At 51.7% G+C, this 232,816-nt stretch overlaps 2 protein-coding genes across 4 annotated transcripts; one reads left to right on the top strand and one right to left on the bottom strand.

The window, feature by feature from the left end:
• Nucleotides 1–11,314: 11,314 nt before the first annotated feature.
• On the bottom strand, nt 11,315–211,050 carry CACNA2D4 (calcium voltage-gated channel auxiliary subunit alpha2delta 4). The gene is made up of 40 exons (XM_054168159.1): nt 210,808–211,050; nt 203,310–203,391; nt 187,939–188,055; nt 186,384–186,443; nt 182,160–182,322; nt 178,743–178,874; nt 176,386–176,446; nt 175,642–175,792; nt 169,721–169,795; nt 167,887–167,976; nt 157,290–157,403; nt 153,933–154,011; nt 150,387–150,520; nt 145,170–145,247; nt 143,726–143,806; nt 136,392–136,466; nt 133,694–133,780; nt 128,457–128,528; nt 119,860–119,921; nt 116,183–116,250; nt 116,003–116,048; nt 114,046–114,143; nt 111,452–111,545; nt 109,984–110,079; nt 107,354–107,481; nt 104,115–104,195; nt 47,319–47,380; nt 46,133–46,147; nt 43,840–43,884; nt 42,898–42,960; nt 42,633–42,666; nt 32,193–32,265; nt 30,772–30,847; nt 27,939–27,991; nt 26,367–26,422; nt 25,049–25,069; nt 18,306–18,423; nt 13,006–13,118; nt 12,199–12,281; nt 11,315–11,547 (listed from the first exon to the last, which is right to left on the bottom strand). Exons 1-40 carry the CDS (start codon nt 210,912–210,914, stop codon nt 11,461–11,463), a joined length of 3,330 nt encoding a protein of 1,109 aa, XP_054024134.1. The 5' UTR covers nt 210,915–211,050; the 3' UTR covers nt 11,315–11,460.
• Nucleotides 53,250–77,971, top strand: LRTM2 (leucine rich repeats and transmembrane domains 2). Of its 3 annotated transcripts, XM_054168157.1 has the most exons (5): nt 53,250–53,737; nt 65,662–65,794; nt 68,223–68,388; nt 72,640–73,230; nt 76,771–77,971. In XM_054168157.1, the coding sequence occupies exons 3-5, from the start codon at nt 68,322–68,324 to the stop codon at nt 77,223–77,225; spliced, it is 1,113 nt and encodes a 370-aa protein (XP_054024132.1). In that variant the 5' UTR covers nt 53,250–53,737; nt 65,662–65,794; nt 68,223–68,321; the 3' UTR covers nt 77,226–77,971. The 3 variants fall into 3 exon arrangements, with proteins under 3 accessions (XP_054024132.1, XP_054024133.1, XP_054024131.1); XM_054168158.1 differs by lacking the exon at nt 65,662–65,794; XM_054168156.1 differs by lacking the exon at nt 53,250–53,737 and having other exon boundaries at nt 65,216–65,794.
• Nucleotides 211,051–232,816: the final 21,766 nt, after the last annotated feature.

Genomic DNA, 232,816 nt, shown 5'->3' with positions numbered 1-232,816 from the left:
ACTTGAAGGAGAATCTTTGGAGTCGTAAGATGAAATGGAAGGCTTTGTTTGTTATGGCACAGGTATGGCTCGGAGCGTTCAGCTGGAAATTCAGAGCAATTACCTCTCACAGATGAGTTAAACAGCTCATGCAATGCTGCATTTCACGTGGAAGGAAGGGGAAAGGTAGCTTTTTTTGGTGGTTGTTGTGGTCATTGGGGTTTTCTTTGTTGAGACTTCTGCAAGTTTGAATTTTCATCCTTCAAGAGAAAAAAGGGGACTGCAAAGATCCATACCCTGGTTATCACAGAGTGCTCTTTAGGGGGAGTTACTTTGCCTAACAGGCTCAAGTAGAAGCAGAAGGCCTTTATAAAGTAAGCAGAGTACTGAGGCTTGGCCCCTCTGAGGGAGTCCTTGTAAAGCCTCAGGGAGCAAGGGCAGCTGCAGCCTGTGGGCTCAGAGGGGCCTGTTCTCAGTAGCGTTTCTGCACTGCGTGCCTGCTTGTCACAGGTCTAAATGTCTGGTACTGAAACGAAGCAAAGAGCAGTATTAACGTGGATGTAAGGGCTAATAGCGCTGGCATCCCCACCAGAGACAGGCAGGAGGTGCACTGGTGTCTGAGAAAAGCCTGGCACATATCAGAATCCAAGCTGTCTGTGAGGCCCCTCGGGGATACCTCCGTAAGAGCCGCAGCCGAGGCGGCAGGCTCCACCCTGACTCGTCCCGCGTTCACTCCTCGCAGGGTGATTGCAACCTGGTCCTACACAGCACAGAACTAGTACAGAAACACAGTACTCCACCTGCTCCTCTTAACCCAGTCAGTCTCTGCGTTCCAGAACTTTGTGTGTTCCAATAAAAACAACCTAGCTGTGCACATTTCTGTAGCTCTTGCTGAGAACTCTTCCCAGGTTGGCACCTGAATGCCTTACTCTCAGCAGTCAGAGGCTTGCTTGCTCTGTGTGCAGGTTATTGCCATAGAATAGTTAGGACCTACAGCTTCTTTCCTTCCCCATTAAATAGTGGCCTTGTTCAGTATATTTCTTTTTAAGAATTGCTTACTGTTGGAAGCAATGAAGCACATTCTGGGGTTTTGATGGCTGGGGACTCTGGTGATGGTTCCATGTGAGATGGGATCTTATTACTTGCTGTATTCTTAACTTCTGCTAATAAAAGAACCAAATGGACTGTTGTCTAGTTTGAGTCTATCCATGCTGTGGGTGAAGCTTGAAAGAATCCCTGGTGCTTTCTGCCTTCTTCCTGCTTCCAGGCAACATTCTGTAGCTAAAAGGCTTCTGCTGATGCAGAAAACAAGCTGATTCCTAAAGGCTTGCTTATGCACAGACCTTCAGCTGTCTAGTTGGAGGCCTGTCACTCAGGGGTCAGTACTGGGACCAGTACTATTCAATACATTCATCAACGCCCTGGATGAGGGCACAGAGAGCACTGTCAGCAAGTTTCTTGATGACACCAAAATGGGAGGAGTGGCTGCCACAGGAGGGCTGTGCTGCCATTCAGCCAGACCTGGACAGGCTGAGAGCTGGGCAGGGAGAAACGGAGTGAAATTCACAAGGGCAAAGGTAGAGTCTTGCACCTGGGAAAGAACAACCTCATGGAGCAGGATAGGTCAGGGACTGACCTGCAGGAGAGCAGTGAAGGGGAAAGGGGCCTGGGGGTCCTGCTGGATGGGAGGTTGACCATGAGCCAGCAATGTGCTGTGGTGGCCAAGAAGGCCAATGGCATCCTGGGGTGGATTAGAAGGGCTGTGGTTAGTAGGTTGAGAGAGGTTCTCCTGTCCCTCTACTCTGCCCTGGGGAGGCTGCACCTGGAATATCATTATGTACAATTCTGAGCCCCTCAGTTCAAGAAGGACCTTGGGGAACTGCTTGAAAGAGTCCAGCACAGAGCCACAAAGATGATGAAGGCAGTGGAACATCTTCCTCAGGAGGAGAGCCTGAGGGAGCTGAGGGCTCTGCAGCTTGGAGAGGAGGAGCCTGAGGGTGACCTCATTCATGATGATAAAGCTGTGCAGGGTGAGTGCCCAGAGGCTGGAGCCAGGCTCTGCTGGGGGATGCCCAAGGACAGCACAAGAGGCAGTGGTGGAAGCTGAGGCAAAGGAAGTTCCATGGAAACAGAAGGAAAAGTTTTTTCCCTGTGAGGATGACAGGAGCCTGGCACAGGCTGCCCAGGGGGGTTGTGGAGTCTCCCTCTCTGGAGATATTCCAAACCCCACCTGGATGTGTTCCTGTGTGATCTGCTCTAGGTGCTCCTGCTCTGGCAGGGGGGTTGGACTGGATGAGCTTTTGAGGCCCCTTCCATCCCTGAACATTCTGAGACTCTGTGGAAGGATGCTTGCTATGTGCCTCCTGGAGCAAAAGGCCGTGGCTGGGGGTAGTTTGTGCAGCTGAAGCATTGTTCTGCTGTATGGCATCATCCTCTTGGTGCCTGTCATTCCCCTCAGGTACCTACCTGATCCTGCCGTCACATTTCAATGCTGTCTGCTGCATTTAAACATCACAGCAGACAAAGGTGTCCGTGGACTCTGCTGCCTCTTAATTACAGTGCTAATTTTGAAGGAGATTTGTTTGTCCAATGTCTAGACTTGTAATTTGATGCCCACTGGGGTTGCCAGGAGGGGCTGGCAGTGGCGTGGGGGAGGGAGGCGTTAGGCGTGCCTCCTGCCGCCGCTTCGTTAAGCTGCTTGTCTTCAGAGTTCCCCTGGCACACAATAGTTCCAAGCATGCAGGCAACTGACAGCCTGGGACAGCAAACATGCCCTGCTCCACGTCTGTTTGCTTTTGACCTCTGCCATAGTTTAAACTGAGGACAAAGCTAAGCTTCATCTTTTGCACTGCAAAGGTGAGCTGAAGCCACGCTGTAGAGAGGGAGCAACAGAGCTGCAGGTTGGGCTTGTGGCTGGCTGGCCTGGCTGAGCTCTCCATCCCCTAAGCCTCCAGCAGGAACAGTGTGGCCAGCAGGAGCAGGGAAGTCGTTCTGCTCTGTACTCAGCACTGGTTAGGCCACACCTTCAGTCCTGTGTCCAGTTCTGGGCCCCTCAGTTCAGGAAAGATGTTGAGGTGCTGGAAGGTGTCCAGAGAAGGGCAACAAAGCTGGGGAGGGGTCTGGAGCACAGCCCTGTGAGGAGAGGCTGAGGGAGCTGGGGTTGCTTAGCCTGGAGAAGAGGAGGCTCAGGGGAGACCTCCTTGCTCTCTACAACTCCCTGAAGGGAGGTTGTAGCCAGGTGGGGGTTGGTCTCTTCTCCCAGGCAAGCAGCACCAGAACAAGAGGACACAGTCTCAAGCTGTGCCAGGGGAGGTGTTTTCTAGGAAGAGACTGGATGAGGCACTTGGTGCCATGGTTTAGCTGATTAGATGGGCTGGGTGATAGGTTGGACTTGATCTCAAAGGTCTTTTCCAACCTGGCTAACTCTGTATCTGAGTTCTGTGCTTTCAGAAGGCTGGAGAAGAGGAGGCTCAGGGGAGACCTCATTGCTCTCTACAACTGCCTGAAGGGAGATTGTAGCCAGGTGGGGGTCAGGCTCTGCTCCCAGGCACCTTGTGCCAAGAGCACAAGGAGGAGAGGGCATGGCCTGAAGCTGTGCCAGGGGAGGTTTAGGTTGGATGTTAGGAAGCACCTCCTGATGGGAAGGGGAATTAGAGACTGGAATGGACTGCCCAGGGAGGTGGTGGAGTCGCTGTCCCTGGAGGTGTTTAATAAAAGCTTGGATGTGGCCCTGATGGCAGGGTTTAGCTGATGTGGAGGTCATAGGCTGGACTTGATCTCAGAGGTCTTTTCCAGGCTCAGTGATTCTGTGACTCATCACTGCTCCTCAGCTGCCAGCAAACATCTGTGAGCTGCCTGGGCAAAGTATGCCAACGTATGGCTCAGACTGAGCCTGGGCACTCGGAGCTGTGGTCTTCAGCTGTTACTTGAGTCAAGCTACCTGCTTTTCAGTGACTTGAAGAAGAGCCAGCACCACTGAGTGACTGTCTGAGGTCTCAGGATGGATTATTTCTTTATCTGTTTTAAAATGCAAAGCAAATCTTAAGGAGTGTAGAGAACTTTGGCATCAGATGACACCCAAAAGCTGCAATGAGTGAGTGTGAGTTGGGTTTATTCTGTTAAAGCTAAGCAGAGTGACACTTAAATGTTGTCTGGGCAGGTGAAATTTGTGCATCCTACCTCTTCTGCTTGTAGTCAGAGCTGTGCTTTGCCCTGCCCCAGGAACCACTTCCTTCACTCATTGCAAAGGGTAAACTTCAGAAGCCTGAGCAGGGATGGGAGCCCTGCAGCCAAGGTCTGTGTCTAAGGACACTGCCTGCTGCTTTGAGGAGCTGAAAATAAAGGTCTGATTGGGACAGAGGAGCTGAGGCTTTGGGTCAGCTGAAGCTGCTGGAGGCTTCCCTGCAAAGCTCAGTTCTTTTTTCCCTTTCTATTTCCATTTTACCCTAATGGCTGAAATTCTAACAGGCTGGCTTCCAGGAGTGCTGGGCACTGGTATGCTTTGAATAAGGCTTCCTGAAAAGGGGGGGGTTTAATTCCTGGGTCTGTACTGGACTCAGTGAAGAAGGGACACTGACCTGGTGCTTATGGTAGCCTGGAGTGTCTCTCACTTGGTCATCCTCAGCTGTTTTAACAATGAGCAGCACAGGCAAAGTGCATGATGAAAGCCTCTGCCTGGCATCACCTGGGCAGCACTGCAATGTACCTGGTGCCTTGCTCAGCCTCTTGTGCTCCCTGGGGAGGGCTGGCAGGAGGGGAGCTTAGCACTGCTGTGTGTGTGCAAGGGGGATGCTTTGCTGGCCTGAATTTACTCCTTGCATTTCCCAGAGCTTCACCTTTGCCATTCTCTCCTGTAGTGGTATCCAGGTGTGAACAACAGAGCTGTTGCTGCTTCCGAGCTGGGAGGTGTTTGTGGGGAGCTCACTTATTAACAGCTTCAGCTCTGTAGTGGCACAGAGATGGGTGCAGAGGCTCTTCATAGCTGGCATGAAAACTGAGCCAGCCCTCACTGTAAATGAGATGGGAAAATCCTGGCCTGGATGTGTTCCCAGAGCAGCAGTGTGTTTCTCTAGCAGAGGCAAGTGGCCCCCAAGCCAGCTCTGGGAGCTATCTTTTGTTTTCATCTCTGCCCAGGATCAACTTCTGCACCTGGTCTGAGGTTTGCCGCAGTGCTGGCTGGAGCTCAGCACCCTGAAGCTGGAGGGATAGTTGCAGCTGATGCCAGGCTGCAGGGCACAGGCTGTGTCAGAGGCAGGCTGGGGCAGCTCCACCATAGCAGGAGCAGCTGGGGCTGTGGGGAACAGCTGCTACAGGGAAAGGGGAAGGCATCCCTCCCGGGAGTGGGCAGCCGCTGCCACCACCTCCTGCCTGCTCCTGGCCGTGACAGCCAGCCTGGGATTGTGCCCTGGCTCCAGCCCAGCTTCCCTGTCCAACTGCCCGCAGGGGAAGCCAAGCTTGGTTCGCTGCCTTTGCTCAGGGAGCCTCCTGCCAGCTTTCAAAGCGACCCTGCGGCCCTCGGAGGGAAGGGGGGGCCGTGACAGCAGGCGGCCGTCCCTGCGGCCGGGGGGCTGGCTGCCCGCTGTTGAGGAAGGGCACTGCTGGTTCCGGGCCAGGCGCAGGAGCAGCCCGTGGCGTCGGCTGGGGTGGCACTGACAGCAGCGGCAGAGCCAAGTGTCTGGGCGTGGCCGCTGCTGTGCCAGCTCCCTGTCCCCTTCCCTGGCAGCCTCTGCTGTGATGGTCACCTCTGGCAAGGCTGGCAGCCTCCTGCCCCCATTCCTGCAGCCTGTCCTTGAGAAGGGCTCAGGAAGCTCCTGTGGACATCCCTGTGAGCATCCCTGTGTACATCCCTTGTGAGCATCCATATGGGCATCCTTGTGAGCAGCCCTCTGCATCCCTGCGCCATCCCTGTGTGCATCCCTGCGTGCATCCCTATGTGCACCCCTGTGAGCATCCCTGTGTGCATCCCTATGTGCATCCCTGTGCCATCCCTGTGTGCATCCCTTGTGAGCATCCATATGGGCATCCTTGTGAGCAGCCCTCTGCATCCCTGCGCCATCCCTGTGTGCATTCCTATGTGCACCCCTGTGAGCATCCCTGTGCCGTCCCTGTGTGCATCCCTGTGCCATCCCTGTGTGCATCCCTATGTGCACCCCTGTGTGCATCCCTGTGCCGTCTCTGTGTGCACCCCTGTGAGCATCCCTGTGTGCATCCCTATGTGCACCCCTGTGAGCATCCCTGTGTGCATCCCTATGTGCACCCCTGTGAGCATCCCTGTGCCATCTCTGTGCCATCCCTGTGTGCATCCCCTTTGTGACATGAGTGTGCTCCTCGTGGTGCAGGCAGTGCAGGCTGGCAGTGGCTGCCTGTCCCCACAGGAGCAAAGCAGGGCTGTAAGGACAGGGCTCAGTGCACAGCCCTCTTGCTGCTGGTGGGGTCCTGCCTGGGGAAAGGTTGGTCCTGGGGCTCGTAAGATTTGAATCAGGAGGAGCTGATGAAGCTTTCTGAGGTGTTTGCTGAAGCAAGTTGCTTGGTGGCATTCAAGTGGCACTGCTAGAGCTGGCACCACGTGCTGGTGACCAGCTGCATGTCTGTAGCTGCTGTCATGGGTGGCAGTGACTGTGGTGGTTGCTGGCTGTGTGACAAAGGGGTGAAGAATCACAGAGTTATTGAGGCTGGAATAGAGCTCTGAGCTCATCAAGCCCAGCCTATGGCACATCAACCAGACCATGGCACTGAGTGCCACATCAAATAGTTTCTTAAACACCTCCAGGGACAGCGACTCCACCACCTCCCTGGGCAGTCCATTCCAGTCTCTAATTCCCCTTCCCATCAGGAGGTGCTTCCTAACATCCAACCTAAACCTCCCCTGGCACAGCTTCAGGCCATGCCCTCTCCTCTTGGCACAAGCTGCCTGGGAGCAGAGCCTGACCCCCACCTGACAACAACTTCAAGTACAGCAGAGGCATCATGAGGAAACCTGCAGCTGGGCAGGGCAGAGGCCTGGGGGAGCTCCCCAGTGCCCAGGGGGAATAGGAGCAGCAACTCTCTCCAGCAAGGGTCCAGGTGGTGATGGAGGTGTTCAGTGCCTGTGGGTTTGACGTTCTTGCCCTCCCTGCTTTTGCAACATGGCTTAGTGCAAAAGTGTCTGCTGCCTTTGGCTGCCCTCCCCTGCCAGCAGAAGCCTGTGAGAGCCCAGAGTTCCATTGGGGTTTAGTGGCAGAAAACGTGTCTTGGGAAACACCCTGAGGCACTCCAGTCTGGGAGGTGTGCATAAAACCAGGCCAGGCTGATCCTGGTCCTCCAGCGTGCAGGGAGGGTCACACTCCCTCCCTGACCCCTGTGGAGCAGGAGGCTCCCTGCTGCCAACCCCAGCCCAGGCTGTGAGGCCCTTGCCAAGTGCCTGCTGACTCAGAGCAGCCTGCTGAGAAGCTGCTGTGCCTGCTCCCTGCTGCAAACAGCTGCTGGAAATCCAGGGCTGGTTTTCCTGCTGTTCTGTAGGATGAAGTCACCTCCCTCTGGCCATGCTTGTCTGCTCTGTCCCAAGCCATGAGTCAGGGAAGGGCACATGTGTGTGAGGCTGCCCAAGGGGTGTGACCCTGCCTGAGGCTCAGATGCCCTCAGTGCCCACCACAGTGTACAGTGAGGTATTTCTGATGCCTGGAAGGGTACAGATCAATAGAACAGATTCAAGCAGACCCAGGGAGGTTCTCCTCTCCCTCTACTCTGCCCTGCTGAGACCTCACCTGGAATACTGCATCCAGTTCTGGGCTCCCCAGTTCAAGAGGGACAGGGAGCTGCTGGAGAGAGTCCAAGGGAGGGCTGCAAGGACGCTGAAGGGACTGCAGCACTGCCTGGGGAGGAGAGGCTGAGAGCCCTGGGGCTGTTCAGTCTGGAGAGGAGAAGACTGAGAGGGGATCTGATCAATGTCTATCAATAGCTGAGGGCTGGGGATCAGGAAGGAAGGGACAGGGACAGGCTCTGCTCACTTGTGCCCTGGGATAGGACAAGGGGCACTGGATGGAAACTCCAGCACAGGAGGTTCCACCTCAACATGAGGAAGAACTTCTTCACTGTGAGGGTCTCAGAGCCCTGGAGCAGGCTGCCCAGAGATGTTCTGGAGTCTCCTCCTCTGGAGCCTTTCCATCCCTGTCTGGATGTGTTCCTGTGTGACCTGTGCTGGATTCTCTGGTCCTGCTCTGGCAGGGGGTTGGACTGGAAGACCTCCAGAGGTCCCTTTCAATCCCTAACATCCTGTGAGCCTGTAATGAAGTGACTTCAGATCCACCCCCAGGTCCTCCTCTACCTGCCTGTGAGGAAATCAACTGCAGATTTGCAGCTTGTGGTTTGTGCAGGGTCAGGTGTGGCCAGGTGGGACTCACAGTCAGCCCTCACTGCAGTGCACCACTTGTGCCTTCCCTCCCACGGAGCCTTCACAGATTAACCTCTGAGACCTAAAGTTTGTGTGCTTATGGGGTGGGCAGGGCCTTGCTGGAGGAGCAGCTGTGGTCTGTAGTCTGTATGAGGATGGCAGCAGTGTGCTGCTCAGCTGGAAGCTCCTGTCACAGCTGCTCCACTGCTGGTCACATCTCTCACCTCACATCTCTGCTTTTGCTGCCCTATTTCCATCCACTGTGCCCAGCACACGGCTGAAGAAATTGGGAGCTTGAGCAGCTGCTCTTCCTGAGAGGTTTTGTCTCACTGCAGGGACACAAACTACTCTCTCTGCTGGGTGAGGAGGGCATGTGGCAGGGTTTGCTCAACTCCAGCTTGGAGCCCAGAAATGGGTAGGTGTGCCTGGAGTCTGCCTTACTGACAAAACCCAAGCAAGCTGCTTGCCTTCCGAGGCTAAAACCATACCTGGGGGCAGCTCATCCCACTGCGCACCAGCAGCACCGCAGGAAGGAAAGGGCTGGGCTTGCATTCTAAACACTGGGTAAGGAGGAGGAGGAGAACTGGGTGCTGCAGTGTGTGTGTGCTGCCTTCCCAGGGGAGCAGCCAGAGTGGCCAAGCACACCCACTGGGGTTTCCAGTCCTGCAGCAAGCCTGGGAGTGGGGTTATAAATTGCACTCTCTCCCTGGACAGTGAAGAGTCCCACAGAGGGGTGACTAGCACTGCCCAAATGGTGCTGCTGGAGCTTCTCTGAAACCTTGGGGTCCTCTTCATCCTTCCATACAGGACCTGGCTGAGGAGGGATGCTTAGGGCATCCCTGTCAAGCTCTGGGTGCAAGGGCAGGGGCAGAGTGGGAGCAAAGGGTGCAGCCCAGTGGAGGAGCACAATGAGAGACCTCCTGCCATGGCCATGCAGCCAGAGGCTGGAGAGCTGTGCTGCAGGAGTGGGGCACCCCCAGAGTGGCCCTGCCTCGGGTGACTGGGGGCCATGGCCTTGCCCTTGCCCGCTTGCAGGGGGCCACTGTCCTCTGGAGATCCATCAGAGCACCTCTTGACTGCTAGCTGCCTTCTGGCTTCACAGCCCTAATCCCCAGCTGAAACCCTGCAGCATGGGTAGGAGGGCAGCAGCTGCAGAGCTGTTGGCCTGGATGACCTTTTGGAGGTCCCTTCCAACCCCTAACATCCTGTGGTCCTGTGAACTCTGGCGGTGGTGGCTGCAGCAAGAGGTGGCTTGTGGGACTTGCTGAGGCTTGCCACAGCCAGCATGTGTGCAGGGTGCCAGTGTGGGCAGTGCTGCTGTCAGGCAGTGAGTGAGGAGCCCTGCAGTGGGTGTCAGGTTGGTGAGACATCCCAGGCAGCTTTCAAGGGTCCCAGGGGGATGCAGGGGACTCCCAGCATGGCCTACCTGGCCTAGGAGGAGGAGGTCAGGGCAAGGTTCTGCCTTGCTGGCCTGCTAGCCACCTCCTGTGGTGCCACCACGGTGTGCCCACAGATGCTGGGCTGGCTACAGACAGGGATGGTGCAGAGCTCAAGATGAGCTCTTTGCATCTGCCAATAGCTGTTGGCTGTGGCACCTCTAGCCCTGGCACATACCCTGCTGGTGCAGAGAGCTCTGGGCTGCAGCTGGCTGGGTGCTGCATGGCCAGAGGGCCTCTTTCCTGTAGCTTGGCTAAAAACAGTGCTGCAGTGCCCAGGAGCTGGTGTTCCAGCTGGCATTCCCACGAGTTCCTGGCACATCCCTGCTGGCCAGGCCAGTCCAGCTGTGCTTGCAGTCCCTCTGCCCACATCCTATCCCCAGGGAGGGAGGTTTCTGGGATGTAGTTAGGGCTATGAGCACCAAACATGACATGCTGAGACTGAAGTATCTATTTAAAATATGTCATATATTTGCTTTTAATGGGAGGGGGTGGAGCAGTTCATACAAAAAACAGAGAGAGAGAGAGAGAGAAGTGCTCTCCACCCAGTGTCCATAAAGCCCTGTGAGACACAGCCTGTGCCTACCAGCTGGGAATGCCAGGCTCAGAGCAGGGGGCTCCTTGCTCTAGAACGACCAAGGGCAGCTTCCATGAGCAGGGTAGTGCCCTGAGGGAAGAAGTGCCCAGTCCTCAGCTGCTCCTGCAGGGCAGTGCCCTGAGGGGAAAGGTGCCCACTTCTCACCTGCTTCTGCAGTGAACCTAGCAGGGAGCAGGAGCAGGCAGCAGGCAGCAGCAGGCACCTCCTCTTTCAGTGGGTCACACCTAACCCAAAGGGGTTCCTGCACACCTAGGCAGGAGTCTGGCTGCTGTGCCAGCAGTGCCAGGAGGGTCTCATTGGCAGAGGTGTCATATCTGCAGCTAACTACTCAAGCTGTGCCAGTTTTGTGTTACATGAGAGCAGTTCATGTCAGCTGTTGTGTCCTGCCCCTGGGGTCCCAGTCAAGGACCACCACCAAGACCAGGAGATGTTTCTTCCATACTGGAATCCACTGAGGGCTCTGCTCTGACAGGGCTGTGCCTGGGCTGCTCCAGACTCAGGTCAGCTTCCACTGAGGGACTAGCAGGCAGCATCCCCTGTCCTGTACTCCTAAAGCAAGATTTGCCCCATGAAGCCCTCTGCCTCTTGGGCCAGCCACCCCAACGTGGCTCCATGGCAGGCAGAGTGATGGTGAAATACCAGCTGTGCCCATGACCTCGTGTGGGAACTCATCAGCCGAGAGCTGGTGGCTGGGAGCAGCAGCTCAGGAGGTGATTTGCTGGGAGCTGACACTGCCAGCCCTTGCCCAGGCCTTTTGCTCCAACCTTTCAAGGAGGGAACAGCTTCTGCTGTTGGCATCACCCTGGCTGAAGGCTACAATGTCCTGTGTGCCCACCTGCTGCCCTCCTGCCAGTGCCTGTGTGCCCACCTGCTCCCCTCCTGCCAGTGCCTGTGTGCCCACCTGCTCCCCTCCTGCCAGTGCATGCACCTCCTCTCCTCCTGCCATGGTGTGTGTGCCCATCCCCTCCCCTACTGCCGCTGTGCCCCCCGGCAGCCGCTCCCTGCTGGGTGTCTGCTGCCCAGGCCGTGTTGCAGGCAGCAGCAGTCGTTGCAGGCAGCAGCAGTCGTTGCAGGCAGCGTCAGTGTAGGAGCAGGGCCAGCGGCAGGAGGAGCAGCGTCGGCGAGACAGAGACCTCAGTGGCACCACCGCAGTCCTGGGCGTTTTCCTGGGAGAGAAATCATCCTCTTGCTTACCTCCAGCGTGGCAAAGGGAAGGGATTTGATGGTTTGATGCCCACAAGCCGTAGTGGGCACCCGCACGTTAGGAGGCCACTTGCCTCCTTGGCTTTTGCCAGGCTCTGCCCCGTACCCTGAAACCCATCCCTCAGCCTTGGAGGCTGCAGCAGGATCGGCTTCTGCCTGTACATGCCTCCTGCGGCTCCTTCCAGCCCCCCTGCCCGGGAGCAGGTCCTAGTGCCTGCTTTTGGCCCGGCAGGGCAGGGGCTGCCTCCCACGCTTGGCCCCAGCTCCTGCCAGCTCACCCTCGGCAAAGCCGCACCGAGGGCTGCTTACAGGAACTGAGTCTCTAGCGGCAGGCAAACTCCCCAGGGCAATCCAGCAGCCCTGTCCTGCCCGAGCTGGAGCCCTTCCCAGGGGGCACCGCCACGGCTGTCCTGCTGCTGGGGAGCCCCTGGGGGGGGCACCGCCACGGCTGTCCTGCTGCTGGGGAGCCCCTGGGGGGCTGTGCCGGGGTGCAGCCGGCAGGACGAGGCGTGCGCTGCGCACAGGCAGCGGTGCAAGAGCCGCCGTGTGCCCGGGGCAGGCGTGCCCGGGGGAGCCCCTGCTGTGCCCCCGCTCCCCGCAGCGCCCCGCCGTACCTCGGGGTGGAAGGCGTGGCAGGAGTCCGGCCGCCGCCGCAGCTTCTGGGACCGCATCCGCTCGCACTTCACCGAGGCGTTATGTGCCAGGATGTTAAGGACAGGCGGCAGCGGGCAGAGAACAGGGGAGCAGGCTGCCCAGAGAGGTTGGGGAGTCTCCTCTGGAGACTTTCCAAACCCACCTGGATGCACTCCTGGGCAGGGTACCCTGGGTGATCCTGCTTTGGCAGGGGGGGTTGGACTCAATGATCTCTGTCGCTCCCTTCCAGCCTCTAACGTTCTGTGATTCTGTGAAACGCCACACAGCCTCCCCGGGCCCTGAGGCAAGTGATGTGGGTGACACTGCACAGCCTGGGGGACAAGGCAAGGGCGAGTCTGCTGGCAAGGGTTAAAGGCAGCAAGGGTTGACAGGCAGCTGAACAATGTCACCAGCCTTACGAGGAGGGAGGGGTGAGGACACAGCGGGTATGAGCTACAGAAGCACCAGAGAACACTGTTAGAGAGCTGCACCTACTCCAGCAGTGACCCTTTGGTCTGGCCTGTCCCACCCTCACCTCTATACAGCACATCAGCCTGGCCAGTGGAGGCTGGCTGCTTCTTGGGGAGGGCTGAAAGGCAAACCCACAACCTGCCTTCCCCTGCACTACAGCCCTGCCTGCTCCACCTCTCTCTCCCCACCTGTCCCACGAGTGAGGTCATGCACTCAAGCTCCATGGAAGTTACCTCTGGAGAACGTTTTCTACCCTAGCAGCCATGGTGGTAAAGGGTCTGTGGAACCACATGTCCCTGTTGCCTGTGGAAGGATATATTTGACCTCTTTCACATCCAGCAGGACAGGTGGGAAGATGCTGCAGTCGCAGGTAGCATCTGTGACGAGGAGCAGCAGGTTGCTGCTGGTGATCTGCTGTGCCACAAACATCCTGCAAGAGAAAACAGCAGGTGGGGGAAAGCCCTTCCCTCCCTCTGCAGAGCCAGGTCAGCAGCCCCACCTGGCCCACAGCAAAGACATCCAAACAAGCCAGGGCTCAACAGAAAGAGGACAGCAGCAGAAAGCAGGGGAGAGACACGGTGAGCATCTCTACACAGCAGGGAGGTGGCAGTAGCACATCCTTTTGGCCTCAGCAAGCCACCAGCTGGCTCAGATGTGCACCACCATGCTAGGCACAAGAGTCATAACTGAACCACAAACCCAACCCACCAAACAATAACCCAAACCCATCACAAGCCCTCCCCAGATGAGGCAGCATGTCACAGCAGATGACACCTGAGAAGGCCTGGCTCCATCAGGTGTGCAGTGCCCATTCCATGTATAACTATGGATGTATGCACCGTGGGGTCCTGCAAGGAGCAGAGCTCTGCTCAGTGCCATCTTACTGCAGTATGAAACAGAAGAAACCAACCAGAGCCTGGGCTGCAGCACGAGAAGTGTGGCCAGCAGGGCCAGGGAGGTGACTGTCTCCCTCTACTCCACTCTGGTGAGAGCACACCTGGAGCACTGTGTCCAGTTCTGGACTCTCTATTACAGGAAGGATCTGGAGGTGCTGAAAGGTGTTCAGAGAAGGGCCACGAGGATGAGCAGAGGGCTGGAGCTGCTCTCACATGGAGACAGACTGAGGGAGTTGGGGTTGTTCAGTCTGGAGAAGAGAAGGCTCCAAGGAGACCTAATTGTGGCCTTCCAGTATCTGAAGGGGGCTACAGGAAAGCTGGGGAGGGACTTTTGAGGGTGTCAGGGAGTGACAGGACTGGGGGGATGGAGCAAAACTAGAAATGGGGAGATTCAGATTGGATGTTGGAAGAGGTTGTTCCCCATGAGGGTGGTGAGAGACTGGCACAGGTTGCCCAGGGAGGTGGTGGAAGCCTCGTCCCTGGAGGTTTGTAAGGCCAGGCTGGATGTGGCTGTGAGCAACCTGCTGTGGTGTGAGGTGTCCCTGGCCATGGCAGGGGGATTGGAACTGGCTGATCCTTGAGGTGCCTTCCAGCCCTGACAACGCTGTAATTCTATGATTCTGTGCTGCATATGTTCATCTGCAAGCCAAGTCTGTGCCCCTGTCCTCACTGCACTGGGAACCACCTTGATCTTGTAAAATATGCTCAGGAAAGCCTGGGTGCCTGAGTGGGACACTGCCTAATGCTCCACAGAGCCTGTGCTGGGTCTCCTGTCTCCCTGGGGCACTGCACAGAGAGAGATGCACCCAGGATCCAGAGGCTGCAGCTGCTCCTGTGGCTATGGAGGAGCCAGCAGGACACACTGGCTACTGCTGACAGAGTAGAGCAACAAAAAAGTTTGGGGTTTTTTAAAGTTAAAAAAGTAAAAAAAAAGGTTAAAAAAAGGAGTAAAAAAAGTGAAAAAAGTGTTAAAGTTTTAAAGTAAAAAAGTAAAGAAAGTTAAAAAGTAAAAAAGTTTAAAAGAAAAAAAGTTAAAAAGCAAAAAAGCAAAAAAGTAAAAAAAGTAAAAAAGTTAAAAAGTAAAAAATGTTAAAAAGTAAAAAAAGTAAAAAAGTTAAAAAGTAAAAAAAAGTAAAAAGGTTAAAAAGTAAAAAAAGTTAAAGTAAAAAAAAGTTAAAAAGTTAAAAAGTAAAAAATGTTAAAAAGTAAAAAAGTTAAAAAGTAAAAAAAGTTAAAAAGTTAAAAAGTAAAAAAAGTTAAAGTAAAAAAAAGTTAAAAAGTTAAAAAGTAAAAAATGTTAAAAAGTAAAAAAAGTAAAAAAGTTAAAAAGTAAAAAAAAGTAAAAAGGTTAAAAAGTAAAAAAGTTAAAGTAAAAAAAAGTTAAAAAATTAAAAAGTAAAAAATGTGAAAAAGTAAAAAAGTTAAAGTTAAAAAAAGTTAAAAAGTAAAAAAAAGTAAAAAAGTTAAAAAGTTAAAAAAGTAAAAAGTTAAAGTAAAAAAAGGTTAAAAAGTTAAAAAGTAAAAAATGTTAAAAAGTAAAAAAGTTTCAAAGTTAAAAATGTTAAAAAGTAAAAAAAGTAAAAAAGTTAAAGTAAAAAAAGTTAAAAAGTAAAAAAGTTAAAAAGTAAAAAAAGTAAAAAGTGAAAAAGTTAAAAAGTAAAAAAAGTTAAAAAGTTAAAAATATAAAAAAGTAAAAATATAAAAAAGTAAAAAAGAAAAAAAGTAAAAAAGTAAAAAAGGTAAAAAATGTTAAAAAGTGAAAAAGTAAAAAAAGAAAAAAGTTAAAAATTAAAAACGTTAAAAATGTTAAAAAGTAAAAAAAGTTAAAAAGTAAAAATTAAAAAGTTAAAAAAGTTGAGGAGTAAAAAAGTTTGAAAAGTAAAAAAGTGAACCAGTAAAGAAAAAAGAAAAAATGTAAAAAGTGAAAATAGTAAAAAAATGATATTAAAAAGTAAAAGAAGTAAAAAAGTTAAAAAGGGAGTAAAAAAGTAAAAGAAAAAAGTAAAAAAAGAAAGAAAGGTTAAAAGAGTAAAAATGTTTTTGTAATAAGCAACCAAAAGTAGGAAGTAAAACAGCGAGGGGCAATGGATGGCAGCTCCATGATCTCCAGAGGTTCCTTCCCAGCCCTATCAGGGGTGACCTTATTGCTCTCTACAACTACCTGAAGGGGGGTTGTAGTGAGGCAGAGGTTGGTCTCTTCTCCCAGGCAACCAGCACCAGAACAAGAGGACACAGTCTCAGGCTGTGCCAGGGGAGGTTTAGGCTGGAGGTTAGGAGGAAGTTTTACACAGAGAGAGTGATTGCCCACTGGAATGGGCTGCCTGGGGAGGTGATGGGGTTGCCATCGCTGGGGGTGTTCAGGGTGAGGCTTGACAGGATGCTTGGTGCCATGGGTTAGTTGATTAGGTGGTGTTGGATGATAGGTTGGACACGATGATCTTGAAGGTCTCTTCCAACCTGGTCTATTCTATTCTATTCTATTCTATTCTATTCTATTCTATTCTATTCTATTCTATTCTATTCTATTCTATTCTATTCTATTCTATTCTATTCTATCAGGCTGTGGTCCTGTGGCAGTGCTGGCAAGCAAGCAGGGCTGAGCCCCAGGCTGCACCGGTGCTGGTGATCTGTGCAGCACAGCTGAGCACAGCAGCAGGGCCACAGCAGCAGGGCCACAGCAGCAGGGCCACTGCAGCAGGGCCACAGCAGCAGGGCCACTGCAGCAGGGCCACAGCAGCAGGGCCACTGCAGCAGGGCCACAGCAGCAGGGCCACAGCAGCAGGGCCACTGCTGGCTCAGCCCAGAGCTACACAAGGCTCTCCAAACCTGCAGTCCCTCCTAAAACAAGGTTTGGGCAAGGCCTGGAGAAGAGAAGGCTCTGAGGAGACCTAATTGTGGCCTTCCAGTATCTGCAGGGGGCTACAAGAAAGCTGGGGAGGGACTTTTGAGGGTGTCAGGGAGTGATAGGACTGGGGGGGATGGAGCAAAACTAGAAGCAGGGAGATTCAACAAGGCCTTGTTGTCTCCAAACCTACAATCCCTTCTAAAACCAGGCTTGGGCAAGGCCTGGTGTCCTAAGCTCATGCTGACTAGCAGAGGCTGTGTTCCTAGCCTTGAAGGCTTTTCTGCAGCTGAAGTCAGACTAGGTAGGGCTGAGGTGTGTTTTGGTTTCCTTTTTAAGAAGGATTTTCCAGTCAGATCTCTTTTGATGCCTCAAGGAGGAAAAGGTGATGCAGGGGAAACTCTTCCTTCTGTCACCTTGCCACTGCCATCTTCACACAATGACCTTCCTGCTTGGACTGCTCCCTCTCAAAATGAAAACAGGGGGGTGGGGGGGAACCCAAAGTGGACCTCATTTCTTCCAGCTTAACGTTTCTTTTTAACCCTCTCTGTTTTGTTGTTTGTTTGTTTTTCCAGTAGAAAAAAAAACCAGCAAAGTGGGAAAATAAAAAGAAGAAAAAGGAAAGGTGAAAGCACTGCAAAAAAGGACAACTTTCTAAGGAGAAAATTTTGCCAGAAATGTGAAAAAAAACCCCACAAAACCGAACCAGAGAAAGTTCCTTTCTGAAACATGTGGAGTGGAAATATGTACTGAAAGTCTTTGTCCTGCAGCCACCTCTGCCTCTGAACAGAGGGCATCATTCATTTCCCCTTTTCCCAAGCAGCAGTAACTTTGTCACTTCATCTCCTCCTTGCCCAGCATGGCAGTTCAGCTCTGCTCTGTGGCCAGAGCTGCAGGTGCAGTGGTGGCCACACCAGAGGCACAGCAGCAGCCAGATCTGATCACAGGAGGTTAGGGATTGGAAGGGACCTCTGGAGGTCTTCCAGTCCAATCCCCTGCCAGAGCAGGACCAGAGAATCCAGCACAGGTCACACAGGAACACATCCAGACAGGGCTGGGAAGGCTCCAGAGAAGGAGACTCCACAACCTCTCTGGGCAGCCTGCTCCAGGGCTCTGGCACCCTCACAGTCAAGAAGTTCTTCCTCATGCTGAGGTGGAATCTCCTGTGCTGGAGTTTCCATCCATTGCCCCTTGTCCTATCCCAGGGCACAGTGAGCAGAGGCTGTCCCTGTCCCTGTCCCTGTCCCTTCCTTCCTGACCCCCAGCCCTCAGCTATTGATAGACATTGATCAGATCCCCTCTCAGTCTTCTCCTCTCCAGACTAAACAGCCCCAGGGCTCTCAGCCTCTCCTCCCCAGGCAGTGCTGCAGTCCCTTCAGCATCCTGGTAGCCCTCCCTTGGACTCTCTCCAGCAGATCCCTGTCCCTCCTGAACTGGGGAGCCCAGAGCTGGATGCAATACTCCAGGTGAGGTCTCAGCAGGGCAGAGCAGAGGGGAGGAGAACCTCCCTGGATCTGCTGGACACACTCCTCTGGATGCACCCCCAGGATCCCCTTGGCCTTCTTGGCCACCAAGGCACATTGCTGCCCCATGCAGAACTTGCTGTCCACCAGGACTCCCAGTTCCCAGCCCACGGGGCTGCTCTCCAGCAGATCACCTCTCAGCCTGCACTGGAGGTGATCTGATAGAGAGCAGCCCCATGGAGAAGGACCTGGGAGTTACTGACTTACTGCTTTGTGGATTCTGAGAGTGTTCCAACACCTCACTGTCTGACACCCAAGCCTATGGCCTTTTGTGGTCACCGGTGGGCACTGCCAGAGGCTGGTGCTGCTGGCACAGCCTGGGGAGCCCCCAGGGGAAGGGAAGCTGCAGTGCTTACTTCTGGCAGTCTCCACAGTCGATCAGGCCGTTGGTCTCCTTGATGGCCGGCTCGTAGATGAACACAGGGTACTCGGTGTCGCAGGGCTGCAGGGTGTCGTGCTTCTTGTGCTTGTGAGCTGTGGTGGGGAGGAGACAAGGGGAGACGTGAAGGCCAGAGGGTCATACAGGAGCACTCTGCACTCCAGGCTGGTGATGTAGGTAGGAGGAGCAGCCCTATGTGTGTCCCGTCCCCACACCTGCGGCCGAGAGCAGGCAGAAGGGAAGGAGATGCTGCAGGCAGTATCCAGGCAGTGAGCCCTGCTCCCACTAGGTGGTGTGGGAAAACCAGGCTATGCCATCAGTGTGCCCAATATTCCCACTTGCCTTGCCCATGCAAGCCTGGGCCCTGCCCTGCCCAAGCCTCAGCTGTGGGGACCACAGCACGCCAGTGACCCCCTGGACATTTGGGCACGGGTGCTCCCACGTTCAAAGCGAGGGTGACATCTACTGAAGCAGCAGCCTTCATGAAGTCCCTCCTGCCTAATCCAGCCCTGGTCCATGCACTCTTTTTAACACTCAAAGCTGCAGCTGGGCTGGCCAGCAGTGGATCTGCCCCTGCAGGTCCATGATGGGGTCTCCATCAACTGAGGGCTCCTTCCTGAGCCCTCTGACAGTTCAGTGTGAGCCCACAGCAGGCAATTTGAGTGGTGGAATACAGGTCACATGAAAAAGAAAACCCTGCCAGCAAAGAGATGTGGCCTGAGAGCACAGGGAAGCAGAATAAACCTCTTGAGGACCAGCAGAGACCCAGCTAAGCGCAGTGCTGGCTTCTGGAGGGAGCCATCCACTGCAGAGGCAGAGAGAAGCTGCTCCACCACTCACTCATCAGTCACATTCTGTGGGACTCCCAAAGTAATTTGGGGATGAGGAAGAGCTGATGCACCTCGCTGAGCTTCCCTAGAGAAGCAAAGGAATCCTTTCCAGGAGCTCAGCAAATTCTGCCTTGCCTGAAACTACCTCCTTGGGCCCTCTGGCCATTATCTCCTGCAGCTGGAGGTAGCCAAGGCAGCCCTTGGCTCTGTAGGGCGCAGGGGAATGTCCCCGATGGCAATGTGGAGCCCTGCTGCTCAGGCAGAGATGATTGCAGCTCATCCAACCAGGTTTGCTCCAGCAGCTTTAGTTCCGAGCACAGAAATCTCACCCTGCAGCCCTCCATTCACACAGCAGGGCTGCAGCAGGGGGGGAGCAGCGAAGAGTCCTTCTGCTGTGGAGGACAAGCAGCCTGTCCCTTGCAGCAGCAGCAGCAGCGCTGAAGATCGATAGGAGAATGCAGCACCGTGGGGTTTAATCAGCAACCGTGTAGTGAGGCGGCCCCGAGAGGGCATCCGAGATTCTGACGGATAATTTGCATCACAACAAAACCCTGGCCGAGAGCTGGGCTGTCCTCTCCCCGGGCGCTGCAGGAGCACGCAGGCAAGCGGCAGCCCGCAGAGCTCTCTAAACAATAAGCTTTAGTGAGAGGGAACAGCCGGACGACATTCTCGGGCTCTCCTCTGCACCGTGTCAATCCAGCCACAAAAGACACTCAGGAAGAACCAGGACCCGCAGCCCAGACTCCCCTCTGCTGCCTCCCCCAGGTCCATATAGAATCATAGAATTGTCAGGTTGGAAGGGACCCCAAGGGTCATCCAGTTCCAACGCCCCTGCCATGGCCAGGGACACCTCACACTACAGCAGGTTGCTCACAGCCACATCCAGCCTGGCCTTAAGAACCTCCAGGGATGAGGCTTTCACCACCTCCCTGGGCAACCTGTGCCAGTCTCTCACCACCCTCATGGGGAACAACTTCTTCCTAACATCCAGTCTCAATCTCCCCACTTCTAGTTTTGGTCCATTCCCCCCAGTCCTATCCCTCCCTGACACCCTCAAAAGTCCCTCCACAGCTTTCTTGTAGCCCCCTTCAGATCCTGGAAGGCCACAAGAAGGTCTCTTGGAGCCTTCTCCTCTCCAGACTGCACAACCCCAACTCTCTCAGGCTGTCTCCAGAGCAGAGCAGCTCCAGCCCTCTGCTCATCCTTGTGGCCCTTCTCTGGACACCTTCCAGCACCTCCAGATCCTTCCTGCAATAGAGGCTCCAGAACTGGCCCCAGAGCTCCAGGTGTCTCAGCAGAGTGGAGCAGAGGGGGAGAATCCCCTCCCTGGCCCTGCTGGCCACACTTCTCTTGCTGCAGCCCAGGCTCTGCTTGGCTCTCTGGGCTGCAAGTGCTGACTGCTGGCTCCTGTTGAGCTTCTCATCCACCAGCACTCCCACATGCTGAGTACTCAAACACCTCTCTGCACCACACAGTCCCCAGTAGATGTGTCCTGTGCTTTTCTTCTCAGCTCTCAAAAAGGTCACTTGCAAGGCAGTCTCCAGCTGAAATCTGCCCAGACTGTGGGACCTACCTTCCTGTGTCATGGTTACACTGATCCAGAAGCAGGGCTTGGTTTCAGCATGATGCCTTGTTCTGTGTTCAGCCTGAATCAATTAATCATTGCAGGGTCCAGCAGCAACCCTAGATGTGCTCTCTCACCATTTGCTGTCCCTCTGTGCAAACCCACACTGCAGAAGCAGGGAAAAGCCTCTTCCCTTTTTGCTAAGGGAGACCTCTAATTAGCACCTGTCACAAGGACAGAGAGTCCTGGGGATGTTGGGGATGAGCAGCAGAAGACCTTGTCACAGGGGCATTGAAAAGGCTGAAACACACAGAGAATCCCTGCACAGGGAGAAGCTGCAAAGGCTCTCCAGCTCAGATCAGCTCCAGGGCTGGGAGCTGTGTTCTGGCCAGTGGTGGCCTAAAGGAGGGTGAAAAGCAGAGCAGGAGCCCTCTCCTTTGCCATGATTTGCTGTACTAGTGGCTGGGGAAATAGCTCCAAACTCTGAAATGGCTGTCCAGGCTGGGACTGACCTTAAAGTCACGCTTATGGCAAGACCACACCTTGGTCCCTCAGCCATGAACCATCCCATTGTGTAAACCCTGGATGCACAGCATTGAGTGAGCCAGGATGCCACTGCAGCACAGCTGTTGGTGAAGGACTGGACTGGTTCTTGCTCAGAAGAACAGCTGTGATGACCACTGAGGTGCCCTGATAAAGCTGGGGCACAACTGCTTGCAATAATTTAGTGGCAAAGAGTCTTGACTTCATCCAGGTTCTCATTTTTCTCCTGTCCCTGCTAAAGAAAGATATCCTTCACTAGCTTCAGCTGCCTGCTATACTATCATCAAAACAGGTGGACTTAAAGCAATATAAAATCCAGTGGTGTGAAGGACCAGCTGCAGGAAGGAGTTAAATGAGACCATTGTCCTGGAAAATAATGGGGTGGAAGGAGATTTGAGGCTTCTTAGCCTCAGCCAGTGCTCAATGAGGTCTGTCATGCTGGACTTGGCAGGCTTGGAGAACTTGGCCTCAAAGAGAGTCAACTGAAGAGCCTGCATGATCCACACAGGGGAAACCTGGCCAGCACTGCTTGCTGTCCTGACCTGCACACGTAGATTCATAGAATCACAGAATGGGCTGGGTTGGAAGGGACCTCCAAAGCTCATCCAGGCCAACCCCCTGTGCACTCAGCAGGGACATCCCCAACTAGATCAGGTTGCCCAGAGCCCTGTCCAGCCTCACCCTGAATATCTCCAGGGATGGAGCCCCAACCACCTCCCTGGGCAACCTGTTCCAGTGTTCCACTACCCTCATGGTGCAGAACTTGTTCCTAACATCCAATCTAAATCTGCTCTGCTCTAGTTTGAAGCCATTGCCCCTGGTCCTGTCCCTGCAGGCCTTTGGGAACAGTCTCTCTCCATCCTTCTTGTAGCCCTCTTCAGGTACTGGCAGGCTGCTATTAGGTCTCCTTGGAGCCTTCTCTTCTGCAGGCTGAACACCCCCAGCTCCCTCAGCCTTTCCTCAAAGCAGAGCTGCTCCAACAAGAGCTGGACAAGAGCTGTACCTAAGCCCTGGACACAGGTCCTGAAAGACCTGTAAATAAGTGACCCTGGGTTGAACTATGCCATGGTGGCACTCACAGGAGCAGGCACTCACTGCATCTGGAAGCAAGCATTGGGAAGTTCACTCTGTTTAGTCCTTTCAGGTGGCTCTTTTGCCCCTGGCAGCGTGAGCTAAGTCACTCACAGCAGCTGCATTTGTGTTTGGGTGAGCAGTTCATCTTGCCCCAGGCTAACTTCACCACCTGCACCAAGAGCCCCTTCTCAGTCCTGTCCCAGGGCACAGTCCCCTACACACCCCATTTGCAATTAGATTCTTGGCCCAGGCTAAATGAAAAGAAGCTGCTTTAAAAAATCTCCTAACTTCTGCACAGAGACAAGACCTGTGACAGAGATTATGCTTAAGCCTACTGCCACTTAATTTGCTTGGAAGCAACACAGCTGAAGCAGTATTGGGAAGTTCAGAGAGGCCCACAGCAAATACAGCAGCAGCAGAGCGCTTAGGCTGAGCCTCCGCACGCAATCGCTGGGCATCAAAGTGCTATCAGCACTCTGAGAGGCTGCTGGTCAGGGATTAGTAAACAGTCAGAGAGAGGCTGATAACAAATGGCAAACTTTACAGCCAAGAGTGAGTTAATTCCAGGCTGTCATTGCTACCATCTGCACTTCAAGAAAGACTTTGTCAGGCGTTTGGCAACAAATCCTTCTGAGCAGCCCAGGCAGCTGCTGTGGCTTGCTGTGAACTCCACAGCCCAGACTCTGAACTCTTTCCCACCAGCATAAATCACACAGAACCACAGAACTATTGAGGCTGGAAGAGACCTCTGAGATCATCAAGTCCAGCCTATGGCCCAACACCACAACATCAGCTAAACCGTGCCACCAAGTGCCGCATCCCATCTTTTCTTACAGAGCTCCCAGGTCAGGGGCTTTACTCTGGGGCACGAGGCAAAACCTGCCACACAGTTACAAATGCAGATCACATCATCTCATCAATTCTCCTGCAAAAAACCCTCTCTGTACATTGACACAGACTCACAGAATTGTCAGGGTCAGAAGGGACCTCAAGGATCAGCCAGTTCCAAGCCCCCTGCCATGGCCAGGGACCCCTCACACTACAGCAGGTTGCTCAGAACCACATCCAGCCTGGCCTTGAAACACTCCAGGGATGAGGCTTCCACCACCTCCCTTGGTAACCTGTGACAGTCTCTCACCACCCTTGAGGGGAAAAACTTCTTCCAACATCCAATCTGCTGTCAAAGAAGAACCTTGTGAGCTACAGAACTCTAGGCACAGTCCTGCCTAGGCTGCACGCCTTGGCTTCATGGAAAGCTTTCCAAGCTGTCCAGAGAAGCAGAAGCCCTTACAAACACAAAGAGGAATGAGATGGCTGAAAGCAGTGAAAAGTCTGGGGAAGCAAACTCGCCTTCTCACCACCTCTGAGAAGCAGATTTGCAGTGTGAGTGCCATCTGAATGCATCATGTCCATGCACCACCGGCAGTTCTCCCCTTCCGGGAAAGCAAGAGAACTTAGGAAGCACAAACAAGCTCAGCACTGTAGACCCAGAGGTGTGCAACCAGGTGAGGGCAAACATTAGATCCCTGACCCTTAATTCCTCTGCTAGCCTGCCTGAGTAAAAGTGTGCTGAGTTCCCCTCTCACAAAATGTCTCCTTCTCTGCAAACTGTTGTTGTTTTTTCCTACACCAGCCTTGGCCGGCGCTCAAAAACCTGCTAACGTCTCCAGCACAAAATCAACAGTCCCTTCTTAACAACATTTCTTCCAGCCCCAGTAGTATTCCTCCACCCTGCTCCCCTCCCCCCACCAATATGGACAGTCAGGTTTTCTCATCCTTAGGCACTCTCCCTTTCCCCTCCTCTTCCCCGACTGTTTCCCTATCTCTGTCTCGCACATGCGTCTGGCTGGGCAGGGAGCACCCTGGCAGATACAAGCTAGATGTGGAAGCACAGAGATACAAACACAGCCCTAGTCTGGATTCTGTCTGGGAGAGATTTATGAGCTAGAGCTTACACTTAATCAGCTGAACTGCTCAAAAGGAGCTCTGCATTACCCTGGAGCCGGGCTGGCATTCATCAGAAGGAGCTAAACAAGGGGGGGTGCAAAAGAAGACTTAAGTTTCCTCTTACTAACTGAATGTTTTATGCACACATAGAATCACAGAACTGTCAGGGTTGCAAGGGAGCATCCAGTTCCAACCCCCCTGCCATGGGCAGGGACACCTCACCCTACAGCAGGTTGCTCACAGCCACATCCACCCTGGCCTCAAAAACCTCCAGGCATGAGGCTTCCACCTCCTCCCTGGGCAACCTGTGCCAGTGTCTCACCACCCTCATGGGGAAGAACTTCCTCACATCCACTCTCAATCTACCCACTCCTAGTCTAGAAGAACTGCATCATTTTCCCTGCAAGAAGGCACGGATTGATCTTTGGTTTTGGCATAACAACTGAAAGAACAGGGCAGCCAGGAACCAAAGTGAAAGACATGCCATGGTGCCATGGTGCCAGGGTGGTGTAGCCACTGAGGAGGCTACTGTGTCCCTTCCTTTACTGACTTCTCAGTGGCAGACCTTCTGGCACCATCTCAGCCAGCTGATTGAGCAATGCCTGCTCCTTTGCAGGGCAGGGAAACAGGACCAGGCACTGCCTTGTCCCCATTACACCTTTCTTCAAGTTCTCTGTTCTCCAAAAGGTGGAAAAAAGTCTTTCCTAGTTTGGGATTTCTAGCTAAATTCTCCTCCCCTTGCTCTTAAGTGGTTCTACTTACAGTGATGGAAGACAGCCTTGGCTGGACAAGTTGCATGACACACACAGATGCAGAGTGGAGATGGAGCCATGGGACAGTTTCACATGATGGCAGCACAGTGAAGGGATGAATTTGCACACAGCAGCCATGGAGGTGACACAGGAGAGAGATGGGGAAAGCACAAAAGGAAATGGTGATGAACAGGGCAGCAGTGAGAACCCCCTCCCTTTTCCCTCACATCTCCTCAAACTGAAGCCATTTAGCACCCACAGCAGCTCCCTGGCTGCTTGTTCTGCAGAGAGTCTCCCTCCTGCACTGCCACAGGGACTGCACTTCCTCACCAGCATGTTAAGCAGCAGCCAGGGTCATGTAAGAGGATAGCTGCAACCTCTGGAGATGCTTTTTTGGAGGAGGTGAGTGAGACCTAAACCTTCCCAAGCCCCTGGGCTGGTTCTCTGACTAGAAGGGAATTCTGCTTTCTGAAGGTTGGCTGTTAAACCATGACACCAGCAGACCTCAGCACAGGGATGTGGTTAGCAGGGCTGGCACAGTACCACTGTCTCCACTAACAGCATCATTAGTGCTAAAGGCCTGGTGAGGATGCCATAATGGAACCTGCATGGCTCTGCAGGGCACCCCTCACCCTTTCCTTTTGGTCACCCCAGGGCCATCAATACACCCTGCTGCCTGCAGGAGCAGGGATGGGACCGCAGGGGCTGCCAGGGTGGGCTCAGCAGGCAGCACTGCACCTGCAGGGCAGGTCAGTGGGTTTAAATCCAGTCATCCCCCCCCCACTGCACACAGCTGTTGTACAATACCATATGTTCTGTCTTCCAGTGAGGGTTTAGTGGTCAAAGGAAGACCCCCAATGTTACTGAATCTCATAGGTTTCTGGCTAGCTCGCTGGGAGCCCTGCTGGGCTCCAAAGCCTCTTGCTCCAGCCCAGCTCTGTCCTGGTCTGTAGGTCACCCTCAGCAAAGGCTGGAAGGGAGTCTTCCCAACCAAAAGGCTTTGCAGCTGGTGGTTTCTTTCATCCCACTGCATGTAGGACGGGGCTTCTCAGAAAGAACAGCCTCCTCCTGCCCTGGCAATTGCCCTGAGGAAAGCAAGCAGCATGCTCTGAGCTGCACACACATCACTCCGATGGCAGCCTTAAGTGGGGGTGGAAATGAGGGGAGATGGAGTGGTCCCCATCTGGAAGCATCCCACCACTGTTCCAGTGCCTGTGGAGGGAGAGGTGGTGAGGCAGAGGATGGGATCCTGACATGAGGCCAGGCTTCCCCATGCAGTGGCTGTAACACTTACGCACTCTGGGGCTGCTGGACTCTTGTGTACTCACCATCTGCCAAGTTGTCTGAGTGCCAGAAGCTACTCATGTTAAACTCCAAAAGGAAGCTGTCAAAAGAGCAAGAACAGAGGATGCTTTTTAAGCAGCCTGCAGGTGCTGGGGAGCTGGCCCTGCTGCCCCCTGACTAGCAGTTCTGAAATGTTTACTATGAATTTGCTGGCAGTGGAACTCCAAGAGGTATTTATTTTTAATTGTTGGTTTGGTGGTTTTTTTCCCTTCCCCACATGATAAAGTGCAGCTCTGTATCATGGGATCTATACTATGGAATAGCTGAAGGGGCTTTTTCTGTGCAGGGGCCTGGCCAGTGAAGGAAGGAATGAGCAGAGCAGCCCCTGAGGCTGAGGGCATTCAGTCACCTTAAGACCCACCCGAGAAGCAGACATGGATGGCTGTACTCTGGCTCCTTGGGAACAGCTGCATGTCACATTGAATTGTTCTGCACCGATATGCTCAGGTCCTCAGAGATGGATCTTTTCCACACCATCCCTTTTGCACACCCAGAAAGCTGAGCAGTGACCTTTTCATCCTAATTTGAGCCTGAACTCCGATTTCCCCCCCTCCGTTTGAGGTGAACCTGAATCCAGAGCTTGAGCCAAGCTCTCTGCTCCCGTGGCTATCACTCACACCTGAGCTCCCTGCCTTCCTGTGCTGGGTTGAAACTTCCCCCCAACATCAAATTTGCCAGCCAAGCCCAGCCCAGCCCAGCTGGAAGCAAATGAAAGCTGTATTGACAAGCAAAACTACAACCTACAAGGAAAGGCAAGGAACATGCACAAAATGCACAGGCTTTGCAATACTTAAAGGTGTTTGCAATTTATAACCAGCACAAGAACCCCCCTGGCCAAAGACCAGGGGAGCTGCTAATAGCTTCCCACTGCCTGCCTCCCTCCTAACCCCCTGCACACAAAGGAGCAAGTGAAAGAGCAGAGGGTTGATAGAACTTAGCCCAAACAATGCTGCCAAGGTCAGCAGAAGCCAGCAGAAGCACCAAGTTAGTGTCTCCCAGAGCAAAGAAGCCAAAAGAGAGAGAGATTCTTTGCCAAACTAATTCTTACAGAAGAGAAGAGAATATGGCAGGCAGCTTTCCAATGGGATTCTTTAGAACTTACCATGCCTTCCCTTTTTACACCCAGTGGTGATTTATTTACATTCCACCACTTTCTGTTCAAGAGCTGTGGAAAATTTTAAAGGTACAGCCTAAAACTACCACGCTCCCCTCCTTCAGCCCTCACCCAGGGAGGTGTGCAGTTGCTCCTTCACAGAGGAGACAGCAAGAGGACTCGGCATCAAGGATCTGCACGGGGCCCGGGAGACTCAAGTCCTACTTCTGACTGCCACTTTGTACTGAGTGACTTCAGGTAAATCCCAGACCCACTCTGGGCCTCTGCCTCTCAAAATGGGAATAGTAATAGCTTTCTGTGTCCCAGGAGCAAGGTGCTGAGCTGAATGCCAGGAGGAGGCTGAGAGCGATGCCCTACACAGGGAGTGCTCCACCTGCGGCTTTCTCAGCCCTCGCCCCCACCGGCCTGAGCCTCCCCAGCACCCCTGCCCCGTGGTACTCACATGAGAAAATCACTGATCAGCCATTTCACTGCTGCTAGAAAGGCATAAATCGGCTGGAGAACAAAACAAGAAAGGAGAAACACCATAAGCACCTGGGCAGAGAGTCTATCATGCCATGCAGGACCCTGCACTTCGGAGCGGTTCCCTCCGCTGCCCAGAGCAGCTGCGGACCAGCTGGAAACGCAGGGCCCGGGCACCACTGCAAAGCATTCCAAATACATCAGAAGCCAGCAGGGCTGCCTTGCCACTAATAATATCCTCTCACCCCCTCCCTGTCAGGGTCAAGGAGTTTATCACAAATGCATGAAGGACTTTGAAGATGTAATTGCTTGCTGATTTCTCTCCAGTATGGATGACCTTGAGAGCTCGGAGCAGGAGAGGCACCCAGCTAAATGGGACACCGCCCGCCCAGGATGCTTTCATGTTCTGGCAGCAAGGGGTGTTTCTGGGACAAGTGACAGCATTGCCCAGGATTTAGCATTATCTGCCATTGATTGATTGTGCTTAACTGTGTGCTTTCATCCAGCTTCCCCTCAGGATGGCATGACTTCTCTCAGCTCCCCGCTTTTCAGCTGCAAACTGGAAACCCTGCACGGTCCCAGGGACAATCCAGCTGCAGAGGATCCTGCACAGGGCTGCTTTGCTTCCTGGTACCCCGTGACTGATTTTTAGCTCTCCCTCTCATCATCACACCTCAGACCCAAGCCAGATCCAGCAGCCACAGGACACAAGATAATGTTCCATTACTGCCAGCTGACTTATCTTCAGCTGGAATAAGCCAGCAAATAATAGTGAAATGTATATAGGTGGCTGGGAATTGGAGTGGGGTTTTATGCATGTACATGAAACCCAGACTTGTCTGGATTGCTTCCTATTCAAAGGTTCTGCTAGGAGGAGAAAAGGAGAGAGGGAGGCTGGGTGCTTAGCTTTTCATTTTCTTCCCAATTCACCTCATTTTTGGCAGCTCCTATTTTGTGCCATTTCCCTCAGCAGCCAGAATTGGAGGCTATGATCAAGCAAATATTTGCACTGTGATCACAGTTTTTTAACCCATCCCTCTAAGTATAGCAGATGGACATGTTGGTAAAAAGGAATATTTTACTGAAAACCCTTTCACTGGGGGGGTGGGGGGGAGACAATGATATGCTGTAAAAGAAGTCCTCCCAGCACACCATGGTGGGGTTTTGTGTTTGGGTTTGGGTTGGCTTTGATGTTTTGTCAGGGTTGGAAGGGACCTCAAGGATCAGCCAGTTCCAACCCCCCTGCCATGGCCAGGGACACCTCACACCACAGCAGGTTGCTCACAGCCACATCCAGCCTGGCCTCAAAAACCTCCAGGGATGAGGCTTCCACCACCTCCCTGGGCAACCTGTGCCAGGCTCTCACCACCCTCCTGGGGAACAACTTCTTCCTAACATCCAATTTCAATCTACACATTTCTAGTTTTGCTCCATCCCCCCCCAGTCCTATCACTCCCTGACACCCTCAAAAAGTATGAACCCTCTGGTCATGCCAGCAATAAACACATCCCTCTTCAGGGTTGCTTCAGCTAGTCTGAAGTGGCCTGAGTGTTGACTTTAGCTCTGCCTCTTTGAGGCCAGGTTAGGAAGGCAGAGTGGGATTAGCTAACCAGCTTGTATCAGCCTGGAGAGAGGTTGCATTTGGGTGCTGGCAAAACTCTCCAATCTGACAGTTTGTTAGCATTTCTCAGCAGCTTTAAGCTCGCTCTCAGTTGCTCCAAGCCCACTCACACTTCCCCGAGAGGCTGAGAGCTTTCTCCCAGATGCTCTGTTCCCTGACAGTGCAACTGAGTAAACCCATGACCTTTAAAATCATTTCTGTTCATTTCAGCTTCTAGCTGCTTCCTTGGCTCTTAGCAGAAGACTGCCATAGTCTAGACCCTGTCCTCTCCTTGCTCCTTCTAATTTCCAGTGTGATCTTATGCACCAATGGAGACCCAGAGTGGAAACCACAGCCAGTGTCTATCACTGCCTCAGAAATCTACCTGACATGGAATCATAGAATTGTGAGGGCTGGAAGGGACCTCAAGGATCAGCCAGTTCCAACTCCCCTGCCATGGGCAGGGACACCTCTCACTACAGCAGGTTGCTCACAGCCATATCCAGCTTGGCTGCAAACACCTCCAGGCATGAGGCTTCCACCACCTCCCTGGGCAGCCTGTGCCAGCAGCTCTCTCCTGGTTAGTGAATTTATGTTTGGGCTTGGATGTTCCCATCACTGAGAGAAGACATCTGCTAAACTCTTGTGAGGCATGTGCTACAGCAGGGTGCTGGAGATGTCACACAGAATCACACAGAATCAATAAGGTTCGAAAAGGCCTCAGAGATCACCAAGTCCAACCTATCCCCCAACACCTCCTGACAACTAAACCATGGCTCCAGGTGCCACATCCAATCCTTTTTGAACACCTCCAGTGATGGGGACGCCACCACCTCCCTGGGCAGCACATCCCAATGGCCAGTCTCTCTTGCTGGGAAGAACTTTCTGCTCACCTCAAGCCTAAACTTCCCCTGGCACAGCTTGAGACTGTGTCCTCTTGTTCTGGTGCTGGTTGCTTAAGAGAAGAGACCAGCCTCCACCTGGCTACAACCTCCCTTCAGGGAGTTGTAGAGAGCAATGAGGTCTCCCCTGAGCCTCCTCTTCTCCAGGAGCAACCCCAGCTCTCTCAGCCTCTCCTCACAGGGCTGTGCTCCAGACCCCTCCCCAGCCTTGTTGCCCTTCTCTAGACACATTCAAGAGCCTCAATGTCCTTAAACTGAGGGCCCCAGAACTGCAGGGGGCTCGAGGGGGGCTGCACGGCTCGGATACGTACACTGAGCAGGGGCCGGGCGCCGCTGTGGTGGTGGTAGGGGACTTTGCACATTGCCTGGTAATCATACATGGTCACCCTGCAACCAAAACAAAACAAGCAAGCAGTCAGGAGCAAGCAGAGCAGATGCCTAAGGGGGCACACACACATCAGCCTTTCCTTAACATGTCCTCTACAGAAGGGTGAAAGTGGTGGCCTTGGTTCTCTGGTCAGTGCTGCTTTGCAAAGCGGGAAATGCAGGCTCTGGGTTAATGCAACGGGGTCAGCGTGGGAGGAAATACTTCCCTGGGGTCAGGAGGTGAAGCAGGAGAATTATAATTGTGACCAGCTCAGGTCCTGTTTTCAAGCCACTGGAACTCCTAACTCGCTTTTGACACGGGCTGAGTAGTGGAGTTAGGCAAACAGAGGGAACTTAGGAGACAGAGAATGTGCTCAGCCAGATGCACTGCCATGTGTGGGAGTGGGGGGCAATCAGACAGCCACTCATGGAAAGGCTGTTCAAGGGGTAAGAGGAAGAGCTGAAGCAGTTTATGGCCAAAATGCCAAGAAGTGATTTCCATAGCATCTTGCCCTGGAAAAGAGGAGAGGAGCTGCTGCGTTCTGGCCACACAGAGGTCACAGGGTCACAGGATCAGAGGATGTTAGGGATTGGAAGGGACCTCTGGAGAGCTTCCAGTCCAACCCCCCAGCCAGAGCAGGACCAGAGAATCCAGCACAGGTCACACAGGAACACATCCAGACAGAGATGGAAAGGCTCCAGAGAAGGAGACTCCACAACCTCTCTGGGCAGCCTGCTCCAGGGCTCTGGGACCCTCTGGGAAGTTCTTCCTCGTTGAAGAGGAACCTCCTGTGCTGCAGTTTCCATCCATTGCCCCTTGTCCTATCCCAGGGCACAGTGAGCAGAGGCTGTCCCTGTCCCTTCCTTCCTGACCCCCAGCCCTAAGACATTGATAGATACTGATCAGATCCCCTCTCAGCCTTCTCCTCTCCAGACTAAACAGCCCCAGGGCTCTCAGCCTCTCCTCCCCAGGCAGTGCTGCAGTCCCTTCAGCATCCTTGTAGCCCTCCCTTGGACTCTCTCCAGCAGCTCCCTGTCCCTCTTGAAGTGGGGAGCCCAGAGCTGGATGCAATACTCCAGGTGAGGTCTCAGCAGGGCAGAGTAGAGGGCAGGAGATCTGGAATTAGGTGCTTTGCAGTGGGTGGGAGAGCAGGAGATGAGGGAAAATGGTGTGTGGTGAGGATGGCAGAGCAAGGCAGCAGAAGAGTCAGGTAGCTGAAGCAACTCTTGCATCAACAGCAGGGAGTCTCATGCATCACATGTGGCCTTTCTCCTGCTCAAGTGCTGCTGCTCATGGGGACCAATATGCTCTGCCCCACATACCACCTGAAGAAAGCAAAGTGCAGCCTGGAGATCTCCCACTTACCTCCTGAACATGCCCATGTTTAGCAGCTGGGTCATCACTGAGCCATCCACTGCACCAAAAAACTTTCCAGTCTGCAAGAACAAGAAAGGTGTGTGGGGGGAACAAAGAATAAGCCATCATAGAATCATAGACTCAGCCAGGTTGGAAAAGACCTCAGAGATCATCAAGTCCAACCTATGACCTAATACCTAACACCTCCTGACAACTAAACCATGGCTCCAAGTGCCACATCCAATCCTTTATTCAACACCTCCAGGGATGGTGACTCCACCACCTCCCTGGGCAGCACATCCCAATGGCAAATTCCTCTCTCAGTGAGGAACTTTCTCCTCACCTCCAGCCTAAACCTTCCCTGGCACAGCTTGAGACTGTGTCCTCTTGTTCTGGGGCTGGGTGCCTGGGAGAAGAGATCAACCCCCACCTGGCTACAACCTCCCTTCAGGGAGTTGTAGAGAGCAAGAAGGTCTCCCCTGAGCCTCCTCTTCTCCAGGCTAAGCAACCCCAGCTCCCTCAGCCTCTCCTCACAGGGCTGTGCTCCAGACCCCTCCCCAGCCTCACTGCCCTTCTCTGGGCATACTGCAGTGTCTCGATGTCCTTCTTAAACTGAGGGGCCCAGAACTGGACACAGGACTCAAGGTGTGGCCTAACCAGTGCTGAGCACAGGGCAGAATGACCTCCCTGCTCCTGCTGGCCACACTGTTCCTGATGCAGGCCAGGATGCCATTGGCCTTCTTGGCCACCTGGGCACACTGCTGGCTCATGTTCAGCTGCTGTCACCCAGTACCCCCAGGTCCCTTTCTGCCTGGCTGCTCTCCAGCCACTCTCACCCCAGCCTGTAGCTCTGCCTGGGGTTGTTGTGACCAAAGTGCATCCCCTGGCACTTGGACTGGTGGAATGCCATCCCGTTGGACCCTGCCCGTCTGTGCAGCCATCTAGGGCACGCCAGTGACAATGCTGAACCAGAGGTGGTTTTGGGTCTCCCTAGCACATCTGGAGCAGCCTCTCCATAGGTGTCTAGTGGGTGCACTGCTGAAAGACAGCTCAGTGGTGGTGTCTGCTTCCACATGGGAGCTGGATAAAGTGACATGTGCCAGTAACGTAAGCAAATGCTGAGAAGGATGGGATCAACGGGCTGGTCACCTACCACAAGCTGAGCTGGAGCCACAGGAGTTGACTCTACTGGGAAGTCATAGGCTGTTGGCTTGCACCTGTTTTAAGTATGCCAGGGGAGCAGATCCCATGGACTTACAGAACTACAGGGGGTGGCAGGATGTGACCCCCATAGAGGCAGCATTCAGGAACACCTCCCTGTGGTGCAGCACTACCCACAGCACCGATAAGATGGCCAAATGCTGCATGGCTCCAGGAGACACTGCCTGCCTGGGGGCCTGCTTTACAAGAAGGCAGCACTGAGCTGTGTCCTTTGGCTGGCTGGAAAGCTTGAGGGAGGACTTCCCCCACTGCCAGCTGGGCATCCTGCACCGCTCTCCCTGTGCTTCGGAATGATGTAGCCCACACAAGTCCCTGCAGCTTCTGACAGAGGCAGGCGAAGCCAAGCTGCAGACATCTAGGCAGGGTGACTCACTGGGACCCTGGGCTGTCCTGTGGAGCTTTGTCATGCCACATTCTCTCTGCATCTGAACTCCTGAGTGTCTTCTCCTTGAGCCGCTCTGCTGGCCCACGGCTGCGGTGCCTTTGGAGAGCTTCTCTCCTGCTGGCCCACGGCTGCAGTGCCTTTGGAGAGCTGCTCTCCTGCTGCCCTGGGAGGGCTGAGCCAGTGTGGTAGTTTTAAGCTATGCCTTTACAAGTTTTTCCACAGATCTTGAACAGAAAGTAGTAAAAATGTAAATAAATCAGTATTGGGTGTAAAAAGGAAAAGAAAGAGCACTCTAACCAATGCCATTGGAGAGACATCTGCCTTAAGCTTTAGTTCCCAAGACAACTCCTCTCTCTCCTCGCTTCCTGGGGCTGGGAGATACTAACTCTGAGCTTCTGCTGGCTTCTGCTTGACCTTGGCTGCATTGTTTTGGCTAAGCCTAACAGCCCTCTGCTCCTCTCTCTTGTCCCTTTTGTACAGGGGGGTAAGGGGGAGGCAAGAGGCAGAAGCTAGTAGCTTCCCCTGGTCCTTGCCCAGGGAGGTCCTTGTGCTGTTTATCAGTTGTAAATATTGTCACTGCTGGATCTTTTGTGCATGCTCATTGCATTCCACTGCAGATTGCAGGGTTGCTTGTAAATACAGCTTCATTTGCTTCCAGCTGGGCTGGTCTGGCAAAGTTAATGTTGGGGAGGGGGGGATGTTCAACCCACCACACTCAGCAGGCACCACACAGTGCACCACACAGCGCTGGTTAGGTAGCAAATGGCATTTTTACAGCTCACTTCTGTACAAGCCCTGAGCAGGCAATAACCCAAACAACACAACACAGCACAAACCAATCCATCCCTTTAGCTCCCACACTGTGTAAGCTGTGGCACAGGCTGCACCCTAGCATGTATGAGCAGGTGACAGATGACTTCATTTATTTGAGTGGGGCATTTCCACTACAAGGAAATCAAACCAAACCCAAACCCTCAGGCAGATTTACCTAAGATCCTATGGTGAGCATCTCACAGTTGTGTTGCATCGCTCTGATCCTCTCCCCAACAGGCTTTACAAGGCATTTCACTGTATCTAAATGGATGTATAACACCAACACCCCATTTGGGCTGCAATCATTTCAGACAGACTCAGATGGGTCTGAGCAAGCACTAACTTTCTTTCACCTCCCTCACTCTTTCAATCTGATTAGGGACGTGAGGAGGCCAGCTGCTTCCAGTTAATACCACCTGCAGGAGGCCAGGCAGTGAGACTTGGCCAGCAGGAGCAGGGAGGTCATTCTGCCCCTGTACACTGCACTGGTTAGGCCACACCTTGAGTCCTGTGTCCAGTTCTGGGCCCTCAGTTTAGGAAGGAGGTTGACTTGCTGGAAGGTGTCCAGAGAAGGGCAACAAAGTTGGTGAGGGGCTTGGAACACAGCCCTGTGAGGAGAGGCTGAGGGAGCTGGGGTTGCTTAGCCTGGAGAAGAGGAGACTCAGGGGTGACCTTATTGCTCTCTACAACTGCCTGAAGAGAGGATGTAGACAGGCAGAGGCTGGTCTCTTCTCCCAGGCAACCAGCACCAGAACAAGAGGACACAGTCTCAGGCTGTGCCAGGGGAGGTTTAGGCTGGAGGTTAGGAGGAAGTTTTACACAGAGAGAGTGATTGCCCATTGGAATGTGCTGCCTGAGGAGGTGGTGGGGTCACCATCACTGGAGGTGGTCAGGAGGAGGCTTGACAGGGTGCTTGGTTGCATGGTTTAGTTGGTTGGGTGGTGTTGGATGATAGGTTGGACTCAATGATCTTGAAGGTCTCTTCCAACCTGGTTAATTCTATTCTATTCTATTCTATTCTATTCTATTCTATTCTATTCTATTCTATTCTATTCTATTCTATTCTATTCTATTCTATTCTACTTGATGCAGTGCAAGCTGCAGCTGGTGTGGCAAGTGCTGCTGCAGGACTGCAAATGGGGCTTGCCCTGTGCAGAGGTGCTGGTGTCTGACCATATCTCTGCAGGTAGGATGCAGTTCTATAGGTGCAGCTATGAGGAGCTGTTAGTGTACCTGAGAGTGGGCCTGGGAAATGTGTTCAGGAAAGCATCAGCAAACCAGCCTTCAATACTGATCTGGATAGACTCATAGAATGGTCCAGGCCAGAAGGCACCTCCAAAGCTCATCCAGTCCAACCTCCCTGCAGCCAGCAGGGGCATCCTCAACTTGATCAGGTTGCCCAGGGCCCTGTCAAGTCTTGCCTTGAATATCTCCAGGGATAGGGCCACAACCACCTCCCTGGGCAACCTGTTCCACTTCCCTCATAGTGAAGAGCTTCTTCCTGACATCCAATCTCAATCTGCTCTTCTCTAGTTTGAAGCCATTGCCCCTGGTCCTGTCCCTGCAGGCCCTTGCAAACAGTCTCTCTCCATCCTTCTTGTAGCCTCCTTCAGGTACTGTCAGGTTGCTATTAGGTCTCCCCACAGCCATCTCTTCTCCAATTTGAGCATCCCCAGCTCCCTCAGCCTCTTCTTGTAGCAGAGCTGCTCCAATCCCCTGATCATTTTTGTGGCCTCCTCTGGACCCTCTCCATCAGGTCCCTGTCTTTCCTGTGTTGAGAGCTCCAGACCTGTACACAGTACTCCAGGTGAGGCCTCACCAGAGCAGAGCAAAGTGGTAGAATCACCTCTCTGGATCTGCTGACAGCGCTGCCCTGGATGTAGCTCAGGATGTGATTTGCTATCAAAGGTCAGTGCTGTTCTATATACCCTGAACAAGCAGTAACACAGGAAAGCATCACTCAGCAGAAAAGAGAGTGGTTCTGTACTGAAACAATGCTTTGCAAAGCAGCTCTCATCCAAACATGCTTCCTCCAGTGCCTGGCTGCTGCTCTGCCAGGTACCCCTCTGCTGTGTTTCTCCCAACTCCTAGCCCTGGCAATGTGAGAGGTTCACAGCACCAAGCATCACTTCTGGCATCCTGCATGCCACATGCTGCAGCATATCCCCCTGCAGCTGAGGGTGTACAGGGTACACATGCAGGCTGTGCAGAGGGCAGAGCACACACATGGCTCAGAAGGTACACCCCTGCCCACAGACATATGCAGCCCTGCTTTGCTGGCTCCTTGTGCAGTCTGTGCTTTTGGTGCTGCAGAATGACTTTCACTCAGCTGGGCCAGGCTTTGGGTGAGTGCACAGCCTGCCTGCTGCACGGCTCCGACAGAGCCAGCCCTGGCTTCTCCCTGTGCCCTGCCCTGCCCTGCCCCAGGGGCATCTTGGCCTTTTAGCTGCCAGCCTGCACTCTGTCCCTGGAGCCCCACCTGGGCACAGCTTGCAGACTGCCCTGAAAGATCCCTCAGGGAGAAGGCAGCAGTCCTAGAAAAAGAGGTTTAGTGACTGGGAGGACATCTGGATGCAGCAGGCAGAAGGAGCTCAGGACCTGTGATGTGCTGGCAAGGAAAGGCAGCTAAAAGTTCAGGAGCTGTCCTGGGGCTAGAGCTGCAAACATCAGCAGAAACGTGCTGAGGAGCAGCCCTGGTGGAGCACAGCCTCAACCTGACACTTCTCCTTCCTCCCCTGCCCTAGTCCACAGGGTCCCCTCCCTCCCTCCCTTCTCCTGGCTCTGGCTATTAACTCTGCTCCCTCCATGATGAGTCTGGCTGGAGAGATTAGCTCGAATTAAGAGATTATCCATTCTTCCAGGAGTAATCCTGGAGGGAGCTCCCAGCTTTTCACTCATTAAAATCCTGAGTGCCTCTTTCTTCTGTGGTGGCTTCTTGCTGCTGGTAAGCTTCCTCTGCATTCAAACAGAGATTATTAGAGCCCATCCTCCATCCTGATCCCCCAGGCCAAGGGCAGAGGAGAGCAGAACCTGAGACAGGCAGTCTTGTTCCTGTGTAAAGCCACTCTGATTGCCAGCGCGGTCACCCAGGGAAGGGGGAGTGAGCAGCAAGCAGCCCTGGGCAGGCAGCAGCCTGAGCACACTGTAAAGCACCACAGCTCTAAGGGAGTGAGCAGCAAGACAGAGCAAAACATCTCAGAGTCCCTGGAGAGGGTCTCTGACACCAGCTGCTAGCCCAGGGACCGTAAGGACTCAGACACTTTGGCACTTCTCCACTACTCTAGCTTGCACTTTACCCCAGGGAGCAGGTGGGTTGGGTGTCATAGAATCACAGAATTGTCAGGTTGGAAGGGACCTCAAGGATCAGCCAGTTCCAACCCCCCTGCCATGGGCAGGGACACCTCACACTACAGCAGGTTGCTCACAGCCACATCCAGCCTGGCCTTAAATACCTCCAGGGATGAGGCTTCCACCACCTCCCCGGGCAACCTGTGCCAGGCTCTCACCACCCTCATGGGGAACAACTTCTTCCTAACATCCAATCTCAATCTCCCCATTTCTAGTTTTGCTCCATTCCCCCCCCAGCCCTATCACTCCCTGACACCCTCAAAAGTCCCTCCCCAGCTTTCTTGTAGCCCCTTTCAGATCCTGAAAGATCACAAGAAGGTCTCCTTGGAGCCTTCTCTTCTCCACTCTGAACAGCCCCAACTCTCAGTCTGTCCTCATAGAAGAGGAGCTCCAGCCCTCTGCTCATCCTCATGGCCCTTCTCTGAAAGCTCCTCAGCTGCCTTCCCTGGGGAAGTGGGGCTGCATGTGGGGCCCTGCTTGTGTTGGAGCCATCACAGCCTGCATGGCTTCATGGTGCAGATGGCTTGGGAGTGCACCCTCGCTCCTTTGGCTTCCAGTAAGCTCTCTCCTGCCCTGACTGGTGGAGCAGAACAGGCAGCATGTGTGCAGCCCCTTCTCCCTGCTGAGGGGCTGGAACACTGACCCAGGCAGCTGAGCCACTCTTGCTGGTCCTGCTGTCTAGTACAAGGCAGAGAGGGCTGGGAACTTATCTGACTTCTGCAGAAAGAGGAGATAGCCACAAAAATCCAGGAGGCAGGGAGGTTGTTTTAGTATTATGTTAAGGGATGCACTTAAGGAAGAAAGTGTGATGGGGCAGGGAAGGCCACAGAGCAGCAAGTGACTTTAGGGTGTCAGGTAATGATAGGACTAGGGGGAATGGAAACAAAATACAAATGGGTAGATTCAGATTGGATGTTAGGAAGAAGTTGTTTCCCATGAGGGTGGTGAGAGACTGGCACAGGTTGCCCAGGGAGGTGGTAGAGTCACCATCCTTGGAGGTGTTCAAGAAACACGTGGGGACATGGTTTAGTGCCCTAGGGGGTGGTGGGTTGATGGTTGGACTGGATGGTCTTGGAGGTCTTTTCCAACCAAAGCAATTCTGTGCCTCTGTGATTCTGTGGTGGAAGCCTTAGCCCTGGAGGTGTTTGCAGCCAGGCTGGATGTGGCTGTGAGCAACCTGCTGTAGTGTGAGGTGTCCCTGCCCATGGCAGGGGGGTTGGAACTGGCTGATCCTTGAGGTCCCTTCCAGCCCTCACAATTCTATGAATCCATGTCAGGCAGATTTCTGAGGCAGTGATAGACACTGGCTGTGGTTTCCACTCTGGGTCTCCATTGGTGCATAAGATCACACTGGAAATTAGAAGGAGCAAGGAGAGGACAGGGTCTAGACTATGGCAGGCTTCTGCTAAGAGCCAAGGAAGCAGCTAGAAGCTGAAATGAACAGAAATGATTTTAAAGGTCATGGGTTTACTCAGTTGCACTGTCAGGGAACAGAGCATCTGGGAGGTGTTTGCAGCCAGGCTGGAGGTGGCTGTGAGCAACCTGCTGCAGTGTGAGGCGTCCCTGCCCATGGCAGGGGGGGTGGAACTGGCTGAGCCTTGAGGTACCTTCCAACCCTGACAATGCTGTGATTCTATGATCCAAGGCAGCAACATCCAGATGGTAAGACTATGAGACCCAGGGTATTGCTTTAATGCTGCTGCTATCCTGAACGCCCTCTGGGGCTTAACATTCCATGCTGCCACTAGGAAATAAAAGCAGGAACAAGATAAAGAGATCAGAAAAAAAGTAGTGGTGAACTCTGTGGGGTCAGGGGAGGTAACAGCTGGAGAGATGACAGCTCTGGTGCCTGCCAAGATACTTGTTCTTGGAGGCATGTGGATAATGTATCTCATTTACCCAAACCCACTAACAATGCCAAGTTTCTACTGGTCACATCTTTCACAGGAGAGCTTTTTTTTTAGGGGGGCGGGGGAGGGGAAACCATAGTCCAGAAGATTTTCCAGAAGTCAGTTAGAGGGCAGAGGGGCTCTGCAGAGCGACCTTGACCGCCTGGACAGATGGGCAGAGGCCAACAGGATGGCATTCAACAAGTCCAAGTGCCAGGGGCTGCACTTTGGTCACAACAACCCCATGCAGAGCTACAGGCTGGGGTCAGAGTGGCTGAGAGCTGCCAAACAGAGGGGGACCTGGGGGTGCTGGTTGACAGCTGCCTGAACATGAGCCAGCAGTGTGCCCAGGTGGCCAAGAAGGCCAACGGCATCCTGGCCTGCATCAGGAACAGTGTGGCCAGCAGGAGCAGGGAGGTCATTGTGCCCCTGGACTCTGCATTGGTTAGGCCACACCTTGAGTCCTGTGTCCAGTTCTGGGGCCCTCATTTTAAGAAGGACATTGAGACACTTCAGTATGCCCAGAGAAGTGCAGTGAGGCTGGGGAGGGGTCTGCAGCACAGCCCTGTGAGGAGAGGCTGAGGGAGCTGGGGTTGCTTAGCCTGGAGAAGAGGAGGCTCAGGGGTGACCTCATTGCCCTCTACAACTACCTGAAAGGAGGTTGTAGACAGGAAGGGGTTGGTCTCTTCTCCCAGGCAACCAGCACCAGAACAAGAGGACACAGTCTCAAGCTGTGCCAGGGGAAATTTAGGCTGGAGGTGAGGAGAAAGTTCTTCACTGAGAGAGTCATTCGCCATGGAATGTGCTGCCCAGGGAGGTGGTGGAGTCACCGTCCCTGGAGGTGTTCAAGAGGGGATTGGATGTGGCACTTGGTGCCATGGTCTAGTCCTGAGGTCTGTGGTGACAGGTTGGACTCGATGATCTTTGAGGTCTCTTCCAACCTTGGTGATTCTGTGATACTGTGAAGGTGCAGGAAAAATAAAAGAGACAGAAGTGAGGAGGGTGGTGCAGAGGACAAGCGGTGGAGGTGGTAGCTTAAAGGATTACTTTGATCTATGGTCATGTGCCATAGGACTCAGTGAAGCACCTCTGGAAATGTCATGGGGGTCAGAAGAGAAATTAGCCATTCCTGAGACTCCCAGCTGCTCCTCAGCAGGAGGCAGCCTCCCGAGAAGGGAGCCAACACTGCCAGTACTGTCCTCCCTTGGCTTGGAAGCTTTCTTTGGTTTTCTCTCCTGTTTGTTGTTGGGTTGCTGGTTGGTTGCTTTGGGGTTTTTTGGTGTGGTGGGGTTTTGTTGTTTGCTTGTTTTCTGTTTGGTTTTGTTAGGTTTTGTTGGTTTGGCTTTTTGTTTGTTTTGTTTGTGTTGTTGTTTGTTTGTTTGTGTTGTCTCTGGCACACCACATTTCCATTTCTTCTATAGGCCCACATTTGCTGTTACAGGAGGTTAGGGGTTGGAAGGGACCCAAAGAGATCTTCCAGTCCAACCCCCTGCCAGAGCAGGACTACAGAATCCAGCACAGGTCACACAGGAACACATCCAGACAGGGATGGAAAGGCTCCAGAGAAGGAGACTCCACAACCTCTCTGGGCAGCCTGCTCCAGGGCTCTGGCACCCTCACAGTCAAGAAGTTCCTCCTCATATTGAGGTGGAACCTCCTGTGCTGGAGTTTCCATCCATTACCCCTTGTCCTGTCCCAGGGCACAAGTGAGCAGAGGCTGTCCCTGTCCCTTCCCTCCTGACCCCCAGCCCTCAGCTATTGATAGACATTGATCAGATTCCCTCTCAGTCTTCTCCTCTCCAGACTAAGCAGCCCCAGGGCTCTCAGCCTCTCCTCCCCAGGCAGTGCTGCAGTCCCTTCAGCATCCTTGTAGCCCTCCCTTGGACTCTCTCCAGCAGATCCCTGTCCCTCTTGAACTGGGGAGCCCAGAGCTGGATGCAATATTCCAGGTGAGGTCTCAGCAGGGCAGAGTAGAGGGGAGAAGAAGCTCCTTGGATCTGCTGGACACACTCCTCTTCATGCACCCCAGGATCCCATTGGCCTTCTTGTCCCCCAGGGCACATTGCTGTCCCATACAGAACTTGTTGCCCCCCAGCACTCCCAGGTCCCTCTCCACTGGGCTGCTCTCCAGCAGACCACCTAACCTGTACCATACCCATGGAGAAGGACCTGGGAGTTATTGACTTTACTGCTTTGTGGTTTCTGAGAGAGTTCCAACACCTCACTGTCTGACACCCAAGCCTATGGCTTTCTGTTATTTCAAAAGAAATAGCCTGTGGTGAGTTGAACAGAGAGCTCTAAGCACAGCTGAGCCCTGCATTGGCAGGTAGTGTAGACTTCACCCAGCCTGCACAGGAGGTTACACCACAACCTGTGTCCCCTCAGCTCTTTAGGAATGGTAATGGAGGTGCTGGCAGCAGGAGGAAAAGAAGCAACTTTTGTTGCTTATATTTTTGTTCTGATTCTGACTTTTTTCCCTTACTCCTTTTACCTCTGTGAGTCCAATAAGTTTTCCAATTACTTAGGTGTGCTTCTGTTTCAAAACTGCCTAAATGATTCTGCCTGCCTTTTTGCCTTTTTCACTATGCTCTCTATTTCCTTTCCTGAAGAATGTCTGCTTTGACTTCAGAACCAATCAAAAGCTCCCTTCCCTTCCCTTCCCTTCCCTTCCCTTCCCTTCCCTTCCCTTCCCTTCCCTTCCCTTCCCTTCCCTTCCCTTCCCTTCCCTTCCCTTCCCTTCCCTTCCCTTCCCTTCCCTTCCCTTCCCTTCCCTTCCCTTCCCTTCCCTTCCCTTCCCTTCCCGTCTCAGATCATCTTTCAGTAACATCTGTGCTGAGGGGAAGCAGTCTAATTCCCTCACTTCTGATAAAAAGATATTTTGACTAGTTCCTTCCTTATCACTGCAAACTCCTTCCTCACCCTGTGATGTGCTGTCACTCTGCTGGGAAGCTTCCCCCTCACCACACTACTGAATTTCATTACGCCATGGCTGCCCTTAATACACACTTGAAATTAATTTGTTTTAAGCAGCTCTCCTCCTTCTCTTCTGCTCCCTTACCTCTGCAGGTCTTTTGGAGACAAATATAAAGCCGTTGTTGTCGATGAGGAAGCAATTCAGAATCTGCAGGGATGGAGAAGAGGCAGCATTAGAGACAGCTTTCTGCGTGGCCATCTGCGTGCAGGGTGGAGCGGCGCGGGCTTGTGTCATAACCTCCGTGCCCAGCCCCACAGCTCACCTGCCAGGGGTTCCACACCACTGACACTTCCCTCTCTGCCTCTGTTTTGTTTGTGAGCTGCTTATGACAGAGACTGCAAGGGCTGTGTGCAGGCCTAGCAGGCTGTGTGGCACGCTGGAACAGGCATCCTGCAGGAAGCAGCACTGCCCTTTAATAAAACGAGACCCAGTGCTTTCTGCCTTCAGATTGCAGAGCTTTGCAACCACTCATGAAACAACCTCACCACTAAGCATCAGTGCTGCTCTTCTTTTCTGTTTTGCAGAGCAGGAAATTGGAGGGGCAGAGTTTAGATGGAAAGCTTTAGGTCTCACAGGGGAAAAATAGGATGCAGAGAAAGTCCTCTGTGGAGACAGAATAAAGGTGCCCCCAACTCCCCAGGGCAGAGGAGCTCCTCTCCCAGCCATGCCTGAGACCAAGGTTGAATCAGTGGTGTAAATGCAAAGAGGGGTGTCCAGCATGCATGCCACCCTGTCAGCTGCTCTCTTTGGAGGACCTGGGGTGTTGGTGAAGCAGCTTGAGAGGAGATGGACTCTCCTCAGAGCTACTGGCTGCAATCCCCATGCCCAGGCTCAGCTGAGGGGAAGACCTGAACTGCAGCTGTATCTCATCAGCACAAGGTCCTGCCCCAAGCTGTGCAACCTCTTGTAAAGAGACAACGAGCAATAGCTGTTTTTTTCCTTTGAGGGAGGCAGAGAGTTGCACAGCACAGGCAGGCAATCACTCACACCCACCACACATGCAGAGAGGAGACCTGGGCCACTTACATCATCCTGACAGCTCAGCGGACAGGCACCCTCAAAGGCACTGCACTGGAAGGGAAAAGCAGACAATCAGCCAGGGCACGATCTCACCTTGCAGCCTCTCCCCCGGGAGTGCTCAGCTAAAAGGCTTCATCCCAGCATCCCATAAAGCTCTTCAGTTCAGCGGTGTTTTCATCGAGCTCTACAGCACACACAGCACCACCCTCCTCCGTGGCTCTGCGTGCCCCCCACCTACCTGGGCAACATCAGAGCCCCTTTCCTGAGGGCTCTGATCCTGCACTGCCTCCCTAACAGGCTGCCAGCAGCACCTGTGTGCTTTGAGCAGCGACTTGCTAACCAAGGGGGCAGTACCAAGGTCTCTGGCTGCAAATCACAGGCTCACAGGATGTCAGGGGTTGGAAGGGAACCAAAGAGATCATCGAGTCCAACCCCCCTGCTAGAGCAGGGCCATACAATCTAGCTCAGATCACAGAGGAACACATCCAGACAGGCCTTGAAAGTCTCCAGAGAAGGAGACTCCACAACCTCTCTGGGCAGCCTGTTCCAGTGCTCTGTGACCCTTACAGTACAGAAGTTCCCCCTTGTGTTGAGATGGATCCTCCTGTGCTGCAGCTTACATCCATTGCTCCTTGTCCTATCCCAGGGAGCAAGCGAGCAGAGCCTGTCCCCTCCCTCCTGACATGCACTGGTGAGAAACCAGCATGCATCCCGGCAGCTCCTAGTACCTGGACTAAACACATGGCATGGCATTTTAGCAGGACTCTTCTCAGGCACAGATACTTCTGTTGCTGCTGCTGTTGGACTCTTTATTCTGCAGACAGCTGATGAGAAAATGCGATGTGAACGGTGCTCGTGTAGCCCAAGGCACCATCCATTTGTTTCATTTAGGATTTCGGTGTACCGGGCTTGACATGTGTTTCACAACACTGAACTGGGTGGGGACACAAGGAATGAGGTGGAGAGTGAAAAAAGCCCTTCAGGTGCTCCTGGGTTTCGCAATCCAGGCGGGTCTGCCGCGGCTCTGTGTGTGTCTGTCTCTTTGTGTTACTGTTCAAGGCTGTTTTCGCTAGCAGCAGAGGGAAGGAAGCTGACACTGCGTTGCCATTTCTGTACCCGGGGTCCCCTTCCTGACAGAGGTTTTCTCAGGTCAGGGAAGGACTCTGACGTGTTGCATAGCCTGGTTGCTCTCAGCCAGCTGCCCTTTATCTCCACAAAACCCCTTACACATGAACACATCTCCCCACCCCCCTTTCTGGAGGAGCTTATACATCACCCCAGCCCCTCCTTTCTGGCCGACTCTCAGTGATGAGCATTTGCAATTCCTAGCACAAGACAATGGTCACTTTCAGTTAGAATACATTTCTCCTCTGGAGCTTTGCAGAACAAACCCAACAGTTTCAGTTTTCAGTCCCTCTGCTCAGCTTCAGAGGAGGCTCAGAGATGCTTGAGGTTGTTCCAAGCCCCGTGGCTTTGTAATGTCACATGCTCTTGCTCTTACTCCAAAGGGCTTTCTGAGGCTGCGGGGATGATGGTTTGGAAACATCCCTTTACCCACAGCTGCAAGCATTGTCTACCTCCACCTCATCACAAAACAGCATCAGGTTGTTTTGTCTCCCTGGAAGCAGGAAGAGAGATCCCTGGTGCTTTCCTTCCTTTGATCAGTGGAGAAATATGGCCATAATGAGGCACCATTACGGCCTTGAGGGATAACAGAGCCCAGAGCTTAGAAATCATCACAGAAAGGCAGGTGAACCAGAATGGTTTCCCCCAGGAAGGGCCTGTGTCTCACAGCATCTTTCTCAGCAATGGGAGGACCAAGTCTTGCTGCCACTGCTTATCCAGCCCTGGACAAGCTCCAGCAGTGCTCGGTGCTGAGCTGGCTGTATGGCAGCAGAGCTGTGGTGAGGAGCCTGGTCTGAGAGCATTAGCAACTTGCTGGGAGCTCCCGAGGAGGGGCAGAGCTGAACCTGAGTTCCCTGGCTGCTCTGAGACCGCATCTACTCCATTAGGGGCGCAGCCCGCTCCTCAGAGACCAGCGTAGCTCACAGAATCCTCCTGCTGTGGGTCAGGTCTCCGAAAGGCTAAGAGCCAGAGCACTTTAAGCTTTGCCAAAGACACTTAATTACTGCAAAGACAAACACAGCCTATGACAGGCTTGGACCATCTCCAGTGACTACGGACAAAGGACAGTGCCTATAATATGCTGGCACAGGAATGATACAATGGTGAGGTGAGCCACAGCGATGCACACCAGGATGCCAGGATGCCTCCCCAGCCCCAGCTTTGGTCTACTTACATCACTGTCATTGGGCTGGGAGGTGGGAGGCACGGTGTGGACATCCAGAGCGGCACAGCATGCAGTGAAGCGGCAGAGAGAGAGGAAACAAAATCTGTTAGCCAGTCCCCTGTCAAACGGCAGCCTGGGGACCCAGACGCCAGCCCTGTTCACAGCAGCACCTCCCTGGGCTGCAGTGTGTGGGTGCTTGGCACACAGGCCTCCTTCCAGCCTCCTTAATAAACCTCTCTGCTCGCTCAGCGCCCGTGCGGGCTTGTTTGTGCGAGAGCTGCCTGGGTAATGGTCCTCAGGAGGCTCTGAGCAATGAAGCTCTCTGCTGATGTTTCAGGACGTGCTCACGTGCTTTGCAGGAGTCTTTCCAGCCGGGGTTAGAGTCCTGTGATCTCACAGCTGCCTGTCACCGCGGCCAGCTCAGAGCTCCCCCGTTCCCCACGTGTGCGCTGCCAGCGCGCAGCCTCCTGCCCTTCTGCCTCCTCTGTCATCCCCATCTGGTGACACTTCCTTCTCCTGACAGCAGAGAGCTGCTTCTGCCGTGTGCTGCTTCAGTCCCATCAGTCTCACCCCGCCAGTGTACCTCCCAGAAAGCAAAGCCTAGGGGGAAAGCCCCTGGCTGGTGTGGGAAACGTGTGTCACTTTTCCTGTCTCTCAGGCTGGGGCAGCTGTTTTAATTATTCCCCTTCTTCCAGTCCAGCAAGAGTGTCCAAAAACTAGGACAAGACTGAAAGCTTATCCCTGGAGCCAATAATTGTTATTTTGGCAAGCTGGTAGCATTTTGTTACCATTATCAAGCTGATAAGAGAAGGCAGCGGATTTGTATCTATTTATTTATGTATTATCTTCCCCTGTGCCTAAAGTTGCAGATATCCAGGAGGTTTCCGACAGGCTGAATGAGCACAAACATATTTCCACAATTAAATGTGTCATCTGCAGCAGAGCTGATGCCAGGCCAGGATGATGACACTGTCAACGCTGCCTCTGTGGAACAGACTCGCGACTCAGAGGGCATTAGAGCCGCTGAAGGATTACAGGAATGTGTGACTTCAGACTAATCTACTTGGGAAATCTCTCCATATGAATCTCATAAAAGCCCTCATCCAAATGCCCTGGTGGTGAGCGGCAGCACCGCATCGGCCTGGCCGATGGAGAGCGCCGCGTGGTCTCTTTGCACCGGGGCTGATGCTCCTACCTGTTGCATGGCCATCCAAAACTTGCGTTGGAGCAACTCCAGCTTAATTTGCACACCCACCGCTACGGGAAACAGAAAGGAGGGAGGGCAAGAAGAGGAACGTGCAAGAGAGAGAAAGACAAACACGAGTTAGGAGAGGAGGGGTACAAATATCTGCCAGCAGCGGTGGGATGGAAGCGGCGAGGGCCGCCTGGTTCCGAGCGGGAATGATAAGCATCAGGGATGGGCGCTGCGGCAGACTGCCAAGTGAGAGTCAGAGGTTGAGCAAGGAAGAGGGAAAGGGTACGCTGACTGGGCTGTGTTGTGGTTTAAGCTTTCCTGGAGTCCAGGAGCCCACATGGAACAGATTTAGATTGCCTCCCCTCCCCCAGATTAGGCAGGAGAAAAGAGAGGCAAAATCACGACAGAAACAGTCTTGAATCGATTTGGAAGTCAAAAAGTAAGTTTCACAAAACATAAAAGGCATTTGAGTGAAAGAAAGGTTACAGAGGTGTAAGGGAAAAGGCTGAATAAAAATATATACAAAGCCAGTCACAGCTGGCACAGCATTCTCTGGCTGCAATGTGGATTCTCTTCAGATGCAGTCCTTAGGAGTTTGGATGCAGCATGGAACAGGACCCACCCCGTGGTCACAGCAACAGCAGGAGCAGCAAAGGGTCTGTCAGGCAGGTGAGGGGCAGGAGCAAGAGAGGAGAGACAGGAAATGGCTCCCCTTAAATAGGCTTGGGGGGATGTGGGAGTGGAATAGACTTTGACCCAGGGACCCCTTCCCCTGGGAGGGATGACCAAGTCTGAATGAGGGGATTGAGACAGTCATCAGCAAATTTGCAGCTGACACCAAGCTGGGAGCAGATGGTGGTCAGTTAGAGGCCAGAAGGGCTCTGCAGAGGGACTTCGACTGACTGGACAGATGGGCAGGATCCAGTGGGATGGCATTTAACAAGTCTAAGTGCTGGGTGCTGCACTTTGGCCACAGCAACCCCATGCAGAGCTACAGGCTGGGGTCAGAGTGGCTGAGAGCTGCCAAACAGAGAGGGACCTGGGGGTGCTGATTGACAGCTGCCTAAACATGAGCCAGCAGTGTGCCCAGGTGGCCAAGAGGGCCAATGGCATCCTTGCCTGCATCAGGAAGAGTGTGGCCAGCAGGAGCAGGGAAGTCATTGTGCCCTGTACTCTGCACTGGTTAGGCCACACCTTGAGTCCTGTGTCCAGTTCTGGGCCCCTCAGTTTAGGAAGGACATCGAGACACTTGAAGGTGTCCCCAACAAGGCTGGGGAGAGGCCTTGAGCACAGCCCTGTGAGGAGAGGCTGAGGGAGCTGGGGTTGTTTAGCCTGGAGAAGAGGAGGCTCAGGGGAGACCTTATTGCCCTCTACAACTACCTGAAAGGTGGTTGTAGCCAGGAAGGGGTTGGTCTCTTCTCCCAGGCAACCAGCACCAGAACAAGAGGACACAGTCTCAAGCTGTGCCAGGGGAGGTTTAGACTCAAGGTGAGGAGAAAGTTCTTCACCGAGAGAGTCGTTCGTCATTGGGATGTGCTGCCCAGGGAGGTGGTGGAGTCACCGTCCCTGGAGGTGTTCAAGAGGGGATTGGATGTGGCACTTGGTGCCATGGTCGAGTCATGAGGTCTGTGGTGACAGGTTGGACTCGATGATCCTCAGGGTCTCTTCCAACCTTAGCGATACTGCGAATACTGTGACTACTCTCTCTCTGCCCACCTGGGTCAGGTTTCTTTGTCCACCTGGGGGGCTAGGTTCTTTTCCGCCCACTCCCTCCTGGGCTGGGTGTAAACCTGACAGATACTGAGGTACTGACCCCTCCCTCCCACTAAACACTATGGAACTACAAACAGATAAACAAGCAAACAAAACAATCCCCCAGACAAACAAAACCCCACAAAGCACTGGGAGCCGGTGAGCTTCCACCCTCGTCCTGCGCAGATTCGCCTGGCCGGCGCGGATGCTTCACCCCAGCCTCTGCTCCTGCACCACACAGCATTAATCAGGAATAAAGTAGGGCAGAGTGAGGAAGGGATTAATTCAAAACCCCACCTGTCTCAAGGGAAGGCTGCAGCGGTTTAGATGGCTCCTAAACCACGATGCAAACACAACAATATGAATGCCACTTGTCAGGGAAGTGTCAGCTAGCAGCAGTGCTTCATTATCCGGCCCCAGCCTGCCGCACGCTCTGCTAAGCCAAATGTGTCTCTGCTTCTTAATGAAGCGCGCCCTCATTTCTCGTCTTAATTTCTCTTCTATTCCCAGCACCAGGCTCCTGAAGCGAGGCATAGCTCCACAGGAGGAGAACTGGTGTGGGGTTAGGCCACACCTTCAGCATTTGTCCAGTTCTGGGCCCCTCAATTCAAGAAAGATGTTGAGCTGCTCCAGTGTGTCCAGAGAAGGGCAACAAGGCTGGGGAGGGGTCTGGAGCACAGCCCTGTGAGGAGAGGCTGAGGGAGCTGGGGTTGCTTAGCCTGGAGAAGAGGAGGCTCAGGGGAGACCTTCTTGCTCTCTACAACTACCTGAAGGGAGCTTGCAGCCAGGTGGGGGTTGGTCACTTCTCCCAGGCAAGCAGCACCCAAACAAGAGGACACAGTCTCAAGCTGTGCAGGGGGAAGTTTAGGCTGAGTCTTAGAAAGAAGTTCCTCACAGACAGAGAGATTGGCCATTGGAATGGGCTGCCCAGGGCGGTGGGGAGGTCAGTGTCTCTGAAGGTGTTTAGGTGCCTGGCTGAGGCACTCAGTGCCATGGTCTGGTTGATTCATTAGGGTTGGGTGATTGTTTGGACCTGATGATCCTGGAGGTCTCTTCCAGCCTGGCTGATTCTGTGATTCTGGGGTTCTGTCTCCCCTGGCTGTCCCGGGCTGGGCTGCCTGCAGGCACACCCAGTAACCAGCACAGCGGTGCGCAGCCTGGCACGGTGACAGGGAACCACAGGGCTGTGTGTCAACTGGTTGAATCTGAGAGCTCTGCAGGAATTACAGCCTCAAGCAGGACCTTGAAATAGAACATAAAGTGCAAGTGAGGGAGAAAGAGAAGAGAGGGAGAGTTTGAGCCTTTTTTTTTCCTTCTCACAACCGCCAATATTGGGCAGACGAAGTGTTGCTGGTTTTTACAGATTTCCTCTGAATTAGCAGAAGCTTCAAAGAGGGGAACAGATCCTTTAAATCTGAATCACACTGTGTGGGTGCTTTTAAGTTAACAGTGTGATCCGATGCTCTAATTCAGAGGGGTATGAATTAAACCCGGAGTATGCAACGGTAGATTCTCTTGAAGCACGCACAGAGACCCTGGCACCTGGCATCAGCTCTGCTCTTTATACCACTGTCCTTGTCACAGTCCCACCGCTGGCACATCTGACAGAGTCCCATTCGCAGGCACGTTTCTCATCCAGCTCTCCCTGCTGCAGACTGAATCCGACCGCCCCTGTGCCGGGGGAAAACGACGCTTTTCTGGAGCTGCCTTGCCCTAAGCCTCACAGAGCACAAGCCACACAAGACAAAGAATGTAAACAAAGGAGGCAGGCCGAGGCTGAGCCTACCCCAGGTGAAGATTCACCGGTTTCAGCAGGCTATAGCAGGCATGGTTTGGCTTGCTGCCCCTGCTGACAAATCAGCAGTCCGTGACAGAAGGCAAACGGTGCTGTCGCTGCCGAGTCCGACGAGGCCCACGCATCCGATTCGCTAGGTAGCTTTAAATAAATGCATCCTTATGCTTTAGAAGCATCTTGAGAAGGAGTTCTGCCCCTCAGTGCAGCAGATCACATCAGCAGGGCTGAGCATTGCCCAGGATGTACACTTTTCATCAGAGGAGCTGATACCTACATAAGCAACCTCGTAGTGCAGAGGCTTGGTAGCTCTCGGTTTTGCCATTGGGAACATCTAGCCTCAAATTGTTCTTCAGAGGCAGCCTAGCCCCCATTTGTGAATCCTTGCCTCTGCCCAGGAGCCATGAGTAGCATATACTGAACTTGAAACACCTGCAGCCTGAGGAAGGAGAGCACTGGTGGCCAGTGGCAGGGACAGAAAGCAGTCTGCTGGCTTACTTCTTTCTCTTCCCACATTGCTCGCAGTCACGTCTGACTCATCTGTGCCACTCAGCCAGTTCATTCTTCCCAGTGGTCCAGCACACACTTTTACCTATTCCCCATGGAGCTGTGGTAAGTACCACTCTCCTCCTCACGTCATGGCGTGGTCTGAAGAGGTCATTGAAAGTAAAGCTGGGGGCTATTCTGCCGTGCAGCCAGGTTTTTCTGTCTGGGTGGTCCCAGTCACAGGGAATTGTACTAGAGGGAATGCTTCATGTTTCTGCCTGGCAGCACCACCCCTTATCAGCTGGAGTGGCAGCTCTTGGCAAGAACTGTGAGAAACTGCCATGCACTCAGGTGACCTGAAGAAGATGTGGGAGCTAAGGAGAAACAGGTCACAATCACCTTGTCACTGCCAGTAACAAACAGCCACCCAGGTGCCTTCAGGCTGTTGGTGAGGCTAGGGGGAAGGGAGGAAAGCAGTGATTCCGTCTGAGGTAAGGATGATGATGCTACAGCTCAGGTGAGAGGGTTTCTCCCCTCCCTGGAGTAAACCCTTCTGTGCCTGTTCCAAAGTGTAACTGATGGTTCATGAGCCTTTTCAATCTGCTGGCAGAGCATGCTGCAGGAGCAGGAAGATCCAAGGTCTGTGAAATGATGAGTGGCCCTGGTGTGCAGCACAGCAGCATCCCTAGAGCCTTTGGAGAGACCATGGCTAATAGTTTTATTCCTACTAACGTGCCAACAACCTGTGCAATTATAGCATCCCTGCAAGTACATCAGAACTGAGGACAAGCGATGCTGCACACCTTGCACAGTCAGCCATTGCTTCACCATGTCGGTGAGCTCCCCAGATCTGTGCATGACTTCTCACCAGCAGGCACCCTGCCTGCCTGCCTGCCTGCCTGCAAACCCAGCATGGCTGCAGCTGGCTTTCTCCAGAACTGCCTGCTGCTAGTCACCGTGGAGGTAAGAGCTTTGACCTTCACCTGTTCATCTGAATCTGTGAATCCCTCAGTTGAGCAAGTCTGCCTCATTAGCTCATCCTTTGCTTGTCTCTCTCTCTGTCTGCCTTTCCTGGCTTCTCTCTTTGATTATCCATATGCTCTTCTCATAAGGAGCTTTTCCCAAGATTTAATTCCTGGGCCTGCCTGCAGGACAAAAAGGCATAACAAAGAGCTGCAAGACTACATCCTGCAGAGCGCTTATCAAGATCTACCCCGCCATTCACAACCTGGTTTCATGGCAGCAAGTCCAATAATTAAGTCCAACCTGTGGTTCAAATGGAAGAAGGTGCCAGAGCAGCGAAGCAGCCCTGCCCATACTGTCCCTTTGCATTCCCCACTCCCTGCTTCGGAACTACTCCCATTTCCCCTCTCGAGCCAGCTGCCCCACTCAAAGTTTTCCTTGCAGCCTCCTAAAAATTTTACTCAAAAATTAAGTAAAGATTAAAACAAACAAAGCAGCCAAACCCAAGGGCAGCCTGCTCATGATACCTGCTCATGGACCCGACAGAAGTGGCAGCTCAAGTAGCTCGGCAAAAGAGTAATTCTTGCAAGCATGAGCTGCCGAGGTCCTCAGCAAGCTGGAGGAAGGCAATCGAGGGGTCTGATTTTGGGGATGCAGGCTGCAGGAGCCCGCGGGCGAGCACAGAGGGAAGCCTGACAGCAGGGAGAGGGCTGGATTTAGGTGCTTATGCAGGGCTTGTCCCTTCTCCTCGTGGCTTTCTCTCCGGGTTTATTGTCATCAGCCATACCAGGCAGGAGAGAGACGGAGGGAGGGGAGGAGGCGCTCGGTACGGTGCCTCCTCTCATAACCTGTGCCTGACCAATCTGCCTCCCAGGGGGCTGCCAGTGCTCCCCCCGCCCCGCCACCTCCTCAGCCCTCCTGGAGACCTCCGCGGCCGGCAGCCGGAGCGGGATGGCAGCGAGGGCGGGAGGGAGAGGGACTGACAGCAGCTGCCCTTTCTCCAGGATGGGTTGAGAGAAAGTAAACCCTGCGGAGCTCCTTCCTCTGGGTGCTCGGGAGCAGCTCCTGCCTGGCTGGCTGGGGAGGTGACTCCTCGGCAGTGCTGTGCCGCTGCCATCACAGATGTACCCCCAGCTGGCACCTCGCCACGCGCAGTCGCTGCCTCTCCGTCTCTCTAGCTCCTTCCCTCCCCTCCTGTTTATTATTTGCGGAGGATTACAGCCCCTTTCCCACGCTGCCGTCTCGCCGTGCGGCTCCGCTGCCCTCCACGCTGGGCGAGCGGCTGGCTAGGAGCGGCTCCTGCCAGCTAGGGACCACCCAGCGCCCAAGCCGGCGACCCAGGGACTTTCTTTCTGCTTTGGGATTGTACCGGGTTCTCTGGAAGAGCTGCCGTTCTCACAGGAGGGTCCATCCTAGCCCCAGACAGGTGAGTAAAGACGTCTCTCTTTTATATGCGCCCCCCCACCAACAACCTCGGCTGTGAGGCATGAGTTGGACCTGCCCCCAGGAAGCAGCTTGCCCGGGCAGCGCCGCAGCAGCACCGCTTGCGCGGGGCCGGCGGGCAGCGACCTCCCCGGTAATGCAGAGCGACAGCCCTGCCACGGAGGCTGCTGGTGCTGGTTCCAGCACAGTTCTAGTGTAGGCAGCTGGGAGCAACTTCTGCTAGCTGTACATGCCACCAGTGTCTGCCGTGGCAGCACGGGCAGCTCAGGAGCAGCCCTGAGGCTGAACGCTCGGTGCTGTGGTCACCACGGACCGGGCAGCTCCGGGGAGCCCTGGCTTTTGTCGCCTCCCTGGGGGGCCTGCGAGAGGCGCCAGCATGTGAAGTGCCACTCAGCCGAACCGCGGTGGCTTTGCTGGGTATCATTTTGGTCTCGACTGCCTAAGTAAGAACAACCTAAAATGGAGAAGCGGGGACCAGAGCTGAACAGGTCCAGCAGTCAGCAGCCGGCTGCAGGCTGGGGAGGCGTGTGTCTGAAGGTCTCTGTGTGCGTGTGTATGCACAGTTGCACACACCAAGCTCGCAGCCGCGGCCCCGGGACACGGAGTGAAGGACGCCATATCACAAGCAGATCCAAAAATAAGCCCCAAGTCGCTTACAGCATCCCTGCAGGCAGAGACTCTGCTCCCTGAACTTTTGGATGGAAGGCACAGCTCTGAGGGTGGGAGTGAAACGCAGCACAGAGAAACTTCACATCCTTTTCCAGCCCTGCCTGGAAGGAAGTGGGGAGAAGAAGGTCTCAAATGAGCTGAAGTGCAGGCTCCCCCCTGGATAGGGAGATCCATAGGTAAGCAACCTAATATGTGCATGTGTGTGTGCACATACACCTGCATGCACATACACACCCCCACCCCACATTGGGCATGCTGTGCCCCCTTCTCCCTCTGCCACTTCAGTTTATTCCTGCCACTGCCTCTCATGCTAATTAAGAGAGACATGTAAAATCAGAGCTCTCCTGATGTGGGAAGGGAAGAGGTTTCCAGCTGTTGCTCCAACCATGTCATGACTGAGCCAGGCCCCAGGTCCACCATGTGGGCTCTCAGGTAGCCTGGATGTGCCATGGCCAGCACATCCCTGATGGGAACAGCAGTGAGCAGGGTAGAGCCCTGCTCTGCTGCTGGTGCCTGATCTGCCGCCCAAGGATGGAGGGCAAAGGAAGATCTCGTCTGGAGAAGGGCTGAGGCAGCTGCTATTCCAGGCTTTAGAGGAGACCCTTAAAGGCAAGCAGGGCCTTGTTACAAGGCTGGGGACATTCCTCACAGCGATGAGGAGAGCATTCTGCTTCTCCAGACATGCAGACCATTTCTCTTCTGAGATTTGTCACTTGGGTCTGTTGGGGGGCAGGGGGTGGATCCTCCTCTGACTGCTGTGGGCAAACAACATTTGCAAGGGAATTATTCCACATGAGCGAAGGGCTTGCGGGAGTTGTCTCCCTGTCAGACATCAGTGCAGTCTCTCTTTGGGCATCTTGCCTGCTTGGAGGAGTTATGGCAAATCCTGAGCAAAAGGAGAGAGGGGGGAAGCCCTCTTATGTAATTTTTATACCACATCATAGCTTTAGCTTTGCCTCCAGCAAAATGAATGCCACACAACAGCAAGGTGCGCTCCCAGCCTGGAGATCTCCATGAGCTACTCCAGCTCCCTGCCCTTTCTCCAGCTTTCCTAAGCCTGAAGCAGAAAGGATTTTCTAGGCTCTTCAGCATCACAGAAGCCTGGGGAAGGCAGATGTGTCTCAGTGGAGCAGGGAGAACCAGTAGCAGGGCAGGGCCATGAGAATACCTGGACAGGAGCATCCAGGGAGCAGCGGAGGCTGGAATGGAATGGAGACGAGCTCCAGCCTGTGGGAGGGCATTTCTGGGCAGTTCTTTGGTGACTCTTCAGCACTTGCCTGTTGCTTATCCAAAAGAGAGACCAAGCAGTTTCCTTCACTTGCCATGTTTGGTTACAAGCAGCTGCTTACACTGCTTGACATCTGTCCCAGCCCTGGGTGGCTCAAGCAATAATTCAAATTACCATACAGGGAGGCTCCTCTCAGCTGGGTAATGCTCCAGAGGGCTGCACAATGACACACACTCCAGTTCTCAGGCAGGAGGGGTTGGAGTTGGAGTCCTTGGCTGTTTCTGTCCCTGCTGCATGGAAACACCTTCTAACACAGATCTTCCTCCTGCTGTTGCTTTACCAAAATGCTGCCTCACAAAAAGGCTTTGGCTGGCTGAGGTTATGCTAAGAGCAAGAGCAATGCTGCTTTTTCCCCCCCCCCTTTCCATTAAACCAATTCAGTTCCAGGGTGAAGAGATGGAAGAACAGTTGCTCCAGTTGTAAGGACTAGGATTATGTGAACGTGTCCAGAGAAGGGCCAAGAGGATGAGCAGAGGGCTGGAGCTGCTCTCACATGGAGATAGACTGAGAGAGTTGGGGCTGTGCAGTCTGGAGAAGGGAAGGCTCCAAGGAGACCTAATTGTGGCCTTCCAGGATCTGAAGGGGGCTACAAGAAAGCTGGGGAGGGAGGTTTTAGGGTGTCTGGGAGTGATAGGACTGGGAGGAATGGAACAAAACTAGAAATGGGTAGATTGAGATTGGATGTTAGGAAGAAGTTGTTGCCCATGAGGGTGGTGAGAGACTGGCACAGGTTGCCCAGGGAGGTGGTGGAAGCCTCATCCCTGGAGGTGTTTGCAGCCAGGCTGGATGTGGCTGTGAGCAGCCTGCTGTACTGTGAGGTGTCCCTGGCCGTGGCAGTGGGGGTGGAACTGGCTGATCCTTGAGGGCCCTTCCAACCCTTCCAACAATCCTGTGATTCTGTCAAATATGGTTTTATTCACATCAAGCAGCTGAAAGTTAGGCAATGTTGGGATCAAAGTGAGGAAATGCTGGGCTCTGGGGCAGCATGACATCTGCATTGGGCTGCAGTCCTGGCTGGCAGGATCACATGCTGTGCCCTGCCAGGCTGCCTCACTGGGGGCACCAGCTAGATGGTGCTTGGGGAGTGAAGCAGGGGGCAGCCAGTGGGGTTGGGTTCTTTTTTTGGGTACTGCCAAGTGTGTGCCTGCCTTATTTGTTTACTGCCTGCTCTCCAAGCCCTGCAGGCAACACGTCATTATTCATTGTCTTGTGGTGTTCTGAAGATGTTTGCTCCTGCTACAGCTGCCTCCTAGCCTATGATAGGGAATTTATGCTCCTGGTGAGGCAAGAAAGAGAGGTTATTTCCCTTGCTTTTGAGGGCAAAAGAGGCTTTCCCTTTCAGCCACATGGGGAAGGAGCAGCAGATACGAGACCAGAGCTTGAAACCTTTGGGCTCTCAGTGCCATCAAGTCCTTGAGACCATGGCAGTTTGCTGGCTATGCTCATCTTCTCTGCAAAATGGCCCCTGGGGTCTCATGCTGAGCCCCCTCAAAATTACAGAGGTACAGCCTGTGGCCACTTGCCAAAGCCAGGGTTCAGTCTTTAATGCTGACCATGTAAAAATAGCCTTATTTATTACAACATCCTCATGGTTAGCTTGAGTATCATGTGTCCTTTGCAGCCAGTGTGGGACAGGGTCCTATCAAAAGAAACAACAGGGCTTGCTTGAGTAAGTATTGTGTGGCAATATGGATATAAAGGGGCTGCAGGTATTAGCTCACATTTCAGTGCTTGGCTTTGCAAGGCAAAAGGCAGCTTTTATAATGTGGCAATTAAAAGCACCCAAAATAAAAGGCCCCTTTCTGAACCCCTTTGTGTTATGAATGGTAAACCAAGAAGCTGTCCATTGCTTGTAAACTGCCATGCCTCACACCCATCACAGAAAGGACTGAGACCTAAATTTACACTAGGGCCATATAAGTCTGGACTTCATAACTGCCTGCAAGCAAAGGCTGTCACTCTGAAGACAAGGCCTTGCTGCCATGCTCCTCCTCCCTCCAAGGAGGCTGGGAAGCTTCCTGCCCCATGGACTGTGCCCTCACATGAGGAAGAAAAAAAGTGGGACCATATCTTGAGTCTGGAAAAGAGTTGTTAGTGGTGATTTGATTCAGCACTCATCACTTGGGCTCTCCTTCCACTCCTGGTGAGGCTCTCTGCCGCCGGTGCTCCCCCAAACAGGTGTGCTGCTGCTGCTGCTGCCATCCTGCTGTGGGGGCAGGGGGGATGGAAGTGGGCCCTGCTCTCCACACTGTTTGCATTTAGTGATCTTGATGGAATGTGAATGTTGCCATACCTGTGTCTCATCTGTGGCTGCAAACCCTCCAGAAAACTAAAGTCACATCCAATGTGAAGATCTTGCCTGGCCTCAGCAAGCTCTGCAGCACGAGGCTGTGATGTGAGTGTTAACTCAGATGCAGCCAATGATTCCTGGCTGGAGCTCTGGATTGTAAGAGTTGTCACTACATCTTGTTGAGCTGTGGGCAATGTTCCCAGCTTCTGAAGAGTATAAATGTGTCCCAGAGATCCTAAGGCACCCCTGAAGATGCAAGCATCAGCCTGGGTTCCATGTGGTTTGTGTTGATGTTCTGGGGATGCCCCTCTTGGATGCTCTGGGAAGGTGCTGGGGGGCAATGGGAAAGGGGAAGAAACAGCTCTAGACTCTCTCACAGGCAGCACTGCCAAGTTTGTGCCACAGTGGCAACCAAGTAAAAGAGATCTAGGCAGCTCACACAGGCAGCAGAAGGTCTCCTCCAGAGTTCAGTATAAATCCCTGATGCGTGAACAATGAGAAGCAGCCCTCCCTTGGGACGTGTGCCAGGAGCTGTGTGCATGCTGGGGCACTGATCCCCTTATGATAACAGCTGGGAGGGTTTTTGCTGCTGGCACCTTGTGCTCTGCCCCACTGCTGCATATGCATGGCAGATCCTTGCCCCTGTGAACGTGCTCAGGGCACAGGCTGCTGAAGTGAGACAGTAGTGAAGTTCTTCCCTTGTCCCACTGTTTTCAACATCCTCTCTCTCCTCCTGTTCCAGCTGCTGACCCTTGCAGCAAGTGGTCTGATTCAGAGAGCTTGGCAGCCAGGGAAGGGAAGACAGGCTGCTGGGTGAAGGAGACAGGGAGCAGCATAGGTAGCAACAGTTCTTCATCACATTGGCTTCTCTGCCAGAAGGAAAAGGAATAGTCAAGCACCAGGAGGGCTTTGGATTCTGTTGCACTTCAGAAGAGACTAAGAGAAAAGGCAAAGTCAGTTCTTGGGCTAACACAGACATGCACGATGGCAAGCAAGCAGGTGTGGGGCATTTTGTGGGCATGGGGTCACCCAGGCTTGCAGAAGCTTACCTAATTCTAGGAGTGAGGAAGCACAAGGAGAAAGATTTATGGCTGTAGTGCCTTGGCCCTCATAAGATATTCTAAGGATTTCTTGGTGTTGGTGCCCTTGATTTGGCACTCTGACCACACTGACAGATTCCTGGCCTAGCACTCTGGGGGCAGAACTGTGAACTGAGAGCTTACATTGATAAACAACCTTTACATTTTGCTGCTAAATTGATGCACCTCCATCTTCTCTGTGTGTGTCAATGTACCTCTCATCTCAGAGAGGCTGGCACCCTCCCTTTTAAGGATCTGCTGCATCCATGGTCCCTTCTAAGTGACCCAGGGAAGGTACTGGATCATCTCAAAGTTTCCAAGTCCTCAGAGAATCTTTCACAAACGTGGGCCCATACATAGCCTCCTTCTTGAACACCACTCAAATAAGAACAACAGATTCCTTTGGGACCTGGAGCTCCATCCAACTAAGAAGTGCAGGGAATACCTGTGTGTGGAGTGGGGAATGAGTACCACAGAGCCAGGATTCTCCCACCAAGCTGCCTTCTTTGCTTGGAGCCTCTCTTGGCGGTGTGCCACTCATCCACACCCCCAGGATAGGCTCAGCAGGAAGGGAGGAGAGGCATTCACTGAACTGAAGGACGCTTGGGGGTGTAAAGGAGGAACTGAGACCAGAGAGGTGCCTCCCTCAGACCTGTCAGGTCAGGAGCAGGCTCAGTGCTTTTGTCAAGGGGCTGAATGCAAGGATTAAGGACCCCAGCTACTGGCAATGGGATTAACCCCTGCAGGAAATTAAAGTTGTAGAGAAGGCTCTTCACAGCTGAGAGAAGGAGAAAAACTGGGATATGAATTCGGATTGGCAGGGCTGCTGACAAGCCACCACCCACAGCCAACTGTTCCCAGCTGGATCTGAAAATGTTATCTCAGCCTTCATGTAGAATCCCCCTCCACATCTCATTCAGTTACCAGTTTCTTGCCAGCAGCGTGAGAAGAGCAAAACCACCACTCTGTGGCAAGCAGAAAAGAGGAGGGAACCGGGCAGGCAGCTCACGTGTTCCTCCTCGGAGCCCCTCTCCCACTGCCTCAGCCGCTCTCCCCCTCAGCTGCCTCGGTTTCGCACGAGGAAGCCCGCACGTGGTCTGCCACGTTCAGTAACACTTGGAGAAGATGCTGACACACACATGGTTGGATTTCTTCCTAGCAGCTACCCCCTCAGATCTCCTCCTGCTGCTGCTCTGGGCCTCCTCCTCCATATGCCACACTCTGGCTGTGCTGGGACTTTCCTGTCACTCCCATCTTGGGTATCCCAGCCTCCCCACCTGCTTCCACAGCTTCCCAAGGAATCCCACCTCTCCACAGCTGGCTAGGTCTTTCCCAGTGCTGCCTCCCTCGGCTTCCCTCTGGATGCTTTGTGCTGTCTCAGAGGGTGTGATGAGGCCTGGTGTCCTTGGTCTTCCTAATCCCTCCAACATCTCTGAGTCTTGTTCTTGTGCATTGGTCAGGGACGCTTGGGATGCAAACAATGTTTCCTGGTTAAGGTATGGGATGAGGAATCAAGACAGCTGGCTTCTCTCCTGCTTTTGCCATGGGCCTGCCAGGGAACGTTGGGAAAGCCTGGCCAAAACACCTTTATTCTGTGTGACTTTGCTAAGACAACCACCTCTGCAGGGCAGAAGAGCATCGACAAGCCTATGTGATCCACTGCACTTGACAGCTTTGAAACTCTTGAGTGGGGAACTGAAGTGGGCTCCTAATGAGGTATCAAGAGCTGTGCAGCTGAAATTCAGCCAGCCATTGTTACCTCTGTCATCATTTACCCCACCATAAAATGGGGATAAAGTTGATGTTTCCTGAAGGGGCTTGAGGGGGAAGCCTTGTTGGCAATCACATTTGCCTTTCAGAGGTGTCTGCACGTTTTCGTTCCAGACGTCAGACGCTTTCTGACCTCTTCACATCCCAGAGAACAGGGACAGGTTTTAATACAAACCAAGCCAGGAATCTGGCAGGGTCCCTTGCAACACCAAGTGGGTGCTGCATGCTCCCTACTTACTGTACAACTTTCTGTGTGTGACATTTGTCTTAGTTGTGATGGATCCCTGTGAGTCAGACAGCAGCACCATTCCCTCTGCACTTGGGGTTCTAGGGTGCATTTAAAATGGGCTCTCTGTGATTGTAAGAGCACAGCACTAATGAATCCAGAACAGTTGTAACCAATCAGGAAGTGCTGGAAATGAAGCCCCCACCCAGCTACTAAGCTTGGAAGCTCACTAGGGCAGTGACACACACTCCATGTGCCTGCAGTGTTGCCGAGCCTGGCTGCCACCTCTGGATGCTTCTGCTGTCCAAACAAACAACAAATGAAGAGCTGCTACAGGGGCAAGGTGACCTCTTGTGGTCAGTAATTCGCTAGAATGACCTGGGTCTCTTAGGGCACCAAGAACCTGTTGGGGCATCATCTTCATCTAAACCCACTTGTGGCACTGTCATGATCAAAATTTCCCATTAGGAATCATCAGCCAGGTCACTTCATGAACTTTAAACTGCTGCAATGACAACCCATGGCTGCCATGTCTCCCTGCCCTCTTCTCCTGCAACAAATAAATCACAGAGTCACAGAAAACATTTGGTTGGAAGAGACCTCCAAGCTCAGCCAGTCCAACCTTCGACCTATCACAGAAGGGTCAGCACTAAACCACGTCCCTAAGTGCCAGGTCCATACACAGCTCGAACACCTCCAGGGAGAAGTGAACATAGAACAAAACGTTTTGAACACTGGACTCTGAGGTATCTACATTGTGGGTGATGGTAGTAAAAAGGAATCCTAAATGCCACCAGAGGAGTGAAAAAAGACAGCCTCCTTAAAGTGTCCCCATGCTGTCCCTTTCTCTTCCTTGAAGTGCCTCCAAGCTGTCCCTTTCTCTTCCTTAAAGTATCTCCATGCTGTACCTTTCTCTTCCTTAAAGTATCTCCATGCTGTCCCTTTCTCTTCCTTAAAGTATCTCCATGCTGTACCTTTCTTTTCCTTAAAGTGTCCCCATGCTGTCCCTTTCTCTTCCTTGAAGTGCCTCCATGCTGTCCCTTTCTCTTCCTTAAAGTATCTCCATGCTGTCCCTTTCTCTTCCTTAAAGTATCTCCATGCTGTCCCTTTCTCTTCCTTAAAGTATCTCCATGCTGTCCCTTTCTCTTCCTTAAATTATCTCCATGCTGTCCCTTGCTCTTCCTTAAAGTATCTCCAAGCTGTCCCTTATTCTTCCTTAAAGTATCTCCATGCTGTCCCTTACTCTTCTGCTTTCCTGCTAAAGGCTGAAGCAGTTCAGCCTTGGAAAGGGGAAAGGAGCTTTGCCATCACTCGTGGAGCAGAGTGTTGGGGCAGGATGAGTGCCTGTGTGTACTTCCTGTTAATTTCTGGCTGGCATCTGTTGCAGCCTCTGTTATCTACCCTTTTCTAATATAGGTCACCCCCATGCCCTGCCAATGCTCCTAAGCCAGGCTGTTAACCGAGTCTGATCCCCGAGCCATGATCCAAGGGTTAGTAAAGAGGACTAGGAGAGATAATCGGAGACAGAGGTTGCTGGGCTGCGTTTCTGGCTGTGAGTCATCCTGGTGACACAGTCATTTGTCTCTCCAGCCTCAGTGTCCCTGCCTGGAGAACTGGATAGCTCCATCCCCCTATCTGGAGCAGAGGCTCTACTAGCTAGGACCTCAGCCTTCCTTGTGGGGGTCATTAAATACAACATCACATCCCCGCCACCTACAGCTATGGTAAGAGCCATTCGTAAAGCAGATGGATAGCTTTGGATAGAAGGTGTCACAGAATTGGGAAGTGTTACTAAAACAGTATGTGGATGCAGTAAACTGAAACCCTCCCCACCCTCACATGTACTCCTCAGGTCCTGGCTTATGGAAGCTAAGGCTTGAGAGTGATGCTGCAAATGTTGCTGGTGTCTGAGCAGGGAGAAGGGAAGCACAAGACCTTGATAGTGCCTGCTGTAGCTTTTGTGCCCTGGGAAGTGCAGCAGAGTCATTACAATCTCTTCAGCATCTCCCCCCGCAAGCAGTAAAGTTCCCTGCTCAAGCTAATTAGGGGAATCCTCATTAGAGAGTTCTCTAGAGTCTGACAGCAGGCCAAATGTCCAAGTGGCACTTCAGCTCAGTGTATTTTTGGCCACTGGAGCCCATGGGCCAGAAAGGGATGATTTCATTCCGTTGCTTTGAGCTGAAGCTAAAAAAGTTGCCTTTTGCTGTCCTATATCAACTGGCAAGAAGAAAAGGCCATGGCCAGCCCCAAAGGCTGCTCTGCTCACTCCTCCAGAAGCTGGAACAAAGATTCAACTCCAAGCATGGGGAAGAAAGCTCTGGAAGCCATGCCCCATGGATCATAGGGCATGTGGCTGACATGTTGCTCCAGGGAGAAGGAAGCATCCAGCCAGCCTGGAAGAAAGACTAACACCTGGTTTGTGGAGCCCTCGGGTGACTTCAGGGCAATGCAGATCAGCCTTGAGCCCCGAAACCCAGGCAATGCCATGCTAGTTCTGAGTGGATGGCGCAGTGGCTCTCCTCCTGGGCTGGGGGTGCAGGGGGGCCACTCCTAGGTGGAGCAGGCTGCCCAGGGCAGGTTGTGGAGTGTCCCTCTCTGAAGGTGTTCAAAACCCACCCGGATGTGTTCCTGTGTGATCTGCTCTAGGTGCTCCTGCTGTGGCTGGGGGGTTGGACTGGATGAGCTTTTGAGGTCCCTTCCAGCCCCTAACATTCTGTGACTCTGTGATTGATTCTGTGATTCTTGCAAAGCCCTCACTGCTGGGAAAGTCCCCAGCTGTCAGGCTGAATGCATCCAGCCAGATTTGGTGGTGCTCTGGGGAGCCTTGAGGTGTGGGGAAGTGCCAGTTGCCCCAGGATTACAGACTTCCCAGTGCTGCCCTGGCAGTGAGACCAGCTGGCCTGGTGCTCTGCAGAGAAGAAGGCATCTCTTGGGCCCCAGTACAGCAGCTAATTAAGTCAGAATTCAAGATAAGTCAGAGAAAACCTTTAAAAAGGAAACCCTCAAAAATCCTCTCTGCCTTCTTGGTCTCTCTTGGCTGCAGAATACCAATCACCAAGGGTCTGAGATGCTTGTGGGCAATAGATGCATGGAAGAAATGGTTTGGTTCTTTGTTTGTTTTGTTGTTTTTCTCCTGGATGGCTGGCATCAAAATTTCTCCATAAACATACTTCTTCAAGGTATAAATGCAGAATCTCATTGTTCCCTGCACTTCACCAGTCAGGAATTGTTCCATATGCTCAGGGAGGTGGTGGAAGCCTCATCCCTGGAGGTTTTTAAGGCCAGGCTGGACGTGGGTCTGAGCAACCTGATCTAGTGTGAGGTGTCCCTGCCCATGGCAGGGGAGTTGGAGCTAGATGATCCTAGAGGTCCCTTCCAAGCCTAACAATTCCATGATTCTACATCTCCTGCTCTGCCACCTGAGCATATGTTATGCTTGGAGAAGCGGGCAGTTTTGTGCAAGACACGGATGTTGATGAATATGGGTCACAGAAGAGACCCTGCTACATATGCAAACCCTGGGCACAGATTTGCAAATGTAAGCTAGATTGGCAGCTCTGTCTGCATATGTAGAGGAAGCTAGCTGCTTTTGAGCCCCAGGAACACGTGTGTGAGTGCACAAGGGGTGGCTGCTAGCTGTGGGGCGGGGAGCGCTGCGTTTGTGTGACATGCTGTTAAAATAATCTGGGGTTTATCAAGGTGCCTCCATCTTTGGTGCATGTTGCAGTGCAGGAGGCAGCATCAAAGCCTGAACAGGTGTTAATCACTATGCACTGTAATAAATTCTAAACATAGGGAAAGGGCTTATTTATACCCTGCTGCTCCTCCCACCCCGCGCTCCCCGCCGGAGCCCGGGCTCTGCCTGGCAGAAGGAAGTGTCCCTGAGGTGTCCGAGAGGAGCTGGACTTGCACTACCAGAGCAGAAGGAACTAGGGAGAGAAACCTATTGGAATGGGCTGCCCAGGGAGGTGGTGGGCTCAGTGTCCCTGGAGGTGTTTAAGGAAAGGCTGGATGAGGCATTTAGGGTTGGGTGATCAGATGGACTTGATGATCTCGGAGCCAACCTGGTTGCTTCTGTGACCCTGCCACCATCCCTGAGCCTGGGTGTGCTGGTCCTGCTCCCAGCCCCTCACTGTTGCCTGGGGAAGGAGTGGCTCAATGGTACAGAGCAGCGAGCGGGGAGGGGGAGACACCAGTGCACGGCCTGAGTGGGAGCCTGAGCTGAGGGGACACCTCAGAGGGAAGCTGTGTCACCAAGCACCCAAGGAAGCTGCTTTGTTTTTGTTTTTTTGTTTTGGTTTCTGAAGAGCTTAGCCCCCCCTGACTGGAGCCAAGCCAGCTGATACAGATGGGGTGTTACAAAACAGAGCCAAAAGGCAGGAGCGCAAGGAACAGAGCTATCTATAACCCTGACAAAGTTAGACGGAGTGAAGGTGGGCAAGAAGGAAAGCCAGAGCGTGGCAGGCAGCCCCTGCCGCTAAGAGCAAGGACACAATGATTCGGCAGCAGGATTTGGAGCTATCCAGCGGGCAGATAAGGCTCTGTGCCTGTCAGCTTAACTCTGCCGTTTATGCCTGTGCTGTAGGGAGTTAAATAGAGCACACGGAGAGCCTGCTGCTGGGGAGTGAAAGTCAAGGAGGGAGAGGGAAAGAAGAGGCTGTAACTGGGCAGTGCCCGGGGGAGTCGGGTGGAAGTGGCTGTGAGCAGAGCCCCTGCAGGTAAGTGCTTGTGGTTTTTCATCCTCCTCGTCGGTCCCGACATCCAGGGACAGGAGACTCCAGGGGGAGCATGTAGAATGGAGGCACTGATATGGGGGATGCCGAGAGTCTCCTTCTCAGCCAGGGTGAGTGCGAGCACTGAATGGGGACAGCTATCTGTTGGGGCTTCTCCTTCAGCAGGGACTGCAGGGAAAGGGCTTGCTTTGGGGACCTGCAGCAGGTGAAGGTCGGATGAATTTCAGTGCCGTGAGAGGTGTTCATCCATTTGCTGCACTGGCATGTGGGTAAATGATCTAAACAGCCTTGCAAAATGTACTGGTCTGGGCACTGAACCTGCTCATCTTTCTCATTGAGAAGCTAATTTAAATATTTCCTGGGCATTTACATTCCCATATAAAATAAATCAGTCATGGAGAGCTGGGGGAGGGGAGGCAGCTGGCACGTGTGTGGGGAGAGCGTCCCGGTGGGAGCGCAGCACCCAGCGCAAGTAACGGCCCTGGATGCTGCCAGAGCCCCTCAGAGGGGATGGAGGATGCCTTATTTCTGTCCCCTGGCCGCAATTTATCCTTCTCTCTGCCACTGCAATGGTGGGTGGCACGTCAGAGAGCAAGCAGGGGGGGAGACAGAGGGTCTGTGGTGTCTCTCCTTTTCCTGCTTGTCTGTATCCAAAAGGGAAGTGGGAAGGAAGTTTGAACCTGTTGTCAGTCACTTATTGTCAGGGGAGAGTTTATGGTCTTTGGGTTTCTAATTAGATGGAGTATTTTTCCTTCTTCTAATTAAGATGTAATTCCTCTCGTGTCATCACTCCCACTCAGTCTCCCCTGCCCCAGGTCCTCCCTTCTCCAAGGCTGGCTCAGTACTCAGCCACTGCAGTTGCTGCAGCGTGAAATCCCCAAGCTGAAGCTGTGCTCTGCTCAGCCCTGCTCTACCCACCACATCCTTTTCCACTTAAACCAGACATACCACATCCCTTTCCCTTAAACCAGACCCACCACATCCTTTTTCCCCTTAAATCAGACCCACCACATCCTTTCCCCTTAAACCAGACACACCAAATCCCTTTCCCTTAAACCAGACCCACCACATCTTTTTTTCCCTTAAACCAGAGCTGGAACATCCTTTTCTCTTAAACCAGAGCCACCACATCATTTGCCCTTAAACCAGACCCACCACATCTTTTTCCCCCTTAAACCAGAGCCAGAACATCCTTTTCCTCTTAAACCAGACCCACCACATCTTTTTCCCCCTTAAACCAGAGCCATCACATCTTTTTTCCCCCTTAAACCAGACCCACCACATCCTTTTCCCCTTAAACCAGAGCCACCACATCCTTCTCCTCTAAAACCAGAGCCACCACATCTTTTTTTCCCCTTAAACCATGCCCACCACATCCTTTGCCCTTAAATGAGACCTACCACATTCTTTTCCCTGAAACCAGACCCACCACATCCTTTTCTCTTAAACCAGACCCACCACATCCTTTTTCCCCCTTAAACCAGACCCACCATATGCTTTTCCCTTAAACCAGTCACCACATCCTTTCCCCCTTAAACCAGAGCTATCACATCTTTTTTCCCCCTTAAACCAGACCCACCACACCCTTTTTCCCCCTTAAACCAGACCCACCACACCCTTTTCCCCCCTTAAACCAGACCCACCACACCCTTTTTCCCCCTTAAACCAGAGCCACCACATCCTTTCCTCCTTAAACCAGAGCTATCACATCTTTTTTTCCCCCTTAAACCAGAGCCACCACATCCTTTCCTCCTTAAACCAGAGCTATCACATCTTTTTTCCCCCTTAAACCAGACCCACCACACCCTTTTCCCCCCTTAAACCAGACCCACCACACCCTTTTTCCCCCTTAAACCAGAGCTACCACATCCTTTCCTCCTTAAACCAGAGCTATCACATCTTTTTTTCCCCCTTTAACCAGAGCCACCACATCCTTTTCCTCTAAACCAGAAAGGAAGTGCTGCTAGAGAACAGGGGGCAGAGAGAAGCAGCTTGGCAGCTGCTAGTGCCCAGACCTCACTGAACCTGAGCTGTCCACAAAGGAGAGGATGCACAGGTGGTACCAGTGAGAGGGGATCATCTAGGGTCTGCTGCCCTGGCAGTGTCACCTCAGCATTGCATCAGGTTAACCTTGAGCACAAGGCTGCCATAGCCACCACTGCAGGCCCTTCAACACGAGCTTGTCTCTTTGGCACTCAGGTGAATCAGGCCTTATTTCTGCACAGTGAGGTTCAAAGTGAATTAACTTGTGCCTTCATCACGCTGTGCCTCTTGAAGCATCCTTTATCTGACCTCCAAAGTGGAGTTGATGCAACAGCAACACCCTAGCAGAGGGAAGGGAAAGGCCAGCACTGAGTCTAGCTCGGCATTCTGCAGCGAGGGAACTGAATCTGCTCTTCTCTGCTCTCCCCAGCCAGGACCTGGCAGGAAGGCTACAAGATCATTCCTCCTGCCTGTGGGGCTGTGTGCCAGGCTGGCTGGTGGATGTGAGGCCACGCTGGAGAAGACGACCATGCTGCCTACAAGTTCTGGCCACCGGTGGAGGAGCAGGTTCCTCATGAGGTGGCAAGAGGCTTGTCGTAAGTAATGCCTACTCAGGTACTAAGTATGGTGATCCTGTTTGTCAAGGGAGTGGAAAGAAAATAGGTCACATCAGGGTTAAGAATAGGGGAGAGGGACAGCTAAGAATGGAGATGTTTGAACTAATTCCTGATTCCTTTAGAGGCCAGGCTAGCTGGGAGGGAGAGCGAGATTCTGAAGCTGAAGATGGGTTTAAAGTGGGACAGTGAGTGATGATTGCTTCTGAATTCCAGTGGGTCTGGCAGGTGAGAAACAGTGAGACAGAATGCACTGCACAAAAATACACTCCAAACAGGTCTCATACAGGCATCCCAGAAGCTGCAGACTCCTCTCTGTGGTAGGAATTTATATGCAGGCTGCTGAGCAAGGGTCCCAGCTCTTCAAAGCAGAAGTCATGACAGTTTAGAAGGGAATGCAGGATGCAAATGCAGAATTCTCCTGCTGGGCACTGCCACATGCAGTGAAAATCAAGGAGTAAATAAAAGAAGATCTCTTTTAAATGAAATTGTAAAAGTCCAGCCTTGTGCATCTTCCCAGTGGGCCAAGGCATCTGCAACAGTATCCCTGAGCACAGAGCAGAGACTGCTAAGGTGATGTGGGGCTTCAGGGAATGTACCTGAACTTTGGAGAAGCATCTGCAGGAGCAGAGGAAAGGGAGCACTTGGAGAGTGTCCATCACTGCTGCGTGCCTAGCAGCTGAGCAGGTCTGTGGTTGCCCTTGTTCCTGCCCCCTGATCAAATTTGGGGCTGGGGGAATGATTTCCTTTCCCAGAAGACAAGCATCTTTGTAATCCATCCTCACAGACTAGACTGCTATATAAATTATTGAGAGTGAATTCCACTGAGTCTTGTCTTAATCGGATACACCTGGATCAGCTTTCTGCCACCTACTAGAGTCACCAAACACTCCACAGAGTAACTTCATCTTCCCCTAGCACTAAACCCACATATTCCTCATCCTCACACAGGGTTGGAAGACAGCTTCAGGTTCTGCCTATTGCTTCCTTGCCTCTCTCGCCTGTAGCGCTGCTTCCTCATCAGTGTGATGAATTCCTTGGTCTCAGCTCACCTCACCTCTTGCAGAGACTGAAAATTAAGCCAGACCCTTCTCTCTTTTGTTTTAGTAAAACATTTCCAAGAGCATAAAGAAATACATGTGTAGCAACAAGACATTTTTTGGCATGTTCTACATGGCTGCAGAAACTTGGCATGAGTCCTGTTCCTGAACATAACCACAGCCAGCTGCCTGAGGCTTTCATCCTACCCAGCCACTGCCAGCTTGCATTCTGGTGGAACCTCATAACCACCCAGCCAGGGCCAGGGGCAGGTAGGCATTGTGAGAGCGAAGCCCTGAACAGACTGCCACCTGTATAGCATTACATACAGTCTGCTCTTGCCTTTCTTGGTGTACAAAGCAGATAAATGTTATCTCATCATCATAGCTGCCAATCTATTATTAATACACTACCTTTGTTAAGCACCCAGGGAAAGGCAGGGTCACTTGAGTGACTCATGGCTCTCTCCCTTCCCCACTACAGCTCCCATTCTTTCAGTTCTCTGCCTACAACAAGAGCGTGATGTGTTCTGAATGGAATCAAATATCAGACAGACAAACAGTCCCTGTGCCAGTCTGCAGCCTCTGATCTGCTCTCAAGGCAGTCTCTGCTGTTCACCCCAATGTTTGCATGACAAGAAAGCAGAGAGGAGCTCAGGGTAAAGATGTCTCACCATAAGGATCCATAATTATCATTAAAAATCACATGGATTTGCTGTGCCTAGGCTGAGGTAAACCTGAGATCTCAGCTGCAGGACAGAAAACAATACATGAAGGGACTGTGAAAGGAGGATGAAATACAGAAGAGCTGAGACACTCTCTCTGAACACATATCATTTGGTCCTTAACAAAGTCACATAGCTTAGGCCATATGGATCCAAACTCTGTAGTTCTCCTCAGGCTACCAGTCCAAAAACCTGCCAGTGCCAACAAGGATCACTGGGAACACAAACAGGCCCTGTGCAGGGGTGAAGTACGAAGGCAGCATCACTGCCAGAAGCCAAGTGGCTGTAAAAAATGGGCTATGGCTCAGCCTGAGCTCTAGAGACTGGCATGAGGCAAGAGAGGCAGAGTGTGGCTGACTGCAGAGGTGTTCCAAGCAGAGCTGCCCCAGGGCACAGCCCTCCACTGTCTCTCTCTCCAATGGCAGTGCTTTCACAATTCCTTCGGTGGTAAGAAACAAAACACCTGCTTGTACATGATTTGGGGGGGGGGGGGAAAACCCCAAACCAACAACTGGACAGACCAACTTGGTTTCCAGTCCAGGAAGGAATGGCAAAGCAATAAATCCATCCACTTCAGCTACTCTTCACCCCTTAAAAGACTCTACCAGCTCCAGCTGACTGTGTTCTCTGAAGAAAATGGGCGAAGGGAGAGGAGCAGGCAGGACATACAGACAAACCTGCGTCAGTTTTAGCCAGATGCTGAGGCTTGTCACCTTCAAAATGAGCAGGAGAGCTGAATTTGCTTCCCACATCGGAGAAAGTCATCCCAACGGCACCAAAGCAGCGAAGACAAAGAACGCAAATGTTTTACACAGTCTGCCTAAACATAACTCCCACTCCTCTAATGACAGGAGGCACAGAACTTTCCTCCTTGTTGCTGAGGTTTCTTTGGCACAGAAAGGAGAGTTTTAACCAGTTCCTGGTTGTAACTAATCGCACTGGTTGCCAGGAAGGGTTGGTGAGTAGTCTCCTGCTGCCGTGCAGGGGCTCCGGCCCCCTGCCTGCAGTGGTGACCCACAGCAGCTCTACAAAAACGCTGGGTTTTGGATGGCCCAGCATCACTTTTCAGGCATTTCAGGAGAAAGGGGATGTGTGCCAACCTTTTTCTTACCACCTCCTTCTTCAACTGCCAACCTGCAATTTTTCCCCCATCTCCATTGCTCTGGGAGGTTTTGGTCAGAGGAGATGCTTGCGGAGCTGTGCTGTGGGATTCAGAAGCTGCGAGCAACGCCAAGTACCAAGGGCCCAGCAGCCTAGGGTCTCCTTGTCAGTTTTTAACATCTTTCTTGGTCATCCCTTTGTGATGTAATCTAACTCATGAAAAAAGCCTTTCATCACAAGGCCCACTGCAAACAATACCCTGATTTAGGGGCCAGCTTAGACCCCGGTCTGACCTATCACACAGATCTGAATTCCCACTGAGAGGTAGGTTGCATTGTTTTCATGCTTCTGAAAAGCTTTTCATTAACTTGTCTATTTCTGGGAAAAAATACAATAAAAATAGAGCTTCTTAAACCTGTAGCAGCCCCTCCTCTCCCAGCCCTGCTTAGAAAGAGCTGTCCTTTAGCAGAGGTGATGCTTCCCACTGCTATCTGCTCCACTCGCCTCTGCCAGGTGCCAGGGCTCTAGTATCTGGCAGCAAAGTCCTCTGGGATGCACAGTTTCCTTGGGAAATTGGAAGGATATTTACTCTCTTGCCCATGAAAACAACAAACCCAAGAGGAAAGTCATGCTGCCAGAGGGCAGCTCAGCAACAAAGGAATGGAGCTGCGGGGATGCTCATCACATGGCAGGGCTCTGGGGCAGAGTTCCACTGGGAGGACGTACTACAGCCATAGATAGCTGTGCTCAAGTCAGTGATGGGTGAGGATGGGAAGGCAGTGGTGAGGCTGAGAAGGCAGTGGTGAGGCTGGGAAAGCAGTGGTGAGAATGGGAAAGCAGTAGTCAGGCTAGGAAGGCAGTGGTGAGGCTGGGAAGGCAGTGGTGAGGGTGAGAAAGCAGTGGTGAGGCTGGGAAAGCAGTGGTGAGGCTGGGAAGGCGGTGGTGAGGCTGGGAAAGCAGTGGTGAGGCTGGGAAAGCAGTGGTGAGGCTGGGAAAGCAGTGGTGAGGCTGGGAAGGCAGTGGTGAGGCTGGGAAGGCGGTGGTGAGGCTGGGAAGGCAGTGGTGAGGATGGGAAAGCAGTGGTGAGGCTGGGAAAGCAGTGGTGAGGCTGGGAAGGCAGTGGTGAGGCTGGGAAGGCAGTGGTGAGGCTGGGAAAGCAGTGGTGAGAATGGGAAAGCAGTAGTGAGGCTAGGAAGGCAGTGGTGAGGCTGGGAAGACAGTGGTGAGGCTGGGAAGGCAGTGGTGAGGATGGGAAAGCAGTGGTGAGGCTGGGAAGGCAGTGGTGAGGCTGGGAAGGCTGTGGTGAGGCTGGGAAAGCAAAACACTGCTCTAACACATGCTCTCTCTCTCCCCTGCTTTTCACCTACCAGTGCTGGGCTGTTGGCTATCCCTATGTGCTGCTGAGTCCTTCTTTGCTTGTCCTTCCTCCTGCAAGTGTAACAGTGGCAACCTGGAAGTGGACTGCAGCGGCTTGGGCCTCTCTTCCATCCCCTCAGACATCCCCACAAACACCAGGACCTTCCTCTTTCTCAACAACAAACTCAGCATCTTGCCAGGAGCGGTGTTTTCCAACCTCTCTGCCCTGCAGAGGCTGGACCTATCCAACAATTTCTTGGACCAGCTCCCTCAGAATATCTTCAGTGACCTGGGGAACCTCACAGAGCTGCAGCTGAGGAACAACAGCATCCGGGCCTTGGACAAGGACCTGCTGCAGCACACGGCCCTGCTGCGCCAGCTGGACCTCTCCATCAACGGCCTGGCCCAGATCCCCTCGGGCATCTTTGACGACCTGCCTGCCCTCCGCTCCCTCTCGCTCAAGTCCAATCGCCTGCAGAGCCTGGACAGGGTGACCTTTGAGCCACTAACCAGCCTACAGCAACTCCAAGTTGGGGATAACCCCTGGGAGTGTGACTGCAACCTCCGAGACTTCAAGCACTGGATGGAGTGGTTCTCTTACAGAGGTAGGTGCTGGGGCAGGGGGAGCCAGGGGCAGAGGTGCTGGTCTGCCGTGGAAAGACAGACAAAGGCAGGCAGAGAAGAACCAGAAGCAGATAGATCTGACAGGTCAGGCTGGCCTGGATGCCAGATTTCAGCCAAGGAGCAGGAAGGCTGTGCTACAATGCTAGGAGATGCACTCGAGTCCTGTGTCCAGTTCTGGGCCCCTCAGTTTAGGAAGGAGGTTGACTTGCTGGAACGAGTCCAGAGAAGAGCAACAAAGTTGGTGAGGGGTTTGGAACACAGCCCTGTGAGGAGAGGCTGAGGGAGCTGGGGTTGCTTAGCCTGGAGAAGAGGAGACTCAGGGGTGACCTTATTGCTCTCTACAACTACCTGAAGGGAGGTTGTAGACAGACGGATGTTGGTCTCTTCTCCCAGGCGGCCAGTACCAGAACAAGAGGACACAGTCTCAGGCTGTGCCAGGGGAGGTTCAGGCTAGATGTTAGGAAAAAGTTCTATACAGAGAGAGTGATTGCCCATTGGAATGGGCTGCCTGGGGAGGTGGTGGAGTCACCATCACTGGAGGTGTTCAGGAGGAGACTTGATGGGGTGCTTGGTGCCATGGGTTAGTTGTTTAGGTGGTGTTGGATTGGTTGATGGGTTGGACGCGATGATCTTGAAGGTCTCTTCCAACCTGGTTTATTCTATGTATTCTATGTATAGTGCCATTGCTCCTTCCCACAGCAGCACTCCCAGGCTGAGAAGTCCTCCACAGCCTCACATCCTTTATTTCCTTGGTTTGTTCCCAAGCTGAAAGATTATGGCTTGGTTAGGGGTTTTCTGTTTAGGTTTTGTTTTGGGTGTTTTGGTTTGTGCTTTGTTTTGTTTTGTGTTTTGTTTTGTTTTGTTTGTTTCCTTGGCAGAGGAAAGAACTTCCCTCAAAACCCATGTACATTTTAAGATAAGGAGCTCTCTTCACCCCTTCTACCTTTATTTTCCACTTGAAAATGACCACCCCATTCTCTTCCTGAGGCTGGGAGAACTACAAGGCAGATTTGGCTGTAAAGCACCAGGTTTGCTTTCAGCAGACAACCCAGAGCCACTTAGGGAAAATGCACAGAATGTTCACAGGATCACAGAATGAAGGGACCTCGAAAGCTCATCCAGTCCAAGCCCCTGTCAGAGCAGGAGCACCTAGAGCAGGTCACACAGGAGCACATCCAGGAGGGTTTTGAATATCTCTAGAGAGGGAGACTCCACAACCCCCCTGGGCAGCCTGCTCCAGGGCTCTGTCACCTTCATGAGGAAAAAATCCTCCCTCCTGTTTCAATGGAACTTCCTATGCCTCACCTACCACCACTGCCCCTTGTGCTGTCCTTGGGCATCCCCCAGCAGAGCCTGGCTCCAGCCTCTGGGCACTCACCCTGCACATCTTTATCAACAGGAATGAGGTCAGTCCTTAGCCTCCTCCTCTCCCTCAGCTCCCTCAGGCTCTCCTCATAAGTAAAATCCTGCAACCAACACTGGCAAAACCAAACCAAAGCTCGAATTAACAAGCCAGACCCCAAGCTAGAGTGGCTATAAAACTGTCACTTGGAAACCAGCACCGGGGTTTTTTTGGTTTGGGGTTTTTTTTTTGGCAAGTTTGTGTTTGCAGCTTTCCCTCAAAATACCTCAGGCTGGAAAGGTCCTTCTCACTCAGCAGGGATGCCGACAGGAGGGGATGGTTTGAGGAGCTGCAGCTCCCAGGGAGATGGCACATTTTGCAGGAATGCTGATTGAAGGCCTGACCTTCTGCTGTTGGAGCCAGTGAGTAGGAAAGGGTCTCAAATCATGCGGATAGCAACAGTCAGCTGTCACATCCCTGCTGATCACAGCCGTGCTGCAAAGAGATTATCCCTGCCCGTGGCTACGCCGCAGCCAGGAACACGCCTTTGTGCGAGCGGGACCCAGCGAGCGGAGGAGTGCCGCTTGCCTCTCCTCCCTCCACCCCCCTTTCATTTGTTTGCTTTCCTGACTTTCATACAACAGGCTCCATGGGAAGCACACAGAGTTAACGCTGCTTCCCCCCCCAACCTTCCAAAGAAATCGCCCAGACCCGCTCGAGCATTTGTTTCAACATCTGTCACTATTTGCAGCGGGTGGGGATGGATCTCTTGGTAGAAGATGGGGCTGTGTGTCTGTGGTTATTTTGAGAAGATGCAGCCTGGTCCTAGCTTTTGGCTTTGATGTCTCCTTTTCTAAAATGGTTCTACTGACACTTACATAACTTACTAAACAGTGTGGGGCTGACTTCAGAGAACCGTTTCAGAGGGTTTGCATGTTCTGGCCTGAAAGATGTCTGTGTAGGTATCCTGCACCATGAACTCTACTGTTAAATTCAAGCCAGGCAGAAGCATCCCAGCCACATCCCATGGCTGAAGCTGTTTCGGCTGGGGAAGGCTAAAGCATGCAAAATGTCTCCAAGTTAGGCAAAACAATCATTTTAAAGGAGACCACACGTGCTCCTTCTGCCCAGGGCATGGGAGGCACAGCCATTCCTCCCTCCTTCCCTCTTGGATCCTCCCTCCTTCCCTCCACCATGGATCTGGCAGGACATGGTGGGGGGGGAAGGTCTGCTGCACCTCCTGACTTCAGTGTCAACTTTGAGCTCTTGAAACATTTTGGGGATGGGAGAAGCTCTCCAAATACTCTCTCCACTCAGCAATGCATTCATGCATGACAGAGTACATTTTTTTTAGCCCCACTGCTATAAGGGGAGACCTCATTGCTGTCTACAACTACCTGAAGGGAGGTTGTAGCCAGGAGGGGGTTGGTCTCTTCTCCCAGGCAACCAGCATCAGGACAAGAGGACACAGTCTCAAGCTCTGCCAGGGGAGGTTCAGGCTGGAGGTGAGGAGAAAGTTCTTCCCAGAAAGAGTTGTTAGCCATTGGGATGTGCTGCCCAGGGAGGTGGTGGAGTCACCGTCCCTGGAGGTGTTCAAGGGGGGATTGGACGTGGCACTTGGAGCCATGGTTTAGTAGTCATGAGGTCTTGGGTGATAGGTTGGACTTGATCATCTTTGAGGTCTTTTCCAACCTTATTGATTCTGTGATTCTATATTATAGCAGTTCCCCTCTTTATAAGCAGGCTCACAGGATGTTGGAGGTTGGAAGGGACCCAAAGAGATCATCGAGTCCAACTCCCTGCCAGAGCAGGACCACAGAATCCAGCACAGGTCACACAGGAACACATCCAGATGGGTCTTGAAAGTCTTCAGAGAAGGAGACTCCACAACCTCTGTGGGCAGCCTGCTCCAGGGCTCTGTGACCCTCACAGTGAAGATGTTCCTCCTCATGTTGAGGTGGAACCTCCTGTGCTGGAGTTTCCATCCATTGCCCCTTGTCCTAGCACAGAGTGCAACTGAGCAGAGCCTGTTGCACCCTGCTGCTATGCCTGAATGATGGAGGGCAAATCCTTAGCAGGTGTGAATGGAATGATAGGAATTTAGCTCACTTGAGTATCACTTGCTGTCACTGTATCAGGATGAAGCCGTGGTTCACTCCTGTTGTATCTGTTGGGACAGGTGGGAAAATCGACCAGCTGGCATGTACCCTGCCCAAGGAGCTGAAAGGGAAAGACATGCGAATGGTGCCCATGGAGATGTTTAACTACTGCTCCCAGCTGGATGATGAGAACAGCTCTACAGTGCTGGACAATACTGGCCCACCCTGCACTAAAGGAAGCCCAGCTCCCACCAAATCTAAATCTGGCTCGGAAACAGAAGTGGAGCCGAGCGTGGGGTGCCCTCAGAAGCAGCGGTACCGGCCCGTGAGCGTGCGCCGGGCCATCGGCACTGTGATCATCGCAGGGGTGGTCTGTGGCATCGTCTGCATCATGATGGTGGTGGCAGCTGCTTATGGCTGCATCTATGCCTCCCTCATGGCCAAGTACCACCGGGAGCTGAAGAAGAGGCAGCCGCTCATGGGCGACACAGAAGGCGAACACGAAGAGCAAAAGCAAATCTCTTCCGTGGCATGAAACTCTTCCAGGAAGGAAAGAACAGCAACCAACAAAGGTACCTGAGAGCAGTCAAGCATGGGGTCCTCCCAAAACACATCTCCACAGACAAAGAGACTGTGCTATTGCTCCACTTACCCAAGTAGTACAACATGCTTCTGGGGGGGAGGGGGTCAGGGCACCTGGCTCAGTTTCTGTTCCTCTGCCCCAGGTCCGTATTGTGCCCTTTCACCCTTGGGCCCTCTCAGACAAATAAAGTAGAGTCAGACCTCGAGTGCTTGCTGTGCCTCATACCCTTGCACAGAGCTTCCCTCACACGCCTGCTGCGGAGTCAGCTGGCACCTTCTGGGAACCTGTGTCATCCTCTCAGCTTCAGTCCTGAGTCATACTGTATCCTGTCAAGAGCTCTCTGCAAGCAGTGAGAGCAGATCTGTGAAAGTTTCTGTGAGGAGCAGAACACCAGAAGCATCCACGCCTCGCTGTTAGGGTCACTGCTGTTGGATGACAGCAAGTTACTGCCCATTGCTACAAGCTAATGCTGCGGAGAGCACATCAGAAGGGAGAGAAGGTCCCTAGGAGATGACAACAGTCAGGTGGAGACTTCCTCTCTCACTTTTGAAGGTGAAAAGATACCTGTATCACTCTAACATGCTGCCAGGGAACAGTGTCCCTCGTTTTGGTCCTTGCCAAGTCCAAAGCTGTGAGCTGACACACACACAGAGAACTCCTTGCACAGACAGAGACACAGCCTCCTGTGTACACACACACACACACACACAAACTCATTGTGATCCCAGCACACACAGCCAGCCAGGCCCAGCTCCAGAGAGCCAGGCACCCCACCTGTGCATGCAGAGCCAGGTGTGCCCATGCTGACCTGCCTTCTGCATGCAGCCATCAGTACATTCAGTCACTTCACCTCACCCTCACCACCAGTGCAGAGCACCCTCTGGTTCAAGCCAAACACATCCAGCCTGCCACTGAGGAGCCAAGCAAAAGCACCTCAGCCATAGTGCAGAGCCAGTGGAAATGGGCAGGAGAGGACAGAGAGAGGCAAAGCCATCGAGGCTGTAGCACGAGTCTGTGGAAATGGGTACACAGCATGAAAAAAAAAAATACTGTGTGTTCTTGTTTTCTGCTTTCTAAGATAAAGGGAGAGAGTAAGGATCTGAAGCCTCCACCTAGAAATGTTTGACTGGCACAGCAGAAACGGGTCATCAGGAAAGACCAGAGGAGGAAGTGGCTTAACAGCCTCAGTAGTGTAAGCCATTGTGAGGAGCACTGTGAGCCCAGGGAAAGATGGCAGGAGAAGACACAGCCCAGAGGCTGCTGGTGGCAGAGGGGCAAGCATGATGGATGCTTATGTAGCTGAGGTGACTGAAGAGAGAGGACACGGTTCTGCAGGGTCTTGAGGTGAAGGCTGAAAACTTGGGCCACAGTGTGGCACAGGTGGAAGAGCCTGGGAAGAGCCTGTCACAGTGAGCAGCACAGGCTGCAGACACTCTCCTCACCATCACCACTCCGTTCACTGCCATCCACAGCTGCACACGAGTGTGCCCACACACAGCTGCGCACACTGCCACTCACACAGGGTGACTGCCCCCAAGGTTGGAAAGCCCTCAGACTGCAGTGCCTCCTATTAGCTCTTTCCAACCTCACAGGGAGAAAAAAATTTGAAAGAGGAGGGAAAATAAATAAAAAAGAAAGAAAAAAAGCAAGCAAAGGAACTCAAGATAAGGACTCATTGTGTATGAGTGGCAGTGGGATAAAAGGCTGTCTCCAGGGGAGAGCACACATCGCCATGGTAACCTGCTCCAACCTGTCACCCTGGGTACTCCTGGGCCAGCAGGATGACACCGGAGGTCGTGCATCCGCAGTGCCTGTGGAGGGTGCGATCCCTGCCGCCAGGAAATCAGCTGGCAGCCAGCCCAGCTTTGCAGGGTGCTCCGCTAGCAACCTGTGCTCAGAGCCCAGCACACGCTGTGGGTGGACGCTGCCAAGGCAAGTGACCTCCTTCTCCCTGCTCCAGCTGGATCCCAACGCCTTCAGTCGCCGCAGAGCCCTCCCGCCTGTTCTCCCGGATCCCCGTGGAAGTGATGCACGCTGGCTCCTCACCCCCTTCCGGTCCCAGACCATGGGCATGAATACCAAGGCTTTCATCATAGTCTGGAGTGGCAAAAGCTCTCCTGGACTCCACAGGGTCACCGGGATGAGCTGGAACGCTTTAGCATGACTTCCCTTCGGCACAGGGAATACCAAGCTGCCCTGGAATAAGGACTGGGAGAAGCAGTTCACCCACAAGTGTGCACGCACGTTGTACTCCCGCTTCCAGCACTCTGCCTGTGGGGAAGAGCAGGGTCCAACGAGATGTGAGGAGGAAGGACTCTTCCCCTGTGCGCTGTACAGCCATCAGCCATCCCATCTGCTGCAACCGTAGCCCTCTCTGAAGGGCAGAACTGGTGCACTGTAGACTCCATATGTGTGTTACTGCTGCTCCACATTCCCAGCAAGCCCGGACTAGACTCTGCCTGCTGGATCCAAACCTCTCCCCGACTTCCCTCTCTGGGGAGCTTCTCCCTTGACCATACTGGACTCAGCAATCATACTTGAAATGGGACTTGAGTCAGAGCAGTATATTTATAGATCTATATTTTACTTGCATCAACTGATGGTGACATTGCACAAAACAAATGGGATCTATAGATGTGTGTGTGCGTGAGTGAGAGAGTGAGCAAGAGAGTGAGAGACTTTTTAAGGGTGTAGACTAGAGGTAAAATGAATGTGAGGGAGGCAGGGGACAATGCAGGGGCTGAGGGGTGTGTGAAATCCTCCTTTCCCTGCTCCTTCCCTGTGACTTTCTCCTGCCCTGACCATTTCTTCCTTTGTTGCTCATAATATTTTCTGTATCTTGTGCTGTGGGGCTGATGATGACCTTGCCCATTTGTTTTTATTTGTAAGGCAGAAAGTCTGGATTCATCTCAACCCTAGACAAGGGACTGCTATGTTTAGAAACCCACCCAGGAAAGGAGAAGACAGAAAAGGGGAGAAAAGAGGGTTGCTGAGAAACGTGAAGGCTGGCTGCTACGAGGAGTCCCACTGGAAAGCAAATGCTGTGCTTGAAAGGACAAGGACCTGTCCTCTTTCAGTGCAGAGGAACAGAGTTCACTGGGAAATTCCCTCCTTGTCCCACTGTTTGCTCTTACTCTGTTCCCTAGCACCCCTGGCAAACAGGCTGCCCCAGAGTGACCAAGGCAAGAGTGGCCCTGGCCAAGGCTCTCTAAGGAGCGTGGTATCTAGTGGGGGCAGAAATAAAGCTCTCCTGTGGGAAGCTGCATACAGAATGAGACTCAGTGCTGCTTTTGCGTCCAGCCAATGGCTTCCTCTGGTGTGTGGAGACAGAGGTCTCCCGCTCTCCCTGAGAATCCCCCGAGCACACCCTTTGCTGCAGGCAGGTGCCTGCCATCAGGAAATGGACAGGCAAGTCCAGCACATGCCAGGGTGCTGTAGGGCCTGGCAGAACCACCAGTAACATCCCTTCTGCTCCCCTTGCTCCCCTTCCCCACACACCCATCTGTGGTACAGGTAGGCACATTTCTTGCAGGGAACAGATGGCACTTGTAACTTCTTTTTTCTTTTCATTACTGTTTGAGGGAGAGCAAGAAGATTTTCTAATGATTGAATGGAGGTTTCTTTGGCATGAGACAGAAAATTTTTAAAGGTATATTATATTTCTGGCTTGTTGTTACAGAAGAATAATAAAGAATGTATTTTCCTATGCTCCTTCTTGTTTAAATGAGGTCTCTGGCAGCAATCTCCCCTCCCCCCCTGCAAAAGCAGAACTGCAGGGATACAGCCAGCCAAACCAAAAAAGCCCCCAAATTCCCACCTGGATGTGTGCTTGTCTGTGTGCAGTGCTTGAACCTGGACTGAAGACACACACATGGGCACACACATAGGCTGCACCAGTCACACAATCACAGAATGTTAGGGACTGGAAGGGACCTCAGAAGCTCATCCAGTCCAAGCCCCCTGCCAGAGCAGGAGCACCTAGGGCAGATCACACAGGAACACATCCAGGAGGGTTTTGAATATCTCCAGAGAGGGAGACTCCACAACCCCCCTGGGCAGCCTGTGCCAGGGCTCTGTCACCCTCATGGGGAAAAAATGCCTCCTCCTGTTTCCATGGAACTTCCTCTGCCTCAGCTTCCACCACTGTCTCTTGTGCTGGCATTGGGCATCTCCCAGCAGAGCCTGGCTCCAGCCTCCTGGCACTCACCCTGCACATCTTTATCAACAGAAATGAGATCAGCCCTTAGTCTTTTCTTCTCCAAGCTACAGAGCCTTGGCTTGCTCAGCTCAGCAAGCCTAGCCCTGCAGTGGAGGCGAGGCTGTGGGGCTAAATACACAGCGAGCCAAGGTGAGACCCTAGATCTAGAAACACACAGAGAGCCTGCTCCGGGGACACAGCCAGACAAGGGCGATTGTGTAACAAGGATAAGATACTGTGGCAATCAGCTCATTACATAAAAGTAGAAAGGGCCAAATTAATCCCTGGTGTAAGAACACAGAAGCCAACAGAGTTATATCCAGGTCAAATCTGATTCCAAAAGCTTTTTTTTTTTTAATTGGAGCGTAATGTTCAATCAAACTTCCAGTGACAAACAGTAAGCTATGGGCTCCTACAGCTCCAGCTTCCTGACCCTCCTCGGCAAGGTTATGCTGCAGTGAATGGAAATTGCTATCTAATCCTATTGCACCCCCATGAACACAAGCTGTCACCCCTAGAGCTGAGAGTCTCTCCGCCAGCTGTTCGCTGGCAAGGTCTGTCACACACAGCTAAGAAGTTTAAATTCCCCACTTCTGCACTTGCAGAGCTGAGCAGACACAACTCATCCTGTAAGAAAAAAAGCTCATCCTGATGCCTGAAGAACCACAGAGGGTTTTCAACCCCACCACAAGCAAACCCTTGTGCCACCGTACTCAGGCTACAGCCACCCTGTTCCACTCGGTCTGATCTTCAGAGAGAAGCTGGGAGAAGAGCTCTGATAACCTGGTAACAGCTGAAGTGTTGTTCTGCTGGAAATGGACTTGCTGCAAGGGAGTCACCTTCCTGTTTCACAGGATGGTGTCCATGACTTGGTTTAATCTAATTTTGCCACGTGGAGAGAGGAGCACACACAGATACTGCTTCCAGGATCTGAAGGGGGCTACAAGAAAGCTGGGGAGGGACTTTTTAAGGTGCCAGGGAGTGACAGGACTGGGGGGAATGGAGTGAAACTAGAAGTGGGGAGATTCAGATTGGGTGTTAGGAAGAAGTTGTTCCCCAGGAGGGTGGTGGGAGCCTGGCACAGGTTGCCCAGGGAGGTGGTGGAAGCCTCATCCCTGGAGGTGTTTGCAGCCAGGCTGGATGTGGCTGTGAGCAACCTGCTGTAGTGTGAGGTGTCCCTGCCCATGGCAGGGGGTTGGAACTGGCTGATCCTTGAGGTGCCTTCCAGCCCTGACAATTCTGTGATTCTATGAATTCTTACAGCACCAGAAATGTAGAGCAGGAAAAACAAAACAAACAAGCCCCCCAAACCAACACCACCACCAAACCCACAAAAGACCAAATAAAAACCCCACAAAAAACCCCCAGCCAACCAAACAAGCAAAGCCAACACTTTACAGTATCACAGTATCACTAAGGTTGGAAGAGACCTCGAGGATCATCGAGTCCAACCTGTCACCACAGACCTCATGACTAGACCTTGGCACCAAGTGCCACATCCAATCCCCTCTTGAACACCTCCAGGGACGGTGACTCCACCACCTCCCTGGGCAGCACATCCCAATGGCGAATGACTCTCTCTGTGAAGAACTTTCTCCTCACCTTGAGTCTAAACCTCCCCTGGCACAGCTTGAGGCTGTGTCCCCTTCATCTGATGACTCTGAAAAAACAGTTCCTGAATTATCTTGGAGTAGTTTGTGATTTTTTTCTGCAATTTCATTATTATTCTATGGTCACTATTTGATTATTTGATAGTGGCCAATGGATTTGCCCTGCATACATGCCTAGCCATGCACACACAGAACACCATCTACAGAAACATGCAGCTGTGTGTCTGTGTATAGCACAAGTAAAATACATTAAAACAGAATTCCTCCTCAGCATCTTCTCAATCAGCTGCTTGCTGTGCTGGCTTGAGCAGCTTTTGATAGAACTGATTGGAAGCACGGGTCACAGTGCCAGCTTCTACCCTCTGATTAGATAAAGGCAAGTCCTAGCACGGGATTTCTGAGGACCCAAAAGCCTTCCCTCAGAGAACACTCTGCAATGCAGACAAAAGAACAAGTGCTCCCTTATGAGGTTGGTTACAGAACGGAGTGCAAGCAAATAAAGGTTTCCTGTGTCACTCTGGGGAGCTCTCCACATCAGTACCAGCCCTGGAAACCTGAGGACGAGGCAGCATCCCCCACAGCTTTTCTCCCTTTAGAGGGTGGGAGAGAAGCATCCAACAGGGGCTAGGCCTCTGCCTGCCACAGTGACAGTGTGCTGCAGGCAGGCAGAGGCCATGTGCAGGGCACCTGGAGCCAAGGAGAAAGCAAAGCCTGCTGCTAAGAATAACTGCCTCGTGTGAAGCTTCTGGGCCACGACAACAATGTGCCGCTCTCGCTCGAGGCTCCGAGCGGGGATCTGGCCCTTCACATTTGCTCCTTCTGTGTTCTAACTTGGGAATAAACTTGTTTGGCAGAGCAACTGCAGAAAACCAACTCGTAAAGGGCACGGACTGAGCAGCAAAGGCAGGTATTTCCCTTTGAGGGAATATGCACAGACAATATCCCGAGCTAGCCAAGCAGCTCTGCATAAAGCTCCAGGGAAATATCCAGAGTAACAACAGCGCCTCGCATTTCTGTAGTGCTTGCCTTTGGCAGCTCTCTGGGAGCTTGCAAACATTAATGAATTCACAGAGGCAGAGAGATTCGGAGAGTATAAAGGCCAGAAGGGACTTTAGATCATCCAGGCTGACCTTCCGCCTGTCGCACGCCACTTGGAAAGTGTGCGGAAAAGACCCACCGAACGGGGCGTGAGGGTGGCAGGAAATGCCCTGCTCTGAAAGGCTTAAAGAGCTCAAGCTGTTGAGCTCATGAAACAGCAAACAGAGAAGTTCCTCTGTGGAAAGTCCAGCAGTGAGTGTTTACACGCTGCTGGGGCGAATCTTCCCGAAAGACATTGAGTTCTGATGGAAAAGGAGATGAATCTCTGAAGCACAGAAATGTTCAGAGGCTGGGAAAGACCCTCAGGATCACCAGGTCCAACCCAGAGCCCTACTCTGCAAGGGTCATCTCTAAACCATGGCCCCAAGCACCACAGTCAAACCATCTTGAAACACAGCCAGGCTTGGGCACTCCACCACCTCCCTGGGCAGCACATTCCAATCCCTGACCACTCTTGCCATGAACAGATTCTTCCTACTGCCCAGTCTAACCCTGCCCTGCTGCAGCTTGAGGCTGTTCCCTCTTGTTCTATCACTAATTACATGGCAGAAGAGACCAGCACCAACCTCTCCACAAGGTCCTTTCAGGTAGCTGTAGAGAGCCAGGAGGTCTCCCCTCAGCCTCCTCTTTTTCACACTAACCATCCCCAGCTCCTTCAGTTGCTCTTCATAAGATTTATTCTCCAGGCCCTTCACCAGTTCCTTGCCCTCCTCTGCACTCTCCCCTTTTCCCTTGGTACCTTGCTATGATAAACATCCATGTTCAGCATTAATGCTTAATGTCTCATTTCAGTCTGTTTGGTTTCCTGTCACAGGTTTTTGTTATGCTTCTCTCCCCTAGATTAATACAAAGAAAAATCTTCCAGTAACCAGCACCTCCCACAGTGAAGGCACTTTATATTCCAATAAAATAATCTCTCAGCCTTCTTTTTGGTGAAATAAGCAGATTGAGTTCATTAAATCTTCTGCTGGAAGGGATTTCATTCCCTCTGGAGCAACACTGTTTGGCCATACTGCCCGATTTTCCCCCTCCTGTTACAAGCATGCACCTCACCCACTGAAATCTGTGTTCTGCATTGTAGATACTGCCCAACTATTCCAGCCCAGAAAGCCAACCAGATCCTGGGCTCATCAAGAGAGGTGTGGCCAGCAGGGCCAGGGAGGTGATTCTCCCCCTCTGCTCCACTCTGGTGAGACCCCACCTGGAGTACTGTGTCCAGTTCTGAAGCCCCTATAACCAGAAGGATCTGGAGGTGCTGGAAGGTGTCCAGAGCAGGGCCATGAGGATGAGCAGAGGGCTGGAGCTGCTCTGCTATGGAGACAGACTGAGAGAGTTGGGGCTATTCAGCCTGGAGAAGAGAAGGCTCTGAGGGGACCTTCTTGTGGCCTTCCAGGATCTGCAGGGGGCTACAAGAAAGCTGGGGAGGGACTTTTGAGGGTGTCAGGACTGATAGGACTGGGGGGAATGGAACAAAACTAGAAATGGGTAGATTCAGATTGGATGTTAGGAAGAAGTTCTTCCCCATGAGGGAGGTGAGAGACTGGCACAGGTTGCCCAGGGAGGTGGTGGAAGCCTCATCCCTGGAGGTTTTTGCAGCCAGGCTGGATGTGGCTGTGAGCAACCTGCTGTAGTGTGAGGTGTCCCTGGTCATGGCAGGGGGTTGGACCTGGCTGATCCTGGAGGTCCATTCCAACCCTGACAGCTCTATGATTCTATTGCTATACAATGGCTAATAGCCCCTTGCCCTACTCCTTGCCACCAAACAATGTCTCACTAGCTCGGCTAGTGCTGTTCCTACTTTAAAGATGAAAGCACATGGAAATGCAAGGGCAGAACCCTTCTTAAAGGAAGTGGTAACTCTTTTTCTTTAGAGAAAGGGGGAAACTGGTTCTGATCTCACTCTAAATCACCTATAGAGTAGTATCAGTGCATTGGGTTTCAAACAAGACTCCCCAGACTCGTGCAGCTCTTGGCAACAGAAGAGCCCAGGCCTGTAGTTAAACAGATGGGCCCCTTCCAGCAGCCTCCCCTTCACGTCCACTCAGGGGCTATACGGTTTATCTTGCATGTCATAAATGTCTTTGATTTCCCAGTTACTCTTCCTCTCTTCCCCTTCTTTTCACCCTCTTGTGACTGATCATCCCCTTTTCAGTGCCTGCCTCTGACCAGCTGCTTTTCTGATTCTCCCTTCTCTGATCTCCTCAGCTGTCACCTCTCAGCTGCCACGAAGCACACCAGCCCCCACGTCCCCATCTGCTTTTTAAAGGCTTGTTGCCATAAGCAAGGGCTTCTCTGCTCACTCTTCATTACTTTGCAAAATCCAAACCAATCAAGGGAAACCACCACGTGGTCAAAGGCTGAAAGAGAGAGGGGTTTAGGCCTGCCCTAAGTTCTGGCCTCACAGGTAGGTTCTGTTTGGGCTTTCAGCTGCATTATCAGGCACATTTTTATTCAGTCATGACTTAAATCACAGAGTATCTGAATTGCACAGCTAACAGGCCCAGCTTTGTGCTCAAAGAGAATGCTGCAGTAAACAGGGAGTGCCCTGAGAGACTGCTCTGTGGCTCACTTGCTTGCTGGTAATTGTATTGTGGCATGGTGAGACTTCAGCTGCTCCCTGGGGATGGAGAAGGGGCTGCAGGCTAGCAGGCTTCTTACAGGCTTTTCAAGCTTCAGCATAAGCCTATTTGTCTTTTTACCTCAGATGCTGGCTAAAGCTGCATTACCCTAATGCCTAGAAACCTTCTTGCTAGTTTTCCATCCCAAATATTTTCATGGTCTAGCTATACTACAGTGTCTTCACACAAGCCACGTGCTTTAGTTGAAGCATTTCACAGGCTCACAGGATGTTAGGGGTTGGAAGGGACCTCTAAAGGTCATTGAGTCCAACTCCCCTGCCAGAGCAGGACCAGAGAATCCAGCACAGGTCACACAGGAACACATCCAGACAGGGATGGAAAGGCTCCAGAGAAGGAGACTCCACAACCTCTCTGGGCAGCCTGCTCCAGGGCTCTGGGACCCTCACAGTCAAGAAGTTCTTCCTCATGTTGAGGTGGAACCTCCTGTGCTGCAGTTTCCATCCATTGCCCCTTGTCCTATCCCAGGGCACAAGTGAGCAGAGCCTGTCCCTGTCCCTTCCCTCCTGACCCCCAGCCCTCAGCTATTGATAGACATTGATCAGATTCCCTCTCAGTCTTCTCCTCTCCAGACTGAACAGCCCCAGGGCTCTCAGCCTCTCCTCCCCAGGCAGTGCTGCAGTCCCTTCAGCGTCCTTGCAGCCCTCCCTTGGACTCTCTCCAGCAGATCCCTGTCCCTCTGGAACTGGGGAGCCCAGAACTGGATGCAGTATTCCAGGCGAGGTCTCATCAGGGCAGAGTAGAGGGGGAGGAGAACCTCCCTGGCTCTGCTGGACACACTCCTCTGAATGCACCCCAGGATTCCATTGACCTTCTTGGCCCCCAGGGCACATTGCTGTCCCATGCAGAACTTGTTGCCCACCAGCACTCCCAGGTCCTTCTCCACAGGGCTGTGCTCTATCAGATCCCCTCCCAAACTGTACTGCTGCAGTTGTATTATTCCTTCCCTCCAAGAAGCATTTATTACAGCAATCCTATCCACACTGGCCTTTGCTGCATGTGGTGGAACAAGCTTGGTTCTCCCAGGCTCCTCTAACAAAGCCAGGCTGCCACTTCCTCTCATCATCTTTCTGTCCTGTCTGTATCTGTCTCAACCTTTATTCCTTTTTGCCAAAACTCTAAGGTGAGGAGAGGCCTCACAGAGTTTTGGGTAGGAGTGAGCACCAGAGCATCTCCATCCCCACTGGGATCAGCTCTCCAGGTATGTTCTAGGACATCTTTTGCTTCACCCACGCTGCAACACGGTATCACTTGCCATCATCCTACCATCACCTAAGACAGAAGCTCCCAGAATTCTTCTTCTGAGCTTTCTCATGCTCTGTTTATCCCTGCTGAGTCCACCCAGCTGCCTTTCAGCAAAGATCTCAGGACAGAACCAGGCAGATGACAAAGGTTGCCTGAATTTGACATGGGCATTAGAAGGCAATTCAGCCTCTGCTGAGGCTTCTCACTGGGCCCAACAGTTCCCAGAGGCTGCCTCTAGTCCTGCTTGCTGTGCTCTCTGCCACATCTCACAGAGTGCCCAGCTTACAGAAGACCTCTAACACCAGTTCTCAATATATGACACCTTGACTGTCATACTACTGAAATTCATTTTGTAGCTGGTCCTCCTGCCAAGGTCAAATAAGGTTTTCTCTATAATATCCTGGTCCTGCCCTCTACCAGCAACTCCTTCTAGTGCTGAATCACCAGGACAGTTCCTCACTACCTATTGCTGTCTGACTCAGGGTCTCAGGTTAATATCAGCACAGACTAATCCCATTGCTGACCATGGGAGAATGTTACCCTTTGCTAGACTTTGACAGATGATCTTGCTGCTGCCATCTTCCCAGTCTGACTTCTACCTCCTTGCCCCTCACAACTCCTCTGCCTTTCCTGTCCTACTCCAGTTGTCCTACTCCAGTTTAACTGATAGTTTCAAGTGCTTTACTGAAACCATGGAAATTTCTTTTGCCTCTCAGGAAACCAATCATCTGAAAGAAACCTCTTGGGTTAGTCTGGTATCATCTAGCATTGATAAACTTATATTGCCTGATTCCATCTTCCCCTAACCCCCCAGTAATAATTATACTTCCCTTCAAAGTCTCCTCTAAAGTGCTACAAAGATTACAGAGGTCCCACTGACAGGGTCTGAGACTGACCAACTTATTTTTTCCCCTTCCTTAACCCTAACTGCTGAATTTTCCCTTTTCCAGCCTGCATGGAGTCATCAGTGTGGGGAGAATTGAAAGCAAAAGTCCTTGCTCTCAGCCTGTGTTTCCACATGCCAGCTCTCCCAGTGCTGGAGAGCAACCAGGTCCAGCGCTGAGAGCACTAAGCAGCTTGAGCTGCTGATTCCAGTAGTCAGCTCGTTTCTTTCCCCAAGGACAATATTGCTGTCCTTATCAATAGCTTGGGCACAGAGTCCTCTTTCTTTGGGTTTGGCTCAGATTATAGCCTCTTTGATCTTGACTTTGCTCCTACTGCCCAGGAGTAGTGTGACTTCTTATTCTCTCTCTCCCTTTCCCGCCTCCCCCCCCAAGATAGCTGAAGAATTTCTTGCTGTTTGTTTTAATCTCCTGTGCAAGGTCTAACTCAGCTTGATTTGTAAGCAATCCTCACTTTATCCCTCCATTTCCTGACCTCTAAGACAGCTTGCTTCACTGCCTGTTCATTTTCCATTCCACATAGCCTGTCTTCAGAGCTTGCTTAAGGAGTCTAAGCAGTTCCTGCTGTGACAGACAGATGGAGGGCAACGGAATCAGGCATTCCCGTTTACTGACTCCCGGAAATGTAGGCTTCACAGTGTCACCAACATCTCCACACTCCAGCCTGCACTGCTGCCTGTGACAGCAGCACCAAAAGCCAGCAGCAGACCACCCCTCCACACAACCTGTGCAAGCAGTGTTGTCCACATCTTGCCTCTTACCTCCGTGCACAACATCTTCTCCCTGCCTTCTGACTGCCCTGGGAAAGCCTGATGCTTCCCAAGACTCCTAGGCCAGAGCTGCCAGGAAGCAGTCTCACAGACAGAAGCAAGGTGGCCACCTTCTGACTCTTCTTTCCTCTCACACCTCTTGTGCCTCAGCACCCAACGAGAGGCCCACGTGCACTGCCAACTGTCTTGCACCCAGCACCAGGAGCTGCTGATAGTCCTCATACAGAGCAAGAATAAGGAGAAAAGGAGAGGATGGCTGTCAGTGTGGCCTCTGCACGGTGCAGAGGGGGAGAGCACAGCATGTGAGCATTAGGGAGGAACAAAGGATATTTACTGGGATATTACTCTAATAAAGCTCTAAGCAACTTGGTCTGACCTCATTGTTGACCCTGCTTTGAGCAGGAGGCTATCCAGAGACCTCTTGAGGTGTCTTCCAAACAGAATGGTCCTACGAACGGACTTCTGTTATCCCAGGGAGGGAAAGGTTTTATGAGGGGAAAGAGCTGATAGTAGGAGTCCCATGACATAGCCTTATGATGAGGAAATTTGTGCCTAAAGGGGAAAGGCAGGTCAGGAGAAGAAGAGCTTATGAAGGAAATGTGCTGAGTTCAGTGGCCAAAAGGATGTGTCTTAGGAGTAGACTGGAACTGTCCTTGGATGTGCTAAGCTTCTGTGGCTCCCACTCTGCTAAACTTGTCTGTGACTTGGTTGAATTTCAGCCAAACCATCCCTCAAGACATTTCCTAGAATGTCCTCTGCTGTAATATTTACCTGCTTCATCCCTACATCTGTAGGCTGCTCCTGTGATTCCTTTTAGCATCTTCTCACAGGACTTTGCTCCTCTGCTGAGCTGTAGGTCCTAGCACAGGCCATGACACCAAACACCTATGCTAAGGCTACGGTCCTTGCCTGGACAACACTGCCTTCCTCCTTGTGCTTTAGATGCATAGAGGTGGGCTGTTATGGTAGGGACACACAGGAGTGAGGCAATGCATTAACCTTGAACTTAAGATTTAGATTTGCACCCTGCTTGGTCAAAAACATGCCTGACACACCTGGTGGCCTTCTGTGAAAAGCTCACAACATCAACAGATGAGGGATGAACAACTGACATTGTTTATCTGGACCTGGGCAAAGCCTATGACAGGGTGCTGAGCCATCTTAACAAAGGCCATGCAAATGATCAGGGGGTTGGAGCAGCTCTGCTACAAGGACAGGCTGAGGGAGCTGGGGGTGTTCAGCCTGGAGAAGAGAAGGTTCCAGGGAGACCTAATAGCAACCTGCCAGTATCTAAAGAGGGCTACAGAAAGGCTGGAGATAAACTGTTTGAAAGGCCTGCAGGGACAGGACAAAGGGCAATGGCTTCAAACTTCAGAGAGCAGATTGAGATTGGATGTTAGGAAGAAGTTCTGCACCATGAGGGTAGTGGAACACTGGAACAGGTTGCCCAGGGAGGTGGTGAATATCTTCCCTGCAGATATGCAAGAGGATGCTCAACAGGGCTCTGGGCAACCTGCTCTAGCTGAGGATGTCCTTGCTGAGTGCAGAGGGGTTGGACTGGATGAGGTTCCTTCCAACCCAGCCCATTCTGTCATCTAGACCATGATTTTGCCAAGAAAGGATGAACCAGATGATCCTTGAGAGCCCTTCTAGCCTGGCAGCCTATGGTGCATCTGTGCCCACCCTTAGTCATACACAGAGACAGGTACCACAGCCACACAAGGTACTGCAGAGATGTTGTGCATGCAAATAGACACAGCCATGCAGAGACATTGTGCATGCAAATAGACACAGCCATGCAGAGACATTGTGCATGCAAATAGACACAGCCATGCAGAGACATTGTGCATGCAAACAGACACAGCCATGGACATTGTGCATGCAACTAGACACAGCCATGCAGAGACATTGTGCATGCAAATAGACACAGCCATGAACATTGTGCATGCAAATAGACACAGCCATGCAGAGACATTGTGCATGCAAATAGACACAGCCACGAACATTGTGCATGCAAATAGACACAGCCATGCAGAGACATTGTGCATGCAAATAGACACAGCCATGCAGAGACATTGTGCATGCAAATAGACACAGCCATGAACATTGTGTATGCAAACAGACACAGCCATGGACATTGTGCATGCAACTAGACACAGCCATGCAGAGACATTGTGCATGCAAATAGACACAGCCATGAACATTGTGTATGCAAACAGACACAGCCATGGACATTGTGCATGCAACTAGACACAGCCATGCAGAGACATTGTGCATGCAAATAGACACAGCCATGCAGAGACATTGTGCATGCAAATAGACATAGCCATGCAGAGACATTGTGCATGCAAATAGACACGGCCATGCAGAGACATTGTGCATGCAAATAGACACAGCCATGCAGAGACATTGTGCATGCAAATAGACACGGCCATGCAAATTGTGCATGCAAATAGACATAGCCATGCAGAGACATTGTGCATGCAAATAGACACAGCCATGCAGAGACATTGTGCATGCAAATAGACACGGCCATGCAGAGACATTGTGCATGCAAATAGACACAGCCATGCAGAGACATTGTGCATGCAAATAGACACAGCCATGCAGAGACATTGTGCATGCAACTAGACACAGCCATGCAGAGATATTGTGCATGCAAATAGACACGGCCATGCAAATTGTGCATGCAAATAGACATAGCCATGCAGAGACATTGTGCATGCAAATAGACACAGCCATGCAGAGACATTGTGCATGCAAATAGACACAGCCATGCAGAGACATTGTGCATGCAAATAGACACAGCCATGCAGAGACATTGTGCATGCAACTAGACACAGCCATGCAGAGACATTGTGCATGCAAATAGACACGGCCATGCACATTGTGCATGCAAATAGACACGGCCATGCAAATTGTGCATGCAAATAGACATAGCCATGCAGAGACATTGTGCATGCAAATAGACACAGCCATGCAGAGACATTGTGCATGCAAATAGACACAGCCATGCAGAGACATTGTGCATGCAACTAGACACGGCCATGCAGAGACATTGTGCATGCAAATAGACACGGCCATGGACATTGTGCATGCAAATAGACACGGCCATGCAGAGACATTGTGCATGCAAATAGACACGCCCATGCAAATTGTGCATGCAAATAGACTCAGCCATGGACACTGGCATGCAAATAGACACAGCCATGTACATTGTGCATGCAAATAGACACGGCCATGCAAATTGTGCATGCAAATAGACACGGCCATGTGCACTGTGCATGCCAATACACACAGACACTGTACATGCAAATAGACACAGCCATGAAGAGACACTGTGCATGCCAATAGACACAGCCATGCGCATTGTGCATGCCAATACACACAGACACTGTACATGGCATGCAGAGACATTGTGCATGCACATACACACAACCATGCTCATTGTGCATGCAAATAGACACAGAGACATTGTGCATGCAAATTGTGCAGCCAGGTGCATTGTGCAGCCCTATGCATTGTGCATGCAAACCCACACAACCACGTGGGCACAGCTGCCCTCAGATGCCCTGCAGCTGCACAGACTTTAGGTATTGGGGTGGCCCTGGGCAGCACACAGGTCCCTGCTGATGCTGGCTAGGTAGGAGTTAATGCAAGAGAGGCTGGGAAGGAAATTAACAGCACCACAAAAAAAGTTGAAAGCCCAGCACATGATTCCTCTCCTATCACATCTGTGAATCCTGGAGCGCCAGAGTAATTGTCTGCTATGAGTCAGAGCAAAAGGCACAAGGAGAGGGTTGCCATGGCAACCTGCACACTGCTCTAATTCAGCACAGAATTAAAATGATATCAAGTAATTTGCAAGCAAGGGGAGCGCAGCAAAGGCTCTGGGTGCCAGGCTGGGAAGTCCAGCTCTATGCAAGCCTCTCCTGAGCCAGTGTCAAGGGCTCTTTTCCCTTCAAGCATGACAATCATGGCAACCAGAGGAGCTGTAGAGACAGCAGTGATGGATCACCTCAGGCTAGAAGATTTCTGATGTGCACAGGCAAGAAGGGGCTCCTGGGCTGGAGCTCTGGTCTGGAAGAGGCTCCGGAACTGGAGATGTCTAGGAGAGATGCCTCATCAGATCCCACAAGAGAGATCCCATTGCTCACAAGTCATTGTGGTGTTATGTTGAGAAAAGTACCTGAGCTGACCAGGGCAGGGTCTGGGCACAGGCACCTACCCACAGCTAGAGGGGAAACAGCTTCAAACTAGAGCAGAGCAGATTTAGATTGGATGTTAGGAACAAGTTCTGCACCATGAGGGTAGTGGAACACTGAAACAGGTTGCTCAGGGAGGTGGTTGGGGCTTCATCCCTGGAGATATTCAAGGTGAGGCTGAACAGGGCTCTGGGCAACCTGATCTAGTGGAGGATGTCCCTGCTGAGTGCAGAGGGGGTTGGCCTGGATGAGCTTTGGAGGTCCCTTCCAACCCAGGCCATTCAGGCAGGAGGGAAGCAGCACCTCACCTCGTGCATGAATAACATCAGTTTTATCACCACTGGTGCTGTACTAAGAGTAATCTCAGAGAGTTTTTTAGCTCATGCAAAGGGAGAATCAGCAAGGATCAAGGTAAGTGATGATTGCTTAAACTGTTGACTGTGTTTTTGATGCCAAATAGGAAAGAAGTTTTTTTTCTACCTGCCAAAGAGTTTCTTCTCTATTATGTTAGACGACAGAACACAAAGGAGACCTTGGTTTGCATAAAGGCACCCAGGTGCCATGACTTCATGGAGGTCATGGAAGTCCCTGCACCAGGATGATGTTGGCACAACCCTCAACATCAAGAGAAAGAGGGGCAGCATTGCTTCTGATTACCACAGTGCACATTCAAGGAGCCAGTTGCTCTCAGGTTTTGTCTAAGTAACATTAAGCTGGTTTCTGACCCAGGCCAGGCCAGGAAAATAACTTTAGTTCTCCAGCTTGGCTACTACTCCCATGTAAAAGGTGCTTATGCTGCTGGAGTGAATTTCCATGCAGCTTCAACAGGTGCAGCTGCCACTTTCTCATGAGGAGGCTGAAATCATAGAATCACAGAATTGTCAGGGTTGGAAGGGACCTCAAGGATCAGCCAGTTCCAACCCCCTGCCATGGCCAGGGACTCCTCACACTACAGCAGGTTGCTCACAGCCACCTCCAGCCTGGCTGCAAACACCTCCAGGCATGAGGCTTCCACCACCTCCCTGGGCAACCTGTGCCAGGCTCTCACCACCCTCATGGGGAAGAACTTCTTCCTGACATCCAATCTGAATCTATCCATTTCTAGTTTTGCTCCATCCCCCCAGTCCTATCACTCCCTGACACCCTCAAAAGTCCTTCACCAGCTACCTGGTAGGAAAACAGACTTGTGTGTAGATTAGTTTGAAAAGATGCCACAGCAACAGTTCATGAAAAAGCCACCTGCAGCTCACTGGCAACAGACAGTAGGTAGCCAAAACTGGGAGCCAAGGAAGAAGATGGAGAGGCATCAAGCTGGCCTGTAATCACTTTTGAAATGGAGAGCTGCTGCTGGAATGGCAGAGGTTGCATTTTGACCAGCTGTACAATGGCAAAAGTACTTCCAATTATCACAGTATCACCAAGGTTGGAAGAGACCTCAAAGGTCATCAAATCAAACCTGTCACCACAGACCTCATGACTAGACCATGGCACCAAGTGCCACATCCAATCCCCTCTTGAACACCTCCAGGGATGGTGACTCCACCACCTCCCTGGGCAGCACATCCCAATGACGAACGACTCTCAGTGAAGAACTTTCTCCTCACCTCCAGCCTAAACTTCCCCTGGCACAGCTTGAGACTGTGTCCTCTTGTTCTGGTGCTGGTTGCCTGGGAGAAGAGACCAACCCCCTCCTGGCTACAATCTCCCTTCAGGGAGTTGTAGAGAGCAATGAGGTCACCCCTGAGCCTCCTCTTCTCCAGGCTAAGCAACCCCAGCTCCCTCAGCCTCTCCTCACAGGGCTGTGCTCAAGGCCTCTCCCCAGCCTTGTTGCCCTTCTCTGGACACCTTCAAGTGTCTCAATGTCCTTCTTAAACTGAGGGGCCCAGAACTGGACACAGGACTCAAGGTGTGGCCTAACCAGTGCTGAGCACAGGGCACAATGACCTCCCTGCTCCTGCTGGCCACACTGTTCCTGATGCAGGCCAGGATGCCCTTGGCCTTCTTGTCCACCTGGGCACACTGCTGGCTCATGTTTAGGCGGCTGTCAATCAGCACCCCCAGGTCCCTCTCTGTTTGGCAGCTCTCAGCCACTCTGACCCCAGCCTGTAGCTCTGCCTGGGGTTGCTGTGGCCAAAGTGCAGCCCCTGGCACTTGGATTTGTTAAATGCCATCCTGTTGGACTCTGCCCATCTGTCCAGTCGGTCGAGGTCCCTCTGCAGAGCCTTTCAACCCTCTAACTGACCAACATCTGTTCCTAACTTGGTGTCATCTGCAAATTTTCTGATGACTGACTCAACCCTCTCATCCATATCATCAATGAAGATATTAATATCTTAATATCAGTGCTGGGGCCCAGCACTGATCCCTGGGGGATGCCACTGGTACCTGGCTGCCAGCTGGCTGTGGCACCATTCACCACCACTCTCTGGGCTCAGCCTCCAGCCAGTTCCTAACCCAGCTCAGAGTGCTGCTGTCCAAGCCAGGGGCTGACAGCTTAGCCAGCAGTTTACTGTGGGGGATGGTGTCAAAGGCCTTGCTGAAGTCCAGGTAGACTACATCCACAGCCTGCCCCACATCCACCAGGCAGTCACCTGATCATAGAAGGAGATCAGGTTGGACCTCCCCTTCCTAAATCCATGCTGGCTGGACCTGAGCCCTTGGCCATCCTTCAGGTGCAGTTATTGCTGCCAGGATAATCTGCTCCATCACTTTCTCTGGCACTGAGGTCAGGCTGCCAGGCCTGGAGTTTCCAGGTTCCTCCATCCAACCCTTCTTGTGGATGGGGACCACCTTGGCCAGTTTCAGTCATCTGGGACCTCTCCAGTGAGCCAGGACTGGAGGAAAATGATGGAGAGCGGCTTGGCAGCTCATCTGCCAGCTCTCTCAGCACCCTAGGATGGATCCCATCTGGTCCCATGGACTTGTGAGTGTCCAAGTGGCTCAGCAGGTCCCCAACTAATTCCTCATGGATTTCCAGGGCATCACACTGCTCCCTGACTCCATGGCCCAGCTCAGGAGGCCACTCGTCCTGAATTCCTCCTGCCTTGCTGTTAAACATTGAGGCAAAGAAGGTGTTCAGGACCTCAGCCTTTTCCTCATCTTCAGTCACAGTGTTCCCCTCCAGGTCCAGTAAGGAGTGCAGGTTCTTCTTGCCCTCTTTTTAGTGTTGATATATTTGTAGCAATGCTTTTTGTTGTCTCTCACAGAGGTGTTCAGCTTCAGTTCCAGCTGAGCCTTTGCCTCTCTCATTTTATTCCTACATAATCTAACAGCTTCCTTGAACATACCTGGAGAAGCCTTCCCCTCCTTCCAAAGGTGATACAGCCTCTTTTTTCCCCTTCAAACCTCCAGGAGCTGCTTGCTCATCCAGGCCCAGAGCCTTCCCCTGGGTTCATCTTTCTGCACATGGGCACTGCCAGTTCCTGTGCCTTCAAGAGCTCCTGCTTGAAGCAGCTCCAACCCTCCTGGACCCCTCGGTTCTTGAGGGTTGCTACCCAGGGAGCTTTACAAATAAGTTTCTTAAAGAGGCTGCAGTTTGCCCTCCTGCAGCCCAAGGTGAAGGTTCTGTTGGTGCTCCTCCCAATCCCCCTGCATGTTGAAAACGTCACTATCTCGTGGTCATTGCACCCTAGACAGCCTCCCACGGTCACATCTCCCCCCAGCCCTTCCCTATTGGAGAGCAGCAGGTCAAGCAGAGCCTGGCCCCTGCTAGGCTCACTTAACAGCTGCAGCAGGAAGCAGTCCTCCATCCGCTCCAGGAATCTTCAGGACTGCCTCCTCTCTGCTGAATTAAGTTCCCAGCAGATATCTGGCAGGTTGAAGTCACCCACAAGGACAAGATCTGATGCTCTTGAGACAGCCTCCAGTTGTTTGTAGAATAATTCATCAGCCTCCTCCTCCTGGTTGGGTGGTCTGTAACAGACTCCAACCAGGATGTCAGATTTGTTAGGCTGCCCTCTGATTTTAACCCACAGGCTCTCAATCCCTTCATTTTCCACCTCAAGCTCTGTGGCAGAGAGTGACTCCCTAATATACAGAGCCACCCCTCCACCTCTTCTCCCTCTCCTGTCTCTCCTAAAGAGCCTGTAACCCCCCAGTGCAGCACTCCAATTGTGCCTGTTGTCCCACCACGTTTCTGAGATGGTGACTATATCATAGTCACCCTGGTGGGCCAGGACCTCCAGCTCCTCTTGCTTATTGCCCATGCTGCCTGCATTGGTGTACATGCACTGCAGCTGGGCTCTTGATTTCTCAATTCACCCTAATTTGTGTCCCACTCTCTCCTCTTCAGAGGGACTGCTTTCCTCACCCACCCCCTTCAAACCTAGTTTAAAGCCCTCTTATTGAGCCCTGCCAACCCTAGTGCTAGGACTCTCTTACCTATTCTTCAGACTGATTGATTTCAAATACCTTTGAAAAGCAACATAAGCTCCTGCTGGGAGTCCAGAGCTCTTCTGAAAATACTGACCTTAATAACTCAGTGTCCTCAAACCCTCTCTGTTAGATAGATATTTCTCTTCTCTCACCTTTCTTTGAGCTGGCCTAGAAATGTTCCCAAATATCTCTGTATATATCCTAGGAGGATGATTTCACTGTGGTCCAATCACTGCAGATAAGAACCAACAATAAGTTCAAATAGAACCATTGAACCATTGAATTGGTTTGGCTGGAAAGGACCTTTAAGATCATCACAGAATCAAGGAACCTCCAGAGAGCATCCAGTCCAACCCCCCTGCCAAAAGCAGCATCACCCAGGGTAGTCTGCACAGGAATGCATCCAGGGGGGTTTGGAAAGCCTCCAGAGAACATATTCCTTGCATTCCATTGTAGGTTGTAGTTTTGCTTGCACATACAGCTTTCATTTGCTTCCAGCTAGGCTGGGCTGGCAAATTGAATGTTGGGAGGGGGGTGGAATTTTCAACCCCCCACAAATACTTTGATATTTAGTCTACTTTTGTAAATACAGTTTCATTCTTACTTCCAAATTCTGAGTGAGCGGGGTAAATTTACTCCTTGGGGTGAATTCCCAGCTTGTTGGGTGGTGCAGTCCAAGCCACAACACTGGGACTGGCAGGCAGCTGGGAAGCTCCTAACTTCAGCAGGGAGCAGGTCAGGCAGTGACAGAGACGCCTCACAGCCAGCCCCCAGTGACAGCTAAACTCCTGCAGAGGTTCCAGCACTTCCAGTGGGCAATCACTAAAAGCTTCTGTCAGCAGCTACATGTGACTTGTGCTGTGCACCCCCTGAGGAGCAGAGAGCCCCAGGCCAGTGACTCACGGGAGGGCAGCAGATGACAGTGCTGCTATCTGGGGCAGGACTTGGCTTGGGGAGAGTGCCATCACGATTCCTTCTTCTTCCTTTGCGGCAAACTTCCGTGCGTCTGGCAGGCACTGCGCCGGCAGCCCGGGCGAAGAGCTGCCTTCTGACTAATCACAATTAATCATCCAGGCATTACTTAATGTTTGCACAGTGCTTTGAAGGGCCCAAGCACAATATAGGAGGCAGATATTATTAACTCCAAGAAGCAGGTGTAGCCATGCCAAGGGCAGCTTTGCCTGTGTGGCTTCCCAACAGAGGAACCACAGCAACTCAGCTTGCCTTGGCTCTACCACATTCTCCAAGAGACCTCTGGGGACCTTGAGCCCTTTGTGTGTGCCCCTCATGACCCAGGTACAGCAGCCTGGCCCACAGGGGAAAGAGGGAATGGGTGAAAAGGGGAGAAGGTAGGGCAGGGCAGAGGATGCTTCCCTCCTGAATATGTGCACCTCCCCACTCATCCTTGTGTGAAGCAGCATCTCTAGCAATGAGAGAAGCATCTCAGGCTCCCCCCGACCCATTGTGTGATGCCCTACTGAGCTAAGCCAGACCAAACTGGGAGGAAGGAGGCCCTTGTAGTCCTCCTCCATCCCTGCTCTCTGTCCTCCAGCCCGACAGCTCTCTAATCCCAGCTACTGCTCCCTCATGCCGTGGCATCGCCCAGGCCTGTCTCATCTTCCTGGACATTTGGCTTCACCAGTTTGCCTTTCTCTGCCTTGGCTGGGGACTGCCTTTCAGCTGCCAGAAGAGAAGAGGCCCAGCGCTGCCTGTCACTGGTGTCCTCCCCACGGGGGCCGCTGGGGGTGCTCCCTCCCCACAGGCTCAGCTGTGAATCCCAGAGATTAATTTTCTCTCTGCATGCATAGTGAACATTTCAGAGTGCTTCCAAATCCCCCACCCCCAAGCACCACCCAGTCAAACAAGTGACAGTAACAACCAGTGGCAGAATGACAAGCTGCTTCGTTCCACTTGCACTTTTATAGGGGCACTTAAAAAGGCTCTGCTGCTTCCCTTTTATAGAGCTGGGGCTACTTTCCTCCACAAACCACAATCCTACCCAGAGATTTGGCCTTCTGGGAACCAGTGCTGGGTACCAAACTTCTGGTAGCATCCTAACCATAAACGAACACGGGATCAATCCCATTGAGGGATGATGGCATCACAATAACAATCACAATCACAACAGCAATAACAACAACAACAGCAACAATCTGCATTTCATTCTTCTCTGATTGCCTCTTGCTGTATCTCCACTCAGTCCCTCCCTTCCCCCCCCCCCCCCATTTCTTTCACCTCTCTCCTGGACCCAGCACAGTATAGCAGCACTGCCCAACATCATTTCCATTGCGTCCTCTGCTCTGGGGTGAAGGTCTCTAGAATCAGGATGATTATACATATTGGTGTGAAGGGAGATAAAGAGAGACCTGCATCCTCACTCTCAAGGCTGCTGTTCTCAAGATCAAACAATATTCATAGAATCACAGAAGGGCTTAGGCTGGAAGAGACCTCAGAGATCATCTAATCCAACCCCCCTGCCATGGGCAGGGACACCTCACACCACAGCAGGTTGCTCACAGCCCCCTCCAGCCTGGCTGCAAACACCTCCAGGGATGAGGCTTCCACCACCTCCCTGGGCAACCTGTGCCAGTCTCTCACCACCCTCATGGGCAACAACTTCTTCCTAACATCCAGCCTGAATCTACCCATTTCTAGTTTTGTTCCATTGCCCCAGTCCTATCACTCCCTGACACCCTCAAAAGTCCCTCCCCAGCTTTCTTGTAGCCCCCTGGAAGGCCACAATTAGGTCTCCTTGGAGCCTTCTCTTCTCCAGACTGAAAACCCCCAACTCTCTCATCCTGTCCTCATAGGAGAGGAGCTCCAGCCCTCTGCTCATCCTCCAATCATAGAGTCACAGAATTGTTTTGGTTGGCAAAGACCTTTTAAGCTCATCCAGTCCTACCATGTCCCTTAGCACCACATCTAGGCATCTTTTAACCACCTCCTTGGGGAGCCTATTCCAGTGTTTGAAAACTATGCTTTAGTGCCATGTCCTGTGTTTCAGTTTGTACCCATTGCCTCTTGGAAAGAATGGAAAGAACCTGGCTCCTTTTTCTTTACCCCCTCCCGTCAGGGGACTGAGCAGATCCTTCTGAGCCTTCTCCTCTCCTGGCTGAGATGTCCCAACTCTCTCAACTTGTCCCCTTGCAGGACAGATGCTTGAGTCCCTTCATCATCTTTATGGCCCTTAGTGAACTTGCTCCACTATGTCCATGTTCCTCCTGTACTAGGGAGCCCTGAAATCACAGAATGTTAGAGGTTGGAAGGGACCTCCAGAGATCATCCAGTCCAACCACTCCTGCCAGAGCAGCATCACCCAGGGCAGGCTGCACAGGAATGCATCCAGGTGGGTTTGGAAAGTCTCCAGAGAAGGAGACTCCACAACCTCTCTGGGCAGCCTGCTCCAGGGCTCTGGCACCCTCACACCAAAGAAGTTTCTCCTCATGTTGAGCTGAAACCTTCTGTGTTCGAGTTTGTATCCAAGCTGACAAGCTATCCACTCCACTTGACACCCACCCCTCAGCTATTGATAGACATTGATCAGATCCCCTCTCAGCCTTCTCTTCTCCAGACTAAACAGCCCCAGGGCTCTCAGTCTCTCTTCACAGGGGAGATGGTCAAGTCCCCTAAGCATCCTCCTGGCTCTCTGTTGGACTCTCTCCAGCAGCTCTCTGTCTCTCTTGGACTGAGGAGCCCAGAACTGGACACAGTATTGCAGGTGTAGTCTCAGCAGGGCAGAGTAGAGGGGGAGAAGAACCTCCCCAGCCCTGCTGGCCACACTTTTCTTGCTGCCCCCCAGGATCCCATTGGCTCTCTTGGCCACCAGGGCACATTGCTGTCCCATGCAGAACTTGCTGCCCACCAGCACTCCAAGGTCTTGGAGCTGCTTTCCAGCAGGGCAACCCATAACCTGTACTCTACTCAGCCATTCCTTCCACCACACAAGACTCCATTAACATTAACCATGCCTTTACAAGCAGCTTTGCATCTTGACATGCTTCTGGTGATAATTACTCCATTACCTGTTGAATAACCTCTTCCCTTAGTCAGTGCTTCCACATCCAAAAGGATTGTGCCAAGCTACCCCTTCTCTTACCCCAGTGCTGCTGCACAGAGCATTTAAGTTGGGTAGGATGCCAGCACTGTTGATTCATGTTGCATGTTTCATTAACTGGCTGCTCTGTTTCACTTCTGAGGTTCCTGTACTCCCATAAAGGTGAAGCAATTACACAGCATCTGATAATCACAGAATTAACCAGGTTGGAAAAGACCTTTGAGATCATCAGGTCCAACCTATCACCCAACACCATCTAATCAACTAAACCATGGCACCAAGTGCCTCATCCAGGCTCTTTTTAAACACCTCCAGGGATGAGGCTTCCACCACCTCCCTGGGCAGCCCATTCCAATGGGCAATCTCTCTTTCTTGGAAGAACTCCTTCCTAACATCCAGCCTAAACCTCCCCTGGCACAGCTTGAGACTGTGTCCTCTTGTTCTGGTGCTGCTTGCCTGGGAGAAGAGACCAACCCCCACCTAGCTACAACCTCCCTTCAGGGAGTTGTAGAGAGCAAGAAGGTCTCCTCTGAGCCTCCTCTTCTCCAGGCTAAGCAACCCCAGCTCCCTCAGCCTCTCCTCAGAGGGCTTGTGCTCTGTTTGCTGCAGGAAATGGTAAACCTTCAGAAGCTTTGGGGTTCTGCTGGAAATACTGCACCTCAGGGATTTTCCAGAGGTAGACACAAAGCCTAGTGGAGGTCTGCCAAAAGGGGCTTAAAGCTCAGACACAAATATAAATCTGGCAGTCTGTGTGTGAGTTGGAAATCTAGCAACATGGACCATCCCCCCAGCAGAACTTTCACCTGAGACAACGATGGAGATGCATGAATGTGCTGCTCTTCCAAAACAAAAAGTGTCTCCTGCAAACAGCTCAACACCTGCATGAACTGCTCAACCTACTCATCCTCCAGAGGAGTCCCACTCCACAGATTCCCCAGCAGATGGGGAAGCTTCCATTCAAGCACACAGTTTCTCTCTCAAAAAGCCTATCAAGCCATAGAGTGTTGCAGCCACTGCTCTGAGGGCAGCTGCTGGACACATGCAGAGTGCAGGATTCCTTAGCTGACCAACTCCTTAGCTGCCTAGAGCAAAACAATCACATTCTATGGGTGCCAAGAGCAACAGCCTCACCTTGGCACCCTTGGATTGGCACATGCTGCAGAGGCCACCTCCTTGACATGCTGGCATCTCTCACTGGGAAAAGCTTTTAGCTTATAGAGGTGATTGTAATTCACTAGTCAAGGGATTGATAACAAGGAGTATAAAATCAGCCACTCTGAGCTACAAGGCAGACTGGGGGCTTAGGGCTTCTGTGCAGGAATGCTGCTAGGGATATGCTCAGGACTTCTGTTAGCTGCTTTCTCTGTTAAGGGCTTCCAGGACTTCTTCTGTAAGTGGGACTCTGAGATTCTGTAATGCTGGGGATTCTACAACACAGCAGTAAAGGACTCCTGGGAGGACTTCTGAGATTCTCTGCTCTCTGCATGTCTGGAATCTCATTGCTATACAGCAATGGGGTTTCATCACCCAGTGGCACCACATTAGAAGGAGTCTACAACTACATTCAGCCCCCCTGGATCAGGGGAGTGATAATTCAGTATCTGTTCTAACATTGTGTGTTTCACCTAGTTTGCTCTTGTGGCTCCTGTCATTTGTCTCCAGTGACAAGCTGCCACCTCTCAGCTCCCACTCTCAACACAAGGTGCAAGGAGACCACTGAAGATGAAAAGAGAAAGCAGAAGGTCCTACCTGCAGCAATTCCCATCTTCCCATCCACAGACACAGCCACAGCTGTGCTCACTGTCACCACTTTGGGCAGGCCACCTCCCTCTGTCAAGACACAAACACGACAAGCTTGGTTAGCTTACCAGCAGGGAGGAGTAAAGCAGGGGGAGCAGCTGGCTCACACACTTCCACATCCAGACCAGTGTGCACCTATGCCTTGACTCCAAAACATGCAGGGGGTTGGAGGGCTGCATCTTTCAGGACACCAAAGCAAACTGAAGAGCTGTGAGTAGAGAGTGTTTTTATTTCTAGATAATGTCCCATGCTAAAGGCAGTCTGCCCTGCACAAAAGCCAAAGGATTGGCCTCCTCAGTTATGGGCAAGGCAGAGCTTTCCTTAGGCCAGAAATTGCTCTGCTTCAGGTGCCAGCTAAGCTCTGCAGAGAGAGGAGCAGCAGCACAGGTGATTCTGACACCGACTCTCACACAGCAAAGACCAGGCTTACATCCTGCTCTGGTACCCAAGCCAGACCAGCACTGCAAATGGGAGGGACAGAGACAGCACTTCCAGGTTCTCCTGAGGTGTACTCCACTTTAGAAACAGTCTTCTGGGACTTTGCTGCCTACACTCTGTTACGCCCAAGGGTCTCCCAATTATCCTTTAGCTGCTGCTTTAAAGTGTCCTGTAGGTCTTGTGTCACATCTGCAGATCCCTGAGCTCCCACAGGGCATTTAAAATAGCACGGCTGGATAGGCTTAAGCAACAGAACCCCAGCTCCTCTCCGTGAGTGCAGTTGTTTCAGCCTGCAATTGTCCATGTGACAGATTGCATTTATGTATTTTTAGGTTTTTTAAGTGATTAGATTAGCTTCAGCTGGAGCACCTCTTTGGGAACTGCCAGGGGAGAGCTTGAAGGTCAGCGTGATCGATTTAGCCTGCAACTGATTCCCTCCTCATGTGCTGGATGGAAATCTCTTGCTCAGACAGCTGGGTCAGGGCTTCTTTCCTTTGCAAGAGCTCCAGGATTTCCATTTCTACCTTCCTCCTTCTTGCTGGCACCCTGTGTGCCCTGAGCATGATTCTGTGTTTACCACAGCTTGACCTCCAGTCTCTCACTCATGTTAATTATTTTTTTTTCAACTGAAGTCAGATTAACTTGCTCAAGGATGTCAGAAAGAGTTGAGCCCTGATGAAAGCCTCAGCTAACTCGTGCTCACATGCCTTGGGCCTAATCCTGCCTTTAGAGTGAACACAAAATTTCTTGCTGTCCCTAGGATGAGGCAAATAAGCAAAACAGACTCAGCAACCCTGAGAAAACCGAAGCAAACCAAAGCAAAAAAACCCAAACACCTAACACAGAGAGAGATCTGGGCTCCAAGAGCAGCTCAACTCGACTGGCAGAGCTCTCCCTGCTGTTGTCTTCTCTCTGGCACTTTTGGACACTGGAAGAAGGAGCCCTGGCTAAATTATTCTGATGACCTGCAGCCATTCCCTGCTTCTTACCCTTCCCACAGGGAGGTCTGCAGGCTCTTTCCTCTTACGTGATGAAAAGTTCATCTGCCATGAAAACCCCTTGCCAGGGGGCAGGCATGTGAGTCATGTGGGAAGCATCTAATCATCAACAGCTCCACAAAAACTGGGTGGTCTGTTCTGGCCAAAAGGTGGGGCACCCCTGCTTCATCCAGTGGTAAGGGAGGGCCTGGACTTTGCTTTGACAGTGAAGCACCACAACTCAGCAGCACTGTGAGTATTTTTGCCTGGCTCTTCACAGGTATAATGTGTGATCTCATGGATCACAGTCTCTTTAGACCCAGCTGTCCATCTCTAAAGATACTGATAATCTCCCTTAAAATTCAGAGCACAAGGTCTTCAGGGCCAGGTGCTGCTTCTTACGATGTGCCTGTAGGCTTTCCAGATGAATGAGGTCCTGGACTTGGAGCTCCTGACCACTAACTGTGCAATACAAAAAACAGTGGCAGCCACTGTCTTCATCCCAGCAAAACTACCTGGGACTTCTAAGAATGCCATTATCAAGCCACAAACCCACCTACTGTGACTACTGTGGCCTGGGTAATGGCTGCCCTAAAAGCCCCACAGCATGCCACTGCCTGCTTTTCTAACCCACACTTTACTCCAAAGGGCAAATGCTGTGGTATGCAGGGAAGGAGAAGGTCCCTCCTGCCATGCCTCTCCCTCTCTCTACACGTGCCTTTTAAGTGAGGTGTAAGGGTGCTGGGCACAGAGAGGCTTTTGTGGAAGGTTTCAAGTATTTTCTCTTCCCACCCCTCTCTCTATACATCCTGGTTCATCTCTTGCCTTCCAGTCTGGTTTTTTCCTCTTTACCACTTGTTTTCCCACCCACCAGCTTCCCACCACTGTGCCACAAAAAGCTTTAACAGCTAAAGTGCTGAGCTCCATGGCAGAGATGCAGTGCTAAGGGCCATGGAGGAACACAGAGGGGATTTCTGCCTTCTGTGTATGAGTCTCACATGAGTATGTTGTTTTCATTGTTTCTTTCTAGGCCTCCTGCTCTCTTCCAGCCTTTTGAGGAGGTCCTGGCTGGCCCCTTAAACTCACAGGAACCAACATCCCATGCAAGAATCTGTGGAATGCCATACCTTGCTAACCTCCCATGCTTGAGCTCCCTAACTGCCCAGGAGGTACCAGTCTAGCAGCATGATGGGACAGAGGACTAATGAGACAGCCTCACCAAGAGGATGCTATGGAAAAGCCTTCCCTCCACCACCTTTCGTAACAAACCCATCCTTTCATGTCATGGGAAGTGGTGATGTTAAAAACTGACATCCTCTAAACTTGGACTTCCAGACTGAGTGCTTGCTGATGCCTTATCAGTCCTAGCTGTTATCTTCATCCAGTCCCCCTGATGGTGTTACCTCCCAGGCCTGCTCACACCTACATGTCTAAGTGATACCTTTCCCTTCTCCTTCTCATGGTTCATAGGCTCTCCAGCCCAAGTATCCTGTGACTTCCTACCCCTGCCTCCTTAAACGCTTTGGGCTGCTGGGAGTCTGTGTTTAGAGGCATCCCTTGCCTCCTCTACAACCTCATGACTGTCTTCCTTGTGGCTTTCTCTGTCTGCTGTGGCCTCTCTGCCTCTGCTAAGTGTGACGATGATGCCAAAAGGCCAGGTCTCAGCACTTCCCACAGCGCAGAAGGGATTGGGAGAAGCATGGCGTGGGGTGCAAGACGTGAAAATGTTACTCCTTCCCCTCTCGTCTGCTTCGGTGCTCAGGTTGGGGTTACCTGAATCATCCTCTGAGACAATGCTGTAGATGAAGCTCCCGGGGGGATGCTCAGCTGCCCGGCGGTACCACAGAGGAAAGTGGTCCATGGTGAAAATACTTTCCTTCTCCTTCGGTGTCAGGAATTTCCTGCCGGAAGAAAACCCAGGGCAGTCTGTGTACAGTGTGAAGGCGCGGCAATGGAATGGGACTCCTGGGGCTGGCCTCATCACCTGGGGCTTTCCCTGCAGCAGACCCACGCCAGCGCTGGGGTCCTCCCGGTGCGCTGCTGGCTACGGGGACTCCCTTGCTACCGCGACGCGGAGGCGCCTCCCTCTGTCTCGCATCCCCCCGGCAGATGCGGGTCAGAGACCCACCCTCGGGCCGGGCTCCCCGCTCCGGCAGCCGGACCGGACCCGCCCGCCCGCGGCACGACCGCCGCCGCCTCGGAACGGCAACCGTGGGCCAGGAGGCGCCGCCCCACCCCCCGCCGCCCCGGGTCCCGCGCTGCCGTCGCCGCGCCTCTGCCGGCCGGCCGCCAGGTGCCGCTGTTGCCTTGGCCAAGGCTCGAGGCCGCGCCGGCGGCGGTCCCGAGGGCGGGCGAGGGGCGGCCGCGGGCCGAGCGGCTCCTGCCGGCGGCAGGGCGGAGGCGGCTGCCGCTCCTTCCCGCAGCCTCCGGCCAGCCAACCAAGGTGGTGCGCGGCCAGCGGGAAGCAACGCGCTGCTGCAGGAGAGCGCCGGGCAGCCCAGGAAGCGCAATTAGTAGCCTGCTACAAAGCCCCCACACCCGAACAAGCCTCCCCCAGCCCCGAACGGACAGTCACGGCGTCGTGTCGGAATACTGAATTCCCAGGGCTGCATGCAATGAATGACTCGAGCAAACGGCTGCTCCTACAGGCAGGAAGGTGGGCTCTGAGGGCAAGGCAAGACAGGCGGTGCGTGCTCAGGAGAGCTCATCAGGTCATTGTGTTCCCTGGAGGTGCCTGCATCCCGCCTGACGAATCCCCTTTGCAGGCTCTGGTTTTGCTGTGTGTTTTGACATAACAACAATTACTCATTTATGTGCTTCCTTCCTTTCAGGGGCTGCCAGAAGAACCCCGTGTGTGATGTGTGGGGGTCTGTCACTGCCGTGTGGTGTTCAAAAGCACTGAAGGATGCTCCCGATGAGCAGTGTGGGTTAGGCATGCATCAGCAATGGTGTGGCTAGCAGGAGCTGGGAAGTGATTCTGCCCTGCACTCAGCACTGGTTAGGCCACACCTTGAGTCCTGTGTCCAGTTCTGGGGCCCTCAATTTAAGAAGAACATTGAAACACTTGAAAGTGTCCAGAGAAGGGTAAGGAGGCTGGGGAGGGGTCTGGAGCACAGCCCTGTGAGGAGAGGCTGAGGGAGCTGGGGTTGCTTAGCCTGGAGAAGAGGAGGCTCAGAGGAGACCTTCTTGCCCTCTCCAACTCCCTGAATGGAGGTTGTAGCCAGGAAGGAGTTGGTCTCTTCTCCCAGGCAGCCAGCACCAGAACAAGAGGACACAGTCTCAAGCTGCACCAGGGGAAGTTTAGGCAGGAGGTGAGGAGAAAGTTCTTCCCAGAAAGAGTAATTGGCCATGGGAATGTGCTGCCCAGGGAGGTGGTGGAGTCACCATCCCTGGAGGGGTTCAAGAGGAGGTTGGATGTGGCACTTGGAGCCATGGTTTAGTAGTCCTGAGGTGTTGGGTGCTAGGTTGGACTTGATGATCTCTGAGGTCTTTTCCAGCCTTATTGATCCTGTGATTCTGTGAAATGGTCAGCTCACTGTCCTGTAGCACAGGTTGTTTTCTCCCTTGCAACTAGAGCCTGACTATTCTGACTTATGCAGACTGTTTTGAAAACATAAAAGGAGGCTGACAGGTGGTCACCTTCCAGGCACAGCCAAGCCCCCTGCCTTGACGGTATGACTTGTGTTTGGGGAATTCAAAGCCACAGAAACAGCTGCCAGAAAGCTCAGGCCCACTACGGACACTGTCCCGTTCTGCTTCATCTGCTGGGGAGCCTCTGAGACCTGTGCTTTCCTAAAGCAGAACACCCCAGCCTGCATATTCAGAATGCAGCAAAAATGCAAACTATACCCTTTCCATGTCAGAACCCTCCACTGAACACACACTTTGGCCTTGAGGGAGAGAACAAATCATAGAATCGTATCTGACAGATGTCAGTCACATCACTTAATGCCTCACTGGAAGGCACTGGGATGCTGCTGTGATGTGGGCAATGTAAGAACCAGAACAGAATAAACCTGGAAGAGGAATCGAGGCAGAAAGATCAACCCTGGCCAAGCTGGAATGTCAGCAGGGCACTAGAGTGCAGAGCCTCTGCACTGCAAAATGGTCCTGGGGATATGCAGTCACTGTGGCCATTTTCTCTGGTTAGCTGACTGAAGTCAGAGAATGCTGGAAGGTTCTGCATTGAAATAAATGCACCTTGGGACAGGATTTTAAGAAAAACTCAAAAGGTCAAGGAGAAAGGTCCTCTGCTACCTGAACTCTGCAAACTAGCACCCATGTCACCCTGGTGTTGCTTTCTTCTTCTGGCTCCCCAAAGACATTTCTAAAGCTGGTGCTGATTTTGTGCTGCCCCTTCAGAGTCACTGAGACAAACTTCGTGCTGCAGGTCGGGGACTCACCGGTTGGAAATCTTCTCAGAGCCCACATACAGGGCACTCCTCATGAGCCCAGCTCGAGTGCCTAGGAAGGCCATCTCAACACCTGCCTCGGTATCCCTGTGAAACAGAAACACACAAGCAGAAGCAAAGAGTTCTCAGAAGAACAGACTTTTCCTTGCACCAAACGGAGGACATTTCAAGCCAGAAGCCACACCTGGAGATGTGGTCCCAAGACAATTAGCAGTATTATGAGTGGGCTTGATGATCTATGATTGGACTTGATGATCCTGAAGGTCTTTTCCAGTCTAGGAGATTCTGTGACTCTCACCCATTTACATGAGGAGTGACACTTGCTCCTAACTGCTAATGGGAACAGGTTGTTGCTGGCTAACTGTTGGCAGGTTGAGATCTCTGCCTAGATTCACACCTTTGAAGTTTTCTCATTTGGTTTTCTTCTAGGTAGACCATAAGCTTCTTTCCTCCTGCTAGCCTTGCCCACATGAGGCTGAAATGAGGAGAGGGACTGCAGAGGGAGAATAGTTGTCTCAGGCATGCAGAGGCTGGGTGGGCTAGCAGGCTGACTCTGAAGCAGTAGACTGATTAAGACATGTCTCACTGGAGGTATCAAGGGCACAGATGAGACAGCTACATGGTGGAGAACCTGCCTTAACGTGAGAGGTGGGTGCTGGTGAAGCCATTTAAAAGGAGTGCTGATCATTGGGTGTCTTAGCATGACTGCTGCTGGCTCAACAATGGTAGAGATACTGGTCACTGGAACAGGGAGAGGAGTCCTGAGGCCACACATCTATGTAAGCAGCGTGTTCTCTACTGAAAGCAGATCCTTTTGACATGATGCCAGATGCTACAAGTAAAAGCTGCCTCTCTGGAAATAATAAAGTAGAAATTGATTTGCTGAAGCCAGCCTGTCCACTCCCTTCCCGAGGTTTAATCTGAAGGCACTGTCAGCAGAGACCAGATGAAACTCCCTTTTCCTCACTGCTGGTGAGGGAGCAAAGTCCTTGCCACATGGGATGGAGCTTCTGCTGCAGTCATATGGGAAGTGAAGCCAAATCATGCTGCTTGCCATTTAAAGGGATAACTAATGCATGCTGAAATGACTCCTAGTAACTTTAAACTGAAATAGCCTCAGCTGCTGTGAGATACCAAATTCTATCAACTACAGAGGAAAATGCAGTGCATCTGAATTAGGTCCTGCAAAGAATTGGTGTGAACTCAGCTGGCCTCTAGTGATATTCATATAAGCTCACCAAACTAGAGGCTCCCCTGAGAAGGCCCAAGCTCCTGGACTGCACTCCTGAGAGACAAGTTGGGTGTTATTTCTAAAGCTATTAAGCTATTTCTATCAGCTTTTGGAACTGTTCCTAGTTTTTAGTATGTTGTGCAGTGAATCTGGCACTGCATAAGCCCAGAGCATCTGGAGATGCCCCTTCACTGGTGCTCCACTCATGGTTATTTCTCCTAGACTTACATGGACATGTTGAGGGCTAGTGTTGTCCAGTAGGCCTCCATGGGTGCAGTGACTACTGCATCAAACAGCACTTCCTGGACCAACTCCTCATCACCTAAGAAGAACAGACAAGAAGAATCAGGAAGGATATGTCCTCTGCTAAATGTCTTAGTGAGTTTCTTATTGTGGAGCATATGCCTGGCCCAGAGCAGTGAAGCAACATGTCATAAAATAGAGGTCTCCCCTTGCATGACTAAGCACAGGACCTTCCAGCCTGGATGACACTGAGAGCAAGAACAGTTGCTGCATCTAAGAGTGTCAGGCTGGCTCTCCTGTAGCATCAATGGAAGGGTTTGGGTTTGACAGTCTGGGCTAGTGAGAGGCTTTCAAATGACATTATTCATCAGGCCTTCACTCTGCCCTTCTGCCTGACTGAGCAGGCTGCCCACAACCATTCCTGCAAATCTCTGCTTTGACTTTATTTCTTGGTGCCCTATAGAAGGACACCAGGCAGCCCATGCCACTCAAGGAGCTTCTTCAAAGACCTGAGTGACATCTTCAATGGCTTCTCCGTCCTTCCTCTGCATCTCACAAAACACTCTCAGCAATCTGTTTCCCCCAGCTTGCTCAAGCCAGTCTAGGCTACCAGTCTAGTCCAGCCTGAAGTGGGACTGAGAGGTGTTTAGGAAGGTTTGAGTATGCCATGTGCTAAATGTCATGCTCTGAGATCCCATTTATTTGACCAGCTTGGTTCCCATACTGCCCTGCCTGCATTCAATTTGTGCTGTGAGGATATGATTGCTGTCATTCATACTGGAGATAGACTCCTTTCAGTGAGGTTCTGTTGAGGTGATTCTCCCCCTCTGCTCCACTCTGGTGAGACCTCACCTGGAGCACTGTGTCCGGTTCGGGAGCCTCTATTACAGGAAGGGTCTGGAGGTGCTGGAAGGTGTCCAGAGAAGGGCCACAAGGATGAGCAGAGGGCTGGAGCTGCTCTGCTATGGAGACAGACTGAGGGAGTTGGGGTTGTGCAGTCTGGAGAAGAGAAGGCTCCAAGGAGGCCTTCTTGTGGCCTTCCAGTATCTGAAGGGGGCTACAAGAAAGCTGGGGAGGGACTTTTGAGGGCATCAGGGAGTGATAGGACTGGGGGGAATAGAGCAAAGCTAGACATGGGGAGATTGAGATTGGATGTTAGGAAGAAGTTCCCCAAGAGGGTGGTGAGAGCCTGGCACAGGTTGCCCAGGGAGGTGGTGGAAGCCTCAGCCCTGGAGGTTTTGAAGGCCAGGCTGGATGTGGCTGTGAGCAACCTGCTGTAGTGTGAGGTGTCCCTGGCCATGGCAGGGGGGTGGGAACTGGCTGATCCTTGGGGTCCCTTCCAACCCTGACAATTCTGTGATTCTAGGTGGAGCACCCCCTACCCTTTCAGTGCTTCTGCTTCCACTTACTGCATTGAGGTCCCAAATATCTCCTAATATTTTCTGCCAAGTGCTCCCAGCATTCTTTTGTTTTTTTGGGGGGGGAGAGTCTTAGTTGTCAGAATCCATTTCTCCATTCCTTCTGTCATTCAGATCTCAAAACCACAGCTCACCAGCAGATTATTTCCCTCTCCAGGTCCTACATGTTTAAGATCTATCCAAATTCTATTTATTTTTCCTCCACAGCACTTCCAAATCTGCATGTTACTCATAGTCAGCTCCCCTGAAACCTTCCTCCTCCTCTCTGACCTCTTCTACTCCTACATCTTCTCTTTTCAGCCTCCTCCAAAGGCAGCCACGGAGGGCTCTGCACACGCTGTGCAAGAGAGGATTACCTTTGCTTTTCATTTTAAGAGCTTCTCATCTTTGTGCCAAAGGTTTGTGCCAACATGCAAAAGCTTGTACCTGACACAACGAGAGGGGCTGAAGAGGTGGAGAATCAGGTGGGCTGAAGGTGAGCTGTAGGGAGTTCCCATGCACAGCTGCCCACCTCTGCACCCCAACAGAGGTCCCATCCCACAGCGCTGCTCTCAGCAGCTTGGGTGGCTGCCAGTGGCCTGGAGAATGGCACCTGGTGCAGTGGGTGAGCAGCAGTGGCTGGCAGCAGGCAAGATAATAATTGATTTACATCCCCCCTCCCCCAATCGATTACTAATTCTGTTTGGAAAATAGAATTAGCAATCCTTGTTCTGAAAGGACCCCATCTGCCTAAATGGCAACATGCAGCCCTTGGAGGATGCTGGCTGCAGCCCTTGGGAGCAGAGTAGCCACAGCAGCTTCCCTGGCTCCTGCTGCCATCGTCCCCTCTAGCCCAGCTGATCAGTCTGTCTTAAACACGGTGTGCAGCCCCCACCAAGCTCCATTCAAGTCTTTCCCTTTTCAGGGTTTCCTGTGCTGAGACCCTTCAACAAGGCCAAGTTATGTGAGGGCTCTGAAATGGGAAAAAGCAATCTCTGACAGAGGCAAGGAAGTGATCCTCACAGCTCATTTCCACACGGGAATGAAGCTGGGTTAGAGTCCTGCGTCTGTGAGCAGGTGCCACGGGGGCTCGGTCTGACACCAATCAGTTTGTCAGTCTCCCCTCTCCCATGACTGGTACAGGAAAACCCCAGCAGTGCCCTGTGGGTGCCTGGGACTCACATTCCAGGTCAGGCTCCTCTCCAGTGAGGAAACGGATCACAGCCTCCAGCTGGCTGAGCTTCCGGTGGTCCGGATCAATGTCAGTGATGCAGTAAATCCTGGTAGGGAGGGGAGAGTGAAACCACAATCAAGGAAATGTTCCTGGGAAAGGATATGTGCAAACAAAAACTCATGGAGAAAGCTTCAGCTGCAGAGGTTTTGGCCTTGCCATGCCCACACAGAATCTTAACAGCGTGGCTGTAAGTCAGACCTAACACTAAACCAAACCCTGACTGATCTGACTGCTGCGTGCAGGAAGGTTGCTGTCATGTTCTCCAGCACAATGCCATGCAGCAACCCCAGCTTTATCCAGCTGTTACCTGTACTGTGCATCAAGATTTGTACCTGTGTCTATAGAAACAATAACAATGTGAAAAGCAGAGGATCAGATGCAATGTGAGGAAAACAAGCAGAGAAACCAAGAGACTACCCTGGGGAGGCTGCACCTGGAGTATTGTGTCCTGTTCTGGACCCTTTCATTCAAGAAGGGCCTCAGGGAAGTGCTTGAAAGAGTCCAGCACAGAGCCACAGAAACAGTGAAGGGAGTGGAACATCCTCCTTACTAGGGGAGACTGAGGGAGCTGAGGGCTCTGTAGCTTGGAGAGGAGGAGCCTGAGGGTGACCTCATTCCTGTTGATAAAGATGTGCAGGGTGAGTGCCCAGAGGCTGGAGCCAGGCTCTGCTGGGGGATGCCCAATGCCAGCACAAGAGGCAGTGGTGGAAGCTGAGGCATAGGAAGTTCCATGGAAACATCAGAAAAAACTTTTTCCCTGTGAGGGTGACAGAGCCCTGGCACAGGCTGCCCAGGGCAGGTGTGGAGTCTCCCTCTCTGGAGATATTTAAAGCCTGCCTGGATGTGTTCCTGTGTGATCTGCTCTAGGTGCTCCTGCTCTGGCAGGGGGGTTGGACTAGATGAGCTTTCCAGGTCCCTTCCAACCCCTAACATTCTGTGATTCCATAAAAATGAGACAAGGAGTAAGACTGCAATATGATGCAGTGGAAACAAAAGCTGCCCCTAAGTGGGACAAGCTGCAGGGCCCTTGGGACGGTCTGGGGAGAGGCAGGAGAATGTGCTACAAATGTATTAGGAAAGAGACCAATCTTCTACTGCTGCTTTCAATTTTGCCTGCTTGGTTGTCAGGACAGTGAAGGAGAGTGAAGGGGCTGAAAGGAGTGATTTATGAGAGCAGTCCAAGAGAAATGAATATGTAAAGTGTGGTAAGCTGACACCCCAAGTTAGGAGTAGAGGAAGAAGAAGTCACTGCTAGTGTCTCCAATGTACTGCCTGTGAAAGCTGCCGGTGTAATGTGAGGTGTGAAGGGCTGCAGGGCTTCTTGGCTACAGTTATTTTGGCTTTGATACAGGCTGGGTTGGTGTGCCTGGGTGGAACTGAATGTTGGCTTCATGGAAATGCCAAACTTCACAGCAATAAATGAAGAGTGCCACGCCTCACCCTGTTACCTATCCAAACAAAGCAGAGACAGCAGTGGTGCTTGCTCTTGAAACCTGGGCCATAAATCACCTTCACGCTCACTAGAAATTAGATCTGGGCTCAGCTCAGAAGAATGACAACCAAAAATAATCTCTTGCTAAGCTTGCAAACACAATTTCCTGACAAGTCTGACATACTGTAGGTTTGGTAGCACAATTCTGAGCAACATAAGGAGGGACAAAATAAGACTGAGCACAGCAGACTGCTGAGAAGTTTCAGGAGATGTTTCTTAGCGGAGGGAGGTGCTAGGCTTTGGTGGGATCTCCCGTGGGAAGAGGTGGAACTGAATTGCCTGGAGACAATCTGAGCTTTGCAGGTACAGCCCTAAACAACACTGTTTTCTTCTCCAGGCCACAGAGGGTGGTGAACTCAAGCCAAATTGCTGGGAACTTGACCTGTGCCGTTGACAGGGCATCCTCCACTCACCATTCATTTGCTAAAGACAGGTCTGGCTGGAGCAGGTCATGCAAACCTGAAACCAAGTGAGAGACAGAGTATTGAGTTAAGTAGCAGACAGGATACACCACTGAAAGAGAAGGGAAGCAGTGAAGTTCAGAGTAGCTACCTTGTCCTTTAGCACAGCATGGCTGTTTCACATTAACCTACCTTCTTCCACTGAAGTGTTCCCCAGCAGAATGTACTCCCCATGTCCCCTGGATAGCACAACACCCAGGCTGCAGGGAGAAGGACAAGAGAGGGCTTGTCAGCAAGGAGGGGTATGATCCCTAAACATGACTTTGCAGTCAGAGAATCATGGAATTGTCAGGGTTGGAAGGGACCTCAAGGACTACACAGTTCCACCCCCCTGGGCAGGGACACCTCACACTGCAGCAGGTTGCTCACAGCCACATCCAGCCTGGCTGCAAACACCTCCAGGGATGAGGCTTCCACCACCTCCCTGGGCAACCTGTGCCAGTCTCTCACCACCTTCATGGGGAAGAACTTCTTCCTAACATCCAATCTGAATGTCCCCACTTCTAGTTTTGCTCCATCCCCCCCAGTCCTATCACTACCTGATATCCCCTGCAATTACAACTCTTAAACAGGTGAACTCTCTCTACAGCTGTTAAAGAAAAGAACCTAATCAAAAGATGATTAAGTAAGATCCAATTTCAGCAGAGAAACTGAGGAACCTATCTGTAGAGCTATGAGACATTTGTGCTGACAGCTTTTTTGTCCAGCTTGGTATGTTCAGATCATTTCCCAAATGTGTGCCCACCTCAAGCCATTTCAGCCATTTTTGAGGACAGTTTTTTGGTCCAGCTTTGTAGGTTCAGGTCAACAATAACATGTTCCAAATAGGTACCAATTTCATAGAATCACAGAATCAATAAGGTTGGAAAAGACCTCAAAGATCATCAAGTCCAACCTGCCACCCAGCACCTCATGCCTACTAAGCCATGGCTCCAAGTGCCACGTCCAATCCCCTCTTGGATACCTCCAGGGACGATGACTCCACCACCTCCCTGGGCAGCACATCCCAATGGCCAACAACTCTCTCAGTGAAGAACTTTCTCCTCACCTCCAGCCTAAACTTCCCCTGGCACAGCTTGAGACTGTGTCCTCTTGTTCTGGTGCTGCTTGCCTGGGAGAAGAGACCAACTCTCACCTGGCTACAACCTCCCTTCAGGGAGTTGTAGACAGCAATGAGGTCTCCCCTGAGCCTTCTCCAGGCTAAGCAACCCCAGCTCCCTCAGCCTCTCCTCTTAGGGCTCCTGCTTGAGGCCTCTCCCCAGCCTCATTGCCCTTCTCTGAACACCTTCAAGTTTGGGAACATTTTTTTGTCCAGCTTTGCAGGCTCTGGTCATTTTCCAAATGTGTTCCAACCTCAGGCCCTTTCAGCCATTTTTGGGGACAGTTTTTTGGTCCAGCTTTCTAAGTTCAGGTCAACAACAACATTTTCCACATGTGTGCCCATTTTAGAATAGAACAGGATAGGATAGGATAGGATAGGATAGGATAGGATAGGATGGAATAGGATAGGATAGGATAGGATAGGATAGGATAGGATGGAATAGAATAGGATAGGATAGGATAGGATAGGATGGAATAGGATAGGATAGGATGGAATAGGATAGGATAGGATAGGATAGGATAGGATAGGATAGGATAGGATAGGATAGAATAGAATAGAATAGACCAGGTTGGAAGAGACCTTCAAGATCATCACATCCAACCTATCATCCAACACCACCTAATGAACTAAACCATGGCACCAAGCACCCCATCAAGTCTCCTCCTGAACACCTCCAGTGATGGTGACTCCACCACCTCCCTGGGCAGCACATTCCAATGGGCAATCACTCTCTCTGTGTAGAACTTCTTCCTAACATCCAACCTAAACCTCCCCTGGCAGAGCCTGAGACTGTGTCCTCTTGTTCTGGTGTTGGTTGCCTGGGAGAAGAGACCAACCCCCACCTGGCTACAACCTCCCTTCAGGTAGCCATTTCAGCCATAGTTGGTGACAGCTTTTTTTGGTCCAGCTTTGTAAGTTCATGTCAGCAACAACATTTTCCACATGTGTGCCAATTTTAAGCCCTTTCAGCTGGTTTTGGGGACAGTTTGCTGCTCCAGCTTTGTAAGTCCAGGTAAAAAACCAAAACATTTTCCAAATGTGTGCCAATTTCAAGCCTTTTTGGGGGGCAGTTTTTTGGCCCAGCTTTGTAAGCCCAGATTAAAACCCAACCTTTTTCAAAGGTTCTGATTTTAAGCCATTTCAGCCATTTTGGGGGGGCAGTTTTTTGGCCCAGCTTTGTAAGCCCAGCTTAAAAACCAACCTTTTTCAAAGGTTCTGATTTTAAGCCATTTCAGCCTTTTTGGGGGGCAGTTTTTTGGCCCAGCTTTGTAAGCCCAGCTTAAAACCCAACCTTTTTCAAAGGTTCTGATTTTAAGCCATTTCAGCCATTTTGGGGGGCAGTTTTTTTGGTCCAGCTTTGTAAGCCCAGCTTAAAACCCAACCTTTTTCAAAGGTTCTGATTTTAAGCCATTTCAGCCATTTTGGGGGGCAGTTTTTTGGCCCAGCTTTGTAAGCCCAGATTAAAACCCAACCTTTTTCAAAGGTTCTGATTTTAAGCCATTTCAGCCATTTTGGGGGGGCAGTTTTTTGGCCCAGCTTTGTAAGCCCAGCTTAAAACCCAACCTTTTTCAAAGGTTCTGATTTTAAGCCATTTCAGCCATTTTGGGGGGGGGCAGTTTTTTGGCCCAGCTTTGTAAGCCCAGCTTAAAAACCAACCTTTTTCAAAGGTTCTGATTTTAAGCCATTTCAGCCATTTTGGGGGGCAGTTTTTTGGCCCAGCTTTGTAAGCCCAGCTTAAAAACCAACCTTTTTCAAAGGTTCTGATTTCAGCTGGGGACAAAAACCACACCAGTTGTTTCTTTTTCCCCTCTCAATTCCTTCTGTGATGTTTCAGGATTGGTAGTGTATGGCAATGTTTTGCTCAGAGCCATGCACCAGAACCAAACCCACGTTCGCTGGAACTTCAACTTGAAGGTGTCTCATCTCTCTGGAACGAAACCACCTGCTTCACCTCAGGGGGAGCTTTTGGACTCTGAGCTTCAGGGAAGTCACAATATGCCTTTTGAGCTGATCTCACAAAAATGTTTTCATGCTTCTAGAAACAAAGAAGTCAGTTACTCATGAGCTCTAGTCAGTTTTATGAAGGGACCAATTTGCTCTCCCGCCGAGCATCTCCCCTGTGAAGAGAGACTGAGAGCCCTGGGGCTGTTTAGTCTGGAGAAGAGAAGGCTGAGAGGGATCTGATCAATGCCTATCAATAGCTGAGGGGTGGGGGGCAAGTGGAGGGGGCCAAGCTCTTTTTGGTGGTGCACAGCAATAAGACAAGGACCAATGGATACAAACTTGAACAGAGAAGGTTTCAGCTCAAGAAACTTCTTTGGTGTGAGGGTACCAGAGCCCTGGAGCAGGCTGCCCAGAGAGGTTGTGGAGTCTCCTTCTCTAGAGACTTTCCAAACCCACTTGGATGCATTCCTGTGCAGACTACCCTGGGTGATGCTGCTCTGGCAGGGGGATTGGACTGGATGGTCTCTGGAGGTCCCTTCCAACCTCCAACATTCTGTGATTCTATGATTCTGTGCCTTCTGACTTCTTCTCTGGAGACTTTCAAGGCCCTGTCTGGATGCATTCCTCTGTGACCTGAGCTAGACTGTATGGTTCTGCTCTGGCAGCGGGGTTGTACTTGATGATCTCTTTGGGTCCCTTCCAACCCCTGGCATCCTGTGAGCCTGTGAGTGACTGCATTGATGTTTTGTGAGTCCTTGCTCACCTGAAAGGTGTGCCAGTGATGTCCGTGAAGAAGTAATCATTGGTGAGGAAGAGAACACGTTTCTGGAATGAGAACACAGAAGAAAGTGAGAGACCAGCCAACAGACTAAGAGCATAGTGATGATGGTACCTAGCATATATCTCCCCAAGGCTAAGCAAAAGCCATTGATCCTTACCAGCACTTCACACCTTGCTAGGGCTGGATGAAGCCAGAAATGAGTGTGCTGTACTCAGCAACTTGTGACTTTCAGCACCTAAGCAGCTACTTTGTCTTTCCAGCTGGGGCTTCAGTTCAACCTTTCTTTACTCTAGGCTCCTGCACAGGCTGACAGAAAGGGTAGGGAGAAGCTGCTGCCTGCCTTGCACCCTCTGAGCCAGCACACTGGGGCTCTGCTGCTCTTTTGCTGTACAGAGCAATGTGTTGGGCTTAGGCTGTGCCTTTACAATTCAGTTGCAGATTTTGAGCAGAATGGTAGAGAAATGTAAATAACTCACTCTTGGGTGTGAAAAGGAAAACTAAAGGTTATTCTAAACAAATTCATTGGGTAACTATCTGGAATCAGAGGATCTGTGCCATAACTATTCATCCTTTTTCTCTTCTTTTCTCTTCTCATCTCAGCTGTTTTGCTTCCCTCAGGAGAGACAACCTGCTTTTGGCTGGCCTTGGCAAAGTCTAACTTCTCTGCTCCTCTCTCTTGTCCCTTTAGTACAGGGGGATAAGGAGGTAAAGGGTAAGCTTCCCCTGGTCCTTGGCCAGGGGATCCTTGTGCTGTTTATTGATTGTAAACCCCTGTAACTATTGTAACTCCTGGATATTTGTCCACATTCCTTGCATCCCCTTGCAGAGTGCAGATCTTGCTTGCAAACACAGCTTCATTTGCTTCTGACTGAGCTGCTCTGGCAAAAGCTAATGCTGGGGGGAAACTTCAACCCACCACAAGCAAGCTCGATGGCTTTGCACTTCATCATCCCCAGCAGGAGGGGCAGAGCTCAGAGGGACAGGTAGGAAGGAGAGGAAGGATCAGAGAGGAGGCAGGATGGCAAACCTATCCACTTTGTGGGTGGGCAGCCAGGGCCAAGTCTTTCCACTCCTGTGGGAAATGCTGAGATTCCTGACATTTCCTTTCATTCCAAACTGGGAGAAAATGTTAACATAGTCCAATGTTGTCAAAAAACATCAGGAAAGAAAAAAAACAAAACCCAGACATTTTTAAATGGGTCTCAACATGGGGCCACAACAACACCAGGCAGTGCTGCAGGCTGGGGACAGAGGGGCTGGAGAGCAGCCAGGCAGAAAGGCACCTGGGGGTACTGGGTGATAGTAGGCTGAACATGAGCCTGCAGTGTGCCCAGGTGGCCAAGAAGGCCAACGGCATCTTGGCCTGCATCAGGAACAGTGTGGCCAGCAGGAGCAGGGAGGTCATTCTGCCCTGTGCTCAGCACTGGTTAGGCCACACCTTGAGTCCTGTGTCCAGTTCTGGGCCCCTCAGTTTAGGAAGGAGGTTGAGGTGCTAGAAGTGTCCAGAGAAGGGCAACAAAGCTGGGGAGGGGTCTGGAGCACAGCCCTGTGAGGAGAGGCTGAGGGAGCTGGGGTTGCTTAGCCTGGAGAAGAGGAGGCTCAGGGGAGACCTTCTTGCTCTCTACAACTCCCTGAAGGAGGTTGTAGCCAGCTGGGGGTTGGTCTCTTCCGCCAGGCAATGAGCACCAGAATAAGAGGACAAAGTCTCAAGCTGTGCCAGGGGAGGTTTAAGCTGGAGGTGAGGAGAAAGTTCTTCCCAGCAAGAGAGATTGACCATTGGAATGTGCTGCCCAGGGAGGTGGTGGAGTCACCATCACTGGAGGTGTTTAGGAAGAGCCTGGATGAGGCACTTGGTGCCATGGTTTAGTTGATTAGATGGTGTTGGGTGATAAGTTGGACTTGATATCTCGAAGATCTTTTCCAACCTGGTCTATTCTATTCTATTCTATTCTATTCTATTCTATTCTATTCTATTCTATTCTAAATTGGAGGGATAAAACCAAGAGAGCAGTGCTGCTCCAAGTCTAAGCCATTTTGATTCACATGAAGATATTTTTCCTTTCAGGCTGACATTTCACCTGAAGCCATTTCACATCCCTGAATGCTGCTTCAGAACTTCAGCTCTTTTCCAGACTGGCCTTTTCCTGTAGGAAAGTCTTGATTTCAGTGGAATTCTTTTCCACAGGAGAGAAGTTCTTGGAAAGTTTCTGTAGGACCCTTCTGCTGCTATACAAACCCTGACATGCTTTAAATCCTAGCCACAGTCTGACAAGGTGCTGTGTGGTGGGTTGAAGTTTCCCCCCAGCATTAGCTTTTGCCAGAGCAGCTCAGTCAGAAGCAAATGAAGCTGTGTTTGCAAGCAAGATCTGCACTCTGCAAGGGGATGCAAGGAATGTGGACAAATATCCAGGAGTCACAACAGTTACAGGTGTTTACAATCAATAAACAGCACAAGGACCCCCTGGCCAAGGACCAGGGGAAGCTACCAGCTTCTCCCTCCCTGCCTCCCTTACCCCCTGCACAAAAGGGCCAAGAGAAAGGAGCAGAGAAGTTACTTAGCCAAGGCCAGCCAAAAGCAGGTTCTCTCTCCTGAGGGAAGCAAAACAGCTGAGAAGAGAAGAGAGAAGGGAAGATTTGTTATGGTACAGCTCCTCTGATGTAGAGCTCCTCCTCTAGATATTTACCCAATGAATTTGTTTAGAATAACCTTTAGTTTTCCTTTTCACACCCAAGAGTGAGTTATTTACATTTCTCTACCATTCTGCTCAAAATCTGTGACTGAATGTTAAAGGCACAGCCTAAGCTCAGCACATGGTGAGAGAATGTGTGTGACAGACAGGGAGTGAAGAGACCAAACTCAAGGGCACCCCAGGGACAGCTGTGCCTGCTCTAACCTGCTCAAACCACACAACAGTGGAAGTGGAGCAAGCCATAAAGGGGGAGCCAGGACTAGCAAGGGAATTGTTCAGAAGGGGTAGATTCTGGCAGGTGTAGGCTATGCCTTTAAAATGTGTTCACAGAGCTTGAGCAGAAAAGTAGAAACATGTAAATAAATACAGAATCCAGAATCGACCACGTTGGAAAAGACCTTTGAGATCATCCAGTCCAACCTATCACCCAACACCATCTGTTCAACTAAACCATGGCACCAAGGGACTCATCCAGGCTCTTCCTAAACACCTCCAGGGATGGTGACTTCACCACCCCCCTGGGCAGAACATCCCAATGGCCAATCTCTCTTGCTGGGAAGAACTTCTTCCTAACATCCAGCCTGAACCTCCCCTGGCACAGCTTGAGACTGTGTCCTCTTGTTCTGGAGCTGGTAGCCTGGGAAAAGAGACCAACCCCCACCTGGCTACAACCTCCCTTTTAAACACCTCCAGGGATGGTGACTCCACCACTCCCTGGGCAGCACATTCCAGTGGCCAATCTCTCTTTCACTACTGGGTGTGAAAAGGAAACCCAAGATAACTCTAAACCACTCCAATGGAGAGATACCCATCTTAAGCCTGGTTGTACCAAAAGAATTCCTTCCTCTTGTCTCTTCTCTTCTTGCTTTGTTGCTCTGGAGAGATGCTAACTTGCCTCTGCTTGACCTTGGCTGCATTGTTTTGGTTAAGTCTAACAGCATCTTTCTCTGCTCTCTCTCTCTCCCTTCTTTGGCCAGGGGAGCCTGGGTGGGCAAGGAAGGGGAGGCTGGTAGCTTCTTCTGGTCTCTGACCAGAGTGGCTCTTGTGCTGTTTGTTAATTGTAAATCCCTGTGAATACTTTACCTCCTGGATGTTTTGTCCATGCTCATTGCATCCCCCTGTAGATTGGAGTCTTGCCTGTAAAATACAGCTTGCATCTGCTTCCAGCTCAGCTGGTCTGGCAAAGTTAATGTTGGGGGGGAGGAAATTTCACCCCACCACAGCTTCACAGTGAGTTTTTACACACAGAAGATGGGCTGGTGGGGATTTTTGTTTGGTGAGGAGGTGGCAGACAGCTCAGCCTTCCCTCCCTTCTCTCTCTCCAAGGGTGGTAATGCTGAGCAACTGGGTCCAAGTCTTTTACTGAGGCGAGGTGCCCCAAAAGTGCTGTGATACCCACAAAGAACATGGCATGAAGGTGTTTTGCTGGCCTCCCTTTCCTTGCCAGTCTGATCTGATGGTGGAGAGGGGCATGCATGGAAAAGGAGGAGACCTGTAGGTGTGGGCCTGCCCCTGGGGTAAAGGGTGCAGTAGAAAATGCCCCAGGACATCACTACTCTGAGAGCCTTTCCTTCAGCAGATCTTGTTCTGCTCGTTCTGATCTGCCTTCCTCTGCACAAGTAGCCACTCAGCACATGCACCTTGTAGAAGGGAGGGCAAACCACTCTTTGGGCAGAGAGAGAAGATTGCTGGCTAGCCCTCCCTGGGAGAGCTGGAGGTGTCACTGCTTATCCGTGGGAAGGAAGGCAGCAGAGGCACCCTTGAGCCAAGCAGGGCTAAGGAGGACGGGGCAGGGCTTTGCTGTGCTGTGCAGAGCAAGAGGGAACAGAAGGATGTGTTGGCACAGGGGTAGGGTGGCTGACCAGCAGCACCAGTGGGCTGGCAACAGGTGTGTTCCCAGGCTGGGTATTGTCACTGCAGCAGGCAGTGGCAGCCAGTCCTGGCTAATGCCCTTACCAGTGGTTTGCCACAGCTCTTACCCATGTCCTTGCTCCTTTGCTTTCATGACCACCACCACTCTGTACCCTACCTGCAAGCAATGCCCTCTCAGCCACCAGACCTCTGTAACAACCACCCCTTATTTTGCCCTCTCTCTCTCACTCCACTCTCAATCCCTTCCTTGGATCATCCTGGGCAGTCCTGTTTACGTGGCTGACAGAATCATTTCTATCCCCTTCACTCAGCTCCTTCTCCATCCTCTGGCTGCCACCTCCTCTTTGTTTGAAGGCTCTCTCAGCAGTTCCTTTGTTTAATCTGCTGCTCTGCTTCATCAGCTAGCAGGGTAGGGGACAAGTGAGAATTGCTAAGTTTCACTTCTGGTCCCCTCTTGGTGTGTATTCTGCTAATAGTAAAACTGTCACACACTCAGCTTCAGTCTCCCAGCCTCCTATTATCATAGAATCATAGAATCAATAAGGTTGGAAAAGACCTCAGAGCTCAGCAAGTCCAGCCTGTCACCCAACACCTCCTGACAACAAAACCATGGCTCCAAGTGCCACATCCAGTCCCCTCTTGAACACCTCCAGGGACGGTGACTCCACCACCTCCCTGGGCAGCACATTCCAATAGCTAACAACTCTCTCAGTGAAGAACTTTCTCCTCACCTCCAGCCTAAACTTCCCCTGGCACAGCTTGAGACTGTGTCCCCTTGTTCTGGTGCTGGTTGCCTGGGAGAAGAGCCCCCTCCTGGCTACAACCTCCCTTCAGGGAGTTGTAGAGAGCAAGAAGGTCTCCCCTGAGCCTCCTCTTCTCCAGGCTAAGCAACCCCAGCTCCCTCAGCCTCTCCTCACAGGGCTGTGCTCCAGACCCCTCCCCAGCTTTGTTGCCCTTCTCTGGACACCTTCAAGTGTCTAAATTGAGGAGCCCAGAACTGGACACAGGACTCAAGGTATGGCCTAACCAGTGCTGAGCACAGGGCAGAATGACCTCCCTGCTCCTGCTGGCCACACTGTTCCTAATGCAGGCCAGGATGCCATTGTCCTTCTTGTCCACCTGGGCACACTGCTGGCTCATGTTTAGGCAGCAGTCAATCAGCACCCCCAGGTCCCTCTCTGTTTAGCTGCTCCCCAGCCACTCTGACCCCAGCCTGTAGCTCTGCATGGGGTTGCTGTAGCCAAAGTGCAGCCCCTGGCACTTGGACTTGTTGAATGCCATTCTGTTGGTCTCTACCCATCTGTGCAGCCTGTCAAGGTCCCTCTGCAGAGCCCTTCAGCCCTCTAACTGACCAACATCTGCTCCCAGCTTGGTGTCATCTGCAAATTTACTGCTGATGGACTCAATCCCCTCATCCAGATCATCAATAAAGATATTGAACAGGATGGGGCTCAGCACTGATCCCTGGGGGATGCCACTGGTGCCTGGCTGCCAGCTGGCTGTGGCACCATTCACCACCACTCTCTGGGCTCAGCCTCCAGCCAGTTCCTAACCCAGCTCAGAGAGCTGCTCTCCAAGCCAGAGGCTGACAGCTTGGCCAGGAGTTTGCTGTGGGGGATGGTGTCAAAGGCCTTGCTGAGGTCCAGGTAGACCACATCCACAGCCTGCCCCACATCCACCAGGCAGTCACCTGATCTTACTTACACTTCCTAAGGCTTGCAGAGCTGCAGAATGAAGCAGATAATAGCTCCTACAAAGACACTTTTTGGTATCTTTTTCTTTTTTTTTACCCTGGGTAGGAGAGCAGAAAGATTCCCCATCTCTGGATGACTCAGAGCAAATGGTATTGAGGTGCACAGAGATAGAGAAAGAGGTTAGCACAGAGAAATAAGCAGTCAAGACTTACACAGAATAGACCTTGCTGGAAAACTCTAATTGCCTTTCTGACAGAGTAACAAAGAGAATGGATGAAGGAAATAAAGGACATGCAATGGATCTGGGTTTATAGAAAGCACTTGAGACAGCTCCTCATGGAATTTTATTCTTAATAATGAGTTGAACTGGGCTTAAATCAGATGTGGAATGAGAAGCAGCTGCAGTGCTGTAAACAAAAAGAAAATGGTAAACAAGAGGGCACCAGGTGGTGAATGGTGCCACAGCCAGCTGGCAGCCAGGCACTAGTGGTGTGCCCCAGGGATCAGTACTGGGCCCCATGCTCTTTAACATCTTTATTGATGATCTGGATGAGGGCATTGAGTCCATCAGCAGTAAATTTGCTGACGACACCAAGCTGGGGGCAGGAGTTGATCTGCTGGAGGGTAGAGAGGCTCTGCAGAGGGACCTGGACAGGCTGGGCAGATGGGCAGAGTCCAAGGGCAGGAGACTGAACACATCCAAGTGCCAGGTTCTGCACATTGGCCACAACAACCCCAGGCAGTGCTACAGGCTGGGGTCAGAGTGGCTGAGAGCAGCCAGGCAGAGAGGGACCTGGGGGTGCTGGTTGATGGTAGGCTGAACATGAGCCTGCAGTGTGCCCAGGCAGCTAAGAGGGCCAATGGCATCCTGGCCTGCATCAGGAACAGTGTGGCCAGCAGGAACAGGGAGGTCATTCTGCCCCTGTACTCTGCTCTGGTTAGGCCACACCTGGAGTCCTGTGTCCAGTTCTGGGCCCCTCAGTTTAGGAAAGATGTTGAGATGCTGGAAGGTGTCCAGAGAAGGGCAGCAAAGCTGGGGAGGGGTCTGGAGCACAGCCCTGTGAGGAGAGGCTGAGGGAGCTGGGGTTGCTTAGCCTGGAGAGGAGGAGGCTCAGGGGAGACCTTCTTGCTCTCTCCAACTCCCTGAAGGGAGGTTGTAGCCAGGTGGGGGTTGGTCTCTTCTCCCAGGCACCCAGCACCAGAGCAAGAGGACACAGTCTCAAGCTGTGCCAGGGGAGGTTTAGGCTGGATGTTAGGAAGAAGTTCTTCCCAGCAAGAGAGATTGGCCATTGGGATGTGCTGCCCAGGGAGGTGGTGAAGTCACCATCCCTGGGGGTGTTTAGGAAGAGCCTGGCTGAGGCACTTGGTGCCATGGTTTAGTTGATTAGATGGTGTTGGATGACAGGTTGGACTTGATCTCTTGAGGGTCTTTTCCAACTTGGTTAATTCTATCCTATTCCATTCCATTCTATTCTATTCTACTCTATTCTATTCCAGCAGTGGCTGGTAGCAGTGGGTTTGTTGGAAGTGCTGCTGACTGTGGCTTGGCATGGGGAGCAGGTCAGCCAGCTTCATCACTGAAGGAAAAACATGCTCCCTTATAAAAGATGGAAACTTTTCCTGAAATATGGAAGACTTCCAGCCAGTATAACTTGCAGGACTCTGGAATACTTCCAAACAGCAACTGATGGAAGCCAAAACCTTTAGGAGAGTTAAGTTAAATAAACTCCAATGATAAAGTAGCAGCGAACATAAATGGAGAAGGCAGTTTGGCACTGACTCCAAAGGGAAATGGATAGCCCCCAGTTTGAGCTGCTAGGGAACCTTCAAGGGTCTCCATTTCACCAGGACTTTCCAGAAAATGTCTGAAACTGTTTGCACAGAAACTTAATCCTGGTCCTAGATGAAGGGAGTCTCATTCTGACAAGGTTTTCCTGAGTGTTTCTGAGTAGGAAACTGCAGTTCAGGAAGTCTCCAAGCCTCTTTTTGTCTAGGTCAGCTCAGTATAGTCTTCCCCATTCTAAATTCTTGAAGACCTCTGATTCATTTCACAGCCCTATAAGCAGTGAGCAACATGGCTTTGGGGGTTTCCTGGACAAAGCAGAGAGCTATGAGGCATTTTCAACCCCTCTTAGAGCAGGGTGTCACTAGGTGTGCAGAGCGCCTCTGACGCTGCTCTGGTTTGTGTCTCTAGCACGGGTGTTGTGTGTGTAGTGAAACAACAGAAATGCTGAGCTTGTTAAAGCCACAGCCTTTGTGGTTCTTCAGCACCCATTTCCCATCCCCTCTCTTGTGGGACCTGAAGAGAAGGATCATTTCTTACCCCTTTATCCACAGGGACCTTCACATCCATAGAGAGGTAGCCTGTTTCCCCATTGATCATGGCAGTTCTCAGCTGCAGAGGGGAACAAGGTCAGTGTTAGTGTCTCCAGGCAGGGAGTTAACAGAGCCACTTGTCATAACAATGCAGGGACTGACAGAAGGGTGTCCCCGTCCCCCCTCCCCCAAGCAACCTCCTCCCCTCAACAACGCCCTCCCCCCTCCCCTACAGCTCTTTATTGCTTCTTTTAAACCGAGGCAGCTATTCTCCGTGGCCAGGATCCTTGTTCAGTCAAGATGATACGCGACACATGCAATAATGGCTTGTGTTGAAAGCTTGTTGATGTGTCTTTAGCAAAAGGGAAGGATCTGCAGGCTCTGAAGCTGCCAGCCCAAGCTTCAGACTTCACTGTTTGGCAGCTCGGAAGTCGTTAGCAAGGTGCTGTGGGAGCCTGGAAGAGGAGACACCTGAGAAACTCAGTACCTGCTCCAGACTGGTCCCAAAGCTCTTGGGCATTTTCTAAACTGATGTATGAGTTACAGGCACCACTTCTGAGCTGCATCAAAGCAGCTGCTTAGCACAGCAAAGCAAGACTGTATGATAGCAGAGCAGGCAGCAGAGAAGACCCTTCTTATTCAGTCCAGGTTCCAAAGGCAGGATGTAATTGGCACAGTGAATCCCAGCCTCTGGCAAGGCAGAGCCAAGGAATTGTTCCACAAGTGCAGAAACTTTAACTTAACATCCAGCCTGCCAGAGCATATCAGCCTATTGCTTCAGCCTGGATAGGAAAACCAGCTGGAAAGTCACTTCTTCATTCACACAAATTGCTTCCAGAGCAGGCCTCCATTCCAGCTACTGGCCAGGCTCACAGCTTTTACTGTACAGGGCCACAGTTCTGTTGATGGTGGCTGTTTGATGTGGGTTATTTACAGACCTAGAATACAAAGCTTGTGTTTCCCAAGGCCCACATCTTGGAAAGCAAAACACTGCCTGGGACTGTTACTCCTTTTTGGCTAAGAGTGTTTGACCTCCTGCCAGAGACACAGCAAGGACCCCTTGAACTGAGAGCTCCTGTTCTGGGCCCCTTGGTTCAAGAAGGACCTCAAGGAATTGCTTGAAAGAGTCCAGCACAGAGCCACAAAGATGATGAAGGCAGTGGAACATCTTTCTCACAAGGAGAGCCTGAGGGAGCTGAGGGCTCTGTAGCTTGGAGAGGAGGAGCCTGAGGGTGACCTCATTCCTGTTGATAAAGCTGTGCAGGGTGAGTGCCCAGAGGCTGGAGCCAGGCTCTGCTGGGGGATGCCCAAGGACAGCACAAGAGGCAGTGGTGGAAGCTGAGGCAGAGGAAGTTCCATGGAAATATGAGGAAGAATTTTCTCCCTGTGAGGATGGCAGAGCCCTGGCACAGGCTGCCCATGGGGGTTGTGGAGTCTCCCTCTCTGGAGATATTTAAAGCCTGCCTGGCTGTGTTCCTGTGTGATCTGCTCTAGGTGCTCCTGCTCTGGCAGGGGGGTTGGACTGGATGAGCTTTCCAGGTCCCTTCCAACCCCTAACATTCTGTGACTCTGTGATACTATTCATCTATTCTGGTCTGAGAGCCTGCAGCATTTTCAATGGGGTCTGGATTTAGTTCAGTTGTTGTTGCTTCATCTATATCTCCTTTTATATTAGGCAGTGCAGAAGCAGATCAGTGGCTATCTGAAATCTCCTTTGATCTCCTTAGCTCCAGATAGTCTGCAGGCTGCCTACTTTTCCTGTGTCCAGCCCCCAGGTGACAGTAGCTGTAGAATGATGCCACAGTCCTGGCTTGCTGCTTCTTCCTCAGTAGCTTTTACAACATGGAGAAATCAGCTGTTGTGCTGGTGCCTAGGAGCCTACATCATGCTGATTGCTTTTTAGGCAGGACAGTTCTGACAACACTTTGTAAAATGTGTATCAGAGTGTGGACAAATGGTCTGGTGAATGCTGAAGTGCTCCTTTCTGTTCTAGGATAAGGGAAATTAAGAGTTAATTGCAGCCTCTGTCACAAGAAGGATCTGGAGGTGCTGGAAAGTGTCCAGAGAAGGGCCACGAGGATGAGCAGAGGGCTGGAGCTGCTCTGCTCTGAGGACAGACTGAGGGAGTTGGGGTTGTTCAGTCTGGAGAAGAGAAGGCTCTGAGGAGACCTTCTTGTGGCCTTCCAGGATCTGAAGGGGGCTACAAGAAAGCTGGGGAGGGACTTTTGAGGGTGTCAGGGAGTGATAGGACTGGGGGGAGATGAAGCAAAACTAGAAATTGGTAGATTCAGATTGGATGTTAGGAAGAAGTTGTTCCCCATGAGGGTGGTGAGAGACTGACAGAGGTTGCCCAGGGAGGTGGTGGAAGCCTCATCCCTGGAGGTGTTTGCAGCCAGGCTGGAGGTGGCTGTGAGCAACCTGCTGTAGTGTGAGGTGTCCCTGCCCATGGCAGGGGGGGTGGAACTGGCTGATCCTTGAGGTCCCTTCTAACCCTGACAATTCTGTAATTCTATGATTCTATATTGATAAAGAAAAGTCTTCTAGAGGCTAGGGAGTCCCAGGGGTCAGGCAGTTCATCCCAGGGTATTGTAATCTGTTATTCTTTTTTGTTCTCCTGTATTCCTCTCCTTAGGGGCTGTACAGCCAATCTCTCTCCCTGCTCTCCATCTCAGGACATGTGTGTGGTTATCTTTATGGCTTGTGGGGGAGAGGTTTTCTCCTGGCCATGGCTGGCAGTGAGTTTCCAGCTACCCCACAGGGCCTGGGGAAGCCTGCAGCAGGCCTGGGTCTAGTGTGTGTGTGTGGCAGCTTGGCTGCTCTTGGGCTGCTGAGGCTGAGGGGGGTGGAGGTTTCTGGGAGGCTCTGGAAGGTTCTGGCCTGGTAGGTCCAGGTGAAGGACTGAGCCTAGTTTGTGAGTGCAAACCTTCTACCTGAATACCTTTTGTGTAGATTTGTAAATGGAATTTCCATTTAAACTTCCAACCCAGTGTGGAGCATTTGTATCTCACCCCTTGGGAAGGGGTAAAATATCTTCTCTGTCCTTCTGCCCTGGGCAGCTCGTGCCTCAGAGCTAGGACACAACCCAAACAGCAAACTCTCCTGCTCCAGCATGTGTTGTCCCCACAACTGCTAACAAGTGCTGCTGACTCCTTTCCCCTGCCTGCTTGTGTGCTTCAAACCTACACTGACGTGCAGTGTGCCTGAGGGATCTCACAGCACCCAGGTGCTTTGCCACTCCAACATCTTGGCAGACCAATTTCTTCTTGGGTGGTTCTGTCAAGGCTGAGGAAAACCTGTTTGGCTGATAGCTCCTAGGCTGCTGGGGAGGATCTCTCAACCCTTCTTTTTTTCTTTCTTTTCCTCTCCTCACACTGAGAATAATCCTGTGCTGCTTCACAAGCTGAAACTGCCTTGCTGCCAGGCTGCTGCTAGTGCTAGTGTGCATCAGTTGGTATTCTCCAGACATTGCCATCTTCCTCCCCTGGATTTCTTTATAGCATTACACATCATTAGCACTTGGGCATATTTTTCCAGTCAAGATTTGCTGCTTATCAGCGTTGCTGAGCCTCTGCTGCAACTGCTGTTGAGTCTGTCGTTGGTCTAATACCAGAGCTGCTGAAATGTTGGCAGCTCTCTGCTGCAGTGGGTGTATCTCCAGAGCCTCTAGACTTGCTGAAGTCACACTGCAGATATCATCCACGTCACTGAATGTCTCTGTACCCTCAGTGACTGCAACTTTTCTTTCTTCTGGAAGATGCAGTAGAGGAACACAAATTTGCTTTGGTTTTCATGCCTCTTTTGCCTTTCCCCCCCCCACCACTAGACAGTCATACTCTGAGTGTGTAGGGACAGAACCCTTGCACTTTGCATCATATTTGCCTTGAGGTATTGATGCTATTTGATCTGATAGAAACATGCTAGCCATGTAAATGTAACAGCAAAGCAAAATCCTCTCATTTTCTGGATTTTCTCTCTTTTTGGGGGGTAAAAAACTGAACTGGGTAAACAGGAGCAGCTCTAGAAGTGGCTCCAGAAAGAGAGAGAACTGCAATGGGAGAACAGCTTCAGCAAATCCACACAAAGCCATTGGTAACCTTCATTTGCTTCCACTGCATGTAGAGCCTGATATTTTTGTCTTGCTTTCCATGTTTCACAGCCAGTTCCACTGTGCTCGCTGCCTCAATTTGCCACTCTTCCAGTTCCCAAGTTCCTTTGGGGTGGCCCTTTGTACTTGGCCTGCACTAGCAGCAGTACCTACTTTGGTCCTCTTGCTGGGCAGATCATTTCTCCTACCTGTTTAAGTGGATATCTATAGCATCAGATCCTTTTATCTTGGCAGTAATCCAGTAGCAGGTGCCCTACGCCTCATTTTATCTCACTCCAAATTCAGTTCTTATCTTAGTAACTTCAGTGTCCCCTGTAATCCAGTAGCAGGTGTCCTGCACCTCATTTGATCTTACTCCAAATTCAGTTCTTATCTTAGTAACTTAAGAATCTATTGTCTTCTAATTCTTCTGAGTAAGAGAAAACCAGCCCCAGAGGAACCTCTCCACCGTCCTGTTGTATCTGGGTTCCTAGCTGTGCATCATGGCAATATGCAGCTGTTAAGGTGCAAGCTGTTTCTTGTCACTTGTGAATAATTTGGCTCAAGTGGAGAAGGTTGTTTTCTAATCATTTCCTCTGGCCAGCTGTTGTTTTCAGTGCCTCCACACCTGTGCAATAAGGTGGCTGCTGGAAATCCCTTTATTCTCAAGTGACAAAGTCCCTCTATGCTCTTTGTCATTAGCTGCAGGGTTTAGTCTCTTTTTGAACGTACTTTGTTCCTTCTTGCAGATCTCATTAGTTGAGTGGCTTCAGCTATATCTCACATACTTCATGTTTGGGTAACATCATGAGACACTTCCATACTCCTAACCTATCCTGGTTTTGTATCAAGGCAGCATTTGGGCCAGGTACCTGCAGACTGACTCCCTGGAGCACTCTCCAAGGCAATCCTGCCAATGCTTTCCCACCCTGTTCTATGAGAAGGAAAACTCATACTGAAAAGCCAGACGACCTCTTTAGGGATGAGCATCATCCTCATCCTCTTGTAGACTGCTAAACTCTCTTAGGACCAGTCAGGCACAGGAAAAAGCCAGGAGTACCTGCTGCCTGCTGGTCCCCTTCTGTACAGGCACACTAGGTCATAGAAAAAAGGAGGTAAAAGAAAAAAGAAAAGGGCTAATTTCACTTTCTGATACTTACTACTTCATCCTGGTCTTCCCATTCCACTTCTGAGAGATCTACACTGTTGTAGTTTGGCTTAGGCTTTAGTTTCTTCCCTTCTTTATACTGGTCATTGGTTAAAAACAAAACAAAAAGAGTAAAGGAAGGAAGGAAGGAAGACAAAAGAAAGAAACATAAATAAAGAAAGGAATGCAAAAGAGAGAAAGGGGAAGGGGAAGGGGAAGGGGAAGGGGAAGGGGGGAAGGGGAAGGGGGGAAGGGGAAGGGGGGAAGGGGAAGGGGAAGGGGAAGGGGAAGGGGGGAAGGGGAAGGGGAAGGGGAAGGGGAAGGGGAAGGGGAAGGGGAAGGGGAAGGGGAAGGGGAAGGGGAAGGGGAAGGGGGGAAGGGAAGGGAAGGGAAGGGAAGGGAAGGGAAGGGAAGGGAAGGGAAGGGAAGGAAAGGAAAGGAAAGGAAAGGAAAGGAAAGGAAAGGAAAGGAAAGGAAAGGAAAGGAAAGGAAAGGAAAGGAAAGGAAAGGAAAGGAAAGGAAAGGAAAGGAAAGGAAAGGAAAGGAAAGGAAAGGAAAGGAAAGGAAAGGAAAGGAAAGGAAAGGAAAGGAAAGGAAAGGAAAGGAAAGGGTGAAAGAAAGAAAAAGACAAGTGAAACAGAGAAAGAAGGAAGGAAGGAAGGAAGGGAGGGAGGAAGGGAGGAAGGAAGGGAGGAAGGAAGGATGGAAGGGAGGAAGGACACAAGTAAGTAAGTGGTTAGGTAACTCCCTCAAATGAAGCCTGTCAGAGTTGCTATGCAGTTGAAAAGCAGAGGGGTCTTATTTATTCTCTGAGCAGGAAGGCAGTATTTGGGTGTAAGAACTTTCTTGGTCCCATGCATTTCTTTCTGTGGACAGTGCAGGGCTAGGAGAGTAGTAGGAGAGGCTGATCCAGGAGCAAGGGCCAGGTAAGAACATAGGGAAATTTCCAGGTAAAGACTACAACCTCTTTGTGAGAGCATTTTTCTAAACAGCAGCATACTTGCTTCCAAGCAACCAGGTTCTCCCCCACACTTAAGAGTGTAAACCATTAACACTATGACACCAGTTCTAATGGGAAGGAGGCTTTGCCTCCACTGACAGAAAGGTAGGCTTCCCACCTTGGGCTCACTGACTCATGCAGGCCATTTCCCTGTAGTCTTAGGCCAATTTCATCAGTGCCCTTGGCTGCTTTACCTTGCTCCCATCCGGGAAAGATCACAGAATCACTGAAGACACACAGTTGGCAGAGACCTCCAATCTCATCTTGTCCAACCTTCCACCCAGCACTGCAGGGTCAGCACTAAACCATGTCCCTAAGCACCAGCTCCACACACTGCTTAAACACCTCCAGGGATGGTGGCTCCAGCACTGCCCTGGGCAGACCATTCCAGTGTCTAAGAACCCTCTCTGGGAAGAAATATTTCCTAGCATCCACACTGCACCTCCCCTGAAGCAGCTATGAAACCATTTCCTCTACAAGATGATGGTCCCCTGCTCTTCACACACTGAAGCAGCTACCTGTGCCTGTGGTGCCTCTGTGCAAAGCTGCCTTTTTCAGACAGCTGCTGTGAAGCCCTGTGGTGGCAATTTCTCTTGCCAGTAACCACACTGACACTTGTAGCATGGACTTGTGCCTGCAGGCATGTGTATGAAATGTGAAATCATTGCATGCTGTGTTTGCAGACAGATGTGAGGTCTGGAGCCACATGGTGGTACCGTGAGGGAGAAACATCCTTGCAGCCACTCCCTTAGACCTCCAAAGGCCTTTTCAGACTGCTAGTAGAATGGAATGGAATGGAATGGAATGGAATGGAATGGAATGGAATGGAATGGAATGGAATGGTATGGAATGGAATGGAATGGAATGGAATGGAATGGAATGGAATGGAATGGAATAGAATAGAATAGAATAGAATAGAATAGAATGGAATAGAATGGAATGGAATAGAATGGAATGGAATGGAATGGAATGGAATGGAATGGAATGGAATGGAATAGAAGTCTCTAAACTGCTCCTGAATTAGCATGTGGCATTGTGCCCTGCTACTCTCAGATCCTCAGAATGCCCAACACTCCAGCTGCTGGGATGCTACTCATGTGCAATGTTCTCTACAGCTACCTGAAAGGAGGTTGTGGAGAGCTTGGTGCTGATCTCTTCTCCCAGGTAATTAGTGATAGAACAAGAGGGAACAGCCTCAAGCTGCAGCAGGGCAGGGTTAGACTGGGCAGTAGGAAGAATTTGTTCCCAGCAAGAGTGGTCAGGCCTTGGAATGTGCTGCCCAGGGAGGTGGTGGAGTGCCCAAGCCTGGCTGTGTTTCAAGGTGGTTTGGCTGTGGTGCTTGGGGCTATGGTTTAGGGGTGACCCTTGCAGAGTAGGGTTCTGGGCTGGACTTGGTTGATCCTGAGGCTCTTTTCCAACCTGAATGTTTGTGTGATTCTGTGATTCTGAGAGATATGCCTGAGCAAAAGGAATTGTTTCTTCAGCCTGGCAGTGACCCCTTGCATGGATAGAGCTACTCCTGCACCCACAGCACAGCAGGCACTCACAAACAGCCCTCACACGTGCTCTTGTGGAGAGCAGACAGGCAGAGAGCCTTACACATCGTGCACAGCTGTGTGCATCTGTACATCTGGGTATGTAGAACAGAGCTCTCTGGCCCTCATGCCCCTGAGGGAGCCCTAGAGGGCCTTCTAATCAAAGCTATACGTACCAAAGGACGGAGGTCTGGGTGTGAAAGGATGTAGCCGTTGTTGGTGTTCAGAAAGGCGTATCCATGGACACCCAGCTGGAGAGAGAGGCAGGGGAATAATTAGTGCTTTAAGTAGAAACTGCTGTGTAATGGGTGCCACTGATCCCCTAGCACCAGCACCCTTCAGCACTGTTTTCCTTCTGAAGTTATTGACCAATGGAAACCCCCAGTTGTTTATCTCTGGCAAGCAGGCTGACTGTGCATGGATGCAGGAAAGGATCTGTGTACACACTCAGAAAAGGGTGCCCCCCAACTAAAGTCTGAGTGTCCTGGGGAGCAGTTGCCACCCAGAGACACAATAAGTTGTCCACAGCAGGCTCAGCAGTGGTGCACAGAAAATGGGCAGCGATGAGGAATGTCATAAACCTGCATCACCAGCAGGGCCAGGGAGGGGATTCTCCCTCCCTGCTCCACTCTGCTGAGACCACACCTGCAGCACTGTGTCCAGGGCTGGAGCTTCTGTTACAGGAAGGATCTGGAGGTGCTGGAGTGTCCAGAGAAGGGCCACAAGGATGAGCAGAGGGCTGGAGCTGCTGTCACATGGAGACAGACTGAGAGAGTTGGGGTTCAGTTTGGAGAGGAGAAGGCTCTGAGGAAACCTTCTTGTGGCCTTCCAGTATCTGCAGGGGGCTACAAGAAAGCTGGGGAGGGACTTTTGAGGGTGTCAGGGAGTGATAGGACTGGGGGGGATGGAGCAAAACTAGAAATGGGTAGATTCAGATTGGATGTCAGGAATTAGTTGTTCCCCATGAGGGTGGTGAGAGCCTGGCACAGGTTGCCCAGGGAGGTGGTGGAAGCCTCATCCCTGGAGGTGTTTGCAGCCAGGCTGGAGGTGGCTGTGAGCAACCTGCTGCAGTGTGAGGTGTCCCTGGCCATGGCAGAGGGGTTGGAACTGGCTGATCCTGGAGGTCCCTTCCAACCCTGACAATTCTATGGGTCTATGGAACAGCACAGAAAGAGCAGGAACAGGTCTGTGTGGCCATCATGACACAGGCAGAGCAGTGAATGAATGAACAAGTGAGTATGAAGCTCACAGATGGAAACCTGGTCAGGCTTCAGAGAACTCTGCATTAGGTTTCAATCTTGGCAAGATCAGCCCTAGCCTAGGCCAAGTGTGCAATCCTGTAGTCTTAAAATGCTTTTTAAGGACTAGCAGGATCTATTAAGAGCACACACTGGCTGACCTGATCTGCAAAGAGATTTCCCAGAGAGCAATTACTTGGATCAAGGCTGTATTAGAATACAAATTCCAGCCAAACCTTTAGCTGCCAAAACCCTACTGATAGCCTGTGCTTGCCAAAAGAAGGGGTGTCCCAGGGCAAATAAGAGTGGTTGAAGTTTCTAGCTTAAAAATAAAGACTAAAATATTGCTGCTTTCTGTTCCTACAGAGACAATCCTGGAAGGGTAGCAGTGAGGAAGTCATTTACCATCTGTCTGCCTTTCTGGAGAAAGTGGATCCTGCATTTTGCACATCCCAGATCAAAGCTTCAGACTCTCTCTACATCACAGTCTCACAGTATCACCAAGGTTGGAAGAGATCTCAAAGATCATCAAGTCCAACCTGTCACCACAGACCTCATGACTAGACCATGGCACCAAGTGCCACATCCAATCCCCTCTTGAACACCTCCAGGGATGGGGACTCCACCACCTCCCTGGGCAGCACATTCCAATGGCTAACAACTCTCTCAGTGAAGAACTTTCTCCTCACTTCCAGCCTAAACTTCCCCTGGCACAGCTTGAGACTGTGTCCTCTTGTTCTGGCGCTGGTTGCCTGGGAGAAGAGACCAACCCCTTCCTGGCTACAACCTCCCTTCAGGTAGTTGTAGAGGGCAAGAAGGTCTCCCCTGAGCCTCATCTTCTCCAGGCTAAGCAACCCCAGCTCCCTCAGCCTCTCCTCACAGGGCTGTGCTCCAGACCCCTCCCCAGCTTTGTTGCCCTTCTCTGGACACCTTCAAGTGTCTCAATGTCCTTCTTAAACTGAGGGGCCCAGAACTGGACACAGGACTCAAGGTGTGGCCTAACCAATGCAGAGTCCAGGGGCACAATGACTTCCCTGCTCCTGCTGGCCACACTGTTCCTGATCCAGGCCAGGATGCCATTGACCTTCTTGGCCACCTGGGCACACTGCTGGCTCATGTTCAGCCTACCATCAACCAACACCCCCAGGTCCCTCTCTGTTTGGCAGCTCTCAGCCACTCTGACCCCAGCCTGTAGCTCTGCATGGGGTTGCTGTGGCCAAAGTGCAGCCCCTGGCACTTGGACTTGTTGAATGCCATCCTGTTGGACTCTGCCCATCTGTCCAGCCTGGCAAGGTCCCTCTGCAGAGCCCTTCAGCCCTCTAACTGACCAACATCTGCTCCCAACTTGGTGTCATCTGCAAATTTGCTGATGACTGACTCAATCCCCTCATCCAGATCATCAATGAAGATGTTAAAGAGGCTGGGGCCCAGCACTGATCCCTGGGGGACACCACTGGTGCCTGGCTGCCAGCTGGCTGTGGCACCATTCACCACCACTCTCTGGGCTCAGCCTCCAGCCAGTTCCTAACCCAGCTCAGAGTGCTGCTGTCCAAGCCATGGGCTGACAGCTTAGCCAGGAGTTTGCTGTGGGGGATGGTGTCAAAGGCAATGAAACAGTGGGGTTTTTTAAGCTCAGTGTGGCATGAATGAGACCAAGACATTGTGTCAGGACTACAGCAAGCTCCCTGGTTGCCAAATCAAAGCTGGAATTTCACAGCCTGGTAAATGCAATTAGAAATGGCCAAGATCTCAAAGACTGCAACTCTGGAACTGCTCCTTTGTAACCCATGTGCCAGGGGCCTCTAGTTGAGGATCCTGGTTTTCCAAACTGATCTCAAGTTCAAAGAGCTTCTAGGAAGTTGTGTCCTGCCTCCAAGGTTGCTATGGGTTGAATTAGATTCCCCCAACCATTTATCTTGTGGTAAATCTGCCCCACAGAGCAAATCCTCCACACTCAGAATTTGGAAGTGAAAATCACAGCCTCAGAGGTTCACAGGATGTCAGGGATGGGAAGGGAACCAAAGAGATCATCGAGTCCAACCCCCTCTGCCAGAGCAGGGCCATACAATCTAGCTCAGATCACAGAGGAACACATCCAGACAGGCCTTGAAAGTCTCCAGAGAGAAGGAGACTCCACAACCTCTCTGGGCAGCCTGCTTCAGTGCTCTGTGACCCTTACAGTACAGAAGTTTCCCCTTGTGTTGAGGTGGATCCTCCTGTGCTGCAGCTTACATCCATTGCTCCTTGTGCTATCCCAGGGAGCAAGTGAGCAGAGTCTGTCCCCTCCCTCCTGACCCCCAGCCCTCAGATATTGATAAACATTGATTAAATCCCCTCTCAGTCTTCTCTTTTCCAGACTGAAAAGCCCCAGGGCCCTCAGCCTCTCCTCATAAGGCAGTGCTCCAGGAGTTGTGTTTGCAGAAGGAACAAAATGCAGCAGTATAAAATGCAACAAAGATATACAGGATGTTTAGATATTTACATACACACACAGCATAACTACAGTGCAGGGCAATGAGGAACATAATGAGGGGCAACAAGGAGGAGAGCAGAGTCCTGCACCTGCCAGTGAATAATGAACTGCAGCAGTACAGGCTGGGAGGGGATCTGCCAGAGAGCAGTCCTGGGCAGTCCTGATGGGCAGCAAGTTCTGCATGGGACAGCAATGTGCCCTGGGGGTCAAGAAGGCCAATGGGATCCTGGGATGCATCAAGAGGAGTGTGTCCAGCAGATCCAGGGAGGTTCTCCTCTCCCTCCACTATGCCCTGGTGAGACCTCACCTGGAATATTGCATCCAGTTCTGGGCTCCCCAGTTCCAGAGGGACAGGGATCTGCTGGAGAGAGTCCAAGGGAGGGCTACAAGGATGCTGAAGGGACTGCAGCACTGCCTGGGGAGGAGAGGCTGAGAGCCCTGGGGCTGTTTAGTCTGGAGAGAAGACTGAGAGGGAATCTGATCAATGTCTATCAATAGCTGAGGGCTGGGGGTCAGGAAGGAAGGGACAGGGACAGGCTCTGCTCACTTGTGCCCTGGGATAGGACAAGAGGCTATGGATGGAAACTGCAGCACAAGAGGTTTCACCTCAACATGAGGAAGAACTTCCCTGTGAGGCTCCCAGAGCCCTGGAGCAGGCTGCCCAGAGAGGTTGTGGAGTCTCCTTCTCTGGAGCCTTTCCATCCCTGTCTGGATGTGTTCCTGTGTGACCTGTGCTGGATTCTCTGGTCCTGCTCTGGTAGGGGGGTTGGACTGGAAGACCTCCAGAGGTCCCTTCCAACCCCTAACATCCTGTGAGCCTGTGGCCCCTGTACCTTTGATTCCACTCCTTGTCCCTTCTTGCAGACAAAGGGCCCCATGACAGTTATACAAAGCACAGGCTCCCTCTTGCCTCCACCTTGTACCTTTAGAGAAGTAACACAGAGAAAGCCCAAGGTCAGAGGGAGTACAGCATGAAAACCAAAGCAGAGCAGAGCCCAGAGTGAGAAGGCAAAAAGAAGAAGAGCAAACAAACTCTGCAGCAATATGTAAGGTTTTCAGTACTGCACTGGAATGATTTTAACCTATCCTTCAGACCAACTGACTCAGCTGGACTCATCATTATTATAATGTAAACTTGGGGAGTCCACCCCCCTTGAACTGTCCAACACCTTGGGGAAATTCTGTTTACAAGGAAATTTTTGTTCCAAACTGCAGCAAAGGTAAAGAATTCTTCAATGAATTTTTCCCTCCTTCCCTGGCACTCCTTGGAGGAAAGAATAGTGTCCCTCCTTGGCCCAGAAAAAAGGTTCATTGTGACACATGGCCTTTGAGTGATGTGAAGGGGGGAAGATGAAAAGGTGTTAATTAGTCTTATAGAAAAAAAACCTAAGTGTGGCTAAAAATGGAAGCTGCTGGACAAGGTTCCCCCAGACACAAATCAGGTAGCTGAGTGCATGCCCCCCAGCACTCACAGCTCCTGGGTTGCCTCAAGGAGCACTTCCTTCAGCTGCATGGGAATGCTCTGCCCTGCATCTGGTTAGGCCACACCTTGAGTCCTGTGTCCAGTTCTGGGCCCCTCAGTTTAGGAAGGAGGTTGACTTGCTGGAAGGTGTCCAGAGAAGGGCAACGAAGTTGGTGAGGGGCTTGGAACACAGCCCTGTGAGGAGAGGCTGAGGGAGCTGGGGTTGCTTAGCCTGGAGAAGAGGAGGCTCAGAGGTGACCTTATTGCTCTCTACAACTACCTGAAGGGAGGCTGTAGACAGGCAGAGGTTGGTCTCTTCTCCCAGGCAGCCAGCACCAGAACAAGAGGACACAGTCTCAGGTTGCACCAGGGGAGGTTCAGGCTGGAGGTTAGAAGGAATTTCTACACAGATTGATTGCCCATTGGAATGGGCTGCCTGGGGAGGTGGTGGAGTCACCATCACTGGAGGTGTTCAGGAGGAGACTTGATGGGGTGCTTGGTGCCATGGGTTAGTTGTTTAGGTGGGTTGGATTGCTTGATGGGTTTGACACGATGATCTTGAAGGTCTCTTCCAACCTTCTCTATTCCATTCCATTCCATTCCATTCCATTCCATTCCATTCTATTCTATTCTATTCTATGCCTGGAAGCACCACACATATTCACAGAGCTTCTGACCCCGCTTTCAGTCCCGGGAGCCTTCAGCAATCAGGCTTTGGACAGCTGCCTAACTGCTGGCAGCTGTCTGAGAGAAACTGAACGCCTGCAATGGTAGCTGAGGCAGCCTGGTTTCACGGCGGTCCTCGGCGGTGCGGGCTGTCTCCTGGTGTGCAGACTGGCTGAACAAAAGGTCACTGCACAGAATTGGCAGCAGAAACCACAAGGTGTACCTCTGGGAGAGCTTTCCTACAGAAGAACCTCTTTTTCTCCCCCCCAGATATAGTGAACACAGAGCTAGGGGAAGGTTGTTGGAGTGACAGTTGTGGAGAGCAGACACTGTAGCTAGCGAGCCAGAGCCAACCTCTTACACACTGTCCTGCCAGGACACACTGCTCTGCAGAAAGGATACTTCCAGCCACCAGAGAGAAGTTGGCTCTCTGTAGTGCATTCAGTCCTTCTGCTAAGGACATTGAGAGTGGGACCAGTTTATGCTCTCGCCAGCTGGCACAGCAGCCTTGTGTCTGCTGGGAACAGAACAAAAAGCCTTAATTCTTCCGAGACAGGCTCTCAGATCTGGGTCATCTCTGGCAGGTCTATGGAGGTGACCACTGTGTCAGGTCACACCCAGCCAGAGGGGGTTACACCCTCTAGAGGGGGTGCGCTGAAAAGAACCTAGCCCCCAGGGGGACAAAGAAACCTGACCCAGGTGGGCAGAGGGACTTGGTCCCCCCTTCCCCCGGCTCAAAGTCTATTCCACTCCCCCTTCCTGTTCCCCCAAGCCTGTTTAAGGGGAGCCATGCCCTGCCCTCTCTCTTGCTCCTGCTCCTTGCCTGCCCGAGAGGCTGCTCCTGCTGCTCCCTGCTGTTGCTGTGACCATGGGGTGGGACCTGCTCCATGCAGCATCCACACTCCTAAGGACTGCATCTGAAGGGAATCCACATTGCAGCCAGAGAATCCTGTGCCAGCTGGGCCTGGCTTTGGGTATATTTTTATATACCCTTTTCCCTTACACCTTTGTAACTTTCCTTTCACTCAAATGCCTTTTGTATCTTGTGAAACTTAACCTTTTTACTTCCAAATCGATCCAAGACTGTTTCTGTTGTGATTTTGCCTCTCTTTTCTCCTGCCTAATTTGCTTTCCCCTACCAGGAAAAAAGGGAGAGGGGAGGCAACCTCAATCTGTTCCATTTGGGCTTTTGGACTCCAGGAAAGCTCAAACCACAACAACCATCAAGATGCAAAGGTTCCACGACCTGTTTCTCATCTACTGGATCATGACCATGAGGGTGGTGAGACCCTGGCACAGGTTGCCCAGGGAGGTGGTGGAAGCCTCATCCCTGGAGGTTTTGAAGGCCAGGCTGGATGTGGCTGTGAGCAACCTGCTGTAGTGTGAGGTGTCCCTGGCCATGGCAGAGGGTTTGAACTGGATGATCTCTGAGGTCCCTTCCAACCCTAACAATTCTATGAGTCTATGACCAGCCCTTTTGTTTCTGAAGTAGCCTGAGAGCTCCTAGCAGTGAATGGTTTCCCATGTGCTATATGGAAGCCACACATTGCCAGGTCCAGCACCTCTTGCTTTACACTGATCCTGCAGGCAGGGGAATGATTTTTTCAGCTGTGCTCATGGATTAGGGACTTTGCTGTCCCAAAGAACAAATTGCATTCATCTCAGCCTTACCTTATAGCGTGGAGCAAGTTTTAACAACTCCCTCAGTGGTACATCAGAGCCCACCACACCCAGGAGAATGCCATGAGATCTCTTCAAAATAAACAAAGGAGAATCCATTTTCAGGAGCAAACCTTTGGTAACCCTCTACCTAAATGCAGGCTATTGCCTTCCTTCTAGTCCCTCATGTGTCCTCTCAGGGCTTGGATGAATGTATTCATGCAAAAACCAACTAACACAGCTCAGAAAGCCTCAGGGAGCTGCTGCAGAGTTTATGGGGAGGAGTATTTCTACAGCTCCCTCAGAGGCAGATCAGAGCCCACCACACCCAGGGATTGTGGAGGGGAGTATTTGTCTCTAGTACTTGTCAGCATGTCTAACTATGGCTCAAAAGTAATACACGACCATGACAACAAATTCTGAGGGCAGAACATTGCATTCAGTCTGTTTAAACAACAGCAAGGGCAAGGCGATCCTGCAGAACAGCTTGGACTAGCTGCTAACTTTTTCACTTGACAAGTAGAAAATGGTTCATTTAGGAGAAAGGAAAGCTGAACTCCCCAGGAAATGAGGAATTGGTCATCTACTAAGAGAGCATCATCTGGAGAGCATGATGGGAAAATAGCACACAGGCTCCCACTGCAGCACTGTTAGAGATTGTTAGAGATGAAGGCCAGCCTCAGGTGGAGAAGGCACACAACTGATGGTAGGACCTGGATGAAGAGTTCATGCCCTGTGCAGCAATGGTAAGGTCCTCTCCCTGCTGAGAAACTAGAAATGCTGTGGGAAAGAGTGTTTAAAGGCTGTCAAAACCTGGGGTAAATGCCCTGATGAAAAACAACCTTTTAATCTTACCAAAATACAGACAGGCCTGACCTCATTCAAGTGTAGAAGATGCTCCCCAGGAGAAGATACCAAAGGGTACAGGCTTTTTAATCCAGCAGACAAAGCCATTATGACAGGCAAGCGAGGCCACACTAACTGAGGGTGGAATTTAGGCAGCAGCTTTTAATGAGGAGTGAAGAACCAGGATGGAGAGCTCAGGGCTGGGTGCCTTTCTTTGATGACCCTTTTGCCAAACAGAGGTTGTTTGGCTGGTGAAGGACTGTTCCTATAAAGGTCTGCAATAAAATGCACAGGCTAGACAAGATAATGACCTCCTCCAGCCTGAAACGTTATGGGTCTGTGAATTAGGCTCAGTTTGACAATGGACAGGATAAAACAGGGAGAAATGTCACAGTGAAGGGGCATTTGGAAGAAATAGTGCTCAGAGGAGATGCCAGACTATCATTTTGTCAGACAAATTAGCAGCCACACGTCCTGCCAGGGGTCTCCTGCAGTCCCTTAAAGGCCAGCTCTGCTTTCAAGAGCTGTTGGCTTAAAAGCCCCACAGAGGTCCACTGCATCCTCTCCCTGCCGCTGGCTGGACGGGGAGCGAAGCTGGCACCGCACTTACCGTCTCGTTCTTCTTGCTGAAGACTGGCATGGCCACTGTGGTCATCAGCAGCAGGCTTTGAGCCTGAGATGCAAAGAGCTGCCACAGAACAGCAAGCCATGTGTTAGCAAATGCAATACCACAGACAACCCCGACGAAAGGCGCTGGAATTCCCGAGGACCCCAGATGATGGCTACGATTAGCCACCCCCTTGCCTCCCACGGCCCTCTAAAAAGAGATGGCAGCACTTTGCAGTTCTCTGTATCCAAGAGGATCGTGGGATGGATGCTTGCTTGTGTGGGGTGATGAGGATGGGATGGAAGCCAGTGAAAGGTGTTGAAGCAGGAGAAATTAAAGAGCTGTTCGAATGAAGAGACAGGAGCCTGTAGAAGTGGTGGCATGATTTATACCCACCATGCTTTGGGAGTGTGGACAGGAGTGCTCCAGCAACAGGTCTGAAACCACCAACACAGGGAGCACAGAAGAGAGAAAAGCAGCACAAATGCAGCATGCTTTGGGAGTGTGGACAGGAGTGCTCCAGCAACAGGTCTGAAACCACCAACACAGGGAGCACAGAAGAGAGAAAAGCAGCACAAATGCAGCATGCTTTGGGAGTGTGGACAGGAGTGCTTCAGCAACAAGCCTGAAAACCACCAGCACAGGGAGCACAGAAGAGAGAAAAGCAGCACAAATGCAGCATGCTTTGGGAGTGTGGACAGGAGTGCTTCAGCAACAAGCCTGAAAACCACCAGCACAGGGAGCACAGAAGAGAGAAAAGCAGCACAAATGCAGCATGCTTTGGGAGTGTGGACAGGAGTGCTTCAGCAACAGGTCTGAAAACCACCAGCACAGGGAGCACAGAAGAGAGAAAAGCAGCACAAATGCAGCATGCTTTGGGAGTGTGGACAGGAGTGCTTCAGCCACAAGCCTGAAAACCACCAGCACAGGGAGCACAGAAGAGAGAAAAACAGCACAAATGCAGCATGCTTTGGGAGTGTGGACAGGAGTGCTTCAGCAACAAGCCTGAAAACCACCAGCACAGGGAGCACAGAAGAGAGAAAAGCAGCACAAATGCAGCATGCTTTGGGAGTGTGGACAGGAGTGCTTTAGCAACAGGTCTGAAACCACCAACACAGGGAGCACAGAAGAGAGAAAAGCAGCACAAATGCAGCATGCTTTGGGAGTGTGGACAGGAGTGCTTCAGCAACAAGCCTGAAAACCACCAGCACAGGGAGCACAGAAGAGAGAAAAACAGCACAAATGCAGCATGCTTTGGGAGTGTGGACAGGAGTGCTTCAGCCACAAGCCTGAAAACCACCAGCACAGGGAGCACAGAAGAGAGAAAAACAGCACAAATGCAGCATGCTTTGGGAGTGTGGACAGGAGTGCTTCAGCAACAAGCCTGAAAACCACCAGCACAGGGAGCACAGAAGAGAGAAAAACAGCACAAATGCAGCATGCTTTGGGAGTGTGGACAGGAGTGCTCCAGCAACAGGTCTGAAACCACCAACACAGGGAGCACAGAAGAGAGAAAAGCAGCACAAATGCAGCATGCTTTGGGAGTGTGGACAGGAGTGCTTCAGCAACAGGTCTGAAACCACCAACACAGGGAGCACAGAAGAGAGAAAAGCAGCACAAATGCAGCATGCTTTGGGAGTGTGGACAGGAGTGCTTCAGCAACAAGCCTGAAAACCACCAGCACAGGGAGCACAGAAGAGAGAAAAGCAGCACAAATGCAGCATGCTTTGGGAGTGTGGACAGGAGTGCTTCAGCAACAAGCCTGAAAACCACCAACACAGGGAGCACAGAAGAGAGAAAAGCAGCACAAATACAGCATGCTTTGGGAGTGTGGACAGGAGTGCTTCAGCAACAAGCCTGAAAACCACCAGCACAGGGAGCACAGAAGAGAGAAAAGCAGCACAAATGCAGCATGCTTTGGGAGTGTGGACAGGAGTGCTCCAGCAACAGGTCTGAAACCACCAACACAGGGAGCACAGAAGAGAGAAAAGCAGCACAAATGCAGCATGCTTTGGGAGTGTGGACAGGAGTGCTCCAGCAACAGGTCTGAAACCACCAACACAGGGAGCACAGAAGAGAGAAAAGCAGCACAAATGCAGCATGCTTTGGGAGTGTGGACAGGAGTGCTTCAGCAACAAGCCTGAAAACCACCAGCACAGGGAGCACAGAAGAGAGAAAAGCAAGGAGCGAAATCACAAACAAGACATCATCTACATTGCAAACACAGGAGTACCACAGATGAGAAACAACACAGGCCAATATTTGAAGGGCACAAATGCAGAGGGAGCCTACTTATGTATGCTTGTTACTCAAGCAGCTCAGCTTAGACAAACCAGACAAACTCATAATCCACTCATGGAAGCTGGGGAGCTGTCTCTACAGGGGATACAAGACATGCACCCACAAGGAGGTAACAGGTGGTCTGTGCAGAATACAGATGCTCTAAAGACAAACATGAAAGGAGTTAAGCAAGACACAGATGAAGGAGTCTCTGAAACATGCTTTGATGCCAGTATCATCCTCCTTCTAGGTCTTATTTGGTTGAGTAAGTAGCAAGGCAAAAATGGCCTCCTGTCTCCATTACTACACATGCTGGAGCCGTAGAGGAGCCAGCCAATCCTCTGTACACTTGTTTGATGGAGATCTGAGCCTGGTATCTTGGGTTACTTCTCTGGAGGGCTCTTTGTGGGAACTGTGCACTCACACCAACACTTGCATCTACACACAGCAAGTAAACTTCTCCAGCACTTACTGGACATACAGAAAAAAGAGATCCAGTGAACTAAGCTATAGCACAACACAGACACCCTACCTACTCTGAACCAACAGCACAGCACAGCTCCCCAGTACATCCAGCATCTCCTTTCTTCTTCTTGCCAGTGTAAAAAGGCTTCTTCAGTGCTGCAGCTCGCAGTCTGCCCCGTTCCCCATCCCCCTTCCAGATGTACAGGCCAGCTGTGGCTGTGAGCACTGGCACTGACACACCGACCAGCACAAGGGAAACAACACGCTCACGAGACACAGGGGTGCAGTTACCTCCTCAGACTGTGGCAGCTAGTGAGAAACATGGATGAACAGATGAATGAATACATGAATGGAGGAATGAACTGAGGGGAGAGGTTGGGGGGCAGGAAGAGCATGGCAAGCCAAGCTAAGTGGCAAGAAAAGAGGTGCAACAACGAAAGTGCAGCAAACATGAATCCCTGCGGCTGCCTGGGGAAGTGTGACACCATACACCATGCCTGCTGATAGAGTATCTTGCTGTGCAGTTATTAGCAGTCCTGGAGGTTTTGCTTAGCACACTGGAGTACCATGTCTCAAGCTCTCACCTGCTCCTGCAGCAGAAGACATTCCCATGTCACCCTCACAGAGCTCAGCGTGCCACAGCTGCAGCCTCTACGGTCAGCCACAGCATAGAGGAGGGGAGCAGTCCCTTCACACAAGCACCTCCTGAGTGTAGCATCTATGCACCATGATAGTGCCAGCCTAGCTGCCTTGAAGGTGTTTCCTGGGGTCTGTATGGTGTTGGCTGAGTACAGCAGCGAGCACTGCCACATCTGACCTGACCTTCCACGTTTCCTGCTACAAAGCTAAAACTCAGCACCCTTAGTTTTACTCCCAGTTGCTGAGTTTAGGTTTCTCACTGGGGATCTTCAACCTGAAAACTGTAAGCTCCCCCCTGGGCACTCAAAAGCTGCTGCTGGCCAAACCAGAGCAACTCACTTTAACCCCACAGTGGGATTGTGTATGGAAGCATTCTCAGTGTTTCCAGAAGATTTTTCCTCTCAGGTAGTATAAACAGGCCTGAGACTTTGGGGTTGTTGCTGGAAGAGGGGGATCTGGCTGCTGTCACAATTACACAGACAGATCTCTGGGGTGAAGAGCCCAGTGCAGGGGAAAAAAAACCCCAACAAACTTTGATCTCCCTGAAAGCAGGGAGAGACCCAAAGTAAGATCTGTAGCTGTCTCTTTGTTCAATGTGAAAAGGGATGGAGATGGAGAAATGTCCTCTGTCTGGGGAAGGGCAGGGGAAGTTTCCTTTGCTGGTAGTCTACTTCTGTACCTTTGTCCTTCCCTTCACTTCTTTGAATTTCAAAGCTTCCTGGGCACCACAGCATGACAGCAGCACCTGCTCATGGGCCAAAGGTCTGAAGGCAAAGCCAAAGGTGCTGGGGGGGGCTGACTGCCTGGTCCTTGGCAATGTGTCCTTTACCCCCAGGGCCTCTGCAGCGGTGTCAGAACTTGCTAGCTCAAGGCACGAAAGAGTGAGCCTGCTTCCCAAACTGAGTTCTGGATCTCTGAGTGGGAAGCAGCATGCACCCAGATCTAGCTGGGCTAGAGGAAATAAATCTCCCTGACCCATATCCTGAGGTGTAAATAATCTTTCCTGTGAATAATCCATCAGAAGGTAACCTGCTTGCACAGAAGCACTACTGAAGTCATGCTGTGCCTGTGTGATTATTCCTGGGCCACTGCAGATTCAGTCTGCATACACTTCTCAACTCCAGGAGGGTGCAGGAAAGAAAAGATTTCTCTCTGTCTCAGTAGAGCTAGAGACCAATAATTTCTATCAGTCAGCCAAGGTCCTGGCTTGACATAAATTGCAGAAGTTTGTTTGGATTCTGTTACACAGAAGATATTTAGATGGAAATCTGGGACAAGGATCTGGAGGTACTGGAGCATGCCCAGAGAAGGGCCATGAGGATGAGCTCTCTCCTGTGAGGACAGACTGAGAGAGTTGGGGTTGTTCAGTCTGGAGAAGAGAAGGCTCCAAGGAGACCTTCTTGTGGCCTTCCAGGATCTGTAGGGGGCTCCAAGAAAGCTGGGGAGGGACTTTTGAGGGTGTCAGGGAGTGATAGGACTGGGGGGGATGGAACAAAACTAGAAATTAGTAGGTTCAGATTGGATGTTAGGAAGAAGTTCTTCCCCATGAGGGTGGTGAGAGACTGGCACAGGTTGCCCAGGGAGGTGGTGGAAGCCTCATCCCTGGAGGTGTTTGCAGCCAGGCTGGAGGTGGCTGTGAGCAACCTGCCGTAGTGTGAGGTGTCCCTGCCCATGGCAGGGGGGTTGGAACTGGCTGATCCTGGAGGTCCCTTCCAACTCTAACAGTTCTATGATTCTAGATGTCTAACATGGTAGCTGAGAGTCTAAGAGAGCTTTGCCAGTGTTGCCCACGGGCCCTGCTGTGAGCTGGCTGAACGCCTGTGCCGCCGGTCTTACCGCACTGTCCATGTAGGCTTCGGTCCAGATGATGTCGTGGTCGTGGTTGATGACCATGGGCCGGCTCAGCACGTGCAGGTACTCCATTACATTCTCCTGGACATCTGCCAGCGTGGAGATCTGGGTGTAGTAGCCTGCATGGGGAAAGAGGGGGGTGAGCCAGTCTGCCAATGCATCTTTCATGGTTTTCCCATAGGCATCTGTGTAAAGCTACCAAACTGGATGGCAAATGCTGCTTTGGGTGGCAGGCAGCAAAACTCTTCCTCTGCTCAGGCTGCCTCTGCTCCTGAGAGCAAACATACACAAAGTGTTCCACCATGCTACCCACTTAGCCTGATCGATTTCATATTAAGCCCAAACTTCCAACTTCTCTTCCAGAACTTTCCCAGCACTTTTTACAGCCAAGAACAGTGACCACTTGGAAGCAGAAGGTAAAAGTGCAAGTACTGGACTGGGCAGTAGGAAGAATTTGTTCCCAGCAAGAGTGGTCAGGCCTTGGAATGTGCTGCCCAGGGAGGTGGTGGAGTCCCCAAGCCTGGCTGTGTTTCAAGGTGGTTTGGCTGTGGTGCTTGGGGCTATGGTTTAGGGGAGACCCTTGCAGAGTAGGGTTCTGGGTTGGGCTTGGTGATCCTGAGGGGCTTTTCCAACCTGAATGTTGTTTCTGTGATTTCTCCCTATTTCCAAAGCTTTGTCCCCACAGAAGGACCCACAAGAGTCCAAAACTACAAGGACTGCATGGAAAGAATGCTTCCAGTTTGGTGAAGGACCCTGCAAGCTAGCTGCCTAGCTACTTAGAAATGCTAACACTCTGTCAGCTCACAGGGAGCTCTGTCCTGTTTCTCACCACCTGGAACTGATTGATTGTACTTTGTGTAGGACAGAGGATGGCAGAGAGATGGAAAACTTATGTTATGGCTAGGAAAGCACTATCATGTGACAGGGCTTTGGGATGTGGAAACAGATTTAGTGTGCTTGGAAAACAAGGACTGCAAGAGCTATGAAACATGGAACCAAAACCAGAGAGCCTTCTGCAGAGCTCAAGTCTGGGAGGTAAACATCCAAGTGCTAGGAGCACGTATTTGTCTTCTCTGGTTGTTCAGAGGGATTCCTTCTCACATTTTGTGGTGAAGCAACAGCAGTGTAAATTCCCTGAGACTGCTCTGCTGGCTGAATATGCAGTCTGAAACCCAGGGGGTTTGTTTCATCTAACAAAACCTGGAAATGCTACTTGTGATTCAGAGTGCTCACAGATGAATGTTTAACAGCCCCAGCTCACAGACATTCTGCAGGCCAGCAGCTCTTGCCTGTCAATTATTTTCAGTAGCATAGCTATCCATGCATTTCATAACCTGCTGGAGCCTCTGCTCAGGCAGGAAAGGAGTTGTTGCACCTAGCTAGGCAGTCCCCAGCTGCACTCTCCCCTTCCTTTTCCCATTTAAGCAGAATACAGATGCAGCGAGTACCACTGTCAGTCTCCAGGCACAGTGGGACCAAGGGATGCCCAAAGAGGGACTACTTTCTTCACCCCTCTTCCTTTGCCCTTACAGACTCTGGCAGGGCTAGCTAGGCTTTTTTTAACTGGCCCCAAAGGCACAGAGGTGTCTCAGCTAGGAGAAGGCTGGAGCTCCTCTCCTGTGAGGACAGACTGAGAGAGTTAGGGTTGTTCAGTCTGGAGAAGAGAAGGCTCTGAGGAGACCTAATTGTGGCCTTCCAGGATCTGAAGGGGGCTTCAAGAAAGCTGGGGAGGGACATTTTAGGGTGCCAGGTAGTGATAGGACTGGGGGGAATGGATCCAAGCTAGGGGAGGGGAGATTTAGATTAGACATTAGGAAGAAGTTGTTCCCATGAGGGTGGTGAGAGACTGGCGCAGGTTGCCCAGGGAGGTGGTGGAAGCCTCATGCCTGGAGGTGTTTGCAGACAGGCTGGATGTGGCTGTGAGCAACCTGCTGTAGTGTGAGGTGTCCCTGGCCATGGCAGGGGGTTGGAACTGGCTGATCCTTGAGGTCCCTTCCAACCCTGAGAATGCAGTCATTCTGTGATCTACTGAGTGGATTTTCCCATGCCTACCATTTCATGCTAACTGGAGAGAATATTTTGGCTCTGCTGGGAGCTCAGTGAAACCACTGGCACACAAAGGATTTGGCCAGGACATAGGGGTTAACCTTGTGAAAAAGCCTGCAAAGTCTTTAAAGAAAAGATGTCTGGTTTGCAGCTGTGCCAAAATCTGTCAGGCTTTCTGAGAGAGTTTTAGACTAACTGTCAAAAGCCATCAGTTGGGACACACAAAAGAAGCAGGGACTCAGGCGGACTACAGCCAGCCTAAATCTCAGCCATAGTGTCCCTTAGCACTGTGACAGGAAAATGCTCAGCACAGAGGACTTGTGTTAATGGGACACAGGCATTCATCATGGGGATTAGCAGGGTCTCCTTTTTCCTTAGGCTGTCTTCCAACCAAGGGTTTGGGGGCCTCAGGTGTAGTGAGTAAGCTTCAGAGGGCTCCGTGGCCCCAAGGGTGCAGTCGACACAGGGCCTGTGTGATGGGGGTTGGGTAACCACTGCCATACAGCGCTGGCATGGGCTGAGCTGAACCTGCTGCTGTTACCCACACCATGCTGCAGTCATGCTTCAGAAATGAAAGTGCTGGCTGGAGCAAGGGATGATGGGGCTGGAAGTTCAGATTGCAGCATGGGAGGCTTCCTCTTGAGGCACTGGCACAGGTTGCCCAGGGAGGTGGTGGAAGCCTCAGCCCTGGGGGTTTTTGCAGCCAGGCTGGATGTGGCTGTGAGCAAACGGCTGCAGTGTGAAGTGTCCCTGTCCATGGCAGGGGGTTGGAACTGGCTGATCCTTGAGGTCCCTTCCAACCCTGACAGTTCTGTGATTCTATGGTCCTTCTTCTCTGATTCTTCTGGTTGCTGCTTCTCAGTTCCAGGTTTTTGGGTGCTGGCTTTTCCACTGGGATGGTGGCAGATCAAAGAGCAACAGGGAGTAGTTTTCTGGCTTGGGCTTTTCCTTGGGCTTGCTTCTGCTTGCTGTTGCCTTGTGCTGTGCTTTTTCTGCCAACAGGCTAAGGGGATTGTGCATTATAAAATAGAATAGGATAGAATGGAATGGAATGGAATGGAATGGAATGGAATGGAATGGAATGGAATGGAATGGAATTGAATTGAATTGAATTGAATTGACCAGGTTGGAAAAGACCTTTGAGATCATCGAGTCCAACCTATCACCCAACACCATCTAATCAACTAAACCATGGCACCAAGTGCCTCATCCAGACTCTTCTTCAGCACCTCCAGGGATGGGGACTCCACCACCTCCCTGGGCAGCACATCCCAATGGCCAATCTCTCTTGCTGGGAAGAGAGTACCATATTTTTGTACCATATTATCTGACTTTGCTTAGTATAGGTATTCCTATCTTTGGCCCAATCCAAAGTTTTTGTGTGTTACTTTTCCCTCACTTCTGTGTTGGGAAAACAGCAATAGCCAGCTTAACCCACTGGTTCCCTTTGACCTGCTTTGCTCTGATCTGGACCATTCCAAGCACCTTTGTTGTTGCAGGCAATCCACTTCACGTTAGGCGCAAAAGTGACCTCTCGCCCAATGAGATAAGTGAAAACCCGCACCTGGGAATGCAAAGACAGAAGAATAAGGCTGTAATGTGCCACAGCAGATCAGGGAGGTCCTCCTGCCCCTCTACTCAGCCCCAGTGAGGCCCCACCTGGAATACTGCATCCAGTTCTGGGCTCTCCAGTACAACAGGGACAGGGATCTGTGGGAGAGAGTCCAAGGGAGGGCTCCAAGGATGCTGAAGGGACTGCAGCACTGCCTGGGGAGGAGAGGCTGAGAGCCCTGGGGCTGTTTAGTCTGGAGAGGAAAAGACTGAAAGGGGATCTGATCAATGTCTATCAATAGCTGAGGGCTGGGGGTCAGGAAGGAAGGGACAGGGACAGCCTCTGCTCACTTGTGCCCTGGGAAGGACAAGGGGCACTGGATGGAAACTGCAGCACAGGAGGTTCCACCTCAACATGAGGAAGAACTTCTGGACTGTTAGGGTCCCAGAGCCCTGGAGCAGGCTGCCCAGAGAGGTTGTGGAGTCTCCTTCTCTGGAGCCTTTCCATCCCTGTCTGGATGTGTTCCTGTGTGACCTGTGCTGGATTCTCTGGTCCTGCTCTGGCAGGGGGGTTGGACTGGAAGATCTCCAGAGGTCTCTTCCAACCCCTAACCTCCTCTGATCTTGTGAAAATCTAAATGGCCAAGGTTTGACATCCTGTTGTACCCTGATGGGAATGTGCATTTGTGGTGCACAGCAACATCTCTGCCTTCACACAGGAGCCTCTTGCTCCATTTGTTGTGCATTTTGTGAGCTGGAACCTAATTTCCAGCTACAATGAGCCCAGAAAGCCAAGCAGCACCCAGGATCATCTGAGTAACAAGGCAGAAGTGCAAATTCTGTGTAATGTTATGATGGCAGCTCTGCCAGGCACTCAGCAACCACATGCAGAGGGGTTTATAGCTCAGAGGAATCCTTTACCCAGGGGAACAGCTGCTTCTATGAATCATTTAGGGAAAGCTTCAGCATTTGTCTTGTGTTTGACCAAAAACAAAAGAGCCAGTCCTGAAATAAACTTTAACAGCCCCATGCTCTGCTCTCTCAGCAGGCTGCTCCTCTCCCTTTGTGCATTGCTGCTAGCTGGGATGAGATCAACAATAAATCAGGAGCCATCCCCTCTTCCACCTTTACAGTCTGCTCTGCCAGTACAAGCCTGCAATCACAGAGCTCAAAGTAAACAGGGCTGGAAGGCAGTGAGAGAGGCTGAGTGAGTGTGGTGGGTTGAAATTTCCTCCCCAACATTAACTTTGCCAGAGCAGCTCAGCTGGAAGCAAATGAAAGCTGTGTTTACAAGCAGCACTACCATCTGCAGTGGAATGCAATGAGCATGCACAAAGCATCCAGGAGTGACAATATTTACAGGGATTTACAATGAATAAACAGCACAAGGACCCCCCCTGGGCAAAGGCCAGGGGAAGCTACTAGCTTCTCCCTCCTTGTCTCCCCCTTACACCCCTGTACAAAGAGAAAGGATGTCAGACTGAGCCAAAACAGTGCAGCCAAGGTCAAGCAGAAGCAGGTTAGTGCCTCTCCCAGAGCCAAGAAGCAAGAAGAGAGAGACTGTTTTGGTACAACCAGTTGAAGTTCCTTATCTCCCCAATGGGATTGGTTAGAATGATCTTCCTTTTCCTTTTCACACCCAGCAGTGATTTATTTACATTTTTACTACTTTTCTGCCCAAGATCTGTGAAAAAATTGTTAAGGGCATAGCCTAAACACACCACAGTGAGCCAGACCCCTGCCCAGCACCGGAGCTGGGAACAGCCAAACCTTGCTCAGCCAGGGCCAGCTGCAAGCACTCCTGGATGGGAGGAAAATTCTTTGCAGAAGTTCTTTTCCCTGTTGCAATACTCAGCTCAGCCTTCATGGTCTTATCAGGAGGATGTTGTGACTTCCCACACCCTCAGGAAGCAAAGTGTAGGAACAGCCCCCAGAGCTTCAGTGACCTACAGTGATCCCCCCCTGCCCCTGGAACCGCTGCAGGGAGCTCCTGCATGCTGCTTGGGATTGTGTTTACAGCTGGGTGCCCATGGGGGTCTGTGGTGCCTTTAGGCTATGCCTTTACAGTTTAGTTACAGATTTTGAGCAGAAAAGTAGAAAAATGCAAATAACTCACTCTTGGGTGTGGGAAGGAAAACAAAAGGTTATTCTCAACAAACTCGTTGGGTAAACACCTGGAATCAGAGGAGCTGTGCCATAGCAATTCATGGAATCACAGAATCAGTAAGGTTGGAAAAGACCTCAGAGATCATCCAGTCCAACCTAGCACCCAACACCTCAGGACTAACTAAACCATGGCTCCAAGTGCCTCATCCAATCCCCCCCTTGAACACCTCCAGGGACGGTGACTCCACCACCTCCCTGGGCAGCACATCCCAATGGCCAAGTACTCTTTCTGGGAAGAACTTTCTCCTCACCTCCAGCCCAAACCTCCCCTGGCACAGCTTGAGACTGTGTCCTCTTGTTCTGGTGCTGGTTGGCTGGGAGAAGAGACCAACCCCCTCATGGCTACAACCTCCCTTCAGGTAGTTGTAGAGAGCAAGAAGGTCTCCCCTGAGCCTCCTCTTCTGCAGGCTAAACAACCCCAGCTCCCTCAGCCTCTCCTCACAGGGCTGTGCTCCAGACCCCTTCCCAGCCTCGTTGCCCTTCTCTGGACACATTCAAGAGCCTCAATGTCCTTCTTAGATTGAGGAGTCCAGAACTGGACACAGGACTCAAGGTGTGGCCTAACCAGTGCTGAGCACAGGGCAGAATGACCTCCCTGCTCCTGCTGGCCACACTGTTCCTGATGCAGGCCAGGATGCCATTTCCTCCCTTTTCTCTTCTCTTCTGATCTCTGGCTGGTTTTGCTTTGCTCAAGGGAGACAATCTGCATGCTTTGGCTGGCCTTGGCTAAGCCTAACCCACTGCTTCTCTCTCCACTCCTTTTTCCCTTGGGACAAGGGGGTGTGGGGAGGCAGTGGAATGGCTTCCCTGGTCTCTGACCAGGGGGGTTTTATGTTGCTTGCTAACTGTAAATATCTGTACAATATGGTAACTCCTGGGTATGTTGTACACATTCCTTGCATCCCCTTGCAGAGTGCAGATTTTGCTTGCAAGCACAGCTTCATTTGCTTCTGACTGAGCTGCTCTGGCAAAAGTTAATGCTGGGGAGGAGACTTCAATCCACCACAGGATTAGAGGCTGGGAGCGCTCAGCTGCGCCCCAGATCCTGGCTCAGGGTCTTTTGCCCCTCCTGCAGCAGGGCAGTGCCTTTCCTCACCCTTTCCATCTACCACAGCCCAGACTAACCTTTCGGTCTGGCCAGTTGTACTTCTCAAACACAGCTTCATAATCCTCCACCGCTCCGTCCGTGATCAGCATGATGGCCTGGTTACACAGCCCTCCTTGCCCAGCGTCCCTGAACTGCAGGGAGGAAGAACAGTGGTTAGCTCATCACAGCCCACCTCTGGGGCATCACAGCATATTTGTTCCTGCTGGGCCAGATCCTCACTCGCCCTTGCAAACCTCACACTGTGCCCAGAAATAGCTCTGCTTAAATAATGACTGCATTTGTGTGCTGCATGCAGTGGCTGCTGCTCATGCAGCCCTGCCTAGCACACAAAGACACAGGAAGCTTTATGGAAGTAAAATAATCAGGAGAAAAGAAGGGTTGTGGAGGAAGGAGGTGATAGAGCAGGTCCAGAGGAGGGCCACAAGAATGGTCAGGGGGTTGGAGCAGCTTTGCTATGAGGACAGGCTGAGGGAGCTGGGGGTGTTCAGCCTGGAGAAGAGAAGGCTCCAGGGAGACCTAAGAGCAACCTTCCAGTACCTGAAGGGGCTGCAAGAAGGATGGAGAGAGACTGTTTGCAAAGGCCTGCAGGGACAGGACCAGGGGCAATGGCTTCAAACCAGAGCAGAGCAGATTGAGATTGGATGTGAGGAAGAAGTTCTGCACCATGAGGGTGGTGGAACACTGGAACAGGTTGCCCAGGGAGGTGGTTGGGGCCCCATCCCTGGAGATACTCAAGGTGAGGCTGGACAGGGCTCTGAGCAGCCTGATCTAGTGGAGGATGTCCCTGCTGAGAGGGGGTTGGACTGGGTGAGCTTTAGAGGTCCCTTCTGGCCTGGACCATTCTCTGTTTCTCTGCTGCCTCACATCTCGCAGAGCCACATTCATCTATGCAAAGGAACAATAGACTGAGCATAAACACTGCAACAGTGATTTGATAGCTGTAACTGCCACCATTTATGGCTGAAAATGTGAGAGGAGGAGGAGGGGAAATCAGACTCATTATTTCAGGATGAATCCATCAGTCTGCCAAAAGAAGAGCAGAGAAAGGCACAGGAAGAGTGAAGGTTGCTGCCATCAGAGCTGAGATGGGCTAGGAATGTGCCAGATAGAAAGGCCACACTGTGTCATGCCAGATGATCTTCTGGAGAAAACTGAGAGGGGATTTAATAAATGTTTATAAATATCTGAGAGCTGAGTGTCAAAAGGCAGGGGACAGCCTCTGCTCAGTTGCACCCTGTGACAGGGCAAGGGGCAATGGATGGAAACTCCAGCACAGGAGGTTCCACCTCAACATCAGGAGGAACTTCTTCACTGTGAGGGTCACAGAGCACTGGAACAGGCTGCCCAGAGAGGCTGTGGAGTCTCCTCTGGAGACTTTCAAGACTCATCTGGATGTGTTCCTGTGTGACCTGTGCTGGATTCTATGCTCTGGCAGGGGGGTTGGACTTGATGATCTTCAAAGGCCCCTTCCAACCCCTAACATCCTGTGAGCTGTGATCTGTTATCTGTGCATCAGTGATATTTCAGGTAAGTGGAAGTGTGCTGGGACTCTGGAACCAATGTTGGTGTGCTCCCAAGAACACATGAACACATGCCCAACAGTGTGTGCCTGTGTCAGCCAGCCCCCAAGGCTGCTGACCCAGTGCTCCTGGGGGCAGAGCCCTTTGCCCCTCATGCCCTCAGGTACACCAGCACAGGACAACCAAGTGGCTTATGCAGCACCAGCACAGGTGTTGAAGGCTGGTGAGAGGTTTTGAGCACAAGCCCTGTGAGGAGAGGCTGAGGGAGCTGGGGTTGCTTAGCCTGCAGAAGAGGAGGCTCAGGGGAGACCTTCTTGCTCTCTACAACTCCCTGAAGGGAGGCTGTAGCCAGGTGGGGGTTGGTCTCTTCTCCCAGGCAACCAGCACCAGAACAAGAGGACACAGTCTCAAGCTGTGCCAGGGGAGGTTTAGGCAGGAGGTGAGGAGAAAGTTCTTCCCAGAGAGAGAGATTGGCCCTGGGGATGTGCTGCCCAGGGAGGTGGTGGAGTCCCTGTCCCTGGAGGTGTTCAAGAGGGGCTTGGATGTGGCACTTGGAGCCATGGTTTAGTTGTCAGGAGGTGTTAGGTATTAGATAATAGGTTGGACTTGATGATCTCTGAGGTTTTTTTCCTAACCTTGTTGATTCTATGATTCTGTGCTTGGCAGACACCAGAGGAAACAGGAGGCAGTGGCAAGGCAAAAAAATGAGCAGCTGCTTTGGTGAGGCTCCTGGCTGTGCCAGGATGGCTCTTCTCCCTGCAGCACCTCACCACTTCTATGCTCTGAGCAAGGAAAAGCCTAACCAGCAAAGGAGAACACAGACACTGCTGCAGAGTAAAAAATTAGGGACAGAGGAAGATGTGACAACACTGCCCAAAAGATTAATGAGAGGCAATGGCAGGAGATGGAGAGCACATGAAAGACTAAGGTCACCCTCAGGAATTTTAAGCTGGAGAGCATAGTTTTAGCTATGCTCAGGCAAAACATCCATGTGAGTTACTGACTGAGGATGAGGTGCTTGGGCCTGCTTCTCTTTCACCTCACCACAGCAGCACATTCAGTGAGGAGACTGACCTAGTAGGTCGCCTAATTGTGGCCTTCCAGTATCTGAAGGGGGCTACAAGAAAGCTGGGGAGGGACTTCTCAGGATCTCAGGTAGTGATAGGACTAGGGGGAATGGAATGAAGCTGGAGGTGGGGAGATTCAGGCTGGAGGTGAGGAGGAAGTTCTTCCCCATGAGAGTGGTGAAGCCCTGGAATGGGTTGTCCAGGGAGGTGGTTGAGGCCCCAGCCCTGGAGGTGTTTAAGCCCAGGCTGGATGAGGCTCTGGCCAGGCTGATCTAGTGTGGGGTGTCCCTGCACATGGCAGGGGGGTTGGAACTAGATGATCCTTGTGATCCCTTCCAACCCTGACTGATACTATGATACTATGAACAAGTGTCTCATCCAGCCTCTTCCTAAACACCTCCAGTGATGGTGACTCCACCACCTCCCTGGGCAGCACAGTCCAGTGGCCAGTCACTCTGTCTGTGAAGATTTTCTTCCTCCCATCCAGCCCAAACCTCCCCTGGCACAGCTTGAGACTGTGTCCTCTTGTTCTGGTGCTGCTTGCCTGGGAGAAGAGACCAACCCCCACCTGGCTACAACCTCCCTTCAGGGAGTTGTAGAGAGCAAGAAGGTCTCTCCTGAGCCTCCTCTTCTGCAGGCTAAGCAACCCCAGCTCCCTCAGCCTCTCCTCACAGGGCTGTGCTCCAGACCCCTCCCCAGCCTTAGTTTGAGAGCCAACACTGAAACCCCATAACTTCCTCAGCTTCAGCAACTTATGCTACAACTGCTTAAAAGTGAGGTGTGTCTTTTGTGCCACATATCTATTGGCAAAGCTTCAGCAGCCTTCAGCTGTCACTTCATTCAAACCCAGGAGCTGCCTTGGAAGCCACTGCCAACAATACATGTCTGATGGAATTTGAGGCTTCGCATCACATGAATGATGATTTTACCACCAGCTGAAAGCTGTGGTCAGGTTTCCCTTCACATTATTGTACTGGTTTGGAGCTAAATTTACCAATGTGCAAGTGCAATGGACTTTGGTGTTTAAAAGCAGAAAAAGAAGATGGTTTGCTAGGCTGCTTCCTAAAGATACCTATGGATTCTACAGAAGCATCTCTTTGGGTCATTATTTATGTGTATTAAATACACAACTGGCCTGGGGAAGCCCTTTTCCATCTTCTCCTGCCCCATTCTGATGATCAGAGGGCTGGAGCACCTCCTCTGTGAGGACAGACTGAAGGAGTTGGGGTTGTTCCATCTGGAGATGATAAGGCTGCGAAGAGACCTAATTGTGGCCTTGCAGGATCTGAGAGTATCTGAGTATCTGCAAGAAAGCTGAGGAGGGACTATTTAGGGTGTCAGGGAGTGATAGGACTGGGGGAATGGATCCAAGATAGAGCAGGGTAGATTCAGATTGGATGTGAGGAAGAAGTTGTTGCCCATGAGGGTGGTGAGAGCCTGGCACAGGTTGCCCAGGGAGGTGGTGGAAGCCTCATCCCTGGAGGTGTTTGCAGCCAGGCTGGATGTGGCTGTGAGCAACCTGCTGTAGTGTGAGGTGTCCCTGGGCATGGCAGGGGGTTTGGAACTGGCTGAGCCTTGAGGTCCCTTCCAACCCTAACAATTCTGTGATTCCATCATTCTGTGATTCTTATGTAGACCTGCCTCCAGAACTGCTGAACATTCAAAGCTAGTGAAAGGGTCTTCTGGGTAGGAAATCAGGAGCAGAGAGAAACAGAAGACCAGTGAAAAAGAAACAAGGGATGGTCTTCAGCAAAGCAGCACAAAGTGGTAAACAGGAAACCCTGAGCTTTGCACATCCTGGATGATAAAAATGTGAATGGAACCAAGAAAAGATGTATAAATGTAAATGGAGTGAAAAGATGATGAAAAAGCAGAGGGGAATGGTCAGGCTTCCACAGTTCATCATCAAAAGGGCAACATTGTCATGGCTGGGTACACACTGAAGGGATAAAAAGACAAAGGAAAGAAAGAATTAATAATAGCCAGAGTCACAAAGTGGCAGGGTTAAAGAGAAATTAACTGAAAGCATTTGAAGAATCTGTGCTCAGCAGGAAGAGAAAGAAGTGCAGAAGGTGTTGCTGAACTACTTCCTTCATGAGCTGAGACCTGGCTGGGACTGCAGGTGATCCCAAAAGGTGAAGAATGATTCAAGGGAAAAAAAGTGTTGCAATGGAATCACAGATCTGTCAGGGTTGGAAGGGACCCCAAGGATCAGCCAGTTCCATTCCCCCTGCCATGGCCAGGGACACCTCACACTACAGCAGGTTGCTCACAGCCACATCCAGCCTGGCTGCAAAATCCTCCAGGCATAAGGCTTCCACCACCGCCCTGGGCAACCTGTGCCAGGCTCTCACCACCCTCATGGGGAACAACTTCTTCCTAACATCCACTCTGAATCTCCCCACTTCTACTTTTTCTCCATTCCCCCAAGTCCTATCACTCCCTGACACCCTCAAAAGTCCCTCCCAGCTTTCTTGTAGCCCCCTGCAGATCCTGGAAGGCCACAAGAAGGTATCTTTGGAGCCTTCTCTTCTCCAGACTGAACCCAACCCTCTCAGTCTGTCCTCATAGCAGAGCAGCTCCAGCCCTCTGCTCATCCTCGTGGCCCTTCTCTGGACACCTTCCAGCTCCTCCAAATCCTTCCAGAACTGGACACAGTGTGGTCTCAGCAGAGTGGAGTGAAGGGAGAGAATCCCCTCCCTGGCCCTGCTGGCTATGCTTCTCCTGCTGCAGCCCAGGCTCTGCTTGGCTCCCTGCTGGCTCATGTTGAGCTTCTCATCCACCAGCAGTCTCAAGTCCCTGCCCAGCCTATATCAGTGCCTGGGATTGCCCTGACCCAGCTGCAGGACACTTGGTCTCGTTGAACCTCATGTGGTTGGCTTGGGCCCAGCTCTGCAGCTGTTCAGGTCTCTCTGGATGGATCCCTTCCCTGCAGCTGTCAGCCACACCACACAGCCTGGTGCTGAGAGAGCCTGGAGCTGAGTGCAGAGGGGGTTGGACTGGATGAGCTTTGGTCCCTTCCAAGCCAGACCATTCTGTGGTTCTCAGAAAGCAAGGCACATAGCAGTGACAGATTTTGTACTGTCTAATACTAACAGATGCATACACAAGAAATCCATGAATATATACATATATATATATAATGACTCTCTTAAGATTAGGGGTGCTTACACATGTCTATATTTGGCAATCCTGTAGACATATCTATCTTTACATCTGATGTACACTGGAAGGGAGAGGCAGAGGCTCAAATACCAAAGACGAGGCTGAAGGCTGGTTGGTGAGGAAGGCTGCAGAGGCAGATCAGCTGGCTAGGAATCACAGTATCAACCAGGTTGGAAGACACCTCCAAGATCACCAAGTTCCACCAATCACCCAACCCTATCTAATCAACCAGACCATGGCACTGAGTGCCTCACCCAGGCTTTTCTTGAACCCCTCCAGGGACGCTGAGCTCCCCACTGCCCCGGGCAGCCCATTCCAAGGGCCAATCTCTCTGTGAGGAACTAAGATCAAGCCTAAACTTTCCCCTGCACAGCTTGAGACCGTGTCCTCTTGTTCTGGTGCTGGTTGCCTGGGAGAAGAGAATTAACACGACAGTGTCTGAGGAAACGTAGCCACGGTCTCAGGTTGTGCTCGGAGGACTGCAGGGTGTAAAACACCCAAGGTAATTATTCCGCTCTGCTGAGCGCTTGATCGCTCTCAGCTGCGGCGCTTCCACGCCGCCGGGAGGAGAGAGTGTCGGGGAAGGCAGGCAGCCTGGAAACAGCCATGAGCAGAGCGGCAGTCAGAACAAAGGGGTATGAATCCTATGGGAAAAGGGCGAGAGGGGAAGCTCCTTGAAACAAGAGGAGACAGCAGTGAGACAGACTAAAGCCTGGTAAACAAGAAGGGAGCTCAAAATGCAGCACTCGGTGCCTGGGAATGATCAGAGGGCTGGAAAATACCTCTCCTGTGGGAGCAGGCTGAGAGGGTTGGGGTTGTTCAGCCTGGAGAAGGCTCCAAGGAGACCTTCTTGTGACCTTCCAGGATCTGAAGGGGGCTACAAGAAAGCTGGGGAGGAACTTTAGAGGGTGTCAGGGAGTGACAGGACTGAGGGGAATGGAGCAAAACTAGAAATGGGGAGATTCAGGTTGGATGTCAGGAACAAGTTGTTCCCCATGAGGGTGGTGAGAGCCTGGCACAGGATGCCCAGGGAGGTGGTGGAAGCCTCCTGCCTGGAGGTGTTTGCAGCCAGGCTGGAGGTGGCTGTGAGCAACCTGCTGTGGTGTGAGGTGTCCCTGGCCATGGCAGGGGGGTTGGAACTGGCTGAGCCTTGGGGTCCCTCCCAACCCTAATAATTCTGTGATTCTCTAACTCCAAAGCACTTTGTAAGTGAGTGGTTGAAACAATGGTTTCCCTGGGATTCATGTTTTATTGAAAACCACCTGCTGTGTGGCTAAATTGACACAGAGAGTTTAAGTGGCTTATTGAGCATGGAGGAGAGAGGGGCAGGGGAGGCTCTGGCTAGCTGCGCTCCTGAAACTGTTAGGCAAATTGCCTCACGGCTTAAAATAGGCCCTGTGCAGCCCGGAATGTGATGGTGGTGGGGAGAGGGCCCTGCTCTTCAAGCCCTCTCTGCTCCTCATACCTCATCGAGTAGGTCTCTGCTGGGCTATTAATTCTGTGAGCAATTGGGCTGAGGAAAATTACCAGGGAGATGTTGCAGTGCCTTTCATTACAGATATTATTGCTGCTTGTCTGTTGTAATCAGCCCAGCTGCTTTCAGCGGGGAGAGGCAGCAACTGTCACTCTCATTCTCTTGCCTGGTGAACAATAACAGGATGGGCTGTGGGGGGCAGCTAGGGCTGCAAGCTAAGAACGTCAGTCCTGGCCGACGGGAAGGAGGTGGCAAATTCCACCAAGGTTCCCTCTTTCTCCACCTCTAGAACCGCAGCAGCACAGATTCGTTTCAGGGCTCACTGGTGACAACACTTTCCCTGCCCTGTCACTAATACAGATCTAAGAGGCTCTAAGAGGAGATTTCAGAGTCCTAACAGGCTATGAGCACGCAGCAGGTGGTATCCTTCTGCCTTAAGCTATGCTGCTCAGTGTGCAAAGGAGGCAGCTGAGGGGAGGCCTCATGGCTCTCTCTCTACAGCTACCTGAAAGGAGGTTGTGGAGAGCTTGGTGCTGGTCTCTTCTCCCAGGTAATTAGTGATAGAACAGCCTCAAGCTGCAGCAGGGCAGGGTTAGACTGGGCAGTAGGAAGAATTTGTTGCCAGCAAGAGTGGTCAGGGATTGGAATGTGCTGCCCAGGGAGGTGGTGGAGTGCCCAAGCCTGGATGTGCTTCGAGTTGCTTTGGCTGTGGTGCCTGGGGCTATGGTTTAGGGATGAACTTTGTGGAGTAGGGTTATGGGTTGGACTTGGTGATCCTGAGAGTCTTTTCAAACCTGAACCTCTCTGTGATTCTGTGCTTGCAGAGCCCCAAGATCCTCCAGCTGGTGCTATCAAGGCACATGAGGGAAGGCTGCTGGTCTGTTTCTACGTGTCCATGCCTATGTATGTGCCTCTGTCACTGCTGCCTGTGCACTGAGACACAATCTCTGTCCCTTCTGCATGTCACCAGGCAGACAGAAATCCTGAGGTGAAGCTGGAAAGTGGCTTGCAGGAGGTCCTTGTGCTGAACAGGCAGCAGTCCCACAGCTGTTGGTGAACAAGGGTCCCAGCTGAAGGCTGCAGTGACCTTGGACTGAGGTCCCATTGTGCTTAAAGCGGAGGCAATTGTGGTCCATGCTACACCGAATGATGCACTGCAAGAAAGCTGCAGGCAGTGTTAGTGGGATAGGAAAGCTGTGTGGGAGAGATCCATAGCCCTGTCTCACATCTTCTTTTGACAATTCACTGTTTCTGAACTCCTGTTCCATGGACAGCAGTGTAAGCTGCAGAGAAGCACTGCAGCAGCAGTCACTGAGACAACAGCCACCTTTCCTTGTGTGCATATGCTCAAAGGAAACTCTCAAATGCAGTTGCTTTCTCCCCAGGTCTGAGATGAAGGACATGGACCTGATGCAGCAGGTCCAGAGGAGGGCCACAAAAATGACCAAGGGGTTGGAGCAGCTCTGCTACAAGGACAGGCTGAGGGAGCTGGGGGTGTTCAGCCTGGAGAAGAGAAGGCTCCAGAGAGACCTAAGAGCAACCTTCCAGTACCTGCAGGGGGCTACAAGAAGGATGGAGAGAGACTGTTTGCCAAGGCCTGGAGGGACAGGACCAGGGGCAATGGCTTCAAACTAGAGAGGAGCAGATTGAGAGTGGATGTGAGGAAGAAGTTCTGCACCATGAGGGTGGTGGAACACTGACACAGGTTGCCCAGGGAGGTGGTTGGGGCCCCATCCCTGGAGATACTCAAGGTGAGGCTGGACAGGGCTCTGGGCAGCCTGATCTAGTGGAGGATGTCCCTGCTGAGTGCAGAGGGGTTTGGACTGGGTGAGCTTTGGAGGTCCCTTCCAACCCAGAGCATTCTGTGATTCTGTGATGATAACAACAGGCAGGAGGGAAGCAGCACCTCACCTTGTGCATGAGTAACATCACTTTTATCACCACTGGTGCTGTACTAAGGGTAATCTCAGAGAGTTTTTAGCTCATGCAAAGGGAGAATCAGCAAGGATCAAGGTAAGTGATGACTGCTTAAACTGTTGACTGTGTTTTTGATGCCAAATAGGAAAGATGTTTTTAATACCTGCCAAAGAGTTTCTTCTCTCTTATGTTAGTCCCCTGGGCTGCATGGACATCACCCTCTGGAGGAATGTTTGATCCACTGATGTCAGAGAAGGGAAGTTTGTTCTGCTGCAGCTATTCCAGCACATACCTTCTGTTTGCCATGGGCATGCCTGGCCCAAAGTGTGGAGGGTTTCAGAAAGGTCCTGCCTCCTTGCTTGATCTAGCAAGTGAGCCATGCCTGCCAGTAAGGAGGTGTGAGGTCTCATCATTAATGGAGCCAGAGCAGTTCTGTTGTCTGTGCCTTTGCCTCCCAACACCAAGTTGGGAGCAGGTGTAGATCTGTTAGAGGGTAGAAGGGTTCTGCAGAGGGACTTTGCCAGGCTGCACAGATGGGCAGAGTCCAACAAGATGGCATTCAACAAGTCCAAGTGCCAGGTGCAGCACTTTGGCCACAGCAACCCCATGCAGAGCTACAGGCTGGGGTCAGAGTGGCTGGGAGCAGCCAGGCAGAGAGGGACCTGGGGGTGCTGAACACGAGCCAGCAGTGTGCCCAGGTGGACAAGAAGGCCAATGGCATCCTGGCCTGCATCAAGAATAGTGTGGCCAGCAGGAGCAGGGAAGTCATTGTGCCCTGTGCTCAGCACTGGTTAGGCCACACCTTGAGTCCTGTGTCCAGCTCTGGGCCCCTCAGTTTAAGAAGGACATCGAGACACTTGAAGGTGTCCAGAGAAGGGCAACAAAGCTGGGGAGAGGCCTTGAGCACAGCCCTGTGAGGAGAGGCTGAGGGAGCTGAGGTTGCTTAGCCTGGAGAAGAGGAGGCTCAGGGGTGACCTCATTGCTCTCTACAACTTCCTGAAGGGAGGTTGTAGCCAGGAGGGGGTTGGTCTCTTCTCCCAGGCAACCAGCACCAGAACAAGAGGACACAGTCTCAAGCTGTGCCAGGGGAGGTTTAAGCTGGAGGTGAGGAGAAAGTTCTGGGATAGGACAAGGGGCAATGGATGGAAACTGCAGCACAGGAGGTTCCACCTCACCATGAGGAAGAACTTCTTCACTGTGAGGGTTGTGGAGTCTCCTTCTGTGGAGCCTTCCCAGCCCTGTCTGGATGTGTTCCTGTGTGACCTGTGCTGGATTGTATGGTCCTGCTCTGGCAGGGGGCAGACTGGAGGCTCTCCAGAGGTCCCACCCCCTAACACCCTGTAAGCCTGTGGTCATCCCACCTCCCCCCTGCAGCACCATGAGGATGTGTTGTCATTGGACATAAGGGAATAAAGTGAGGGTGGGCAGGGACACCTGTGCCCAGTGCAAGGATCAGCACCAACATTCTTACCTCTCTCAGGATTTTGAAGGACTCTGTCAAAGCCTTGTTCACAGTCCCCACTCCTTTTGCCTGCAGCTCTTCCACCAGCTGCTTGAAATGCTGACGAGAGAGGAAAAAGGCAGCCATGAGGTGCAGGCAGAGTGCTCCCTTCCACCAGAACAGGTAAGGGTAACCTGGAAAAGTCTGTACCACTGGGCTCCTGATCCTCTACCACTGCCTGGAGAGCAGTGTAGGACTGTGATGGCTGGAGGTGGCACAGTCAGAGGTTGTTCCACTGGCAGTGCCACCATACTGCACCTTTGCCCACGCAGCCAGGGCAGGATGGCATTTCTCAGCCCGTGGGCTGCAAACCAGTGGCAGGCCCTGAGACATCATGCAGGGGACTTAACTGTTAGAACTTGGACTCTCCCTGAACCAGCCTTTCTGGGGACAAACTCACAACATTCCTGTGCCTGCAAGGGCAACAGGCTGGGGAAAAAAACCAAACCACCTGAATGCTTGTCTGCTACTTAAGAGGTGTTGATCTGGTTGTAAATAAACCACCAGAGAGTGCTCTCTGCAAGACAGCATCCAAAAGGCTTGGGGATCCTTTGGGAAACACTGTGGGAGACATCTCCACCCTCTGGAGCCATCCTCTGTGACCCAGAGCTAAGCTGGGAAAGAAATTTGGAGAGAAAGGTGGTTGTTGAAGACATGGAGGATGTGCCACCTATGTGGTACTAATATGAAGAGCAAAAGGAAATAGCCCACACCCCCCCAACAACAGTAACAAGAGGAAAAAGTACAAGACAGGCCAGAGGGCAATGGAGCAGCTGGATGCAGGCTTATCACCTTGGGACTGCTAGGCCCTCCTAGGTCAGTGCAGGAAAACTGCTTAGACAAAGCTTTCTGGGCAAAGACTCAGGGTGCACTGAGGATGCAATCACCAGGACAAGGCTGAGTTTTATCCCTTCTGTAGGATGAGGATGTGGAGGTTTGAAGACAGAGAATCTTTGTCCTCTGCAAGCTATTTTTCCCCAGTAGTCTTGGCCAGGTCTGCTCACCTGCTGGCAGTGGTGGTGCAGTCTGCAGTGACCTGAGGAAGCTGGTGGCTGCTGTTTAGCTAGCCAGGTGACCTCTGTTAGAGAAGCTGGGTGTAAGCAGAGGTGAACCACAGAAGCAGCACACACCTCTGAGCTACTGCTTGCTTCTGATATGAGAACTAGAATATTGCATCCAGTTCTGGGCTCCCCAGTTCCAGAGGGACAGGGATCTGCTGGAGAGAGTCCAAGGGAGGGCTACAAGGATGCTGAAGGGACTGCAGCACTGCCTGGGGAGGAGAGGCTGAGAGCCCTGGGGCTGTTTAGTCTGGTGAGGAGAAGACTGAGAGGGTATCTGATCAATGTCTATCAATAGCTGAGGGCTGGGGGTCAGGAAGGAGGGGACAGGGACAGGCTCTGCTCACTTGTGTCCATGGCAATGGATGGAAACTCCAGCACAGGAGGTTCCACCTCAACATCAGGAAGAACTTCTTCACTGTGAGGGTCCCAGAGCCCTGGAGCAGGCTGCCCAGAGAGGTTGTGGAGTCTCCTTCTCTGGAGCCTTTCCATCCCTGTCTGGATGTGTTCCTGTGTGACCTGTGCTGGATTCTCTGGTCCTGCTCTGGCAGGGGGGTTGGACTGGAAGCTCTCCAGAGGTCCCCTCCAGCCCCTAACACCCTGTGAGCCTCTGAACTCACACACTTCTGGGAACTGGCTGTTTCTTGTCCCTGATTTTCGTTCCACAGCATCTTAACCTCATGTACTGCTTATGCCCTTCTCGCAGACAGTACCTTGAACAGCATCAGTGGGAGCCTGGTACTCACCTCTCTGTTATCTCTGTCTGCTTGGACCAGGATACCCTTAAAACAGGGCTCGATAAAATGAACATAATCATTGTACTGCAAAGAGAAAACAGAATGGAAGGAGCTGTTAGTGAGGGAAAAGTCCATAAAATGAAGCCCTGGGTGGAGGTTCAGTGTGGAGCTTGATGCCACTTGATACAGATTTCCCTTCAGAATTCTTTGCAGGGATCATGGCAAAGGATAATTTTGATTATCAGTCACAATAATGTGCTGATTGTGCTGCTTGGCTGAGCTCTAGGTGGGCACATCTACACTGCAGGGGTACTCTTTTTCCCTCTCTGTGGCTGTGCAGCACCCTGCTGGAGTGTGAGGTGTCCCTGCCCATGGCTGGGGGGTTGGAACTGGCTGATCCTTGAGGTCCCTTCCAGCCCTGACAATTCTGTGGCTGTGATTCACACCACAGAGATTTTCTCCATACTCTCAGCTTGTGTCCCTGCCTTTGCCTCTAGCACTATTTGCACATGTTTTTGCCTTCTGGAGACTTTGTGAGTGTCCTGAAGGGTCAAACCCCAAAACATGCCCTAACCCAGAGAACAGGCTCAGCACCTGCAAATGTGCTAACATGGGCACTTCCTGGGGTCCAGGCAAACATGTGGATGCTGAGTTGCTGGAAGGTGCCCAGAGAAGGGCAATGAGGCTGGGGAGGGGTCTGGAGCACAGCCCTGGGAGGAGAGGCTGAGGGAGCTGGGGTTGCTTAGCCTGCAGAAGAGGAGGCTCAGGGGAGACCTTCTTGCTCTCTACAATTACCTGAAGGGAGGTTGTAGCCAGGTGGGGGTTGGTCTCTTCTGCCAGGCAACCAGCACCAGAACAAGAGGACACAGTCTCAAGCTGTGCCAGGGGAGGTTTAGGCTGGATCTTAGGAAGGAGTTCTTCCCAGAAAGAGAGATTGGCCATTGGGATGTGCTGCCCAGGGAGGTGGTGGAGTCCCCATCCCTGGAGGTGTTTAGGAAGAGCCTGGATGAGGCACTTGGTGCCATGGTTTATTTGATCAGATGGTGTTGGGTGATAGGTTGGACTTGGTGATCTTGAGGGTCTTTTCCAACCTGGTTAATTCTATTCTAGTCTAGACTAGTCTATTCTTATTCTTATTCTATTCTTGTTCTGTTCCATTCTGCTCACCTCATCAGCACCTGTGAGTGTGCAAACCTGGCCACTGCTTGTGGTCCAGATGGTGCAGGGAAACATGTGGCATGTGTAATGAACTTTGTGACACACCTGTGAACTGTGTGTGCCCCTGGCCCTGCTCAGATATGCCCTGTCCTGTGGGTTAAGCCATCAGATGTCTCAGCTACCAGTTACTGTCTTCAGACAGTATTTAAAGTGTCTGAGATGGTTTAAATTTGCCTTGTTCTTACCACGAAAGAGACAAGAGCCAAATGCTGCCAGAATAGCAGCTGGAGAGCCTCTAACAGGCAACAACTACACCCAGGCCTTGCACCTGGACCAAGGCAGAGAGGGAGAAGCTCCAGGAGAAATGAACCCCAGAAGAGCCACAGAAAGGCTACAGCCTAGCAACGAGAGAGAGGTTCCTAGCCCTCTCTGGGCCAAGGGCAAGCTCCAGACCATGAACTGGGTACAAGAGGAGAGAAGCCCTTAGCCCTCTCTGAGCCAAGGGCAAGCTCCAGACCATGAACTGGGTACAAGAGGAGAGAAGCCCTTAGCCCTCTCTGAGCCAAGGGCAAGCTCCAGACCATGAACTGGATACAAGAGGAGAGAAGCCCTTAGCCCTCTCTGAGCCAAGGGCAAGCTCCAGACCATGAACTGGATACAAGAGGAGAGAAGCCCTTAGCCCTCTCTGAGCCAAGGGCAAGCTCCAGACCATGAACTGGATACAAGAGGAGAGAAGCCCTTAGCCCTCTCTGAGCCAAGGGCAAGCTCCAGACCATGAACTGGATACAAGAGGAGAGAAGCCCTTAGCCCTCTCTGAGCCAAGGGCAAGCTCCAGACCATGAACTGGGTACAAGAGGAGAGAGGCCCTTAGCCCTCTCTGAGCCAAGGGCAAGCTCAAATTACAGTCAGAGCATCTGGGAAGACCCCGGAGAGAGGAGCAAGCCGTAAGTCCCAGTCTAATCTGCTGCAGAAACCCCTTGTGGTAACCCACAGATCACAGCACCTTTATTTCCAACTAGAATTGCTGTGTGGGAAGTCCTTAGTCCTGTGCTTGAATCATTTGACTGCCTTCAGCTGCGGAATGTAATACCCAGACCCAAATAACAGAACCTGCAGGTACACTTCATGAATAAGTTATGGCAGTGCTGGAAGACAGCACTGCTGGGAGACAGTAAATCATAGACTCACAGAACTGTCAGGGCTGGAAGGGACCTCAAGGCTCAGCCAGTTCCAACCCCGCTGCCACGGCCAGGGACACCTCACACTACAGCAGGTTGCTCACAGCCACATCCAGCCTGGCTGCAAACACCTCCAGGGATGAGGCTTCCACCACCTCCCTGGGCAACCTGTGCCAGTCTCTCACCACCCTCATGGGGAACAACTTCCTAACACCCAATCTGAATCTACCCACTTCTAGTTTTGCTCCATTCCCCCCAGTCCTGTCACTCCCTGACACCCTCAAAACTCCCTCCCCAGCTTTCTTGTAGCCCCCTTCAGATACTGGAAGGCCACAATTAGGTCTCCTCAGAGCCTTCTCTCCAGACTGAACAACCCCAACTCTCTCAGCCTGTGCCCATGTGAGAGCAGCTCCAGCCCTCTGCTCCTCCTCATGGCCCTTCTCTGGACACCTTCCAGCACCTCCAGAGCCTTCCTGTAATAGAGGCTCCAGAACTGGACACAGAGCTCCAGCTGTGGTCTCAGCAGAGTGGAGCAGAGGGGCAGAATCCCCTCCCTGGCCCTGCTGGCCACACTTCTCTTGCTGCAGCCCAGGCTCTGGGTGGCTCTCTGGGCTGCAAGTGCTCACTGCTGGCTCCTGTTGAGCTTCTCATCCCCCAGCACCCCCAGGTCCTTTTCTTCAGGGCTGCTCTCAAGCCAGTCCCTGCCCAGCCAACAGCAGTGGCTGGGATTGCCCTGACCCAGCTGCAGGACCTTGCACTTGGTCTTGTTGAATATGGATTTTGTTACAGTGAGTCACCAGTCACAAGCTGAACCTTGCAAGGGGTTTTGTAGCCCTCATGTATGATGCCTCTGGTGAAGGGCTGAATGCTAACACATCCAGTTACCACCCAGCCATGGAATTGTGCTTAGTGGGCTCTATGCTAGCCCAATACAGAGGTGAGGTAGAACCTGCTGGTGTAAAACTTTTCCTGCATATTTCATAAAAGCATGGCTCCTGATCAGTAGAAGTTTAGATCAGGCTATGAAATGTGTCTCAGCCAGTAGGTTCTTGGTGTGACTACAGCAAACATACATTAGATGCTCTTTCTGGGGTTGTTTTTGAAGAGCAGATGATTTGTCAAACTCCTTAATGACTTCCCTCCATTTTCCTGCCAACACTATCACAGTCTCACAGTATCACCAAGGTTGGAAGAGACCCCAAGGATCATTGAGTCTAACCTGTCACCACAGACCTCATGACTAGACCATGGCACCAAGTGCCACATCCAATCCCCTCTTGAATACCTCCATCCCCCCAGTCCTATCACTCCCTGACACCCTCAAAAGTCCTTCACCAGCTACCTGCAGGAAAACAGACTTGTGTGTAGATTAGTTTGAAAAGATGCCACAGCAACAGTTCATGAAAAAGCCACCTGCAGCTCACTGGCAACAGACAGTAGGTAGCCAAAACTGGGAGCCAAGGAAGAAGATGGAGAGGCATCAAGCTGGCCTGTAATCACTTTTGAAATGGAGAGCTGCTGCTGGAATGGCAGAGGTTGCATTTTGACCAGCTGTACAATGGCAAAAGTACTTCCAATTATCACAGTATAACCAAGGTTGGAAGAGACCTCAAAGGTCATCAAATCAAACCTGTCACCACAGACCTCATGACTAGACCATGGCACCAAGTGCCACATCCAATCCCCTGTTGAACACCTCCAGAGATGGGGACTCCACCACCTCCCTGGGCAGCACATCCCAATGACGAACGACTCGCTCGGTGAAGAACTTTCTCCTCACCTCCAGCCTAAACTTCCCCTGGTGCAGCTTGAGACTGTGTCCTCTTGTTCTGGTGCTGGTTGCCTGGGAGAAGAGACCAACCCCCACCTGGCTACAACCTCCCTTCAGGTAGTTGTAGAGAGCAATGAGGTCTCCCCTGAGCCTCCTTTTCTCCAGGCTAAGCAACCCCAGCTCCCTCAGCCTCTCCTCACAGGGCTGTGCTCAAGGCCTCTCCCCAGCCTTGTTGCCCTTCTCTGGACACCTTCAAGTGTCTCAATGTCCTTCTTAAACTGAGTGGCTCATAACTGGACACAGGACTCAAGGTGTGGCCTAACCAGTGCTGAGCACAGGGCAGAATGACTTCCCTGCTCCTGCTGGCCACACTGTTCCTGATGCAGGCCAGGATACCATTGGCCTTCTTGGCCACCTGGGCACACTGCTGGCTCATGTTTAGGCAGCAGTCAATCAGCACCTCTCTGTTTGGCAGCTCTCAGCCACTCTGACCCCAGCCTGTAGCTCTGCATGGGGTTGCTGTGGCCAAAGTGCAGCCCCTGGCACTTGGACTTGTTAAATGCCATGCCACTGGACTCTGCCCAGCTGTCCAGTCGGTCGAGGTCCCTCTGCAGAGCCTTTCTAGCCTCTAACTGACCAACATCTGCTCCCAGCTTGGTGTCATCTGCAAACTTGCTGATGACTGACTCAACCCCTCATCCATATCATCAATGAAGATGTTAAAGAGGATGGGGCCCAGCACTGATTCCGTGTTTCTGTGATTCTTCCATCTATGCAGCTGTACAGAGCTGTCCCTGCTGGAGCTGCTGTCTTAAACTATAAGAAGCTATTAACTAAAAGTGAACTTCATACCTCAGTGCCCATGCCCTGACAAACTTCTCTAGAAAGGAGCCCAGGAAAAGAGATGGAGCTTTGAAAATGAGGAAATTCAGGACTAGAGGAAATGGTTCCAAGCTGCAGCAGGGGAGGTTCAGGCTGGATGCTCTGAGATACTTCTTCCCAGAGAGGGTTCTCAGACACTGGAATGGTCTGCCCAGGGCAGTGCTGGAGCCACCATCCCTGGAGGTGTTTAAGCAGTGTGTGGAGCTGGTGCTTAGGGACATGGCTTGGTGTTGACCCAGTGCTGGGTGGAAGGCTTGACTGGATGAGCTTGGAGGTCTCTTCCAACCAGATGTTTGCTCTGATTTCTGTGAAGTTAACAGCTGTTTGCCTTTAACCTGGCACCAAACTCCCCAGTCTTGGCATGGATGATGGTAAAGCTCTGCTTTCTGTGATCAGTGGGGCTGGTTCTCTGTGAACAGCCAGCCCATCCCCATCCTGGCTTAAACAGGGAGAGAGTAACACTGAGGCAACCTGACCACACTCCATGCAGGCTTGTGCCTGAACTGGACTGCAGCCTTGCAGGATGCTGGTGCACAAAAAAAGGGCTTATGGTGGTAATTTTCTGGCCTGGAAACACTATCTTGAGGATCACACTGCTACTGCACTCAACCAACCACGCTGTGCTAGGCAGATTTATTAGCTCAGGCCCCCATTAGCTCACTTCTCTTTCCACAACTCTCTACCTGTTGCAGTCACATCCCTAAGCAAGCAAAAAGATGCAGCTGACATCCTGTAAAGAGGGAGGTGAGATGGCTTAGCAGCCACCCTGCTGACCACATGAGGTTGACCTCCCAAAGGTAGTTTGCTTTAGCTCCCTGCCCAAGAGAGGTACGAAGTGTTATAGTTACGCTGCCGTGATGTCTGTAGCTTGCTAAGGGGGCTGAAGAGCTGGTGTGAGGCACAAGGAAGACAGCTCAGCACTGGAATCAAGACATACTTACTGCAATGATATTGACAAAGTCATTTTCTCCCAGAGTATCTAAAATGGTGGTGATGGTGTGCTTGGCAATGGTCATCCGCAGGCCCTTCATGCTCCCACTGACGTCCACAATGATGACGATGTCCTTGGGAGAGGTGGCTGCCTGGATGTACCTGCAGTGGGGAAGAATACAAGGAAGCAGGGTGAGGCCAAGGGGAGGAGGAACACTGGATGTGCTGCTGTCACAGCACAGCATGCAGCATGAGCACAGCTACCAAGCAGGGTCAGGCTGGGCACCTTCTGCATCCCTTCCTAGCAACCTGCCCCTCCTGCCAGCCCCAGCGTCTCACTGCCCACACTGGCAAGTGCTGGGCCTGCTGCAGATAGATGTCCAGATTCACTTGAAAGTGAAACTGATAAAGCCTCCTTCAGCCTTGCTCAGCAGGCTGAGTAAATATCCTCCTTCTCTGGAGCCTGAGCAGCCTTGTCCCTCCTGCTGTGGAATTAAGGAGGGTGGGGCAGAGGAAGGAGATGCTGGTGGTGATTTCCATGTGACATGTGCTAGGTGCCATATGGAAAGCTGGCACTGGGATGTGATAGGACTTCCTAAGCTGCTATTGCCTTGGTTTAGGTACCCTTCATGTCTTACAGGAGCAGCATGGGACAGTCCTTGCTGCTCAGCAGCTCCCCAGGGCATCCCTTGGCAAAGAGGGAGAGAAGCAGCACAGGAGAGCTTTGCCCAGGTCTCCCCAGCTGGGGATCTTACCAGCCACGATTCCTGCAGTCAAAGGAGATCACTCCATTTTCATCTGGTAACCACTTGATTCCTGAAAAGAGCAGCAAAAGGAGCAATCAACACACAGAGGCAGGCAGGCAGCTGCTCCCTGCTCCCCAGGCAGCCAGACTGCTGCTGCCGGCTGCCGAGACCCAGCTGCCCTGCGAGGGCATTCAAGTCTGGCCAGCGACAGCAGCAAGCATGCTGCAGAAATGCAGGCAGAGCTGCATGGCCTTCAGCAGGTCTCAGGACACTGGGCATTGCATTTCTGTTGCAAGACTTTACCAGGCTGGTAGTTTTAGGCTATGCTTTTAAGAATTTTTTTGCAGCTCTTGAGCAGAAAAGTAGTGGAAATGTAAACAAATCCCTGCTGGGTGTGAAAAGGAACAGAAAGAGCACTCTGCCCAGTGCCATTGGAGAGACAGCTGCCAGAAGATTTAGCTCCCAAGACAATTCCTCTCTTTGCTTCCTCAGGCTGGGAGATACTAACTTTGTGCTTCTGCTGGCTTCTGCTTCACCTTGGCTGCAATGGTTTGGTTAAATCTAACAGCCCTCTGCTCCTCTCTCTTGTCCCTTTTGTACAGGGGGATAAGGGGGAGGAAAGGAGGCAGAAGCTAGTAGCTTCCCCTGGTCCTTGCCCAGGGAGGTCCTTGTGCTGTTCATTAATTTTAAATGCCTGTAAATATTGTCACTGCTGGATCTTTTGTGCATGCTCATTGCATTCCACTGCAGATTGCAAGGCTGCTTGTAAACACAGCTTCATTTGCTTCCAGCTGGGCTGGCATCACAGTATCACCAAGGTTGGAAGAGACCTCAAGGATCATCCAGTCCAACCTGTCACCACAGACCTCAGGACTAGACCATGGCACCAAGTGCCACATCCAATCCCCTCTTGAACACCTCCAGGGATGGGGACTCCACCACCTCCCTGGGCAGCACATTCCAATGGCTAACAACTCTCTCTGAAGAACTTTCTCCTCACCCCGAGCCTAAACTTCCCCTGGCACAGCTTGAGACTGTGTCCTCTTGTTCTGGTGCTGGTTGCTAGAGAGAAGTGACCAACCCCCTCCTGGCTACAGCCACCCTTCAGACCCTTGCCTGGTCTGGCACACTGAATGCTGGGGGTGGGGGGGAATGTCAACCCCCCACACCTGGACATAGTGCTCGGATCTGGGGTGCAAGTGCACTCACTACAAACTTTCTACCACTTCAGTGTAGTTCTCAGCAGCATCTTTTTTCCTCCCCAGGGGTGGCTGAGAGCTTCAGAAAGCAGCTGTAGTGACAAGGACATGTCCCAGATTGCCTGGCCAAGGCTCTGCTCACAGTCACCTCTGCTCTCCCCTTCCACAGCACGTGACAGCTCACAGGGCACGCAGCCCTCTGACCAAGAAGCCACCAGGCCAGGCTGCAGCTGCAGAAGATCTCCTGGGTTTCTCCCAGCACGGGGCCTCCCTCTTGTACTGTGACCTTATGTGCTACTCACAGCTGGTGGCTGGATAACCAGTCAGACTCACCAGCTGCTTCAGCCATGTGTGGCTGTGGCTGCCACCAAAATGAGGCAGGGAGCCCCCTGCAAGCCTCCACACACCAATGGTCTGTGAGGTTTGAGAAGAGCCTCGAGCACCCACCCTACGAGGAGGGGCTGAGGGAGCTGGGGGTGTTCAGGCTGGAGAAGAGGAGGCTGAGGGCAGACCTCACTGCTCTCTACAGCTCCCTGAAGGGAGGTTGGAGTGAGGAGGGGGCAGCCTCTGCTCCTTGGTGGCAAGCAACAGGAGCAGAGGGAATGGTTGCAAGCTTTGCCAGGGGAGGTTCAGGCTGGATGCTGGGAAATATTTCTTCCCAGGGAGGGTTCTTAGACACTGGAATGGTCTGCCCAGGGCAGTGCTGGAGCCACCATCCCTGGAGGTGTTTAAGCAGTGTGTGGAGCTGGTGCTTAGGGACATGGTTTAGTGCTGCCCCTGCAGTGCTGGGTGGAAGGTTGGACTGGCTGAGCTTGGAGGTCTCTGCCAACTGGATGTTTTCTGTGATTCACAGCTCCTGCCACAGAGCTTTGTGAGCATTTTGGAGGGCAGCCTGCCTGAGGCATAAAAACATCCCTGCAAGCAGACTCCTCTGAAGTAGCAAGGCCAACATGCCCCAGAGGCTGCTCCATGTGGGAGAAAGAGCCTTAGGCTGAAGGAGCAGTGTCTGTGGCAGGCATAAGTGGCAGCAGCCCATGCACTGAATATTCTGCTCACTGCACCCTGCCTGCTCTCTTCAGGGGGCCATGCTGCCACCAGCCCTCCCAGCTACAGATCCTGTCCTGCAAGGCTGTGCTGAAGCAGTGACACCAATCTCTGTGCCTTTACCTGGGTAGAGCCTGAAGAATCCGGTGGAGCTGCCAAAGTACTGCCAGGTCAGGGTGGGATCCCTCTCAAAGTTGTCCACAAAAATAGGATTCAAGGCTTCTGACATGTAAACACCATTGAGGATGTCAGGATCTGTGGAGGAAAGAACAGCTAATGAGGACAGCATGCAAAAGAGGGGAGGCCACCCCTGGTGGAGGAGAGAGATGGGAACAAAGGCAAGCCAGGAGAAATGTTGAAAGCTTTGATATTGGGCAGGGAATCAAAGGCACCATTCAGATGAATCCTGGAGGGCAGTTCACCACTGGTGATCTGAGCTTGCTCATGTATTATTACTCCCAAATCTCTTCCCAGTCTTCCTGCCCTTGGCATTGCATCTGGCTGGAAGAGAGCTCTGAGCAACCCAGGAAATTCAAAACCTTGCTGGGCACAATTGGCACAGCCAGACCTCAACTGCCACCTAACAGGGGAGCTGTGGCTGTTAGCAGGCAGCTGCCTGATGCACCCCCAAGGGGAACAGCACTTCTGCAAAGGGTGTTCACAGCTATGCCAGATGTAATCACCTAAGGCAGAGGAGCTCTAGGATTTACATGCCATTTCTCCCTCTCTCTCTCTCTTTTTTCCCCAGCAATTCTTCCTTTGCCTGCCCTTTCTTTCCACAAAGCCTGATCTGTCCTCCCTTGCCCCTGATCTTGTCAGAGTCAGTAGGAAGTTGCAGCCTTGCAAGAACTTGTAAGAGGCAGTGTGTATTTATTGTCTGTGTTGACTCATTGCCCCAGGAGACCAAACAGAGCAGCAGCAATAGAAATAAGACACTGGAAGAAGCTGGTCTTTGTAGGATGAATTGTATTCATGCTGAAAGGGATGGGGCTTTGACCCAGCACTTCCTGTTTATTTGCTTTACTAAAGGCAGTTTTGGTCAAAACAAGGGGCAAAAAGATGAGCTGTGACCTCCCCAGCAATGAGGCCAAAGTAAGTAATGAAGGAAGGGAGCCAGAAGAGCTGTGGAGAGGCAGAGCTGCTGCTGTTTGCAAGAGAGGGACCGAGTGCTGCCAGGCAGCGCTCCCAGGAAGAGCTTTGGGCATGGAAGCAGTCCTCTTCCTCCTCCCCCATCTCCTGCTCATCCTCTAGCCATGGCCAGAGCAGCTGACTGTTTGTGGCAAGTGGCACAGGCAGGGCATCAGCTGGCTGGGCAGCACCTCTCTGCTGTCTGTGACAGCAGCCATTTGGCCACCTCTTGCTGTAGGCAGCAGCCTACCTTCTGTAGCTCTGCCCACAGGCAGCTCTGCTGGTGGCTTTATTGTGAGCAGCAATTTGGTGCCTGGGGCTGTCAGATCAGATGGAATTAATTGAAAATCAGAAGGGAAATGGAAGTCCCTCTAACACACACAGCAGTATGGAATTCATTGAAAATCAGAAGAGAAATATCACTGCCTCTAACTGACACAGCAGTTGTAAGCACAGACACCAGTGCCTGCCCCAGCTGCTCCTGGAGACTGGGACAGGTCTTCATCTATGGAAACAATAATGGCACTTGTTTGATGTTTTCCATGCCAAAACAGAGAGTTCCCCTTGCAAGGTGAAGAACTGATGGGGAGGCAGGAAAGGGGGCAGTTCAGGCAGCTTAGGGTGCTGGCTGAGAAAGAGCAGCAAGCTTAGGACAGCCCAGCCCTGGTGTCTCAGCCTGCAGCCTCAGCAGCGTGCTGACAGCCTGGAGATGCAGCAGGAGTGGTGTGGGTGTGAAGGTAGAGAGGACACAGCCCAGGCATGGGTGAGGCCACATGAGCCTTGGTGCCTCCTTAGGCTCCTGCAGCTGCCAAAGTGCCAAAGGCTTGCTGAGCATGGAGAACAGCCCAAACCAGCCAAGTCCCAGTAGCAGCTGTGAATTACTCCCAGGCCCCTCCAACATGCTCACTGGGAACTAAGAGTCTCCCTGTGGTGTCCCTCATAACACAAACAGACTTGGAGGCTAAATTGTCAGCTGAAATCAATGAGCTCCTTGACACCTAAAGATCTTGATAGATCTGATGCTTCACACAGAGCAACAATTGCCCACAAATTCACATCACAGTGGGGGTTGGTCTCTTCTCCCAGGCAGCCAGCATCAGAACAAGAGGACACAGTCTCAAGCTGTGCCAGGGGCAGTTTAGTCTCAAGGTGAGGAGAAAGTTCTTCACTGAGAGATATGTTAGCTACTGGAATGTGCTGCCCAGGGAGGTGGTGGAGTCACCATCCCTGGAGGTGTTCAAGAGGGGATTGGATGTGGCACTTGGTGCCATGGTTTAGCCATGAGGTCTGTGGTGACAGGTTGGACTTGATGATCTTTGAGGTCTCTTCTAACCTTGGTGATTCTGTGATTCTGTGTGTGATTATTTGGGTAGATGAATCCTGGGAGACTATACTAAGCTGGAGGACTGTCCAGCACCAGAGGTCTTCCAAGAGCAGGCTGACTGGACAGATGGGCAGAGTCCAACAGGATGGCATTCAACAAGTCCAAGTGCCAGGGGCTGCACTTTGGCCACAGCAACCCCAGGCAGTGCTACAGGCTGGGGTCAGGGTGGCTGAGAGCTGCCAAACAGAGAGGGACCTGGGGGTGCTGATTGACAGCTGCCTGAACATGAGCCAGCAGTGTGCCCAGGGGCCCAAGAAGGCCAAGGGCATCCTGGCCTGTATTAGGAATAGTGTGGCCAGCAGGAGCAGGGAGGTCATTGTGCCCCTGGACTCTGCATTGGTTAGGCCACACCTTGAGTCCTGTGTCCAGTTCTGGGCCCCTCAGTTTAGGAAGGACATTGAGAGACTTGAAGGTGTCCAGAGAAGGGCAACAAGGCTGGGGAGAGGCCTTGAGCACAGCCCTGTGAGGAGAGGCTGAGGGAGCTGGGGTTGCTTAGCCTGGAGAAGAGGAGGCTCAGGGGTGACCTCATTGCTCTCTACAACTACCTGAAGGGAGGTTGTAGCCAGGAAGGGGTTGGTCTCTTCTGTCTAGCAACCAGCACCAGAACAAGAGGACACAGTCTCAAGCTGTGCCAGGGGAGGTTTAGGCTGGAGGTGAGGAGAAAGTTCTTCACTGAGAGAGAGTTGTTGGCCATTGGGATATGCTGCCCAGGGAGGTGGTGGAGTCCCCATCCCTGGAGGTGTTCAAGAGGGGATTGGATGTGGCACTTGGTGCCATGGTCTAGTCATGAGGTCTGTGGAGACAGGTTGGACTTGATGATCTTTGAGGTCCCTTCCAACCTTGGTGATCCTGTGATACTGTGATTATAGCTAAGCCCTGTCACGGTGGCAGCCTACAGCACAGACCTTTGGCCTTGGCACAGCACCTTTCCACTCCTGTGTGCTCTCAGTTGTGTTTTCCTGTTCCCATCCTTTCTCTCAGTACTGTCAGTTCCCACAGCAACCTGGTGAGAAAGCAGAGGCCATTACCTTTGTTGTAGACATTGGTGGGGAGCTGGATGTCACTGTAGGTTGTGTTCACCAGCAGGTTGTTGAAATGCTCATTTGGCTCCAGGATGAATTCGTCTCCCAGCTCCACGTAGTTGTCATTTTCATCTTTCTCATTAATCAGGACAGAGTTGTAGTAATCAAACTGTTGATGAAGGCAGTGGGAAAGAGAAAGGCAACAATAGATAATAAGAGAGGTTATTAGCAGTACTGCCTGCAAAAAACCCCACACCACTCTTTAAAACATTAACAACTAAAAAGGAGAAATTGGGCTGCAGACAGGATGAAGGTGGGCAACAAACAAGAGCCATTGCCTCTTAAAGAGCTTCAAGCTGTCTGGTTGGGGATTTCTGCCCAGTTTCTTACTGTCAGGTGCCCACCTGACCAGAGCTGTGGCCACAACTGGCAGCAGCAGAGCCACCTGAGAGCGAAGGGGCACAGTGGCAGCCTCCCGTGGTGCCTCAGAGGTGGGTAAGTGACTAGCTGGAGAGGTGCAGCCTGGGTCTGGCGCCCAGGTTTGCTCACTGGGTCTGGCTCCCAGGTTTGCTGACTGGGTCTGGCTCCCAGGTTTGCTCCAGGGCATGCCAGTGCTGGCCTCCCTTGCCCTACCTCTGCAGCTGTCATTTATGAGAGTTACCTGCCTGCCAGGCTTATCTCCTCACTGCCACTCCAAGCAGCAGGCACTCACCAATAGCTAAGGCAAGAGTCAAAGGTGCTCAAAGACAACAGAGTTTCCTTCCTGTGAAGGGAGATGTAGCATCTATAGTGCCCTTAGTATCTTCAGGACACAGTTCACCCTTAGATAACAGCTGTATTTCAGATGTGTTTGCTGACTTTGTCTGAGGCCAGAGGCTCCTTAAGAGTTTCTGTTCAAGCACTAACAGAATTCAGGGGGTGCAAACTGTCTGTCATGATCCTGACTGGGAAGGGTCACCCAACTACAGAGTTACAGAATGGTAGGGATTAGAAGGGACCTTTAAAGATCCCAATCCCCCTGATAAAGCAGGAGCACCCACAGCAGCTTGCCCAGAATCACAATGTCCAGGGGGGCTTGGAATCTCAGAAGGACACTCCACAATCTCTCTGGGCAGCCTGCTCCAGGCACCAGCACCCTCACACCGAAGAAGTTTCACTTCATGTTGAAGTGGAACCTCCAGCTTGTAGTCATCATTCCTTGTCCTATCACTGGGCACCACCAAAAAGAGCCTGGTCACCTCATCTTGACACCCACACCTCAGACATTTCACAGAACACAATCACAGAACTGTCAGGGCTGGAAGGGGCCTCCAGGATCAGCCAGTTCCAACCCCCCTGCCATGGCCAGGGACACCTCACACTGCAGCAGGTTGCTCACAGCCACATCCAGCCTGGCTGCAAACACCTCCAGGCAGGAGGCTTCCACCCTGGGCAGCCTGTGCCAGGCTCTCACCACCCTCCTGGGGAACAACTTCTTCCTAATGTCTAATCTAAATCTCCCCTCCTCCAGCTTGGATCCATTCCCCCCAGGCGTGTCACCCCCTGACACCCTAAAAACTCCCTCCCCAGCTTTCTTGGAGCCCCCTTCAGATACTGGAAGGCCACAACAAGGTCTCCTCAGAGCCTTCTCTTCTCCAGACTGCACAACCCCAACTCCCTCAGTCTGTCTCCATGTGAGAGCAGCTCCAGCCCTCTGCTCATCCTGGTGCCCCTTCTCTGGACACCTTCCAGCACCTCCAGATCCCTCCTGTAATAGAGGCTCCAGAACTGGACATAGAGCTCCAGGTGTGCTCTCACCAGAGCTGTGTAGAGGGAGAATCCCCTCCCTGTCCCTGCTGGCCACACTTCTCTTGCTGCAGCCCAGGCTCTGCTTGGCTCTCTGGGCTGCAAGTGCTGACTGCTGGCTCCTGTTGAGCTTCTCATCCACCAGCACCCCCAAGTCCTTTCCTTCCTCTCAAGCCAGTCCCTGCCCAGCCAACACCAGTGCCTGGGATTGCCCCAAACTAGCATGACTGTAGAGTGGTTCTTAAATAACCTTCAGGTAGGCAGGAGAGGTGAAATCTGTACCTAGCTTGATTTCCAGAAGCAGTTTCATGCCCACCATTTCTCAGGGTGGGGAGGTGTACTGCCAGAGGTAGCCTGTACTTCTGCTAAGCACTCTGGGCTTCTGCTGTGGACAATGGACTTCCCTCATCAGTGTTCACTCCCTTCACCAGCAATAATCCCTCAGCTTGTTTGAAACAGTTATTAACAGAAAGCCAATTATCCAAATTGCTTAGACAGCACCAAGCTTTCACCTAACAGGAAGTCCTGACAAGTGATGCCTGCAGGACAGAGAAAAGATGATGTGAGCTGTTGAGGAAGATGGTGAGAAACTCAGCTCATTGGCATTAATGATCTTCTGTGGGTATTTGTAACAGCATCACCCTCATGGCTCAGGCACCATTTTTAGCTCTTTTTCCAGTCAAGTACCCCACAAAGCACCAGCTGATGTGCATCAGGAAATGTACTACAACTCAATGTCTTCCCAAATCCTTCCCCTCCTGCAGTTCCTAATTTCCTTGGTGTTACCAGGTCTGAGATCTTCCCCTCCTGCCAGTTCCCAATTTCCTTGGTGTTACCAAGTCTGAGATCTTCCCCTCCTGCCAGTTCCCAATTTCCTTGGTGTTACCAGGTCTGAGATCTTCCCCTCCTGCAGTTCCCAATTTCCTTGGTGTTACCAGGTCTGAGATCTTCCCCTCCTGCCAGTTCCTAATTTCCTTGGTGTTACCAAGTCTGAGATCTTCCCCTCCTGCCAGTTCCTAATTTCCTTGGTATTACCAAGTCTGAGATCTTCCCCTCCTGCCAGTTCCTAATTTCCTTGGTGTTACCAAGTCTGAGATCTTCCCCTCCTGCAGTTCCTAATTTCCTTGGTGTTACCAGGTCTGAGATCTTCCCCTCCTGCCAGTTCCTAATTTCCTTGGTGTTACCAGGTCTGAGATCTTCCCCTCCTGCCAGTTCCCAATTTCCTTGGTGTTACCAGGTCTGAGATCTTCCCCTCCTGCCAGTTCCCAATTTCCTTGGTGTTACCAGGTCTGAGATCTTCCCCTCCTGCCAGTTCCTAATTTCCTTGGTGTTACCAGGTCTGAGATCTTCCCCTCCTGCCAGTTCCTAATTTCCTTGGTGTTACCAGGTCTGAGATCTTCCCCTCCTGCCAGTTCCCAATTTCCTTGGTGTTACCAGGTCTGAGATCTTCCCCTCCTGCCAGTTCCTAATTTCCTTGGTGTTACCAGGTCTGAGATCTTCCCCTCCTGCCAGTTCCTAATTTCCTTGGTGTTACCAAGTCTGAGATCTTCCCCTCCTGCCAGTTCCTAATTTCCTTGGTATTACCAAGTCTGAGATCTTCCCCTCCTGCCAGTTCCTAATTTCCTTGGTGTTACCAAGTCTGAGATCTTCCCCTCCTGCAGTTCCTAATTTCCTTGGTGTTACCAGGTCTGAGATCTTCCCCTCCTGCCAGTTCCTAATTTCCTTGGTGTTACCAGGTCTGAGATCTTCCCCTCCTGCCAGTTCCCAATTTCCTTGGTGTTACCAGGTCTGAGATCTTCCCCTCCTGCCAGTTCCCAATTTCCTTGGTGTTACCAGGTCTGAGATCTTCCCCTCCTGCCAGTTCCTAATTTCCTTGGTGTTACCAGGTCTGAGATCTTCCCCTCCTGCCAGTTCCTAATTTCCTTGGTGTTACCAGGTCTGAGATCTTCCCCTCCTGCCAGTTCCCAATTTCCTTGGTGTTACCAGGTCTGAGATCTTCCCCTCCTGCCAGTTCCTAATTTCCTTGGTGTTACCAGGTCTGAGATCTTCCCCTCCTGCCAGTTCCTAATTTCCTTGGTGTTACCAAGTCTGAAATCTTCCCCTCCTGCCAGTTCCTAATTTCCTTGGTGTTACCAGGTCTGAGATCTTCCCCTCCTGCCAGTTCCCAATTTCCTTGGTGTTACCAGGTCTGAGATCTTCCTCTCCTGCCAGTTCCTAATTTCCTTGGTGTTACCAAGTCTGAGATCTTCCTCTCCTGCCAGTTCCTAATTTCCTTGGTGTTACCAAGTCTGAGATCTACCAAGGGAATCTCTTACTGTTTCTAGACAAGCTGAGCATCCTGAAGACAAGGAAACTCCTACCCAGTCTTGGAAGCTGTGGTGACTAGGTGGTGACTAGTTAGGTTAGTTTCTCTGCAGATGTGGTTGCTGACCAGGCTGGACCTACCTCCAGTGAGGAGTTGTACTCGTGGTTCAGGTCTGCGTCCTCTGCTGCTTCCACCAACCTCTAGTGCAAGAACACAGAAAGAAAGGTGAGAGGGTGCTGTGGAAAGGCCTGCAGAAGCTCTCCCAGCTGTAGCAGCCATTCAGGTAGTTAGCAGCAAGACACACAGCTTCCTCCTTCACCACAACACAGTCAGGGAGCTAGAGAATCCCCTCTTTCCTCCCTGTTCTGCTGACCTGTCGTTCTGTGCTGCAACTGTACAGCTTGGAAGCTCTCTTCACAGCTCTTTATTGCCAAGTTTATTCACACCTACTTACTGCAGAGTCCCTGCTACCCCCCCGAGCAGCCTCAGGTGCCACAGGACATAAACAGGAACACGGCCGGCTAGAGACACAGCAGCCAAGGAGTTTATTGCCTTTTCCATGAACCCTTCCAAAAAGCCAGGGGAAAGGCATTTGAAACCCAGCCTGATGTCAGCATCTTGTCAAAAGGCCACGTGGAAGCCTCAGCCTGGTATTGTTACTGAGACAAAGACCACGGCTTGGTTTCATACAGGGCTCAGTGGTGCCGAGGCCATTTATAAGCTCTTACCATTTATGGCAGGCAATATAACAAATGACTGTTCTCCAGTGTGATGCTTAGGGGCACTAATTCTTAACTGGTGCAGACTGGGAAGGAGTCCAGCTAAACATGGACATGTTTCCAGAGCTGCACAATCAGCAACAGTCTCAGCAGAGGTCCTTTTTGCTCGTTCACAAAGGATAAGGCAATCCAAACACTGGAAAAACCTGGCCAGGAATGCGAGGCTCTGGGCCAGAGCTCTGGGTCTAAATATGCTCACCTTTCCCTCCCAGATTCAGATGATGTGTTTCTGGATGACTTTGCCACATCAGACTCCCTTAAACAGTCAAGGCTCTGTGACTGCAGAAATATGCTTTTCACAGTGGATAAACAGAAGGGCCCATGGTGGATCCTTAGATGCAAGAAGCAAGGGGGGGGCCATCGTGATTACCTGCTCTGATCTCCAGCACAGAACAGCTAAATACATCTTGCCACCTCCTCCACACTTCCCTGTGTACACAGCTGGAAACACCTTCCCTGCCACTCCTGGTCAGGGGGCTGCAGGAATTTCCCTTAAGCCACAGAGAGAGCTGAAACAAGCTCCCAGTCTTCAAAGGCCAGGGTGCATTATGCAAGGATGAACTTCATTTTTACTTGTGAGAGGGTGTATTTTTTTCCTCTTTAAACAGCTCATTTCTCCCCAAAAGAGTCTTCTTTCCCTCATATTTATTCCTAGACTTTATTTTTAATCTTATTTCCTACTCTGAGCTGCAGGAGAAGCCAGCATTCCCTTGTCTGAACTCCCACAGCCTCCCACCAGTGTCTACTTAAAGCTCAGACTGAGCAGCCAGCAGCATCAGCAGGCATTTGGTTGGACAAGGGAGTCCTCACACAACCTTTGTGTCCATGCACTCCTGGTACAGACAGGAGGCTTATGTCTCCTGCCCTGAGAGTGGCAGAAGAGGAACCTCCTTCTCACAGCCCCAGGTGGTCATACCTCCACAGCTTCCACCTTCCTGCGGAGCATGCTCTCCATCTGCTCGGAGAACTTCTTCACCAGCTCCAAGCCGTCCACCTCTTTGATCTTCAGAGTTGGCTCCACATCTTTGTACTTCTACCCAAGGGAAAGCAGAAAACCCTGCTAAGCAGGAGGCTCATGAAGGGTGAAGCTGTCATTATTAGCTGGGTATTGCCTTTGGTCAAGAAAGATGTGTTGAAAATCACAGAGTCACAGAATGTTAGGGGTTGGAAGGGACCTCAAAAGCTCATCCAGTCCAAGCCTCCTGCCAGAGCAGGAGCACCCAGAGCAGGTCACGCAGGAACACAGCCAGGTGGGTTTTGAATATCTCCAGAGAGGGAGACTCCACAACCCCCCTGGGCAGCCTGTGCCAGGGTTCTGTCACTCTCACAGGGACAAAATTCTTCCTCCTGTTTCCATGGAACTTCCTCTGCTTCAGCTTCCACCACTGCCTCTTGTGCTGTCCTTGGGCATCCCCCAGCAGAGCCTGGCTCCAGCCTCTGGGCACTCACCCTGCACAGCTTTATCAACATGAATGAGGTCACCCTCAGAACTGCTCTGATTCATCACCTTCTCCTAATGTTGCCTTTCACAGAATCACAGAATCACCGAGGTTGGAAGAGCCCTCAAAGATCATCAAGTCCAACCTGTCACCACAGACCTCATGGCTAGACCATGGCACCACCACCCTCACGGTGCAGAACTTGTTCCTAACATCCAATCTCAATCTGCTTTGCTCTAGTTTGAAGCCATTGTCCCTGGTCCTGTCCCTGCAGGCCTTTGCAAACAGTCTCTGCAGCCTTCTTGTAGCTCCCCTCAGGTACTGGCAGGCTGCTCTTAGGTCTCCCTGGAGCCTCCTCTTCTCCAGGCTGAACACCCCCAGCTCCCTCAGCCTGTCCTTGTAGCAGAGCTGCTCCAACCCCCTGATTATTTTTGTGGCTCTCCTCTGGATCTGCTCCATCAGGTCCATGTCATTCCTGTGTTGAGGGCTCTTAGCTGGATGCAGTACTCCAGAGTTTTCACCAGAGCAGAGCAGAGGGGCAGGATCCTCTGTCTCCAGCTCTGGCCACACAGCTTTGGATGCAGCCCAGGCTGCCACTGGCCTTCTGTGCTGCAAGCTCACACTGCCTGCTCCTGCCCAGCTTCTCATCCATCAGCACCCCCAAGTCCTTTGCCACAGTGCTGCTCCCTGGTCCCTCACCAGGGTATCTCTGTACACACATCCCCGCCATCCTCATGTTGTGTCAGCACCACAGCAGCAATCACCCAGGGCTGGACTTCCCGCAGCAGTACAAAAGGAGGTAGTGAAAAAGGTAAGAGGATGGCAGGGCCTTCAGTAGCACTCCTGAATGAGGAGAAAGGATGGAGTGGAGAGCTTTGCACGTCTTCGGGCTGAGCAGCGGAGCTCCTTTTGTTCAAGAAGCTCAGTGGCCAGCCAGGAGGGCAGCTGAGTGCAGGCAGAGTAAAAAACGCCTTGAGGCCAGGGCAGGCTGAGGACGTCAGACAGAAATAGCAGCAGCAGCAGCCGGCCTGCAGCGGGCAGGGGAGGCAGGCTGCTTGCTCTGTCTGCCGTGATTAACAGCGGGGGTTTTACTGGATTAAACCTGCCAGCCCTAGCAGCCCCTCTGCTGCGGCCGGGGAGCTGCGGGGGGCGGGGGAGGAGGAGGAGGAGGAGGAGGGGCTCAGGCCGAGCACGAAGGTTAGCGGAGCCGTGCGGCCACAAGGAGGATGTGCAAACAGCGAGCCCTCCACTGAGCTCCCCGGCTGATGACAGCACCACGGCAGCGCACCTCCCAGCTGCTGCCTGTCCCATTTAGCTCCATGTCACGGTTCTGTCGGGAGGGAACTGATCTCTGCCAGGCGAGGCATTAATCAGGTCCTCCTCAGGGGGGAGGAGGGTAATCTCTCCTGGGAAAGCTAGGCAAGGGGGGCTGGGGGGGGCCCACAACAGCACGGGCAGGACCGGGCTGCACAAAGCGACCTGCCAGCGGTTACCGTGGGTCACATCTTGAGGTTAAACGAAAACCCAACAGGGCTCTTCACCCTGCAGTTATGTTTGAATAGGCTTTTGACACATTGACAACTAGATGTGAATAGGGTAAAAGCAACTGTGAGCAATTGGCAGGAGGCTGGTTACATCATAGAATCAACCAGGTTGGGAAAGACCTAAGAGATCATCAAGTCCAAACTATTACCTGTCACCCAACACCTCCTGACAACTAAACCATGGCTCCAAGGGCCACATCCAAGCCTTTTTAGAACACCTCCAGGGATGGGGACTCCACCACCTCCCTGGGCAGCACATCCCAGTGGCCAATCTCTCTTGCTGGGAAGAACTCCTTCCTAACCTCCAGCCTAAACCTCCCCTGGCACAGCTTGAGACTGTGTCCTCTTGTTCTGGTGCTGGTTGCCTGGGAGAAGAGACCAACCCCCACCTGGCTACAACCTCCCTTCAGGGAGTTGAAGAGAGCAAGAAGGTCTCCCCTGAGCCTCCTCTTCTGCAGGCTAAGCAACCCCAGCTCCCTCAGCCTCTCCTCACAGGGCTGTGCTCCAGACCCCCCCCAGCCTCGTTGCCCTTCTCTGGACACATTCAAGTGTCTCTGGTGGAGAGGGTCCAGAGGAGAGCCACAAAAATAATCAGGGGGTTGGAGCAGCTCTGCTACAGGGACAGGCTGAGGGAGCTGGGGGTGTTCAGCCTGGAGAAGAGAAGGCTCCAGGGAGACCTACGAGCAGCCTTCCACTCACCTGAAAGGACTACAAGAAGGATGGAGAGAGACTGTTTGCAAAGGCCTTCAGGGACAGGACCAGGGACAAAGGCTTCAAACTAGGGCAGAGCAGATTGAGATTGGATGTGAGGAACAAGTTCTGCACCATGAGGGTGGTGGAGCACTGGAACAGGTTGCCCAGGGAGGTGGTTGAAGCCCCATCCCTGGAGATATTGAAGGTGAGGCTGGACAGGGCTCTGGGCAACCTGATCTAGTGGAGGATGTCCCTGATGAGTGCAGAGGGGGTTGGACTGGGTGAGCTTTGGAGGTCTTTCCAACCCAGCCCATTCTGTGATTCTGTGACAATTTCAGGTGATTCTATGATCTCAGCCTCAGGAACTAGCCAGAGCTGGGAAGAGAAAAAACAAACCCCACCAAAACCAGATAAACAAACAGCAAACAAACCAACCCCAAACACACAAAGCAACCTTAAAAAACTGAACCAACCAAAAGCTCCCAAACCAGACCAACCCCCACAAACACCCTAAAAAACCCTACCCACAACCAAACAAAAAAACCCCTAATTCCTGCAAAGTTTGTTAGCTGTAGTGTGAGCTCAGATCTCCTTTGAGCTTTTTTGCTGCCACTGATCACAGGCTTACAGGATGTTAGAGGTTGGAAGGGACCTCTGGATATCATCAAGTCCAACCCCTCTGCCAGAGCAGGACCACAAAGCCATAGTACCAGAACAAGAGGACACAGTCTCAGGCTGCACCAGGGGAGGTTTAGGTTGGATGTTAGGAAGAAGTTCTACACAGAGAGAGTGATTGCCCATTGGAATGGGCTGCCTGGGGAGGTGGTGGAGTCACCATCACTGGAGGTGTTCAGGAGGAGACTTGATGGGGTGCTTGGTGCTATGGTTTAGTTGTTTAGGTGGTGTTGGATTGGTTGAGGGGTTGGACACGATGATCTTGGAGGTCTCTTCCAACCTGGTTGATTATTATTATTATTACAGAATCCAGTGCAGGTCACAGAGGAATGCATCCAGATGGGTCTTGAAAGGCTCCACAGAAGGAGACTCCACAACCTCTCTGGACAGCCTGTCCCAGGACTCTGGAAGCCTCACAGTGAAGAAGTTCTTCCTCATATTGAGGTGGAACCTCCTGTGCTGCAGTTTCCATCCATTGTCCCCTGGCCCTATCACAGGATGCAACTGAGCAGAGCCTGTCCCCTCCCTCTTGACACTCAGCCCTCAGCTATTGATAGACATTGATCAGATCCCCTCTCAGTCTTCTCCTCTCCAGACTAAACAGCCCCAGAGCTCTCATCCTCTCCTCCCCAGGCAGTGCTGCAGTCCCTTCAGCATCCTTGCAGCCCTCCCTTGGGCTCTCTCCAGCAGATCCCTGTCCCTCCTGCACTGGGAAGCCCAGAACTGAACGCAGTACTCAAGATGAGTTCTCACTGGGGCAGAGTAGAGGGAGAGGAGAACCTCCCTGGATCTGCTGGACACACTCCTCTTGATGCACCCCAGGATCTAGCAAACCATCTTATATCTGCATGCCTCCCACTCCAATGCTCACTGCAGGGGCTGCCAAAGGCAGGCAGCGGAGCAGTGCCTGTGATTTCAGCACTGGTACCAGGCACCAGGGCTGAAGGTCTGCAGCAAATGTCAGCAGAGATGTTTGTAGCCAGCCTGTACAGCCTGAGTTTAGGGCTCAGGTCATCAGATCATTGTAATTTACAGGGCAAACCCCAGCTACAGGCTGGGGAGAACTGGCTGAAAGGATCTGATGCTAAAACAGGGTCAAAAAGTTCACTCTCAGCAAACAGAAGATTCTTTTCCTATTCTTCCAGTCCCCAGGAATCAGCACTCTCTTCAAACAGCAGGAGCAACTGGTTGAGATTTCCCCTCTGACAGTGAGGGAGGTGGTGATTTAAGGGTGGAATAGCCAAGACTCAGTACCCCAAGCTTCATCTATGAACAGAGCTCTGTTACTAAATGCATTTTCTTGTTCTCACCTCGGAGAAGTTTAGCCCATTGAAGTACACAGTGTGACATTACTCACTGCTAGTGAAACTATATTAAGAGTGTGAAAGACATCCCTTTCATCTTCACCCAGGAAAATGTCTTGACTGAACTTCTCCAATTTGTCTCTTCTTTGCCATGGAGTTTTTTGCAGTGCTTTCGAGTAATGACATGTCATTGCCAGCACCTGGTGGAGGCAAGCCTCCCTGCCCTTTCTCACTGGGGAGGGCAACCAGCACTCCAGCTACAGAAGGAAGCAGGAAGGGATTCTCAGAAATCATCTGAACCTCAGTCCTAGGTCTCTCCCTTCAGGAAGGACATTGAGGGGCTGGAGCAGGTCCAGAGGAGAGCAACCAGCCTGGGGAAGGGACTGGAGGGAAAGGCTGAGGAGGAGAGGCTGAGGGAGCTGGGGGTGTTCAGCCTGGAGGAGAGGAGGCTCAGGGGGCACCTTCTCACACTCTACAAGTACCTGAAGGGAAGCTGTAGTCAGGTGGGGGTCAGGCTCTGCTCCCAGGCAGCTTGTGCCAAGAGGAGAGGGCATGGCCTGAAGCCTTGCCAGGGGTGTGTAAGAGACTAAATCTTGTCTCTCTTGATGTGAATCAACAAAGATAAAACCACCTTTGCTCCTTGTCTGTCTGAAAGGACCAAGAGCTGCTGCTGGCCTCCTGGTTGTGCCACGTGGTTGTGAGGGTAGGAGAGCTCTGCAGAGGGACCTCAACAGGCTGCACAGATGGGCAGAGTCCAACAGGATGGCATTCAACAAGTCCCAGTGCCAGGGGCTGCACTTTGGTCACAACAACCCCAGGCAGAGCTACAGGCTGGGGTCAGAGTGGCTGAGAGCTGCCAAACAGAGAGGCACCTGGGGGTACTGGTCAATAATAGGCTGAACATGAGCCAGCAGTGTGCCAAGGTGGCCAAGGGCATCCTGGCCTGCATCAGGAACAGTGTGGCCAGCAGGAGCAGGGAAGTTATTCTGCCCTGTGCTCAGCACTGGTTAGGCCACACCTTGAGTCCTGTGTCCAGTTCTGGGCCCCTCAGTTTAGGAAAGATGTTGAGATGCTGGAAGGTGTCCAGAGAAGGGCAACAAAGCTGGGGAGGGGTCTGGAGCACAGCCCTGTGAGGAGAGGCTGAGGGAGCTGGGGTTGCTTAGCCTGGAGAAGAGGAGGCTCAGGGGAGACCTCATTGCTCTCTACAACTCCCTGAAGGGAGGTTGTAGCCAGGTGAGGGTTGGTCTCTTCTCCCAGGCAACCAGCTCCAGAACAAGAGGACACAGTCTCAAGCTGCACCAGGGGAAGTTTAGGCTGGAGGTGAGGAGAAAGTTCTTCACCGAGCGAGTCGTTCGCCATTGGGATGTGCTGCCCAGGCAGGTGATGGAGTCACCATCACTGGAGGTGTCTAAGAGGAGCCTGGCTGAGGCACTTGGTGCCAGGGTTTAGTTGATTAGATGGTGTTGGGTGATAGGTTGGAATCTCTAAGGTCTTTTCCATTCTATTCTATTCTATCCAATCTGGCCTTAAACACCTCCAGGGACAGCGACTCCACCACCTCCCTGGTCAGTCCATTCCAGTCTCTAATTCCCCTTTCCCATCAGGAAGTGCTTCCTAACATCTGACCTAACCCTCCCTTGTCTTGGTCCAGAGGAGGAGAGAGACTCAGTTCTTTCTGAACATTCCCATGTTGTGCAATTAAAGGCACAGAGGAGGCCAAATCCCAGACCTGAGATTTGCAGAAGCAGTGAGAGAGAGAGAGAGAGAGAAAATCGGAGAGAGCGAGCAGGGAAGGAATTATATTAGCACCCTCCCCAGCCCCAGGATGATGTGGGGCCAAGGAAGGGTGCTGCCACTTTGGCTTGGAGGAGATGTCACCCTTGTAGGCTTGAGCTGTCCCCCCTGGAGGAGAGGAGGGAGAGGTCCCAGATTCCAAATCCTTCTCTGAGCAGCCTCCAGCCTGTGGTGCTGGAGTGGTTTGAGCCTTAACTGGAATTTCAGAGCTCAGAGGGCAGGAAACCAAAACTCCTCCCTGCTCAGCCTGCCTTGGCTTTTTTTTTCTCAATGAGGTAAAGGGGAAAGAAAAGGAGAAAAGAGAAAGAAGGGGGTAGGAAAAAAGGGAAGGAGGTAAATCTACCAAAAATAATTTGGAGTTGGTTTGGAAGTAGGAGAAGTAATTTTTTTAAAAGAAAATGTATATAGCAGGAAGAGGAAGGGCTGGGAGGGGTAAGGAATGAGGATGGATAGCAGAACATCCCACACCAAATTTGCATGGCCTTGTATCTCCCTCAGGGTATGTGCATTTCAGTCCTTCAGGGAAGTGGATGCAGCAGAGAGAACAGAACAGAACAGAACAGAACAGAGTAGAACAGAACAGAACAGAACAGAACAGAGTAGAACAGAACAGAACAGAACAGAACAGAGTAGAACAGAACAGAACAGAACAGAGTAGAACAGAACAGAACAGAACAGAGTAGAATAGAATAGAATAGAATAGAATAGAATAGAATAGAATAGAATAGAATAGAATAGAATAGAATAGAATAGAATAGAATTAACCAGGTTGGAAAAGACTTTTGAGATCGAGTCCAACCTATCACCCAACACCATCTGATCAACTAAACCATGGCACCAAGGGCCTCATCTAATCCTTTTTTTAACATCTCCAGGGATGGTGACTCCACCACCTCCCTGGGCAGCACATCCCAATGGCCAATCTCTCTTGCTGGGAAGAACTCCTTCCTAACATCCAGCCTAAACCTCCCCTGGCACAGCTTGAGACTGTGTCCTCTTGTTCTGGTGCTGGTTGCCTGGGAGAAGAGACCAACCCCCACCTGGCTACAACCTCCCTTCAGGTAGTTGTAGACAGCAATGAGGTCTCCCCTGAGCCTCCTCTTCTCCAGGCTAAGCAACCCCAGCTCCCTCAGCCTCTCCTCACAGGGCTGTGCTCCAGACCTCTCCCCAGCCTTGTTGCCCTTCTCTGGACACCTTCAAGTGTCTCAATGTCCTTCTTAAACTGAGGGGCCCAGAACTGGACACAGGACTCAAGGTATGGCCTAACCAGTGCTGAGCACAGGGCAGAATGACCTCCCTGCTCCTGCTGGCCACACTGTTCCTGATGCAGGCCAGGATGCCCTTGGCCTTCTTGTCCACCTGGGCACACTGCAGGCTCATGTTCAGCTGCTGTCAACCACTACCTCCAGGTCCCTTTCTGCCTGGCTGCTCTCCAGCCACTCTGCCCCCAGCCTGTAGCACTGCACTGTGGCCAATGTGTAGAACACAGCACTTAGATGTGTTGAATCTCCTGTCCTTGGGCTCAGTGCCATGGCCTGGTCAAGCTGGTGGGGTTGGGTCACAGGCTGGGCTTGATGAGCTCAGAGGTCTGCTCCAGCCTCAATAATTCTGTGATTCTGTAGTTCACACAGTGTAAGAAAAGTTAAGTTTGTGGTCTGCTGCTGATGTTTCTGTCACTCAGAGGCAAGTCCTGAGATGCTGAGAACCACTGTCATAGTCTCCTGCCATGGCTGACGTCAGTGGCCCTAGGATGTTGGTTGCTATCTGGTCAGCAGCAGCAGCAGCAGCACTGTGGCACAGACCTGATGTGCCATAGGTTCAAACAATCTGTTCCTTAGCTCTGGGAGACGTTGCTGCCCTTCCTCCACTCAGCTTTTCACGCTGCCTCTTTGCTCCAGCTGTATTGCCTTCAGCTGGCTCAGATGCCAGCCAGCATTTTGAGCCAGGTTTAAGCATGCAAGTTTATCTTATCCTCTGCTGAATAATGGCCAAGCCCTCGAAGCAAAGGCACTCTTCAGCTTTTGCTGTCTCTGTGAGGTTTAAGTGAATGATGCCCTGGCAGCTTGGGACAGAGAACCACCTGGGGCCTTCCTGAATGCTTTCTGACTCAGGGTGAGAATCTGCCCTTCTAGGTTCAAGAGATGCCTACTGGTTCATCAGGACTCTGGGAGCAATGAAGCCATTTGGGTTATTCTGGGATAAATGAACAAATAAACAAATAAAAAACCCCCTCAACAACAACAACATCAAAACCAAACCCCAAGAGAAGCAAATGAACTCAGAGCCACAGAAGGAAGTTTAGGCTGAATACTGAAAAGGTTCACCTGCAGAACATTCACCAACTGACAAATGATGGTGCTCCAAGCAACAAGAAGCTGCTTGCTTTGAGTCTGCTGGGCACAAGGGAGGCATGAAGCAAACCATGGAAGGTGCTGCTGTCTCTTTGCATTTCCTCACAGACAAAATGCCCACTGACTTCAAGAAGCGCCGAGGGGGGAATCATCTGGACCTCAGCACTGTGCTCCTCATCCTTCTGCTGGTCTGCACATGCTCATGCACACAGAGAATCACTTCATGTGAAAAAGAGGCAGTGGTCCAAAAAGAGAGGAGTGCCTGGGGAGCACACGTGTTTGCATTTCCAGGCTTCAGTGCACTTAGCCCCCCAGGCCTGACTCTGCCCACAGCTTGCACCAGTGTGATGAGCTACATACAGCTGGATCACAAGATCACAGGATCAGAGGATGTTAGGGCTTGGGAAGGAGATCTCTGGGCATCTTCCAGCCCAACCCCCCTGCCAGAGCAGGAGCAGAGAATCCAGCACAGGTCACACAGGAATACATCCAGACAGGGATGGAAAGGCTCCAGAGAAGGAGACTCCACAACCTCTCTGGGCAGCCTGCTCCAGGGCTCTGGGACCCTCACAGTCAAGAAGTTCCTCCTCATGTTGAGGTGGAACCTCCTGTGCTGCAGTTTCCATTCATTTCCCCTTGTCCTATCACAGGATGCAACTGAGCAGAGGCTGTCCCTGTCCCTTCCTTCCTGAGCCCCAGCCCTCAGCTATTGATAGACATTCATCAGATACCCTCTCAGTCTTCTCCTCTCCAGACTAAACAGCCCCAGGGCTCTCAGCCTCTCCTCCTAGGGCAGTGCTGCAGTCCCTTCAGCATCCTTGCAGCCCTCCCTTGGAGTCTCTCCAGCAGCTCCCTGTCCCTCTGGAACTGGGGAGCCCAGAGCTGGATGCAATATTCCAGGTGAGGTCTCACCAGGGCAGAGTAGAGGGGGAGGAGAACCTCCCTGGCTCTGCTGGACACACTTCTCTCAATGCACCCCAGGATCCCCTTGGCCTTCTTGGCCCCAGGGCACATTGCTGCCCCATGCAGAACTTGCTGCCCACCAGCACTCCCAGGTCCTTCTCCACAGGGCTGCCCTCTGGCAGGTCACCTCCCAGCCTGTAGTGGTGCAGCTTATTATGCCTTCCCTATATGACTCCTGTATGGAGTCTGCCAAGGTGCTTCTCAGGGTGGTGAAAATGTTGCCTATTATTAAAAGATCTGTCTGTCCCCTCCTGAAGCTGTCCTGCAGCACTCTAAGCATCAGGGACAGAGAGAGCCCTCCAGGATGGTCCTTGCTTTGAGATGTTCACAGTATCACAGTATCACAGTAACTAAGGTTGGAAGAGACCCCAAGGATCATCAAGTCCAACCTGTTCCAACAGACCTCACAACTAGACCATGGCACCAAGTGCCACGTCCAATCCCCTCTTGAACACCTCCAGGGACGGTGACTCCACCACCTCCCTGGGCAGCACATCCCAATGACGAATGACTCGCTCAGTGAAGAACTTTTTCCTCACCTCGAGTCTAAACCTCCCCTGACACAACTTGAGACTGTGTCCCCTTGTTCTGGTGCTGGTTGCCTGGGAGAAGAGACCAACCCCCTCCTGTCTACAACCACCCTTCAGGTAGTTGTAGAGGGCAATGAGGTCGCCTCTGATCCTTCTCTTCTCCAGGCTAAGCAACCCCAGCTCCCTCAGCCTCTCCTCACAGGGCTGTGCTCAAGGCCTCTCCCCAGCCTTGTTGCCCTTCTCTGGACACGTTCAAGTGTCTCGATGTCCTTCCTAAACTGAGGGGCCCAGAACTGGACACAGTACTCAAGGTGTGGCCTAACCAATGCAGAGTCCAGGGGCACAATGACCTCCCTGCTCCTGCTGGCCACACTATTCCTAATACAGGCCAGGATGCCATTGGCCTTCTTGGCCACCTGGGCACACTGCTGGCTCATGTTTAGGCGGGTGTCAATCAGCACCCCCAGGTCCCTCTCCGTTTGGCAGCTCTCAGCCACTCTGACCCCAGCCTGTAGCTCTGCATGGGGTTGCCGTGGCCAAAGTGCAGCACCTGGCACTTAGACTTATTAAATGCCATCCCATAGGACTCTGCCCATCTGTCCAGTCGGTCAAGGTCCCTCTGCAGAGCCTTTCTACCCTCTAACTGACTAACATCTGTTCCCAACTTGGTGTCATCTGCAAACTTGCTGATGACTTGCTGATGTTGATTTGTGACTTCTCTGACCCAGCTCTTGCTAAAGAAGTGGGGGCTGAGAGCAGGGCTGAAGAAGAGGGTGCTGGCTCATCCTTGCTTGTCTCCCAGGGAAATAAGGGGAAAGGAAAAAGCTCCAGAAGTGGGATTTGAGGTAAACCTGAGCTGTCTAAACTGCTTCAGTAATGTCAGGGCAGAGCAGGACATGCGTTTAGGAGCCGACTCTGCTGGAGTGGTAACAGAGACAGGCTGGATCAGGCTCCTCTGTACACACTGCTGGAAGTGGTAACAGTGACTCACTGAAGGAAGTTCTCTCTCTGAGTCATGAGTGACACTGTGCCCCTCTCAGAGGTGTCCAGAGACTCTGCAATGCACATGTGGTCTGTGCTGCACCCAGGCCCCAAAACATGCACGAGCAAACCAGACACCTACCCCTCTCCCAGAACAAAGGCAGTCACAGCACCAAGGAAATGGAGCTCTGCCTTGACTCCCCTCTATGTGACCTCTAGGTTGGGTTTGGCCACATCCAGCCTTTCACACCAGAAATTAGCTCTCTTTGCCTCCAGTGAATTGCTCCAAAAGCTGAGAGAGTTGTGAATTTGTTTTTCAAGATCTGGTCACCATGATTGCAGCTCCCAGTAGTACTCTACTAGCATCTACAGGTCTCACATAAACCCCATCCTAAAGGGACCAACATCCCTAGGGACAAAACACAGTGTGTGCAGAGGAAGGTGAAATGATCTGATGCAACACCTCTGGAGGGACAACACAGCACAGCTGCCTTAACGCCCCCTCGGGGCCACGTCTGCCGGCCTTGGACTCCACTGCTGCTTCCACAAGGCTCATCTTTTCAACCTAGCCACTGATCTCCTTAGTTCCACTGACTTTTGAGCCCTGCTGAACTCTCTTAAATTGTTAGAAACAGCTACAGAAGCTGTGTAGGTTGGCAGCATCAGACACAGACACAATCAACCATCAAATAACCACAGCCTGTATCTCCTGCCCACTGGAGCTCCAGCTCCCACCAGAAATACCTTAGCATAGCACTATGCCTCTGGCAATTTTTCCTTGGGTACCCCATGGTAAAATAAGCAATTTCAGAGAGTCACAGAATTATTGAGGCTGGAACAGAGCTCTGAGCTCATCAAGCCCAGCCTAGGACCCAACCCCACCACACCAACCAGACCATGGCACTGAGTGCCACATCCAGTCTGGCCTTAAACACCTCCAGGGACAGCAACTCCACCACCTCCCTGGGCAGCACATTCCAGTCTCTAATTCCCCTTCCTATCAGCAAGTGCTTCCTAACATCCAACCTAAACCTCCCCTGGCACAGCTTCAGGCCATGCCTTCTGGTCTTGTCATTTGGAAGCATCATCAAAACTGCTGAAACCCAGCTGCAGCTGTATCCCATCCCAGCTGCAGCTATATCCCATCCCAGCTGCAGCTGTATCCCATCCCAGCTGCAGCTATATCCCATCCCAGCTGCAGCTGTATCCCATCCCAGCTGCAGCTATAGCCCATCCCAGCTGCAGCTGTATCCCATCCCAGCTGCAGCTATATCCCATCCCAGCTGCAGCTGCATCCCATCCCAGCTGCAGCTGTATCCCATCCCAGCTGCAGCTATAGCCCATCCCAGCTGCAGCTGTATCCCATCCCAGCTGCAGCTGCATCCCATCCCAGCTGCAGCTGTATCCCATCCCAGCTGCAGCTATAGCTCATCCCAGCTGCAGCTGTATCCCATCCCAGCTACTTCCTGTCTAGTACATGAAGTGCTTGTATCAGTGCTGAGAGTCTTTCATTGCATGGTGGTGCCTTCATTCTAAGCAGTGTGCCCAGGTGGCCAAGAAGGCCAAGGGCATCCTGGCCTACATCAGGAACAGTGTGGCCAGCAGGAGCAGGGAGGTCATTGTGCCCTGTGCTCAGCACTGGATAGGCCACCCCTTGAGTCCTGTGTCCAGTTCTGGGCTCCTCAGTTTAAGAAGGACATCGAGACACTTGAACGTGTCCAGAGAAGGGCAACAAGGCTGGGGAGGGGTCTGGAGCACAGCCCTGTAAGGAGAGGCTGAGGGAGCTGGGGTTGCTTAGCCTGGAGAAGAGGAGGCTCAGGGGAGACCTTCTTGCTGTCTACAACTCCCTGAAGGGAGGTTGTAGCCAGGTAAGGGTTGGTTTCTTCTCCCAGGCAAGCAGCACCAGAACAAGAGGACACAGTCTCAAGCTGTGCCAGGGGAAGTTTAGGCTGGAGGTGAGGAGAAAGTTCTTCACTGACAGTAATTGGCTATTGGGATGTGCTGCCCAGGGAGGTGGTGTGCTCCCTGGAGGTGTTCTAAAAAGGCTTGGATGTGGCACTTGGAGCCATGGTTTAGCTGCCAGGAGGAGTTGGGGGATAGGTTGGACTTGATCTCTGAGGTCTTTTCCAACCTCATTGATTCTGCGATTCTCTGATTCTGTGAAATGGAATGGAATAGCATCCTACAATATCCTGGGACAACCTGGCCATCCCCCTGTGACTTTCTGTCTCTTTTGGAGGACTTTTTTCTTTGTGGTTATCTTCAAGTCACCTGGGCCTCAAAACCACCACAGAGATGCTCCCTTACTCCAAACAGAAAGCAGCACTGTGAGAAGAGGGAAACAGAGGGCTCAGCAGCAAGGCAAGGCAAATGATACCCAGAGCTGCTTTCTGCATGGGGATGTGGGTGTTATTACTAATACAAGGACAAAAATGGGACACATAGGGGGTCTAAGAGTCCTCAGAGAGAGTAAAAATGAGAACTGGATGGCCACATGAGGTGGAGAGATGTTGTTCTTCCCCTGATTCAGGGGCCACTGGGTAACTAATGAAGGCACAAACCCCACTGCCATACAGAAATGAGACTGCAGAAATGCAGAGAGAGAATCTCGAGGTCCTCCCAGAAGTCCTTTATTACTGCATTGTAGAATCCCCAGCACTGCAGAGTCTCAGAGTATCCTTAACAGAAGTCCCAGAAGCCCTCAACAGAAAAAGCAGCTAACAGAATTCCTGAGCATATCCCTAGCAGCATCCCTGCACCAAAGCCCTGGCCAGAAGTAGCTAACTATCAGGAGCAGAAATCCCTAGCAGCCCTAAGCCCCCAGGCTGCTCCTACCCTAAGTCCCTAACCCCAGTAACTAGTGCTCAGGGTGGCTGTTTTTTATACTCTGTTATAAATCCCTGCACAGAAGCCCTAAGCCCCCAATCTGCCTTGTAGCTCAGAGTGGCTGTGTTTGAACTCTTTGTTATCAATCACCTAACCAGTAAAATCCAACCACCTCTATAAGCTAAAAGCTTTTCCCAGTGAGAGATGCCAGCATGTCAAGGAGGTGGCTTCTGCAGCATGTGCCAATCCAAGGGTGCCAAGGTGAGGCTGTTGCTCTTGGCACCCATGGAATGTGATTGTTTTGCTCTGGGCAGCTAAGGAATTGGTCAGCTAAGGAATCCTGCACTCTGCACGTGTCCAGCAGCTGCCCTCAGAGCAGTGGCTGCAACAGGGAGGGGATGGCATCTCTTCAGATACATTCAGCACCCACCAGGCCCCCTTGAGCAGCAGCTGGGAGGTGCTGGCCCATACAGCCCTGCTGCCACAGGGCAGAGGTCACTGAAAGAGGAACAGCCATTCACCTGTGAGCCCAGGAATCAAGGCAAGGAGGCAACAGCTGCCAATGGCACCATTTCTCTACAGCCATTGCAGCTGCAGCTTTTGGTGCTGGTAGAGGGCTTAGTGTGAAAGTGTCTGTTGTTTGGTGGCCAAGGCAAGCAGAGATCTGCACTCTGGAAGGTCACAGCTTCTAGGGCACCTGCCTCAGAGACCCTGTCCCAGTCAGAGATTTAAAGGCACAATTCAGAAAACCTGATGAGTGACTGGAAGAAGACAGATAAGGAAGCAGACAGCAGAAGAGCAGCAGCTGGAGAGCAGCAGGAAGGGACAATGAGGTGACAGTGAGAAGGTGAGAGATGAGTAGGAGAGGGATTGATATGCACTTAGGAAGGGAGGAGTAAAGGGTCAGTATGGAAGGGCATGAAATGATCAACATGAGGACTAGTGTTACAAAGGCTCTCTAAACAACAGAGCAATTTAATTGGTGTTTGACCATGGGCAATGAAAGCAGGAAAGGCATTAGCTGGAACCCCCCTCTCCAGTTCATGGAGGATGGCCACAGAGCTTCCCAGCTTTCAAAGCCAGCTGGAGACCTGTGTGCTTTGCCTTCTTCCACCCCAAGCACAACCTGGAGTGGCCACGTGGGTCGATGATGTGAAGCCAGGGGAGTCTGCACAGCTTTTGCCTACCTTCTGCAGCAGGAGAGAGCCTGAATACTTAGTCACAATGGAGTACAGCTCCCCACTGAATGCATCTGCCCAAGACTTCACCCTGAAAAGAGGGGGGAAAAGGAAAATTGGTGTGAATAATTCTAATCCACCAGAGCTGCTGACTTCCTTAGTCAGGGAAAACTCAACCTTCTGGAGTGTGAACTCCCTTGTGTTTCTTTAAGGCACCATGGTGACAATGACAATGCTGTCTCCTCAGACAAGCCAGCAGTAAGGCAGGAGGTACTGCTTGTGGACAGTTTGCACAGGGCATTGATCACCAAGGAGAAACACCAAGTTCTGCTAGTCTCACTCAGACTGGGATTTGTCTTGCCTAACTTTAGAGGCACAAAAGTTGTCCTAGATATCACCTGCTCTCCTCTGTTGTTAGTGAAGTGAAATAAATAGCTCTCTGCAGACACCTGTTTGTCTTCACTGATTGCAGACACAGCCTGGAGTGAAGGGCTAGACATCCACTGTCGAGACTGCTGAAGATAAATGTGTCAGATCTGAAAGACACTTTCAAGATTCACCACTTGGATTGAGCTCCTGGAGCTGCGTGGGGCAGGGACTAAGCAGCCAGCCAGATTCACTGCTCTCCGTGGAGATGCTGTGGCTCGATGGTGCCAGAGTGGGTTACACACCTCATGGCTGCAAAACACGGCTCCCATCTCTGCCAGCCTGCAAATAAGTGATGCTAGCAATGCCACAGGGAGAACATAAGGATGTTGAAGAGCAGCTTGTACACTGAGCCACCCAAATCAAAATAGATGGGTCTGCTAATTGACAGAACACTTCAGCAGAGATCTGTTGGATGATTCACATTAGACAGTTCCACCTACATGCAGTTCCTTCAGCAGAGATTCGCTTAGGAGAGATTTCTTTAATGGAATAAATGGCCTTCAACACCTAGCAGAATGCACCACTACTTTATAGGCTGCAGAGTCTTCACCTATAGCTTCCAGTAGGTTTCACAGAATCACAGAATTCTCAGAGCTGGAAGGGACCTCAAGGATCAGCCAGCTCCAACCCCCCTGCCATGGGCAGGGACACCTCACACTACAGCAGGCTGCCCAGAGCCACATCCAGCCTGGCTGCAAAAACCTCCAGGGATGAGGCTTCCACCACCTCCCTGGACAACCTGTGCCAGTGGTGAAGAACTTCTTCCTAATGTCTAATCTAAATCTCCCCTCCTCCAGCCTGGATCCATTCCCCCCAGTCCTATCACTCCCTGACGCCCTAAAAAGCCCCTCCCCAGCTTTAGTGTAGCCCCCTTCAGATCCTGGAAGGCCAAAAGGAGGTCTCCTCGGAGCCTTCTCTTCTCCAGACTGAACAACCCCAACTCTCTCAGCCTGTTCTCATCTGAGAGGAGCTCCTCTTCCAGTCCTAAGCAGACTTTAACCTCAGGGCTTGATTTTGCAGGGCAACTGCACCACTTCTGTGGCAGAACAATAAGCAAACATAAAGGAGAGCTCTGGAGTAAAGCCAGCACAGCAATGGTGGAATAATCACACCAGCTAACTTTAGCCTAGGGAAGCCTGCCTAGGCTCCCCTCTTGCAAAGTGAGGCAGGTAGGCAGCTACAGGAGAAGATTTGGAGCACCCAGGGGGCTTGTCTCTGAGCTGCCTCTCTACCCACTGCCTATAAAAGGAGCAGTGAGACAGTGGGTACCCTGTAGCCAGCAATGAGGTGTTCATCTTTAACCACCCAGTGTGATCTTAACACCAGCTGAAGGCTTCTTTACCACCCCCCACCCCCTCCCCTTTTTTTGGATCGATGTGAACTTAGCAGCAGATGCATCTTGATGGTGAAGGCAGCCTAAAAAAGCCACATCACATTGATCTTCACCTCCCCACCAGCACTTCCTGAGGTCTGCAGTACCCGAGGAAGCAAAGGCTGGGCAACCAGCCCCACATCCTCACCACCCTCACAACTGCAGGTACTCCTGCCCATGCCATGAGCGGCTGGTGAGCAGAGTGGTGTCCAGGAAGAAAGAGGAGGTGGTTTCCATCCTGAACTTGCACCTCAGAGACATTGCTAGTAACTGAGTAGATTTTTGCACTGCTGGAGTTGAAGCTGAGTGAGCTTTGCCAAGATCTGTGAATCAATCACAGAATCACAGAACTGTCAAGGGTGGAAGGGACCTCAAGGATCATCCAACTCCAACCCCACTGCCATGGGCAGGGACACCTCACACTACAGCAGGTTGCTCAGAACCGCATCCAGCCTGGCCTGGGGAGGGGGTGGTGTGTGCAGGGATGGGGCTTGCACCACAGAGTCACTCAAAGATCGAGTCCAACCTGACAGTATCACAGTATCACTAAGGATTGGACTCTTACTATCACCTCTTTGGGCAACCCATTTCAGTGTCTCAATGATCTGGTGCCAGACCAAGCCCAGTGCAACAAAGACAGGCACAGCCTGGGGAGCAGCACAGGCCAGCTCAGCCTTGTGTCACTGTGATTTAACCCAGGTGCTGCTTAAAAAGGTTCAGGTTTTCTGTCCCCAGAACATCTCTGAGTGACCTAGGAAGCAGGTCTATTTTCCTGCTGATTTTCTCCCTTTTGTCCCCTGGCCAATGTGTCCTTCCACTGAAACTTCCTTTGAAAAGGGGCAGCTTCTGTGTTTTAGTTAAGTTCATCAGTGGATTTGAAACACCAGGGACTGGGCTGGTTTTGGTGCCAGGAGAGGAAAGCTCTTTCCCTGTTGTTTATTTGTCATTCTTGTACATGAAGACTGTGCAAAGTGGGAGCCTTTTCTCAGAGGGCTTGCACATTACAACCAAACACAGCAGGAAAGGATTTGGTCAGAGATTGCCTGCCTGTAAGCCCTGCACTTGGGTTCAGTGGCAAAACCAGCAGAGAGGACAGGCTGGCTTCTGAATGCCACAGATGTCAAGGCCAAAAGGTACTTCCATGAAGTCCTTTCCCAGGGCACAAAAAGTCCATTTTTATTTGTCAGGGTTTGAAATGATCAGAAGTAGGATTTTACTCTAGGTAACCTCTGCATCCTTCTTGTAAAACACAGAGCAGAAGCATGTTGCTGAGGAAGGCCTTGAGAGTACAGCCAAGAATGATCCTGGTGGCTAAGTCTCGTGAGACTCTGGCCTGGATAAAGTCAGCACAAATCTTGGTAGTCACAGAATGCCAGGGGCTGGAAGGGACCTTGAAAGCTCATCCAGTCCAAGCCCCCTGCCAGAGCAGGGGCACCTAGAGCAGGTCACACAGGAACACAGCCAGGCAGGTCTGGACTATCTCCAGAGAAGGAGACTCCACAACCCCCCTGGATAGCCTGTGCCAGGCTTCTGTCACCTTCATGGGGAAAACATTTTCCTCCTGTTTCCATGGAACTTCCTCTGCCTCAGCTTCCACCACTGCCTCTTGTGCTGTCCTCGGGCATCCCCCAGCAGAGCCTGGCTCCAGCCTCTGGGCACTCACCCTGCACAGCTTTATCAACAGGAATGAGGTCACCCTCAGGCTCCTCCTCTCCAAGCTACAGAGCCCTCAGCTCCCTCAGGCTCTCCTCATGAGGAAGATGTTCCACTGCCTTCATCATCTTTGTGGCTCTGTGCTGGACTCTCTCAAGCAGTTCCCTGAGGTCCTTCCTGAACTGAGGGGCCCAGAACTGGACACAATATTCCAGCTGTGGCCTCAGCAGGGCAGAGTAGAGGGACAGGAGAACCTCTCTTGACCTACTAACCACAGCCCTTCTAATCCACCCCAGGATGCCATTGGCCTTCTTGGCCACCAGAGCACATTGCTGGCTTATGGCCAACCTCCCATCCACCAGGACCCCCAGGTCCCTTTCTCCTTCACTGCTCTCCTGCAGGTCAGTCCCTGACCTATCCTGCTCCATGAGGTTGTTCTTTCCCGGGTGCAAGACTCTACCCCTGCCCTTGCTGAATTTCATTCCGTTTCTCCCTGCCCAGCTCTCAGCCTGTCCAGGTCAGGCTGAATGGCAGCACAGCCCTCCTGTGGCAGCCACTCCTCCCATTTTGGTGTCATCAGCAAACTTGCTGACAGTGCTCTGTGCCCTCATCCAGGGTGTTGATGAATGTATTGAATAGCAATCCTGTGGGCTGTATTGATGAGAAGCTGCCCCATAACAACTTTTACCAGCTGCAGCAGTGACATTTTTAATCTTTAAAGGATTAAACTTGCCTGAATCAGCTTAACAAGGTGAAGTTTTTATGCAGTGGCTTTGCTAAGAGCTGTTAGCCTGCTGGGGGGCTGCTGAGGAGGCAGCGCTGCTGGCTGGGGGCTTCCCAGCAGTGAGCGTGCCAGGAGAGCTGCTGGTGCACACCAACACGTGCACAGCAACTCACACAGGGGCACCAACACACACAGAGGCACCAACAAGTGCACAGCAACTCACACAGGGGCACCAACACACACCAGGGGCACCAACACGTGCACATCAACTCACACAGGGGCACCAACAAGTGCACACCAACACACACAGGGGCACCAACACACACAGAGGCACCAACATGTGCACATCAACACACACAGGGGCACCAACACGTGCACATCAACTCACACAGGGGCACCAACAAGTGCACACCAACACACACAGGGGCACCAACACACACAGAGGCACCAACAAGTGAACACCAACACACACAGGGGCACCAACACGTGCACATCAACTCACACAGGGGCACCAACAAGTGCACATCAACGCACACAGGGGCACCAACACACACCAGGGACACCAAGAAGTGAACACCAACACACACAGGGGCACCAACACACACAGGGGCACCAACAAGTGCACACCAACACACACAGGGGCACCAACACACACAGAGGCACCAACAAGTGAACACCAACACACACAGGGGCACCAACACACACAGAGGCACCAACAAGTGAACACCAACACACACAGGGGCACCAACACACACAGAGGCACCAACAAGTGCACATCAACTCACACAGGGGCACCAACACACACAGAGGCACCAACAAGTGAACACCAACACACACAGGGGCACCAACACACACAGAGGCACCAACAAGTGCACATCAACTCACACAGGGGCACCAACACACACAGAGGCACCAACAAGTGAACACCAACACACACAGGGGCACCAACACACACAGAGGCACCAACAAGTGAACACCAACACACACAGGGGCACCAACACACACAGAGGCACCAACATGTGCACATCAACACACACCAGGGGCACCAACAAGTGCACACCAACACACACAGGGGCACCAACAAGTGCACATCAACTCACACAGGGGCACCAACAAGTGCACACCAACACACACAGGGGCACCAACACACACAGAGGCACCAACAAGTGAACACCAACACACACAGGGGCATCAACAAGTGAACACCAACACACACAGGGGCACCAACACACACCAGGGACACCAACAAGTGAACACCAACACACACAGGGGCACCAACACACACAGAGGCACCACCAAGTGACCACCAACACACACAGGGGCACCAACACACACAGGGGCACCAACACACACAGAGGCACCAACAAATACACACCAACACACACAGGGGCACCAACAAGTGAACACCAACACACACAGGGGCACCAACATGTGCACATCAACACACACAGGGGCACCAACACACACAGAGGCACCAACAAATACACACCAACACACACAGGGGCACCAACAAGTGAACACCAACACACACCAGGGGCACCAACACGTGCACATCAACTCACACAGGGGCACCAACAAGTGCACACCAACACACACAGGGGCACCAACACACACAGGGGCACCAACAAGTGCACACCAACACACAGAGGGGCACCAACACACACAGGGGCACCAACAGGTGCACATCAACACACACAGGGGCACCACCAAGTGCACACCAACACACAGAGGGGCACCAACACACAGAGGGGCACCAACAGGTGCACACCAACACACACAGGGGCACCACCAAGTGCACACCAACACACAGAGGGGCAGAGGTGCCCTGCAAACCTGCACCCACAGAAGTGCACCCAGGTTCCCTGCCTGTGCACTGGTGCTGGGGCCCACATGCAGCACACGCACCGGCCGTGGCTGCTCATGGTTTGTATCACAGCTCAGGTTTGCCTTCCTGTGCTGCAGAGCTCTGGGAAGGACTCTGATGCCCTAATCAGTCAGGTGGAGCAGGAACAAGCAAGGAAAGGTGCCATGGCCTCTTTCTTTTCTTTAGCCTTGCCTCACCAGCATTCCCTGACATCCACACATGAGTAGATGTACGTGTATCTGTGTGTCTGTGCTACAGTTTGAAGGGGAACTTTTTAGCCTAGTCCCTGACTGCAAAGACTGAAAGCAAAATAAATGACCATTGGATGCAAAACAATGCTAAGGTCTATAGAATTCCTTGGCTTGCTAATGGCACATAGAGCAGAGGCTTAAACAGCTCTTTCTCCCTCTCTTTTCTTCTTCTGCTGCTTCTGCTTGCAACCTCTTTCTCTGTTCTGTGGCCTTGCCAGGGGATGTCTCTCTTGACTACTGTGTGAGGTAATGGGAAGGAGGGAGGGAGGGAGAGGGGGAGGAGGTGGATGGTCCCTCCTGGATCCATCCAGGAGGGTCTGAGGAGTTTCTGTTTTGTTGATCAGTATCTCTGTATTGTACATCTGTTGTCTATCTTGGGCATATTCATTGCATTTCATAGTTCTAGAACATAGTTTACTTGTCAATAGAGCTTCATGTGCTTCCATCCCAAACTGAGCTGCTCTGAGTGATTCTATTTTGGGGACACAGCTCTCCAGATTAACTGGGGGGTGATTTCAACCCAGCCCAGCCTCTTACCCAGGCTGCCTATATGCAGGTGAAGGCATTTTTCAGCCGTCGGTGCACCAGACCAGCGCAAGAGCTCACAGCTTTGGAGCTGCAAGCCTTGCATTGCATGATGTGGGCCTCCTGTGTGTTGAAGAGATGCATCTTGCCTCAAACACCCTGCACCTCTGCCTCCTGTGGTCAGATTCTGACAAGTGCTTTGCACCCCCAAGGTGCCTGTGGCAGGCTGCACACCAGCAACCTCTGCCGGGAACGCTGGGCTGGCGTGGGGCTGCCTACATCTGCCTCCATGGCTGGGCCTCCACAAGCTGCCTCAGCAGCGAGGTTTCATGAACATGTCCTTAAACTGGTTGTGCCTTCTGCTGCCCACTGCATTAAGCAGAGCATTAATAAATGTCCAAGTGCTTAACTGCAGCAGGTGAGCAGCATTGCTCTGCTCCACCGACGAGCAAAATGAGACGCTGCATCTGAGCTAGACCTGCGGGCTGAAGCGCTGGCTCCCACAGCTCTCTCCTCTCCCGGGAGCCATCATCACGGTGGGAAGGAAATGCCACCTCCCCTAAGGCGATGTGCCTGCCCCTGCGGTGCCTGCCCCGCTCTGGGAGGCGCTCCCCCCCGCTCGCCCATGCCCATGGCATCGCCAGCTCCACACCAGGCACGCTCCGCGCCAGGGAGAGCCAAACACTTACGTCTCCAGCGGGATCTTCGTCTGGGCCCTGGCAGCGGGCGGGAGGCAGAAGAGGCAGAGCATCATCCACAGGACGGCCCTGGGCCCCATCCTCCACCTGCCAACCATCAGCAGGGGCACCGGCCGGCGGGGCGCGGGGCTCCCCTGCCCTTCCTGCTGCCGCGGGGGGGATCCCACGCAGCCCCCGCCATGGCGCCGGGCTGGCCGCCCTGCCGCCGCGGGGCCGAGCCCCGGGGGAGCCCCGGCTGCTTCTGCCCCGGGAAGGCTGCTCCTGCCGCCCGGCGCCGTCAGTAGTCTCTGACGGACGGTGAGCAGCCAAAACCCCGGCGGGGCCTCTGGCCGGGGAGCACCCAGGGGTGCTGTGCGCCTCCGTGCCCCGAGGAGCGGTCACGCCGGCAGGGAGCTCCGCGCTGGGAGCTGCAGCAGCTACGTAATCCCCTGCCAGCCCCTTAATCCTCTCGCCAAGCAGCAGCAGCCCCAGATTTAGGGAAGTGGAGTGGGATAAAATCACCCGGGATTACTCTGATTCCTGAAGACGGGTCTCAGCTTCTCCAGCCAGAGGTCAGGCCGTGCCTGCTTTAAAGGGGTCACATCCGCACCCCCCAAAAAGCAGCCCTGATGTTTAAGCTGTGTCCCATGGGACCTCCTTGCACACGGCAGGGTGCCGGAGAGTTACTCCAGCAGGTCAGCCCAGCACCGGGCACCTGGGGTTGTTCCAGGAGCATGGGGTGTGAGGTGGGCTCCTGCATGCCCCAGGGGATCTGTGCTGTGCTGCTGCTGGGTGCTTTGTACAGGAGGATGAGGCCAGGCAGGGCTGGTGCCCTGAGAGCACCCAGCACATGTCCTCCTGGAGCACTCCAAGCCACGTCTGGAGCCTCACACGGGAGAAGGAAGAGGAGGGGAAAATGAGCAGCAGGAAGCAACCACTGCATGGGGAGAAAAAGGACTCCCGGGTTTACCAGATCACCTCCTCGTGTGAGAGGTTAGTTATTGACAGTCAAACCTCTCTGGGCAAGGTTTGATTGAGATTTCCATGCCCTCATCTGGGACTGGAGACCAAAGGAGCCCAACAGATGAACTTGATGAACAGCAGCAAGTAGCACCCTGCAGCCTGCAATCTAAGCTCATTATTGTCACGAGAAACATGCATTATAAATAACCACAGATAGGGCAGTGGAAAGATTACAAATGACTGCAGTGACCTGTTGACCAGCTTAACTGTGTGACTGAGCCAGCCCAGTTATCAGAGCATCTCCCCACCAACCTCTTGCACCTGTACAAATAGCTCATCAAACACAAAATGCAAAGCCAGGCTGGGTCCTTAGGTGTCTGGGAAGGATGTTGAAGGGGGAAGTGGCTGTCACAGCAAGGAGGTAGAACTAAGGCAGGTGTTGTGGACATGGAGTGCAGCAGGTGACACCGAGCTGGGCGGCAGTGTGGAGCTGCTGGAAGGGAGGAAGACACTTCAGAGAGCCCTGGCCAGGCTGGGTGGTTGAGCTGAGGTTTAATAAGGCCAAGGGCTGGCTCCTGCACTTTTGCCACAGTAACCCCACGCAGGCTACAGACTGGGGGATGAGTGGATGGAGAGCAGCCTGGCAGAGAGGGACCTGGCAGTGCTGGGTGACAGCAGCTGAACAGGAGCCAGCAGTGTGCCCAGGGGGCAGGGAAGGCCAATGGCAGCTTGGCTTGGATCAGGAATAGTGTGGCCAGCAGCACTAGGGATGGAATTCTGCCCCTGTGCTCGGCACTGCTGAGGCCTCACCTCCAGCACTGTGAGCAGCTCTGGGCCCTTGCTGCAGAAAAGATCTTGAGGGGCTGCAGCAGGTCCAGAGGAGAGCAACCAGCCTGGGGAAGGGACTGGAGGGCAAGGCTGAGGAGGAGAGGCTGAGGGAGCTGGGGGTGTTCAGCCTGGAGGAGAGGAGGCTCAGGGGGGACCTTCTCACACTCTACAAGTACCTGAAGGGAAGCTGTAGTCAGGTGGGGGTCAGGCTCTGCTCCCAGGCAGCTTGTGCCAAGAGGAGAGGGCATGGCCTGAAGCTGTGCCAGGGGAGGTTTAGGTTGGATGTTAGGAAGCACCTCCTGATGGGAAGGGGAATTAGAGACTGGAATGGACTGCCCAGGGAGGTGGTGGAGTCGCTGTCCCTGGAGGTGTTTAAGGCCAGACTGGATGTGGCACTCAGTACCATGGCCTGGTTGGTGTGGTGGGGTTGGGTCCTCGGCTGGGCTTGATGATCTCAGAGCTCTGTTCCAGCCTCAATAACTCTGTGATTCTGTGTGATTGCTGCTGCACCTTAAAAGGGATGATAGAAGTGGCAGAGGAAATGCAGAGAAGAGAATAGAACTGTGAAAAGTGGAATAGAGGTTAAATGGGATGATGAAGAGGCTGAAAGCTCAGGGTGAGCAAGTAAGTAATTACAGGAATAACTCACCTTGGGACAGGATGCTTTCATCATCCACTGCAGGCTTTACTCCAGGCTGAGTATCATTTTGAAAGTTGCCATCTTCACACAGAGGCTGTGGGCTTGAGATTTCCAGATGATCTTCTTAAGTCTGTGCAAAAGGAGACACAGGAAGGTTGAAATGATTCTTTCTGACCTTAAAAATCTACAGAAAATCAATTTCTCCACAGTCAGACACTCTGGAGACACTGCCTGCAGGGAATCACATGGCTGTACAGCAAATTCCACAGCCTGCATGTGAAGGCAGCAGGCAGCACAGGTCTGGGGCTTGGTAAATGGCCAGACTGTGGTATGTGGACCTGTGACCTGAAAAGGGGCATATACAGACCCAGAGAGCAGGAGCCAGGAGGCCAGGAGGCCAGGACAGTGCAGAGAAACATCTTCCACCTCTAAATGCTCACAGCAGATAAGGGGTGCAGTGTGGCACCCATGCAAGCAGAAGGAGCTGATTGCCTTTTACCTCCTGCTACTTGGACCAGGGACCATGGGGCTGGGCTTCCGCTGCATCCTCCTTCTTCTTCAGCCTGAAAAGAGAAGGAGGAGCTTTAGAGCTCCTCTTCAAATAAGAGGAGCTAGGTAGACTGACCTGCAAGGTCTCATTCCCCCATGTTTGCCAAGATCCCAAAGGAGGGCTGGTGTCCAGGGTGGCAGGCTTCCCTGCCCAAGTCCTTCAGGAAAGATATGCTAAGACTTCACAGTCTTGCCCGAGTTTAGAGGGGGACAGACTGTTCTGTTGCTCCCAAAGGGGCAAAAGAATACCACTCACACAAATGGATTGGGTAGCCATGGAAAGTTGAAATGGAAAAGCAACTCATACACTACAAAGCCTACAAAGCATAGTGGTGAGCATAGCAAAGCTTATAAAGTTCAAAGAGGTGCCCAGGCTAAACTTAACACACAGCACAACACTTCCCTTCTCCCCTCCTGGGGTTCCCCCAAAACCCCAGGGCTCACTCTTTCCCCCACCATTGCTGTGCTGGTTCCAGGCTGGCCAGGCCTGAACTGCCTCCACTTTTTACCCTGCCATTAGGCCTAAATAGACCAAGATTGCACAGGGGACAACAAATAATACATTGCTCAGGCCAGAGAGGCCTTGGATGCTCCCCCACTGCTACCAGAGAAGAGAGCATCTCTCCCGCAGGAGCAGAGAGGGAGGAAAGAGAAAGACAAGGACTTTGCAGCCAGATTGGTAAGGGTGCAGGATTTTGGGGTAGAAATCCACTGCTGGCTGTGTCCACCCACTGGGCTGGGCACTGGAGGCCTCCACTCTGTGGCTTCTTTGTTGGAGGCACCCAGCCTGAACGGCCACAGGTCTGTAAGAATGCAAAATGAGAGCAGAAGGCAGAAGCAGCAAGGGTTTAGACAGGATTTGCTCTCTGCTTTGCAAGGAGCCATCACAAGTAGTTCTTGTGAGTGGTTCTTGCAGGACCTTTCTGGCCACTCTCTGTTATTTGCAGCTGAGACTCAGTGTAATCCAGATGGGTTCTGTGTTTGGAACCCCCTGAACCACTGAGAGAAGAGGCCATGAGCCACAGCAACATGCAGTGCTACAGGCTGGAGAGCAGCCAGGCAGGAAGGGACCTGGGGGTACTGGGTGACAGCAGCTGAACATGAGCCAGCAGTGTGCCGAGGTGGCCAAGAAGGCCAATGGCATCCTGGCCTGGATCACCAATAGTGTCGCCAGCAGGAGCAGGGAAGTCATTGTGCCCTGTGCTCAGCACTGGTTAAGCCACACCTTGAGTCCTGTGTCCAGTTTAAGAAGGACATTGAGACACTTAAAGGTGTCCAGAGAAGGGCAAGGAGGCTGGGGAGGGGTCTGGAGCACAGCCCTGTGAGGAGAGGCTGAGGGAGCTGGGGTTGCTTAGCCTGGAGAAGAGGAGGCTCAGGGGAGACCTTCTTGCTCTCTACAACTCCCTGAAGGGAGATTGTAGCCAGGTGGGGGTTGGTCTCTTCTCCCAGGCAAGCAGCACCAGAACAAGAGGACAGAGTCTCAAGCTGTGCCAGGGGAAGTTTAGGCTGGAGGTGAGGAGAAAGTTCTTCACCGAGCGAGTCGTTCGCCATTGGGATGTGCTGCCCAGGGAGGTGGTGGAGTCCCCATCCCTGGAGGTGTTCAAGAGAGGACTGGATGTGGCACTTGGTGCCATGGTTTAGTAGTCATAAGGCCATGATTTAGTAGTCATAAGGTCTTGGGTGACAGGTTGGACTTGATGATCTTTGAGGTCTTTTCCAACCTTATTGATTCTACGCTGAACTGGGAGATGCAAATCCCTGTATTTGGATTTATCTCATTTACTGGGTCTCTCTCACTTAACCCCTTCATGATCTGAAGCTGCAAAGGTGGGAGATTTAAAGATGAGATGAAAATAGCAGAGAAACCCCCAGGTGACTGGAGGGGGTCCTTAATGGGATTAGTGTGCATCCAGTTCCTTCTGCAGAGCTCAGCCACCTCTGTGGGTGAGAACGAGGAAGAGATGAACAGACAGCAGGGTCCTACCAGGGGGGGAAAAGAGAGAGAAAATTAATCCTGTGAGAAGGGATGAAAGCAGCCACATGAGGAGGAGGGGGAATTTAGGGCTGCAAGAGATATGGGTTGAGGGAGTGCAGCAAATTAGAGCTAAAGCTGCAAAACCAGGGGGCAATAGAAGCAATGCCACTGTGATTTGTTTCTGCTGTGTGCCAGCTCTGTTTAATTGCTGGATTGGCTAGAACCTGAGGGCATTTGGATGATCTTGTTATGAGAAGGTATTGGCAAATGTCAAGACCATCCAAAGAACAAATATCACCAAAAACCCCTGGTGTAAGTAGGCTGTGAGGGGAGTTTATCAAAGAGAGCAGAAATCCTCACTTGTTTAATGCATTCATGTGGCTGCCCTGGCCTGCAAATGCCTAAGCAGACTAAGGTGGAGCCTTACAGTGGGATAAATAGAAGGCAGATGGGGCCAAAGGAGGAAATGGGAACTGCACACAGCATCAGAGAAAGCCCATTAGAAAGATGGTCTAGGCCTGGGGAGGAATAATAAACTGCATCAGTACAGGCTGGGAGGGGATGTGCTGCAGAGCAGCCCTGTGGAGAAGGACCTGGGAGTGCTGGTGGGCAACAAGTTCTGCATGGGACAGCAATGTGCCCTGGGGGCCAAGAAGGCCAAGGGGATCCTGGAGTGCATTCAGGAGAGTGTGTCCAGCAGATCCAGGGAGGTTCTCCTCCCCCTCCACTATGCCCTGATGAGACCTCACCTGGAATATTGCATCCAGTTCTGGGCTCTCCAGTTCCAGAGGGACAGGGATCTGCTGGAGAGAGTCCAAGGGAGGGCTACAAGGATGCTGAAGGGACTGCAGCACTGCCTGGGGAGGAGAGGCTGAGAGCCCTGGGGCTGCTTAGTCTGGAGAGGAGAAGACTGAGAGGGAATCTGATCAATGTCTATCAATACCTGATGCTGGGGGTCAGGCAGGAAGGGACAGGGACAGCCTCTGCTCACTTGTGCCCTGGGATAGGACAAAGGGCAATGGATGGAAACTCCAGCACAGGAGGTTCCACCTCAACATGAGGAGGAACTTGTTGACTGTGAGGGTCCCAGAGCCCTGGAGCAGGCTGCCCAGAGAGGTTGTGGAGTCTCCTTCTCTGGAGCCTTTCCATCCCTGTCTGGATGTGTTCCTGTGTGACCTGTGCTGGATTCTCTGGTCCTGCTCTGGCAGGGGGCTTGGACTGGAAGACCTCCAGAGGTCCCTTCCGACCCCTAACCTCCTGTGAGCTGTGATCCTCTTGAGGTCAATGAAGACACCTTTTGTAGCAGCCATGTGTCTCTTTGTCAGAAAGTCATCTGGAGCAGGGGATGTGGCAACAACCTTGAACACAGCAACGAGAAGAGTATGCTGCTTCCTGGAGATGAAGAGCAGATGGAACAGTGTCTCAGCCTCCTCAGGCATCATTGTTGCTAGGAGGTTTATTGGGCTGGATCTGGTCACCAGAGACACCATGGCTGCTGTGACAATGGCCCCCGTGGTGCAAGGCACTGATCTCCCAGCCAGCCCATGCCAGGAGAGCTCCATCCTGTTTTCTGGGTGCTCTGGGGCAGTGCCTCAGGGCCCACATGCAGTGAGCATCAGAGTCCTTTTTGCACTGTAGATGCCAGGACTGAGGAAGAGGTTGCAAGAGCTCAGCACTGACTTGGTTTTCATTCCAGAGACACTGAAATCTTGCTGGGCCTTTGCCACCGGTGCCAACCCCAAGGTAAGTCTTTGCTCCAGCATAATCCTTCAATTAAAGCCAGCTGGGACATAATCACTTAATAAGAACAATTTGCTATGGTTGTGAAGAACTTAAAGCAAGGCATGATGGGAATCAACTGTGTGGTCCTGCTCACAGCAGCTGCATTTCACAGAGTCACAGAATTGACCAGGCTGGGAAAAGACCTCTGAGATCATCAGGTCCAACCAATCACCCAACCCTAACTAATCAACCAGACCATGGCACTGGGTGCCTCATCCAAGCTTAAACACCTCCAGGGATGGGGACTCCACCACCTCCCTGGGCAGCACATTCCAATGGCCAATTACTCTCTGTGGAGAACTTTCTCCTCACCTCCAGCCTAGATTTCCCCTGGCACAGCTTGAGACTGTGTCCTCTTGTTCTGGTGCTGCTTGCCTGGCAGAAGAGACCAACCCCCACCCGGCTACAACCTCCCTTCAGGGAGTTGTAGAGAGCAAGATGGTCTCCCCTGAGCCTCCTCTTCTCCAGGCTAAGCAAGCCCAGCTCCCTCAGCCTCTCCTCATAGTAGGATCCTGTCTAGGATCATAATCCTGGTCCTCTCATTATCTCCTGGAAGGACTCCTTAGGTAAGTATCTGGGTACAACAGGTCCTTGCCATTGTGGTCAAACATTCTGCTTGTGCAGCTGCTCTCTCCATGGTGTTTCAGCTGGTGTCCTGTTCAGGAGATCTGAGGACACTGCCTCTGGCCTGTCTGGATAGGTTTAACCCTCCCTTGAGGCAGTTTGGGAATCAGTTGTGTGGTGTTTTGCCAGTAGTAGAGAATCCGATCCCCATGTCCTAGAAACTGCTAGGAGGAGGAGCTTGCCAGAATCAGGGATGGAGAAGCACTTTCAGTTGTGGCTGTCCTGGCTGTTCAGGCAAATCTCTGCTGCTCAGGTCTCAGTGCTGTGGGGAGCCAGCCCTTGCAAGCTGAGTTTGCAGGCATGTGGATTTATTTGCTGAGCAGGGATGAGCGAGAGGGCTGCAGGCTTGCCTTTGCCTGAGTGCTGATGCTGCAAGCAGGCCCTGGGCTGGGGGGTGGGGAGGTGTCCCTGCAGCCAAGAGCTGCCCCCCCTCCCTGTTTGGTCCCATCAGGGGCTGTGCAATCCCAGCTGAGCCCTGGGAAGCCTCAGTGCAATGGGGACATGTCATTTGGTGTGGGACTGTGTTCATTGCCTGGACCTGGGAAGTTTGGGGTGGTGACACCTGAAAGATCTGCAGCGCTGTGGGAAAATAACAACTCCCTTACTCCCAGGTGTGGTTTAGGTTCAGCTAGCTGCTTGTAACACTGTCTGCTTGATACAGCCTGAAGACTCTGCCACTTTGCTCTGGGGAGACCTCACCTGCACTACTGCATCCAGCTCTGAAGCCCTCAACACAGGAAGGACATGGACCTGATGGAGCAGGATGCAGGCAGTGTGAGCTTGCAGCACAGAAGGCAAATGGCAGCCTGGACTGCATCCAAAGCAGCATGGCCAGAGATGGAGAGAGGGGATCCTGCCCTTGTGCTCTGCTGTGCTCTGCTCTGCTGAGACCTTACCTGCAGTGTGGCATCCATCTCTGTAGCCCTCAATAGAGGAATGACATGGACCTGATGGAGAGGGTCCAGAAGAGGGGCAAGAAGATGATCAGGGGGTTGGAGCAGCTCTGCTACAAGGACAGGCTGAGGGAGCTGGGGGTGTTCAGCCTGCAGAAGAGAAGGCTCCAGGGAGACCTAATAGCAGCCTGCCAGTACCTGAAGAGGGCTACAGCAAGGATGGAGAGAGACTGTTTGCAAAGGCCTGCAGGGACAGGACCAGGGGCAATGGCTTCAAACTAGAGCAGAGCAGATTGAGATTGGATGTGAGGAACAAGTTCTGCACCATGAGGGTGGTGGAACACTGGAACAGGTTGCCCAGGCAGATGATTGAGGCCCCATCCCTGGAGATATTGAAGGTGAGGCTGGACAGGGCTCTGGGCAGCCTGATCTAGTGGAGGATGTCCCTGCTGAGTGCAGAGGGCTGGGTGAGCTTTGAAGGTCTTTCCAACCCAGCCCATCCTATGGTTCTGTATGTGTGGAAGGGTTCTTCTGCCATTGGAGTCCAGGGTGAAGATTGGCAGTGGTCACAGGAAGGCCCTGATGAGGCCAGAGAGGAGGTACACGAAAGCCTGTGCACCATGGGTGTGCTGCCAGTGCCTGCATACCTCACACCTCACTGGGGTCTCTGTGGAGCAGGACAGACTCAGTCCATGTAGAACACAGGGGGGATATCCAGAGGAACATACAGGCACACCAGCTGACATGCAGGCTGCCTGCCTTCATCTGGGCTTGCTTCAAAGGCAGAGGATGCCTGCAGAGCATCATCAGACATCAGCAGGGTGAGTTGGACCAAATGTGTCCTTCTCGAGCCCACATTCCACCTGGGTGCTCTGTCAATATCTGCCTGCAGCTCCATTCATCTGCAAGCTGCACTCTCTCCCTGTTGATTACAGAAGCAGCCACATAGGTGTCACATTAATTAATGCCTTTGGCTGCTTACTTTGCCTTTTTTTTTCTTCTGTTTTTTTTTATCCCCCACAGCTCTGCTCTAATTTTAGTCTTGTTTAAATACTCCAAGATGAAATGAGCTTTTTTTTTGTTTGTTTGCTTGCTTTTTTCCTTTCTTTTTGCTAGCAGCATTTTAAACCCTCATCAGGCACAGTGTTCTGAGCAGCAGGAAATTTAGGGCATGGAGGGATACACCAAGGGAGAGCAGAATGAACAACACACAGGAAACAAGGAGCACTGAAGCATCTTCTTCCCACAAGAAAAAGAAGAGAGAAAAAGGCAAAGTGAGTGAAAGGCAGATGCTCAGCCTTTGATCATTTGCAAAACACTGCAAGGAAATGAAGACATCTGACAGACTGTGATGGATAGAGTCACAGGACCACAGGATGTTAGGGATTGGAAGGGAACTCTGGAGATTTTCAGTCCAACCCCCCTGCCAGAGCATAGAATCCAGCACAGGTCACACAGGAACACATCCAGACAGGGATGGAAAGGTGCCAGAGAAGGAGACTCCACAACCTCTCTGGGCAGGCTGCTCCAGGGCTCTGAGACCCTCACAGTCAAGAAGTTCCTCCTCATGTTGAGGTGGAACCTCCTGTGCTGCAGTTTCCATCCATTGCCCCTTGTCCTATCCCAGGGCACAAGTGAGCAGAGGCTGTCCCTGTCCCTTCCTTCCTGACCCCCACCCCTCAGCTATTGATAGCCATTGATCAGATTCCCTCTCAGCCTTCTCCTCTCCACACTAAACATCCCCAGGGCTCTCAGCCTCTCCTCCCCAGGCAGTGCTCAGTCTGGGGAGAGCTGTGAGCAGAGCACAGCTTTCCTGGGTGCCGTCACAAAAGCACCCAGAGTGAAAAATCAGATTTAGCCTTATCTCTCCACCACCAAAGGGTTAAACTTAATCTTTTCTCTTTCAAGTCCACATGAGCTGAAGGAACTTGATTAGGAGGAAGGCAACCCCTTTTGAAAAGAGATTAAAGCCTTTTGTGGTAGAGTGGCTGCACTAGAAGGCAGGCTTTGCTTTGCTTCACGGGGAGCCCCAGGAGCCCTGGTGCATCAAGTGACTTAAATACATGATGCCACTTACTCTGCTAATCTCCATGGCTGCAATGACACTGGGCTCAGAGCACGTCTAGCAGCAGCATCTCTGTTGCCAAATCCTTTGTATTAGATGCATGATGCAACGACCCTGGCCAGAGGACACCCTACAGATGCCTCCTTTTCTCCGTGCAGTGAGTGTGGTAGGTTGATGTTTCCCCCCCCAACATTAACTTTGCCATCCCAGCCCAGGTGGAAGCAGAATGGAATGCAATGAATATGAACAAAATACCCAGGATCTGCAATATTTACAGGGGTTCATAGTTTCTGAACAGCACAAGAAACTCCCCCAGGCCAAAGAGCAGGGCAGCTGCTAATTGCTTCCACCTCCCCTCTACCCCCTTGTGTGCAAGGGACAAGAGAAAGAGCAGAGAATTGTTTGTTAGGATATTCAACCACAGCAAAGAACACCACAGCAAGGCCAGCAGGGAGCACAGGTTAGTGTCTCCCAGAGTGAGGAAGCTGAACAGAGGGAAAGTCATTTTACAGTACCAGCTTCTGTTTATTCTCTCTCCTATTGGATTGTTTGGAACTTACCATTCTTTTCCTTTTTACAGTCCAGTTCTGGGCTCCTCAGGTTAGGAAAGATGTTGAGATGCTGGAAGGTGTCCAGAGAAGGGCAACAAAGCTGGGGAGGGGTCTGGAGCACAGCCCTGTGAGGAGAGGCTGAGGGAGCTGGGGTTGCTTAGCCTGGAGAAGAGGAGACTCAGGGGAGACCTTCTTGCCCTCTCCAACTCCCTGAAGGGAGGTTGTAGCCAGGTGGGGGTTGGTCTCTTCTCCCAGGCACCCAGCACCAGAACAAGAGGACACAGTCTCAAGCTGCACCAGGGGAGGTTTAGACTGGATGTTAGGAAGAAATTCTTCATAGAGAGTGATTGGCCTTTGGAATGTGCTGCCCAGGGAGGTGGTGGAGTCACCATCACTGGAGGTGTTCAGGAGGAGACTTGATGGGGTGCTTAGTGCCATGGTTTAGTTGATTAGATGGTGTTGGATGATAGGTTGGATCTCAAAGGTCTCTTTCAACCTGGCTTATGCTGTTCTATTCTATGCTATTCTATTCTATGCTATTCTGTTCTATGCTATTCTGTTCTGTTCTGTTCTACACCCAAGAGTGATTCATTTACATTCTACCACTTTCTCTTCAAGATCTGTGGAAGATTTTCAAGGCACAGCCTAAAACTACCACAATGTGTTAACAGGCATCCAGGATCTTGCAAGGATATCAGGACAGAGGCATTTGGGCCAAACTGGGGTTGGTCTGGAAAGAAGGTAGATGCCTCCTCCCTTCAGCATCAGCAGATGTGGAGAGGTTGGTCTGATGTTACTACCTCACCTACCTGCTGGAATCCTGAGCAGGATTTATTGGGTGCTTTGGAAATGCAGGATGGTCTCCACCTCTCAGTGCTCTTTTGAAGGCATAGCCCCCCAGCATGGGGACTGTCTTCTTGCTTGGCAAGGGTCAAAGCAGCTGTGCTGGGTTGAAATTCCCACCCCCCAACATTAACTTTGCCAGAGCAGCTCAGTTGGAAGCAAATGAAAGCTGTATTTACAAGCAGCACTACCATCTGCAGTGGAGTGCAATGAGCATGTACCAAACATCCAGGAGTGACAATATTTACAGGGATTTACAATTAATAAGCAGCACAAGGACCCCCCTGGGCAAGGACCAAGGGAAGCTACCAGCTTCTCCCTTTCTGCCTCCACCTTACCCCCCTGTACAAAAGGGAGAAAAGAAAGGAGCAGAGAAGTTAGACTCGGCCAAAGCAAAGTGGCCAAGGTGAAGCAGAAGCCAGTCAGTATCTCTCCCAGAACAAAGAAGCAAGAAGAGAGTGAAATTGTTTTGGGAACTACATCTTCTGGCAGATATCTCTCCAATGGGATGGGGTAGAGTTATCCTTGTTTTCCTTTTTACACCCAAGAGTGATTTGTTTACATTTTTACTATTTTCTGTTCAAGATCTGTGAAAATCTTTTCAAAGGCATAGCCTAAAGCTGCCACAGCAGCAAACCTCTCTGCTTCCCTCCCCTGATTTATTTGACTCACACTGGCAGAGGCCAAAGGGTAGGGCCGAGCTCCCAGGGCGGTTTGATTTTTCCTGGCAACAGGGGGAGGGGGTCAGGGAGCCAGCAGAGCTAGGCAGAGGCACTCTGCAGACCTCTGTGTAGTGATCCAGGCATTGAACATCTGCCTGTCAGGGAAAATGGCATCAATGCAGCTGAGCTGACTGTCCCCAGCACAGCCTCTGTGGGCCAGGCCCTGCTGGCTTGCAGTGCAGTCGTGCCTGAGCCCTGGGGAAGATGCTGCACGCTGCTGGAGCACAAATGAAGGGCAGAAAGGCTGTGAAAATATTATTGCTGTTATCCCCATCATCATCATCACCATCATCATCATCACCAGCGGCAGCAGCAGCATTAATAGTTTTCATTTATATCTTAATTTTGATTATTTTCATTTTTATCGTTATGATAGAAATAGAATAGAATAGAATAGCCCAGGTTGGATAGAATAGAATAGAATAGAATAGCCCAGGTTGGATAGAATAGAATAGAATAGAATAGCCCAGGTTGGATAGAATAGAATAGAATAGAATAGACCAGGTTGGATAGAATAGAATAGAACAGAATAGCCCAGGTTGGATAGAATAGAATAGAATAGAATAGCCCAGGTTGGATAGAATAGAATAGAATAGACCAGGTTGGATAGAATAGAATAGAATAGCCCAGGTTGGATAGAATAGAATAGAATAGAATAGCCCAGGTTGGATAGAATAGAATAGAATAGAATAGCCCAGGTTGGATAGAATAGAATAGAATAGAATAGTCCAGGTTGGATAGAATAGAATAGAATAGAATAGACCAGGTTGGATAGAATAGAATAGAATAGAATAGACCAGGTTGGATAGAATAGAATAGAATAGCCCAGGTTGGATAGAATAGAATAGCCCAGGTTGGATAGAATAGAATAGAATAGAATAGCCCAGGTTGGATAGAATAGAATAGCCCAGGTTGGATAGAATAGGATAGAATAGAATAGCCCAGGTTGGATAGAATAGAATAGAATAGCCCAGGTTGGATAGAATAGAATAGAATAGAATAGAATAGAATAGAATAGACTAGACCAGGTTGGATAGAATAGAATAGAATAGAATAGACCAGGTTGGATAGAATAGAATAGAATAGAATAGAATAGAATAGAATAGAATAGCCCAGGTTGGATAGAATAGAATAGAATAGACCAGGTTGGATAGAATAGAATAGCCCAGGTTGGATAGAATAGGATAGAATAGAATAGCCCAGGTTGGATAGAATAGAATAGAATAGAATAGAATAGAATAGACCAGGTTGGATAGAATAGAATAGAACAGAATAGACCAGGTTGGATAGAATAGAATAGAATAGAATAGACCAGGTTGGAAGAGACCTTCAAGATCATTGTGTTCAACCCCTCAACCAATCCAACACCACCTAAACAACTAACCCATGGCACCAAGCACCCCATCAAGTCTCCTCCTGAACACCTCCAGTGATGGTGACTCCACCACCTCCCCAGGCAGCCCATTCCAATGGGCAATCACTCTCTCTGTGTAGAACTTCCTCCTAACCTCCAGCCTAAACTTCCCCTGGCACAGCCTGAGACTGTGTCCTCTTGTTCTGGTGCTGGTTGCCTGGGAGAAGAGACCAACCTCTGCCTGTCTACAACCTCCCTTCAGGTAGTTGCAGAGAGTGATAAGGTCACCCCTGAGCCTCCTCTTCTGCAGGCTAAGCAACCCCAGCTCCCTCAGCCTCTCCTCACAGGGCTGTGCTCCAAACCCCTCCCCAGCTTTGTTGCCCTTCTCTGGACTCGTTCCAGCAAGTCAACCTCCTTCCTAAACTGAGGGGCCCAGAACTGGACACAGGACTCAAGGTGTGGCCTAACCAGTGCAGTGTACAGGGGCAGAATGACCTCCCTGCTCCTGCTGGCCACACTGTTCCTGATGCAGGCCAGGATGCCATTGGCCCTCTTGGCCACCTGGGCACACTGCAGGCTCATGTTCAGCCTACCATCGACCAGCACCCCCAGGTCCCTCTCTGCCTGGCTGCTCTCAGCCACTCTGACCCCAGCCTGTAGCACTGCCTGGGGTTGCTGTGGCCAATGTGCAGAACCTGGCACTTGGATGTGTTCAATCTCCTGCCCTTGGCCTCTGCCCATCTGCCCAGCCTGTCCAGGTCCCTCTGCAGAGCCTCTCAACCCTCCAGCAGATCAACTCCTGCCCCCAGCTTGGTGTCATCAGCAAATTTACTGCTGATGGACTCAATGCCCTCATCCAGACCATCAATAAAGATGTTAAAGAGCACGGGGACTGATGCTAAGGCTTATTATTATTCTCTTTTTATTAACTTGATTATTTTAATTGCTGTTTTTATTCTTTTCATTTGTATTCTCTTGATTCCTTTTAGTTTTGTTTTTGTTATGTTCCTCTTCATCTCTCTAATTTTTATTATTTTACTTGTAGGTATTTTTACTCTTTTCATTTTTATTACCTTTATGATGTTAATGTTTATTTGCATTAGTTTCTTTTGATTAACTTCATTATTTGTATTCTTTTAACTGCTATTATTGTTATTATTGTTATTATCTTTATTATTTTTAATGATGTTATTTTCATCTTTATTATTTTGATTATTTTAATTGCTATTTTTATTGCTTTCAGTTTTATTATCTTTATTATTTTGCTTTTTATTAACGTTAATATTTTGATTATTTTCAGCTTTATTATCTTTATTATTTTCTTTTAATTAACTTTATTATTTTGATTATTTTCAGCTTTATTATCTTTATTATTTTGCTTTTTATTAACTTAATTATTTTGATCATTTTCAGCTTTCTTATTTTCTTAACTTTATTATTTTGATTATTTTAATCTTCATTATCTTTATTATTTTCTTTTTATTAACTTAATTATTTTGATCATTTTCAGCTTCATTATCTTTATTATTTTGCTTTTTATTAACTTTATTATTTGGATTATTTTCAGCTTCATTATCTTTATTATTTTGCTTTTTATTAACTTAATTATTTTGATCATTTTCCGCTTCATTATCTTTATTATTTTGCTTTTTATTAACTTTATTATTTGGATCATTTTCATCTTCATTATCTTTATTATTTTGCTTTTTATTAACGTTATTATTTTGATCATTTTCAGCTTCATTATCTTTATTATTTTGCTTTTTATTAACTTTATTGTTTTGATTATTTTCAGCTTCATTATCTTTATTAATTTGCTTTTTATTAACTTTATTATTTTGATAATTTTCAGCTTTATTTTTATTAACTTTCTCATTTTTATTATTTTCATGATCTTTATTATTTTGCTTCTTTTAATTATTGTTATTTTGATTACTTTCATTCTAATTCCCTTTATTATTTTAATTTTTATTTCCTTCATTGGTTTTAGTTTTATGCTTTTTATTTTAGATTTTATTCTTTTCATCTTTATTATTTTGCTTATTTTAATTGTTGTTATTTTCATTGGTTTCACTTTTATTATCTTTGTTGTGGTTTTTTTTAATGATGTTTATTGGTTTGATTGTTTTTATTGACTCTCTCAGTGTTTCCTGTGAATTTGATTCGTTTTGCTGCTGATCCTGAGCTTACAGGCAGGAGCTGTGTGCATAACAGAGTGAGGATGAGCAGAGGGCTGGAGCTGCTCTGCTATGGAGACAGACTGAGAGAGTTGGGGTTGTGCAGTCTGGAGAGGAGAAGGCTCCTAGGAGACCTAATTGTGGCCTTCCAGGATCTGAAGGGGGCTACGAGGAAGCTGGGGAGGGAGTTTTTAGGGTGCCAGGGAGTGACAGGACTAGGGGGGATGGATCCATGCTAGAGGAGGGGAGATTCAGATTGGATGTTAGGAAGAAGTTGTTCCCCATGAGGGTGGTGAGAGCCAGGCACAGGCTGCCCAGGGAGGTGGTGGAAGCCTCATCCCTGGAGGTGTTTGCAGCCAGGCTGGATGTGGCTGTGAGCAACCTGCTGTAGTGTGAGGTGTCCCTGCCCATGGTAGGGGGATTGGAACTGGATGAGCTTTGAGGTCCCTTACAACCCTGACAATTCTGTGATTCTGTGATTTAGAACTCAATTAAAAAAAAAAACCAAAAAACTGAAAAGTATCATTATTCCCCCCTCCCCCTGTCCTTTTGATTCCACAGAAGGCAGCAGCTTGGCCAAAATTCTAGGTCACAAATTATAACTTTTAGAATAGAATAGAATAGAATAGAATAGAATAGAATAGAATAGAATAGAATAGAATAGACCTTCAAGATCATCGTGTCCAACCTATCATCCAACACCACCTAATCAACTAAACCATGCAACCAAGCATCCTGTCAAGCCTTGCCCTGAACACCCCCAGCGACAGCGACCCCACCACCTCCTCAGGCAGCCCATTCCAGTGGGCAATCACTCTCTCTGTGTAAAACTTCCTCCTAACCTCCAGCCTAAACCTCCCTTAGAATCATAGACTCATAGAATCAATAAGGTTGGAAAAGACCTCAGAGATCATCAAGTCCAACCTAGCACCCAGCACCTCAGGACTAACTAAATCATGGCACCAAGTGCCACATCCATTCCCCTCTTGAACACCTCCAGGGATGGGGACTCCACCACCTCCCTGGGCAGCACATTCCAATGGCCAATCTCTCTTTCTATGAAGAACTTTCTCCTCACCTTGATCCTAAACCTTCCCTGGCACAGCTTGAGACTGTGTCCTCTTGTTCTGGTGCTGGTTGCCTGGGAGAAGAGACCAACCTCTGCCTGTCTACAACCTCCCTTCAGGTAGTTGTAGAGAGCAATAAGGTCACCCCTGAGCCTCCTCTTCTCCACGCTAAGCAACCCCAGCTCCCTCAGCCTCTCCTCACAGGGCTGTGTTCCAAGCCCCTCACCAACTTTGTTGCCCTTTTCATGTTGGATTTTTCCCTTTGCAAACAGTGCTGCTTTGGTTTGTTGTTGTTTCCCCCCACCCCCCCCAAAACTCAGAGGCAGCCATTTGCAGCTTGATTAAAGACAAAAGCTGGGCACTGGGGACGTTTTGTTTCCACAGAGTGCTGTAGGTGCAGATCAAACCAGTCCCTTCTGGCATGAATATTAATGCCAACCTGGTTTGTGATTTTAGGCAACCGTCAATTGTTATTAAAAATACCCTGACAGCTCTGAAGAAGAGAAAGAGGGGTGGGGGCAGGGTCTCTAAGGCTTCTGATTAACAGCATTTGACAGCAGGTTGCATCTTGGCCCCCGCTTCACAGCGCCACAGATTGTGTCGGATTGGAAGGGACCCTCAAAGGTCATCTTGTTCAGAGCCCTTACGGTGAGCAGGGACAGCTCTAACTACAGCAGGCTGCCCAGGGCCATGTTGAGTCTCATCTTGGATGTCTCCAGGACCTCAACCACCTCCCTGGGCAGCCTCTTCCAATGGCTCACCACCCTCACTGTGCAGAGCTTCCTCCTGGTGTCCACCCTAACTGTGCCCTGCTCCAGCTTCAAACCATTGCTCCTCAGCCTATCCCCCCAGGCCCTTCTGAACAGTCCCTCCCCAGCCTGCTTGTAGGTCCCCTTCAGATGTTGAAACACAGCCAAAAGGTTTCCCCAGAGCCTTCTCCTCTCCAGGCTGAATAGCCCCAACTCTCTCATCCTGCCTTTACAGGAGAGGTGCTCCAGCCCTCTGATCATCTTTGTGGCCCTCCTCTGGACCTGCTCCATCAGGTCCATGTCTCTCTTGTTTTGGGGGCCTACAGAGCTGGACGCAGTACTCTGGGTGAGGTCTCACCAGAGCAGAGCAGAGTGGCAGAATGCCCTCTCTTGACCTGCTGACCACACTTAGAATCAGTGAAGTTGGAAAAGACCTCAGAGATCATCAAGTCCAACCTGTCACCCAAGACCTCATGACTATTAAACCATGGCACCAAGTGCCACGTCCAATCCCCTCTTGAACAGCTCCAGGGATGGTGACTCCACCACCTCCCTGAGCAGCACATCCCAATGGCTAACGACTCTCTCTGGAAAGAACTTGCTTTCTCCTCACAGAATCACAGAATCACCAAGGTTGGAAAAGACCTCAAAGATCATCGAGTCCAACCTGTCACCACAGACCTCATGGCTAAACCCTGGCACCAAGTGCCACGTCCAATCCCCTCTTGAACACCTCCAGGGATGGAGCCCAGGCTGTGATTTGCCTTCTGCACCACCAGTGTGCCTTGCTGGCTCCTGTCCAGCTTCCCATCCACCAGCACCCCCAAATCCTTTTTTGCAGGGCTGCTCTCAATTTCATCATCAAGCCTGGCTTGATCTCAAGGCTTGCCCCGACCTAACCCAGGGAGTGTGAAAGGTGTTTCCCTGAGCTGGGGCAGCTGAGCAGGCTGATGGGGAGCAGCCTTCAGCCCATCCAAGCACGGCACTGTCTCCTTTTAAACCCTTGTAACCTCTGGTTACAATTCAAGTCACTTCCCATCACCCTAAACTGCCTCTGAGTTTGTAACGAGCTCCGTCACCTGCCAGCTTCCATAACACACGCGGCTCACTCTGCCTCCCTTCAACATCTGACAGCACCTCGCTGGGCCAGCAGCTTTCAAAGAGATTTCCCCTCTCCCCCAGGGCTTCTCATGCTGTGAGCCTGCCCCAGAAGGAGGAAGATACAAATCATGTAGTGCCCAGAAGGATCATTAAACGCTGCCTTTGATTGCCTTCAAGGAGCACAAATTAGCTGAGGAAAGGAAATCAAAACAGTGCGTTTCTGGCTAGCAGTTTTTGTTGAGGTTTCTTAATCCTCCTCAGCATGGGATGGTGAGAGTGTGATGGGAGGATGTGGTATGAGGGTAGTAAGGTCTCTCCAGGTCTCAGCCATCTCCTCCCAGAGTGGATGCTGGATGGGGAGACCATCAACCCCCCTGGGAAAGAAAGACCGGCTCACAAGGATTTAGCCTGATCTAGCACATATGTTATGAGAGCAAATCATCTCTCTTGCTGCTGGAACATGTGAGAGTGTGCAAAGGATGTGTCTGAAAAGATCAGCTTCTAGCAGCCTTGCTCACTCTGCTCCTGTGCTGTCAGCATCTCGGCAGCACACGGGACAGCCACCAGAGAGACTGGGGCAGCTCAGCAAACCACTTGCCTGGGTCAGGGATGAAGCAACCTGCAGCAGGCTTGAAATAAAACTAAGAACTGCATTCCCTGTTCTGTCACCAAAAGTGGAACTTAGGGTTCCCAGAGCTGCAGATAAAGAACTGAATGCCACAGGCATATATTGCAAGGAGAGAAACTTGGATTGCAAGCTGTGATTTCTGTCTACAATCATCTGCACTCCAGCTGCCTGCCTGCTGCTTAGCAGTGCAGCATGGAGGTTGAAGTTAACTGTGCCTGAGGCTCCTGAGGCTCCAGAGAGAAGCCAACGAGTTGTGCCCTAAGGGATTCCTTCACAGGAAATCTGCTGTGCTGGGAGCAGGCAGAGTGGCTCTGACGCCCCCTCACCACGGCTGCTCGCTGTAGCTCTGACCTTAGCTTCATTCATGCAAGTGATGCTCGAGTTCCTTGGTGCTCTCCGTTTGCAGGGACTCCCTTTTCCAGCTGCACTTTAAACCTAGATCTGATCAGCTTGCCAGGCCTATAAACCCCCTACAGAGAAGCAGCATTACATGGCTCTGGTACTCAAATGCACAGCCTCACTGTCCAGCAGCCACTGAATTGCTCTGTGGCTGTGGAGGGGCCAAAACATGAGGCAGCAGTGGGAGGAGTGTTGCAGTTTGCATGCTGCCAGTTCTGGTGGAGCACTGCTGCTCTGAAGCCTCACAACAGCCATTAGACTGCAGTGCCTTTGCTCATTTACAAAACACCACAAAGAAATGAAGACTACATCTGACAGGCTGTGATGGAGAGAGCCACAGGACCACAGGATCAGAGGATGCTAGGGGTTTGGAAGGGCCCTCCAAAGATCTTCCAGTCCAACCCCCCTGCCAGAGCAGGACCAGAGAATCCAGCACAGGTCACACAGGAACACATCCAGACAGGGATGGAAAGGCTCCAGAGAAGGAGGTTCCATAACCTCTCTGGGCAGCCTGCTCCAGGGCTCTGGGACCCTGTCTATCAATATCTGAGGGCTGGGGCTCAGGAAGGAAGGGACAGGGACAGGCTCTGCTCACTTGTGCCCTGGGATAGGACAAGGGGCACTGGATGGAAACTGCAGCACAGGAGGTTCCACCTCAACACGAGGAGGAACTTCTTCACCTAAGGGTCACTTCCTGGAAAAGGGCAAGAAGGAGCTAAAGTCCTCTTTATGCCCAGGGCGAAGGGATGGTACTGCACGAGAAGACTTGGGTGGCAAAGGACAGGGGCAGAAACAGATCACAAAAGCCCAGTGGTCAAACCTGGTCTGGCAAACTCGTGCTTGTGAGGACATAGCTAGCATGGGAGTAACAGAGCATGGGAGCAGCAGAACATGGGAATAGCAGAACATGGGAGCAACAAAACATAGGAGTAGCAGAACACGGGAGTCTTCCTTTTCCCCTACCACTGCCAATGGACTTTCTGTTAGTCCCAGCCTTTTCTGGAGTGCCAGCAGCAATTGCTCGCCTCCTGACAGGTCATCAAAAACCCTCTGTGACTCCCATTGAGCTGTTGCAGTCCTCTGGCAGAAGAAAAACCATTTCTAAGGAGGAAGTGCAACAGTAGCTTTTCAGCAGCAGGTCACAAATCACATCAGAGGCTGTGAGCCAAGAGCTGAGGGAAGGGACAGGAAGGATAATGGGAAACTGGCAGGGGCTGGCCTCTTTAGTGTGCCCCTATTACCCAGCTGGAGGGAGTACACTTCAGAGCCACAGGCATTTATTTCTTGATCAGTGCAGGAATTGCTTATGAAAATACTGATACTGCTCCATTCACTCACAGAAGAATTGTCAGGGTTGGAAGGGACCTCAAGCATCATCCAATTCCAAGCCCCCTGCCATGGACCACCTCACACTACAGCAGGTTGCTCACAGCCACATCCAGCCTGGCCCTCAAAACCTCCAGGGATGAGGCTTCCACCACCTGCCTGGGCAACCTGTGCCAGGCTCTCACCACCCTCATGGGGAAGAACTTCTTCCTAACATCCAATCTAAATCTCCCCTCTTCTAGTTTTGCTCCATACCCCCAGTTCTGTCACTCCCTGACACCCTAAATAGTCCCTCTCCAGCTTTCTTGTAGCCCCCTTCAGACACTGGTCCACAAGGAGGTCTTGTGGAGCCTTCTCTTCTCTCTAGTGCTCTGGGACCCTTTCAGTGAAGAAGTTGCTCCTCAGTCTGCCTCCATAGCAGAGCAGCTCCAGCCCTCTGCTCATCCTCGTGGCCCTTCTCTGGACACCTTCCAGCACCTTCAGATCCTTCCTGTAATAGAGGCTTCAGAACTGGACACAGTGCTCCAGGTGGGGTCTCAGCAGAGTGTTTTGTTCACTTACCTGCCCCATGACAGGCACAGGGCACGCTGGGCTGTGACATGCCAGCCTGCAGCATGCTGCAGAAGAAGAGAGAAAAAGGATTGCTGCTGGTGCCTGCAGCACCTGCAAAGGGAGAAAGGACAGCATCAGAAATCCTGCATCAGGCAGGGCTAATGATTTGGTCTGCAGACTGCTGCTGTTGCCTCTTCCAGTTTTCCCCATGGATACACCATGCTGGTCTCTTA

Source organism: Dryobates pubescens, chromosome 15 (genome assembly GCF_014839835.1).
Source record: "Dryobates pubescens isolate bDryPub1 chromosome 15, bDryPub1.pri, whole genome shotgun sequence".
Lineage (NCBI taxonomy): Eukaryota > Metazoa > Chordata > Aves > Piciformes > Picidae > Dryobates > Dryobates pubescens.
Note: the sequence above shows the minus strand (reverse complement) of the source record. Positions and strands in the feature narration are given on the sequence as shown.

Coding starts and splice junctions, on each gene's coding strand:
- LRTM2 (XM_054168158.1), top strand. CDS start 68,322: ATGCTGCCTACAAGTTCTGGCCACCGGTGGAGGAGCAGGTTCCTCATG. Junction 68,389..72,639: donor GAGGTGGCAAGAGGCTTGTC/GTAAGTAATGCC, acceptor TTCACCTACCAG/TGCTGGGCTGTTGGCTATCC. Junction 73,231..76,770: donor GGAGTGGTTCTCTTACAGAG/GTAGGTGCTGGG, acceptor CTGTTGGGACAG/GTGGGAAAATCGACCAGCTG.
- CACNA2D4 (XM_054168159.1), bottom strand. CDS start 210,914: ATGGTTGGCAGGTGGAGGATGGGGCCCAGGGCCGTCCTGTGGATGATG. Junction 203,392..210,807: donor ACGAAGATCCCGCTGGAGAC/GTAAGTGTTTGG, acceptor CCCTCTTTTCAG/GGTGAAGTCTTGGGCAGATG. Junction 114,144..116,002: donor CTGTCTTTAGCAAATGAATG/GTGAGTGGAGGA, acceptor CCTCCCTACCAG/GATTTACTGCATCACTGACA.